This window comes from Marmota flaviventris, chromosome 20, assembly GCF_047511675.1.
Source record: "Marmota flaviventris isolate mMarFla1 chromosome 20, mMarFla1.hap1, whole genome shotgun sequence".
Lineage (NCBI taxonomy): Eukaryota > Metazoa > Chordata > Mammalia > Rodentia > Sciuridae > Marmota > Marmota flaviventris.
This window is the reverse complement of record NC_092517.1, coordinates 19,527,306-19,806,125: the sequence shown is the minus strand read 5'-3', so window position 1 is coordinate 19,806,125 and position 278,820 is coordinate 19,527,306. Positions and strand designations below refer to the sequence as shown.

The window sequence follows — 278,820 nt, the reverse complement described above, 5'->3', positions numbered from 1 at the left end:
ATTAAGTAACAGTCACCAAGTCCTTTAACTGCTGGGTTTCCAAAAACTCTAGCATTTAGCTGGGTTCGGTGACCCTTAATCCCAGCAGCAAGGGAGGCTGAGGCAGGAGGATCACAAGTTGGAGGCCAGCCTCAGCCACTTAGCCAGGCCCTGAGCAACTCAGCGAGACCCTGTCTCTAAATAAAATAGAAAAAGGGCTGGGGACAGGGCTCAGGGGTTAAGCACCCCTGGGTTCAATCCCTGGGACCTAAAATAAATTAATTTTTTAAAAAAAGATTATTGGTGGGCTGGGGCTGGGGCTCAGTGGTAGGGCACTTGCCTGGCATGTGTGAGGCCCTGGGTTCAATTCTCAGCACCACTTAAAAATAAATGAGTAAAATAAAGGCCCATCGACAACTTAAACAATATATTTTGTTAAATTTAATAGTTATTTTCAGCCTTTCTTTCTTTCTCACAGTCTAGGTTCTTCCTGGACAGAGTCTGTGCATTTAACTTTTTTTTTCTTTTTTTGTAGCAGGGACTTAATCAGGGGTGCTTATCCACTGAGCCATATCCATAGCCCTTTTTTAAATATTTTATTTTGAGATAGAGTCTCACTAAGTAGCTCGGGGCCTCCCTGAGTTGCTGAGGCTGGCCTCCAATTTGCGATCCTCCTGCCTTAGCCTCCCAAGTTCCTGGGCTCACAGGTGTGTGTCATCACAGGCGGCTGCATTTAACATTTTAAAGTATTTCCCTCTCATAGCTCTTCTGGGCCTAGGTGTGTGTGTGTGCAAAAATTGAAGTTCTTATTAAAATGAAAGAGGGAAGAATTTTGCTTCTTTGCTTTCTGTCTTAGTCTAATTCTTTTGTGCGTTTGCAGCAACAAGCACCATGTTTTTCCATTCCTCTTTCTGGAACCAGACCTATATTGAGGTTAATACAAAAAGGAAGTCTCTTTTTGAGGGCCAGCGGTTGACATTCCTTACAAGTCATAATATATTCCTTCTTCTTGGCTCAAGCATGTTGATTGCAAAGCTCAGAGTTAGGAAATAGACACAGTGCCATGACAGCAGTGACACAACAAGGTGAAAGTGTCTCTCCCTCAAATGTGAAAGTCCAAGCTTTCCCAATCACTCACCCTTTTTTTTTGGTACAGATCTCACTAAGTTGCTGAGGCTGGCCTCCACCTTGCAATCCTCCTGCCTCAGCCTCCCAAGCCACTGGGATTAGAGGCGTGCTCCACCACATCTGGCTTAATGGCTGTTTTGAGAAATCATCACATCATTCAGGTATCATCTGTTTTGTCACGTCACCTCTTAGAAGTGGCCATCATTTAAATAGTTTTAAAAATGGATGACCACCACACCCAATACCAGCCATTGGGGAGGGGAGCAGCCCTGTTTTTGCAGTTCAGGAGATCCATCCCGGGGCTGCATGCATGCTTAACAAGCATTCTACCACCGAGCAACATCTGCAGTCTCACAACCCTCATTTTTAAGAGTTTGACCTAGAAGTTGATTTTCCACTGAGCATCCACATGTTCAGATAGAAATTGAGGGTCTTGGGGCTGGGGCGGTGGCTCAGTGGTAGAGCACTCGCCTAGCATGTGTGAGGCACTGGGTTCCATTCTCAGCACCACGTAGAAATAAATGAATAAAGTAAAGGTCCATCAACATCCAATTTTTTTTAAAATGAATGAACAAAATTAAGTATCGTGTGCATCTACAACTAAAAAAGAAATTCTTTTTAAAAAATTGAAAGGTCTTGCTGGGTGCAGGGGCGCACACCTGTAATTCCAGCAACTCAGGAGTCTGAGGCAGGAGGATTGCAAGTTGGAGGCCAGCCTCATCAACTTGGCGATTAAAAAATAATAAGACCTGGGGGTGTGGTAAACACTCCTGAGTTCAATCCCTAGTATCAGAAGCGAAAACAGTGGGTTGGGGTCATAGCTCACCTCATGTGCAAGACCCTGGGTTTGATCCTCAGCACCACATAAAAAATAAATAAAATAAAAGTGCTGTGTCCATCTGCAATTAAAAAAAAACATTTAAAAAAATTTTGGGGTGATCTTTGGCCTGGGATCTGAGTATATGCTTAGCATTTTGGAGACCCAGGGTTTTCTACCACCATAGGAAGAAAATTAAAGTTCTTATTACAATGAAAGAGGTGAAGAATTTGGCTTCTTTGTTTTTTTTGTCTAGTATCTTTTGGGTTGAGGGGGCACCAGGGATTGAACTCAGGGTCACTGGACCCCTGAGCCCCATCTCCAGCCCTATTTTGTATTTTATTTAGAGACAGGGTCTCACTGGGTTGCTTGGGGCCTCGCTAAGTGGCTGAGGCTGGCCTCCACCTTGCGATCCTCCTGCCTCAGCCTCCCGAGTCGCTGGGATGACAGGTGTGCACCACCACGCCTGGGAAATTTTTTGTTTATTGTGACACAAGAAAGTGCTCAGAAGAAAACCAAAGCGGAAAAAGAGGATAGAGGTGAAGATGGTCCCGTAGAGATTAGATGGTGGGCAGAGATGCGGCTGAGGTGGTGAGAGGTCAGGAAGCTACAGAGTGCCCCAGGCAGGGAGGGGGGAGATGAGTTCTCTGAGGTGGAATGTGCCTGGCCCGTTTGAGGAACAGTGTGTCAGGATCAGGTTCCTGGAACTGAAATCAGAGAGTGAGTGGAAACTAGATCACGCAGAGCCCAGTAGGCAAGAGGAGGCTGGGGGCAGGTGTTGAGAGAGAGAGAGATTTATTGATTAATTGACTTTTGGTATCAGAGGTTGAACCCAGAAGCACTTAACCACTGAGCCCCATCCTCAGCCCTTTCTGGGATTTTATTTGGAGACACGGTCTCTCTGAGTTGCTGAGGCTGGCCTCCGACTTGCCATCCTCCTACCTCAGCCTCCAGAGCTGCTTAGGATTACAGGTGGGCACCTCCACGTATCTAGCTGTGTCAGACCCTCTGTTCAATCCCCAGTTCTGCAACAACATCAGGGACAAAAGTCCCAAGTTCAAGGACAGCACAGACCCTCTCTCAAAATAAACAGGATGCAGGATGTGGTGGAGCACACCTGTCACCCCAGTGGCTGGGGAGGCTGAGGCAGGAGGATGGTGAGTTGGAGGCCAGCCTCAGCCAAAGTGAGGCCCTGAGCAACTCAGCGAGACCCTGTCTCTAAATAAAATACAAAATAGGGCTGGGGATGGGGCTCAGGGGTTAAGCGCCCTGAGTTCAATCCCCAGTAGGGCATCAAAGTAAACTCTCGAGAGACTAAAAAGGCAACTGTTTGATTAAAATTCATAGGAGGTTGTTAATTTGGATCGAGCTCTTATAGAGAGCCCCATGGACCAGCCCCAAATGGAGTCACTCATGCTAAGTGTCTGTCACTAAACGAAAACCCAAACTGTGCACTTATGAACCCCAACAGTCCAAGAAGTCCAGAAAGAGTGACCGCCGAACCCCCAAACAGTCCAGTTTTCTGAAAAACTAACTTGACACCCACCTGATAGGATGCGACCAACCCCAGCTGCCAAAATAAGGAAATTCTCTCTGCTGTGACCCTCCAAGGACAGTAACCAGAAGTAACCAAAGTCAACCAAGCTCCTTTTTCTGTGGCACTTGGGATTCAACCCCGGGGGGTGCTCTGTCTCTAAGCTACATCTCCAGCCCCGTTCTTTACTTTTGATTTTCATTTGGAGAAAGGGTCTCACGACGTGGCTGAGGCTGGCCTCCAACTTGCAATCCTCCTGTCTCAGCCTCCCAGTGGCTGGGATTACGAGTGTGTGCCATTGCACCCAATTCCCCTTTGATCCAGCGCACAGAAAGGGAGAAAATGTTGCAAATCACATGTCTGATCAGGAGATTCATATCTGGAATATGTAAGGAGCTCCTAAGACTCAACAACAAGAAAATCCAATTAAAATGGGCAAGAATTGCACAGCAACATAAGTAGACTCAATGCCTGTGTGGGACGGAATGAGAAAACAGTCACTCAGCAGCCACTTTGAACCCCAGAGGTAAGCGGGTCATTTCTCTGGACACCAATCAATTTGGCACATTCTCTAGCAGGTGTCCTCTAACTCAATTCTCAATTCAGTTTCTCTCTCTCTCTCTCTCTCTCTCTCTCTGTCTGTCTCTCTGTCTATCTCTGTCTAGTACTGGGGATTGACCCTACTTTACCACTCAGCTATACCTCTTTTAAGTTTTATTTTGAGACAGGGTCTCACTAAGTGGCTGAGGCTGGCCTCCAACTTGCGATCCTCCTGTTTCAGCCTCTGGAGCCACACTCAGCCTAATTCAATTCAGTCCTGACTCTGATCTACCTAGAGAGAACATTAGACCTCACATTGTGTCATCCTTTGGCAAAAAGAAAGACCAGGTTCCTGAAAGGCGCGTTTCCATTCCCAAGAACCTAGCCAAGTTAAGAGAACAATGAAAGCAGACCTCTACTACACTGTCCAGAAATGTATTAATGTAGCCGGGATCAGTGCCACACGCTTGTCATCCCAGCAGCTTGGGAAGCTGAGGCAGGAGGATCGCAAGTTGGAGGCCAGCCTCAACAACAGTGAGGCCCTAAGCAACTCAGGGAGACCCTGTCCCTAAATAAAATATGAAAAGGGCTGGAGATGGGACTTAGTGGTCGAGGGCCCCTGGTACCCCGCATCTCTGTCCCAACAGGAACAGCGGTGGTCACTAGATGCCCAGGAAGGGGCATCTGGACTTTGAGGGCTAAGTTCCCTTTGCTGATTTACCCACCTCTGGCCCTTGTGGGGCCACAAGAGCCACTGACTTTTATACATATGTGTGTATTTTTTTTTAAGTTGTTGATGGAACTTTATTTTATTTTATAAAATATATTTTTAGTTGTTAATGGACTTTTCTTTCTTTACATGCGGTGCTGAGAATCGAACCCGGGGCCTCCCACATGCTACGCAAGTCTCAACCACTGAGCCCCAGCCACTGACGCTTGAGAAGGAACCGATCTCTTGTCCTCCTGGGGTTCACTCAGACACTAGGCAAGGAAATGTCACAGAGCAGACAGGCCTCTCTCTCCTCTTGCCCTGGAACCCGACGGTGGAAGCTCCATCCAGCCCAGAGCCCAGAGATGGCGTCCAGATGGCTCACGCCTGTCCTCCCAGCAGCTCCGGAGGCTGAGGCAGGAGGATCGCAAGGTGGAGGCCGGCCCGGAAGACCCCGGAAGATCTGAGATCTCTCTGCACAAGACCAGCCCCATCAAAGAGGAACCAGGACCCAGACCCGGTGGACAACCCTAACCACCAAGAGGAAGTGGACTGAGAGGGTTTGTCACTTCTTCAAAGATATCCTGGTGTTTTTTTTTTTTTCTTTTTCTTTTTTTTTTTTTGATACCAGGGTTTAAACACAGGGGCCCTGGACCCCTGAGCCCCATCCCCAGCCCTTTTTATGTTTTATTTAGGGACAGGGTCTCGCTGAGTTGCTGAGGACCTTGCTCAGTGGCTGAGGCTGGCCTCCACCTTGCGATCCTCCTGCCTCAGCCTCCAGAGCCACTGGAATTACTGGGGTGTACCACCGTGCCTGGCTGTGTTAGGTATCTGAAGTCATGTAGAGGTGTTTTAAGGAACATGAGGAGAATGTGTGTAGGTTAGAGGCAAATACTATGCCTTTTTTATTTTAATATTTTTTATTTGTTCCTTATAGCTCTCCATGACAGCAGCGTGCATTGTGACGTATCCCACATACACAGAGTGTGACTTCCCACTCCTGTGGCTGGACCTGCTGTGGGGTGTGCCTGGTCGTGGGTTCCTATGTGAACATGGGAAAGTGACGCCCATTCATTCCCCTGTCCCTCCCAGTCCCCTCCCCTCCCTTCCCTCCCCTCCCCTGCGTCTCATTCAGTGAACTGCTGTCCCCCCCTTTATTGTGGGTCAGCATCCGTCTGTCAGAGAGAACATTTGGTGTTTGGGGATTGTATGCCCTTTTTTTTAAGGGAATTGAACATCTGTAGATTTGGGTATCCTCAGGGGTCAGCCCGCACCAGATACTTGGAGACAACTAATCACATTGAGGAAGGCGGACAGGTTTCCAGATGTGGAAAGAATCTGAGTTGCTTCTTTGCCATTTTGGTTGAGTTAGAATAAGCATGTTGCTGTCTTTCAAAACAGGAAGTCCTAGGCTGTTCCTATTTCAGCCCCTGATCCCATCCACCTTGGGAGCTCAAGAAAAGACTTCCTAGAGCCAGGCCCGGTGGTGCTTGCCTACCATCCCAGTGGCTCAGGAGGCTGAGGCAGGAGGATCACAAGGTGGAGGCCAGCCTCAGCCACTTAGCGAGGCCCTGAGCAACTCAGCGAGACCCTGTCTCTAAATAAAACAGAAAAAGGGCTGGGGACAGGGCTCAGTGGGTAAGCGACCCTGGGTTCCATCCCTGGTACCCCTGCAAAAAATGTCCCCAGAACAAAATAGAATGGCCCACTGGGGGAGCTGCAGCCTCTCCCACAGTCAGGAACTTGGGAAGCCAGAGGCTGAAAGCGACAGACACCAAGATACGGACACCTTTTTTTTTTGCTACTATCACAATTCTCTTGGCCTCTTTTTTTTTTGGCAAGACTGGTACAGGAGATTGAACCCAGGGTTCAATATATATATGGAGCATATATATGTATTCAAACATATATATATTCTTTATATAGAGATTCATATTTATATATACATGCAGTAGGAGCCAACTCAGTTATCCTGCAAACCTGAACTATTAATAGATTAAAAAAAAACCTGATGCACAAGTATTTTGAACACCTTCATGAAATTACGAAATGATATGGTCAGGACGATTATCTTACAAGTATAATCTTGTTTGAAAAGAGCATGAAAATCATCCACGCGGAGCCTCTTTTGTGAATGTGAGTCAGAGGCCGGTGTTCTTTTAGGATCCCTGTAAGAGGTGCTAACCTCAGCCCGAGAGCAGGTACTTACTATATAAAGGGATTAATGATCTAGGAAGTCATGCATATTTTATATTCCGTCTCAACTGTCCTCTTGGCATGTGGCCTGCTCCCAGCTCTAAAAGAGCCCCAGCAAGACCCAGAAACTTCATTATCCAGCGGGGCACAGTGGCGCACGCCTGTCATCCCAGTGGCTGTGGAGGCTGAGGCAGGAGGATCGCAAGGTGGAGGCCAGCCTCCACCATTTAGCAAGTCTCTAAGCAACTCAGCGAGACCCTGTCTCTAAATAAAATACAAAAAGGGCTGGGGATAGGGCTCAGGGGTGAAGCGTCCCTGGGTTCAATTCCTGGTACCAAAAAGAAAGAAAGCTCATTACACATCTAGGGTCATCCTTGTGAGACACTGGAAATAATTGAACAGTAATTCCACATGGTGGAGGTCAAAGTCATGATTCATTCATTCAAAGGAAAAGCGCAGTCATTAAAATAATGATAATTACGTGTCCATGTACAATAAGCTTTGAAGTGATACTGAATTAGAAAAACTGTCATGTGGCATTCAGATTAGGAATGCAGCCAGGTCAAGAGACACGTACATAAAAAGAATGAAAAGTTCTGGTCACCTACTAGGTGCCGGGCCTTCTGTTGAGTCATATAAATACATCATTAAATAAAATATCATTTTAAAATATTTTTTTTTAATTTTGTTATGGAGGATCGAGCCCAGGGGCACACGACCACAGAGCCACATCCCTGCTCTTTTAATTTTTTTTCTTTTGAGACAGGGTCTCCCTGATTTGCTTAAGGCCTTGCTAAGTGGCTGAGGCTGGCCTCCAATTTGCGATCCTCCTGCCTCAGCCTCCCGAGCTGCTGGGATGACCGGTGCGCCCCACCGTCCCTGGCTCTTAATACGTAATTTAGATGTGTTCCCTGTCCCTCGGATTTCTCCTGGAAGCCCCCTCCAGTAGCTGTGGAAGTTGGGTCTGTTGGTAGCAGTGGGAGGAATATTCCAGTATCTAGGGTGTAAACATGTCCACGAGGCTGATTTCAAGCTGCTAATTAAATCTCACTGAACTCAGAGTTGGGAGGAGATGGACAAGTAGCTCTCAGGAATCATGTGAGCTGGTCAGAACACATTTCTAGAACCTTCCACCACCTACTGTCTGACATTCCAGAGGCGCTTGTTAAATAAACAATGATTGGTTCATAGGACGGGATGCTAATCAGTCATGGGAAGATCATACACTAACTTAATTTTTTTTTCTCCTCCTCCCCCCTTTAGGATCTTCCTGAGTCGCCCAGGCTGGCCTGGGACTTGTGACCCTCCTGTGTCAGTCTCAGAGCTGAAATTGCAGGCGTTCCCCCCCCCAGGCTTGGCTTAGGGGTCTACCTAAGAACAACTAGTCAGATTTGAAAAGAGTTCAGAGCTTGTTTTCAAGTTTAAAAAGCCGTGCGGTAAGGAAGGTCATTCAAAAGGGCAGAATAAAGATCCCCAAAATTATCTTCTCTGTAAAGTCAACAAACACCTGGCAAAATGATCAGCATCCACATTTGGAGAGCTGGGGAAATCAGTCCAAGGCTTGGAACCTGGAAGACATTATTCAAGGAGAGTGGATCTCCACGACAAGAACGAGATTTGTGGTATCTTAACATACCTTACACCCCTGTCCCTGTTCTTGAGGTCTGTAACAGCATTTAAAAACGATAGCTAGAGCTGGGCACAGTGGCACACACCTGTAATCCTGCAGCAGCTTGGGAGGCTGAGGCAGGAGGATCGAAAGTGGAGGCCAGCCTCAGCCACTTAGCCAGGCCCTTAGCAACTCAGCGAGACCCTGTCTATATGGAGCTGGAGAGATTTCAGACCTGTTCCCAGGTCACAGAACAGTCATTTTCTGACCTGTGTAGAGGCCCACAGGAAGACCTCGGTTTTGAGGCTGCCTCTCCGTGGCCCATCCTGGCCCTCATCCTATGTGAACACGCCTCTCCAGATTTGTTTTTGTTTGGGGAGTTTTTTTTTTTTGATACCAGGGACTGAGCCCCATCCCCAGTGTTTTTTTTTTTTTTTTTTTTTATTTAGAGTCTCACTGAGTTGCTTAGGGCCTTGCTAAGTGGCTGAGGCTGGCCTCTAACTTACGATCCTCCTGCCTCAGCCTCCCTAGCTTTTGGGATGATAGGCGTGTGCCACTGTGCCCAGCCCTAGAGAACATTTAAAAAAAAAAAAAATTCAGACAAGTGTTTTTAAATTTGTGACCGCTTGATGACCCATTCCTCAAACAATAGACAATAAATAAATAAATTTAAAAAAAGGAAAAGGTTCTGGAATATCCATGAGGACATTGGAAGCCCTGACAGAGTCTCAGGAACCCAGGAGGCCGAGGGCATCGTGGGTCACGGGGCCTGCGCATGCTCAGAAAAAGATCCCGAGGCCCTCAGTGGACCTCTGCTGAGTTTAAAGCAGAGCATAAGCAGGAAGTCGGGGCGAAGGTGGCGCTGCGGACTGTCCTCCTGCCAGCTGAGACGTGTCCCAACACACACTCAACCTCGTGGCTGGGAGTGAGGGGTTGATGAGCTCCAGGCGTTTAAAACTGCACCCCAACATACAGCACCTTGACAACGGGGTACTTTGAACTGAAGGACGATTTCAAAGATCCTCAGAGGCCAAATCTCTTCTTGACCTTTTGTGCTCCCTCCCGCCTTCTCTCCTGCTCCAAAGCAGGTCATAAAGACTCGAATTCCTCTTCTGGATGTGGATTATAGAAACTAGAAGCTGTCTTCCTCAAAGTCAGCCATAAAATCTAAATTTATTGCTGCACCATTGTTTGGCGTCCTGCCCCATAGCCCGGAGGCTGAGGGAGGAGGATCATAAGGTGGATCCAGGGAGGCCAGGAAAATCCAAGAGCACCTGCTGGGGTCCCGCTCTCTGTCTGTGACCCTTGGATCATATTCTTGGTGTCCAATAATATCTGCACATGGCTGTCCATCCTTTATGGGATTTAAGCATCAAAATAAGACAGTTTCAGGCTGGGGCTGGGGCTCCGTGGTAGAGCATTCGCCTAACATGTGTGAGGCCCTGGGTTCCATTCTCAGCACCACATAGAAAGAAATAAAATAAAGGTCCATTGACAACTAAAAAACATGTATTTAAAAATAGTTTCACTGGGCAGAGGGGTGCATGCGTGTAATCCCAGTGAGTAGGGAGGCTGAGGCAGGAGGATCGCAAGGTGGAGGCCAGCCTCAGCAACTTAATGAGGCCCTCAGCAACTCAGTGAGACCCTGTCTCTAAATAAAATGGAAAAAAGGGCTGGGGATGGGGCTCAGGGGTCGAGTGCCCCTGGGTTCAATCCCTGGTACAAAAAAAAAAAAATTAAAAAAGCATACATAAGGGCTGGGGATGTGGCTCAAGCGGTAGCGCGCTCGCCTGGCATGCGTGCGGCCCGGGTTCGATCCTCATTAGCACCACATACAAAAAAAAGATGTTGTATCCGCCGATAACTAAAAAATAAATATTAAAAAAAAAATTAAAAAAAAAAGCATACATAAGCAAAACCCATAAATAATATATGCCACCTATTACTGATTATCTGTAAATTGTGTGATTATTGGTTATCATTCGTAAATCCCTGATTTTTCCAAAATGTTCAATAATGAACATATTTTTCCCAAATTCTTTTTTGATGGTAGAGTGCATCCTGCCATGTCACACATACACAGGGTGTGACGTCCCACTCCTGTGGCTGGACCTGCTGTGGGGTGTCCCTGGTCGTGGGTTCCTATGTGAACATGGGAAAGTGACGTCCATTCATTCCCCTGTCTCTCCCAGTCCCCTCCCCTCCCTTCCCTCCATTCCCCTGCGTCTCATCCAATGAACTGCTATTCCCACCCTCCACCCCTTGTTGTGAGTCATCGTCCCCATATCAGAGAGGACACTCAGCCTTTGAGTTTTGGGGACTGGCTTATTCTACTCAGCACGATCGTCTCCAGTTCCGTCCATTTACCTGCAAATGCCATCATTTCATCCTTCTTGATGGCTGAGTAATATTCCACTGTGTATATGAACCACAGTTTCTTTATCCGTCCCTCTGCTAAAGGACACCTAGGCTGGTTTCATAGCTTAGCTATTGTGAATTGAGCTGCTATAAACATCGATGTGGCTGTGTCCCTGTCGTGTGCTGATTTTAAGTCCTTTGGGTATAAACCGAGGAGTGGGACAGCTGGGTCCCATGGTGGTCCCATTCCCAGTTTTCTGAGGAATCTCTTTCCTGTTCTCCAGAGTGGCCATCCTCCAGCCATGGACCTATTAATAGTGAACATGTTTCTGACATGATGAGGGAGAATGTGAAAGTGATATTTATTTTTTAGACGTTTAGATCCTATCGGGTAACATAACAACTGCATTTAATATGACAATAGGTGAAAACCAGTATAAAAATTGTATGTGGGCCATTATTGTCATTCCATAAAAATTCCACCTGCAGGACTGGGGCTGTGGCTCAGTGGTAGAGAGTTTGTCTAGCATGTGTGAGGCCCTGGGTTCAATCCTCAGCACCACATAAAAATAAATAAATAAAATAAAGGTATTGTGTCCATCTCCAACTAAGAAATAAATATTTTTAAAAAACTGTTATCATACACAGACCAAAGTATTTCCATCCTCACGGGGCGGTACAACCTGATACAGTTCCAACTAAATATATATAAGAATATATTCATGTAATTCTGGCCAATATTCTATCAGGATTTTTCCCCCCTTGGGTACCAGGGATTGAACCCAGGGGCACTCGACCCGAGTCCCGTCCCCAGCCCTTTTAAGATTTTATTGAGAGACAGGGTCTCCCTGAGTTGCTCAGGGCCTCGCTTTTGTTGAGGCTGGCCTCCAACTTGCGATCCTCCTGCCTCAGCCTCCTGAGCCAGGCGTGTGCCCATGTTCCCAGCTAGCAGGATTTGTGTGTGTGTGTGTGTGTGTGTGGAAATTGACAAGTTTATGTTTCAGTTTCTAGTGGAGGCCACCCATAGCTGAGGGGACCTGGGAAGGAAAGAGAAAGTTAGGGGATCGCCCCCACAGATATCAGGACAGTTCAGCCAGGACTGAGTACAGTGTGGGATTGGCAGAGGGACAGGTAAACAAGATGAATGGACCAGGACCGAATCTAGAAATAGACTCAGAAAGAAACAGTCATCTGATTTACGACCAAGGTGACACCAGAAGGCGGTTGAAATGGTGGCCCTTTTAATAGCTGACACAGGACCACGGCTGCTTTCTGGCCTTGCTCGCTGGCCCTGACATCCTCTGTAGGGCCTGCAGGTGACACAGAGCACAGGGGAAATAGTCCCAGAATCAGGGAGGGGTGTCCTTCAATCTCAGAGTCACAGGCAGGGGCTTTGGCTCAGACTTGAGGTCCTCCTCCCTCCTGGGCTTCCTCCAAAGTCTCCCCCTTCTCTCTCCATTCCTCCTGAGTGAGAAGCCAGCAAGATGGGTGCTTTGGTTGGGGTGTTGTATGTCTCCCAAGAATTCAAATCTTGAAGGCCTGGTCCTCAGCAGGGTGTTATTAAGGGGTAGTGGGGCTGGGTGCAGTGACACACGCCTGTCATCCTAGCAGCTCGGGAGGCTGAGACAGGAGGATCATAAGTTGGAGGCCAGCCTCAGCAATTGAGTGAGGCCCTAAGCAACTCAGTAAGTCCCTGTCTCTAAGTAAAAAATAAAATGGGCAGGGGATGGGGGCTCCGTGGGTAAGCCCCCCCTGGGTTCAATCCCTGAATTGATACTAAAAAAGAGAGTCTGAACCCAAACTCAACAGGGGAACTTAACCCTGTCCCCAGCCCTTGTTATATTTTATTTAGAGACAGGGTCTCGCTGAGTTGCTTAGGGTCTCACTCAGTTGCTGAGGCTGGCCTCCAACTTTATGTCACTTTGTTGGGGAGTTCAATCCTGGAATTCTGGGCAGCAGGAAGAAAGAAAAAAGAAACGTTAAATTCGAATTTCAGATAAATGCAAAGAATATTTTAGCACAGCATTTTTATTTGGTAATTCGGACACCCCTGGTCCCACAAGGCCACGCAGGACAGTCCCCTGGGGAGAAGAGAAACAGAGGCTACTTCTCAGCCCCTATCTGCAAATCCTGAGACTCACTGGTAAGAGTTTTTCCACAGGAGTTGCATTAGCTTCTAGGATAACAAATGACCTGAGATAACCAGCTTATAAAGAAAAAAGGTTTATTTTGGTTCCTAGGTTTTGGGAAGCTCCAGTCCATGAGAAGTTGAGCAGGTGGCTTCTGGCCTCATGGTGGGAGTTCATCATGGTGAAGCAGGAAAGGGCTCATGACCAGGGAGAAAATGAGAGGGAGGGACTGGGCACAGCACCAAAGACCTAAAGACCTCCCGCTAGGCCCCGCCCCTTAAAGGCTCCACGGCCTCCCAATAGTGCCACTCTGAAGACCAAACCTTTAACCGGTGGGCTTTGGGCGAACATGAAAATTCAAACTCTAGCAGAAATGTTCCATCCTCCACATTTTTAGGGTATATCACCAGGGTCTTCTGTGAGTCCAGTTGGCTAGGTCCTGGGCACTGACCCTCCCACAGCTCCTGCTAAGGCCACTTCCTGGATGCAGCCATGATTTCCCATTAAGCATAGAGTAAAGCCCTGAACATTGGGGCAGGGACCAAGAGGGAAAGGGTAGAGAGCAGGTGGCCTCTAGCACAGCTCAATAGAGGTGTCCAGAATCTCATCACTAAGACAAGTCCGTCTCCAGCTGTTTTATTTTATTTTTACTTTGGCTTCTGCTGCCAACTCAATGTTGATGTCCCTCCACTCCTTCCAAAAGCTATATGAGGAGCCAGATGTTGGGCACACGCCTGTCATCCCAGCATCTCGGGAGGCCAGGGCCTCATGCATGCCAGGCAAGTGCCCGTCTACTTTTATTTTATTTTTTATCTTTTTGTTATCAGGGATGGAACCCAGGGGTGCTTAACCAGGGAGCCCCGTCCCCAGCCCTTTTTCTATTTTATTTAGAGACAGGGTCTCGCTGAGTAGCTTAGGGCCTCACTAAATGGCTGAGGCTTGGCCTCCACCTTGCAATCCTCCTGCCTCAGCCTCCTGAGCTGCTAGGATTACAGGAGAGTGCCACTGTACCCAGCCAAAAGTCTCTAAATTGCTTTTTTTGTTTGTTTCTTCCACCTTCCGGTGGATGTCAGCATCCTGTAGCTTGTTCTCACACCAATCTTAAATTCCACCTCACATGGATTTCTCTGTGGGACTCCACTGTGCCTCTTATAAGAATACTTGTTATTGGTTGTAGATTTCACTTAAATCATTCACGATGATGTCATCTTGAGATCTTTACATCTTCAAAGACCCTGTTTCCCAATCAGACCATTTATATAGGTTCTGGGATATATATATATATATATATATATATATATATATATATATATATATATTAGTTGTACATGGACACTATATCTTTATTTTATTTATTTATTTTTATGTGATGCTGAGGATGGAACCCAGGGCCTCACACTTGCTAGGCAACCGCTTCACCACTGAGCCACAATCCCGGTCCTGGAATATATTATCTTGGAGGTCATTATAGGAGTTCAGAATGATTTACAGGTTTTGGGACAGAACAACCAAAAGAATGGAGTTTCAGTGTTCAAAAAACAGGAAAAGACTATGAGAAGAGCCTGTTGCTGAAGGTGCCTGGCGCGGTGGCGCACGCCTGTCATCCCAGCGGCTCGGGAGGCTGAGGCAGGAGGATCGCAAGGTGGAGGCCAGCCTCAGCCACTTAGCGTGGCCCTGAGCAGTTCGGTGAGACCCTGTCTCTAAATAAAATATAAAAAAGGGCTGGGGCTGGGGCTCAGCGGTGAGTGCCCCTGAGTTCAACCCCAGTACCTAAAAAAATATATATAAAATAAAAAATAAAAAAAAAAATAATCCAGATGTGGCTGGTGCTGGGAGGTTGCTTCATACTTTTATGAGCTTGACCAAGATTTTCCTGGGCTATGTCTAACCCATCTCTGGGCCTCTATTGCCAGCTACACACGGTGCAGACATTTTTCACTCGGCTACAAAGAGCACACCCAGGCACCCGACAGACAGGCAGGTTCCCATTCCCGCCTTCCCTTTAATGTGGGAGCTGGGTCCTTCTGGTGAGTTCCTTATTTGTGAAATGGTGATGATCATGTTCTGTAGGGGGTTAAAGTCAGGCTACATCGAGCCGATCCAAGCGTATAGTATAGGTGCACCATAAAGATGACGGCTCTTCTTCTCGCTTCTGCAAATCTCTCAAATCATCTGTGCGCTCTAGACATTTTTCCTTGGTAAAGTCCTTTTCTGCAGCAAGCTTTGTAATTCCTCCGTACAGCAAGCTTTGATGATGCTTGCAAACCTCAGGACACTCGATTGGCTGATGGGTTCCTTTCCGATAGGGACACTACTGCTAAGGGCCGGTTGACCCTCGCAATTGTCGCTCTGGCATTCTTTATTGTGGAGGAACGTGGGGATGGAGGGCTGAGGAATCGGTCTGCGGGTCCAACATGGCGCCGCCCTGCTCTTGGTACGGCTCTCCAAGATGGCGGCGCCCAAGCGGGGGCAGACATGTTTGTACCACGTGACCCCGGCCCAGCCCCTACGCGGCCGGAACGTGACGCCAGGTGGAGGCGGGGCTCTTCCCACGCACCCCCGGCGTCAAGCGTCTCGTGACAGGTACTTCCTCTCGGGGCGGCGGCGGTGGCGGAAGTGGGAGCGGGGCCGGAGTCTTGGCCATAAAGCCAGAGGCGGCGGCAGCGGCGGCGTTGGCGGCTGAGCGACAGCGCAGAGGAGTCCCCAGGAGCCGGGCTTTGGACTTCTCCGCCCCCCTGTCCTCCGTCGCGTGTCCTCCTCGGCGGGAGCCCTCCTCGGCGACGCGCCCCGGCCCCCGGAGCCCCCAGCGCAGCGGCCGCGGTAAGCAGCGGCCCGGCCTGGCCCGAGGCCCGGCCCCCTCCCCCGCCGCGGCCTCCGGTCGCCCGCGCCTCGCGGCCTCCGCCCCGGACGGGCCCCGCGGGGGATCCTCGGCGTCGCCCTCGCCCCGGCGTCAGACCCGGGCCGCACCCGGCCGCGGACGGGTCACAGGTCGCCGGGCGTGACCTCGGCCCCGGGGGTGCGGGTCGCCGGCTGCTGGTCGACGGGTGGCATCGCGCTGGGGGGCCCCGCCGAGGGCCTTCCCGACGGGCGGCGGCGCTGCGCCGCGGCGGGACCTGGGACAGGTGGCGGCGGCGACCCCGGGAGACGGGAGCTGCCGGGGACTCCGCCCGCCGCCGGCTCGGGCCGCCCTGGGGACGGGCGCCGTGTCCCCCTCCGCCGTCTAGGGGCCCCGTCGGTGGTGGAGGCTCCCCGGGGGGCCACCCGAGTCCGAGCAGTGAGTCAGGTCACGTGCGCGGGGCTGGCCGCGGACACTGGTGTCCATGTGAGACGGCTCGGGCTCCGGGAGACAGGGAGCTTTTTGTCACCAGCAGCGCGTCGCGGTAAATCCTGCAGGAAGTTTTGCAAAGTTCCTGGGGGACGGGCGGAGGGAGTTGGTGCCCGGCCGTGGAGCTGCGATGCCTTCCGACGTTTTGGGGACCTCAGGCGGGCCACCTAGCGATCCGTGGAGTGGCAGCGCTGAGACCCGCTGAGACCGATCGTCGCAGCAGAGATTTGGGCGTTCGTGGTGCGCGTGGCAGCCAAGTCTGTTGGTGATGTGCTCACTTATTGATAGACACGGAACAGAGAGGTTAAGTCACTTGCTCAAGGTCACACAGCGCCCAAGTCCTAGAGCAGAGATTCAAGCCCAGGTAGCAGACTGGGCCCGGCCTGCGGGTAGTGTGGCTTTCAAGTGCCCCTAAGGCTTGAGATTTACTTTTTGCCACCTGGTACCTGGTCTCTGCCACCTTCCTGCCCTTCCTTAGTGATGTCATACGAGAGCCTCTCTGCTGGCCATACCTTGAAAGCCCTATCTCGTTTGCAGTTGCGACTTGTGATGCATATTTGTGGGGTGTGTGATCCCCAAACTTGAAGCTCTTGAATTCTGGCAAGGTACTTCATGGGTTAGAAATGTTTCCTACCTGACTTTTCAGCTAGATCTGCAAATATGGAAACCTTGTTCTCACCCATAATTCCTGGCTGTCCAACTAGTTGGTTCTTCCCCATTGGAAATACTGCATCTGTGGATTCTGAAAGAACAAACCCTTGTCTCCTCCTTGTGACTTCGACAGCTGATTAGCCGCATGACTTCTCATCTATGGTTTAATAAAGTCTCCTGGGAGTGTGTTTCTCTCTTCAAACTTGGGAGGATTTGTTCAGATTTGAGTCTTAAGAACTGGAAAGTAGTTATGCTTTCTGGGGGGGGGGTGGTACTGGGGATTGAACCCAAGGGTGCTTAACCACAGAGCCACATCTCCAACCCTATTTTGCATTTTATTTAGAGACAGGGTCTCACTGAGTTGCTTAGAGCCTTGCTAAGTTGTTGAGGCTGGCCTCCACCTTGCGATCCTCCTGTCTCAGCCTCCTGGGCCACTGGGATGACAGGTGTGCGCCACCACACCCAGCCTGGAAAGTAGTTATAAATACTTCAGTTGAAGATACTGTCCACCCTAAAGCTTGGTGTCCATGACCCTGTTGTGTTCTATGTCCGTTTTTATTGTTTTATTTACTTTGCTACCCAGACCGACCACATTTAAGTGACTAATACCTGCTGGAGGCTTGTATCATGTTTGAGTATGGAGGAGAGTAACGATGAGCACTTTTTCATTCATTCATGAAATGTTTTGAGTATCTGCCACGTATGTATTGGGCGTTGCTGGAAATTGACTCAGGGACCAGAGGTGGTGCCTGTCCTCAAGGAATTATAAAATGGTGAGCGATCACAACCATGAACTCCGGTGGAATGAGTTGGCAGGAGAACTTGAGGCCACGATTTGGGGTACTAGGGATTGAACTCAAGGGCACTCGACCCCTGAGCCATCCCCTAAGCCCTCTTTTGTATTTTATTTAGAGACAGGGTCTCACTGAGTTGCTTAGGGCCTCACTAAGTTGCTGAGGCTGGCCTCCACCTTGCGATCCTCCTGCCTCAGCCTCCTGAGCTGCTGAGAGAACTTGAGGCTTTTGGAAAGAGGAATCATTTCTCATCTCTGCAAGTGAATTGTGTCATCCGGATAGTCTGGTGTTCTGGCGACCCGTATCTACCCGGTTGGCTCTTGAAAGAGTGTGGAAAGTAGCACTGCGCTTTCTAATTGATCCCATCTTTTGAAGAATCACCTTCAGCAGGATATGTGTTTCTCTTTCTGCTCTGGTGGCAATTTTGGTTCACCGGAGAGGGAGACCACGTCCCTGTCATTACATCGCACTGCAGTGTCTTTGAACAGAGGCACATTTGGCATGCTGGATTTTTTTTTTTTTTTTTTTCCTAAAGCTGACAAGAAAGCTTAGTGTGGCCTCAGTCGTAGGATCAACACCATTAGATGACCGCCCTCGCCACCCTGTCTCCACAACGTTTATGATCCACTGTGTGAGCAAACAAACAGGACCCTGGGATGCAGAAGGCACTCTAAAAATAGTTTTAATAGTGTGTCCTTGCAGGTAATTGTTGGCAACCACTTGGGGCAATAGTTTTCTTTTTTCTTTCTTAATTGCCCCTCTACTGCCCTTTTTTGGACCAACTGTGATTTTATTTTATTTATTTACTTATTTATTTTTGGTCCCAGGGATTGAACCCAGGGGCACTCCACCCCTGAGCCCTGTCCCCAGCCCTTTTTCTATTTTATTTAGAGACAGGGTCTCGCTGAGTTGCTTAAGGCCTTGCTAAGTGGCTGAGGCTGGCCTCCAACTTGCGATCCTCCTGCCTCAGCCTCCAGACAGATGACAATCATGCACAACCCCTGCTCTCAACTGATGTTGTCTTTTGAAGGGTTCTCAAGCAGGAGACATAAACCATTCCCCTGTCCCGCCACTTTTTGGCTACTGGCTTTCTGCTCCTGTATAAGGTTGTCATTGTGTTATGCAAACACTTATGTGTTGGTGTCCTCTAGTGGGTCTGCACACTGTCCTGTGTGCAGCTGCTGCATAGACACGTTGCAGTGTGTTCTCATCTTCTCTGTATTGACTTTCCCCCATTTGTATATACAGCATTAAAGACTGAAAAACACTTTGCATTTATAGTTAGAACATTTGTGTGTGTGTGTGTGTGTGCGCGCGCGCGTGCTAGGGATTGACCCCAGGGCCTTGTGCATGCAAGGCAAGCACTCCACCAGCTGAGCTGCATCCCCAGCCCCTACACTTTACTACATTAAAAAAAAGAAATTTTGGGGGGTGGGGGGTACTGGGCATTGAACCCAGGGTCCCTCAACCCTTGAGCCCCGTCCCCAGCCCTATTTTATATTTTATTGAGAGACAGGGTCTCCTTGAGTTGCTTAGAGCCGCACTGTTGCGGAGTCTGGCCTCTACCTTGTGATCCTCCTGCCTCAGCCTCAGCCATGCAGCTGCAGTGCCAGGTGGGGGCCGCCTGGCCCTGCTCAGTTTTATCTGAATGGTGATTGTGGACAGTGATGTGCAGGTCAAAGGTCGAAGTGATAGGCTGGGTGAAATGGGAACAGGGCTTTTGGAAGTCGGGGGCTAGTTTCAGTTTTAGTCTTCCAGACTGCGATTGAAAAACAATTTTTGAAGAATAGCCCTTTGGGCTGGGCTGGGCTGGGGCTGGGAGGCAGAGCCCGCCTGGCAGGAGTGAGGCCCGGACTCCACCCTCAGCTCCAGGGACACAAATATGAAAAGGGACCAAGGGATCCTGTCCACCTCCAACCAAAGATATATTTAAAAAAAAAAAAAAGAAGAAGAAGAAGAGCTGTTTGCAGGATGTCTCCTCGGGAGGAAGGAAGCCTCCTCGGGTCGCCTCCAGGGTGACCCACAGCGCTGGCCGCCTGCTCCGGGCCTTAGCTGCAGCCCTGCTGTGGGGCTGTGGCTGTCCCTGGGGCTCTGTTTTGGTGACGTCATCCCTGCCTTGGCGATCTGTCAGCCTGATTCTGTTGTCCATTTTCCTGTCGCCCGGGACTGCCCGCCGGCCACCAGCCGTGGCAGGTCCCAGGAAAAGGACTTCAAAGAAGCCTGAGGATCTGGGTCGGCCGCCAGAGGGGACCTGCAGCTGCATGCGCCCCCCCTGCCCCCCTGCACGGGTGGCCTAGGTTCTGTGACTTTTGCCAGACAGATGGAAGGTGGCCCTCGGTGCTCCCTGAGGCTTATGAGTCAAGATGGCTTGCTTCTCCTGGTGGCCTTCTGGGGCTGCCCTGTCTCAGGGTGGGAGGCCTGCGTGGGTTTCTTTTTCCCAGTCCCCCTGACCTAGGTCTATGACCCCCCACTTTTTTTTTTTTCCTACCAGGGATTGAACCCAGGGGCCCTCTGACTGCTGCGCCCCATCCCAGCCCTTTTCATATTTTATTAGAGACAAGGTCTTGCTGAGTTGGCTGAGGCTGGCCTCCACCTTGTGATCCTCCTGCCTCAGCCTCCAAAGCTGCTGTGGCTGGGTATTAACTGGCTGTTTTCTTACTCTGAACGTCCACTGGAATATATTTTCCTTTCAGTGAAATGGAACGCTTCCCTCCTGCCAAGATGGTGCGAGTGTTGAACTGTCCCCGTTCTTGGGCCCTTTGAGCTGTGCCACCTGTCCTGGGAGACACTCACGACAGGAGGCTGGGGACCGTGTGCAGAGCGGTATTTCTTTTTCAAATGTTTCATGGCAGCAGGTGAAGAACCTGACCTGTTGAGCGCTGGGATAAGATCTCTGCCAAGTGCCACCAGAGTGGCCCTTCTGGTTTTTAAGTAAATTGTCGTTTCTGTATTTTAATAAAGGGCACCCACACAGAAAAGTGCATGAATAATTGAAGGACTTGGAGAATTCTCATGAACTCAGAAACCCTCTGTGCTTCCCTCAACTGTGCCAGCCCCCTGCTCCGGGGCAGGGTCACTATGCTGATTCCCCCCAGCCTTTTATTTTTTATTTTTTGTTGTCGATACACACCGTACCTTTAATTTTTTGTATTTTTAACTTTTTGGTCTTGGGGAACCTTGAACCTTGGGCACTCAACCCCTGAGCCCCATCCCCAGCCCTATTTTGTATCTTATTTAGAGACAGGGTCTCCCTGAGTTGCTGAGGGCCTTGCTACGTTGCTGAGGCTGGCCTCCACCTTGCGATCCTCCTGCCTCAGCCTCCCAAGTCACTGGGGTTACAGGCGTGGGCCACCACGCCCACATTATTTGCAATCTTAATTCCATTTTCATTGCTCAGTACTATTCTAGGATGTGGTGTATCATAATGTATTTACAGTTGTTCATGCCAGGTGCTGTGGCGCTCACCTGTTGTCCCAGCTGTGTGGGAGGCTGAGGCAGGAGGATTGTTTGAGGCCAGGGCTCAAGACCAGCCTGGGCAACTTAGGCTCCATCTCAAAAGAATAAATAAAGCAGAAAAGCTCAATCCTGGTGCCTGTGTTGCTCGCACTGCGCTCACAGCTGGGAGGCTCAGAGGACACTTGTCTGCCAGAGGTTGGAGCCTGCTGTGAGGTAGAGGTCCAATTAGGTTCTTCTGAAGCCTCTGTCCTTGGTGGCCTGACCTCCACGTGATCTTGCTTCTCTGTGGGTCAGTGACCGAGCCCTCTTGTGTATGACACCAGTCATATGGAACCGGGGCCCACCTTGATGACCTCATTGAACCCTAATTACCTCTTTTAAAGCTCCTGTCTGCGAATGAGTCACATTCCAAGGCACTGGGGTCAGATTTCAATGTATGAAGTTGTGGAGTGGGGGGATCTCTTTCTGTTCTGCTTTAGTGAGTAGGGCCAGTTTTCAAGTCATAGCAGTTGGCAGTTTTTAAAAAAAAAAAATTTATTTTTTAGTTGTAGTTGGACACCATACCTTTATTTTATTTATTTATTTTTATGTGGTGCTGAGGATCAAACCCAGGGCCTCACACTTGCTAGGTGAGTGCTCTACGGCTGAGCCACCACCCCAGCCCCCAGTTGACACTTTTTTATTTTTTGTCCCAGGGATTGAACCCAGGGGTGCTTAACCCTGAGCCCCGTCCCCAGCCCTTTTTAGATTTTATTTAGAGACAGGGTCTCACCGAGTTGCTTAGGCCTCGCTAAGTGGCTGAGGCTGGACTCCAACCTGAGATCCTCCTTCCGCAGCCTCCAGAGCCACTATGATGACAGGGGTGTGTCACCATACCTGTCCAGTTTACACTCTTATTGGCAATGCATGGGGGTTCTAGATATTTCAGTCTTTGCTCTCACTTATTTTTTCATTTTAGCCACTCTGTTAGAAGCCCGTTCCCCATGGTACAGTCTGTTTCTCTCCCAGTGTCAAGAAACCTTGAGGGACTTGGGAGAGTTGGTTCCCATAGCAGAATGTGTCATAGGCTGAGCCGGCCTCTAGTTACGGTATTTGAATGAGTTGGGGTTAGAGATGCAGAATAGCATCAGGCACACCTGTCCTCCCAGCGGCTGGGGAGGCTGAGGCAGGAGGTTCGCAAGTTGGAGGCCAGCCTCAGCCACTTAGCAAGGCCCTAAGCAACTCAGCGAGACCCTGTCTCTAAGTAAAATATAAAAAGGGCTGAGGACGGGGCTCAGGGGTCGAGTGCCCCTGGGTTCAGTCCCTGGCACCAAAACACCCTGGCACCAGTCTTCAGTCTGGTGAGTGAGTGGGTAGCTCTTGCTGCGTCCCCTCGTGGGACACTCCTGGACCCCTTCTCGTTGCTCTTGGCCCAGAAAAATCACTTGGGGTATAAGTCTAGCCAGAGTAGGTAGCGCTTTCATTGAGACTCTTTCGGTCTCCTACTTCAGTCCTTAAGATATTGGATTCCCTCGCTCACATGCTAGAAATAGGTCTCCTGGCCTGCGCCGACTGACCCTTCAGATCCTGGCTGGCATGTGACCAGCAGCTTCTTGGCCGACTGATCTTGAACTTTGAACATCCACTTCAGGACCTGGGTTTGATTGAAATATTCTGAGACTTTGCCCCTTCCCAACGCCAAGCCCCTTGAGGGCAGTAATGAATCATTAGTCTGCCAAGGATCTTGAAATATTACTCCAACTTTTGTTTAAAATTTTTGTAGCTCCAAGATCCAGACACAGTGGTGCCTGCCTATGGCTTGGGAGGCTGAGGTAGGAGGATTGCAAGGTGGAGGCCAGCCTCAGCAATTTAGTGAGACCCTGCCTCAACATAAAGACATAAAATAAAAGGGCCTGGGGATGTGGCTCCGTGGTTAAGCACCCCTGGGTTCAGTCCCTGGGGAAAAAATAAAAGTTTTGTAGTTCTAACTTTGCAGAGTAAATTACATTTTATGCAAGTAGGTAAGCAGATTGCTATTTCCGCGTCACTATATGCAAGTTGTGCTCCTGGGCCAGTAGTTAATGTGCACAGCCTTCGAGAATGAGAAGCCATGTGCTCCGTGCTCATTTGGCAGATGTCTATTGTCTGTTCTAAGAAAACGGTACTGAGAGCTGTGGGGTACGTGAGGTGAAGAGCCCTGGAGATTCAGGAGTAGTTGTAAAAACAGGGCCGAGGACAGTCATAAAATCAGCCTAAAGAAAATGCTAGAAGCCAGGCGAGGTGGTGCATGTCTGTCATCCACCAGCTCAGGAGGCTGAGGCAGGAGGATCGCAAGATGGAGGCCAGCCTCAGCCACTTAGCAAAGCCCTAACTAAACAACTCAGCGAGACCCTGTCTCTAAACAGAATCTAAATAGGGGCTGGGGCTGGGGCTCCGTGGGTAAGCACCCCTGGGTTCAATCCCTGGGACCAAAACAGAAAAATAAAAAAGAATCCATCATCCAGGGCGACAGTGTCCTACTTCCAGAAATGGCTTCCAGGGAACTTGCTTCTTGGTAAAAGCCGCCTTGGTCTTCTCTTCCCCGTGGGAAAGTGACACCTGCAACAAAGTGTTATTTTTCTAAATTTTTTATTCTAGTTTGTTCTAGACGACAGCAGAATGCATTACACTTCATCCCATACAGAGAGCACAGTTTTTCCCATCTCTGCTTGTGCACAAAGTGACAGTCATCTTTCTTTACTTTTTATGCGCTGCTGAGGATGCAACCCAGCCCCCACCCTGTGACAAAGTGTTCACCCGCAGCTCTCCCAGAGCTCAGCACCGCCTGGGTGAAGCTCCACAGGTTCAAACCAAGTGGCACTTAGTGTGAAGTTGCGCTGCCATCCAGCAGCCCTGGAGGCCGAGGCAGGAGGATCGCAAGTTGGAGGCCAGCCTCAGCCACTTAGCAAAGCCCTAACTAAACAACTGTCAGATGAGGAACTGACTGCAGGGACTTGCGGAGGATCATGGCGCCTCTGAGGAGTGGGGGCTGAGACCAGTCCCCGGTGTTCCAAGTTCCCGGGTGGTTCTGTGACCTTGATAATGGGAAGAAAAAGAAGAATAGTGTCTTTGGGGGAAGAACAAACCGCCCTTGGGAATTTGGGGGGGCTCCACAACCATATTCCCAGTGACTCAGGAGGCTGAGGCATGAGGATCGCAAGGGTGAGGCCACCTTCAGCCGTTTGGAGACCTGCCTCAAAATTTTAAAAATTCAAAGGACTGAGAAGGCAGATCAGTGGTAGAGGGCCCTGGGTTCATTTCCTAGCACTGAAAACAAAAACAAGAGAGAGAGAGAGAGGGAGAGAGAGAGACAGGCCCTGGGCTCTCAGCTTCCTGGTGGCAAATTCTCAAGCAGTGCCAGACTCACCAGCTGAGGGGACGCTGAGTGACCTCAGAGCGGCTGGAACAGCGCAGGCTTCTCTCTCTCTCTCTCTCTCTCTCTCTCTCTTTTTGGTGCCAGGCATTGAACCCAGGGGTGCTTAACCCCTGAGCCCCGTCCCCAGCCTTTTTAGATCTTATTTAGAGACAGGGTCTCCCTGAGTTGCTTCAGACCTTGCTAAGGGTGAGGCTGGCCTCCAACTCGCAATCCTCCTGCCTCAGCCTCCTGAGCCACTGGGTTTGCAGAGAGGGCTTTGTAGGATTTGGGTTTGTTTCTCTTTTCCCCTGTGTGGGGCTGGAACCCAGTGCCTGGGGCTGAGTGAGCAGCCACCACAGCCCCACCCCAGCCCGGCTCCTTCTTCCTGGTGTGGAATGTGCTGGTTTGTGTTGGCAAAGGAGCAGGAACTACCGGAGGCTCTGAGCCCACAGTTAATTGTTCCCTGTCCCTTCTGCTTGCAAATCCTGGGCCACAGTGAGTCACCCCACACAAGGAATCAAGAGCCGTGATCCTACCGGGCACCTGGGAGGCTCAGAGCTGGAAATATTTGGGCGGCGTTGGCTTGTAGTAGGTACTGGTGGGGAAAGAAGGGCTCCCTGGTGGTTTCCTACCGTGGTCACTTTGCTGTTCAGATTCTAAAAGAGGCTTCGTTGGCTGGGCACCGTGGGTGATGCATGCCCGTTATCCCAGAGACTTGGGAGGCTGAGGCAGGAGGATCGCAAGGTGGAGGCCAGCCTCCACCATCTAGCAAGTCTCTAAGCAACTCAGCGAGACCCTGTCTCTAAATAAAATAGGAAAAGGGCTGGGGACGGGGCTCAGGGGTGGAGGGCCCCTGGGTTCAATCCCTGGCACCAGAAAAATAAGTTTAAAAATGATAATAAAATAAATAATACCAAAATAAATAATAAAATTTTAAAAATGGCCTGTCCTCACGGAGTTCGGCGTCAGTGTGGGGACCCTAACCCTCTGAGTCCTCTCAGACACCTGCCTGCCCCCCATGGTGCCTTCTCGCCCTAGACCCACCCCTGGTGGTGCGGGGGCCTTGGGTTCTGGACTCCTCTGTAGAGGCCCAGGTTTCCTACTGCCCTTGGCCATGGCCTCCCTGTGCCCCCCTGGCCTCACCCTCCCGCACAGACCCTACCTTCTCCTGGCTGCTCTGTGGTCCCTGCTTCCTCCGCGGCCTCCCTCAGCTCTGTCCTGCGCCCACCTGTTGGCATCCTGCCTGAGTCAAACTTGGTGTCACCTTTTTTTGAGGGGGACAGGGGAGTTACCAGATTCAATCCGGGCCACGTAACCCCTGAGCCCCATCCCCAGCCCTTTATGGTTTTAAATTTGAGGCAGCGTCTCCCTGACTTGCTCACAGCCTGGCTAAGTGGCTGAGGCTGGCCTCTAACTCGCGATCCTCCTGCCTCAGCCTCCAGAGTCACTGGGATGACTGACGTGCGCTGCTGCGCCCGCTCTGTTCTCACCTTTTACTGAACCTTCTGACTTTGTCACAGTGATATTGTGACTGGATTTCGTCTGTGTGTCTTGCCAGCCCTGGGAACGCGGGTCTGAAGTCTAGGTCCCAGGCTGATCTATCTACCTGTTCTTCCTCCAAAGATTGAGCATTGTGTCCAAAAACTCAAAGAACCTTCCCAGGTGGCCTTCAGTGGAGACATGGCCGGGCGCACCTGCTGTGTCAGGTGACAGGGGAAGAGAAGGAACGCTCGTCAATCCTTCCTGTCGCCTGAAATCACCATGTCAGAAGCCACAGGACTGTGGTGGCCCTAAGCAGGACCACAGTGTGGCTCAGCGTGTGGCAGACTCTCAGCCTTCCCTGTGTCGACACTCCCGGGCGCGGGGTCATGTTGCTGTGGCTTTCACAATATCCTAACTGGCAAGATGACACGACCAGAAATTTAAAGGACCCAGGAGCTGTTTTGAAAGCCACCTACATGAAGCCAGGGCCATTAATTTCTTCATGAGAGGGAAGAAGGGATTCTTTTTCTTTTTTGGTCCCAGGGATGGAACCCAGGGGCGCTTCACCCCTGAACCCTGTCCCCAGCCCCTTTTTATCTTTTATTCAGAGACAGGGTCTCGCTGAGTTGCTCAGGGCTTTGCTAAGTGGCTGAGGCTGGCCTCCACCTTGCGATCCTCCTGCCTCAGCCTCCCCAGCTGCTGGGATTAGACACGAGTAGCCACCCGGCCTGGTGAGGGTGTGTTTTTGAGGTATAGAAACTTCTCTGTCACATGGTTTTGTTTTCTGGGTCTTACGTGGCACTCAGCCCTCCCCATCCCCAGGAAGGTAAAAGCAGTGCTTACTCTAGTTCGCAGCCCATCTGGGGCTTTTCAGTATGAAGTCAGGGTCCTTGCAGTCGCTTGGTTGTCCCCCGTATTTTATTGTGAGTCCTTTCCTCACTTGACTAGAAATTATTTGACCACACGCCAGTTTCCCACCCACACTCGTCTTTTTTTAACTCTTCTGCTGCACTACGTCTCCGGAGCCGGCTCCTTGTTTGCGTCTCTGCCTGGTGTCTTTTCGTCAGCCGCCTGAGTTTCTTTCTTAGAACCCGAGTTGGACTCGAACACGTATTTGCTCCTTATTCAATTGTTGCTCTTTCTATCCTTTGTCCTGGTCCTTCATTTGATGGGAAATCTTCCCTTCCCTTCCCCATGTGTCTCTTATACCTACTGGGCAATTGTGTGGCTGGTGGGTTTTATTGAACACCTACTATGTCCCAGGCCTGTGCACGGAATAGCTGTACAAATGGCAGAAAACTTGATTCCTGACCCCGAGGAAGCCCTGGGGGAACTTGGTGGGGGGAAAAGACATATCTTCTTTTTAAAAATATTTTTCTTAGTTATTGATGGACTTTATTGATTTGTTTTTTGAATATGTGGTGCTGAGACTCGAACCCAGGGCCTCACACAGGGCAGGCAAGGGGTCTACCACAGAGCCCGAAAACTACCTATCTTCTAATCTTTGTGTTCCTGCTCCCTCGTGGATTAAAAATTAAGAACCTTGAACACCCAAGAACTAGATGGTTTTTCATTTGCTCTTGGTTCTTCTGAGCTCTCCAGAAAAGCCGAGTGCATTCTGACAGGTCCCACCTACACGGGGTGTGACGTCCCACTCCTGTGGCTGGACCTGCTGTGGGGTGTCCCTGGTCGTGGGTTCCTCTGTGAACATGGGCAAGTGACGTCCATTCACTCCCCTGTCTCTCCCAGTCCCTCCCCTCCCTTCGTCCCATCCAGTGACCTGCTGTCCCCCCTCTCCTCCCGTAGGTGTTAGATTTGAATTCTGCTCCTGAAGCTTTTAGGCACAGGAGTCCTGCCCTCTCTGGTCTGCTCTCTGGGTTGGACACAGTCCCTTCATAATCTGCAGTCTGTTTCCTCTTGACTGTTGTCAAACTTTGACAAATCAGATTTCTTTGTCACTCCTGCTAGAGACTTATTCATGGCAGCTTCTATAGGACTCTCTCAGGCTTTGCATTCCAAAAAATATATATATTTTTTTCTGTTTTATTTATCAATTTTGACAAATAAAAGGGGTTGATCCTTTTTCACCAATAGACCAGACCATTGGGCCAGTTTTTGTAGGAATGTTAGCAGTTCGGGCTGGGAAAAACAATTGCCTTTGATTTTTATTTATTTACTTATTTATTTTTGTGCCAGGGATTGAAATCAGGGGCACTTGACCACTGAGCCCCGTCCCCAGCTCTATTTTGTATTTTATTTAGAGACAGGGTCTCCCTGAGTTGCTCAGAACCTTACTAAGTGGCTGAGGCTGGCCTCCAACTTGCGATCCTCCTATCTCAGCCTCCTAGGCCGCTGGGATTATGTGGTGCTGAGGATGGAACCCAGTGCCTCACACGCACCAGGCAAGTGCTCTGCCACCGAGCCACAACCCAGCCCCCAGCCCCAGCCCTTTTTATGTTTCATTTAGAGGCCACTGTTTTGAGTGGCCTCCTCCCTGAGTTGCTCAAGGCCTCACTAAGTTACTGAGGCTGGCCTCCAATTTGCGATCCTCCTGCCTCAGCCTCCAGGGCTACTGAGATCACACGTGTACCCCCATGCCCGGCAACAGTGGCCCTCTAGATGGAGAGAGCAGGAGTACCCCAGGTCAGCCAGTTCTGCCCTCTGCTCTCTTGTTCTCTCTGAAAGGTCGCTGGTGCTGGCTGGCCTGGCGTGTGGCGGTAGTGAGTGACTTCAGCTGTTAAGACTGTGCTTGCTTCTCAGAACCTGAGAATCTAGTTGGTTCTTCTGCTGCCCCTGCTGCCATAGAGAACACCAAGTCCTAACTCTGGTGCTGGGGGAGGGATGTGTCGTCCTCTGCTGCAAGCATTGTGGGTGCTGGGTGCTGAGTTATGGGTGCTGGGTGCTGAGTGCTGGGTGCTGGGTGCTGGGTGCTGGGTGTTGCTTGGAAAATGCTGGGGCTTTGCAGGCTTTGCCCTGGAGAGAGTTTTCTCTTGGCTATTTGGACCCATGAAGAGCCACCTACAGGAGAGGGTGGGCAGTTGGTAGGAAGATAGAACTTTGGTATCAGACTTTAGGGGCCCTTGAGTTCTGTGTGTGTGTGTGACAGTAGGTGAGGATATGTTGATAGAGCAAAGGCACATCTTAAAAACAAATCTTTGTCCTGTCTCAGCTGGTGACAGTGTCGAGCCCTATGAAATTCCTAGGGTTTTTATTTATTTCTGTATTTGTTTATTTATTTATTTATTTTTGCGGGGCGGGGTGGTGTTGACATACAAAAATGACAGATTTTTTTTTTTTTTTAAACCAGGGATTGAACTCAGGGGCACTTGACCCCTGAGCCCCATCCCCAGCCCATTTTCTATTTTACCTAGAGACAGGGTCTCACTGAGTTGCTGAGGGCCTTGCTAAGTGGCTGAGGCTGGCCTCTAACTTGCGATCCTCCTGCCTCAGCCTCCCGAGCTGCTGGTTGACAGGCGTGAGCCTCTGCAGGTCTTCATTTCCTTCTGCTGCATCTCACACCCTTTCCCGAGGTCCTCTTCTCTTCTCTGGGGGGTGGGGTAAGGAAGACACTCCATCAGTGACTTGTCACTGTTTATCTCAGCCAGAGGACAGATCACATCTGTGTGTCCCGCAGGTATAGGTGTGCATTGGCTGCTGAGACAACTAGCAGCATTTCAAGAATCGATTGAATTTGGTCGATGTCTAGAGATCAGAAGGGGGCACTGATATTTAATGACACCAACACACGGAGACCAGTGCTCAGCAAGGGGCAATGCAAGGTATTCTAAAGGTTGGTCCCTCCACCCCGTTGAGCTAGAATCTTGTCTCTAAATAAAATACAGAAAAGGGCTGGGGATGGGGCTCAGTGGCTAAGCACCCCTGGGTTCAATCCCTGGGACCAAAAAAAAAAAAAAAATCTTTTTTTTTAAAGAATATTAAGAAAGAGAGGAATTATGTCTAAAGAACCCAAAGGCAATCCTGCAGCAGAGAAATACAGTACAGTAGCTGTCCCCTGATCTTCAGGGGACACCTTTTGGGACCCCAAGTGCATGCCTAAAACCTAGGACCCCTTCACCACGTGATGCGTCATGACGTCTCGGTCAGCAACAAGCTGCGTTGATGATACTGAGCCCCAACAGTTAGGTACCTGGTGGCCTTGGAGCCGTCTGAGCCTGCGTAAACACACCCAGGGTGTTTGCACAAGGATCAAATCACTGCAAAGTACATTTCTCAAAACTCAATCTCATCCGGGAGGAACTGAGACAGAGAAAGGGGGAAATAAGGGGAGTGATCTTGGCCAGATGCTATTGTTGTGTTGTGTGCCTGAGCGATTATGTGACATGTCACCAGTATGTCCAGCTATAATGCACCAGGACAAAAAGAAGGGGTGGGGGACAGCTATATGTTCCCAGAATAACACCAACCAAAGGAAAAAAAAAATAAAATAAACTCAAAGCCAGGTGCAGTGGCCCACACCGGTCATCCCAGTGGGGTTTTGGAGGCTGAGGCAGGAGGATCACAAGTTGGAGGCCAGCCTCAACAGCTTAGGCCCTAAGCAAACTCCTGAAGACCCTGTCTCTAAAGAAAATATGAAAAGGGCTGGGGAGGGGGCTCAGGGGTTGAGCAGCCCTGGGTTCAATCCCCAGGACCAAGAAAAACAGAAAAAAAGAGAGCCACCCTACATCATCAGCTGATCCACAGACAGGCCTCTCCTCGTGAAATGGGGTTTCCCAGTGACATTGAAGCGCTGTCCCAGAGCAAGAAGGCGGGCTAAACCGTGTCTCAGCCCCTCGAAGTACATCGAGGACGTCAGCTTTCCCGTGGGCGGAGTTTGCAGCACTCAGGTTGAAGGGCATGCTGGCAGGCCACACCCAGCCCCCAGAGGCTGTGTGACCCCAACAGCTCCTCGCTGTCTCTGGGCTGGGCTAGAACTTGAGAGGGACCAAGAACAGGGCACTGCCTGGCTCGGGGCCTTCTCAAACCCGTGGATTCCGACTGGGAGTTCCCCAAAGCGGCCTTCCCTGCCTAATGGCTTCAGTATTTATTGCTCAGGTGACACACAGCCCAGTTCTCCTGTGAGTCATGGATGGCTTCAGGCAGGGGATCCTTTGGGGGAGGGTACTGAGGATGGCACTCAGGGGCACTTAACCCCTCAGCCCCATCCCCAGCCCTGTTTAGAGACAGGGTCTCCCTGAGTTGCTCAGGGCCTTGCTAAGTGGCTGAGGCTGGCCTCCACCTTGCGATCCTCCTGCCTCAGCCTCCGGAGCTGCTGGGATGACAGGCGTGGGCCACTGGGCCCGGCCTGGGGGTCTCGCGAAGTGGGCGAACCTTTCTCTGGCTGAGTTATGGCAGGCACAAATTGGGGATGACTTTTTTTTAAGTTTGAGTCTCTCTCAGCCTATTTTGCAGTGGTGGAACTTTCAAAATAGAAGCAAAGTGTTATAAAACCTGGGATGCCCTGGTTAGCATTTCCTCCTTCACTGAAGAGCTTAGCTTGTGCTGGAGACTCGCAGGGACCTCGTTCCCCGAAACCTCCAGTGGGCAGGCCCCGTTAGGGTATTTAGAGACAGGGTCTCGCTGAGTTGCTTAGGGCCTCGCTTTGGTTGAGGCTGGCCTTCTTTTTTTTTTTTTTTAATTTTTTTACTTGTCGATGGACACAATACCTTTATTTTATTTATTCATTTTTATGTGCTGCTGAGGATCGAACCCAGGGCCTCCCACGTAGGAGGCAGGCACTCCACCACTGAGCCACAACCCCAGCCTCGTGATCCTCCTGCCTCAGCCTCCCGAGCTGCTGGGATTATAGGCATGTGCCATCGCACCCAGCAAAGGGATACTTTTTTGTCTTAAAAGCTTTAGAAAAGCCCAGTGTAGTGGCCAAGTTCAAGGAAACAGCTTCAGAGAGATACTCAGCTTCTAGATTATACTGAAATATGACACGTGGGACTAGTGGTGACTTTTCTGGTTCAGTCCTTACCCTGGAAGACCATCTCTGTGCTCAGCTTAGAGATTCAGCCTCCTTTTTGGAAAGCTTTCTGTAAGCCTCCATCTGAGGTCTAGGCTGGATTCCCGATCAGTTCCAGACCTTATTATGTGTTGAGAGTTTCTCCTGATGACAATTGTTTGTCGTTTCAGACCTTCAACTATAGCAACTCATATACATACACATACACACATTTTAAAGTTGGGGTTCGCTGAACTCAACCACATCCCACCCCTGAAGCGGACACAGTGGCACACACCTATAATCCCAGCGGCTCAGGAGGCTGAGGCAGGAGGATCGCAAGCTGGAGGCCAGCCTCAGCCACTTAGGAAAGCCTTAAGCAACTCAGCGAGACCCTGTCTCTAAATAAAATATAAAAAGGGCTGGGGACAGGGCTCAGTGGTTAAGTGTCCCAGGATTCAATCTCTGGTACCAAAAGAAAAGAAGCCTTGACTGTATTCCTGCAACATCACAGATACACCATTGTCCCCTGTTTGCTTACGCAGCATCTCATTAAACCAGGCCGAAAGCAGGAGAACCCCTGAGTCATCTTCATATCTCAGGCACTTGGCAAATGAACCAATGCTGATTGTAAGGTCACTCATCTCTGAGTAGTCCTTGCATGTTAAGACTTGCCTCCTGGTCGGCCTGACGTCTGAGCTCACAGTCCTTTATTTAGATCTTCAGGACGTGGTTCTGCACAGCCGACTCTTCTCCAGAAATGAGGCCATCTAGTGGCCCACGCGTGTCATCCCAGCAGCTCGGGAGGCTGAGGCAGGAGGATCGCAAGGTGGAGGCCAGCCTCAGCCACTTAGTGAGGCCCTGAGCAACTCAGGGAGACCCTGTCTCTAAATAAAAGATAAAAAGGGCTGGGGACGGGACTCAGGGGTCAAGGGCCCCTGGGTTCAATCCTTAGGGCCAAAAGGGGGGGGTAGCTGAATTACGGGGTCAGGACCCGGATGCACAGAAGTCAGTGTACTGAATGGATCAGGGGGTCCTCGGCACCCCCAAGAGGCACTGGGCTTCATGTTGTCACGTGGCCTTGCCACCCACCTGGGACGGCCTTCCCCCAGCATTGATCTCCTCTGGGCTGCAAGACGGAGGGAGCCTTTCTCTTGGCTCTTTCTTCCCCCTGAACTTGGCCGCAGGTCTCACCCCCATCTTGCCAGTTACCTTAAAGTGAGCTTTTTTTGTTTAATCTGTTGTAAAATAAAAATAAACTTTGTGGTATTCAGTGCAGCAAAATTGTATTGTGGGAAGGGTGGCTTGGATGTCTTCCCCCTGCAAGTTATATAAGGTCTACCGCAGCGCGTCACATAGATCATCACGAAGGGTGCTTTTTATAACTTTATGCTAATAAATTCAAAACTCCTGGCGGCATTGAAACAAAAAAGGATTGGTTGGGCCTGTCGCAGTGGCGCACACCTGTCATCCCAGAGGCTCTGGAGGCTGAGGCAGGAGGATCGCAAGTTGGAGGCCAGCCTCTGCAATGGCGAGGCCCTAAGCAACTCAGGGAGACCCTGTCTCTAAATAAAATACATAAGTTCAAGGGCAGCCAGCATTGGCCCTTTTTAAATTTTGAGACAGAATCTCACTAAGTTTCTGAGGCTGGCCTTCGACTTGTGATCCTCCTGCCTCAGCCTCCCAAGCAGGTGGGATTACAGGGTGCATCAGAGTGTATGTGTACGTATGTATACAGTAGGTATGTGCCCGGTAGTGTGTATCTTTGTGACGGTACTTCAAAGGTGCCTTACAATGTCTGTTCCACGATTAATGACAGTGAGTGATAGGGTTAACCATGGTTATTAAGGTCGTCACGGCCTATGTAAAGACAGGGCCTCGCTGAGTGGCTGAGGCTGGCCTCCAATTTGCGATCCTCCTGCCTCAGCCTCCGGAGCAGCTGGGATGACAGACGTGCCCCACTGCGCCCACTGAGTACCATCTTTAATGAAATAGTCTTGTTCATCCGAATTTGTGTCCCCCACCCAAGAAAAAGGACGAGTTTGTGTCTCAGTGGTGCAGAGTTCTCTTGGATCTCCTAGGAAATCACGGGCAGCTCTTGGCTTTTGATTTCCAGACGTTCTTGGGAGGTAATTTTAAAATCAGGAAGCCAGAGGGGAAGAGCATGGCCCATGTGGCCCTGTCCCTCCCACCATGTGTGCTAGGGACCCGTCCTGTGCTCCCAACAGTATTCACACAGGACCTCTTGGGCTGTCTGACGTTGTCCTTGCGACTCAGCGTCGCGCACTGTCCTGGCTTGCTGTCCAGCAGAAGGGTTGGTGGCACGGAGTCACCTGTGTCCGATGGAGCAGACCAGGGTGACGTGGTTTACAGCAGCCCAGAGGATTAGGACTGGGACCAACTAAAACCTCAGGGGAGCCGGGCGCAGTGGCACACACCTGTCATCCCAGCGGCTTGGGAGGCTGAGGCAGGAGGATCGCAAGGTGGAGGCCAGCCTCAGCCACTTTGCAAGTCCCTGAGCAACTCAGCGAGACCCTGTCTCTAAATCAAATATCAACACAGGGCTGGAGTGATGAAGTACCCCTGGGTTCAATTCCCAGTACCTCCACCCACCTACCCCCCCAAAAAAGAGCAGAAGTTCTTGATTTTGATGGCATCCAGTTTGGCAGCCCTTTTTAGGGATTGTGCTCTTGGTGTGAGAGCTGAGAAATTTTTGCCCAAGGTCCTGACAATATTTGGAAATAGGACTGGATTTAAACCACGTTGTCCACTGGGCACAGTGACTCACGCCTGTGATCCCAGCTACTGAGGAAGCTGAGGCAGGAGGATGGCGAATCTGGGGCTACCCTGGGCCACTGGGTGAGATCCTGTCTCAAATCAAAATAGAACGGGCTGGGGACAGAGCCCCCCGGTTTGTGCGACAGGTGCAAAGCCCGAGGTTCAGCGCCCAGGCCTGCCAAACAGACAGACGCTGTCCACAGACCCGCGGCGACCCTCCTGCCTCAGCCTCCCGAGCCGCTGGGATAACGCGCATGCGCCCACGTCCAACTTAAGAATCTTTATTTGAATAAGAGAATCTAGCGTCCCTCCACCTCAGGTGGGCCTAGGGGACGAGTCTCAACAGGGCAGCCACCTGAGGGTGGGTATCTACACCACAAAAAGCCCATCTGGTCTCTGCCACATGGGGAGTGGTGTCCAGGAAGACAGGCCTCGGGCGCCTGGACATGGGGACTCCCAGGGGAGCCAGGCCTGCCTGAGGTCACGGCGCTGTGGGGACAGTCAGAGGAGCAGGAAGCTCACCTGGACCAGGCATTTGGCACTGGGTGGCTGCTCTCCTGCACCCGCCTAGGTCCTGGCTTGGGTGGCCCCAGGTCCTGGGGCCTGCGCCACCTCCCAGCTGTCTCCTTGGCCAGGCCCCAGGGAACTCCGCCCAGCCCCTGGTCCCCAGCTGCTCTGTGGACACCCCAACCGTCCCCCCTCTCTCCTTCCAGTCCCCTGACAGTTCCCACTGCGCCTTCTCTGAAGCTTGTCAGGGATTAACAGCAAGTAAGATGTCACAGCCAAGGATTGTTGACAGTCCCCAGGAGGACCGTTCCTTCTCATGTACCTGGGTTCGGTCTTGCTGTTGGAAACCTTTAGGAATTTCTGTGGGTGTTTGTCAAGCCCTGGGCCGTGACAGTGTCATCTAGCCTACCAGACACTAGACACCTGCAGAGGTCAGCTCCTCCCATCTGTCACCTTTTTTTAAAGTATTTTATTTAGAGACAGGGTCTCGCTGAGTCACTTAGAGCCTCACTAAGTTGGTGAGGCTGGCCTCCACCTTGCCATCCTCCTGCCTCAGCCTCCCAAGCCTCTGGAATGACAGGGTGTGCACCGTTGCGCCCGGCTGTTTGTATCTCTGTTCCCTTTGCTCATCAAGCAAAGCTGTGTTCTGCAGCCAGCCCCACTTCCTTCCCCTCCTGGCTTGTAGGTCCTGTTGAGGTTGCTTTTGATTTCACTTTGGCATTTTATGGTCTTTCTCTGGAAAGAGGTCCCCAGCCTTCTGCTTCTTCACAACCCCGTAGCTGTGCCCACTTAGTCACTGGAATTGAATTATCTAGAAGCTGTTTGTTGACCAGACTGCTCACTCCAATTAAAGCTCCTCTGGGGCAGGAGGCTGAGGCAGGAGGATCGCAAGTTCGAGGCCAGCCTCAGCAACTCTGCGAGACCCTATGTCTAAATGAAATAAAGTGTGGCTCAGTGGTAAGTGCTCCTGGATTCAGTTCCCGGTACCCACCCACCCCACCCCCAAAATAATAGAGTGTGTCTATAACCAGACCCGCTGTTCAACTTCTTGACCAGAGTCTTGGTAGTATGTGACTTCAGATGCCTCCCCAAGACCTTTCCCAAAACCTAATGAGCAATATTGCTTACCTACCTTGCTGTGAGCCTTGACGTCTGCTGGTTTGGAAGGCAGAGTGATTTGGATTTTTTTCATGGTCAGGTACAGAGCACAGTCTTGGATAACATAGCAGGCCAGATGGGGTGGCAGTGCCTATGATCCTAGCTACTTGGGAGGCCGAGGCAGGAGGATCAATAGTTGGAGGCCAGGCTGGGTAGTTTGTCTCAAAAAATAAAAAGGGCTGGGGATATAGCTCTGTGGTAAAGTGCCCTTGGTTTCAGTTCCCAGTTTAAAACAAACACACACACACACACACACACACACACACACACAATATCACTGGAGAGAGGCATTTCTCAGTGTTTGGAGCTGGTTCAAGTTCAAGTTGGTACCTTCGAAGCCTACACTTCTCTAAGTTGGGCACAGCACCCACTGTCTTCCTGTAATCCCAGGTGCTCCAGAGGCTGAGGCAGGAGGATCGCAAGTTGGAGGCCAGCCTTGGAAACTTAATGAGACACCGCCTCAAAATAAAAAATGGCTGGGATTGTAGCTTAGTGGTAGAGTGCTCCTGGGTTCCATCCTCAGCACCTCATAAAAATAAATAAGTGAAATAAAGGTATTGTGCCCACCTACAACTTAAAAAAAAATTAGAAAAAAAGCTGTTCTGGAGAAAACAAGTTGTCATTCTATTTCAAGGGCCTTTAAAATACTCATATTAGTTAACAAACCTCCCTTAGCAAGGGAAGAATTGAGATCATCCCTATGCCGTATGCCACCTTAATACTAATGACAGTATTTAATGGAGGGGGCCTGGCCCCGCCTGTCATCCCAGCAGATCAGGAGGCCGAGGCAGGAGGATCGCAAGGTGGAGGCCAGCCTCAGCCCCTTAGCGAGGCCCTGAGCAACTGTGACACCCTGGCTCTAAATAAAATAGAAAAAGGGGCTCATAGGTTAAGCGCCCCTGAGTTCAGACCCCAGGACGAGAAGTTGGGAGCACTGGGCCGTTGAGTCGCAGGGGTTGCCTGTCTGAGGAAGTGGCCCATCAGCAGAGGTGTGAGTGTCGAGGGCTGAGCTCTGCCACCTGGGGGGTTGAGGACACCCTGTCCCCCTAGCAGGGCCCCTGGGGCTGCGCCAGGCTCACTTCTCTTCTTGCTCCCTCTGCTCATGGTTCCCTCTCCTTTCCTCCCGCAGTGTGAAGCATGACCTCGAGGAAGAAAGTGCTGCTCAAGGTGATCATCCTGGGAGACTCGGGGTGAGTGTTCCCCAGGATGCCCAGCTGCCCTGTTGGCTGGGAGCACCGCTTTCCCCACGCCCTCCCCAGACCACGCCCTCCCCAGACCACGCCCTCCCCAGACCACGCCCTCCCCAGACCACGCCCTCCCCAGACCACGCCCTCCCCAGACCACGCCCTCCCCAGACCACGCCCTCCCCAGACCACGCCCTCCCCAGACCACGCCCTCCCCAGACCACGCCCTCCCCAGACCACGCCCTCCCCAGACCACGCCCTCCCCAGACCACGCCCCTGGGCTGCCTGACATCACCCTATTCTGCTCTTGGCCTTTCCCTCCCTGCTGCTTAGGGTCCTGAAGACATTTGAATGACCCTTTATTATGTAACGCGTGTTCCGTGGTGGCTAGCATGACTTTTAAGGGACAAGGATGCTTTTTGAACTTACCTAATGATGGCCAGCTTCGCGGATTGCCCTCTGCTCCCAGCAGCCAGACTAGAGAGTCCTGCTCAGGGAGATTCCTGCTGCTGGCATCTGCCCACCAAATGCGGCTTCTGCAGGCCTGGGTGACATTGTCCTGTGATGCTGACCTGACACCCCAAGGCCGGGGTCTGCATCCATATTTCCCACCCAACGAGGAACTAACTCTAGTGGCTCATTAAATGCTCTGGGAGGCCTTCCAGACCTGGTGTCTGATGTGATCCATGACGGCTTGGAGGCTGCCTGTTTCAAAACTAACACTGAAAATTAGCCAGCTGCAGTGGCGCACGCCTGTCATCCCAGCAACTTGGGAGGCTGAGGCAGGAGGATCTCGAGTTCAAAGCCAGCCTCAGCCACTTAGTGAGGCCCTAAGCAACTCAGCAGGACCCTGTCTCTAAACAAAATAGGGCTGGGGACGGGGCTCAGGGGTTGAGTGCCCCTGGGTTCAATCCCTAGGACCAAGAACAAAAACAAAAGCCAAGGCGGGTGGTTTTGCTCTTGGCTGGCTTACTGGAATCTGGAGGAGCCTTGAACAAGCTCGTATTTGTCTGGCCCCAGACCAGCAGGGTGGGCACTCGGTCCCCTGCTCCTGCAAGCCCTGTGCTGTCAGGACTCTGCTCTGGGGCCTGTGTTTCATGGACTTGCCGGAAAAGGATCCCCGGGCCTTGTTCCCTCGCGGCCCCCCGCCTCCCCTGGAAGGTCTGGTGCAGGTGGTCTGGGTCAGAGAGCACGGCCTGGGGCTAGGTATGCTTTCAGGTCCTCTGCACATGAGCACGAACTTGTCCCTTTGTGGGAAAGCAAGGTGATACTATTGGTCATGAGGCAGGCTTTTCTGTTATCTTGAGCCTGCTCTAACCTGGTCACCAAAACAATCACACATGGTCTCCTGCTGAAAAAAATCCTTGGAGAAGCTTGCTTTGAGGTAGATTCTGGTCTGGTTACATATTGGTAATAATCTCTGCCTCGGGCCAGGTGCAGTGGTGCACACCTGTCCTCCCAGCAGCTCGGGAGGCTGAGGCAGGAGGATCGCAAGGTGGAGGCCAGCCTCAGCAAAGGCGAGGTGCTAAGCAACTCAGTGAGACCCTGTCTCTAAATAAAATAGAAAAAGGTCTGAGAATGTGGCTCAGGGGTTGGGTGCCACTGAGATCAATCCCTTCTCCCCCCCAAAAAAATAAATAATCTCTGCCTCAGGTTTTAAACTTGGCGTGTGTCATTAGGTGTCTGTTCAAAGCCAGCAGCTGCCTCCTCGTATGACTTCATTAAGCCAAATAACAACCACTAAATAGAGAAGCACCGGAGACTACTGTGGTATTTTTAGAATCGTGGAGCGATCTTACTCCTGGAGCTTATTTTAGAAGGAGTGTATTTACTGACGTCCTTCTGGGAGGGAAAGGAATCATGCCCAGTTGTGTCACCGGAGTCGCCTGAACCGAAACTTACCAGCCACTTTTCAGCATCTGGTGCACATCTGTGTCCGGCTTTTGTTTGTTTATGTCTGTTGCTGAGCTGGGGGTGGCACCCGGGCTTCATGCGTGCCAGGCAGCAGCTCTGCCACTGAGCCCCACCCCCAACCCCACCCTGGATCTTTAGCCCAGCAGAAATGCACATTTTCCAGTGTGTCATGCAGGGATGTTTGGGGACAGGGGCCTTGGTTCCTTGCTCTCCTTCGAAACAGGCAGGCTCCTTGTGAAGTTGCAAATATCGGTGGCCCACGCCTGTCATCCCAGCAGCTTGGGAGGCTGAGGCAGGAGGATCGCAAGTTAGAGGCCAGCCTCAGCAAATTAGGGAGGCCCTGAGCCACTCAGCGAGACCCTGTCTCTAAATAAAATATAAATAAAAAGGGCTGGGGACGGGGCTCAGGGGTTAAGCACCCTTGGGTTCAACCCCTGTTACCAAAAAAAAGAAGCTACAGGTGCCACCGTCAGTCCCTGTCCCTCCTGTGTGACTGAGACTTGTGCTTTTTCTCCCTTAGCGTTGGGAAGACGTCACTCATGAACCAGTATGTGAACAAGAAATTCAGTAACCAGTACAAAGCCACGATAGGAGCCGACTTCCTGACCAAGGAGGTGATGGTGGACGACAGACTAGTCACCATGCAGGTGAGCCGCTCCCCAGCCTCGCGGCCCCGCCCTGCTCCCTGTGTGTCTTCAGGCCAGGCCGCCACCGCCCCTGTTGGCCACACCCCGTGGATAATGGGCCACAGCTCGTGTCCCTGGAGAAAATGCCAGGTGGCAGTTTAAATTCAGTTTTCTGCGAGTGTGGGGACAGGCCCGGGCCTGAACCTGGGGACCTTGCCCTCTCAGGGCGCTGCCCTCCGGCCCTCAGTGTGAGTTTCACACTGCAAAATAAGACACCGTGAAATTGCTTTTAGTTGTTTTGAAATTCACATTTAACTGGGTGAATTTTTGTTTGTTCTGAGTCTTTGCGCTGGCTGCCTTCCCGGGCCCTGCCTGTGTTTCAGCACGTCTCTAACTCGGCTCTTTTCTGGTCCCAGGGATTGAACCCAGGGTGCTGGGTTAAGTAGCTGCTGCCAGTACAAGCACTGACCTCCATGCCCGGCTCTAACTGGTCTCTTCACATCCTTAATAAGCTTAGGTCAGAAATCTTTGGGTTTCTGCCAGGCGCAGTGGTGCCCACCTGTCATCCCAGCGGCTCGGGAGGCTGAGGCAGGAGGATCACAAGGTGGAGGCCAGCCTCAGCCACTTACGAGGCCCTGAGCAACTCGGCGAGACCCTGTCTCTAAATAAAATAGAAAAAGAGCTGGGGACGGGGCTCAGGGGTTAAGTGAACCTGTGTTCAATCCCAGGTACCCTCAAAAAAAAAAAATGCAGGTAGAAATGTACAATTCAGTGAGTTTATTGATTTCCGTCACCCCCAGACTACACAGGTCTGAAGCCTACGGCTTGAATTTGACACCCGTTCTATCCATGTATGTAACCAGCAGAGTCCCCAAGCATCAGACTCCGTGTCCCCTCCTTGGTAGACACAGTTTTCAGGGTCATTTTGGACACTGCGGTGTGAAATTCTGCTTCCTGAACCCCGAGTTCGTGGATGGTGGTGGGTGGCCCCCGTCCGGTCCCTGTCCCCCGGCACTTGCTCAGCCCCCGTGCTCTCTGCAGATCTGGGACACGGCCGGGCAGGAGCGGTTCCAGTCCCTCGGCGTGGCCTTCTACAGGGGCGCCGACTGCTGCGTCCTGGTCTTTGACGTGACCGCCCCCAACACCTTCAAAACCCTCGATAGCTGGAGAGACGAGTTCCTCATCCAGGCCAGCCCCCGGGACCCCGAAAACTTCCCCTTCGTCGTGCTGGGGAACAAGATCGACCTCGAAAACAGACAAGTGAGTGCTGGGGACGGCGGGTGTCCCCACGGAGGCTCCCCGGGGGCCTCGAGGGTGTGGGAGGTCCTTGGCTGAGGCCAGAGGGTTTTGGCAGGTGCTGGCGGAGGGTTCAGAGACAGGGTCTTTCTGAGTTGCTCAGCGCCTCACTAAGTGGTCGAGGCTGGCCTCCACCTTGCGGTCCTCCTGCCTCAGCCTCCAGAGCCGCTGGGGACGACCGACCCTGAATCAGAATCCCGTAGCTAGGTTCATCTAAGATGTGGTCCTGACCCCTTCACTGTTCACGGGGAGCGGAACTGCAGGATTCTGTGGCCCGGGGGACCGCACGTCAGGACAGGCTGCTAGGGAGGCCCTAGGAGAAGCCCCTCGTCCCCCTCCTCACCCCCGGGCTGGCTTCTTGCTCCTCTCACAAGTGACTTGAGTGGACCCAGGTCACCACCTACCCACGGGCACAGCGACTGGCCGAGGTGGAGGGGCCGCCCTCCTTCCCGGGCGGGGCCGAGCGCTGTGTCAGGTGCGCTGTTGTCCCGCAGGTGGCCACGAAGCGCGCCCAGGCCTGGTGCTACAGCAAGAACAACATCCCCTACTTCGAGACCAGTGCCAAGGAGGCCATCAACGTAGAGCAGGCCTTCCAGACGATCGCAAGGAACGCGCTGAAGCAGGTAGGGTGTCCCCGCCCTGGCGCTGGCCCAGCCCGGCCTCCCGGCAGCCTCTCCTGGGGATAGCCAGGGACCCCACGTGTGCGCCCGGGGAGGTGTGAACGACATGCTCCACTGAAGCTCCCAGATTCCACTGTTTTGTGAATCATCTAAAACCTGCCAAAGACCTGGAGCCGTGGTGCCCACCTGCCATCCCAGAAGCTCTGGAGGCTGAGGCAGGAGGATCCCAGTTGGAGGCCAGCCTCAGTAGTTTATCAAGGCCCTAAGTAACTCAGGGAGACCCTGTCTCTAAATAAAGTCTAAAAAGGGCTGGAGACGGGGCTCAGGGGTCGAGTGCCCTCTGTGGCTCTGTTCACTGTGCCAGTCTCTTTGAGCCCCTCTCCCCCTTTTTATTCATTTGTTTGTTTATTTATTTAGGGGCCAGGGATTGAACCCAGGGCCACTTACCCACTGGGCCCCGTCCCAGCCCTTTCTTTATATTACGTTTACAGACAGGGTCTCGCTGAGCTGCTACAGTCCCACCTTTGCTAAGTGGCTGAGGCTGGCCTCCAACTTGCGATCCTCCTGCCTCAGCCTCGCAAGTAGCAAGAATGATAGGCATGTGCCACCGCACCTGGAAAGTTGGGGATTGAAGGGGGATTGGGGGACTGAGAGGGCAGGGAGCCTTCTGGCCAGAGTGGCCTGGTCTCTGTATGCTGGGTGCTGCTGCCACCTGGTGCCCTGAGGGGACCCCAGAGCCTGCCTCCTTGCGGGCGGGCCCTTGGAGCGCGCCCCTGCGTCACGAGCCCTCTCCCCTGCCCAGGAGACGGAGGTGGAGCTGTACAACGAATTCCCCGAGCCCATCAAGCTGGACAAGAACGACCGGGCCAAGCCCTCGGCCGAGACCTGCAGCTGCTGAGGGGGCGGTGGGCGCCAGCACAGAGCCCTCACCCCAGGACACACAGGCCTTCACCCCTGAACAGCAGGGCCCTCTCCCCCCGCTGCCACCAGAGCCCACCCCGTCACCCCAACACACACACACACACACACACACACACACACACACACACCAGCCCACCTCTGTGCGGCTCCTGGGGGGGCCAGCGGCCTCCCGTGAGCCCTTGCGGCAGCAGGACAGGCCAGCTCCCACTCCGCCCTGGCCAGAGCCGCCTGGGAAGCTCCTCCGATTTCGTCCACTGGAGAGAGGACTGTTTACAGTTGATCTGTGTCTCATGAGTCACCTGATTTTTTTAAAGGTCGTGTGGTCCCCCCACCCCCACCCCCCACAGGCTGGTGCCACCGCGTCCCCTGGCCCCCCTCCCCCCGGCCAGGCCACCTTTTATACGCCCCATTGGCCTCTGTTCCTTGAACTAATCAGCTCTTTCTACAGTCTCCACTTATTATGTAAGGCTTCCTAGGAGAGGACCCAGAGTGACATTAATATATGCGACCGGTTAGACACAAGCGCGCGCAAAATCAGTGGAACCCGAGCTCGGATGACGTGTCCAGGTCCCCGAAGGCTGAGGGTCGGACCCCCCCTTCTCCCATCTGGATGGCAGAGCGCTAGAGGCTCAGAATCCGGGAACCCCCCGCTTAGCGACAGTGTTGTGTACAGTGACCACGACAAGGATGATGGACACCTTTTCTTCTCAAAGACTCGAGCCAAAAACAGATAAGCTTTTCATCTCTCCAGAGGGAAAACTGGTCTAGATCCTTCTGTGTCGAAATTTCCCCCCTCCCCACCCCGAAAGGTTGACTCGCCCCCCGCAGTGTGCAATGGATAAACGGCTGTTATTGCAAACGACAAGTGTCGCCTTCCTTCTCTTTTTTATTATTATTGTTTTTCTTTTGCTCTTCCGCTCCTCACTTGAGACCCCCGCTCTGTCTCCCCCCCGTAGATCAGCATCTGGCTCGTAAGAGGGAAGCAGAACCCCCCACATCTGCCCTCCTAGCGATTCTACCTTTGTTCTAGAAGGCACTCCTTTCAGGGTTGTGGTCTCCTCAGACTGGCAGATCTTCTTCTCCTCTTTCTTTTCCCCTCCGTCTCCCTTCACGGGCGCCCTCTATGAGCCCACCCAGCCCCTTGGTCCCTTGGTTGGAACCCGGCAGTTCTGCCCCTTCCCAGGACCCGCCCCGCGTCGTCGTAGCCTGCTTTACCAGAGAGCCTCTCCCCTCCAGAGGTCGACATCCTAGGTGTGGGCCGAGTTCTTCTGTAAAGAGATGAACGTGATGCCAATAAACTTACCAAGAACAAACGACGGTGCCTCTGCCCTGTCTTCTTTCCTCTCTCCAGATCCTGGCCCCGCGGAGACCGCCATCCAGAGCAGGGCACATGCTGGTGCTTGGGGACAGACAGGCCTCCTGTGCCCACTCATGTCCCAGGCGCAGTAGCGCAGACCTGTGATCCCAGCAGCTTGGGAGGCTGAGGCAGGAGGATCGCAAGTGGGAGGCCAGCCTCAACAACTCGGGAGACCCTGTCTCTAAATAAAATACAGAAAGGGCTGGGGACGGGGCTCAGGGGTTCAGCATCCTGGGTTCAATCCCTGGGACCAGAAAAAGGTTCAGGGTGGGGTGGATAGGAAAAGGGACACTTTCAGGGGACAGAGTGGTTCCTCTCAGGAGAGTGGCTTGTCCCTCCTCGCCCTCCTGCTTTACTGGGGGAGGACGGTCCCAGGGAAGGTTCCAGAGAGTTCCATCCAGTTCCACTTCTGGACTTGTGACTGACTGACAGCAGGACTGCGTCAGACTTCCGAGTCCCCGCCGTCTTGTCACCTGGAAGGCAGGTTTTGCTGTTAGGACAGGTGAAACATCCGGGAACTCTGGGTCGCTCTGGCCCCACTGTCGGGTTCTAATCAGTACTTGTTCTTCTGGGTTTTGTGGTTGGGGGACTTGGCTCCCAATTATCATCGAATCTTCCTGAGTCCCAGAAGCTGGTGAGTGTGAATGTCACAGAAGCCCCCTCCCCCTTTCAGGATAACTTGTGACCTCACCGACCTTCAGGCCTGCATTTCTCCTGCAGATGACACGCTGTTTGTTGAGGAATGTGACATCCTGTTGACTTGAGCCAGGAAGGGCTGGGGGTAAATTGCTTTTTAAAAGAAAGCATTCGGAGCAGGTTGCGGTGGCACACAACTGTCATCCCAGCGGCACGGGAGGCTGAGGCAGGAGGATCGCAAGTTGGAGGCCAGCCTCGGCATCAGTGAGGCCCTGAGCAACTCAGGGAGACGCTGTCTGTAAACAAAATACAAAATAGGGCTGGGGATGGGGCTCAGGGGTTAAGCAACCCTGGGTTCAATCCCCGGTGCCCCCAAAACACTTTTTAAAAGGAAGCATGTGGGGTGCCCACAGGGGGCCCCTAACCTCCCGTTCCTGCCGCCCGTGTCTGTCATCTGTCTAGGCTCGGAGCCTCCCCAGGGTGTGCTCTGGGTCTGGGACAGAAAATTAAAGGGAGCGTAGCGCCCCCTGGTGGCCAGCCTGGTGATAGCGACATAGTGGGGAAGCGGTCCTGAGCCTGCTGTTCCCCTGTGAGCCACAGCCTCTTCCTGACGCTGGAGGATCCCAAGTTCAAGGTCAGCCTGGGCAACTCGGCGAGACCCTGCCTCAAAAGGAAAAATACGAAGGGACACCCTATCTCCAGTTCACAGCAAAAAATAACGACTCACTGACAGCCAGCTCTCCTAGTGGCCTCAGATGAGTACATGCGGTGGCAGCTCTCACTGAGCCAGGGCACCCTGGAGCACAGTAGTCGGGTGGTTGGCCCTCCTACCGCTCTTGTTATAAACCATTGTGGGGTTTTGTTTTCTGGTGCCAGAGTTTGAACCCAGGGACCCTGAGCCCCATCCCCAGCCCTTTTTCTATTTTATTTAGAGACAGGGTCTCGCTGAGTTGCTTAGGGCTTCGCTAAGTGGCTGAGGCTGGCCTCCAACTCGAGATCCTCCCGTCTCAGCCTCCCGAGCTGCTGGGATGACAGACACCACCGCGTCCATTCACCTCTGGATCTTCTGTTGGAACTCTGGGCACTAGAGATCTGCACAGGGTCTTTGTAGCAGTCAGCTTCCCCGAGTGGCCTAGCCCGGGGCGGGAGGGAACCCCAGGTGGTGTGCAGTGTTCTTTCCGCCTTCTGGACGATGATCAGAGAGTTTCACTGTGTTTCTGTGAGGTCCTGGTGCTGACCTGTGGGAGGGAGGCAGTCCCCAAAGCAGGAGTGTCCTCCCACGGGCTTCTATCCTGGGAAGGGTGGATTTCCAACCTTCCAAGCTCAGAGCTCTGCACTGAGCCCTGAGGAACATGCCCAAGGCAACCCACCCCACCCACCCCAGGGAAACAGAAACCTCGTCTCTCGGGTCCTGCTATACCCAGGACCCAACTCCCAGAGACTTGGCTCAGTTCTGATCCCTTTGTTTCGGTTTTGGGGATCGAACCCGGGGCCCTACGCATGCTAGGACCACTGAACCCCATCCTCAACCCCGTCCTCCTGGCTAAAATAGAACATTCCCGCTCCCCTCTCCGGCCTCAAAGCCGCTGGAGAAGGGGCCCGAGCCAGACACGGTGGGCACGCCTGTCATCCCAGCGACTCGGAAGGCTGAGGCAAGAGGATCGCAAGGTGGAGGCCAGCCTCAGCAAAAGCAAGGTGCTGAGCAACTCGTCGAGACCCTGTCTCTAAATAAAATATAAAAAAGGGCTGGGGACGGGGCTCAGGGGTTGAGTGCCCCTGGGTTCAATTCCTGGTAGAAAAAAAGAGAAGGGGCCCGGGAAGCGACATGGTGGCTTTGTGATTAGCCGAATGTGCGAAGCAGTAAGTCGCTGGGCGTGGAAAGGGTGCGCTCGGTTTGTCCCGGGCGCTGCCCTGGCGCAGCCGCGGAGCGCAGGGCTGGGAGGGAAGGTTGGGTCTCCATGGAAACCAGGGGCCTGGCGGGGCGGGGCCGAGTCCTGGTGAGCAGGGGTGTGGGCGGGGCCTAGTCGACGGGGGCGGGGCGGGAGCTAGGCGGGGCCGAGTCGAAGGAAGTGTGGGCGGGGCCGAGTCGGCGAGGGCGGAGCGGGGCCTAGTCGGTGGGGATGTGGGCGGAGCCAAGTCGGCTGGGCGGGGTCCGGTCGTCGGGGGGGGGCGTGTGGGCGGGGCCGAGTCGGCGGGGGTGTGGACGGGCCGAATCAGCGGGGGTGTGGGCGGGGTGCAGTCGGCGGGGCGGGGTGTGGGCGGGGCCGAGTTAGCGGAGTTGTGGGCGGGGCCGAGGGGCGGGGCGGAGCCGAGGGGGCGGGGCGGGGCGCGCTCCCAACGTTTAACTGCCGCACCCGCCGCCCCGGACCTCAGTTCTCGCTGGAGCAGCCGCCGCGCGCTCCCCGGTTGGGGCCGATGCGGGGACTTGCCCTCTCCCCTCCGGGGTGGCTTAGGGGGCCAGGGATGGCCACCGCTGCTTCCCCCTAAAACAGAGACAACGCCGTCCTTGGGCGGGTCCCCGGGGTCAGCCCCCCGACGTCTTTCAGATGACTTTTCCGGGATGTCCCCAAGGACCTCAAAACTATTCATTGGCGCTTCTGGCTGCACCTCTGCGGCCTGTCATGGGTCCTTTGGGAATTACCCTCCCCCAAAAAAAAGGGGCTCCCCAAAATAGGGCCCCCCCGCAGACCCAAAGTGGCCTCCCGATCACAGCAAACTTGGGTGGCCCGCAGGGTCCCACCCGCTCCAGGCCACCTTCAGGTGCCCAGCGAAGGCACCCAGCAAGGGCAGGGCGGTGGGGGGGCACTTGACCTCCAAGCCACCAAGGTACCCGGCCCTTCTGCTGGCATCTGAAGAGCAGGAGGGTCACGAAGGTGACCTGTGGCTAGAGTCTGCTGTCTCTGTACCTGTCCCCACGCAGAAAAGACCAGGCCCCTGTGGGACCTGCGTATTTAATTTATTCAAACAAATGTTTATTGAGCATCTACTGTGTGCCAGGTACAGAGGACCTCCTGGGTGACCCACCAACAAGCTGACCTTCTGGTGGGGCCAGAGAGTGGCCTATAAATGGGGGGCGGGGGGAACGGGGACTCCACAGAGTGATAAGTGCTATGAAGGACAAACATGGAAAAGTGATAAGATTGGGGAAGGGTCACCCTACTTCAGATGGGGTGTTTAGGGAGGGCTTCTTGGAGGAGGTGACGTTAACTAAAGGAATGAGGCTTGTGAAAGTCTTCGAAGAGAGAGAACAGCAGGGCACAAGCCCTGCCCTGGGGGCTGGCTGCGCTGTCCAGGGGACAGAAATAAAGCCACCAAGGTGGCAGTCCAGGACCCAGACTCCCCCCAGCCATTTCCAAGCTGTGGGGGGGGACATCTGATTATATTCTAAATGGGATGGGGAAGGAAGTCCTTGCTAAGAGTGTGAGGGGTCAGGGCCACACCCACAGAAGGTTCCAGAAAGCCCTTGGCTTTGAGGCTCTGACAACAGAAGACCCACCTAGAGACTTTCCCAAACCCCGGGGGCTGTTTCCAAGTGAGAAAGGGTACTGAGGTCCCTGGTGGTTGTCCCAGGCTGAGTGTGCCACCCCCCCACACCCCATGTCCCCCAATGTGGCTTTTGCTGCCTCCCGCCTTGTGACCTCCTGGGACAGGGGTGGTCTGAGGGGGTCGGATGGGGCAAGATCACTGGACTGGGAATCAGACTTGGAGTATAATCCCCCCAACCCGGGGCAGGCCCCAACTCTTCTCTGGACCTCAACTTCTTCATGTAAAATGGGGACACAAGGGGACCCTGGGGACTCTAAACCATTTCTCAAGGGCCACCTCCAGAAAGGAGCCACCTTGTTTCAAGGTGGAAGAAATGAAGGGAACAGATTTGGGAGGGTCCCGTGGGGCAGCGTCTAGGATGGGGGGTGGGTTGGGTTGGGGACTTCACCAAGGAAGGGTCCTGGACGTTTGAGGGTCACTTCTAGATTCTCGTCACTTTATGTTAACACAAGACAGGCAAGGTCTCTGGGGAAGGGGGGACAGCCACGTCCCTGGGGGCGGAGGGTATCTAATGAAACAGAAAGGACACTGCAGAGGGCGGGGGACAGCCAAAGATAAAGTCGAAGAGGTCAGCAGGGACCCCGGAAAAGGGGGCTTGGGGTCCAGGTGGCTGGGGGGTTGGGCAGGAGAGCGGGGGACCCCAGTTGTGTCGCCCGTCCCACCCCCTAGTCGTCTGGCCGCCTCTTTGTGGAGAAGACTATAGTGAACTAAGCATGGAGAAAGGGGCAGTTGGGGACAGAGGGTGGGCGACAGAGATGGGGATAGGGCAGGGGCGGGGCCTGACTTCAGGTGGCCAGGGACACCCCCCAGGTGGCTTTTAAGTGGTCCCCTAGATGGCCAGGTCCCAGGAAGCTCTTGGGTCTTCAGACAAGGTGCCACCCAAGGGCCAGGTGGCCCGGGGGACCCAGTGAGCAAGCACTTGGAGTCGGGTCCCTGGGGTCCGCTGGCCTGAGGGGGGGGACCAAGGCGCCTAGGTGTGTCCCCTGACCTTGAACCCCATCTCATTCATTCAACAAATATTTATTGAGGGCCTACTACGTGCCGGGCCAGGCATGTGCAGCCGTGGGAGGGACTAGTCCCTGCTCTAGGGGGGGTGACCCTGGATCATTTCAGAAAGTGATAAAAGCAGACCTAGAAAGTGGCTTTAAGGAGCGGGTGCGGGGCTGTGGGAGGGGACACTGTTTGGAATCAGGTCACCAGCACAGGATTTGCTATCTATTCCCGGTCGGGTGGCCCAGGGGACAGTACCCAATCTCTCCCAAGCCTCAGTTTTCTCACCTGGACAGTGGAGCTAGGACCTGGGGCTCTGTCCCTGCTGCCAACTCTACTCTCTGGGGTACCCCTAGGGGACGTGCCCTGGAGTGTCCCCTCCTCCTTGTCCCCTGATAACACAGGGAGACAAACCAGCCCCGATGGCCCAGCCTGAGTCAGGCCTCGGGGACACTTTCATTGAAAAGAAGCTGGTTTCTCTTTGTCAGGTTCTGTCCTGGTGCTGGGCCCTTCCCAAGGTCCCCCCAGTCCCCTCCCCGGTCCCCTGGGAAGATGTCGTATTCTTCCAGACTTCGGAGGCCGGACGTGACTTGGCCTTGGGGCCCCCGGGGCCATCGGGTCCCAGATCCTGCACATGAGGGAAGCAGAGGCCAGGCTGGGGTCACACTGAGGGGTCTGGGGGGAGCTGAAGTGTCCCATGGAGTCCCCTCCGGTGGCTGTGAGCTGGAACCAGGGGGAGGAGCATCCTGGGAGGGGGGAGGTCCTTGCCCCCAAAGTGACAGAAAATCCTGAGAAGGCTTTGGTCTGAAGGCGGACAGAGCAGACCAGGCGACGTCCCCGGGCTGCTGTCCCCAGCATTCCTGCCCAAGGGTGGGGACAGCGGGAGGTTTCCCAGCACAGAACGAGGCTCAGGGTTCCCCAGGGAGTGTCCCCTGTCCCTCCCTCCTGGCACCCAGGCCCCCGGGCTGGACCCAGAATAGGGAAACCAGTCAGAGGCCCTGTGTCACCCAGGGGCCACCAGGGAGCTTCCTGCAGGGCATGGAGGGTGGGCGGGGGGGAGGCCTGGAAGTTTCTGGAAGGCCAATTCCCAGAGACCCTTGGGAGCATGGCAGGAGGGGACAGGGACCTCAGCACTGCTGCAGGTGGCTTGTAATGGGAAGAAGCGTGACAAACGAAGGCAGGGGGTGGGGGGTGCGGTGAGGAGACCAGAAGTGACCAGGCCACAAGTGACCAAGAGCCAAAGAAGGGCTGCTGGGCTGTCGGTGGCCCCAGAGAGAGTGACACACAGCACGAGCCCTGGGGCCCCGCACGCGCATGTGAGCGTGACAGAGGTGTGCAGACAGGACAGTCGGGGACCCAGGGGGGCCCGGTCACAGGCCACCAGAGAGGAAATTCCCTGTGAGAGTCCTGCAGACATTTCTGTCCTGTGGGGAGTGACCCTGGGCACAGGCGGCCACACCACGGGCCACTCTGCAGCTGTCCAAAGGGGCATTTTGGATGTGGGTTCACCCCCTGAGCGGCCAGGGACAGGAGAAGACAGGTGGCCCCGGGGGCAGTGTGGACGGTCCCCTGGAGATGCATGAGGGCCCTTTTCTGCTGGGGACTCTGGGGGCTCCATGCTGGCAGGGCCACCAAGCAGGCAGGAGCGCGGTGACAATGGCTGGGAACCTTTTCTCTTTGTGTCCTTCTGCACCATGTGGGTTTCACACCGTGAGTGACCTCAGTAGAAGGTGGCCACATTTTCCTTAGACATTTCTAAGGAGGTCCTGGGACGGTGTGAATATGACAAAGGGTTTGTCACATCCTTCCTGGAGAGAGTGGCTGGTGCGTGCTCAAGGTTCAGAGTCCCACCTCTCACAAAGCCAGGGGCTCCCTGGGGGACAGCCGGCCACTGTCCCTCTCCTACAGGATCACCAGTGCAAGCAGCAGCCTGGGGTCAGGCCTTGGGGACACTTTTCCTTGAAAGTGACCTCAGGCTAAGAACGTGACTCTGTGCCAACAGGACACTCCTTTCTCCTGCCACCGGCCACCCCTGGAAGTCAATGTCCTTTCTCCTGCCACCCCTGGAAGTTGGCTCTGGCCCAGTTTCGGGGTGAAGTCCCTTTGGCTCCCCCAGGCCTGGAGGGGGGACCCCCAGGGCTCAGCCTCCATCTCCTGGGGCCTTGGATGTCTGGCTTATCCATCTGGGCTTCCTCAGGTCCCCGGGGCCCTTGGCCAGACACAGGGGGCACCAGGGCCACCACCTAACTGCTGTTCAGGACTCCACAATGACATTTTCATCTTACAGGCGACCTTCTCAAACCTGTCCCCTCCCCTGCCAGCCCTGGGCAGAGGCTGGTCCTAAAACACCCTGGGGAAAAGCAGACACTGGGTCTTTACCACAGGTGGGCTCCCTCCTCTGGGACTGGCGGGGCCTCCCCTCTGTCACTGTCCCCAGGGCCTGCCTGCTGCACTCTGACTGCCCAAGCTCCTTTAGGGGACTTTTAATGTCCCTTTGAAACTGAAAAACCAGACCTTCAAAGCCTGAGGGTCCTCCCAGCACCACGCAGCAGGGCCCATGCTGAGGAGGGCTGAGGCGGGGCTAGGGGACCAAGACTGAGTCCTGTCACACTTATGGGGAGCCAGGGGCTCCTGATTCCCAGTCCTCCTTCCGGTCACTCCTGCAGCCAGTGAGTCTGTGGAGAGCCCAGCTGAGGGGTCCCGAGGTCACCTGAGGTCGCAGGAGCTTGTCAGCACAGGCTGAGACTAAATATGCTAATAAACACTAATATGCTAATGTCCTAGGTGTGTTTTCTAAAAAATGCTTTCAAGAAAAAGGAGGGGATTCTGGGGGCCTTTGGAGCAGGGCCACCCCAGGGTGGCTGCAGCTGACAAAGAGCTGGGCCACATGCGCACTGACAGCAGAGACTCTGAGGTCCACAGCCCCCAGCCCCCTGCCTGGCCCTGGGGTTGGGGGAGCCTTTGAGGGACCCGTGGGGAACCCAAAGGCTGGCTCAGCCTGCGGGGAGCGGTGGCAGGGCAGCTGCTACCTGGACCCGTGAAAATCTTGCCCTAATGAACAGCCATTGGAGCCTCTCCGCCCAGGTGACAAAGGACAGAAGAAAAAATAATAATAATGATAATCAGTAGAGAGGCTCAGAAGGAAGAACAAAGAAGATATCAAAAGTGTGAAGCTCAAGTTCAGCAAACTCTCTGCCTCCCCAAGCCACTTCTCTGTCTCCCATTCACTCAGGAAAATCGTCCTGGTTGGGTGCAGTGGCACACACCTGTAACCCAGCGACTCGGGAGGCTGAGGCAGGAGGATCACAAGTTGGAGGCCAGCCTCAGCCACTTAGCAAGGGCCTCAGCAACTCAGCAAGACCTTGTCTCAAACTAAGAAATAAAAAGGGGTGGCCTCTTTTGTCAAGTGCCTCTGGGTTCAATTCCTGGTACCAAAAAGAAAAGAAAAGAAAAAGAAAATAAAATAGATATTAGGAATTCAGATTGGAAATTTAAAAACGTTTGATAGTCTAGCTTCTGACTGCCAGGGGACCCACAAGTTGATGAAACTAGGGTCCCCTGGGAATTTATCAATTCTGACATCGTGGAAAGACTCGAAGGGGTTTGGGCTACGGTAATGACATGGCTCAAGCTGCACCTATAATCCCAGGAGGCTGAGGCAGGAGGATCGCAAGGTGGAGGCCAGCCTCAGCCACTGAGCGAGGCCCTGAGCAACTCAGTGAGACCCTGTCTCCAAATGAAATATAAAAAGGGGCTGGGGACAGGGCTCGGTGGTGAAGTGCCCCTGGGGTCAATCCCTGGTACCAAAAAAAAAAGAAAATTAAGACCAGACTGGGGTTGGGGCTCAGAGGTAGGGTGCTCGCCTAGCACATGTGAGGCCCTGGGTTCGATCCTCGGCGCCACATAAAATCAAGGTCTTGTGTCCACCTACAGCTAAAAAACATTTAAAAATAGTCCTTAGGTGTCAGAAATCTGCAGATGATCTGATGACAGAAAACTAATAGAGACCCCCATCCTGAGGACACAGGAGCAGTCATAATTAGGAAAACGGTCACAGATTTGAACCATGGACAAGGGAGTTCTCAAAGCATAGCAGAAGACGGGGAATGCAGCAGGACGGACGTAGGACAGACTGCAGAAGCCACAGGTGTGGACTGGCTGGTACAGCTGTGGACCAAAAAGCAAAAAAATAAAAATCAAAATCAAAAACCAAAAAACTGAATTTAAATGAGATACTACTAAGGTCAGGACATCCCTATTGATCAGATAATGGACACAACCTGTCCCTGATATTTAGGTGGCAGGGAGAGGACCAGGGAGGGGAGTGTGACAAGAAGCACCTGGAATATACAAACGGAGGCCCGTAGGTCCAAACCTGCCTCCACCAGCCACAAGGAAATGACATTGCCTTAAGAAAAAAATGACTGTTTCAAGAACTAAAGACAAAAATGACTGTTTCAAGATCCGTCACAGCCCAGAGGTGTCCTGGGACCCTCCTTTTATCACCAAACCCTGGTCACAGACCCCAGTGGCCCTTGGTAACCAGAACATCAAGACCCTGAGAGGAAGCTGACCGAGGACCCGCGGGTCGGTCATAAATCCACTGTCCGGCCAGAAGTGACGTCCCCTCCCCTCTCCCTGGGTCCCCCCGCCCAGGGCTGATGTTCTAGAATCTTCTCTTCCCAAAAAGCAGTGTCCAGGCTGGGCGTGGGGCTGAGGGGAGGCCTGGCCCGCATGCTTGAGGCCCTGGGTTGGATTCCCCAGCTCCACACAGTGACATGTCCCTGTCACCGGGCCTTGGAGTCAATAGGAGTCACTCCTCAGAAAAATGCCCAGAACGAGGGGCCACCTGGACCCCTGGGCCCAGGGGACCCAGAGTTTTCATGTTCAGTGGGGACTAGAAAGTCTGATGTCATCCCGCTGTCAGTCAAAAGTCAAGAGGTGGACCTGGGCGGGGCCTTCTAGAAACTTCTCTGGGACCCCCCTCCCCAATAAAACTGGAGTGCAGGAGCGGCACATGGTCCCTAGAGAGTGTCCCCTGTCCCTTTTTCCTGTCCCTTCCATGAACTGAGGCCTGCTACCCTGAGCGACAGGTCCGGAGTCTCTCTGGCAGGACATCCGTGGTCCCTTGGGCCCTGTGACAAGTGGCCTTTCTCTGTAGCAGGACCACTGAGCCACCCAGAGAGGGGATGTCACGGTCACCTCAGCCCCGCCACAGGCCTATGCTTCCTTTAAAAGAAGAGCCCGGGACCCCAAAAGCAGGTGTCCCCCTCAAGATGGCCCACAAGCTCCCTTGATTTCCCAAATGTCCCTGCCTCGGCCTTGGAACCTTCTAGAAGACACCTGCTATGGTGTTAAGGACCCGGTCACCCTGAGTTGAGGACCCCCTCTTTGGGAACCCCTCTGGACTCCCCAAGGACAGACTTCTGTGTTGGAAGCTGCGCTCGAGGACACGCGGGCAGAGAGCAGAGGGTGACGTTCGGGAGGGATGTGACAGGAATCCACGGACAGAGGACAGAGACCAGGGTGCAGCCTGGGGGCATCCAGGGCCCTGGCAGGAGGGGACTGGACAGGGGAGGGGTCATTAGCTGATCATGTCCCCCACTTGAGCTCCGCCACAAACAGAGGAGGCCGAGGACCCAGCCAGGAGCCCCCTAATTAATTGGGCACCCAGAGTCCCCATGGTGGGGACCCAGGGCCCACGGTCAGGACCTGCTCTGCCATTTCTCTTGACCCCTTGGGGCCCTGCTCACTTTGGGTCACCTGGCAGAGTGACCCGGGAGGGGATGCCAGGATTGGCAGGAGCCCCCAGCCCAAGCTCTGGCCTCCCTGCCTCCCTGGGCACAGCCTCGAACTCAGGCCTCAGTTCCCCACCACGACAGACACCAGAAGTCTGGTCCCCAGGTTTGGTGGCCCTTGCTGTGCTGGGAGGGGAAATCTCTTGGCTTCCACAGCCGAGTCACGGGGACCCCCAGACGCCAGGCTGTGACACCCCAAGATCGCAGAGGCGGGCCCCACACCACCCACGGCCTCCAAGAAGTCTGGGCCCCTCGACTCTGTCCCGGGTGGGGTTACCCTCACAGTCACGGTTGTCCGTCCCCAGAAAAAGGTCTCCTCGAACAGTGTCCCACCTGGTGGCCACCAAAGACCAAGAATACAGGCCACCAAGAACCACTGTGACGCCACAGAGTTTATTTGTAGCAGATGAGATCACAAGGAGTCACCTCCAAAAAGCCACGACACCCCGAATACTTTACTTTGGGGCTGGGGGAGGTTGACATCACCACGTTGTGGCTCAGGGAGGGTCCCCAAGAGGCCCCTCCTGGTGGAGAGAAGGAGGCCCACTGTGGCCATCCCCGGGGACAGACCTGGGCCTTCTCATGAAGTCAGGGTCGCCTCTGGGCCACGGTCCTGCTTCCCTGGGTGGCTTGTAGAGGGGACATTGTTTCTGAAAAATAACTTTGAGAAGAGGTTAGAAGAGCTACTTTATCTGGGGGTTCAGGGTACCCGAGGGGACAGGTCCTACTGAAAAAAGAAAATACCCGGATGTTTCCCACAGGTCTCGTAAAGTACCAATGAAGAGTCTGGACACAGGGGCTCAGGGCGGTGACGGTCTTGGTGGCCGTGTGCGCTGACCACTGGCCCACCCAGCCTGGGGACTGGACTGGGGTCAGGTGGACCCTTCTTTCTTGAAACTCTCTCCTCCTTAGCTTCCATGACCCCACTCACCCCTGGTCTCCCTCCTTACTTTCTGACACATCGTCTCCAATGGAGTCACCTCCTCAGCCTGTGGTGTCACAAGTGACACTAATTGGGCTGTCCCCACTAGACCCGCTGCAAATGTGCCTACCAGCACCTTCGCAGGGACCTCCTCTCCCTGTACTGTCTGGACACATCTCAGCCTGAGGAACAACAAGCCTAGGTGCCCAGGGCTTGGGTTCCACTAGGATCCCCAGCTCTAGTCCCCCTTTGATCTCTCAAGAGACCCAAGCACAAGCCCCTGGTGGCCTGGTCCCATCCCCTGCTGTCCTGGACCGTCTCTCTGCGGATCGTTCCAGTTCCATCTCTCTGCACCCTGGTCCACTGCAGGTGTGGCCGCCACTTAACCACCTCCCCAGAGTGGACACCTCTGCTCAGTCTTGGATGACACCTGTTCCCCAAAAAATAACTGTCCCCCAGGGGGCGGGAGGGACCCCATCTTTTCTGCCTCTCTTTCATTCATGTATGGAAACTTCTAGGCACCCGGGGCCAGGACCTCGGCCTGGGTGGACCTGAATCCAGGTTCAAGGGCAAAGTCCCCATAAGACCCTTTCTGCTGGCTGGTGTCACAAGGGCTCAGCCCAGGGGGACTTTTCGGAAACCACTTCCCTTTCTGTTAGGAAATCCGGGTGGTCCTTGTCCCTTCTTCCTGGGTGAGGGGGTTGGCTTCGTTTCCAGGGTTCGGGGCTGTCACCTGTCTTCTGCATTCATAGTGCTGGGGACGCATGTCCCTGGCTCCCCAAAAATCCCACACTTAATGTCACCTTCCCCACTAGGCCTCAATTTCCTCATCTCTAGGGGACAGAACAGGGGCCTGGGACAGTGGGGCACTCAGGAGGGGGGAGAAGACATCTCCTGGGGAGGGACGACTGTAGCTCAAAACCCCAAAGATGCCCACCCACACCCTTTGGGGGGGCCCTCAGTGGTCTCTAGCTTGTGTGTCTCGCTGGGAATCCCAACATGGTAGCAGCCTGACTGTCCCCACCTGTCCCCTCCATGGTTTGGGCATGCCGGGGTCTCAAGAGATTGCTGACTGTCTGCCCTTCGGCCACAGGCCACGGCCACGGCCACGACCTTGCGCTTGGGTCCGGGTGGGGGGATTTCATTTACCTGGAAAGACAACTCCACCTTCCTCCCCCACAATGTCCCCCATGATCTTGGGTTCCCCAAGTGACAGCTCCCCAGCTTCAAGGAAAACTGTTCTGCGTGCCACCTGGGCACCCCAATACTGGGAGTCCACCGAGCTCAGGGCCTCCAGAATTGCGCCAGCCCCGTCCCCACCTCCTAGAGGACCCATCTGAGGCCCAGGAAGGGTGGACCCCCTAGAGACGCCGCTGCAGGACCTGCCACGTGTTGTCGCCAAAATCTCCTTCCCCAGACGAGAGGCGGGAGGGGCGTGGTCAGCAATCCTGGACCACCCCCTATGTCCGCCCATGTCTAGGGGACGCTCTTTTGGGGACCCCCCCGCCAGACACTCGCCCACCCCACCCTGGAGTCCCCATTGGACTCTGGGGATAACGTATGTCACCTTCCTCATGCATCCCCAAATGGGGCACTTTGGAGAGTCAGGGAGGCCAGAGTCCCCGCAGAAGGTCCTGGGGTGATCCCCGCCCCCGGGTCCCCAGGCACAGGACCCCAGGCGCGCGCAGGAGAGAGCCTGGCGCGCGTTCCCTTTGGATCAGGCGGAGACCCCCCTCGGAGAAGTCGCGCCCCCTCGCGCTGCCCGGGCCGGCCGCGGGAGGGCGTGCCCTGTGTTAGTTGGGACAAACGAAAGCGCGTCCTGTGGCCCGATCTGGGGGCGCCCGGCCCGGCCAGGGCTCGGTGGCGCGTGGCGCCCTCTTGGGCGTCATCTGCAGAGCTCCGGGACGCGGGGCCACCCCCGGGATCCCCGCTATCCGCTCCCAAACGGGGCGCCCCCCTTCTCGAGCGCTCCCGCAGCCTGGGGTGCACCTCTCCGGGCCCCTCTGCCGAGCGCATCCGGGGCGCAGGCCGCCTCTGCGCGGTGCCGGGAGCTCGGACCGAGTCCGGGGCGCATCGCTGCGGTCGCGGTGGCGCGGTAGGGACACCGTGCGGGCAGCCAGCGGCCGGGAAAGGGACTCCAAGAAGCACAAGTCGGCGCTGGCCCCGGACCAGGCTGTTGTTGTTCTCAACGCGGTCCGCCGCCGAGCTATAAAAGCGGCGCCAAGCGCGCTCCCCGCCAGAGCGCAGCGCGCACGCCCGGACGGCGCGGCGGCCTCGGAGCAGCGGCGGCGGCGGCGGCAGCAGCGGCGCGCGTCGAACCCGAGCTCCCCCGAGCCCTCCCCGAACCTTCCCCGAACCCTCCCCGAGCCTCCGAGCTGCCCGGGACCCTCGCCCCGGCTCCCCGATCGCGCTCGGCCCGCCCGTCCCCAGCCCTGCCGCCCGGCCCCAGGCCCGGCCGCGGCCGCTCCCGCCTGGAGCCGCCGCGCGCCCCGAGCCCCCCGCGGCCCCTCGCCTTCCTCTTCCCGGCGCGGCCCCCCGGCTTCCGCGCGCCGCCCGCCACCAACCCGTTGGCCACCATGTCGGTGGAGCTGGAGGAGGCCCTGCCGCCCACGGGCGCCGAGAGGGCCAAGAGGGCGGCGCGCGCGCGTGGCGGCGGCGGCGGCGGCGGCGGTGGTGGCGGGGCGGCGACCAGGCCCGCGGCCGCCCCGAAGCGCAAGAGCAGCCGCAAGAAGAACCAGCCGGGCAAGTACAGCCAGCTGGTGGTGGAGACGATCCGCAGGCTGGGCGAGCGCGGGGGCTCGTCGCTGGCGCGCATCTACGCGGAGGCCAGGAAGGTGGCGTGGTTCGACCAGCAGAACGGGCGCACCTACCTCAAGTACTCGGTGCGCGCGCTGGTGCAGAACGACACGCTGCTGCAGGTCAAGGGCACGGGCGCCAACGGCTCCTTCAAGCTCAACCGCAAGAAGCTGGAGGCCGCCGAGCGGCGCGCCCCCGCGCCCGTGCCCGCGCCCGCCGCGCACAAGTCCAAGAAGCCGGCGCCGCGCCGCGCGGACCCCCGACCCGCGGCCGACAAGCGCGCGCCCGCCAAGGCCGCTGCCGCCGCCGCCAAGGACCAGGGCGGCAGCGGCGGCGGTGGCGGCAGCAAGGCCAAGAAAGCGGCGGCGGCGGCGGCCGGGAGCAAGAAGGTGAAGAAGGCGGCCAAGCCCAGCGTCCCCAAGGTGCCCAAGGGGCGCAAGTGAGCGCCCCGGGCCCGCGCGCGCGCGTCCGACGTCCTGGGGAAACCGTCCCTCGCGGGGCCGCGGCTTCCCCTCCCCTCCCCCCACGCGCCGCGGCGGCGGCTGTTCGCTGGAGATTTTTGAAACGGCCCCGGCGACGCCCTGATTGGCTCTCGCCCTTGGCAGCCGCCGTCGCTATGGTTACCGCCTCCCCCATCCGGGCACCAATGGGCGGGGCCGCGGTGGGCCGGCTCGCGGCGGCGGCGGCCCGCCTTGGCTCCCTCTTCTCTCGCCGTCTCCGGTCTCGCGAGAGTCGCGCGCCGGGCGGCGCGGCGCTCCCCTCCCCCCGCGGGCCTCTGGGAGGCCACAATAAAAGATTGTTGACGTTTGCACCCACGTCGCCTTCTTCCGGGGCGGGCAGGGAAGGAGGGTAGGAGGGAGGGACACCCCGGGGGCCTGGTGGTGGCTGTGCCGCGCCTGGAGGGAGCAGGAGCGGCCTCTGCGGAGGCTGTGTGAGATCCGCCTGGAGGCCTCCTAGGCCACGGAGGCTGCCCCTGCGCACGCCCTCTAGCTCAGGCCCTCTAGCGCACCCGGGGGGCAGGCGCGGGTGGAAAGTTGCCTGTCGGGGTCCCCAGGCCTCCACCTGGAGACCCCAGCGGGCGTCCCTGACGAGCCGCACGCGGCTTCTTTGAGGGCTGCTGTTCTGAATGGGGAGCACCCTGGGGGACAGTCCTGCCCCAACAGGACCTCCCCTGCGGTGTGGACCTCGGCCTGGACCTTGCTGTTCCCATCCTGGTGGCCCATCTGGAGTGGGCAGAGGGGACCCAAAGGGTCATTGGGAAAATGAGGGAGAGGCGAGCTCTGGGTGGCGGTGGGAGCCGGGGAAGGTCCCCAGGGGGTAGGGGCGCCCTGGCCAGTGTCCGGAGGGATGCAGAAGAGCCCTTCTACCCTGGGGAGGTGCTCCCAGGAGCCCTGGGGAGGTTGTGGCCTCCTGGTCCCCCTGGCCTGGCCCCGGGAGCCACCACCAGCCCCTGGGATCGGAGGCCGAGCCCCGAGCCTGGCGAGCTGCCCTCCGGCTTCTCAGTCTCTTGGTCTAGTCGCCCCGGACACTGAGCCAGGGGCTGCCGGAGCCCTGCGTGCCCTGCCCTGGGCTGGACACCGGGCTGGGCCGGATGCCCGTCCTGCCCAGCAGGGGAGCCACATCTCTGCCCTCCGGCCCGTCGCTGCCCTCTTGGCAGAAGTTCAGAGATGGGGCAGGACCAGGATGAGCCTTGGTGACACAGGGAGGGGCAAGGGGTCACTGTCATGAGGGCACAGCTAGGCTGGGTGTCCAGGAGGTAGGCAGGCCAGGCTCTGAGAAGGAGTCCCCACCAGGCCCAGGCTTGAGGAGTCCCCACCAGGCCCAGGTTTGAGAGAGACCCCCCCCCAAGATGTAGGTTTGAGAAGGAGAAGCCCCCCCCCCAAGGCCTAAGTTGGAGAGAGACCCCCCGCAAGGCCCAGGTTTCAGAAGGAGACCCCCCCAGGCCTAGGTTTGAGAGAGACCCCCTCCAAGGCCCAGGTTTGAGAGGGAGACCCCCCAAAGGCCCAAGTTTGAGAAGGAGAGCCCCCAAAGCCTACGTTTGAGAGAGAGACCCCCCCAAGGCCTAAGTTTGAGAAAGACCCCCCCCCAAGGCCCAGATTTGAGAGAGACCCCCCCAAGACCTAGGTTTGAGAGAGACCCCCCCCAAGATGTAGATTTGAGAAGAAGTCTCCCCCCAAGGCCTAAGTTGGAGAGAGACCCCTCCCCAAGGCCCAGGTTTCAGAAAGAGACCCCCCCAAGGCCTAAGTTTGAGAAAGACCCCACCCAAGGCCCAGGTTTGAGGAGACCCCCCAAAGGCCCAAGTTTGAGAAGGAGACCCCCCCCCCAAGGCCTAAGTTTGAGAAAGACTCCCTACAAGGCCCAGGTTTGAGAAGGACCCCCCCCCCCAGGCCTAGGTTTGAGGAGTCCCTTCAGGCCAGGTTGAAGGACTTCACCCCAAAAGGCCCAGGTTGGAGAAAGACCCCCCAAGGCCCAGGTTTGAGAAGGTCTCCCCCCACCCTCCCAGGAAGAGCTGCGTTTACTTACAGTTCTGACCTGGGGGGACTGTGCCAGACCAGGTCCTGTCCCTTGCCACCTGTGGGGCCAGCCGATGTGCCACCAGCTGCTAGCAGGCAGGAGACCTACCCAGGATTCCAGGGGTGGTGCTACGGACCAGCCAAGTGTGACCCTGGGAGGGGACCCTCGAGCCCCAAGCCCCAAACCCTGGAGTCTGGCTTGGTCTAGTGCCTAATGCCACTTTCAACCCCCAGTTGTCCGAGTCTGGATTTGGGGGCTCAGGCCTGGGACTCTGTTTCCCCAATGATTTCTTTGAGGTTCCAAGAGGGTCCAGAAGGTCTCTGTGGCCCCCCACCCCACATCCTGCAGACCATCGGCTGCACTTTGGACCTTAACTGTCCCCCCAAGACTCATGTGGTGAAGGCTCGGCCCCCAGCTCATGGTGCTAGGAGAGGTGGTGGGGACTTCTGGACGTGGGACCCGTGGGAGGAAGTTAGGTCACTGGGGGTGTATCTTTGAAGGGGGTCTTTGGGCTCCAGCCTCTTCCTCCCTTCCTCTCTGCTTCCACAGTGCCATGAGGTGAGCAGCTTCATCCCACCATGATGTTCTGCCTTTCCACGGGGCCAAGACACCATGAACTGAAACTGCTGGCCAAAATGAACCTTTTCTCTCTTTAAAGCTGATTTTCTCAAGTATTTTGTCACAGTGGCGGAAACCTGAAAACACCATCTATCCTCTGAAGACATATCATGAGCTCCAAAGTGCACCTCAGGTTGTCCTTAGGACTTTATGGTCCTTCCATATTTCTTCCTTAAATCTGCCCTATGCAGTTCATGTCACCAGCCCTTCCCAGTCTGCTCCCAGCCTCGGGGCTCACCTCTCCCCATTCCCTGAAGACGTGGCCCCCCGACTTGCTGTCTTCTCCATCCCAAGGCCTGGACCCTCCAAGAGCACTCGAGCACCCTGTGGTCCGCCCTCGGGGGTGGGTCTCCCACTCTTCTGAGGGTAGCTCTGTAATTTTCCTTTGGGGATCTAGCTTACCTTGCATTCCAGTACCTGGCCACAGAGCTCTGCGGGCCTGAATGCCCTCACCCCAGCAGCGGTCATGTGACGCAGGACCTGGCCAGTGTGTATCGAGTCCGTTGTTCACCTGGCCACAGAGTTTGGGTCAGAACTGGGTTCTTGACCTCAGTAGGTTCCATGATAGCCAGTCCTGAGACTTTTCCTGAAAGTACTGCAAAACAGGTGATAATCCCCACCTGGCCTTACTAAATAATAGGGACGTGGGACCAGAGTAGCAAGTGACCATCTTTGATCATCACCTGAAAAAGGAGAAAAATTGGAGCCAGTAATGAAGACATTAATGGAGTTGCTGGATCCAGCCGTGCCTGAAGCTCAGACACACTTCTGACTCACTGCTTTTTGCCTAAGCTGGTTTGAATTGGGTTTCTGTCCCTTGTACCCTGATCTCGGACCCCTTGGACTCACCTTCCTCCCTGCACTCACTTCCTGGACTTTGCATCCCTTCAAAATTTTTCTGCCACCAAAACCATTCTTCTAGAACCTTCTCTACCCACCCCTCCCCTTGTCTCCCGGGTTCCTCACCAGACCCTTCAGCTGGCTCTGACTGACTGTCGAGGCTCGGGTCTGGGCCTGGCTGTGCTGGTAAGACCCCTCTCACTGCCAGGCATGGTGACGCAGGCCGGTCATTTCAGTGGCTCAGGAGGCTGAGGCAGGAGGATCACAAGTTGGAGGCCAACCTCAAAAACTTAGCGAGGCCCTCAGCAACTCAGCGAGACCCTGTCTCTATATAAAAGCTAAAAAGGGCTGGGGACAGGGCTCGGGGGTTGAGCGCCCCCAGGTTCCATTTGTCAGAGGACTGAGAGCCTCTACAGCTTCTCCTGCGAGGCTGAGTCTCCATGATGGATGGAGGTCTTGGAGTCAGTCCAGGGTGGGCAGGCGCCCCAGGGACACAGGCAGAACCCTGTGTCCACTCTGTGCCCCTGACCTGGGCCACCAGGGCAGCCTGCTGAAGCAGCAGCAGAGGCCCATCCTCACCGAGGACCCTGGGGAGGCAGGTGATGGGAGGCCCAGCGCCCGGGCTGCAGCCCAGGAGGCACCTCAGGCCCCGCCCACCTCCGGAGGTGGGCAGGGGAATTCTGGGAAGTGTAGTCCGCCGGCCACGAGGCGAGTCCGGAGCCCCACAACAGAAGTGGCCAAGAGGGACCAGCCCCGGCCAGCAGAAAAGGGACAGGGACTCTCAGCTCTTGCCGATGTCCAATCAGCAAAGTGGACAGGACCTTGTCAGAAGCGCCTCCTGAAAGTGTCTGTGTTGCTCAAGAGATGGGAGTAGCCACCGTCCAGGGAGTGGCCCTCCTGGAAGTGGCCCTGCAGGGCGAGGGTGGCCAAGAAGTGTCCCCAGATTCTTTGTTCTTCTGAAGATGAAACCCAGGAGCCTCGTCTCCATGCCACTTTTTTATTTTTTATTTTGAGACGGGATCTTGCTAAGTTACTGAGGCTGGCCTCCAACTTGTAGTCCTCCTGCCTCAGCCTCCACTATGTCTGGCCCCAGAACTTTTAAAAGTGGAAATCGTTTTTTTTTTTGGTGTGTGTGTGTGTGTGTGTGTGTGTGAAATTTCTCTTCTTAAATAGAATTTTTATTAATTCTACCTCATGGGCTAGGTTGTGGCTCAGCCTTAGAGCTCTTGTCTGGCACGTGTGAGGCCCTGGGTTCAATCCTCAGTCCCACATAAGAATAAATAAATAAAATAAAGGTATTGTGTCCAATAAATAAATATAAAACAAAACACACACATGCACAAAAAGTCTACGTTTATCCATGAGGATGGCCACTATGATAAAACAGACTATACTGGGAGCAGTAGCTCATACCTGTCATCCCAGTGGCTCAGGAGGCTGAGGCAGGAGGATCGCAAGTTGGAGGCCAGCCTCAGCAACTTAATGAGGTCCTAAGCAACTCCGTCAGACTCTGTCTCTAAATAAAATATAAAAAGGACTGAGGATGGGGCTCAGGGGTTAATTGAACCCCTGGTTCAATCCCTGGGACTCAAAAAAGAAGAAAAAAAAAAGGATTATTTGGACACGGGTGTGAGTGTAGCAACACAACCATGATCCCACTTACAGGAAATATCTGGAGTAGTCAGATTCACAGGGAGAGAAAGTGGAATGGCATGAAGGGTTGAGAGAGGGACAACCGGACTTCTTTAATGGGTGCACAGTTTCAATTCTACAAGATAAAAAAGGTCCGAGTTTGTTGGCCCAACAGGAGCCTCTAAAAACCACCGTTGACCTGTGCACCTACAAACGGCTAAGACGGGGTGCGGGCTGGGGATGTAGCCTAGCAGGCCTGAGGCCCTGGGTTCCATCCCCAGTGTCACCCAACCAAACCCAACTTTAAAAATGGTTAAGAGGTTCCAGCACCTTGGGAGGCTGAGGCAGGAGGATTGAAAGTGGAGGCCAGCCTCAGAAACTTAGCAAGGCCCTAAGTGAGACCCTGTCTCTAAATAAACTATTAAAAGGGCTGGGGATGGGGGTCAGGGGTTCAGCACCCCTGGGTTCAATTCCTAATATCAATAAAAAGGAGGAGGAGGAGGAGGAGGAGGTCCTGGGTCCCCCAACCATCTTCTGCTGCTCTGGGTCCCTGGAAGTTCCACTGTGAGCCCCACCTTTCGGCGTCACAGAGGGTCAAAGCAAGTCCCTGGAGGGGAAAGGGTCTGCAAAGGTTCCGAGACAGGCAGCCTGAGTCAAGGCATTTTCCCAGGAAATGGGGGTCCACTGTCCCCTTGATGGTCACTCTGAGAAAGGGATGGTATGGTGTGTAAGCCTAGGGGACAGAGAGGTCCCTGCCCCTTAGTCCTCAGGGGGGATTTTTGGCAGGATCTTGGAAACTCGGGGCCCTTGACCCCTGAGCCCCGTCCCCAGCCCTTTCTCTTTTTTATTTAGAGACAGGGTCTCCCTGAGTTGCTTCGGGCCTTGCTAAGTGGCTGAGGCTGGCCTCCAACTTGCGATCCTCCTGCCTCAGCCTCCCCAGCCATTGGGAGGACAGGCGTGTGCCCCTGTGCCCGGCCCTATTTTATTAATTTCCTGTGGCCCTGGTGATCTTCAGGAGAGAGTCAAGTTGGAGGAAGTGACTGAGGTAGAAAGCTTTCAATCTTTTTAGACAAAGAACAATTGTGAAGGCAAGACAGGGCAGTTCTAGAAATGTTATGAGAATGATGTGGAGGGTGGTGCAGAGCAAAGGAAAGATAAGGTCACTTCAAAGGACTGTTTATTCAGGCCAGCTGCTGCCCCCACCGCCAGTCTCTGAGGCTCAAGGCTATTTTCCTGGCCTTGGTATATAGAGGACATCACTTCCAAAGAAGGTTTGTCTTGGTGTTTTGCAGAAAAACACAGAAAAGTTTTTTTTGTGTGTGTGTGTGTGTGTGTGTGTGCCAGGGATTGAACCCAGGGACGCTTAACCCCTGAGCCCCGTCCCCAGCCTTTTTAAAATTTTATTTAGAGACAGGGTCTCGCTGAATTGCTTAGGGCCTCACTAAGTGGCTGAGGCTGGCCTCCAACTTTCATCCTCCTGCCTCAGCCTCCCAAACTGCCTGAAATTATAGGCGTGCGCCAACACACACAAAACGAATGTTTTTTTTTTTTCTTTTTGGGTACCAGGGATTGAACTTGGGGGTTCTCGACCCCTGAGCCCCCTCCCCAGCCCTATTTTGTATTTTATTTAGAGACAGGGTCTCACTGAGCTGCCTTGCCATTGCTGAGGCTGGCCTCCAACTTGTGATCCTCCTGCCTCAGCCTCCTCAGCTGCTGGAATGACAGGTGTGTGCTAATGCCCTTTTTGTGAAGTGTGTGTTTCTCAAGCACTTTTAGCTGCGAGTGATTCCTATGCCGACTTGACGTATTTCGAGATGGCACATCTTTTCAGTCCTCCAGGAACCTGCGAGGTGGAGCCCTCTCTTGTCTCTAGGTCCCAGCCAAACACCCGCAGCCCTCCAGCCCTCCCCAGCCACAAGCAGGACCTGGCTAAACCCTTCCACTGGAGACACACCCTGCAGGGCAGGAGGCCCTTGGAGTCGCCCTTGATGTCCCCGTGCCAATCTGTGCCTGGTTTGCCCACCAAAGCAGTCTGGGCTTCAGGGACACAAGCTTGGCCTGAGGCTCGGGCCCTTGGTCCCACCTGGGCTACAGACAGGAGTCAAGACCAGGAGTCCCAGGGAGCCGCCATGTCCTTGAAGGCCACAGGGCCAGAAAGAAGCCCCCTGACACCTGGAGGTGAAGTCCCAGCAGCTCGGGAGGCTGAAGCAGGAGGATCACAAGTTGGAGGCCAGCCTCAGGAAAAGCGAAGCCCTAAGCCACTCAGCGAGACCCTGTCTCTAAATAAAATACAAAATAGATCTGGGGAGGGGGCTCAGTGGTTAAGCACCCCTGGGTTCAATCCCCAGTACCAAAATCATCATCATCATCATCATCATCATCCCAAAGCAAATGTGAATAATCATCCAGTAAATTATGAGAATTTAAAAAAGAAAATGTACGGGCTGGGGTTGTGGCTCAGTGGTAGAGCATTTGCCTAGCACGTGTGAGGCCCTGGGTTCGAACCTCAGCACCACGTAAAAATACATAAAATAAAGGTATTGAGTCCACCTACAGCTAAAAAATAAATATTAAAAAACTAAAGTAAATGTATTGTGTCCATCTACAACTAAAAATTTAAAAAAGAAAAGAACAGAAAAAGAAAATTGCCAGAAGTGGTGGTGCACCCCTGTTATCCCAGTGACTCAGGAGGCTGAGGCCAGAGGACAGCAAGTTGGAGGCCAGCCTCGACCATTTAGGGAAATCCTGCCTCGGAAGAAGAGGGAAGGGACCCCAGTGAGCAGGTTAGAGCCCACGGGTGTTCCCTATGTCACGTGCACTGAAAAAGGAACAAATTGAAAAAAGAAAAACCAGAAAGGGCTGGGACGTGGCTTCCTGGCAAAGCTCTGGGCTCCACCCCCAGGGCCACAAAAGCAAAAGGATCAAGCGCCATGTCAGTCAGGGCCAAATCTGGAGGCCACGGTGCAAGGGCCCTGTCCTCCCGCGCGGCCTAAGGACAGTGGGGTGACCACCACGCCCCGCAGTCGGAAGGAGGGCGCTCAGAAAGAGCTGGGAGAGCAACAGGCGGCGCCCCGCCCCTCCCCGCTCGGCCCCGCCCTCCCCTCCCCGCTCGGCCCCGCCCTCCCCTCCCCGCTCGGCCCCGCCCTCCCCTCCCCGCTCGGCCCCGCCCTCCCCTCCCTGCTCGGCCTCGCCCCAACCCCCTTCGCTCGGCCCCGCCCTCCCCTCCCCGCTCGGCCCCGCCCTCCCCTCCCCGCTCGGCCTCGCCCCAACCCCCTTCGCTCGGCCCCGCCCTCGCCTCCTCGCTCGGCCCCGCCCGCCCTCCCCTTCCCGCTCGGCCCCGCCCCCCCCTCCCCGCTCGGCCCCGCCCCTCCCCTCCCCGCTCGGCCCCGCCCCAACCCTCCCGGCTCGGCCCCGCCCCAACCCTCCTCTCTCGGCCCCGCCCTCCCCTCCCCGCTCGGCTCCGCCCCCCCCTCCTCCCTCGGCCCCGCCCCTCTCTGCGAGGCAGCCCCGCCCGTCCCGCACTCCCATTAGCAGGGCCAGGGTCTGCGCTGCCCTCTGATTGGTGGAAGTTCCATCCCTGATTTGCATAGGGCCCAAGGCCAGCACCCAGCGCCCCGCGCCCGGCTGCAGCGGAGAAGCGCGGCCCGGCCACACCCCGTGCTCTCGGGTCGCCTGTGGCCACCCGCTGGAGGTCGATTTGCAGGCTGCACACTCCTGGTTGCTCCCTAGAGGAAGAGAGGCCTGGCCTGGGTGCTCCTTGGGTCCCCTCCCGCCCAGCCATCCCCAGCTCGCTGCCCTGGCCAGGAACCCTCAGTTAAACCCTGGCCTGGTGGTGCAGGCTGTCATCCCAGCAGCTGGGGAAGCTGGGGCAGGAGGATCGCAAATTGGAGGCCAGCCTCAGCAATTTAGCAAGGCCCTAATCAACTCAGTGAGACCTTGCCTCCAATAATAAAATATTTTAAAAGGGCTGGGGCTGGCTTCAGAGCCCCTGGGTTTCATCTCCAGGTGCCCAGCAGCCCCTTCCTCCGGCTGGGCAGGCGCACAGTGAGGGCTCAGGTTCATTGAGTGAATGTTCGCACGTACTAAGGGGAGAAAACAGTGATTCTTGCTTTCATGGATCTAAAGATGTGGGTGGAGAATTGGGGGGTAAATACTCAGAGCAATCAGTTCTAAAGGGATCCAGCGTTTGCAGACAGAGCAGGTCACAAGGCTTGGGGACAGCTGCAGCACTGGTTTACTCCCTATCAGCCCTGGTTCGGGAAGTCAGAGGGCAACAGCCCCATCCACAAGCCCTGGCACCCCGATGCTTGCTCTAGCCCAAGGCTGGGAAGCTTTGCACAGGTTTTGGGGGGCAGGGATGGCTTCCTGGCTGGACTCCATTTTCCCAGCGGGAAGGACAGGGTCTTGGCTCTGCACCAGGACTCAGGTGGATTTTCAGCTGAAGAATTCCAACAACTTCCAAGTATCAAGAGTGAAAAGAGATCCGACAAGGGGCGTGTCCCGGATTCCAAGGTTTTTTTGTAGCTTGGTGCTCAGAAAGCCCCACGGGTAATTCCAGTGGCTTGAGAGGCTGAGGCAGGAGGATCGCAAATTGGAGGCCAGCCTCGGCAATTTAGCAAGGCCCTAAGCAACTCATGAGACCCTGTTTCTAAATAATATATAAAAAGGGCTGGGGACGGGGCTCAGGGTTTAAGCGCCTCTGGGTTCACTCCCCAGCAACCCCCCAAAAATAGCTTTGGTTTGTATCTAAAGCTATTTCTTGGGGCAAACCGGGTGAGCTCAGGACTGACTCTTCCTCGACCCGTGTCACTCTCCATCCAGTGCGTAGGACAAAGCTATCAAATATAATTTATTCAGGAAAAAAATAAACTCTAGGAACATAATTTTAACAGCACCCGGCGGCTGGGAAGAGCCTGGAGCAGCGGGTCCCCCTCATTCCCAGCAGCAGCCCTGCGCTGTGGGGGGGCCCACCGCCAAGGCCAGGGTGGCCGATCTGCCCGGGAGCCCACAGTGGCCAGCCTAACCAGGACCACACGCAGAATGCAAGGAGCCTCCCTGAACCTGAGCAGCAGCCTCCACTAGGACTTCACCTGGGCCTCTCTGGAGGCCGCTATTGGCAGTGAGGACGCTTGGCCGCCGGCTCCTCCTTGTCCCGCTTCAGCCATCGGTCTAGGAGGCCGGGGGCTGCTCTCTTGGCGGGCGGTGGACTCCTCTGCAGGAACTGGCTGGTCCACTGCGGAACATCGGACTGGTCCTTTTGGGGTGACCTGGGTTCCTCCTTTTTGGGGGACTTGGTGGCCAGCCACTGCATCATCATCTGGCTGCTGCCACTTGCCTTGGGTTCCTAGGAGGAAGGAGAAGGTGACAGCACCCAGTTCAGGCTTTGGGGAAAGGCCCATGTGTGACTCCATCCACCGGTCATCCCAGCAGCTGGGGAGGCTGGGGCAGGAGGATCGCAAGTTAGAGGCCAGCCTCAGCAACTTAGCAAGACTGCCTCAAAACAACAAAAACGGGTAAAAACAAAACCCAGAAGGGAATTCGGTGTCACCAGGGGGTTGGGTTGGAAATGAGGCTGTGGACGTAAGGATGAACTTCCAAGAGCCACGGTGATGAGGGATTCAAGCTAAAGTCCTCCCTGTATGTGTGGCCTCTGTACAAGTTCTCCTTAACTGTTGTCACTGCTCCCGCTGCTTCTTGGACACCCACAGCCCAAACCCAAACTGAATTAGCAAATGCTACCTGTCCAGAAAGTGACTTTGCTTATAGAGTAAAGACCATGCAGAAGCCTGGCGTGGTGGCGCATGCCTGTCACCCAGCGGCTCAGGAGGCCGAGGCAGGAGGATTGTGAATTCAAGGCCAGCCTCAGCAAAAACGAGGCGCTAAGCAACTCGGTGAGACCCTGTCTCTAAATAACAAAATTAGGGCTGGGGATGGGGCTCAGTGGTAGAGTGCCCCTGGGTTCCATCTCTGGTACCAAAAATAAACAAATAAATAAATAAAAAAAAGTCCATGGACTGTAGCTCCTTCAACTTGTAGTTGTAAAAATAAATATAGAAAAGAAATGCTGAAAATCAGTTGAGCTGGGGATGACGGCATATGTCCAGCAACTTGGGAGGCTGAGGCGGGAGGATCACAAGGTGGAGGCCAGCCTCAGCCACTTAGTGAGGCCCTGAGCAACTCAGTGAGACCCTGTCTCTAAATAAAATATTAAAAAGGGCTGGGGACGGGGCTCAGGGGTTAATTGAGCCCCTGGGTTCCATCCCCCGTACAAAAAAAAAAATCATATATATTGAGATAAGTGGGCAGAAAGGTGAAGTCTGGGTTTCTGAGTCCACGGGTCTTATTAACTGGAAGTGTGGTAGGATGAATTGGGAGTTGGAAAGAAAGTTTTTTGTGTGTGTGTGTGTGTGTGTTATTTTAGTATTTTTTAGCTGTAGTTGGACTCAATACCTTTATTTTATGTATTTTTACATGGTGCTGAGGATCGAACCCAGGGCCTTGACCCTGCTAGGCGAGTGCTCTACCTCTAAGCCACAGCCCCAGCCCCAGCCCTTGTGTTGTTTTAATGAGCTGGTACGGTTGGTAATTTGATTTCTTGACTGATTTTGTGTCATCACGGGGGTGTATGTCTGAAGTCCCTGGGGAGCTGAGCAAAACGAGGATGCAGATGTGGGCTGTGCGGTATTTGTCCCCAGCAGGACAGTTTACATCTGTGTGGTCTTGGCACAGGCTTCATGGATGTCTGGGGTGGAGTGTCTCCTGAGAGGTCACTGTGCCCCAAACTCAGCTGTGCCCAGGGGCGCAAACCTATAATCCCAGCAACTCTTGAGGCTGAGGCAGGAGGATGACAAGTTGGAGGCCAGCCTCAGCAACTCAGCGAGATCCTGTCTCAAAATAAACTGGCTTCTGAGTAGTTGCTGGTAGTTTCTGTCTTGGTTTATCACATGGATTTTTGGGAGAGGAGAGAATCGAAAAGGCATTTTGTTCAACAGGTAATTAAATTTTGTTCGTATTTGTTTTGAAAATATGCTAGGCTACCTTTATTCCTTGTGTCCCTCCATGTTTTGGAAGGCTTGTGTCCCTTTAACAATTGAAATAAAGAAAACCAGTTGAGCTCCAGGCCTGGTGGTGTAATCCTAGTGACTGGGAGGCTGAGGCAGGAGGATCACAGGGTAGAGGCCAGCCTCAGCAACTTAGCGAGGCCCTAAGCAATTTAGCAAGAGTCTGTCTCCAAATCAAATATAGAAAGGGCTGGGGATGTGGCTCAGCGGTTAAGTGCCCCTGGGCTCTGTCCCCGGTACACACGCAGACACATATACAAGGACCATGATGGTCACAAGCCCCCTTACCTTTCTGACCACGAGGCTGAGAGGAGTGACACACTCAGGCGTGTCGTTGCGGGAGTTGTTCACCACGGAGGAGACGGGGTGGAAGGTGATGTTGTCTGTGGGGTGAATCAGCTTCAGGGCTTCCTGGGTAGACACCTCTCCAAAGTCGAGCCACTTGGACACAGCCTCCTCTCCATCCAAAATGGCGGGCATCCTAGCCCATGGGTCAGGAGGGCGGGTGGGGAAGGTTGTGGGGTAGGAGAGGGAAGAGAGATCGGTCAGCTAGTAGGTGACAGGCCATGAGGAGGAGCTGGCCTGCCCTCCGTCCCTCGTGTGACAGGCTCCCCCTCGGCACAACCCGAGAGGGCTCCAGAGTCAACATGGAGACCCCAGAATGAGCGTCACGCAACACAGTGGAGAGGCTACAACCAATCCCACTGCAAGCCACTGAACATTCTAGAAAACTAATGAACTTTCTTTGAGGCCTCAGCCTAAATTTAAAGACTAGATCTCTCCACAAAAATCTCCAGCCTCCCCAAATGAGAAAGGCCTACAGTAAGCCAGGTGCAGTGGCGCACGCCTGTCATCCCGGTGGCTTGGGAGGCCGAGGCAGGAGGATGGCAAGGTGGAGGCCAGCCTCAGCAACTTAGCAAGACTCTGAGCAACTTAGCGAGACCGTGTCCCAAAATAAAAAATAAATAAATAAATAAAGGGGGCTGCAGATGTGGCCCAGTTTCTGGGTTCTATTCCCAATACCAAAACCAACCAACCCAAAAAAGTGTTTTTGATGAAATATAAGAAATTGTTTAAGGTTAATTAGCAAAATAGAAAATCATATGAAAGTGCAGATACAGGTTGGGACCAGGCCAACAGCACCAGGGAGAACAGTACGTTCTTCTCAGGAGAACACCCCAAAACCACCGAGGCCGGTGTTCAGATGTGGCAATAACTGCGAAGGTGTCACCCAAGCAGGCGGCTCTGTGGATGTCTGTTTGGAAATTGCAAATCTCTTCCAATGTGGCTGAGATCTCGGGGATCCAGTGGAGTATGAAGAAAATATTGCATTTGCTTTTGCAGAATTTCATCTGAGGAAATGTGAGGGCCCCAGAGAAACTGAGCCTTGTAGGAACACACACACAGTCTCACATACTCATTCTCTCAATATCTCAAACATGTCTTAGTTTCCTGGCTCAAACATACCAGGCAGTCTGGGGTGCAGCGCTTGCCTGGCACATGGGAGGCCCTAGGTTTGATCCTTAGCACCACATAAAAATAAATAAATAAAGGCAGGTGCAGTGGCGCACGCCTGTCATCACAGCAGCTCAGGAGGCTGAGGCAGGAGGATCGCCAGGTGGAGGCCAGCCTCAGCAACTTAGCAAGACCCTAAGCAACTCAGGGAGACCCTGTCTCTAAATAAAATATTAAAAAGGGCTGGGGACGGGGCTCAGGGGTCCAGGGCCCCTGAGTTCAATTCTCAGTACCAAATAAATAAATAAATGAAATAAAATAAAGGTATTGTGTCCTCTATCAAAAAAACAAAACAAAACAAAAAAACCCAGTGAGTCATTGCAGATGGAAGCATTTTAAATACTGAACAGAAGCTTGAAGTAATAAAGCATCTTGAGAGAAAAAAGAGAACACGTGATCATCTCCAGAGCAACGGGTATAGACAAATCCGTATCAGTGACAAGGATGTAAAAATAAATGTCCCGGCTGGAACCACTTTCCAAATACTGTGAAGGCATGAGAAGATTCTTTAGCATTTGGACTGAATTAACTTCTCTCATAAAGAAAAAAGCACGAGATACACATGATGGGTTTGGTGGGTAACATGACTCTGCTTTCCAGAGCTTTCTGTGGATGGGAGAAGCCACAGTACAGAGAGAAATGGCACTAAGGAATTTCCAGCAGTGCACGCCTGTCATCCCAGCAGCTCAGGAGGCTGAGGCAGGAGGATCGCAAGGTGGAGGCCAGCCTCAGCAATTTAACGAGGCCCTAGGCCACTCGAGGAGACCCTGTCTCAAAATCAAATAGAGCGAGGTACAGTGGCGCACACCTGTCACCCTAGCAGCTTGGGAGGCTGAGGCAGGAGGATCAGGAGTTCAGAGCCAGCCTCAACAAAAGCAACACCCAGAGCCACTCAGGGAGACCCTGTCTCTAAATAAAATACAAAATAGGGCTGGGGATGGGCTATTCATTGGCTCAATTTTCTTTTTTTCCTGATTAAACCCAGGACCTCCTGTGCCAAGTAAGGACTTTCTACTGACCTATGTCCTTGCTCGGTCATTGTGTTTTATTTTTGGTCCCAGAGAGGGAACCCACTGAGCCACAACCCCAGCCCCTATTTATTTATTTATTGAGATATTCATCTTTTAGCTTTAGGTGGACACAATATATTATTTTTTTTTATTTTTTATGTGGTGCTGAGGATCAAACCCAGTACCTCATGCATGTTAGGCAAGTGCTCTGCCACTGAGCCACAAGCCCAGTCCCTGAGACCTCTTCATTTGTTTTGAGACAGGGCCTCATTAAGTTACTGAGGCTGGCCTCCAACTTGTGATCCTCCTGCCTCAGCCTCCCCAGCTGCTGGAATTACCAATGTGTGCCACCGTGCCTGCCTCTGATTGGTTCTTGTCAGGTAATTTGGTCACAGCCGTGTCTGTGCCTATGTTGTAGCTGGACTGATGATAACTATATTTTGTACAATTTTAGTTTTCCGGAAGCTGCCTATCTAAAAGCAGAGGACAAACCCTTGTTGGAATCTTTCTGGACCCAAGGCTGAGACGCGTGACTTGCCTGGGGTGGATGTCGGTAAGGCTTTTGCAGGAGTCCACGGTGATGATGGTATAAGAGTACAGGGGGTCTCCCCCCTCTGGGGGCTCCCAGCAGTCAAAGATCCCCGCCATGGTGAGCAGCCTCCAATTGTCCCAAGCTTTCCCCCAGGTCTCAGCGCTATCCACAGCCCCGGTGGCGTCTTCTGCCTAGAAGCACAAGGGCAGAGGATGTGCTCAGAGGCCACCTCCACACACGCCGGCCACCTCTGCAGGCTGGACAGCTCGGCACACGCCTGCAACCTCGGGTACTCGAGGCAGGAGAATCCCAAGTTCAAGGCCAACCTGGGCAACTTGGTTCTTTTTCTTTTTGAGGGGTGTGGAGGGACCAGGGATGGAACTCAGGGGCCTGAGCCCCATCCTCAGCCCTTTTTCTATTTTATTTAGAGACAGGGTCTCGCTGAGTTGCTTAGTGCCTCACTAAATTGCTGAGGCTGGCCTCCACTTTCGATCCTCCTGTCTCAGCCTCCCAAGTCACTGGGATGACAGGCGTGGTTACTCTTGTTTCTTGCTGAAGTAACTTTCCTCTGTCCAAAACACAGGTTTTGACCTTTCTTCTTTGTACTCCTACTTATTATTCAAGATTGAGTTTAAGAGCTAGAATATAGAAAGCTGGAAAAAATATCACTTCTACCTTAACAATAAGAAAAAAGCCGCATCATTTCCACAATCATAATTTTCTCTAAATGCATCAGAGAAGTGAGGTTGCTGAGCAACCAGTGTGCTGAAAATTTAAGACAGGAGCTCCAGGAGGAAGCGGAATGGAAATACTAGATGATTGTGACAAAGGGAGGAAGGCAGGGCCTTTGTACAAACCAGCAAGCCATTAAGAAGTCAGATATATCATCTTTTTTTTAGTGACACCCCAGAACCCAGGGGTGCTCAACCACGGAGCCATGTCCCCAGCCCTTTTTAGTTTTTGTCTTGAGACAGGGTCTTGCTAAGTTGCTTAGGGCCTCCCTAAATTGTGGAGGCTGGCCTCAAATTTGTGATCCTTCTGCCTCAGCCTCCTGAGCGGCTGGGGTTACAGTCACGTGCCACAGTACCCAACTATTATCAAACTCTTAAAAGCAGAGTATGGGCAAACCTGAGGGAGACAGAACCCCCAAGCACTGCAGCCACTGGGGGAGTTTTTACCAGCTTGAAGGCTCTTCTCCATGGACCTTACGGGGTGTTCATGTGAAAGAGTGGAAAGAGGGAAGAAACTTCGAGGAATCCAAGTGTGGTGGTGCATATGAGTAATCCCAGCCATTCAGGAGGCTGAGGCAAGAGGATCGCAAGGTGGAGGCCAGCCTCAGCCACTTAGTGAGGCCCTAAGCAACCCAGTGAGACCCTGTCTCTAAATAAAATATAAAATAGGGCTGGGGATGGGGCTTAGTGGTTGAGAGCCCCTGAGTTCAATCCCTGGTCACCCCCCAAAAATAAAATAAAAAAGAGCTGGGGATGTGGCTCAGTGGTTAAGCACCCCAGGGTTCAAACCCTGGTACCCCAAAATAAAATAAAACAAAATTGGGAGAGATGGAAACAACAAATGAAGACAGCAATAAAAATTATCTAAAGTGATTCACAAAAAATAGAAAAACCAAATACAGAAGAGCTCATCCAAGATCCACAGGACAAAACCAAAGCATCTAGTGCTTTTCTAAATGGAACCCCAGGCCCAGAGCGCCCCCCAGTGGTGGGGTGTGAGCTCAGCAAACTCCAGGCCCTGGGGGGCCATCTCCAGCACCAAAGGAAGACACCAGATCTCAGGAAGCCAAGAGAAAAAGAGAAGAAATACTCAAAGAGGTAACAAATGAGGGTTTTCCAAATATTTTCCATGCCAGAGATCCAAACTCCACAAAATACACTTTCTTCCCTTTCCAGATATAGCCCCAGCCCGCACCTGTCAATGAAGACGGTCAGCCAGGTGTGGTGTGGCGCATGCCTACAATCCCAGTGGCTCAGGAGGCTGAGGCAGGAGGATCGCAAGTTGGAGGCCAGCCTCAGGAACTTAGTGAAGCCCTGAGCAACTTACTGAGACCCTGTCTCTAAATAAAATATAAAAAAAGGGCTGGGGATGCGGTTCGGTGGTTAAGCATCCCTGGGTTCAATTGCTGGAACCAAAAAAAGAAAGAAAAGATGGGGATTAAAGCTGGGGACAGGGAGGTAAGGGAAGTGACTTCTAGTGGGCTTCTCTTTGGAGCAATGACAATGTCCTGGAATCAGATGGTGATAATGGCTGTGTGACATTTTGAAAATGTTAAAAATCATTGTACTTTAAGAGGGGACTTTGTTGATCTGTGAATTAATTTTTTGTGGTACAGGGATTGAGCCTGAGAACACTCTTGTCACTGAGCGCCAGCCCCCTAGTCTTTGTATTTTTAAAAAAAAATAATTTTTCAGGGCTGGGATTGGGGATCAGTGGTAGAGCACCTGCCTAGCTCATGTGAGGCCCTGGGTTCGATCCTCAGCACCACATAAAAATGAAGTAAAGATATCGTGTTCACGTACAACTAAAAAAAATATTTTTTCACTTGTTGATGGACCTTTGCTTTATTTTCTTACTTTTATGTGGTGCTAAAGAGGAAACCCAGTGCCTCACGCAGGCTAGGCAGGTGCTCTACCACAGAGCCACAGCCCAGTCCTGTATTTTCATATTGTTTTTAGTTGTAGGTGGACACAACACTTTTATTTGAGTTATTTACTTTGGTGCTGAGGATCCAACCCAGGGCCTCACACGTGCTAGGCAAGTGGTCTCCCACTGAGCCCCAACCCCAGCCCCCTTTGTCTCATTTTTTATTTTGGGAGGCTGAGGCAGGAGGACCGCAAGTTGGAGGCCAGCCTCAGCAATTCAGTGACACCCTGTCTTTATTTTGAGACAGAGTTTCACTAAGTTGCTGAGGTTGGGATTGAACTCGTGAACTGTCTGCCTCATGTCCTCAGGTAGCTGGGATCACAGGGACATAGAGCAGACATGAAGATCAACAGACAGGATGGTGTGGCTGTGAGTGTCCCCAGAGTTCCCATGGGGACAATACAGGAAGGTCCAGAGGAGTGAGGGGGTGTGAGGCCTGAATCCTGGCAGTGAATGGCTCCCTGGGGGTCCCCTGGTGGCCCTTGGTGGGGTGTGGGGAGAAGGTGGCCCTGGGGCCATGGCTTGGGGTCCCTATTTGTCCCTGGAGAGTGGAGTCTCTGCTCCCTGGTCCCCATGGGAGCTGCTCCCTCCCCACACTCTTCCTCCATGATGTCCTGCCTCCGTCTGTGGACTGGGACCTGGGACACCCTGAGCCCCACGTCCACTAGCTCCCTCTGCAGTTGTGCTGGAGGGTCTTAAGTCACATCAGTGAAAAAACTGACTAAATCAATGACCTTGACTTGTTTCTGGGTCCCTTCTTTCCCAGAGCCCGCTGTGGCCGATACCTTTTCGGTCTTGACCTGGGGGAAATAGATGAAGTAGGGCTGACTCTGGCTTGTCACTTGGCTCCGCTGCCATTCGTAGAATCCATCTGCTAAGACCACACAGCGCCGTCCCTTTCCCAGAGGCACCTGAGAGAGAAGAGGAAGATACGGTCTCAGTGGTACCCTGTGGCTTCGCAGGAGGCATCGAAGAGCTTAAGTGAAAACCAGGCCCAGGGCTGGGGTGAGCCAGGAACAGGGTCCCCATGGCCCTGGCCTGGGTTCCACCCCTAGGACCGCAAACATAATACAAACCCAGGTCCAGCATGTGACCTTGGAGTTAAAAATTGTGTACCTCACTTAGATCCAGCTTTTTTCTTTCCTGGTATTAGAAACTGAACCCAGGGATGCTTAACCCCTGAGCCCCATCTTCTTTTTATATTTTATTTAGAGACAGAGTCTCACTGAGTTGCTTAGGGCCTCGCTTTGTTGCTGAGGCTGGCCTCCACCTTGTGATCCTCCTGCCTCAGCCTCCCAAGCTGCTGGAACGACAGGTATGCACCACCACACCCGGTTTCTCCTTTTTTTACTAATCGACTCATGCCTACCCCTCGGAGTGAGGTGTCTTGAAATCTTTCTGGCGTGTTCACAAGCACTGACAAGAGAGAATCACCCTAGCTGCCTTGGCTCCGCAGGAGGCCCCTGTTCTACATCCATCCCTCGCTCCTCCCATCGGATCACAAGTACATGAGAACCTCAAAATAAAAACTGCCTCCCAGAGGACAGTCAATCCACAGAACATAAGATGTGACTGTTCTGTTGTAAAGTCTGGCACCAACTGCACTCAAGATGAACAACTGGGAATATTTTTTAGAACCTAATCTTATTCATCAGGCGTACAAGGCATTCATAGCTCTTAGGAAAAAAGAGGAGTGTGTGCCTTTCCCCACCTTGAAGGACTGTTTCTCCAAGATGGTGTCACTGCGACAGTTGGTGATGTTGAACGGCATCTTGGAAAGATCGGCTTCTTTGAACCAACATGGGACCAGGCCCCATCGCATGGGGGCAATGACCCGCTCTGATGAGTCTGCGCCCTGCCACAGAAAAAGGAGAGCATAATAGTAACAAAATTTTCCAGTTGTGGAAGGACATGCCTATAATCCCAGCCACTTGGGAGGCTGACATAGGAGGATGATACACAAGGAAGCCTGTACATGGATTTTTCTAGATTCCTACTTGTATTTTTTTGTTGTTGGTGGTCGTATTAGGGAGTAAAACCCAGGGATGCTCAACCACTGAGCCACATCCCCAGCCCCCCAGTCCTTTTTATTTTTTATTTTGAGACAGGGTCTCACTGAGCTGCTGAGGCTGACCTCCAACTTGAGATCCTCCTGCCTCAGCCTCCCAAGCAGTTGGGATAAGTGAGTGACACCACACCTGGCCACAGGATAATGTTAAGAATTAAAGATAACAATGGGGCCCGGAATTGTGGCTCTGTGGTAGAGCACTCGCCTAGCATGTGAGGCCCTGTGTTAATTCTCAGGAACATATATAAATAAATAAAATAAAGGTCCATTGAAAACTAAAAAATAACAATGACAGGTACACACCTGTGATCCCACCCAGTCAGGAGGCTGAGGCAGGAGGATTGCAAGTTGGAGGCCAGCCTCAACAACTCGGTGAGGCCCTAAGCAACTCAGTGAGACCCTGTCTCTAAATAAAACATAAAAAAGGGCTGGGGATGGGGCTCAGGGGTTGAGCACCCCTGGGTTCAATCCTGAGTACAAAAAAAAAAGCCAATCAACTGAATTCAGATTTCAATTTCAATAGAAATCTGCAAGACAACTATTCTACCTCTGAGTTCTCAACTTTGCACACTGACATACCTCTCCGCAACACCCAGAAACTTCTGGTAATGGCCGGGGTCACTTTGGGTTATTGTGACATAGAGGGGTGCTCCTGGTACTTAGGAGCAGAGGCTAGGGAGGCTGCTGAACATTCTAGCCTGCACTGACCCTTCCCACCAGTGGCCCACACCTGTAATCCCAGCAGCTAGGGAGGCTGAGGCAGGAGGATCACAGTTAGAGGCCAGCCTCAGCAACATAGCAAGGACCATCCATGATGATGTCACCAGTGCCTAGGGTGAGGCTTGTTCTCACCACTTCTATTGGTGACCTTTAACTGAGTGGGTTCATTGGACAACTGTAAACCAAACCCACACGTGAGGACATGCACAGGAAGTGGGTGAGAAGCCCAAGTGCTGAGGATAGTGCCTGGTATTAGTCACCTTTTCCATTTTGGTCCCTCAACAGAACAGCTGGGGGCATTGGGGTGGATAGATCAAAGAGGAAGCAATTTGCAAAGTGGCGGTTTCAAATGCAAATACTGCAATCTAGATGCACATGCTGGCCAAATGAACTGCTGAAATATTTCTAATTTGTTTCACAAATTACAGGTTTGAGAAATATGAAATATGAAATATTTATCAAATTATGAAACACAGGCGATCTTTTTTTATTTTTTTCTGGTACCAGGGATGGAACCCAGGGGCGCTTAACCCCTGAGCCCCGTCCTCAGCCCTCTTTATATTTTATTCAGAGACAGGGTCTCCATAAGTTGCTGAGGCTGGCCTCCAACTTGCGATCCTCCTGCCTCAGCCTCCCAAGCTGCTGGGATGACAGGCACGTGCCACCTCACCCATCTAAACCGTGAAATCGTAACCAAACTTATTAATGAGATGTATGGTCTAACAGCACATTAGAAAATTCCTAACAGTGACCCAAATGGGGACTGTTTGCTTCTACCTCCCCTAGTTCTGGTTCTAGGATCCATTAATTGGAATGGGGATTGCTATCGGGAATTCAGTTCCAGCTTTGCCTTTGCTGATCAGGCAACCTAGGACAAGTCCCCATCTTTCTGTTCAACAATATTTTGTTTCCAGTGGACCTCCATTCAGTAAGTCTTCAGGGATTTGGAAGAGAACTAGGGGCTAACAGCATAGAAGACTCACACACTGATCTCCCTTCCTTCTAAATTCTGTCTTCCTTTTAAATATGTCTCATCTTTTCCTTTCCCCTTTGAGGGTCTCCTCTTTTGTGTGGGGAGGTCAGGGATTGAACCCTAGGGGTGCTTAACCACCAAGCCACATCCTTAGCACCCCCCATTTATTTTTTAATTTTGGGTACCAAAAATTGAACCTAGGGGCACTCAACCACTGAGCCACATCCTCAGCCTATTTTTATATTTTATTTAGAGACAGGATCTTGCTGAGTTTGCTTAGTTTGTCACTAAATTGCTGAGGCTGAATTTGAACTCATGATCCTCCCATCTTTAGCCTCCCTAGCTGCTGGGATTACGGGCGTGTGCCACTGCACCTGGCCTTTATTTTTTGAGACAGGGTTTTGTTAAGTCGCTTAGGGCTTTCCTAAATTGCTGAGGCTGGATTTGAACTTGTGATCCTCCTGCCTCCGCCTCCAGAGATTTGTGGGATTATAAGTGTGAGCCACCATGTCCACAGTTGCTGCCTTAAATAAAAAAAATAGAAAAAAAAACTTTCCCTCCAAATAAAAGTCTTACAGAAATCGGGCATGCATTATGGCTAGCATGTCCAGTATAGTGAATGCACTTAAATTGAGCCCCGGGGAATAGTGAATCAAGTCCTCAGGTTATAAAGCAATAATATAACTACTTTCATTAAGGTTTAGAGTGGTTCTTATCTGGGGGCCAGAATATATTGATAAAAGCTGATTTAAATGTAATCCCAGCAGCTAGGGAGGCTGAGGCAGGAGGATCACAGTTGGAGGCCAGCCTCAGCAATTTAGCAAGGCTCTAAGCAACTCAGGAACATCCTATTCTCTAAATAAAATACAATAAAAGGACTGGGGATGTGGCTTAGTGGTTAGGCATCCCTGGGTCCAATTTAGGAAAACAAAATGTAATCCTAAATTAGTGGCTCTATTATTTGAAACCGTGTATCATCGAATTAAAAAATAAAAGAGCAAATTAAAACAAGGACAGTGGTAAAGCACCCCTGTGCTCCATCCCCAGTACTGCTGAGTGGAAACTGGTCCAGTCGGGATCCAACTGGTTACCTTCTCCAAGTGCAGCCGAGACAGCAGCACCGGGCTGCTGGACTGGGGGCTCTTGTTGTAAGAGGGGTAGTACTTCTCGGGGTCTCTCCACTCTGGGAGTCGCTGCTGGCCCTGTCGATCGTGATAGGCACAAGCTCTCGTGAGGACATCTCTAGGTAAGTGACAGGAGGTGCGCCCACACATTCTTCAGCTCGGCCTCCCTTCTCACCACCTTTAAATACAAAACATAAGGAGAAGGTTTATACATGAAATATCAGATCTTTTTTTGTTACCAAGGATGGAACCCAGAGTGCTTAACCCCTGAGCCCCATCCCAGCCCTTTTTCGTATTTCATTTAGAGACAGGGTCTCGCTGAGTTGCTGAGGGCGTCACTAGAGGCTGGCCTCCAACCCGCGATCCTCCTGCCTCGGCCTCCTATCGGGATGGCCTGGTGAAATGTCAGGTCTCAGTCACAGCGTCCTCCTGCGATTTCCAGGTTCTACTACTCGGGACCCCCAAGCTCCATCAGGACAAGGATCCGCCCCTTTGGCTCAACACCCTGGCCCCACGGTGCGGCCCTGACAGTTAATTTAATTGCATTAAAGTATCGCTCCCCAAACAGTTGCCCGGATGCATCTCCCCGAGGAGGTGGGTTTCCTGGAGCAGCCAAGAAAGAGTGGGGCCCCTGGCGCTGCCCTCTGGGCGACCCTTGGTCCCGCCCTTCTCTGTCTGTCCCCGCAGGCGCCGGCGACCCCGCTGAGGGGCACCGCTCACCTCGGGCCCGCGCAGGGCTGCGAGGCGGTGTCCGGGCCGGAAACGCGGCTCCCTCCCGCCGCCCGCTGCCCGCCGCGGCCCGAGGCCCAGGCTGGACCCCGGCGGCGAACGCGCTCCGGGCTCAGCTCCCGGGTCGCGGGGTGCAGGTGGCTCCGTAGCTGCCGCGCGCCCCGCCCCTGCCCCACGTCACCTAGCGCCGGCCCGGCAGTCCCGCCTGGTGGCCCGCGTCGCCTCACCCTCGGGCGTCGGAGTCCAGAGGCCCCGGCCGCCCGCGTCGCCTCACCTCACCTCACGTTCGCGCCGCGCTCAGCCGGGACGCCGCTCGCCTGCGCCAGGCCCCGCCCCAACCAGCCTCGGCTCCGCCCCTGAGTCAGCCCCGCCCCAAAGAGGCGGGACGTCAGCGTTAATGCGTCGCGGGATTCCGTTCCTGTGGCCCCGCCCCCTGGCAAGCCCCACCCAAGAGGGCGGGCCGTCCGCGTTGATGAGCCCCGGGATTCCGTTCCCTGTGCTCCGCCCCCAGGCCAGCCCCGCCCCAGAGGGCGGGCCTTGCTACCTTTCCCTGTGGCCCCGCCCCCAGGTAAGCCCCGCCCCAGGGGGCGGGCCTTGCTACCTTTCCCTGTGGCCCCGCCCCCAGGTCGGCCCCGCCCTAGAGGGCGGGCCGCGCCCCTGCGGGTTCCCTTCCCTGGGCTCCCAGGACAGACTGACAGAAAGGCGCCTGGGTTCCCTCCCCCGTGGCCCGTCCCCCAGGGAAGGGCCCTTGCACCCGGGCACCAGGTCATCGTGGGGGTGAAGTCTTCATTTCAGGCCTGACAAGGACAGAACCCGAGCCACCCAGGAGCGCGTCCCGGTCACACGAACACCCTCGACGTTTGCTGGGCACACGAGGCCACCCCAAAAGAAAACCACCCAAATGGGAGGCACCTTCTCCACATCAGGCTCCACGAGTGTATTTTGGCCACAGCTGTTGTCACCAACTGGCTCGAGCTGAAAAGCTGCTCTGTTGGAACTTAACCCAGAAAGGCCACCGATCAGCGCAGATGGCCTTCATCCCAGTCACTAAACTGGCCGCCTGGAAGCAAAGTCCCAGGACGCGCGCCACCTCAGACCTGATGCCAGGTGTGACCCCACGGGTGCATTAACCGCAGTGGGGTCAGCAGTGCCAAGACGGCAGGGGGCATGGCTGGAGTCTCTGCTCCCTGGTCACCATGTGAGCTGCTCCTCTGCCACTCTTCCTCCATGATGTCCTCCTCGCCTCAAGCCACCAGGAATGGAGCCGGCCTCTATGGACTGAATCCTCTGAAACCTTGAGCCCCAAACAAACTTTTCCTCCTCTAAAATTGATCAAATCAGGTCTTTTAGTCACAGCAGCGAAAAGTCTTACTACCCTAGGCAGATGCCAGGTTATCATCCATGAAAGGGAGGGCTGAGGCCCCAGGAGACCACCCCGGAGCTGGTCACCTGCTGTCACTCACTTGGCAAACCTTACTGCTCCTGACCAGGCCTGGTGCTCGGGCAGCGTGAGTAGGAGATGATATACAACATCACTGGGGCAAGGGGGACACAGTCCTCCACCAGGGAGGCCTCCCCGGGGGAAGTGGAGGCCGGGGCAGGAGACTGCAGAAGTAGTAGTCGTTCAATAAATACATGCTGATTTATTATAGTATTAAGGTCGTTTCTTTGGGGATAAATTGAGGTGTAAACATTTTTTTACCCAACTGTGACGCCCCTCCCCTCTCAGGCAGCACTGCAAGACCTAGGCCAAGCTAAAATAATCCTCTATTAAAAACAAAAAAAGTTACTCCCTAGGAATTCTGGGATAGGGGGTGGGATTTTTAAAAATCCACACGATGGTTCCTGATTGGTTTTGGATACAAAGGCTTGGGAAGGGTCTCCACCTGTTTGATGGGGAAAGCAGGATTTTTCGAGTAGTGTTGGGGGAAAGGACTGAATGGGCTCTTGCAGACTGATCCCTTAACCCACAGAGGCCAAGATGACGTCCACTGGCAGCTCCTCTGAACTTCTGGCTGTCACCTGCATTGTCACTGTGTCCAAAAGCAGCAGCCGGGAGCGCACGAGGATGTCGTGACCGCCCCGGAACACGCCTGAAGGAGAAGAGGGGGAGAGGGAGGTGAGGGAGGGGGCAGGCAGAGGGTGGCCTTGGTAGAGGCTGGTCAAGGTGGCTCTGCAGGAGAGCTGGGGGAGGCCTGACCACTCTGAGCTCCCGAACTCAGAACTACAAAGCACAGGGAATGATACCAACCGCGTTTCCAGTTTTCTCCAAGCCCCGATGAATCATGGACATGGGACATTTGTACCTGATGTCACAGAGGCTACATCTGACGGCACAGATGGAGGGGACAGCCCCAGCAAGAGAAAACCACAGAGCATGTGTCTACAAGACCCAGGGGACTGAGCTACTTCAGTGTGGCCACAAATGATGGGTTTGGGGGCTGTCAGCTGTGCGCAGGCAGCCAAGCAAAGCGTCCTCCCTCCGCTGTTTATAAACACTCAGCTAAAAAAAAAATCCCATTTCCTTTCCTTTAAAAAAAAAAGAATTTTTTTTTTTTTTTTTTTGGTACCAGGGATTGAACTCAGGGGCACTTGACCACTGAGCCCCACCCCCAGCCCTATTTTGTATTTTATTCAGAAACAGGGTCCACATTGAGTAGCGCCTCGCCCTTGTCGAGGCTGGGTTTAAAGTCGTGATCCTCCTGCCTCAGCCTCTCAAACCAGTGGGGTTACAGGTGTGTGCCACCGTGCCCGGCCCCCATCTCCTTTTCTTGATTGTTTTAGGCATGATAACTGCATCGGCCTTTTGGCATTGAACACAGGATCATGCCAGGTGCAGGTGGTGCATATCCGTCATCCCAGCCTCTACCTTGTGATCCTCCTGCCTCAGCCTCCCGAGCTGCTGGGATGCCAGGCATACGCCATACTGTGCCTGGCTGGGAGTCGGATACCTCGTTAAAGACCTTTTTACACTTCAGGAATTTTTAATGCAGTAAAAAAAAATTGTTTTTTAGTTGTGGATGGTCTCAATGTCTTTGTTTCTATGAGGTGCTGAGATGGAACCCAGTGCCTCACCCTTGCAAGGCACGTGCTCTACCACTGAGCCACGACTCCCGCCCCACGAGCAGCAGCCTGCCGACTCCCCATGTTCACAGGGCGTCTGCAGCCCAGGGTTGGGGTACCCCACCGAGACAGCTCACCTGCCAGGAGCAGTGCGTGGGTATTCTTGTTCTCCGGGACCCTGTCAGACCTCTCGCAGGGATGCATTCCTAAGAACTTCACGATGTTGCCCACAGCCTCTGGAGGAGAGACCAGGGCATAGAGTCATGTATCTTTTATGTGGTTTTGTATGTGTGAGGTTCTGGGGGTCAAATCCAGGGCCTTGCACATGCTAAGGACGCCTTCTAGTGGGCCACGTCCCCAGTCCCAAGTCATGTATCTTGTGTCTCTCTCTTTTTTGGATTCCAGGGATTAAACTAAAGGTGCTTCACCCCTGAGCCCCGTCCCCAGCCCTTTTTTATATTTTATTTAGAGACAGGGCCTCGCTAAGTTGCTTAGGGCCTTGCTCAGTGGCTGAGGCTGGCCTCTAACTTGCGATCCTCCTGCCTCAGCCTCCCGAGTTGTTGGGATTATAGGTGTGCTCTTCTTTGGGGCACTGACACCCTGCTGAGTGGCTTTTAATAAAGTGGCGTTAAAGGTATGTGCTCTAGACATGGTCCTGGATCCTTGGAAGCAAAAGGAATGAACTCTGAAATAACACCCGAGGGTCCTGGAGGGCAGCAAGGTCAGGGACGGCATCCTCAGGATTTTACCTTCCAGAGTCTTAATGGTGGACAAGGTGAACGTCTCCTCCTTCTCAAACTCATCCCCTACCTCGTCCCAGGCGGCTTCGAAGTTTACTTTCATGACCTTCTGGATGTGATCGGCTACGGTGACTTCCAGGTCTTCCAGCTGCAGAGGTACAGGTAGAAGTCAGTCGCCCATCCCCGTGGGACAGACGCCTGCCCTGTGTCCGTCAGGGCTGCTGCTCTGAACCCCTCTCCCAGGCCCCCTGCACCCTGCTCGGCAGGTGCGCCCAGGAGGCACCGAGGACACCAAGGGCTCCCGAGACACAGAGCACCTACTGGGTGCCCACAGCCACGAGAACGCGCTGACCCCAGGAACCAGCCCACGACACGGGACTCGTCCTAGACTTCTCTCTGTGGGACACGATCTTTGTGGGCCTGCCTGCAGCCAGAGCCTGGGGACCGGGTGTCCAGGGACTACGGGAGGAGCTGAGGCCGATCCCTTGCCAGTCACTCACAGGGGTGAGGTCCAAGGGAAGCCACCATTTCTTTTTCTTTTCTTTTTATTTATCTATTTTTGGGGGGAAGCCCCGCCCTATTCTGTATTTTATTTAGAGACAGAGTCTCGCTGAGTTGCTCACTAAGTGGCTGAGGCTGGCCTCCACCTTGCGATCCTCCTGCCTCAGCCTCCTCAGCTGCTGGGATGACAGGCGTGGGCCACTGTGCCTGGCCAGACCATTCTTTTAATCTACTGAAGCTCAGTGGTAGAGCACTTGCCTGGCATGTGTGAGGCTCTGGGTTCGAATCCCAGCACCACATTAAAAAAAAAAAAACTAAATAAACAAAATAAATGTTTTGTGACCATCTACAACTAAAAAATAAAAGAAAAAAGAAAAACAAAAAAAGCCATAAAGCCAAATCAGCACGGAGAAGATGGGTCGCACGGTGGCCTCCTCCTTACCACGTACTCGTCCTCGTAGCCTTCTTCGTCGGTCTCCCCGGTGGTGGGGTCGCAGTCCTTGACAGTGAACTTCATCATGCAGCTGAACGTGCAGGCCACTGTGGGGAAGCAAGGCTGTGTGGCCAGGATGTCCCCAGGCCACATGGGGTCAAGGTCCTCCTTAGGCAGGGCCACAGCCTTTCCCCTAGGCTTCTGCTATGTTATCAATAATGGTGACCTGTCACCCACCCCGGCTGGCTGTACTGAATGAAGGTGCCACCTCGTAGGACAGCGGTCACGTCATGTGTCCAAGGCAGAGGCAGAGACAATGCAGACTGGCTGCGTCCATGTCATGGCCCCCGGCCACTGTCCAAGGTGTGGACAAGGAGCTGGTGGCTCCAGAAGAAGGAGGGGACTAGGCAGAACTGAGTGTCCAGGGCCACTGGACCTGCCGCAGCTCCCTCAGCTACGAGAGGAAAGCAGCGCTCATGTCCCCAGAGACACAGCGGGGCAAGGACTCTAGCTATGTCCCTGTCACCACCACGACAAATGACCAACACAAACGTGACATACACATTATATAGACATATTTACATAAATATAAATAATAATCCAAATAATAACATTTATAACAGATCAACTGGGCCAGGCACAGAGGCGCACTCCTGTCAGTCACCCCAGTGCCTCAGGAGGCTGAGGCAGGAGGATCGCAAGTTGGAGGCCAGCCTCAGCGACTTAGTGAGGCCAAAAGCACTAAGTGTATCAATAAGCGTAAACATAAATTTATATAAATAATGTTTATATCATGTAAATATGTTCACATTCATATTATCATTATTTATATGTCATATGATGTATTTCTTATAGATATAATTAAAATGGTATAAATATAACATAATATTCATACATAACATAAACATGGAATATACAATGTAAATATGTAAATAATGTTTTTTATGTAATATAAAGGCGTATAATTATGTCAATATAAATCATAACAAAGTGATGATACATTCACATCGTGTTTGTGTGAATACAACCTGTGACATAAATAGTAGTGACAGTGGGAATCTCACGATGGCTTCTACGTGACGCCCTCCCACCTCAACCCCAGGCCGGCCACCATGCGGGACTCACCAGCCGTGGGCTCGTCCCTGGGCAGGGCCACCAGTGTGTAGCAGGTGCCGGGCTGGTTGTAGGGCAGGCTCCGGGCGGGCACGCAGCACAGCACCTCGTAGGCCTCCGTGGGCTCCATCTGCACGGTGACATTCTCCAGGGTCTGGTCGTTGAGCGTGTTGGTGCAGTCAAACTGGACAGGGGACAGGGGTCCAGGCCAGGCTGCGGGGAGGCCCGCGTCCCTTCCCCCATGGGGTCAGGGGCCCCCCCATCCTCGCCCCTGTCCTGGATCCCCATCTCTGGCCGACCTCAGGAGCTAGAGAGGCCCTGGTGAAGAGCCTCAGGGACACCCTGCCACCCAACTGGGGTCCCCAGCAGCTCAAGAGTGGCAGTGCCAGGCCACTCCAGGACCTGGGACCGTCCTGCTCACCTGGAACACCATGTGCTCGGTGAAGGTGTGCTTGGTGCAGCGGATGACGTACTCCGTCTCTGACTCGGTGAGGGCCACTGGCTCAGGCGACGACTTGAAGAGGGGTCCCAGCCCCTGGAACTCGGGCACCGCAGCCAACTGCTCTAAAAGCACAGTCACACCCCCTCAGCCTCGGCGGCCCACACCAGCGTGGGGTGGTTTCTAGTGAATTCTCAGGGCTGATTCTTAGGGACATGCGTGTGATACTCGATTGGCTCCTGGTACCACCTCCTAGGAACACTCCCCTCCCCTGTCCTACCTACAAAAGACCTGACAAGAAACAGATCAACTGGGCCAGGCACGGAGGTGCCCTCCTGTCAGTCACCCTAATGGCTCAGGAGGCTGAGGCAGGAGGATCGCAACGTGGAGGCCAGCCTCAGCCGCTTAGTGAGGCCAAAAGCAACTCAGTGAGACCCTGTCTCTAAATAAAACATAAGAAGGGGGCTGAGGCTCAGTGGCAGAGCGCTTGCCTCGCACATGTGGGCCACTGGGTTCAATCCTGTCACCACATAAAAACGATAAACAAAATAAAGATGTTATTATGTTCACATAGAACTAAAAAAAAGTCAAAAAATAAAGAAATAAAAGGACTGGGGATGTGGCTCAAGTGGTAGCGCGCTCGCCTAGCATGTGTGGGGCACTGGGTTCGATTCTCAGCTCCACATAAAAATAAATAAATACATAAAGATATTGGGTCCACCTAAAACATAAATATTAAAAAAAAAAAAAATAGATGCAAGACTGGAGGAATAGATGGACGCCTAAATAAAACTCACAATGTGAACGGAGGGCGGGGGCTGGGGCTCAGTGGCAGAGGGCTCCCCTAGAATGTGCGAGGCCCTGGGTTCGATCCTCAGCACCGCGTAATAGTACATAAATAAAATAAAAGTATTGTGTCCGACTACAACTAAAAACTAAATATCAAAAAAAAAAAAGAAAAAAAAAACAACAATGTGAACTGAACACAAACAGAATCCAAAACAAAGCACCCAAACAAGGTCCTGTATCTCTGAACCTCAGCTGTGCTCAATGAGACCTCCTGACCTGGGCTGGGGTCTGGGGACCTGAGCCCTCAGGACTGGGGCAAGCCGATCTCAGCCAGGTGGATCTGGATCTTAATTTCAGTGTTTCTATTTTTCCACCTGTGCTAGCTACACTGGGCCAATGACTTTGTCTGTCTGAATTTCTAGTTCCTCAGGTCCCAAAAGGGGAGGCTGAGGCAGGAGGATCACAAGGTGGAGGCCAGCCTCAGCCAAAGCGAGGCCCTCAGCCACTCAGGGAGACCCTGTCTCTAAATAAAATACAAAATAGGGCTGGGGAGGGGGCTCAGGGGTTGAGGGGCCCTAGGTTCACTCCCTGGTCCCACCCTCCCAAAAAAGAAGAGTAGGACAAACCAAGTCTCCAAGTCCCCCTCAGGAGAGACCCAGCGAGGTTTCTACATTCTGTTCAGTTCTTAATCCCCCTGAGGAGACTGACCAGGTCCCACGTGATCCACATGGTCAGGCCGTGGAAGGCGCGTGGGCCCACGCTGACCACTGTCGTGGATTTCCTTGGTAGCTCTGCCACTCACCCTGGAAGATCTCCTGCCTGGTGGCGGCCACTTTCTCGGGTTGTTTGACGGCTGCGATGGGGGCGGTCTCTGTAGGCACAAACAGACAGGTTAACCAACAGCTCTGGCCACTATGAGGGGACAGGCCTCAGGGTGCTGACTGCAGTGCTGTCCCTGAGCCATAAAGCCCAACACTCCTGAAAATGTCCAGAGCACGTGAGAAAAAGAGCAAGCATCTGACAGGGTGCTATGGCGCATGTCTGTCATCCCAGCAGCTCAGGAGGCTGAGGCAGGAGGATCGCAAGGTGGAGGCCAGCCTCAGCCAAAGCAAGGCCCTAAACAACTCAGGGAGACCCTGTCTCTAAATAAAACACAAAATAGGGCCGGGGGTGGGGCTCCGTGGTCAAGTGCCTCTGAGTTCAATCCCTGGTACCCCCCAAAAAAAGCGCAGGCCTCACCTGTTCTCTGCTCAGCCGTGGGCGTGGTGGCCAGGGGCACAGACTTGAGGTCGAAAGGTTTTTCCGAAGGTTCCAGAGTGTACTGCTGCAGAGCCCTCTCCAGGCCAGGGATGGACACCGTCAGACCTAGAGGCCAGTGGGAGAGAGGTCACTCGTCCTTACAACGTGAGAGAATGTCACCAGGAATCCCCAGGGAAGACTGAAGCCTTGGGTCCCCAAATTACAAACCCTAGGGGGTCTGGCTCTGAGAAAATCGCTTAATTTGTTTATTTTTTGGTACCAGAGATGGAACCCAGGGTAGCTTCTCCCCTGAGCTCCAGCCCCAGCCCTTTCCATTTTTACTTTGAGACAGGGTCTCGCTGAGTTGCTCAGGACCTCACTAACTGGTCGAGGCTGGCCTCCAACTTGCGATCCTCCTGCCTCGGACTCCAGAGCGGCTGGGATGACACCACTGTGCCCAGCAGAAGTTATTTTTGTTCATGATGAGTATTTTCAATTGACCAGGCTGTTTCCACCCACATGGAGTGGCCTGCATGTCCCTGGGCTTTCTGAGGTCGCCAGGAAGGGCCAAAGAGAGTCTGGCCTGGGCCTCCCTCGCCTCAGGAAGGTGAGTCTGTTCTGGGAGGAGCTGGGCAGAGGGCCAGGGAGGACTCACCGTTCAGGATGTAGCCTGCATTGAGGGCCTTCTGCTTCTGCTCCAGGACATTCAGATAGAAGGTGGCTCGGTCCCTTACTTCATTGTCGTCGTCCATGACACACCTGCAGCCGGGACACGAGGAGCTGCTGACTGGGGATCCGCAGCGCTGGCAGGAAGCACGCTGCAGAGTTTCATCAAGGGGTGGCAGGAGGAGGCGGGTCTCTTAAAGCTCAGACAGCTCCGTCGCCAGAGGTGGTGTCCTGGCAACTCTTGTATAAAGCCATCGAAAAGCACAGAGCGGGCCGAGGACAGAGCTCGAGGGTAGTCGCTTGATTAGTGCAGCCCAGGCCCTGGGGTCAGCCCCGCAAACCAAATCCAACAAGCCAAAGACCCCCAGGGCTGGGGCTGGGGCTCAGTGGCAGAGCGCTTGCCTAGCATGTGTGAGGCACTGGGTTCGATTCTCCACATCACATATAAATAAATGAACAAAATAAAGGTCCAGATAAAATACAATAACACCAACTTTGTTTAAAAAAAAAAAAAAAAAAAAGCATTTAGGCTGGGTACAGTGGCGCACGCCTCTCATCCCAGTGGCTCGGGAGGCTGAGGCAGGAGGATCGCCAGTTGGAGGCCGGCTTCGGCAAGTTAGGTCCTAAGCAACTCAGGGAGACCCTGTCTCTAAATAAAATATAAAGAAGGGCTGGGGATGGAGCTCAGGGGTTAAGTGCCCCTGGATTCAATCCCTGGTACCAGAAAAAAAGAAGTAGATTTGTGGTTGTTTGGATCTGGAAACGCTGAATGAATGAGATGTAGCTATAAGTGGATATAGGTTTTTTGGAAGACGCGATAATTTCTTTCTTTCTTTTTTTTGGTGGTACTGGGAATTGAATCCAGAGGCACTTTACCGCTCAGCTACAGTCCTTTTTATTTTTTATTTTGACAGGGTCCCACTAAAGTTGCCAAAGCTGGTCTCAAACTTGCAATCCTCCTACCTCAGCCTGCAGAGTAGCTGGAAACAATACAGGTATGCCCCATCACACCCAGCTAAAAAATGTTTTAGATTTAGATTGTGGTTTTAGTTCCACAACTCTGTGAATACGTTAAAAACCATGGACTGACTGATCCATTCATTCATTCACAGACTGGGGATGGATCCAGGATCTTATTTTTTGGGGGGAGGTGGATATTGGGGATTGAATTCAGGGGCCCTCGACCAGTGAGCCCCGTCCCCAGCCCTACTTTGCATTTTATTTAGAGACAGGGTCTTGCTGAGTTGCTTAGGGCCTCGCTTTTGCTGAGGCTGGCTTTGAACTCTCGATCCTCCTGCCTCAGCCTCCAGAGCCACTGGGGTGACAGATGCGCCCCACTGTGCCCGGCTTTAATCCAGCGTTTTACACAGGCTAGGCAAGTGCTCTATCTCCTCCTTTTTTATTACATAAAGACTAGGGGAAGCCGCGTGGGCCTAAGGCAACATGTCACCCAACAAGGTCCCTGGGCCTAGGCTTACCTCTTCAGCAACACCAGGATACTGGGCAACATCTCTTCGTTCTGGGCTCCAAATTTGGCCAGAGCGCTCACAGCACCTGTTGACACACCCAAAATCACTGCCAATGCTCCCTGGTGAGTCGCCACACGGGCACTCCCGGTGCTCAGAGGGTCTTCACACAGCAGAGCCCCAGAAGGCCCCAAGGGCCACCAGCATGATAGACGGCTCGGGTGCGTCCTGCACCCCTGGGGCCTCAGCGGCCCCCAATGCCTACCTACTCAAATGGGGTGACTGGCGTCCAGTGCAGGTTTCCTGAGCTACCATTTATTTTTTCTCCTTGGGGACACTAGGACTGACCCAGAGGCGCTCTAGCACTGAGCCCAGCACCAGGAACTCTTCCCAAGTGAACGACGGCACCATCCCAAGAGCTGCCTACAAGTCAGGATTCTCAGATTCCAAATGACCTCGACTTCCTGTTGAGCCTCAGATGACTGCACATGTGAGGGTGGAAGTAGGGACATCGTGGCAGAGACGAGAAAGCCTGCCCACGGTGGGTTCAAAAAGAATAGAAATCGGGGCTGGGGCTGAGCTGTAGAGCGCCTGCCTAGCATGGGTGAGGCCCCCGGTCGATTCTCAGCACCATATAAAACTAAATAAAGTCCACTGACAACTAAAAAATTATTAGAACAGAAGTTTAAAAAAAAAAAAAAAAAAAGGATGGTTGAGGCTGGGGGTGTGGCTTCCTGGTTGGGGGCGTGGCTTCATGTTAGGGTGTGGCTTCTTGGTTGGCCTGTGGCTTAGTGGATGGGGTGTGGCTTAGTGCTTGGGGCGTGGCTTGGTGCTTGGTAGTTGGGGTGTGGCTTAGTGGTTGGGGTGTGGCTTAGTGGTTGGGTGTGGCCTGGTGGTTGGGGTGTGGCTTAATGATTAGGGACGTAGCTTAGTGTTGGGGTGTCTTAGGGGTGTGTCTTGGTGGTTGGGGGTGTGTCTTGCTGGTTGGGGCGTGTCTTCCTGGGTGGGGGCGTGGTTTCATGTTAGGGTGTGGCTTCTTGGTTGGCCTGTGGCTTCATGATTAGGGCGTAGCTTAGTGGTTGGAGCATGTCTTAGTGATTAGGGGCGTGTCTTAGTGATTGGGGGTGTGGCTTAGTGCTTGAGGCGTGGCTTGGTGCTTGGTAGTTGGGGTGTGGCTTAGTGGTTGGGGTATGGTTTAGTGATTAGGGGTGTGTCTTAGTGGTTGGGGGTGTGCCCTCATGGTTGGGATGTGTCTTAGTGATTAGGGGTGTCTTAGTGGTTGGGGTGTGTCTTAGTGGCTGGGGTGTGGCTTAATGGTTGGGTGTGGCCTGGTGGTTGGGGCGTAGCTTAGTGTTGGGGTTCAGTCTTTGAGTGTCTTAGGAGTGTGTCTTGGTGGTTGGGGTGCGTCTTGCTGGTTGAGGCTGTGGCTTCATGTTAGGGTGTGGCTTCTTGGTTGGCCTGTGGCTTAGTGAATGGGGTGTGGCTTAGTGGCTGGGGGCGTGGTTTAGTGGTGGGGGCGTGGCTTAGTGATTAGGGGTGTGTCTTAGTGGTTGGGGTGTGGCTTCATGGTTGGGTGTGGCTTAGTGCTTGGGGCATTGCTTGGTGCTTGGTAGTTGGGGTGTGGCTTAGTGGTTGGGGTGTGGCTTAGTGATTAGGGGTGTGTCTTGGTGGCTGGGGTGTGTCTTGCTGGTCGGGGCGTGGCTTTGTGGTTGGGCGTGGCTTCATGGTTGGGGTGTGGCCTAGAGTACCTGCAGGGTGGGCCTGGGCTCCATCCCCAGCACTGCCCAAACCAAGACAAGATGAAAGAAAAACAGATGGTAGGGGCTGGGGATGTGGCTCAAGCGGTAGCGCGCTCGCCTGGCATGCGTGTGGCCCGGGTTCGATCCTCAGCACCACATACAAACAAAGATGTTGTGTCCGCCGAGAACTAAAAACTAAATATTAAAAAATTCTCTCTCTTTAAAAAAAAAACAAAAACCAGATGGTCCCTTGTTGAACTGTCCACTTACGTGAAGTGACAAAGCTTATGGTATATGAATTTATCTCAATTATTATTAGAACATATACAATACCCTAAAGAGCAGCGTATTTTGAAACTTGAGACTGAAGTATCACTCACCTTAGATGGTAGCTAAGGTCTTTCTTAGGAGATCATGAAAACCAGTTCATGAGACAAGAGCGCTTCGCCTGTGTGTCCCCACTGGGGTTCAGGTCCTGGGTCACCACCCCACACACGCCGAGGGCCCAGCTCAGCCCTGGCCCAGACCTACCTGCCCGGACCTCCTCGTGCTCCAGGACCACCCGGTTGTAGATGAAGCGGATGTACTTGGAGGGGTTGTTGGTCTTGGGCCCCTCCTGGCCCAGGAGATGCAGGATGCGGGTGGCCAGCACAGTGAACTCGCAGTCCTCGATGAACTCGCACAGGTGTGACAGCCCGGTCTCCTTGCTCTCGGCGTTCTCCTCGATGATGCTGATGATGCAGTCCACGATGGCGCGCTTGTACTCGAAGCCACCCTGGTGGGGACAGTCAGCTGAGCCAGGAGCCCTGCTGCCTCCCCAGGACCAGGGACAAGTGACGCTGTCCTTGTCCCTGGACAAGGCACCTGGCTCTCTGGGGCTGCATCTCATTTTCAGGTAAAACAAAAGGCTTGGCTCACTGGGGCCTTCTCCTGGTTTCTATTAGAAGAACTGTCTTCTATGAAAACTTTTCTTTTTTTGAGTGTGTGGTCCTGGGGACTGAACCAGGGGTGCTCACCCTCTGAGCCCCGTCCCCAGCCCTTTTTATATTTTATTTAGAGACAGGGTCTCACTGAGTTGCTGAGGCTGGCCTCTAACTTGGGATCCTCCTGCCTCAGCCTCCTGAGCCACTGGGATGACAGACATGAGCCACTGTGTGTGCTTGGCTTATACTCCCCATTCTCATTCATTCATTCATTTATTAGTTGTAGTTGGACCCAATATCTTTATTTTATCTATTTCTTTTTTTTTTAATGTGGTGCTGAGGATCGAACCCAGTGCCTCATACATGCTAGGCGTGCGCTCTGCCTCTGAGCCACAGACCCAGATTCCCCATCCTTAAAGGGAAAAATAAGGCTTACGGTCAAGGCCCATCAGGAGGACCATAAGTGGGGGTTTATCCTGTCTCTGAGGGGCCAGGCCCACTAGCTGAGGTCATTAGCACGTTTCTCTAACATTCTTGGGAAACCTCAAGGCACCCAAGGCAGTGGGTGCGGTATTGCTTGGCCCTTGGTCCCCTGGGGCTGGGTGAAGGCCACTGGTATCTAGAGAGCAGGTCCACTCCATGAGCACCTGTGAAACTCACTGGTTTGCTGAGACATCAGTGAAATCACTAATTCACAAAAGGAACAAAAACAGACCCGATATCACATTATTAATATCCAATTCTATAAGAAATCACCTGTAGCTATACACCCAAAGGTCTTAAATCAGCACACTGCAGTGACATGGTCACATCAACGTTTATAACAGCTCAATTCACAATACCTAAGCTATGGCGCCAACCTAGGTGTCCTTCAACAGATGGATGGACAAAGAAAATGTGGTCTCTATACACAGTGGAATATTACTCAGCCTTAAAGAAGAGCAACATGATGGCATTTGCTGATAAATGGACGGAGCTGGAGACGATCATGCTGAGTGAAATAAGCCAGTCTCCAAAACCAAAGGCTGAATGTCCTTTCTGATATGGGGACGCTGACCCACAATAAGAGGGGGGACAGCAGTTCACTGGATGAGACGCAGGGGAGTGAAGGGGAGGGGGGGGAGGGGACTGGGAGAGACAGGGGAATGAATGGACGTCACTTTCCCATGTTCACATAGGAACCCACGACCAGGGACACCCCACAGCAGGTCCAGCCACAGGAGTGGGAAGTCACGCCCCGTGTACGTGTGACATGGCAGGATGCACACTGTTGTCACGGGGAGCTAAGAACAACAAATAAAAAAATCTAAACACCGTAGAACTCTGGAACAGCCTGGAATATTCCTGCACTAATCTTCACCCTTAGAGAACATAACGTTTTCCCTCCTCTGCACAAACGTCGCCCTGGGGCGTCTCATGCACCTTCAGTGCCAGGCTGGTGAGTCACTACTCATTCCTGTAATCAACAGCAATGGTGCAAGGTGTCATCCACCGTGTGTCAACAGGAGCTTAAAGGGCCGCAGGCAGCAGGAAAACGAGCCGCTGAGCAGGTGGCTCTGAGCACCCAGGAGGGCGAGCTCCAGACGGTCCCTGCCCCTGGGCCCCACCCTTACCTCCTCCCGCAGCATGGTGAACAGGAAGTTCATGAGCACAGCATGCTTGCGAGGATACTTCTGACACAGAGCGCTGATGGCCTGGACTACCACCACCTGGGACAGACGGACTGATGTGAGCAGCAGCCCCTACCCCAGCAACTCAGCTGGCCAAGTGCCAACCGGATTTTTTTTTTTTTTGGTACCAGGGACTGAACCCAGGGGCGTTTACCCACTGAGCCCCGTCCCTAGCCCTTTTTAGATTTTATTTAGAGACTAAATAAAAAATCGCTCTAAGTTACTAAGTGGCTGAGGCTGGCCTCCAACTTGCGATCCTCCTGCCTCAGCCTCCGGAGCTGCTGGGATGACAGGCTTGTAATTCCAGCTAAGCTAGGAACCGGACCTCTGGAGTGGGCACTGCCAGGCTCCCATGCCCTCTGCCTTCTGGTTGGCCTGAGCCAGTGGGAGCCCCAGCAGATCAAGGGCAGGAAGAGAGGGCAGCTGGGTGCTCATCCCTGGCGCCCTCTGGCCAGCGCTCCTGATGGGCGAGTCTCTCTTCCTGGCCTCGGGAAGATGCTGACCTCTCTGGCCCCAGCCCAAAGCCAGGGTTCTCGAGACTCAAAGAAACCAGGGCAGAAAGGCCCAGAGGTAGGACGTGCGTGTCCCCCAGGGCAAGACCCCCAAAGGGTGAGGTGTCCACTATTACTGAGCCTCGAGGCTGACTAGCCACTCAGGTCCCTCGTGGCAGGAGGCCTGTGGACACAGCGAGCACATGGCGCCTGTCCTCTGAGGCCCCGGGGCGTCCAGAGGCTGGGCTACCTTGAACTCGTCCGAGATCTCCGACATGAAGGACGAGATCTGCTTCATGAGGCGGTCGATGCTGCTCTCGCTGCCCGTCTTGAGGAGGGTGGTGATGGCCAGTGTCGCTATGCTCCGGTTCGAGTCTGTGACTAGATTCTCCAGGTCCAGGTTGCAAGCTGTCACGGCTGATGGGTGCTTCATGGCCACCTGTTGGGGGCGCAGAGAGACAGAGACGCAGGACCTGATTCCATTACCTCATTTAAACAGTTTGGCCCAGTCAGAGATTCTGCGGATGAGCTCACCATCTAGAGAAAGGAACTGTGACCCCAGAATCTCACACCCCAGAAAAGGTAACGAGGACCAGGTCTATGCCTTTCCAAAACACCACCAGCTAGCCAGGCGCCGTGGCCCACGCCTGTCATCCCAGCGGCTTGGGAGGCTGAGGCAGGAGGATCGCAAGGTGGAGGCCAGCCTCCGCCACTTAGCAACTCAGTGAGACCTGGCCTCTCAATAAAATCTACAAAGGGCTGGGGACGGGGTTCAGGGGTTAAGCACCTCTGGGTTCAATCCTTGGGATCCAAAATAATAACAAAACAGCCAGGATCCCACCCTCCCGCCTGGGGATTCTTACCTTATTGAGGGTGCGGACAGCGGCGTAGCGCAGCGCGGCTTTGGGGGAGCTGCAGAAGAGCTGGAGCACTGTGGGGGGACATGGGGTGCAGCCAGGCCGCCCTCAGTGCTGGGAAGACCAGGGGCAGGGCCTCTCTGGAGGAGGGGGCCAAAGCCCACTTGGGCCCCGCCGACCCTGGGTGGCTGAGCTGTGAGCAGCCGCCTTGCCCATCAAGAGACAGCCCAGTGGTGCTCTTCACTTATTGAGCACCTGCTGTGTGCAGGCACCACAGAGTCGCTCACGGTCTAAGTCAGTGACTCTTCACAACACCAGGGAACACCCCCTGGGAGGGGTTCCACACATCCTGAGCTCCTCCAATAGGCCTTCTCCATACCAAGGCCACCTGCTTGGCTTCAGAATAGACCCGACCCTCATCTTGGCCTCTTTAGGGGAAAGGCAGAATCATAAATAGCCCTCCCAGCCAGGCCTGGTGGTACACGCCTGCAATCCCAGCAACTCAGGAGGCTGAGGCAGGAGGATCGCAAGGTGGAGGCCAGCCTCAACAACTTGGCGAGGTCCTAAGCAACTCAGGGAGACCCTGTCTCTAAATAAAATAGAAAAAGGGCTGGGGACAGGGCTGAGCGGCTAAGCACCTTTGGAATCAGTCCCCAGCACCAAAAAACCCAGATGTGACCCAGGCCCTGCCCAACACCAGAGCGTGGCCGATCTCAGGGTGCCCCTGGCTCCCGCAGGCAGACGTGGGCGGGGGTGGGGGGCCCACCTGACACGGCGGGCGCCAGCTCCTTGGCACTGCAGCCTGGCAGGTTGACAATGGCCGAGGCGGCTTCGTACACCACCATCTCGTGCTTGTTGCGCAGACAGCTCTCGATGAAGTCGAACAGCGGGCTGTCCCGGCTGCGGGTGACAAGGGATGAGAGACAGTTGGGGACACCGTGGGGGGGGGTTACGAGGGGCACCCCCAGCGGGGAGCAGGGGCGGACCTGCCGTCTTCCTCCTCCAGCTGCTTGCCGGCCACGCGGATCATCATGCAGTAGGCGAAGGGCGACTTGAGGCCGTGTCGCGTGAACTTGCTGATCATCTTGCTGACCGCCAGGCGGTCATTCTTGCGCACGTGGTACAGCAGCCCCAGCGCGTGGTACTGAGGACAGAGAGCGAGAGGGGAGGCTGTGACATGGGAAGGAAGTGGCAGAGTCACTGCGGGAAAACGGATGGAGCCCGAAAGCGTCATGTTAAGTGAAATGAGCCCAACTCAGCAGGTCAAGGGTCCTGGGTGTCACCTCGTATGTAGAAGCCAGAGAGGAAAAGAGAAAAAAGAAGAAAAAGTTGGTGGTAGAGAGCCAGGCGTGTGGCGCACAACTGGAATCCCAGCGGTTTGGGAGGCTGAGGCAGGAGGATCGCAAATTGGAGGCCAGCCTCAGCAACTTAGTGAGACCCTGTCTCAAATTTTAAGAATAAAAAGGCCGGGGACAGAGCTGTGTGGTAAGCACCCCGGGGGGCTCAATGCCCAGCCAAAAAACCAAAACAGAATACAATTGGCGGAGCTAGACTCAATGGTGCGAGCCTGGAGGCTGAGGCAAGAGGATCAGAAGTTTGAGGCCAGCAAGACGCTGTCTCAAAACGAAAATAAATAAAAAGGGCTTGGGGTGCAGTTCAGTGGTAGAGCACCCCGGGGTTCAGTCCCTAGTACGGAATGAATAAGTTGTTTAGGGCCTCGCTAAGTTGCTGAGGCTGGCCTCCAACTTGTGATCCTCCTGCCTCGGCCTCCCCGGCCACCGGGATGACAGGTGGGCACCACCGTGCCCAGGTGGTCAGCAGCCTTTAACCCCAGTCCCCGAGTGGAGCCCTGGATTCGTTCCCAGAGTCCCCCACAAGTTCCCCACCAGGATGATCTGATAGACAAGAGTCTGACACCGGGGGCCACCAGGTCAGCCATGGTAAGCGTGCGCTCGGGTTGGCAGGGGCTGGGCCACCACCTGAGGACTTTCAGGACCCTTCCTGGCCCGACTCACCTGGACCATGATGTTGTCACTGGACGCCGCCTCCTGGGCCTCGTTCACCCAGCGCTTGACCACGTCGAAGCTGCACTTGAGCAGGTGCTGTGGGCGCAGGGGCAGGTCAAGGGGCAGGCAGACAGGTGGCCTCCCGGGGTCCTGAACCCCGCCTGCTGCCCGCCCTCCCTCCCCTGCCCCCCACGGGTCCCTTCCCCTTAACCCGAGGCCCCGGGGCTGGCTTCCCTGATGGGCTGGGTTCTGAGGGCCCCCTGCTCCTCCCCGGGGAAGGGCACCCTCTGTGCCTCCCCTCCCCCCCACAGGGTCCCAGCGCAGCCACACACCAGGGAGGACACCAGGGCAGAGCTGGAGACGCTGGGCACCTTGTCCACGATGGCCTGCTTCATGTAGCGCTCGATGGCTTGCAGCATGGTGCTCTGCGGGCAGGGGATGAGGGAGGGGGACCCTCAGGCAGTGGGCGCAAGGTGGGGGGGGAGGAGTGGGGGCACGGGGGAGGGGCCTGGGATGCAGGGGAGGGGCCTAAGGTGCAGGGGAGGGGCGTGGGTGCAGGGGGAGGGGCTAAGTGGGGAAGGGGCGTGGGGTACACTGGAGGTGTGGAGGGTTTGGGGGAGGATTGTGGGGTGCAGAGGAAGATTGTGGGGTGCAGAGAAGAGCATCCCCAGGTTCTCCTGCCCCCAGCCCTGGCTCATGGACCTGGGGGCCGCCTGGGAGGTGGCCCGGGCGGAGGAGGGACTCACATCCGTGATCTGGCAGAGGGCCCGCACGGCCGGGCCGCGGTAGTTGTCCTCTTTCCCGGTCATGTCTTTGGTGAGGCTGCAGGAAGAGAGGGCACTGCTGAGACGCGGGGAGCCCGGCCTGTCCCTCCCTTGGAGTTCCCCTGTCACCATGCTCGCTTGCATGACAAGAGTCCCAGGCTCAGTGCCACCCTCTGTTCCTTTCTGGCTTTGGTCCCAGGGATGGAACCCAGAGGCGCTAACCACTGAGCCACACCCCCAGGCCTTTTTCTATTTTCTTTAGAGACAGGAGCTCACTGAGCTGCTTAAGGTTTCACTAAGTGGCTGAGGCTGGCCTCCACCTTGCCATCCTCCTGCCTCAGCCTCCCCGAAGTCTGGGATGACAGACGTAGGCCACTGCACTGACATCACCAAGACATTTCTGTGGCTTCCCAGTTAACAGATCAGAGCTGCCCAAAGACCGGGCCCCTTTGGTTCTATTTTTGCTTCTGGGATGGGGGTCTTGCTAAACTGCCCAAGTTGGCCTTGAACCTGTGACTCTCTGACCTCAGCCTCCTGAGGAACTGGGATGACAGGTCCCTAGGCCTTTGAATGTGTTGCTCTCTCAGCCTGGACCGGACTCCCTCTGCACCTCCACCTCTGCTCTTTTCCCCAGCGGTTCTGTGGAAGAAGCCAGGGCCTGCACATGCTGGGCAAATGCTCTCCACTGAGCTATGTCCCCAGCCCTCTGTCCTGCTCTTTCTTTCTCATCCTTTAAGACCCCACTCGGGGTAATCCCACAGATGCTGGAGGCTGCGGCAGGAGGACTGCAAGTTTGAGGCCAGCCTCTGTCTCAAAATAATAATAAAGAAATAAACAAAAAAAATCCTCACTTAGATGGCTCTAAATGATTTTTCTGGTCCAAAATCAAGCTGGTGCCCTCCTGATCTGCCCCCGCAGTCCATCACACTCCCCAGAACAAGCCTTACTACACCTTACCTTAATGGCCTGACTGCCTGGCTGTCACCCTGTCGATTCCAAGGGTACAAGAGGCCAGAGGTGTCCTTTTTTGATACTAGGCACTGACCCCAGGGACGCTCTACCCACCAATGAAGGACATTCCGTGTCCTTTTTCCAATTATGAGTCAAGTTCCCGCTAATTTGCTTATGGCTTCTTAGTTGCTGAGGCTGGCCTCCACCTTGCGATCCTCCTGCCTCAGCCTCCCGAGCCTCTCTTCCTCCATGATGTCCTGCCTCCCATCAGCCCAGGAGTGGAGCCACCATGTGTGGACTGGGACCTCGGACACGCTGAGCCCCAAGTCCACTTGTCCTCCCTAAAACTGTTCTGAGCAGGTCCGTGAGTCCCGTCTGTCTCAGGAAAAGCTGCCTGAGACAGACAGAGGTCACAGGGGACAGGACACTCTGGAGGCTCCGCGGGGCAGGCAGCGAGGGCCCAGAAGAGGGACCTGGACACACACCAGGCCAAAGTCTCGCCCTCTGGCGCCTGTCAATGGAACCCGGAGCAGCCCCCGACCGCCCTGAGACCTGCCTGCTGGTGACAATGATGACGTCCTCGGCGATGCAGGACATCTCCTTGATGGTCAGGTAGCACATCCGACGCAGCGTGGGCTGGAAAAGAGGCAGGAAAAGCCCATCGGACACCATGACAGTCCACCCGTCCCAGCGGCCACCAGGAAAGTGGGGGGGGGGGGGGGGCGATACACGACACACGACGCGACACTCACATCGTTGGACTGAAAGAGTTTGGTCATGGCGAAGAAGGCCTCTGTGGCCTCGGTGGTCCCCAGGTGCTCCCCCTGTGGTCACCAAGAGAGCAGCCTCAGCTGGGGACGGAGGGCTCTTCTGGGCACCAGCTGCCCCCCCTGCAGACCTGAGTCCCCAGCCCTGCGCCCTCAGGGACTCCGTGGCAGACACACTTCAGAATCGGGGACTGGGGGACCCGAGCCGGGTCGCTGGCTAACGCCACGGAGACCATGAGAGGCCCAGGGTCCCCCACGAGCCCGGCCCGTTACCTGGTTGATGAGGTAGAGGATCTTGGTGAGGATGTGGGCACATTTCCGAGGGTTGATGGGGGTTTCGTTAAAGACCCGGGCCTAGGAAGAAGCCACCAAGGACATGACCTTCTGGCCCAGGTCACGTCCCTTCCGCTGGCCACTCTCAAGGGCATTTGTGGTTTGAGAAGTCATGGAATAAACGCCCGAGTCAAGTTTATTGTCGTGAAGAAAAAAAGTTCTGTTTCTCTTTTTCTTTTTTTGGGGGGGACCAGGGACTGAACTCAGGGGTGCTCAACCCCTGAGCCCCGTCCCCAGCCCTTTTTATATTTTATTTAGAGACAGGGTCTCGCTGAGTTGCTCAGGGCCTCGCTAAGTTGCTGAGGCTGGCCTCCACCTTGCGGTCCTCCTGCCTCAGCCTCCTGAGCCACTAAGATTGCAGGCAACCTTGCCTGGCCAAGATACCTCTGGGAATTGACCCCAGGGGTGCTTAACCCCTGAGCCCCGTCCCCACCCCTTTTTCTATTTTATTTAGAGACAGGGTCTCACTGAGTGGCTTAAGGGCTAAGTGGCTGAGGCTGGCCTCTACCTTGGGATCCTCCTGCCTCAGCCTCCTGAGCCGTGGTGATTTTACAAAGGCATGAATCACCGTGCCCTGCCCCCACGGCTCCTTAAACCAGGACTTGGGTCTGTGTTCCGAGTGCGTCAACGACATTCACAGAGGTCCCAATGACACTTGCCTCCTGAAGTACTGCGCTCTTCTCAAGGTGCTGGAAAGGGTTGGAGCCTCCACCTAGAGTCAAGGAGGACAGAGAATCACTTCCAGGTTATGACCCTGATTTCAGATCCATCCAGACAGCGAGGCTCAGGGGTGTCCGCCTGGAACCCCAGCCACTCAGGCAGAGTTTAAGGTCACCTGGGCACCTGAGCCGAGTGCCATCTCAGGACACAATAATAACGACAACAAGGGCTGAGGCTAGGCCCTGTGGCACCCGCCTGGGATCCCAGTGGCTGGGGAGGCTGAGGCAGGAGGATCGCGAGTACAGAGGCAGCCTCAGCAACATCATGAGGCCTCAGGAACTCAGGGAGACCCAGTCACTAAAAAAAACGGTAGCGAGGGCTGGGGACAGGGCTCAGTGGTTAGGTACCCACCCCTGGGTTCAATCCCTGGTACCAAAAAAAAGGTGGGGGGCCTGGGGATGTCACTCAGAAGGAGAGCACTTGCCTGGCACGTGCAAAGCCCTGGGCTCAATTCCTAGTGCCAAAGCCACAGCAGAATCCCTCCCAATATAGGGAAGGGACAGCTGTCCTTGTCATCTACAAAGCAAAGCTTATACGCCACAGGTCCCCCAACCTGTCTCCAGGTCCCATCACTGTCCTGCGAGGGACTCCGCTCTGCCCAAACCACTTCCCCAAGTTGCCCAGTGCAGAGAGGAGATTCCTCAGAAAACTGGGAATGGAGCCACCATGGGACCCAGCTGTCCCACTCCGCGGTTTATACCCAAAGGACTTAAAATCAGCACAGGACAGGGACACAGCCACATCAGTGTTTATAGCAGCTCAATTCACAATAGCTCAACTGTGGAGCCAACCTAGGGCCCTTCAACAGATGGATGGACAAAGATAACATGGTCCATACACACAGTGGAATATTACTCAGCCATAAAGAATGAAATAATGGCATTTGCCTATAAATGAGAGGATCATGCTAAGTGAAGTAAGCCAGACTCAAAGAGCCAAAGGAGGATTGTTCTCTGTGATGTGCAGAGGCTGAAGTTCATTAGATTAGACAAAGGGAAGGTAGAAAGGATGTGAATAGGAAAGACAACAGAATGAACTGGACATGACCTTTCTTTTGAATGGTACCAGGGATTGAATTCAGAGGCCCTTGACCCCTGAGCCCCGTCCCCAGTCCTATTTTGTGTTTTATTTAGAGACAGGGTCTCCCTGAGTTGCTGAGCACCTTGTTTTGGCTGAGGCTGGCCTCCAATTTGCGATCCTCCGGCCTCAGCCTCCGCAGAGCTACTGAGATGGGCAGAATAAATAAAAGTCCACGGACTGGCTGGGTGGATGGCGCACGCCTGTCATCTCAGCCGTATAGGAGGCTGAGGCAGGAGGATCGCGAGGTGGAGGCCAGCCTCTGCAACTCAGCGAGACCCTGTCTCTAAATAATAAATAAAAGGGGCTGGGGACGGGGCTGGGGGTGAGCGCCCCTGGGTTCCCTCCCTGGCCCCGAAAACAAATATGTAAAGAGCAAATTGGAAAAATGACAAAAAAGGGTCCCGGAGCGCGCGACGGGCCGGCGCCCTGAGCCTCGGGACGCGGACAGGTCGCAGCGGGGGCAGCGGGGCCCGGGCACCGACCGGAGAGCGACGGGAGGCCCCGGCCGCGGCCTCCGACGGGCAGCGCGGCCCCGGGCACAGGGCGCGCTCGGCCCCGGGCGCCCCGCAGTGTCCCGAGGACAGAGGACGCTGCGCAGGGCCCGGCCTCCCCCGGCCTCCCTCACCCGACTCCTCGTCCTTCTTGTCGAATTTCTTCAACATGGTCGCGGCCGGCGCGGGCGCCACGCAGCAGCGGGACGGGGACCGGGCGGGGACCGGGCGGCTCCGAGCAGCGGTCCAGCGGCCGTTCCACAGGCCACTTCCGGGCTGCGCTCGGCCACGTCGCCCGGCGCTCTGCGCAGGCGCATCGCGCAGGCGCAGGCGCACCGCGCACTCCGCGCCTGCGCACACTCGCGCCGCCGCCGCCGCCGCCGCCGCCTGCGTTAACCCCATCGGCGCCGCGGCTTGGCGGATGGAGGAGCCGCGGAGGGAAGCGGGACGGGGAGGTCCCGGGGAACGTGGCCCCAGGCTGAGCGGCACTGCGTCCCTGCGCCTCGATCCCCGCTGAAGTGCACAGCGGGATTTTCTTTGCGACCTTGAATTGCCATCACTCTGGTTTTGCTTTAATATTATTTAAAATTTAATATATTAATATATTTAAAATTATTATTATTATTATTATTATTATTATTATTATTATTAGGCACCAGGGATTGAACCCAGGGTGCTTAATCCCTGAGCCCCGTCCCCAGCCCCTTTTTATATCTTATTTAGAGACAGGGTCTCGCTGAGTGGCTTAGGGCCTCACTAAGTTGCTGAGGCTGGCCTCCAACTTGCATCCTCCTGCCTCAGCCTCCCAAGGCACCGGGATTGCAGGCGCGCTCCCAAGCGTGTCTGCTTTTATTGTCTTTTATGCACGGCCAAGGATTACAGTAGACTGTAGTCGTTGCTCAGTAAGTCCTTGTTGAACGAACGAATGCGTGGGATTGCTCTTATCTGCATCTGGTGCAAATTGTTTTATACTTTTTTTTAGGGGGGGGCACTGGGTATTGAACCCAGGAGCGCTTAACCACTGAGCCCCATCCCCAGCCCCCCGATTTTGTATTTTATTTAGAGACAGGGTCTCACTGAGCTGCTTAGGGGCTCTCTTTTGCTGAGGCTGGCTTTGAAGTCGAGATCCTCCTGCCTTAGCCTCCAGAGCTGCTGGGATTGCAGGCGTGTGCCCTCTATTGAAATTATATAACATATAATCATAGAATTCTATTATAGTTATGACAATTAGTACTCTATTACTATTCTATTAGACTATAATTGAATTATTTATTACTATTTTATTTTTCTAATGGTCAACATAATTTTGTTATGGTAAATGGTAGGAACTGGAGACTACCATGCTAAGTGAAATAAGCCAGACTCAAAAAGCCAAAGGTGGAACGTTCTCTCTGAGATGCAGATGCTGATTCGGCACAAGAGGGAGGGAAGAAGAGAAGTTCATTCGATTATTATTATTATTATTATTCTAATAGTTCCCATTATTTTGTTATAATAGTTACAATTGCATTCGTTCATGTTATAAATAAATTCTAGATGATGATTTCCAACCTATTTTGGGTGCATCTGTGTGAATGGCACTGAAGTATTTGCAGAATTGAAAACTTGGGATTGGAGGGGTGAAGTTTTGGGGGACCCCTCTAGTGGGAAAGATCAGCCTTGAACTTGATTTTGCTCTTTGCTTTGGGTGTTTATCCGGCGCCGGCCTCTGGCGCCCCTAGCGGTAGAGGTGAGAAGTGACGGGAAGCAGAAAATGACACGTTGCTAGGAGTGGATCTTCCTGGGGACAAAGGAAAGTTCTGCCTGCCATCAAGCCAGTTGCATTGGAGATGGCAGAGCCGGGGCATGATGGGCAGGCGCTGCAATGCGCAGAACTAGCTTTTCTGGGGAGCAGGGGACCCCAGCACTGAGTTCAGAACCAGCAGTCCTGGTGAGCTCAGTGGGAAGGGGACAGGCAGGGGCTGGGACAGAGGATCGCGGGTGGGAAAGGTGGAGCAGGAAGTGGAGTGACGGAGGAGGGACCCGGCTTTGCGGAGGCTGAGGTTCTGGTGGAGTTCTGGAGTCAAGGTGAAGTTGGCAAGAGCCAGAAAGATGTTCAAAATCTTGAACCCTCAACCTTTCCCCTTTATCCAGAGGAAATTAACCAAAAAAAGGAAACAGAGTTGCCCATGGCCGCAGTTTGCAGCAGGATAGTTGCACAAATCTATCAAGAAAGGAAGAATTGTCAGCCGAGAGCGGTGGCCCTTGCTTGTAATTCCAGGGGCTGGGGAGGCTGAGGCAGGAGGATCGCAAGGTGGAGGCCAGCCTCAGCCAAAGAGAGGCACTAAGCAACTCAGAGAGACCTTGTCTCTAAATAAAATGCAAAATCATAAGTCCCTTGTCCAGGTGCAGGGGGCACACACTTAAAATTCCAGCAGCTCCCTCCGGAGGCTGAGGCAGGAGGATCGAAAGTTAGAGGTCAGCCTCAGCAACCGGTCTCAACACCAAATTTAGAAAAGGGCTGGGGATGTGGCTCTGTGGTAGAACACCCACTGGGTTCAATTCCTGGTATAAAAAAACGGGGGCAAGAAAGAAAAAAAGAAATTCCTTCAGGTTCACTAAAAAGGAAAACACAACATCAAAGTTAAATGGTGTTTGAGTGCAGAGAGTTGCATTTCTTTTTTTTGGGGGGGTGGGATACTGGGGGTTGAACCCAGGGTCACTTAACTCCTGAGCCCCATCCCCAGCCCTTTTTTAAATATATATTTTATTTTGAGACAGGGTCTGGCTGAGTTGCTTAGCGCCTTGCTAAATTGCTGAGGCTGGCCTCCACCTTGCGATCCTCCTGCCTCAGCCTCCCTAGCAGCTGGCATTAGAGGCGTGCACCACAGGGCCGGGCACTGCGTGTCTTTGCATGTGATGAATGCAGAGACTCCTGGACTGGGGGGGGTGGGTCTGAGGGTGCCCTAGGGCTTTTTGTGGGTCCTCATTTCCTAAGTAACCCAATTCACACCTATCCTGGTCCTGTGAGTGGTGACACTTAGCTGTCCGGGTCCCTGCAATACAGGCGGAGAAGGGACCATCCATCCGCAGGCTCTCCCCACCCTGCAAGAAGAGGCGGTGTGGCCGGAATAGCTATTAGTGACTCACCAGGGGCTGGTGACCATGCATAGGAAAGATCTGGAACATCTTCACTAACCAGACTGAAGAATTAGGGTAAATTCTCCAATAAACCAAGGGGAGTGTTCATAATAAGGTCCCAAGGGCTCACCGTCCCCCTTAGGTGGCACTTCCTCCTGCAAACCATTGCACTGCACGCAGCCAACACGGGGTGGCGCCTGCTGGATGCGAGCCAAGGGGCATTTTTCCACAGCAGCTAAAATGCGCATGCGCCAAACTGTGTGCGTGTGTGTGTGTGTGTGTGTGTGGGGGGGGGGGGGTTCAAATCACACTTGTGTGCAAAGCAGGCCACATCTCACAGGCAATCACATGGGACCCAGTTCTGTCGGAGACCTAGAGGACATTAAATTAATTTTGGGGGGGGAGGGACCAGGGATTGAACCCAGGGGTGCTTAACCACTGAGCCCTGTCCCCTGTCACCAGCCATCCCAGTTGGGGACCTAGGCTGGGCTCACAAATCTGAGCGTTTCAATGACTTCAGGAGACACTCAAGCCCAGGGGAGGACCTTTTCCAAATCCAGGGCGGCTCTGCGACCTTAGGGCTCCGTGGGAAAGAGAGAAAGAGTATGCAGAGAACATTCCATCCATAGAAGGGAGGCTGCCTGCCTCCAGGTCAGGGAGGCCAGCCTCCACATTTCCATGGCTGAACGCTAGGGGGCGCTCAGCTCCTATGTGGCAGCTCCCGACAGTCAGTGCCCAGCCCCTTTTTCTATTTTATTCAGAGACAGGGTCTCGCTGAATTGCTTAGGGCCTCACAAAGTTGTGGAGGCTGGCCTCCACCTTGCGATCCTCCTGCCTCAGCCTCCCGAGCCGCTGGGAAGACAGGTCTGTGTCACCTTACCTTTCTCAGGGTGCTGTTTCTGACAGTGTCCTTTCCTCTGGCTGCCCATTAGCAACTGACATGGCTTCTGGCTCCGCCTTGGGTGTCCTCCCTCAAGGTCCCTCCCTGGGTGATTACAATTACACTCAATTTACCACCGGTGCCTAAATCAAGACCCAAGAAGCCAAGACGCACCACCCAAACCTGTGCTCCAAACCGACACAGTGACTGGCTTCTTGACACCGCGTGTCCCCAAGCAGATGAGTCACCCTGTCCCCAATCTGTCAAAGCCAGTTCCCCTCTTTTAATGACCCCACCCAGTTTGCAGAGACCTTCATCACTGATTTTCTTCCCCCCGTGCTGAGCACCCCAAGAGCTACGTCCCCAGCCCTTTTCAAATTATTGAACTTTTTTATTTTTTTGTTCATTCATTTTTTTGGTACCAGGGATTGAATCCAGGAGTGCTTGACCCCTGAGCCACCTCCCTACCCCATTTTATTTTATTTGTTGAAATTTTGAGATAGGGTCTCACTCGGTTGCTTCCAGCCTGGCTAAGTCGCCGAGGCTGGCCTCCAACTTGCGATCCTCCTGCCTCAGCCTCCAGAGCCGCTGGGAGGAGTGACCGTGGACATTTTCTTTCCCCTTATTTCCCACATCCAATTCATCTACATTCTTCTTGATCTCTTTGGCAATTAGACATCCGATTCCTCTTGGGGACCATACTGTGTGGGCTTCGGGGGATCAGCCACAAACAGCACAGGCAAGATCTCTACCCTCTTTATGCCCCCAGTTTAGCCAAAGCATGAGCTTTAAGCCAGTTTCCTTAGCTGCAGGATTGGCATAAAGTGGGACTTATCCCCCGGAGTTGGGGACACAAAGACTAAGTGAGCTAATAAGATGGAACATGCTTACAACAGGATCTAGCATGCAGTAGGTGCTCAATAAATGCTACTCATTATTGTTAGAGAAAGTGAGGGGACCTATAAGTGAAAAACAAAACAACAACAACAATAAAACAAAGAAACAAAAGAGAAAATGTTCTGCAGCCTGGCGAGGTGGCGCACACCTGTGTCCCCAGCAGCTTGGGAGGCTGAGGCAGGAGGATCGCAGGTTGGAGGCCAGCCTCAAAATTTACTAAGGCTCTAAGCAATACAGTGAGACCCTGTCTCTGAATAAAATATAAAAAGGGCTGGGGATGGGGCTCAGGGGTTGAGCCCCACCCTGGTTCAATCCCTGGGACCAAAAAACTAACAAAAACCCAGGATTCCCAGTGATGGCCAATGGCCCATTTCCTGTGGTCACTTGACCCCACCCTGGCCCTCTCTCTCCAAGACACCCCTACGGACAGATTTTGGGAGCAGCCTGCACCCCATTTGCTCCTGTCCAGACCTGCCCGTAAAACCTCCCCCCCAACCCCCCCCTGCTATCAATCAGAGCCAGGCGTCAATCAACAATGGGGTCACATTCTGAGAAATGGGTCCATGCTTAGATCCCACTGAGAGCCTCTGTCAATCACTTGACGTGGCCTCTTTCTCTTTTTTTATTTATTTTTTCCTTGATTTATATTTTATTTTTTATTTTTGCGATGGCAGCCAGAGATTTGGCAGATGAGGCTGGTAACACAGAACTCTGCTTTACAAATTTGCTTTATTTTAAAATTTTTTTTGGTGCCAGGGATTGAACCCAGGGGCCCTTGACCACTGAGCCCCATCCCCAGCCCTTTTTATTTTATCTATTTATTTTTGAGACAGGACACTAAATGGCTTACGGCCTTGATAAATTGAGGAGGCTGGCCTCCAACTTGTGATCCTCCAGCCTCAGCCTCTGGAGCTGCAGGGATGACAGGTGGGCACCACTGTGCCCGGCTAATAGAGTATTTTAAAATAAGCTTATCCTGCTAGGTGCGGTGGCACACACCTGTAATTCCAGCAATCTGGGAGGCTGAGGCAGGAGGATTGCAAGTTGGAGGCCAGCCTCTGTAATTTAACAAGTCTCTAAGCAACTCAGCGAGACCCTGTCTCTAAATCAAAAAATAAAAATTACCAATGTAGGGAGACCCTGTCCCATAATAAAAAGGTGAATAAAATAAAATAAGATTGTGATCTATATGTGTAATAGGAAATGAACTGCATTCAGCCGTCATGTGTAACAAAATAAGTAAAATCACTGAATTAAAAAAATAAAATAAAATAAGAAAGGGACTGGGAATGTGGCTCAGTGGTAAAATATCCCTGGTTTTGATCCCCTGCATTAAAAAAAAAAAAAAAGGCTGAACCTATTTCCCAACTTAAAAAAAATACTATATATTCCTCCAAAAAAAGGTAAAAAAAAAATGTCTATACATGTCTCCATCTATAAAATTGGGAATTGTATTTTCTTTGGGGGGTGTTAGGGGATTGAACTCAGGAGCACTGAACCCCTGAGCCCCGTCCCCAGCCCTATTTTGTATTTTATTTAGAGACAGGGTCTCGCTGAGTTGCTTAGGGCCTCACTAAGTTGCTGAGGCTGGCCTCCACCTTGCGATCCTCCTGCCTCAGCCTCCCGAGCCGCTAGAATGACAGGCGTGCACCCGGACTGTGATTTTTAAGCCAGGTTTAATAGGTCTTAATATTCAATAAACCAGAGTGATGCCATTCTCGGTCAGCCCCTGACAGGTCCTGCTCCGTATCAAGTGCAGCACTGGCTGGGAAGGAACGTGCCTGGATCATGCCCAACCTGCAGCCCAGGCGTAGACAAAAACATACCTAAGTTCAAGGGGCTGGGGGAGGCAGCTCAGCCGGACCAGATCCATCACGCATGCACCAGGCCCTAGGTTCCATGGTCAGCACCTGCAAAATGAATTTTAGAAAATAGTAGTAGTTAATTAAAATTAAAAGAAAAGATAAACCTTGCAGGTAGCCCTTGGCTAGCGTGCAGGGCCCTGCCCAGCCCTGCTGTGGTTTCCTTCCTCCTCTCTCCCAGCCTGGATCAGATTCCCTCCCGCCCCTTGTGTCCAGAACAGTTGTCAACTGTCAGCATGTCCCAGTGACCTCGCTGGCCCCTGGGCCTGGCTGTAACCGAACAACAGGCTCTAAATAACTCTCCGGAGGCCAGGCCTGGTGACAAGGCTTTCTCAATATAGTCTGTGATTTGCTTTCCAAAGGTCAACAGCTTGCGTGAAGGTTTCAAGGACAACCAGATGGCTCTGGGGTGGACCGGGGACTTTTCTGCTTTAGCAGGCCAGAGCACTGGGTTCAAGCCCCAACGCTGCCAAAATAAACAGGCCTCAAAAAAAAAAAACAACAAATTTATTTTAAATAATTTCAGAAAGAATAGAGAGCCCTTCAGAAACTGGGAAAACTCCCATATGGAAAGCACCATCGCGATATTTTATTGAGAGACAGGGTCTCGCTGAGTTGCTTAGGGCCTCGCTTTGGCGGAGGCTGGCCTCCACCTTGCGATCCTCCTGCCTCAGCCTCCCCAAGCCACCCTGGATGACAGGCGTGCGCCACACGGCACCCCGGCTGACATTGTAATTAAAAGGAGTCTTCTCATGGATACTCGGCTTGTTCTAGTTTTTCAGTTTTAATTGAAACATCTTGGTGCACAGGTCTTTCTCTGCATGTTCAATTAATTACTTTCGATAATTTCCCAGGAGGAAACCTGTGGGCTTTGAATAAATTGTGCCGTTTATAGACTACACTGGTAACTTGAAGCAAGAGCAGCAGAGTCTTAGTGACAATTTCACAGTTGAATTAAAAGTGAGGACTGTAAGCTGGGCCTGAGGGCGCACACTCATAATCCCAGTGGCTCAGGAGGCTGAGGCAGGAGGATCGCCGGGGTTGAGGCCAGCAACTTAGCAAGACCCTCAGCACCTCAGCCACTGTCTCCAGTGCTGGGAATGAACCCAGGGTCTTGCTCTGCCACTAGAGGTAGAGTGGGGCAGGTAGGTGAGGCAGCACTAGAGCCGCTAGACCCAGGAGGACGTCACCACGTTGTGACTCCAGAGGCCACACTTTATCTTCCGCATCTGTTTGTTGGAACTTGTTCAAGTTTACAAAAGCCCTTCCCTGCACCAGGAGTTTGGTTTTACTCTTCACAGCCCAGTGAATCCCTCCTTCAAGACTCACAAGAAGCCAGGCGTGGAGTGGAGCAGGCCTAGTCATCCCGGTGACTCTGGAGGCTGAGGCAGGAGGATCGCAAGTTGGAGGCCAGCCTCACCAATTTAGGGAGGCCCTGAGGAACTCAGCGAGACTCAGTTAATTAATCAATTAATCCAGACTATTATTGGGGCTGGGGATGTGGCTCAAGCGGTAGCGCGCTGGCCTGGCATGCACCGGGCGCTGGGTTCAATCCTCAACCCCACATAAAAAATAATAATAATAAAGATATTGTGTCCACCTAAAACTAAAAAAAATATATTAAAAAAAAGACTATTATAAGGCAGTCAGGGTAGGATGTGCTGGACACAGATGTGACAAAGCTCTCTTAGGTGGCTGAGCGCCTTTATAGGATCTGGGTGCAGAGTCTAACTGGGCTGGAATTCTTACCTGTGCCCTTGAGGTCTTTATTTTCAGGGTATTTTGGGCACTGGTACTAGGCACTGCCCCAGGAGTACTTAACTCCTGAGCCACCTACCCAGATGTTTGAATTCTTTTTTTTATTTTGAGACAGAGTCTCATGGAGTTGTTAAGGGTCTTACCCAGTGGCTGAGGCTGGCCTCCAATTTGCAATCCTCCTGCCTCAGCCTCCCAAATGGCTGGGATGACAGGCGTGAGCCACCGTGCCCACCTCTTTTTTTTTTAATTAAAAATGAGTTTGATTAGTTTTAATTTTGAAAAGTTTTCTGTTACCTAAACTGGCTATTTTCAGCATATATCATTCTTGGTTGGCAGAAAGAAGAACAAAGGAATGTGAATGGTAGGCACTGAATGAGTGCTGAGTCAACAGGAGCTATTACAGTTAAATAAGAAGATTGCAAATTCGCACTGGGCGCAGTCACACTCTCCTGTAATTCCAGTGACTTGGGAGACTGTGGCAGAATTCCAACTTCCAGGCCAACTTCAAGGCCCATCTAGGCGATTTCTTTATTTATATGATATTGGGGATTAAGCCGATACATAAACCATCACAGATTTTTTTTGAGGCAGGGTTTATATTTTTTAATTTTTTTCTTTTTTTTTGGTGCTAGAGATTTTGAACTCAGGGCCTCACAAATGCCAGGCAAAGGGGCTCCCACGGACCAAAATTCACCAGCCCCTTGTTGTTTTTTTTTTAATTTGACAAAAAGTCTCACTAAATTTCCCAAACCAGCCTCCAACTTTTGATCCTCCTGCCTCAGCCTCCCGAGTTGCTAGGAACACGGGTGTGGGCCACCACCCAGCCAAAGGACATAGCTCTGAGTTTGCCTACACATAGGTCAACACGGTGGTCTTGAGCAGGCGACAAAGATTTCCCTCCCTCACTGTATCCTCTATAAAAATAAATATGTGAGTAGTTTATTGCAAGTAGTTATCATTAGGATTATTTCATTTTATTATTCATTTTTGGTACCCGGGACTGAACTCAGGGGTGCTTAACCACTGAGGGAGGCACTGGGTTTGATCCCCCTCGGTGTCACATACAAATAAAGACAAATAAAAGAATTGTGTCCATCCACAACTAAAAAGAAGAAATAAAAAAAATAGTAATATAGAATTTTATATGTATAATATGTATATTATACATGTATATTGATAAATTCACATTAATTTACACAGAATACCAATACATCCAAACCATGTATACAGATAAAACCAATCATTTTGACATATCTGTTGTTTGCTCTTTTTCAATATTAAGATTTAGTATTTATGACATTAATATTTTTAATAATTTTTCAGTATTTTTTTAATTAAAAAATCCTACAGTGGTAGACACAGGGGCGTAGGCCTACCATCCTAGCAACTTGGGAGGCTGAGACAGGAGGATCGAAAATTGGAGGCCAGCCTCAGTGATTTTCTGAGGTCCTCAGCAACTTAGTGAGACTCTGTCTCAAAAATAAAATAAAATAAGATAAAATAAAAATACAAAGGGCTGGGGCTGGGGCTCAGCGGTAGAGCGCTTGCCTAGCATGTGCAAGGCATTAGGTTTGATCCTCAGAATCACATATAAAAACTAAATAAATAAATACAGAAATAAATAAATAAAAAATAAATAAAATAAAGGTATCATGTCATCTACAATCAAAAATATTTTTTAAAAAAGGGGGGGATGCTGGGGATGTGGTTCAGGGATGAAGCCCCTCTGGGTTCAATCCCCGGCACTAAAACACCAAAGGAACCAAACCACCAATTGCCTCTGGTGATTGTTATTATTTATTTATTGCTGAGGATTGAAGCTGCAGGTGTTTTACCACTGACCTACATTCCCCAGCCCTTTTTCTATTTTATTTGGAGACAGGGTCTCGCTGAGTTGCTGAGGGCCTTGCTAAGTGGCTGAGGCTGGCCTCCACCTGGCGATCCTCCTGCCTCAGCCTCCTGAGCCCCTGTGCCAGGTCTCTTGACATTTCTGTTTAAACCCTAGAATGGAAAATACCTTTGAGGTCCCCAGGTGGCCTGTCACAGAGGAGAAGCAGGTCTGGAGAGGGACAGCAGCATCCCTGCTCACTGAGTTAGCTGGTGGCAGAGAAGCCCACCCTAGCAGGCTTCCTGAGGGGTGTCCCCCATTTCCCCGAGGCCGGCCCCTGCCTTGCTGAGTGCTGTTCCTCTTTCTCTGGGTCCCACATGATTACTGAGCAGAAAGTGCTGGGCCAGCCAAGATGACTCAGGGGTGAGGGCTTAGGGCGGGGTGTGGGTGGAGGGCCGGGCTTGGTTGCTCGCCCAAGGGAGAGACTCTCAGACAGGAAGCTACAAAAGGCTGGAGCTGGGCCAGAGGATGCTGGCTGGAGCCCAGGGCAGCCTAGAAGCTGCACAAGGTGGACCTTCTTTCTTTTGGTCCCAGGGACACTTAACCCCTGAGCCCCGTCCCCAGCCCTTTTTCTATTTTATTTAGAGACAGGGTCTCCCTGAATTGCTGAGGGCCTCACTAAGTGGCTGAGGCTGGCCTCCACCTTGCGATCCTCCTGCCTCAGCCTCCTGAGCCGCTGGGATATGATGGGCGAGCACCACTTCCTCCTGCAACGTGATGTCCTTCAGAAGAGACCTCTGGTTAGGATCCACAACCCAGGCAATGAGGACTCATCGGAGGGAGGAAGGTGTGAGGCTCTCTGACCTGCAACTGTCCAAGATGGTTCCAGACTTGACACAAGAGGCAACTGATTCTCAAATGGTAAAGACAATGACAGTGTCCAGAAATACCATGCCAAGGTGTTCAAGTGGAATCTTGAAATATATTATGATTCCCAACCTATTCTACTGCACCTATGTTACTGAAACAGTCCCCAAATTGCAAACTTTGGATTTAATGGATCAATTTACAACCCAAAGAGCTGATATGATCTATTCGCTGTCCTGAATCCAGGTGCCGGTGGCTCAGGCCTGCAATCTCAGCAACTCAGGAGGCTGAGACAGGAGGATCACAAGTTGGAGGCCAGCCTCAACCATTTAGTAAGGCCCTCCACAACTTAGTGAGCCCCTGTCTCAGAAATAAAAAATAAGGGGGCTGGGGTTGTGGCTCAGTGGTAGAGCGCTCGCCTCGCATGGGCGAGGCCCTGGGTTCGATCTTCAGCACCACAAAAAAAAAAAAATTAAATAAAGATTGTGTCCAACTACAACTAAAAAATAAATTTTAAAAAATAGGAGCAATCAGGAAGACCATTATTTTTAAAAAAATGAAAAATGAAGACTGGAAATGTAGCTCACTGGCTTAGCACCCCTGGGTAAAATCCTCAGTGAAAAAAAAATTTACATATATAAGAAATTTACATATAAAATTTACATACATAGAAATTTACATATAAAATTTACATATATGGAAATTTACATATAAATTTACATATGTATATAATTTACATATATAAAATTTACATATATGTGTGCATGTGTGTGTATGTATGAATATTTAAATAATATAAATATTTAAATTAAATCAAGTGCAAAATTAAAGCAAAGATTTTAAAGTATTGCCATTTTCATATAGACTACAAATTTCCTGTCAACAATTAATGCATATTTTTTTTCAGAAGATTCTCCTGATGTAATACAATCTGTGATTTGTCTTGAAGTGCCTTGTCCCAGGCTGGGAAGCTTGAGATGCTCTGCCCAAGGACTTTGCAGACTCATTGGTCTGTATTTCTCAGAAACACACTTCCAGAACTCGGGCTGATTATCTGCGCACCGGCCGGATAAAGGAAAATATCTAAAAGCAAAGGATGTTGATAGATCCTCCGACTCAGCACCATTTAGAGTCTCTTTTGGCAAAGAACGTGAAACAATGTTCTCTGACTCCTCAGCTGCGGTCAATGGAGACAGCTTGGGGCTCCCTGTTGAAAGGCAGCCTCTGGGGACAGTGGCCAGGGACCAGCCTGCACAGGCCGTGCCAGACGCTCTGCTGGGTCTGCAAGGCCTCAAGTTGCCTTGGTAGGTCCGTTTGCAAAATCAGTGCTGATTCCTGTTGTTTTAATTTGCAGCAAAATGAAGGGAAAGAAATCTAGAAAGAAGCCGGGAGTCATCGTGCGTGTGTGTCATCCCAGTGGCTCTGGAGGCTGAGGCAGGAGGATCGCAAGGTGGAGGCCAGCCTCAGCAATTTAGGTGCTAAGCAACTCAGCGAGACCCTGTTTCTAAATAAAATATAGAAAGGGCTGGGGACGGGGCTCAGGGGTTAAGTGCCCCTGGGTTCAATCTCTAGTACCAAAAATATAAAAAATGAGAAAAGAAAAGAAAATTTTCTGGAAGAGGGTTGAGGCCCAGACCAGGAAGAGTGACAAAGGCTGGCCTTGAACTCAGGATCCTCCTGATTCAGCCTCCCAAGTAGGCGGGATTACAGGTGTGTGCCATGACACCTAGCTAGGATCATTTTTATAATAGGTTTATTGAGATAAATAACAGACATACCATAAAAGTCACCCTTTTAATTATTTCTATTTATTTATTTATTTATTTTGGTATCAGAGATTGAACTCAGGGGCCCTCAACCCCTGAGCCCCACCCCCAGCCCTATTTTGTATTTTATTTAGAGACAGGGTCTCCCTGAGTTGCTCGGGGCCTCGCTTTTTGCTGAGGCTGGCCTCCACCTTGCGATCCTCCTGCCTCAGCCTCCTGAGACCCTGGGATTCTGGCCCAAAGTCACCCTTTTAAAGAGTCCAATTCAGAGAGTCATGCAAATGTCTAATTTGTCGTTGAGCAATTTGAAGTTCATAGCAAAGTTGAGCAAAAAGTACAAAGAGTTCCCAAATACCACCCAAAACTCAAAATAAACAAAACAAAAAACATAGATCAGAGCCACACACCTGGAGTCCAGCTCCTTCAGAGTCCCAGGGAGGAGGACCACTTGTGCCCAAGTTCAGTCTGAGCAGCGGAGTGAGACCCTGTCTCAAAACAAACACAAAAACATTGGTCCTCTTTACAAGACATTGTGAGGTTTAGTTGAAATGAACCAAGATATTTAAAAGCACCATCTGGAACTTATTTATTTATTTACTGGTCCCAGGGACTGAACCCAGGGGGGCTTAACCCCCGAGCCCTGTCCCCAGCCCTTTTTATATTTTATTTAGAGACAGGGTCTCGCTGAGTTGCTTAGGGCCTTGCTGAGTTGTTGAGGCTGGCCTCCAATTTGCGATCCTCCTGCCTCAGCCTCTGAATAAATAGTATTTTTACCTCCCCCTGTGTTTCTATAACACAACACACACACAAAAAAAGTTTTACAATAGACATGAGGGCTGGGGTTGTGGCTCAGCAGTAGAGCACTCGCCTAGCACATGCGAGGCCCTGGGTTCGATCCTCAGCACCACATAAAAATAAGTAAATAAAATAAAAGTATAAATAAATAAAGAAAAAAAAAATATATATATAACAAAAAACAAAACAGACATATTTTAGTGTGAAAAGCATTACCTTACTTGCAGTTTGAATGAATAACCATGATACAAATTATAATAAAAATCAAAAATCACAAAATAAGCCAGGCATGGTGGTACCAACCTTTAATTCCTGATCCTTGAGAGGCTGAGGCAGGAGGATTGAAAATTGGAGGCCAGCCTCAGCAACTTAGTGAGACCCTGTTCTCTGCAAAATAAAAAGGTCTGGGCTTGTGGCTCATGGTCAGGGCCCCTGGGTTCCCTGTCTGGTACTGTCACAGTAATGTCGTCTGGCCTCACACACAGTCTGGTAAGCTCACAGCCCTCTCGTGAGGGCCAGCTTCCCCACGGTGTGGGAGTCGGACCTGAAAACGGTTTGAATTCCAGTTCTGGGGCGTCTAGTTCACTGTGTCATGGCAGAGGTTGGCAAAAAAGCCAAGCCAAGTGCTGTCACCAGCAGAATCAGGTGGGAAGGTACTTAGGAACAGGAAAAGCCTGTGGGGGACGCTCTGTCTGGGTGACTCTCAGGTGCAGGGCCAGGAGCCCGCCTGAGCACAGACGGGGAGGAAACTGGGCCACTCAGGGGTGACCCCAGGAGGCAGAGGGACCGCCCAGGCACCAACCCTCATTCACTGAAGGCCACGCTCAGGTTCCCTCTGGAGTCATCATGAGACATTTCTGCTCTCAGACTCCCTGTGACTGTCCCTATGAGTCATATTGGATCCTTTGTCATCGTGGATCTAAACTCTCAGGTTTTATTTTTGTTTTGTGTTTGCTTTTGGTACTGGGGAGGGGACCCAGGGGCACTTTACCCCTGAGCTCCTTCCCCAGCCCTTATTTTAAAAATTTTGAGACAGGGTCAATTGCTGAGAGTCTTGCTAAGCTGTTGAGGCTGGCCTCCAACTTGTGATCCTCCTGCCTCAGCCTCCCAAGTTGCTTCGATTATAGGTATGTGCCATCTCATCAGGCTCTACTGTTTTTTTATATAAGAATATATAAAAGTGGGTGTAAAAAAAAATAAAAAAATAGAGGCCAGGCGTGGTGGAGCACGCCTGTCATCCCAGTGGCTCAGGAGGCTGAGGCAGGAGGATCGCAAGTTGGAGGCCAGCCTCAGCCACTTAGTGAAGCCTAAGCAATTTAGCAAGACCCTGTCTCTAAATAAAATCTAAAAAGGGCTGGGGATGGGGCTCAGTGGTAAAGCACCCCTGGGTTCAATCCCTGGGACCAAAAAAGAAAAAAAAAGAGATAAAAATAAAAAAAAATAAACTCACCAAGGTCATTTTGGTTTATGAATGTTTTGTGAATGAATAAACGAGGGTAAAGTTTCCAATTGTTGGTTCAGCTCTGCAGACTGTCTCTGGGTGGCACTGACCACAGCTGAGCTCCCTCAGTCAGAGGAGGAGGACGATTCCCAGGGTTCTGGGGGACAGCTCGTGTGACCCGCACATCCAGGGTCACGACCGCAGAGTACCAGCTTCCGCTTCCGCCCAGGGAGAGGGCAGCAGCTGAGCAGATGAGAAGGGAGAGAAAAAGTCTGTCACCTGACATCACAGTCACTTTGGGCCCCCCCCACAGCCGTGTCTCCTTCCAAAGTCACTGTGTGAGCACGGACCATACCAGACTCACCAGCTTGAGAAGCTGATCCTTGAGAGGCTGAGGCAGGAGGATTGAAAATTGGAGGCCAGCCGCGCTGGGGCCTCAGTAACACCAGGGGAGGACAGTATGGCCGCCTTCTAAGGGCTGGTCAGATGCGGGACACACCGTGACTTGGGTTGAGACGAGACACACATATCTGAAGGCCTCTAAAACTAAGGCCAAGGTTTGCTTTTTCTTTATTTTTAACAGGACTAGGGGATTGGAACCCAGGGGTGCTCGACCCCTGAGCCCCGTCCCCAGCCCTATTTTGTGTTTTATTTAGAGACAGGGTCTCCATGAGTGGCTTAGGGCCTTGCTAAGTGGCTGAGGCTGGCCTCCACCTTGCGATCCTCCTGCCTCAGCCTCCTGAGTCGCTAGGATAACAGGTGTGTACCACTGCACCCGGCTATCAGGAGTGATTTTTGTGTTGAACCTGTATCTTAAATTCGGATACATGGACTTACTTGTGAGGAAATTGTATAGAACTACATAGCATCCCACTCCCATGGGGCCTAAAATCAGCACACGACAGGGACACAGCCACCTCAATGTTTATAGCTGGTCAGTTCACAATAGCTATGAGCCAGCCTAGGTGCCTTTCAACAGGTGGATGGATAAAGAAATTGTGGTCCATATACACTGTGGAATATTACGCAGCCTTGAAGAAGAATGGAATGATGGCATTTGCTGGTCAATGGATGGAGCTGGAGACGATCATGCTGAGTGAAATCAGCCAGTCCCCAAAACCAAAGGCTGAATGTCCTCTCTGATATGGGGACACTGACTCACAATAAGGGGGGGATAGCAGTTCACTGGATGAGATGCAGGGGAGTGAAGGGAAGGGAGGGGAGGGGACTGGGAGAGACAGGGGAATGAATGGACGTCACTTTCCCGTGTTCACACAGGAACCCACGACCAGGGACACCCCACAACAGGTCCAGCCACAGGAGTGCAAAGTTATATTCCACGTATGTGTGATATGACAGAATATCCACTACTGTCCTGTATGCCTAAAAAATAAAAAATAATCCAAGTGGCTCAGGAGGCTGAGGCAGGAGGATCTAAAGTTGGAGGTCAGCCTCACCAATTCAGCAAAACCCTGAGCCACTTAGCAAAACACTCAAAATAAAAAAGAACTAGGGACGTGGGTCAGTGGTATAGTGTTCTTGGATTCAATCCCCAGTCACCCGCGCCCCCTAAAAATTTGGCTGTAGGTGGACACAATACTTTAATTTTATTTATTTGGATGTGGGGCTGAGGCTGGAACCCAGGGCCTCGTACGTGCTAGGTGAGTGTCTACCACTGAGCCTGAGCCTCAGCCACAGCCCCCAGAAAGAGCTTTTGTTAATGAGATTCGAACTCAAAACCTTATATCATTGGTTCTTTTTTATTTCATTTTTAAAAATTTGTTCTAATCAGATAATACTTTAATAATGATTACTTTCTGCCTGGCATTTTATATTTGGGGTATTTTGGGGGGGCATTGAACCCAGGGGTGCTTAACCCCTGAGCCCCGTCTCCAACCCTTTTTATATTTTATTTAGAGACAGGGGCTCACTGAGTTGCTTAGGGCCTCCCTAAGTTGCTGAGGCTGGCCTCCAATTTGCGATCCTCCTGCCTCAGCCTCCCAAGCTGCTGGGATGACAGGCGTGGGCCACTGTGCCTTGCCTGGTATTGTTAGAGGAGCTTTATGTATACAATACTAAATGATGAGTTATTCGTTGCTGATTCCTAGTTCAGGATGTAGCTTAGTGAAGCAGACACGCAGGATGAAAACATCAATTTGGTCTTCTCAACCTCAGCCACATAGTTTCCAAGTCAAGTCACAGAACACCATTTTCCTGTTGGCAGAGAAAACAAAACCCGGAAAGATTTATCTATCATCTCAATAATAATAGCAGAATCTAAGGCATGTGCTCTGCAGTTGGCCATTTCAACAGAAACGAAGAGATTTTTTGGCAGCCAACTGCTTCCCATTTTAAGGAATCCTGAATCATGCTGAATCAGTATTCTAGATGGTCCCTCTTCCAGAATTTATATACTTTCTGGGGACTTTTTTTTTTTTTTTCTAGAACAGGGGATTGAACCCAGGGGCATTTAACCACTGAGCCACATCCTAAACCCTTTAAAAAAATTTTTTTTTGTAGTTGTAGATGGACAGAATGATTTTATTTTCTTTCTTTATTTTTATGTGGTGCTGACGATCAAACCCAGTGCCTCATGCATGCTGGGCAAGTGTGCTGCCACTGACCCTCGTCCTCAGCCCTTTTTATATTTTATTGAGAGACCGGGTCTCGCTGAGTTGCTTAGGGCCTTGCTCAGTGGCTGAGGCTGGCCTCCACTTTTGATCCTCCTGCCTCAGCCTCCTGAGCCACTTGGATGACAGACAGGTACCACAGTGTCAGGTTTTTTCCTTCATTTCCCAACATCCCTAGCGGAACAGGTGTTCCCAAGCTCACATACGGGGAGTACAAGGCCTGTACTTAAGTTCCATCAGAGACCTTGTTTGGGGACAGTCATACTGCTTCATGACCAGTCTGGCTTTAGTAATAACAGCCATCACAGCTGGATACCAGGGAGACAGGAGCTGTCTCCTGCAACAACTCCCAACACCAAGCGGTCAACACCTCTTTGTGTTTCCATTTTTTCTACTCAAGTCTTTTAAAACTTACTAGAAGTTTTGTTTATTTAAAACAAATAAAAAGTTTTTATTTATTTATTTAAAGTTTATTTAAATGAATTTTATTTATTTAAAAATACCATTTTCTTCAGCTGGTTTAAAAACGTTAATATTTCAACCATATTTATGGCCGGGAGTGGTGGCGCACAGCTGTTAATTCCCAACAGCTCCGGAGGCTGAGGCAGGAGGATTGCAAATTGGAGGCCAGCCTCAGCCACTTAGGGAGGCCCTAAGCAACTCAGCGAGACCCTGTCTCTAAATAAAATAGAAAAAGGGGCTGGGGACGGGGCTCAGGGGTTGAGCACCCCTGAGTTCAATCCCTGGTACCAAAAAAAAAAAAAAAGAATCCATATTCATGTCCCCTGATAATTTTGTCTTCCTGGTGTGGGGTGAGGCTCGCTGGCTGGACTTCGTACTGAGCCTCACGTAAGTGTCTGTAAACACCTTTACCTTGAGCTATTACAAAGATTAATCAGATTAAGGAGGAGAGATCTATAAATCTATAAAGCTTCCTCAGCTTCTTGGCCTACAACTGTCTAAATACAAAAATCCCATTTTATCATGGTGTTGGAGCTCAATGCATAAAACTGCCAGGCATTTATTAAACCTGATTAAGGGTGAGGCCTTTTCATTCTGAATTTTTAAAAGCATTTTGACTTTAGATGGTTGTGGTTTAAAGAAAAAAAAAATTGAAAATATTATTGATCCTTGAAATCACCCATATATTCCCTCCTTGGTAATCCTTACCTTTTTTGGACTCTGTAAATTTATCACCCTAATTTGTTTTTTTTTTCTTTTCTTTTTTTTTTAATCACCCTAATTTGATAAATGCTTTGCAATGACTAAGCACTAAGGATTGAAACCCAGGTTTAATGCCTGACTCAAACCTTGAGTTTTATTTTTTGTACTGGGGAATTGAATCCAGGGATGCTTTACCACTGGGCCATATCCCTGGACCTTTCAATTTTTTTTATTTTTGAGAGGGTCTAGATCAGTTACCTAGGCTGGTCTCCAATTTGCAATCCTCCTGCCTCAGCCTCCTCCTGAGTGGCTGGGATTACCATGCACCACTGTGCCAGTAATCAAATCCTTAAAACTTTCCAACAATCATCCTTCTGAAAAAAAAATTATTTTTTTGGCACTGGGGATGGAACTCGGGGGCACTCAACCCCTGAGCCCCATCCCCAGCCCTATTTTTGCATTTTATTTAGAGACAGGGTCTCCCTGAGTTGCTTAGGGCCTCGCGAAGTTGCTGAGGCTGGCCTCCACCTGGTGATCCTCCTGCCTCAGCCTCCCAAACTCCTGGGATTATAGGCGTGGGCCACCGCCCCTGGCTATCCTTTTGGAATTTGAAGAATCCACTGAGACCAAATCTACAGAGCCACAACAAGGACTGTACTTCCTCATTTTTCTTTTAATAGATTTGTGCACTCAACTTCAAAGAAAAAAAGATAATCATGAAAGAAATAAAGACTCCAAGTTGGGTGTGGAGGGACATACCTGTAGTCTCTGCAGCTCAGGAGGCTGAGGCAGGAGGATCAAGTACTCAAAGGCAGCCTCACAACTTAGTGAGGCCCTAAGCAACTCAGTGAGACCCTGTCTCTAAATCAAATAAAAAATGGCTGGGGATGAGGTTCAGTGGTTAAGCGGCCCTGGGTTCAATCCCTGATATCAAAAAAAGAAAAAAAAAGTAAAAATCTCAAAATCAAAAATAGGGGCTGAGGTTGAGGCTCAGTGGCAGAGCGCTGGCCTAGCATGTATGAGGCACTGGGTTCGATTCTCAGCACCACATAGAAATAATTTGAACAAAATAAAGGTCCATCAACACCTAAAAAAATAGTAAAAAAACCATAAGCCTCCACTGTTGGAAACACCAGCCAAAAACTTGGAACAGACCCTATTCTGTATGAGACTATAGTCATTTCAGTACCTTTTGGAGTTCAAGAGACTTGAGAATCTTCCACTTCTTTCTTGCTTCTAATAAAAGCCATTCCAAAATGGGACAGAAAGTACTAGAATGTTTTGGTTCAGGCTGAATTTTTTTTTAAGTGTTGGCGATGAAACCCAGGGTCTAAAATGAATATTTTCAATTAGATGAAAACCTTTCAGATTTTTTTCCTTGAGAATCTAGGACTATATATATATATATATATATATATATATATATATATATATATATATATATTTTAGAAAATTTCAAATGCAAGGCTATTCCTAGGGGTGCACAGTAGTACACACCTGCAATCCCAATGACTTGGGAGGCTGAGGGAGGAGGATTGCAAGTTGGAGGCCAGCCTCTGCAACTTAGTGAGACCCTGTTTTAAAAAAAAAAAAGTTCTGGGGATGGGGCTTATTGATAAAGCTTTTCTGGGTCCAATCTCCAGTACTAAAAACAAAACAAAAAAGTAAAGGCCATTCTTGAATGTTGATAGCCCAAGTCAAGTAGTCTCTCTGGCCTCTCTTAGTCTTAAATCCTAGGGGACATCACAAGCACTGTTGTCATAAACACAGCCTGTTCTTGTCCTCTACATCCTCCCTTGGGAGGGAACACCACCAGTCCTGGTGGTGAGAGCATCCAGGTCTTATAGGCTCTGCCCAGGGTCACTCACAACCCTCCCCGCCCCCCCCAACAATCTCAGCGGGGTGTGTGTGTGTGTGTGTGTGTGACAGTGACACAGGCCTGTAATCCCACCTGCTGGGAAACCAGGCAGGAGGATCTCAAGTTCCAAGGAGGCTTTGGAAATGTAGAGACCTTTGTCTCAAAAGAACGAAAAAAGAACAAAAAGAGAAAGCCAGGCGCGGCCTGTCAACCCAGCCATTTGGGAGGCTGAGGCAGGAGGATCACAGTTGGAGGCCAGCCTCAGTAAATGGAGCCTGACCCTCAGCAACTCAGTGAGACCCTGTCTTTAAATAAATACAAAAATAGGGCTGGGGACGTGGCTCAGGGGTTAAGCACCCCCTAGGTCCGATGTCTCTGGTCAAAAAAAAAAAAATTAAAAAATAATAATTTTTCCCAGAGGCCCCTGCGGCCCTAGAGCTGCAGCCACAGGAGGAGCCCGAGCGGGGGGGGGGGGGGGGGCCTTTTCCTCGGTTCCACGCAAATTAAGAGTCACCGCCCTCGGAACGCGGCCCTCCACACACTCCCTGGGTGACATTGCCCAGGGCGGGGTCGGCCGACTTCCCCAGGGGCCAGGGCGGGCCTCGGGGAACGAAAGGAGGAAAGTCCGGGGAGGAGATCAGGGCTGGGATCCGGGCGGGAAAAAGGCCGCGCGCGGAGCACGCCGGGAAAAGCCGCGGCCGCGCGCCGAGGCCAGAAGTCCGAGCCGCACCGCGCCGCGCCGCGCCAGGGTCGTCCTTCCTTGCCCCGCCCCCTGCCCCCCCCACCCACCGCGGGCGTTCCTGATTGGCCGGCCGAGCCGTGCGCGCTGATTGGCCGCGTGGGCGAGGCGGAGGCGAGCCGTGCGCAGCGGCGTGTGTGGGGCCGTGTGCAGACCCGCGTGTGGCGCAGGCAAGGACCCTGAAAATAAACAGCCGCTGCCTGGCGAGCCGCCTTCTCCGGGCCTGCGTCCCGAGTCTCCGCTGCCCGCGGGCCCGCTCCGACGCCGAGAGGTGAGGGCGGAAGGGGGCGGCTGGGGTCCGGGGTGGGGGAAAGGGGGAGGACCGCCACGGCGGGTGGGTCCCGCGGCCGAGGCGGGCACGGACGAGGGGGAGGCGAGAGAGGAGGCGGCGATGGCGGCCGCACTGGGGCCTGCGCCGCGGCTGCTGCGTCAGGCGGGAAGCTCGGCGGCGGCCGCTCGGGGCTCGGGGACCCGGCGTGACTGGGCTCGGGCGACCCTGAGTGTTCTTCGTGGGGTTCCCGGGGACCAGGCCGCGGTCCTCGGGTGGGGGGGGGGACCTCTCCCGGTGCCCAGGCCGCACCCCAGGCCTCAGGCGGCCCGGGCCCGGAGGGTGCCCTTGGCGCGGAGGCCCGGGAAGCGGGGGGCCCAGGGTCGATTTGGCGGGAACTTTCTGGAAAGAGGCGGTGGGGTGGGGACAGGCCCGGGAGCCGGGGTGGGGGTCGGGCGACCATGTGCGGCGGCCGGGGGCCCTGTGCCGGGCGGGGGCCTGCGGAGGCGCCTGCGGGTCGGGGACACGGGGGAGGGGTGGGGACACCTGGGGGGGGACACTCCGCTCGCGGGGCCGGGGCTCTGCGAGGTGTGCTCTGCCTGCCCCCCCCCCTTCCCCGCTCGGCCCACGCTGCTGCCATTGCACGGTGGCCACTGTCGCCGAGTCACCCGCACTTTTGACCAAGTCCAGGGGCCCCAGGACCAGGAAGGAAGAGGAAAAAAAAATCCTATTTTATTTTTTTGGGGTCCAGCGTCCACGATCGGGGCAGCCAGCAGCGGCCCTGGCCGTGGCTTCTTGGATTAAAGGGGCGCAGGTTACAGACGGGGACGCGGGGCTTGAGCGGCCCGGCTCCATCTAGATCTTTCCATAGCGAGGGGACCCGCTTTGAGAGCGGCCTCTGGGTTGGGGTTGGGGTTCGGGTTTTATGGGTGGGTGAGGTCGGGTGCTGGTTGCCACATGCTAAGCACATGGCCTCTGTCACAGGGCACTTGGCGTGCATCTGTCTGGTCCTGGCGGGGTGGCGGGGTGGGAGGGGGGTCTCCCCAAAGCAAACCCTTGGCTCGGGGACCGTCTGTGACTTCACGTGGCGCGCGTCGTCATTCAGGAGGCAGCCAAGGGAGGCTCAGAGGAGGCTCGGAGTCTGTGGCCTTTTTTTTTTTTTGAAAGCAGAGGGGGGACTCCTGTGTGTCCCCATCATGGGCCCAGATTCCATTTTACAAATGAGATTCCCACCCCCCGTTCCCTGGCGTCTGACCCAGTTTTGGAAACATAACCCCGTGGATGTTTGCATCGAAGTTAATCTTTGGGTTTAAATGAGCAACTTTGTAACCCCTTTGCTGAAGAAGTATAAATTGAATGTAAAGCTTAGGGTTTAAAAAAAAATGGACGAAGTGTCGTTCTCCTGTTGTTTTTTTTATTATTATTTTAATGAGTTTAACTTTTATTTTTTTAATTTTTTCAAGCTGTCAATGGACCTTTATTTTTTTTTATTCTGTGCGGTGCTGAGAATCGAACCCAGTGCCTCCTCACACATGCAAGGCGAGCTCAGTGCCACTGAGCCACAACCCCAGTCCCCTGGTTTTTTTCTAAATAATTATTATTTTTTTTAATGTTTATTTTTTAGCTATGGGTGGAAGTAATGTCTTTTTTTTACTTTATGTAGTGCTGAGGATCAAACCCAGTGCCTCAAGCATGCTAGGCGAGTGCTCTCCCTCTGAGCCACAACCCCAGCCCTCTTCATTATTTTTTAAAATATTGATTTTTTTTAGTTTTAGGTGGACACTATCTGCATTTTATTTTTACATGGTGCTAAGAATCGAACCCAGTGCCTCATGCATGGTAGGCAAGTGCTCTACAACTGAACCCCAACCCCCAGCCTCTTTTCCTTTATTTTTTTTTAAAACATTGAAAAGATTCATTTGATTAAGGCTTATCAAACCAGTGTCATGTCTTAGATATACATAGTTTTTAAGTTCTTGAGCCTGATTCTTGTCTACAAGGAACTCTTTGTGTATTGGAATATAAAAGGAATAATTTATTAGATTCCCAAGGGCTAAATTAAGGACTTAAAATTTTTTCATTTTCCAAATTGCAACTCTTGGCAACAGTTTCCCCAACACAAGCTAACAGTATATATCTGTGTACTTCCCATCAGAAAACTATGATTTTTCAACCCAAGAGCCACGTTTTCTTTTCCTATTGATTACCAGAGAGGTAATTTATTCCAAACAGATGTTGCAAGTCTCTTAAATATTTTGAACCAAACCAGGAGAAGATTTAGGGGGCATTTCTTGAGGCAGGCAATTGAACATCTGGAACAGGCAAAGTGATTTATAGGTATTACTTAAAGGTATTATACCTGAATCATAGATGAATTTGGTAATATGATTTATGCTTGTGGATTATTTTTAGCTTCTAAAACATGTGGCAGGTCTGTGGGAAAGTACCAGATTGGTGCTTGTAAGCACTAATTGGAATGATTGGTCTATTGGCTAAACAGCTGACCACAGAGAGATTTTTTCTTTTTCTTTCTTTTTTCTCTTTTCCTGCAGGAGGGAGAGTTGAAAACAAACAAACTGTTGGCTCCTCTGCTCTTCCTTAGCCTCCTGACAGTAAGTGGAGAGCCCGAGGAAAGCCACGCACCCTGGTCTGCTATGTGGACCAGTGTGTCACTTAGTAGACGCCCAGTCTGGCAGGAGCAGGTGGTGCTGCAGCCAGGGAATGCTGTCAGGAGATCCCAGGAGCTGTATGCAGTGCTCTCTGGTTTTGTTTAAAAAAAAACAAAAAACTGCTGGGATAATAAAATAACAGCTTGTGGCCACCACCAGAATTCAGGTTGCAAGTTGAAGGACTTTGTTAACCAGAAATCCCTACAGTGTAACTGGGACCACCTGGAGTGACTCTGTAACTATCCAAGGTGAAGGTATTAACTAGTGAGTCAGGTTGCCAGTGTTGGTGTGGCCAGGGATGCTCCCCAAGTTCTGCCTCAAAGGAGGTTAAGAGAAAAAAATGACTTCCGTTTAAAATTCAGGAAAGCTATGTGAATATGTTGAGAGTGGGACTACATATTTTTTAAACTCATCTGTCTAGTTTAACTTTGGTTTACCTAAAGAGAAGCAATGAATACTTAATAGCATTGAAATTCAAATCAACTTTTTAAAAAGTTACTTGCCATATTTGCTCATGTGGTATATTTGAAGTAGGGAGAGATTGGTGCTCCTATATTAGCTTTTTTGGTACCCTTTATCACTTAAAAAAAGCCTCTGCAAACCATTTACATTTGTATGTGGTGCTGAGAATCGAACCTAGTGCACCACACATGCTAGGCAGGCGCACTACCACTGAGCCGCCACCCCAGCCTCTATTTTATTTATTTTTCTGTGGTGCTGAGGATTGAACCCAGGGCCTCGCACTGTTAAAATCCTGATTTTGGTATTTTCTTTTCTTTCTTTCTCTCTTTTTCTTTTTTCTTTTCTTTTTTGGTACTGGGGATTGAACCCAGAGCACTTAACTACTAAGCCACATCCCCAAACCTTGTTAGGGACAGGGTCTCTGAATTGCTGAGGCTGGCTTTGAACTCGCCATCCTCCTGCCTCAGCCTCCTGAGTAGCTGGGATACCAGGCATGTGCCACCACGCCCACCTCTGGTTCTGGTATTTTCTTAGCTGTAGAAGGTTTTGGATAAGTCACTTGGTCTCAGATCTTGCTTCCTTATTAAAATGGAGCAAGAATGTATAACTTGCAGATTGTGGTATTATAAATAATATATATATTTTTGTATGTGGTGCTGAGGATCGAACCCAGTGCCTCACATGTGCAAGGCAAGCGCTCTGCCACTGAACTACAGCCCCAAATAATATATTTTTTAATGCTTGATTCATAGTTCATGTTCAGCTCTTAATCCATACTTTCACAGGTAATCAGGGCAGAGAGAAATAAATGTAATGAACCAAGTTTCGGCAGTAAATGCAGGAACCAGGGTAACAAAATTGCTCATGATTATGTGCCAAGTTCTCTGTTATTTTGACTGGAAAGCAGGTAATGCCGAATGTGTCTTGCTTCCTTCTATTGTATCGGCAGTTTATTTTTATTACAACAGCAAAGTGTTTGTGTACCGTGTTGAGACACCCAACTGACTTACTGGAGCATAATGATCAGTAAGAACATTCAGAGGGCAAAGCTCCACTGGGGTCTAAATGCATTTAAGTCAACAATACAGAGACAGGGATCACCCTGAGCTTGGGGGACATAAGGAGATAACAGCATACAGATGTGAGCACATAAAGATGTGTTGGTAGAAACAGTGAAGTCAGTAAGCTGCATGGTCTACTTTGTTAGCGTCATTTTTATTCCCCAGCATTCCTGTTATAGAATTTAAACATTTTAGGGTGTAGTTATGATTGGTTTGTTCGTTGGAACTCATTTTAGTCTTGATCACATACACTTAAACCTAAGGGGGTTCTTGACTTTTTTTAATATACTTTTTTAGTTGTAATTGAACACAATGCCTTTATTTTATTTATTTATTTTATATATATTTAGTTGTTGATGGATCTTTATTTGTATGTGGTGCTGAGTATCGAACTCAGTGCGTCACACATGCTAGGCAGTCGCACTACCACTGAGTCGCCACCCCAGCCTCTATTTTATTTATTTTTCTGTGGTGCTGAGGATTGAACCCAGGGCCGCGCATGTGCTGGACGAGCACTCTACCCCTGAGCCACATCCCCAGCCCCTCTTGACTGTTCTTATTATCATCACATGTACCATTATTGATATTGCTGAAGGTGAGTTAGTATAACTATGCATGCTTTTTTCCAGGATTTAATCCTTAAAGCCTGCATAATTTGGTTTGTAAAATAGCCAGACCTCTTGGGGCTGAGGTTGTGGCTCAGTGGTAGAGCGCTCTCCTAGCATGGGAGAGGCCCTGGGTTTGCTCCTCAGCACCACATAAAAATAAATAAAATAAAGATATTGTGTCCAACTACAACTAAAAATAAATATGTATATTTTTTAAATAGCTCGACCTCTTAGTTTGGCATATGTGGCCTCTCTCAATGGATTTTCAGTCTTTTTTTAAGCACATCTTGACTGATATTGGGGCCGAGGATTAGATAGATATTTGACTTATGGTGGTTGGACATCACCCATTTTTCTTTTACCCTTTATTCTCTTCCATTCAGGAAGTAGATTCTAAGATGAGAAGTTTGAGTGTAAGTGGACTTACCTCCTGCAGGAGCCTGCTGTGTAGGCCTCGAACTAAGTTCTGATGAATGTGTGACGAGTCTCACTAACGGAGGGAGAGTGGAAAGGAAAGGCTGACAGTGTTCCCAGAGGACACAGCTGTACAGGTGTTTACACAGAGCCATCCATAAATTAGCACAAGGTTCCCCAGAACAGTTCTCGCCACAGATCAGTTTAATCATTTCCCTCTTATAAATACAGGGAGGACAGCCATGTGTTTTTTGAGTAATTCAGGTGGGTTAGGGGTTAAGCCAGGCTCATTTTTACCCAAATCTTTTTACTCTGTCAGGATACATCAGTGCAGAAGTTAGTGGGTTTTTTTTTTTTTTTTTTTAAAGCAAAAGAGAAAAGGGCTGGAGATGTAGCTCAGGGGTAGAGTGGTTGCCTAACAAGTGTGACACTCTGGGTTCAACCCCCACTTGGCCACTGAGTCACATCCCAGCCCTGTTTTGTATTTTATCTAGAAACCGGTCTGAGTTGCTTAGCACCTCACTTTTGCTGAGGCTGGCTTTGAACTCACAATTCTACCTCAGCCTCCCAAACTTCTGGGATTACAGGTATGCACATATAGCTTACTCTGCCCTTTTTTATTTTTAAACTAGTATATATATATATTTTTTATGTTAAGCTAGTATATATGTTTTGTGGCAGTTCATGTAATCCACAATTCTGGTTGATTATGAATTTATGGACTAATAGGAAAAGCTGGGGGTACTGACCTGGATGCTGGCTTTTTTAGTGACCCCTGGTGGAAATTTTTCAGCCTGGGAATTTAGATAAAATCAATAAAGTAAATGCTGTTTTTATCATTCAGCACTTTCTGGTTCTACTGTCATAGTCATGGCTTTGTTATACACTGAAATCTCAAAAGTGGAAGCTGCTTCTGTCTTGGATTATTTTTATGTTGGGAGTGTCTTTAGACTGTTGGGCCTTCATCCCTGTCAGAAACTGCCAGCTGTGAATCCTAAAAATCCATGTGCACACTCTTAGCTATGATTTCAGAAAGTTGGGAGTTTCAAAGTCAGTGTAGTCAATTCGTAATGAGCACATATTTGAAAATACATTGCTACTTTAAATCGGTTGGTGCGGTCATTCTTGTGAATGAGAGCAAGAATTTGGGTGATTTTGTTAGTGCTTGATTAGATTGGATAGGGTCCCTCCAAGGTACAATTAGCTTGATTTATCAAATGACTATCAGACCTTCCCATCCCTCCAAATAAGTAAAAAACTGAGTTATACACTACTAGAAGCATAACTATGGATAGTTGTGCTGATTCAAAGGTGAATGACTTGGTCTCTGCCCTCCAGAATGTGATGGGGTCATCCAGTGGTGCCATTGGACAAATATTAACAAAGTGTCTTTGAGTCTTAATGGGAAGGAGAGTTCAGAGCAGGAAGATGTGTTCAGATTCTTTTATAGAGTTGGCAAGTCAGTTGGCCCCTGACAGGTGGAGCAGGGAGGGGTAGGGGAGCAGTGTGGGGAAATCCAGCCAGGAGCAGTTGTAGGCAGAATCATGGAGACATAATTCTCAGCCATGTCTTATCTTTGTTTTCCTAAGGAATAATGTGAAATTTTTACTTTTTTTTTTTTTTTTTTGATACCAGGAATTGAACCCAGGGGTGCCTAACCACTGAGCCAGTCACCAGCCCTGTTTTGTATTTTATTTAGAGACAGGGTCTCACTGAGTTGCCTAAGTTGGTGAGGCTGGCCTTGAACTTGTGATCCTCCTGTCTCAGCCTCCCAAGTCGCTGAGATTACAGGCATGTGCCACGGAGCCTGGCTTCTGAATACATTTTCATGAAATGTATTTGTACATTAAGAGGAGTATTAGGCTGTGGGGAACTGCTTTCTAGGATAAGTTAGTGTGCCTCTGAATGTGGCAGTTGTATGTTTACTTATGCCCAAGTGAAAGGTCTTATCAGGAGGTACCAGTTAATTCAGTGTAAGCGCAGACCAGCTGGTTCACTGTTGGTGATCAGTTTGGCCAGAGAGAAGGCACTTTGCTGGCACGTTACCTAAGCCTGCTGGAGACACCTTTAAAAAGCATGCCATACTGATGATGGGTCTGGGCTATTAATTAAGTTGATATTTCCCTTTTTAAGACTTTAAGTGGGATTTTGTATTCTTTCCTTTTTTGGGGGGGGGCTTAATTTACTATAAGAAATTATGAGACAGAATTTGTTGATGGTTTTTTGCCTTAATGTACTGTAGGAAATTATGAGGCGGGGATCCCAAGTTTGAGGCCAGCCTCAGCAACTTGGCAAGACCCTGTCTCAAAAAATAAAAAGGGCTGGGCTGGAATGTAGCTCAGTGATTAAAAGTCCCCCTTGGCTCAATCCCCCCAGTACTGCAAAAAAAAAAAGAAAAGAAAGAAAGAAAAAAAGATGAAGTAGAGGAGCTTAATGTTAAAGTATTTCCTGTCCCCTCCCCCCCACCTCTGTAAACTTTGGATCTGGGTCCAATGGGTAGAGATTAAAAAAAAAGATAAAATGGAAAAACAGTTTGGGAAAGATCTTTCCCATTGGTTAATGGGTTCTTGAGTAGCTAAATTTTTTAAAAATTGGTTATTTCTATGCTGAAATTAAGCCTGGCATATTAATCACTGACTATTCCACTGACAAGGGAATCTTCTGACCATTAGATCATTTTCCCTTGATACTTTCCAATTATGAAATGAACAGATTTTTAAAAATGATTTTGAAGGTGAGATTGTCAGGGACTGTCCTTCATTATATCTCTAGAAGTTCATGTTGAAGCTTAGTGCACTTGGTGCATTCCCCAAATTCCAGCTAAATGGGAGCCAGAAGGATTGCAAATTTGAGGCCAGTTCTGGGCAACTGAGCAAGTCCTAAATAAGGACTGGGATGTAGCTGTACTCAGTGGCTATGGCAAGGAGTGGCCTGACACAGTGGCATATGGCTGTAATCCCAGGGACTCAGAAAAGAGATAGGAGGGCTGTGGTTGTGGCTCAGTGGCAGAGCGCTTGCTTCACATGTGTGAGCCACTGGGTTCGATCCTCAGTACCACATAAAAATAAATAAACCAAGAAAATAAAGGCATTGTGTCTGTCTACAACTACTAAAAATATTTTTAAAAAATCTGCTAAAAATATTTAAAAGAAAGCACATAGGATCACAAGTATGAGGCCAACCTGGGCAACTTAGGGACACACTGTCTTAGAATAAGTCAGATTTTTTTCCTTTGCTAGAAGTTAAGCATCTTGTTTCAATAGTAAATAATCAAATTTTTAGGACTTGCCATTTGGCCTGACTTACAGTATAACTGTAGGTATTTAAATGAAAAGAACTCATTGAAAGTAATAGTTAAAGTGTACGTAAGCTACCAACAATAAAAAAATTAAAAATAAATAAATAAATAAAATAAAAATCTCAAAAAAAAAGTACGTAAGCTGATTTTGAGTGTAAACTAGAAAAGATGCAGAATAAAGGAAATGGGGGGGTAGTTGTAGATGGATGCAGATAAATATTTATTTATGTGGTGCTGAGGATCAAACCCAGTGTCTCATGCATGAGAGGTAAGTGTTCAACTACTGAGCCCCAGCCCCAGTCTCTAGGTTGATATTTTTAAATCTCTTTTCCTGGGTGAATTCTTCTGACATGAAATGTGCATTATATGTGCATTATACATTTGAAACCACAAATATCCCGTGGAGCCAACAGACTTTTTTGGCGACGTGGTCATAGCAAGTAGCAGTAGTTGGTAGAGATATTCTTTTGGAAACTTCTTAACAATCAGATGCAGAGTATTGGCATAAATAAGTGTTGGGCTCTTGGTTATTAACAATGGAAATGCCTTTAAAACTGAACTTTAGGGAGGGGTTGTATGTTGCTCAGTGGTAACCTTGGTTCGATCCTCAGCACCACATAAACATAAAAGTAAAACTAAAGATTGTGTCCAACTATAACTAAAAAAGAAAACTTAAAAAAAAACACTTTAGCTTAATATTTAGTTACTTTTTTTTTTATTTTTTTTAAAGCCGGGGTCTCACTAAATTGCCCAGGTTGGCCTCAAACTTGGGATCCTCCTGTTTCACCCTCCTTACTCACTGGGATTCCAAGAACTCTCCACCATGCCTGACCTGGTCCCTAGATTTCTCTACAAGTTAATGAACCGGTTACAGGGTCGAGTGGGGTAGGTCCTGCCAAATTCCTAACCAGCTTTTGGGATTTGGGTGCTGTGGACTGGTAATTCTGCTATCCAATCTTACTCGAAGGAAAACTTTCTTTTCCAGATGATGGTACCTTTCTGTATCTTTGAAGAAGGTATTTTAAAAACTGTACCACTGCTCAGCGGGGGAATGAAGGGTAAAATATTTAGCCATGGAAGCAAAGAAATAGGAAGTTAGATTTTCATTTCATTCTATTCCATTCCATTGTATTCTATTCTGGGATAGCCTGGGATTATTTTTAGATGGTTACATAAGAAGCACAAAGTCCGTTTATTTCAGTGGGTGTTTTGTTTTTATTTCAAAGTGTCACCCAGTAAGGGTTTAGTTTGAAATAAATTCCAGGTAGCCTTGTCTTTTTTTGTTGTTGTTTTAAGTTGTAGATGGACATAATATCTTCATTTTTATTGATTTATTTTTTATGTGGTGCTGAGGATCGAACCCACGGCCTCACATGTGTGAGGCAAGTGCTCTACCACTGAGCCACAACCCCAGCCTGGTAGCCTTGTCTTAAACATCAAGTTACAGAAACTTGGGCAGAGGAAAGAACAGAAGAGGCCAAATAACAAATGTTCCTAGTCCTGTGGGTAGCATTTTAGCATTTGGTGTACCACCTTGTGTTCCCAATATTTTTAATATATTTGTGCCCTGTAGACATAGAAATATTTAGTCTTTGTAAATGTTGTTGATGGAGACTGGCTCAGTCATGGGGCAGCTGCTGTCATGCAGGCAGTTTTATTAGGGGCTAAGATTATCCAGTGAGATCACTTTTTTCAACTGACCTCTGACCTTCAGAATCCTGCTGCAGCTGTTAGAGTTATTCCAATCTTTGTCCCCAGCCAGTGACTTCCAGTTGACCAAACTAAAGCTTAACTGCCTTACAATCATGAAAGGGTATCTGTGGCCTGGGATAAGAAGGCAGTATTGTGTCTGGTACTGAATATTCATTGACACCCTGTGGATTTCATCATCCCATCAACAAATGTGTTCACCTACATCCTGGTGCACACATACTTTGAACAGTCTTCAAGATCAGAAATTGTGAAGGGTGCGATTTGGGAAACTGAGGCAAGAGCATCCCAAGTTCATTGTCAGCCTCAGCAATTTAACAAGACCCTGTCTCAAAAACAAGGGAAGTCTGTCACAGTCGTGCACGCCTGTAATCCCAGTGGCTCTGGAGGCTGAGGCAGGAGGATTGCAAGTTGGAGGCCAGCCTCAGCCATTTAGCAAGACTCTAAGCAGCTCATCAAGACCATGACCACGCAGACGAGCAGAAGTGCTATAAAACTAAGGAGTCTGGGGAAGTGGCTCAGTCAGTGGTCACGCACCCTTGGGTTCAGTCCCCATTGCTGCGGAGTGTGTGTTTGGGTGGGGGTATTACGGAAAGTACACATTTTACAATTTTTTACTTTTGTAGGTATTTTACAGTTGATGTGCAAGTATATAGATGTGATTGTTTCATTCCAACGTAAAGTGACTTTGAGTCATGTCCTTTTCCATGTTTTGAAGATCTACCTGCAACCATGAGCAGCAACGAGTGTTTCAAGTGTGGACGATCTGGCCACTGGGCCCGGGAGTGCCCAACCGGGGGAGGCCGCGGTCGTGGAATGAGAAGCCGTGGCAGAGGTGGTTTTACCTCGGATAGAGGTATTTTTGTCGAATAAAAAATGTTGCAGCGCTTGAGTGTTCCTTAGTATCAAGACTGGTCTAACCAGCCGACTTCTTTTTGTTCTCTTCTGCTCAAAATAGGTTTCCAGTTTGTTTCCTCATCTCTTCCAGACATCTGTTACCGCTGTGGTGAGTCTGGTCATCTGGCCAAGGATTGTGACCTTCAGGAGGATGGTAAGTGTCTCGCAGCTCCTCCCCCGCCGAGGTGAGCCCGGGATGCGGGGCAGGGTCCCGCCCTCCACGCGTTGCACCATGAACTTGAGGTTCACAGCCTTGGTCTGCTTCTTTCCCCTCCTGCTGAAGCCTGCTATAACTGCGGCAGAGGTGGCCACATCGCCAAGGACTGCAAGGAGCCCAAGAGAGAGCGAGAGCAGTGCTGCTACAACTGTGGCAAACCAGGCCACCTGGCTCGTGACTGTGACCACGCGGACGAGCAGAAGTGCTATTCTTGTGGAGAGTTCGGACACATTCAGAAAGACTGCACCAAAGTGAAGTGCTATAGGTAAGTTGGGGTGGCCCTGGAGGGGCTCTGAGGCTCCAGAAGTGGCGTGAGTGTATGTGGAAGGACCTTGCCGCTCTGTCCCTCCAGTGGGAGCTAGCTGGCTGTGGCCTCATGACACTCCTTTTCAGCACCTATAAAGAGCAGCTTATGTGGTCGTCAGTGTATCAGGATGACTAGTGGCTAGGGCACCTGGACAGTTTGCAAAACCCCCTGCCCCCCACCTTCCTGTCTGGGAGTGAACCCAAGGCTCTGTGTGGCTGTCCCTATTTATTTTTCCTTTTGCAACAAGGTCCTGCTAAGTTGTCCAGAGTGGCCTGGAACTTAGGATCCTCCTTCCTTAGGCTCCCCAGTAGCTAGGATTACAGGTGTGTTACTGCCCAGTATAGCTGATGTCTTTAAGGACTTTTTGTTTTGGTTGGTTGGTTGGTTCTTGAGACATTGTCTGGCTAAATTGCTGAGGCCAGTCTAGAACTTGTGATCCTCTTGTCTCTGCCTCTTTAGTAGCTGTGATTACAGGCATGCACAACTGCACTTAGCTCTTAAGGATTTTTTTTTTTTTTTGGTACCTGGGATTGAACTCAGGGGCAGTTGACTACTGAGTCGCATCCCCAGCCCTATTTTGTATTTTATTTAGAGACAGGGTCTCGCTGAGTTGCTCAGGGCATTGCTAAGTGGTGGAGGCTGGCCTCCACCTTGCAATCCTCCTGCCCTCAGCCTCCTGAGCTGCTGGGATGACAGACATGCGCCCCCGCACCCAGTTAAATTTTCTAAGATAATTTCTTGTTTCTGCCCTTACTTTATTAATGTAAATATTTATAGCCTTGAAGTGTTCCTTGGCTTGTTAATGGCTTTTTATTCTGTTTGGTAGGTAGTTTGATCAGTTCAGAGGAAAACTTAAATCTTTTTTTTTTTTTTTTCCTTAGGTGTGGTGAGACTGGTCATGTAGCCATCAACTGCAGCAAGACAAGTGAAGTCAATTGTTACCGCTGTGGCGAGTCAGGGCATCTTGCACGGGAATGCACAATTGAGGCCACAGCCTAATTATTTTCCTTTGTCGCCCCTCCTTTTTCTGATTGATGGTTGTATTATTTTCTCTGAATCCTCTTCACTGGCCAAAGGTTGGCAGATAGAGGCTACTCCCAGGCCAGTGAGCTTTACTTGCCGTGTAAAAGGAGGAAAGGGGTGGAAAAAAAAAAAAAACCGACTTTCTGCATTTAACTACAAAAAAAAAAGTTTATGTTTAGTTTGGTAGAGGTGTTATGTATAATGCTTTGTTAAAGAACCCCCTTTCCACGCCACTGGTGAATAGGGATTGATGAATGGGAAGAGTTGAGTCCGACCAGTAAGCCCGCTCTGGGCTTCTTGGATAAGTTCCCATGTAGGAGGTAAACCAATTCTGGAAGTGTCTTGGAACTTCCATAAGTAACTTTAATTTTAGCATAATGATGGCCGTGGATTGCCTGACCTCAGTAGCTATTAAATAACATCAAGTAACATCTGTATCAGGCCCTCACGCAACATACAGTTAAGTGGGAGTAAACAAAATAAGACGAAAGTGTGTGTGGATGGCTAAGGCGAGAGCACCCGGGATAAAAGCCTAAAAACAGGAAACAGCTTCTCTGCAGCATCTACTGCTGCTGGACCTACAGATGGTGACGGCAAAGGTTTAGAACACATTGTTTTTTTTTTCAAAGACGAAATCTCAAAAAACCCAGAGTCAACATCGATGCTCGAGAGTTAGCATAATTTGGAGTTATTCAGGAATTGCAGAGAAATGCATTTTCACAGAAATCAAGATGTTATTTTTGTATACTATATCACTTAGACAACTGTGTTTCATTTGCTGTAATCAGTTTTTAAAAGTCAGATGGAAAAAGCAACTGAAGTCCTAGAAAAAAAAAATAGAAAAATGTAATTTTAAACTATTCCAATAAAGGTGGAGGAGGAAGGGGAATTTGACTAAAGTTCTTTTTGTTTCCAATTTTCATTCATGTATATAGTGTGAAATGCCATATTAAAGAGGGGAATGTGGAGGACTGAAAGCCGGCAGTTTGGACTTTTTCTTTTGGTACGAAACTAGTCATGACTGCGGTGAGCAAATTCTGGACACGCGGGGAGTGGATCTTCAGGGTCGGCTGTTGGCAGAGCTGTAGGAAATTGAATTCTCTACTTTTGGGGGGTGAGTGGGGAGGGCGTAACCAGGGATTGAACCCAGAGGCCCTCTTCACTGAAGCACATCCACACCCCTTTTTATATTTTTTGAGATGGCATTGCTGAGGCTGGCCTCCAACTTGCGATCCTCCTGCCTTGGCCTCCCGAGCTGCTGGGATGACAGGCGTGAGCCACCACACCGGGCTAGGAAATTTAATTCTCTTTATAACCCACCCATTGGTCACCACAGCCCTTTCATCCTCTGTTCATTCTGAAGTTTTAATACAATTGCTGTTTTTAGCAATTCGTGCTTTTTCTTGGAATGGACTTAATCATCTGGTTTAATGAGGTTATGACATTCATTTCCTTGTGAATATACTTTAGCATCATTTGGGGGGATATTTTAACTATCTCAGATCCTAAGTCCATTAAATATCTTGATGGTCTTGATTTTTCTACCAGGAGTAGCAAACATTGTGAATGAACCCCCCTTTTATCCTGTCCTCAGGCTCTACCACTGAACTGTTTGATTTTGAAACAGTCTCTTGCTAAACTGCCCGACTGACCCTGAACTTGTGATCTGCCCACCCCAACCTCAGTAGCTGACCTGTTCCCAACAAACCACCACGTTTCCCTTCAGAAGATCATTTTTTGCCTTGACCCTGAGGATGGAGCAGTTGCAACATGAACATGTATTTAACAGGGAAATCCAACTCAGTAGGCATCAGTGTGCGACTCGCATAGGAATGAGAATTTTGCAGAAAAACCTGGTAGGAAGGTAGAAACATGGCTTTGTATGAATGTCTTCTTGGAATTGAAATTTAAGGTGAGGTGGTGCACACCTCTGGCTCAGTGGTGGAGCACTTGCCTGGCCTGCGTGAGGCACTGGGTTCCATTCTCAGCACTGCATATAAATAAATGAAGGTCCATTGACTAAAAAGAAACTTGAGATCCTCCTGCCTCAGCCTCATCTGGGATGGCAGAGGTGCCTCACTTCACCTGGCCATATTCCTATTGTGGCTTCAGTTAACATTAATATACATCTGTTAGGGACAGACTGCTGTTAGTAACTGTGCCTTCACGTCTTGATCAGGTGTGGACCACATAGTGATCTTGCCTATCGGGTGCGTTTGAAGAATTTCAAAAAGAATAATTGAAGGGAGTGATCAGAGAGCTGACGTTTGTAATTGAGCCATTTGAAAGTAAGTTCCACCAGTGGATCTGGAGGCTGAGGCAGGAGGATCGCAAATTCAAAGTCAGCCTCAACAACTTAGTGAGACTGTCTCTAGATAAAAAAAAATGGCTGGGCATGTGGCTAACATGGTTAAGCGCCCGTGGGCTCAATCCCTGGTACCAAAACAACAACAAAAAAAGATGTGACTCTTATTCATTCAATATTTCACCATGAGTCTCATAAGGATTAAGATGTGGGGCTGGGGCTCAGCAGTACCACACTTGCTTGGCATGTGTGAGGCACTGGGTTCGAATCCTCATCACCACATATAAATAAATAAAATTAAAGTCTATCAACAACTAAGAAATATATATAAAAATGTTTTCTCATAATCATAATGCCATTATAATAATTCAATATTATCCCCTTAAACCATCTAAGTAGCCCTAATTTGCCAAAGGCAGCCGGGACCCAGGCTAAGTTTGGGAGTTTTGTTTGGTTACACCTAACCTCTAACCTCTGCCCCCATAATCTTGATTTCTGAAAAGATCAGAATAGTTTTCAAAATTATTTTTTGTGGCTGTAGATGGACACAATAACTTTATTTATTTCTGTGTGGTGCTGTGGATGGAAAACAGGGCCTCACGCATGCTGGGTAAGCCCCCAGCTCCAGCCCCAGAATAGTTTTCTGCAAAGTCAAATTCACCAATTATTTCCTAGGGCATCATCTTATTTTTTCAGTGTCCCCAACGTTTCCTGGTCTGGAGGCTTGAGCATTCGATTGAGCTTCAGGTTTTTGGGGGGCAGGAGTGTATTACAGGTGTGTGGCAGACGCTGGGTCACGGGGCTCTCTCTGCTAACACAACTGATGGAAAACCATCTTGCAGATTTTCCATGACAGGGGCCTGTGTTTCCTGTGGAAATGTGGTCATGGGACCCTTGGCTTCTGATGTCCTTTGAGTTGATGTTTTTAAGCATTTATTATCCCTTTTGTGAATGTGAATGTAGCCTTGTTCTCATGTCACACGATGGACAGGAATAGATACAGGGGTTCCATGGTTTTGAGGTTTTTAATAAATACTGAAAACCAATTAAAAAAAAAATCACCCAAGGATCAGGGTGCAGTGGCAAATCCCTGTCATCCCAGCAACTCGGAGGCTGAGGCAGGAGGATCGCAAGGTGGAGGCCAGCCTCAGTAACTTAGGCCCTAAGCAACAGAGTGAGACCCTGTCTCTAAAATATGAAAAGGGCTGGGGACAGGGCTCAGGGGTTAAGCACCCCTGGGTTCCGTCCCTGGTACCCAGGGCCTCGCGCATGCTAGGCGAGTGCTGTAATGCTGAACCCCAACCCCAGCCCGCACTTTTTAATTCTTGAAAAAAAAAAAACTATAAGCAAGTGATCATGCCTAAGAACAGATACCCATCTGCACTCTGGCCTTGTGGCATGGAGGATCATCTCAAAGAATTTACGTGTAGCATCTTCACCAACCTACTAGGAATTTGGGGCTCTGAGCCCCACAGTGGCATCCAGCGCGCTCCTCAGCCACAGACTGAAGGCTATCAGAAACTTCACCTATTTGTCACCCCCACAAATTCATTTCTATACATGGCATAACCTTGCTTGACTTTGTGTCCCCATCTGGGCACTTCCTCTGGTCAGGTGGGGTGCCCAAATACTGCCAACGGTGGACCCTCAGGAGTCAGTGACACTGTGGTCCGTCCCTGTAATCTCAGCAACTCTGGAGGCTGAGGCAGGAGGATCACAAATTAGAGGCCAGCCTCAGCAATTTAAGGAGACTACTCTCAAAAAATAAAAAAGGACTGGGCACGGGGCTCAGTGGTTAATTGTCCCTGGGATTAGTCCTCAGTACCAAAACAAGTCACATAGAACTACTGTTTCCTCCACACCTCCTGGAGGTACATGTTGTCCTCACCTTGGCACGAGTGATGGCTGTCACCAAACAGAAAGGCAAATGACAGTGTATTTTTATTAGGTTCTTTAAAAGATCTAACTTAAAACAGGATAAATATCCTCAGAGGGGGTTTCACTCATCGGGTGGGAGGACAAATCCCATCTGATTGCATGAGGGAAAGGTTGAACATGTTTTGTTAAAAAAAAATAAAAATAAAAAACAGTAGAAAGCAAGGAATCACTTCACAGCCAGGCACGGCGGCACACGCCTGTCATCCAAGCAGTTCTGGAGGCTGAGGCAGGAGGATCACAAGTTGGAGGCCAGCCTCAGCCAAAGCAAGGTGCTAAGCAACTCGGTGAGACCCTGTCTCTAAATAAATATTAAAAGGGCTGGGGATGGGGCTTGGTGGTTAAGGGCTCCTGGGTTCAACCCCTGGTGCCACTGAGCCCATCTCCAGCCTTTTTTAATTTTATTTTGAGACAGGGCCTCCCTAAGTGGCTGAGGCTGGCCTCCAACTTGCGATCCTCCTGCCTCAGCCTCCCGAATCGCTGGGATGACAGGCGCGAACTCCGCGCCCGGCTTCAGTCCTTATTTTAGAGGAGGGTGACCTCCTGCGCCCCTCGGTGCCTGCAGACGAGCTCAGCAAACGCCCAGACCCCATGTAAATGACGAGGGAAGGTGACGTTTATGCGAGTCCCCGAGGAAGGGACTCGCGTTCCCCTCGGACCCGAGACACCGGCTCGGATTTCTGCATCTGCTGGGGCCACAGTCCACCAGGGCGGGTGGCAAAGACTCCGTTTGTGCGAAGAGAGGGGGATGAAGAGTTTCTAAAGGGATGACATCCGCTCTCAGGGAAGAACCAAGAAGAGGCAAAGAGGCGACAATAACCCCAAACGGCTTCCCGCACCAACAAACCCCGATTTCGCTCACTTCCGCCGCATCAACAGGTAACACGTAAAACACTTGTTATCGCGAGAAACACTTGTTAGCGCGAGAAGCACTTGTCCTCGCGAGAAGAAAACCCGGCCGCCCAAACACCCCCGTTGCACTGCGCAGGCGTAATTTTACCGACGCCCCTGTCTCCACCGCCCCTCCCCACGTACTCGCGCTATTTTGCGTCTTACGCTCGTGGGAAGGCCACCCACCCGCCCAAGAGCGTTCCTACGTTATTTTCCTCCTCCCTCGGCTCTCATTGACTTCCTGTGCTTCACTTCCGGTCCTTCAAGCTCACGTTTACTTCCGGCCCTTTTCCTTTATTCTTCCGACAGAAAGCTCCGTGTCTGTCGGCACTTAGAATTTTCAGTTCCCGCGAGGGGCGGCCTCGTAGCCGGTTGTGAAGCGAGGTGGGCCGGGGCCGCGCGGCCCCAGGGCGGCGGCCTCACCCTCGCCATGGTGAGTCGGGTGGGTGGGTGGACGGGGACGGAGGGGACCAGCGGCAGGTCGCGAGGGCTCCCGGCGTCGGAGTTCGGCCGTGCACATTTGCGTGGGTTTCAGGCTCCTTAGGCGTAACCCGGGACTCTCCTCCTCCTGCCTCCTGTAGCTGGTGGAGGCTGGGAGAGAAAACGGAGGCCACCTCGGGGGGTGTCTTTTTTAAAAAAATTTTTTTGTTACCTATTATTGAACCCACGGGCTCTTAACCACTGAGCCACATCCCCAGCTCTTTTTGGGTCAATATCTCTCTGAGTTGCTCAGGGCCTCGCTCAGTGGCTGAGGCTGGCCTCCACCTCGCGATCCTCCTGCCTCAGCCTCCCGAGCTGCTGGGATGACAGGCGTGCCCCACGGCGCCGGGGATGCCGGCTCTTTGGTTCCAGGAACATTACAGTGTGTCAACATTGCAAGTGCACAGAGTGCTGGTGCTAAGAGGCTTGGTTACTGTAATATTTAGTTCCTGAATTTTTATTTGGTGAGATTTTTACTAGTCTGTAATTTACTTAGGCGACTTTGCACCAAGTGGATCCCAGGTTTCGGGGTGTCTCTAAGTTGATGGGTGGTAGACTGAGACCCGGATGACCTCCTCTACAAAAATAACCTTGTTGGATAAGTGTTTACCTCTATGTGCACAGAGAAGAATATTTATTTAATACTTGCAAGCATGTTCATAGCCATAGAAGTATGTATGTATATCAAACTGAGTTATTTAAATCAAAATAGATGCATAAAAAATAAACACAGGCTGGGCCCCGTGGCACCTATATCTCCAACCGCTTCGGAGACTGAGTCAGGAGGATCGCAAATTGGAGGCCAGCCTCAGCCACTTAGCAAGGCCCTAAAGCAACTCAGCGAGACCCTGTCTCTAAATAAAATAGAAAAAGGGCTGGGGATGGGGCTCAGGGGTGAAGCCCAGTACTGTAAAAAAATAAATAAATAAATAAAATAAATGCAGAGAAGTATTTTAAACATATTTTTTATATTTTTTTCTTGTCTTTTTCTAGGCTCGAAATGCAGAGAAGGCCATGTAAGTATTAATTCTTTTTATTATTATTATTTTTAAAGGAGTTTTTTTTTTTTTTTTTTTAGTTGTCGGTGTACCTTTATTTATTTGATGTAGGCTGCTGGGAAGCAAAGCCAGTACCTCACACATGCTAGGCTCCCTCTCCAAGTAACTACCACTCAGCTACAGCCCCAGCCGTCATTCCATTTTCAGCTGAAAAATTGACTCCTCTAGTAAATTCTGGCAGCTTCCAGAATCTACACTGGCTGAATATTTGTTCATCTCTGGATAGTGCGAGATTGACCACTAGGACACCCTGAGATGTTACTCTGTTAACATCTGGATGTCGTTTATCACAGTGGGCTGTGAACTAGAGTTTCCCACAGTCCTTCTGTGCAGTGGAAGTCAAATAGACAGCTAGGCACGGTGACGCAGGCTTGTGATCCCAGTGGCTCAGGAGGCTGAGGCAGGAGGATCGCAAGGTGGAGGCCAGCCTCAGCCACTTAGTGAGGCCCTAAGCAACTCAGCGAGACCCTGTCTCTAAATAAAATAGAAAAAAGGGCTGGGGACGGGGCTCAGTGGTAGAGCGCTTGCCTAGCATGTGTGAGGCACTGGGTTCGATCCTCAGCACCTCATAAAAATAAAATATTGTGTCCACCTACAACTAAAAAACAAATATTAAAAAAAAAAGAAGAAGAAATAGTAAAATAAACATTGGAGGTTCAGTCATATAAATGACCTTCTATTACCCAGTCTTTGAACATTGGAAATCCTTACCTACTGTGTGGTTTCTGAATTGCAGTTTCTATGATTGACACCAAGTGTGGTCCTTGTCCCCCAGCCAGTGTCTTGGTTGGGAGGAGATCCGCGAGCAGGACCTAATGCAGTGTTTTTTTATCCTTCCTAGGACGGCCTTAGCCCGATTTCGCCAAGCTCAATTGGAAGAGGGAAAAGTGAAGGTCGGTGTCAATCTTCCTCATTTTCTGCTAAACATACCTCAAGACCAGATGCAGGGAAACTCCTTCCTAGGCGGACTTTGAACTCCAGATCTTCCTGCCTGCACTTGGCTGATGCGCGAAAAAGAGTCTATACACTTGAGCTAGGTGCCCTGGCCCACGTGTGTAATCTTGGCAATTTGGGAGGCTGAGGCAGGAGGATCACAAATTTCGAGGCCAGCCTCTGCAACTGAGAGAGAGAGAGAGAGCCCATCTCAAAATAAATAAATAAAATAAAAAATATGTTTTGAGACATCCTGAAAAGTCTGGGGATGAAGTTCAGTGGTAAAGTGCTCCTGGATTCTACCCCTCATACTGCAAAAAAAAATAATAATAATAATAAAATAAATCTGTGTACTTGAATTCCAGATGTTCCCCACTCTACCTGAGACAGCGTGATCATCTGTCTCCTTGATTTTCCATTTTCTCCAGTGAATTGCCACCCGCCCTCCCCTTATTGTGGGTCAGCATCCGCACATCAGAGAGGACATCCGGCCTTTGGTTTTGGGGGACTGGCTTATTTCACTTAGCGTGATAGTCTCCAGCTCCATCCATTTACCTGCAAATACTGTAATTTTAGTTTTTCTTTCTTAGCTGTCACATGTTAAGGTGGTGGAACTGCCACAGGATGGATGCTTTATTTAGCCATCTCTCTTACCGCTGGACATCTGTTGTGGTGTTTGACTGTACTAGATAACATTGAATTGAATATTTTTTTCTCTATTTTTTTTTTTTTTTGGATAACCAGGGATTGAACCCTGGGGTGCCCAACCCCTGAGCCCCGTCCTCAGCCCTTTTTAGATTTTATTTAGAGACAGGGTCTCACTGAATTGCTCAGGGCCTTGCCAAGTGGCTGAGGCTGGCCTCCACCTTGCGATCCTCCTGCCTCAGCCTCCCAAGCCACTGGGACAACAGGTGTGCACCACCACACCTTGCTTTGATATTTGGTTCCTGAGAAGTTGTTGCAGGGTGAGATTTGAAGCTGGATGAGACTCTTCTGGGACTGACACTGCCCTGTGTGTTTCGACCATCAGACATTTTAGGCTGTAGTCGGGAATCCGCTGTGAAGGCCACCTGAGTTTGTGACCAGTGGCCACACGTGTTATTTTGTTTCTCCACAGGAAAGAAGACCCTTCCTTGCCTCAGAATGTACAGAGCTGCCCAAAGCTGAGAAATGGAGGCGACAGGTACTTTCTGGGTGACTCTGAAATCAGTCTCTGATGGGGTGGGGCCAGGCCAGTGGGTGGGGCCAGGCTGATGGGCGGGGCCAGACTGGTGGTGGGATAGGCCGGTGGGCGGGGCCAGGTCAGTGGGTGGGGCCAGGCTGCTGGTGGGATAGGCCGGTGGGCGGGGCCAGGCCAGTGGGTGGGGCCAGGCTGCTGGTGGGATAGGCCGGTGGGCGGGGCCAGGTATGTGGGCGGGGCCAGGTCCTCGGCTGTGTCATGTGAACCTAGCACAGTGCCTGGGACTCAGCCATCAATGCTGCTTGGTGGGAAGATAGTTGGACACATACAGATACATGCGTGCATAGGACACAGGGTGGAGGGATGATTTTAAGTATTTTTTTTTAAATTTTTTTAGTTGTAGATGGACATAATATCTTTCTTTATTTTTCTGTGGCCACAACACCTTTATTTTATTTATTTATTTTAATATGGTGCTGAGGATCGAACCCAGGGCCTCACGCATGCGAGGCAAGCGCTCTGCCACTCAGCCCTAGCTCCCTGATCTTCTAAGTATTTTTAATGAGTAATTTTGAATTACAGTTCTCCAGTGTTTTTCGGTGTATTCAAACATCATGAACGTACTACTTTATTTGTTCTTTTTTTTTTTCCCCCCACAGATCATTGGAGAGATCTCCAAAAAAGTGGCTCAGATTCAGAATGGTAAGCTACCTTGTCATTTATTTTCTTTTATTTTGGGGTGTCAGGAATTGAAATCAGGGACGCTTAACCCATGAGCCCCGTCCCCAGCCCTTTTTAGATTTTATTTAGAGACAGGGTCTCGCTGAGTTGCTGAGGGCCTTGCTAAGTGGCTGAGGCTGGCCTCCAACTTGTGATCCTCCTGCCTCAGCCTCCTGAGCCCCTGAGATTACTGTGTTTGCCCCATGCCCAGCTAATAGCTTGTTATTTTAGTAATTATATAAAATGGAACTACAGGTTTTTAGGTTATAGGATGTCTTGGGTTGCTAATCAGAATAAAGTTGGTTTTTTTTTTTTTTTTTAAGGATTTTTGTTTTCTCTTACATTAGTGGGAACTCATCTGGGCATGGTGGCACACACCTAATCCCACCAGCTCAGGAGGCTGAGGCAGGAGGATCGTGAGTTCAAAGCCAGCCTCAGCAACAGCGAGGCCCTAAGCCACTCAGGGAGACCCTGTCTCTAAATAAAACACAAAGTAGGGCTGGGGATGGGGCTCCGGGGTTCAGGCCCCTGGGTTCAATCCTGGTACCCCTCCCAAAAAAAAAATTAGTGGGAGCCCTTGATAACCGTAGCCCTTCGTTTGTATGGGTGGGTTGTCCCTGTGGCATTTGGGAGAACCCTATTGACAGGCGCGTTTCTCCAGCTGGTTTAGGTGAATTCCGAATTCGCGACCTGAATGACGAGATCAATAAGCTGCTGAGGGAGAAGGGACACTGGGAGGTGCGCATCAAGGAGTTGGGCGGACCTGATTATGGAGTAAGTGCACCACAGCCCCCAGGGGCGGGGCGTGCTGGTGGGCGGGGCTGTGCTGTGGGTGGGGCTATGCTGATGGGCGGGGCCATGATGGTGAGTGGGTCCAGGCTGGTGGGAGGGCAAGTTGGTAGGCGGGGCCAGGCTGGGGGTGGGGCCAGGCTTGTGGGCGGGGCTAGGGCACTGGGTGGGGCCAGGTAGGTGATGGGATAGGCCGGTGGGCGGGGCCCGGCCAGGCCGGTGGGCGGGGCCCGGCCAGGCCGGTGGGCGGGGCCAGGCCAGACTGGTGGGCGGGGCCAGGCCAGGCAGGTGGCCTCACAGTTCTGCCAGCCCCCTCTCCTGTTCTATTACCAGGAGGGTTTTTTTGGTCACCATCATTACTCAGATTATCTCCCTCTCAACTGGGGGTTGAGCCCTGTTCCCCAGCCTTTTGAATACTTTTTATTTAGAGACAGGGTCTCACTGAGTGGCTTAGAGCCTCACTAAGATGCTGAGGCTGGCCTCCAACTTGTGATCCTCCTGTCTCAGCCTCCAAAGCTGCTGGGATGACAGGTGTGCACCCCAGCGCCAGACAATATATATATCTACAAATTTTTATTTATTTATTTATATTTAAATATCTTTATTTCATTTTTATATGGTGCTGAGGATCGAACCTAGTGCCTCACATGTGCTAGGCGAGCGCTCTACCACTGAGCCACAACCCCAGCCCCTATTTTTTTTATATTTTGAGGAAGGGTCTTGCTAAGTTACCCACACTGGTCTTGAACTTGATGACATCCTTCTCGGCCTCCTGAGTTGCTGGGATCATGAATGTGTACCACTGAATTTAGCCTTATTATTATTTTTTAAAAATTATCATCACCCTTTTTTTTTTAATGTTTACTTTTTAGCTGTCGATAGGCACAATATCTTTATTTTTTTTTTTTTTATTACGTGGTGCTGAGGATCAAACCCAGGGCCTCAGATGTGCCAGGCGAGCGCTCTACCCCTGAGCCCCAGCCCCATGGGTATCTTAAAATATATTTATAGACATGGAAATAGTAAGTGTAGAAATCAGATCTGTTTGTCCTTTTTCCCTTCCTGTAAGAAAGTAGGCCCTAAAATGCTGGATCATGAAGGGAAAGAAGTCCCAGGAAACCGAGGTTACAAGTACTTCGGAGCAGCAAAAGATTTGCCTGGAGTTAGAGAGCTGTTTGAAAAAGAACGTAAGTAACTCGTATTTGTCAAATTTTTAGCCTCCAGATGTTGTTGTTCATCACAGTAGATAAGGTGTATGGTTTCGTTGTTTTTTGGTATCAGGAATTGAACCCAGGGGCACTGAGCCCCATCCCCAGCCCTTTTTGTATTTTATTTAGAGACAGGGTCTCATTCAGTTATTTAGGGCCTCGCTAAATTTTTGAGGCTGGCCTCCCACCTTCAATCCTCCTGCCTCAGCCTCCCTACTGCTGGGATGACAGACATGCCCCACTACACCTGGCTCTATGCTATATGTGCTACGTTACATGTAAGGTGATCTTCCGTATTATGTGTTAGCTTGCACAACATCCCTGTTGTATAGGAAATTATTTTTCCCAGATTTCAAATGAGAAAATATGAACATTAATATATAACATATATAATAGGCTGAAATCACAGGTCTAGGGCACAAAATTGGGGCTGGAAAGCGAGCCCAGGATTGGCTGGTGCGGAATTCTACCCTCTCTGTAGAGGCTCGATCGTCCATCTGGATGTGGGGTTCCCCAAAGTGATAGAGGCAGGTTCTGAAGTTATTGAGTCATGTTCACGTTGCAGTTGAAAAAAATCATAACTGATAAACAAATAAAAATCTTGTGCCAAACCCTAACTTGTATAAATGGAAGAAAGCTGAGCACGGGGTTGTGCACCTGTCATCCCAGTGAATCGGGAGGCCGAGGCAGGAGGATCACAAGGTGGAGGCCAGCCTCCGCCACTTAGCAAGACTCTGTCTCAAAATAAAAAAAAAATGGGATGGGGCTCAGCGGTAGAGCACCCGTTGGCTTAGTCCCTAGTACCAAAATAATGAATAATATAAATGATAATAATAGTGATAAATCATATTTTGAAAAAATCGAGGAGAGTGAGGCTGTTTCCTTCTGAATTCCAGTTCTGTCTTTTTTCTTCCCACCACAGCCGTGGGGAATTGTAGCCAAACCTGGGCCTTTCAGAACTGTAATTTGAAAATGCTGGCCTGGAGCTGAAGTGTATTTTAATTTTGCTTCTTAGAAAAGTCGTCTAAATAAACACTTTGTTCCAAAAAAAGAAATGTGAGAAGCAAAAAAGAATGGGACCAGTGTTCTCTGTGCTGTTGACATTGTCCTGTGTTGTTTTCTGGTTGTTTTATTCTCCCTTTTTTAAAAAAATATAATTCTATTTATTAAATTTACATATTGGGGCCAGGAGCTGGGGCTCAGGGGTAGAGCACTTGCCTGGCATGCGTGAGGCCCTGAGTTCGAGTCTCAGCACTTTATATAAATAAATTAAATAAAGGCCCATTTGCAGCTAAAAAAGTATTAAATAAACATATAGACCCCTGAGCCCCGTCCCCAGCCCTTTTTCTATTTTATTTAGAGACAGGGTCTCGCTGAGTTGCTCAGGGCCTTGCTCAGTGGCTGAGGCTGGCCTCCACCTTGCGATCCTCCTGCCTCAGCCTCCCCGGCTGCTGGGATTTCAAGCGTGGCCCAGCCTGGATTCCTGTTAGAAACTCATTGATGGGACCAAAGCACTGATTTCCAAAAGGGTCACACCCCTATGAGGTCCCTCCACTACGTGAACGGTGTAGGGGATGCCTGTTCCCTGGTGTCCTCCTGACCACACGTGCGGTGTGGCTGTGCAGCGTTGTGTGTGACAAAGGCTCAGGGGACTGTCACCTGCGCGCTCACCTGAGGCCCTCTGTTTCTGGTAGCTCTTCCTCCTCCCAGAAAGACGCGGGCCGAGCTCATGAAGGCCATTGACTTTGAATACTACGGTTACCTGGATGAAGACGACGGTGTCATCGTGCCCCTGGAGCAAGAGTATGAGAAGAAACGTGAGTGAGCCCCACTGCTCTCTGGGTGGCCTCTGGGTCCGGTCTCTGCTTTCAGAACGTGGTGTATTTATTTCTTTTTGGCGCCAGGGACGAACCCAGGGACACTTAACCCCTGAGCCCCGTCCCCAGCCCTTTTTCTATTCTGTTTAGAGACAGGGTCTCGCTGAGTTGCTTAGGGCCTTGCTGTGAGTAGTTGAGGCTGGCCTCCAATTTGCGATCCTCCTGCCTCAGCCTCCCCAGCTGCTGGGATGACAGGTGTGGGCCACTGTCCTGGCTGAAAGTGGGGTTTTAAATAGAGCCTTATGCCCGAAAGGAATTTTCTCCAAAAGGAGATGTAGCCAGACCCTGTTTCAGAACTCATCTTGAAGCGAGGGCCAGGGTGTAGCCCAGCGGGAGAGGCCTGGCTCCAGCCCTGAATAACACGCAGGGTTCCTTACAGTGACTCAGAGTCAGACGTTGGTCAGAATGGCAGGCAGTCGTCAATAAGGGACAGTCCATGTGGGTGAGGACGTGGGAAGAAGGTCCACTCACTCATGGCTGCTGGGACTGCAGATTGGTGCGACCACTGTGGAGAGCAGGGTGGAGATTCGTCAGAAAACTGGGAATGGGCCACCTTGTGACCCAGCGGTCCCACTCCTTGGTTTAAATTCAAAGGACTTAAAATCAGCACACGACAGGGACACAGTCACATCGATGTTTATAGCAGCTCAATTCACAGTAGCTAAGCTATGGAACCAGCCTAGATGTCCTTCAGCAGAAGAATAAAGAAACTGTGGTCCATATACACAGTGGAATATTACGCAGCCTTAAAGAAGGATGTAATGATGGCATTTGCTGGTAAATGGATGGAGCTGGAGACATCACGCTGAGTGAAATCAGCCAGTCCCCAAAAAACCAAAGGCTGAATGTCCTCTCTGATATGGGAACGCTGACTCACAATAAGGGGGTGGATAGCAGTTCACTGGATGAGACGCAGGGGAGTGGAGGGAAGGGAGGGGAGGGGACTGGGAGAGACAGGGGAGTGAATGGGCGTCCCTTTCCCATGTTCCCAGAGGAACCCACAACCAGGGACACCCCACAGCAGGTCTAGCCACAGGAGTGGGACGTCACACCCCGTGTAGGTGGGACATGGCAGGATGCACGCTGCTGTCACGGGGAGCTAAGGAGAACAAGTTTTTAAAAAACTATAAATAAATAGTCAGATGGTGCCGGCCAGTGCGGTCCCCTCCCTCCAGGGCAGAATGAGGTGACCCTTTCCCGAGGGGCACCTTCGTCTGTTCCTGTCGCTGGTGGGAGCTGTTGAGATGAGAATGAACAGCGCCCGCTCCTCCTTGTCTGCAGTCAGAGCTGAGCTGGTGGAGAAATGGAAGGCCGACAGAGAAGCCCGACTGGCCAGAGGGGAGAAGGAGGAGGAGGAAGAGGAGGAGGAGGAGGTCAACATCTACGCCGTCACCGAGGAGGAGGTACTGGCCTGGGTGCTCACTGTCCTCTGCTCTCAGAGGCGGGAGAAGCTCTGTCCAGAAACCAGGGGTCAGGGGTCGAGGCCAGCTGCCTCACCTGCACGGTGTTGGTCACCTGAGCATCACAAGGGGGTTCCAGACAGCATGGCCCTGGGGACTCCAGGGATGACCTCCTTCCCTCTTAAAGATGGGCCTTTCAGCTGGGGACAGTGGAGCTTGAATGTCATTCTAGGGGCTCTGGAGGCTGAGGCAGGAGGATCGCAAGTTGGAGGCCAGCCTCGGCAACGAAGCAAAGCCTGGTCTCTAAATAAAACATAAAAAGGGCTGGGGACGGGGCTCCGTGGGTAAGCGCCCCTGGGTTCCATCCCTGGGACCAAGAGAAGAAAAAAGACACAAGTGGGTTTTCCACAGAGACCCTCAGCCCTGGGTGTCTTTGAAGCCACCTGCCCACCCACCGTCTCTCACCTCAGCAAACCCTGAAAATCTCTCATCCTCTGTCATTTTGTCATTTGGGGCCAAAACTAAAAGCTGGAGCCTTTATGGAACCAGAATGTCTGTCTGTGGAGTCGTGCTGAGTGCCACCTCAGAGAGCCTGCCCCTTCAGCTGGGCCCTGGAGATGTGTCTGAGTCAAGGTCAAGGTCAAGGTCTCGGCACAGTACGGAAAAGTGCACGCACAAGTCAGGAGTGTGGCTCACTGCATTTAGAGCCAGGGTCTCCCTGAGTGGCTCAGGGCCTCACTAAATTGCTGAGGCTGGCTTCCACCTTGCAATCCTCCTGCCTCAGCCTCCTGAGCCCCAGCCCAAGACCTCGTCTAAATTCTAAAAATAAAAAGGGCTGGGGCTCAGGGGTAGAGCACTTGCCTGGCACGTGTGAGGCCCTGGGTTCGATCCTCAGCACCCCGTAAAATAAATAAAATAAATCTCTTGTGTCTCCAACTAAAAAAATAATTAAAAACTTTTTTCTTTCACTTTTGAGACAGGATCTCACTAAGTTGCTGAGGCTGGCCTCCACCTTGAGATCCTCCAGCCTTAGCCTCCCCAGTTCCTGGGATTACAGGCGTGTGCTCCCGTGCCCGGCCCCTATAGCCCATGTTTGAGTCACACTCATTGCTAATGCAGTTCCCCACTCGGAGGCTGGGTGGCCACCCTTCCGAGTCTCCGTTATTTCCTTAGTTATTAGTGACTGACTCCTAGGCAGCCTCTGAGTTGATCTTTTTTTCTTTGTAAGGTACATTTTTAAATTAAAAAAAAAAAAAATTGGGCTGGGTTGGTGGCTCAGTGGTAGAGCGCTCGCCTAGCATGTGCAAGGCCCTGGGTTCAATCCTCTGCACCACAGAAAAATAAATAAAATAAAGGGATTGTGGAGGCCGAGGCAGGAGGATCACAAGTTGGAGGCCAGCCTCAGCAGCACAATAATCTCTAAGCTACTTAGTGAGACCCTGTCTCAAGCTAAAAAGTAAAAAAGAGGGGGACAGGGCTCAGGAGTCAAGCGCCCCTGGGTTCCGACCCCAGCATGGATCTAGTGTGTCTGGCGTAAGCATCCGGGCTCCCTGGTTCCTTGGCCAACAGCTGTGTCGCGGTGCGTTTTATTGAGATGCTGACCTTCCCGGGGCGGGTCATGCTGACGGTCTTGTGCTTCCTGTCTCTAGTCGGATGAGGAAGGCAGCCAGGAGTGGACAGGCGAGGACGGGCAGCAGAAGTTCATCGCACACGTCCCAGTGCCATCCCAACAGGAGGTAGGATGGGGCTTTGGGCGGCACAGAGTGGGTGCTGTTGGGGTCCCTGGATCACCAGAGCAGGCTCTACAGAGTACCCCAGGGGGGTCTGCGGGGTCCTTCCTCTCCAGGGCGCTCGCTGTCATGCTCATGGAAGGGCCTGGAACCCAGAGATCCTGCAGCCTTAGCCTCAAACACATTCTTTTAGTCGAATGTTTCCAATGGGAGCGAGAAGCCCCCCTTGAGTCCCCCATCCTCTGTGGACGTCTCCCACAGGGACTCCCTCCTCGCTGGGTTCTGCCTCTGCGAGGCCCTGCTCCCTAGATAAAGAGTGAGTCCTGCTGGCAGCACCCACCTGTCATCCCAGCGCCTCTGGAGGCTGAGGCAGGAGGATCGCAAATTGGAGGCCAGCCTCAACAATTTAGGTGCTAAGCAACTCAGTGAGACTCTGTCTGTAAACAAAATACAAGATGGGGTTGGGGACAGGGCTCAGGGGTCGAGGGCCCCTGGGTTCCGTCCCTGGTCCCCCCCCCACCTCCCAAATATAAAGAGTTAGCCCTCTACTTTTGACATCCACAGATCGAAGAGGCGCTCGTGCGAAGGAAGAAGATGGAGTTGCTGCAGAAGTACGCAAGCGAGACCCTGCAGGCCCAGAGTGAGGAGGCCAGAAGGCTTCTGGGATATTAGGCCAGGCTGGTGCCCTCCCAGGAGCCTGGAAGGTGGGCTCGATGTCTGGCGCCCCTGCAGCCACCCTGCGTGCCAACAGGTGGTGCTGCGAGGCCCTGCTCCCTTCTCATCCTTCATCTCTTGCCTGGTCTCCTGGGCTAACCCCAGGGGAGGGCCTTGCCGGCTGCTGCTCCAAAGTGTGTAAAAGGAGCCAGCACAGTGGCCCATGCCGTGATCCCAGCAGCTTGGGAGGCTGAGGCAGGAGGATCGCAAGTTGGAGGCCAGCCTCAGCCACTTCATGAGATCCTACCTTTCCATAAAAACTAAGCAGCACGGGGATGTGGCTCAGTGGTAGAATGTCACTGGTTCATTCCCTGGAACCACACACACCAAAAAAAAGTGTGATTTTTTTTTTCTAGAAAAATGAGATGCTGGGTTGACCCTGAACCCTCCCCCATGGGCCGCCAGCCAGAGTGGCCCTGTTCCCCTGGGCCCTGCGCTGGCTCTGACTACCCCAGCCTGCTTCCCGTCTCCCGCCCAGGGGACAAGACCACTGAACTTGTCACTTCTGTTTTCTAACCTGTTCTGCACACAACTATTTTTATTAAAGATTTTTATAAGAAAGGGGAAGCTCTGTGCCTGCCGTTTGTTCCCTGAGGTGACAACTAAGTGACAGGAATGACACTCCACAGGAAAGAACCTGCGAGGCCAGAGTCACTGAGGGACTGTGCGGCCTGCAGGGGGCGCTCTGGGGCGGCAGCTCCCGGCTCGGAAACAGCCCAGCCCAGGCCACAGGGGACCCTGCAGGGCGGCCCCCTGGGTTGGCCATGGCAGAGCCCCATGTGGCTGCAGGTGGCTGTGTCAGGGGACAGCAGGGCCTGGCTGGTGGCTGGTGCTGACTCCTGGTGGAAGCCCAAGGCTGCAGGGAACAGAGCAGCCCTAGAGATGTGAACAGGGAAGGGGGAGGTGAGGGCTGGAGCCTTGGCAGCCCTGGGAGACTCTGGGCCCAGCAGCAGCCCAGGCTTGGCTGGAGTTGGGGGCTGAGGCGTGAGCACGCTGAGTCCCTCTGGGCCTCGACTCTGAGTCCAGGAGTGCTCCTGCTGTCTCAAAGTTTGTCCCGGGGTCTTGGCCATCCTGCGGTCTGGACAGAGGCTTCAGATGGCCTGAGAACCAATTGACCTATGTCTGAGCCCCTGGGATGGGGGGGCTGGGCCCAGGGCCTGGGTGAGCCTGGGCCCAGGTAGGAGTTTGTCCCCCAAGGGGCACAGCCAGGCCACGGCGCTCCTTCCTGCATTTAGGGGGAGGACAGCAGGGAATTCCAACACCTGGGAAGAGGGTGCGCCTGGAGCAAGCCCATCCTGAAAGCCAAGTGTTCTAGGCTTTTGGTAGACTAAGCCCCTCATCTCCTCCTTGGGTCCTTTTCAGGCTTCCTGGGGTGCAGGTGGAACAGGCCTCTACAATGAGACATGTGAAGCCCTTGGTCACCCTGGGAGCAGAGGAAGGTCCCCAAAGGGCTCCTATCCAAGCCTTCCAGGACATTGGGCAGCTGACTAGGTAGGTGTGGTCATCTTGGCCCAACTCCTTGTTCAGGGGACAGAACCAGTCTGGGCAGCTTTTGTTTGGTTAATAAGATCCTGTTGGTGTTCTATGTTAGTTTTGGCCCAATCTGTGGTTGCAAAAAAAGGTAATTTTTCCATAGACACATTTCCATCTTTTTTTCCTCCTTTTCCCTCACCCCTCCCAATTCTCCTGGGAGTCTAAAACAGTCTCCCTCCCATGGCTTTAAGAGTCGCCAGGTGCGGTGGCGCACGCCTGTGATCCCAGCAGCTCGGGAGGCTGAGGCAGGAGGATCGCAAGTTGGAGGCCAGCCTCAGCCACTTAGCAAGGCCCTCAGCAACTCAGCGAGATCCTGTCTCTAAATAAAATAGAAAAAGGGCTGGGGACGGGGCTCAGGGGTTAGGCACCCCCTGGGTTCAAGCCCTTGTACCAAACAAAAATAAGAAAAAAAATCAAATTTCTTGTGCTGATGACACTGTACATCAGGTCTGGTGTCTGGTGGTCTTTGTGGAATTTTTTCATTTTTATTTCTAATGAAAGTCCCATAGATCTGGCCCTGGCCACAGAAATGAAATCTGGGCGATATTGTGATAGGCTCTTTATCTTTAATAATGGTGACTGCAGAAAATCAGAAAATAATGACCGATTTTCTGGCACAATCGTCCCTGTGACCACTTGGGGGAGTTGTGATCCACGTACCATTGTGGTTACAGGCCCCATTTATTAGCTGAGATGGTTCCAGCATGTGACAGTGACGCCAATAGTCATCATTTACTTAGCCCTCTCACCTCCACACCTGCTTACTAGCTTTAAAAGTGTTCAATTTTTTCTTTTTTTAAAAAATTTTTGGTACCAGGGATTAAGTTAACCCCTGAGCCCTGTCCCCAGCCCTTTTTACATTTTATTTAGAGACAGGGTCTCATTGAGTGGTTTAGGGTCTCTCTAAATTGCTGAGGCTGGCCTCCAACTTTCGATCCTCCTGCCTCAGCCTCCCCAGCAGTAGGGATTACAGATGTGTGTCACCACACCCAGATCAGGGCGCTCCTTTCCCGTCCCCCAACAATTCTAGGTCAGGGCAAGGTAGGATCCAGCTAACCACTGCCCACCCTCTGTCCCTCCTCTGCCACCCATGCCTCCCTCCTCCTGGCTCCTGATCTTCCACTCCACTTGGGGTGGGAGCTGTGCCCCACCTCCCAGGGCCACCCCAGCAGGTGCCAAAACCTTCCCTCCCATGCCCTCAGCCTCCTATTTGGAATGGAGGCCACTTCCTGAAGCTCTAGTTCCCCTCTCCCACCTGAGGTCCCCGAGTGAGGACCTCAGATGGCTTTCCAGTGACTCTGGGGTCTTCCGTCTGGACCTATTGGCTGATTCTCAGGGAGGGGACTTCAACGTCTCAGAACAAACAACCCTCGGCCTCCTCCCTGGGCTTGGCCTTTGCCTGCTCTGCACCCCCCAGGAAGGCTGCAGGGGACGGGGTGGCTGGGGTCCTGGGCTGGTGGCGGTGTCCTTGAACTGGGTCCCTGTCCCTTGCAGCTGGGAAGCCCTTGAGGGGTCTTCTTACAGAAGCTTGGGTCACATTTCTCTGGGATCCCCGGTCCCCAGGCCAGCCCTGCCCTTCTGCGCTGTCTGCCTGTCACTAGGACAGCGGGTCTGGCTGTCCCCTTCCGCGGGGACCCACTGTGCAGAAGGCCCTTGGGATCCAGGGCTGGGCACACAGGCCCCCTCCTGCCCGGGGCTGGGAGGCCAGTGGGTAGGGGAGCCCGAGCAGGCTGGCGGAGGCCCGGGGGAGAGGGAGGCTGGGCGGAGGACCTGGGGTCGGGACTGGCGGACAGGGAGTGGCGGGTGCAGGGGATGGCGGCCCTGGGCTCCCCCTGGGGCTGGGGGCGAGGCCGCGAGCAGGATGTGGGCGGGGCCTGCCTGGTGGGCGGGACTCATCGTGGCTACGGGGAGGAGCGGGCGGACTTCCGGGACGTCGTTCTAAGGGCGGGGTCGGGATGCTGTGGGCGGAGTCAGGAGGGTACCGAAGGCGGAGTCATGCGGGTGCTGGGGGAGAAGCGCTGCTGAGGGAAAGAGCGGCGCTGGGGGCGGAGTCGGAGTGCTGGGGGCGGAGCGCTGCTGAGGGAAAGAGTGGCGCTGGGGGGCGGAGTCGGAAGGGGGCGGAGTCGGGGTGCTGAGCGCTGCCGGAGGGAAAGAGCGGGCGCTGGGGGTGGAGTCTGAAGGGGGCGGAGTCGGGGTGCTGGGGGCGGAGCGCTGCTGAGGGAAACTCGGGCGCTGGGGACGAAGTCGGAAGGGGGCGGAGTCGGGGTGCTGGTGGATGGAGCGCTGCTGAGGGAAAGAGCGGCGCTGGGGGCGGAGTCGGAGTGTTGGGGGCGGAGTTCTGCTGAGGGAAAGAGCGGCGCTGGGAGCGGAGTCGGAAGGGGGCGGAGTCGGGTGCTAAGCGCCGCTGGGGGCAAAAGCGGGCGCTGGGGGCGGAGTCGGGTGCTGGGGGCGGAGCGCTGCTGAGGGAAACTCGGGCGCTGGGGACGAAGTCGGAAGGGGGCGGAGTCGGGTGCTGGGGGGGGTGGAGCGCTGCTGAGCGAAAGAGCGGCGCTGGGGATAGAGTCGGAAGGGGGCGGAGTCGGGGAGCTGGGTGTGGAGCGCTTCTGAGGGAAAGAGCGGCGCTGGGGGCGGAGTCGGAGTGTTGGGGGCGGAGCGCTTCTGAGGGAAAGAGCGGCTCTGGGAGCGGAGTCGGAGTGTTGGGGGCGGGGTCGGGGTGCTGGGAGTGGAGCGCTGCTGAGGGAAAGAGCGGCGCTGGGGGCGGAGTCGGGAGGGGGCGGAGTCGTGGTGTTGGGGTGGGAGCGCTGCTGAGGGAAAGATCGGCGCTGGGGGCGGAGTCGGAGTGTTGGGGGCGGAGCGCTTCTGAGGGAAAGCGGCTCTGGGAGCAGAGTCGGAGTGTTGGGGGCGGAGTCGGGGTGCTGGGAGTGGAGCGCTGCTGAGGGAAAGAGCGGCATTGGGGGCGGAGTCGGGGAGCTAGGAGTGGAGCGCGGCTGAGGGGAAAGAGCGGCGCTGGGGGCGGAGTCTTGGCGGGGCGGGGCCATGGGAAGGTGGGGCGAAGCCATTGGGCCGAGGCGCGCCCGGAGGCGTGGCCGGGGCGGTCCTGAGGGGCGGGCTCGCCGAGCGCCGAGCGCCGAGCGGAGGGCGGCCGCGAGCCCAGCTGAGGGCCGGGCGAGGCGAGTCCTCCGGGGCGGCACCGAAGCCGCGGGTCTTCGGGGCGGGGCCGAGGCCGCCGGTTCAGGTGTCGCGGCGGCTCCACGTCGCCCTAGCGGCCCGCGGGGCTGGAGCGCGCGGAGCCCGGGGCGCGCCTGGCGTGAGAGCCCGGACGGGCCGCAGCGTCCGAGCGCCGGCCCTTGGGGCTGGGCGGCCATGGCGGGCCCGGGCCCCGGGGACCCCGACGAGCAGTACGACTTCCTGTTCAAGCTGGTCCTGGTGGGCGACGCGAGCGTGGGCAAGACGTGCGTGGTGCAGCGCTTCAAGACGGGCGCCTTCGCCGAGCGCCAGGGCAGCACCATCGGCGTGGACTTCACCATGAAGACGCTGGAGATCCAGGGCAAGAGGGTCAAGGTGGGCGCCCCCCGGGGGTCCCAGAGCCGCCCCGGGGAGGGCTCGGGTGGGCGCCGCCGCCTGGGGTGCGGGGGGGGGGAGGAACCCGGCGCCCGAGCGACTTTGGCGGGTGGCAGGCGACAGCCGGGCGACACTCCGCTCTGCAGCTGGCACCGATCGGGCACCCCACGGGGGCGTGGGGACAGACCCCCCTCTCCACCGCCCGAGGAGCTCCCCCTCCCCCCATCTGCTGGGCGGCCCGGCTCGATCTGCGACACCCCGCGGGTCCCCCTCTGCACGGGGGGCGACCAGGAAGTCGTGGCTCCGGGGACCCGGAGGCCAAAAGTTGTCTTTGTTATTGTTTTTGGTTTTTTGGGTCCTGGCCACGCCCCCTCCGCAGCCTCTTTGTGGACCCGGAGGTGGCGGTGGAACTTTCCTGGGTCGGGCGGGGCCAGCGCCGGGTCCCCTCCCCCCCACCCCCACCCCCACCCCCACCCCCCGCGGGAAGGCGACAGAAACCGAGAAGTGCACACAGATACCGGAAGGTGGGGGAGAGGACCCGGGCTCTGGCAGTGGCCCCAAGACCAACCGGCAGGATGTGGCTGCCCCAATGTCCTGGCCGGGGGAGGGGGGGGGACTGATAAAGGATAGGGGGGAGGGAGATCCCAGTGTCCTCGCCTCAGTGTCCGCGTCCCCAGTGGAGCCGAGATCAGGACGGTATCCTGCTCAGAAAGGCGCTCCAACTGCCCCGAGCGATCGGTGCCCCGAGCGATGTCCCCTGCCTTGTCTGAAAATCTCAAGTTCATGGGACAACTCCCAACCCCAGGGCAGGGGCTGTGTCCCCTCCTCCCTTTCTTTTCTAGATCCCTGGGATGGAACCCAGGGGGTCCTCAGGACTTAGCCCCCGTCCCCAGCCCTATTTCTATTTTATTTAGAGACAGGGTCTCGCTGAGTGGCTCAGGGCCTCGCTAAGTGGCTGAGGCTGGCCTCCACCTTGCGATCCTCCTGCCTCAGCCTCCCGAGTCTCAAGGATGACCGGCGTGTGTGCCACCACGCCCAGCTGTGTTTTCAAGAAGTGGATGAGAGTCCCCAGAGCCCTGTTTCTCGGCGACTCTGCCCCTCTGGGTGCTCTAGGCCTGCTCCCTGTTGTCCTTGGCCAGGATACTAAAGCACTACGTCTTTGTTTCTGTTAAAATGGGGATAATTTCTGGGTGTTGCCTTGGAGAAAAAGTTAAGCCAACCGGGTCTGTGTGACCTCAGCTCCTCTGGAGTATGGAGAGGGCAAGGTGCGAAGGGCTGCCTGGGGGTGCAGTGTGCCCCTGGGGCTGAGTCTGCACCGGGTGATGATGGCACCAGCCAGACTGAGTCACCAGGAACATCCAATCAACAAAGAGCAGCTAGTGCTTGTGGTTGACTTGTGTGTTTCGTTTTATGTGGTCGCAGAGATTGAACCTAGGGGTGCTTAACCCCGGAGCCCCATCCCCAGCCCTTTTTCTATTTTATTTAGTGACAGGGTCTCACTGAGTTGCTTTACAGCCTTGCTAAATTGCTGAGGCTGGCCTCCAACTTGCGATCCTCCTGCCTCAGCCTCCCAAGCAGTTAGAGGTGTATTCAGCTCCTGGAGAGCAGTATTATTATTATTATTATTTTGCATTTCCATTGTTGTTATTGTTGCTTTTTTTCCCCTTGGAACCCTTCTGCATGCTAAGCACTCTCTGCCACTCAGCTAAGTCCCCAACCATCTCCCAAAGGACAAAGTTGCCTTTGGGCACTGAGCTAGGAACTGATTGTGGGACTTCAAAACAGTTTGATCTTCCCCCCAGGGCAGGGCTGCTTCTCAGAGTCTGGTTGTTTGGACTGGGAAAGCCTTTGGCAATGACTTACCTTTTTTTTTTTTTTTTTTTGTGGTCAGAGAAATCTGAAGCCCAGCCCAGCCCCCTGTGGAGTGTGCAGATTAAAACTGAGCCCTTGAATTTAAGGGAACCCTGTCCTTGAGGTCCAGGAGACCTGGGGTCTGCTGACTCAACAGGAGGAAGTCATTTTTCTTCTCCCCAGTGTGTTTCCTAATCCAGAAAGGACTTCTGAGGTGTCCTGTAGCAATGAGATTTTATTTTTTTTAATTTTTTTTATTTTTGGTCCTGGGGATTGAATCCAGGGGTGTATAACCACTGAGCCACATCCCCAGCTCCCCTCTTTTTTTTTTTTATATTTTATTTAGAGACAGGGTCTCACTGAGTTGCTAAGGTCCTCACAAAGTTGCTGAGGCTGGCCTCCAACTTGCGATCCTCCTGCCGCAGCCTCCTGAGTCACTGGGATTACAGTGCCCACTGTGCATGGCTGTGATTTTTTTTTTTTTTTTTTAACTCTGTTAATATTAATATTTAAGGGCTGGGGATGTAGGTCAGTTGGAAGAGTGCTTGCCTGGCATGCACAAGGCCCTGAGTTCAATCCCCAGCACCACAAAAAATAAAAATAAAAGAAAAACATGTAATATACAGGGGCTGGGGGTGTGGCTCAGTGGCAGAGTGCTTGCCTAGCACATGTGAGACCCTGGGTTTGATCCTCAGCACCACATAACAATGAAATAAATAAAATAAAGGTATTGTGTCCATCTACAACTAAAAAAAATTAAAAAAAAAAAAACATTTAATTTACACACAGTAGACCAGGGATTGAACCCAAGGGGCACTTACTGACTGAGCCCCGTCCCCAGCCCTTTTTTCTATTTTATTTAGAGACAGGGTCTCACTGAGTTGCTTAGGGCCTCTCGAGTTTCTGAGGCTGGCCTCCAACTTGTGATCCTCCTGCCTCAGCCTCCCAAACTGCTGGGATGACAGCTGTGGGCCACCGCATTCTGCTGATGCTGTGTTTTGTTCGAGTTTGAGGACTCTTACGTCAGCTGCTGGTGTTCCAGCTCTTTGAGGCTTGAAAGTCAGAGGTAAAGGCCAACAGGGCCAAGGTTCAAAGGGCTTATTTTTGCAGTCCCGGGGATTGGACACAGAGGTGATCTACTACCTAGCTACATCTCTAGCTGCCCCCATTTTTTTTTTCTGATTTTTTTTTGGGGGGGGGGAGATGCTGAGAATTTATTTAACCCTGTACCCAACACTTTTTTTTTTTTTTTTTGAAGTACCAGGAATTGAACCCAGGGGTGCTCAACCCCTGAGCCACATCCCCAGCCCTTTTTAGATTTTACTTTGAGACAGGGTTGCTTAGGCTCTGCTAAGTTGCTGAGGCTGGCCTCCAACTTGGGATCCTCCTGCCTCAGCCTCCCAAGCAGTTAGAGGTATATTCTGCTCCTGGAGGGCATTATTATTATTATTATTCCTTCAAGTCACAGGGCTGCAGGTGGCCAGAGACAGACATTCCGTCCTTGACTGTTTATCTGTTCATATTTATTAGAGATAAGGAGTCACTGGCTAACCCGTGGTCTCCTGCATGTCAAAAAGGCCAAACCAGGATTTGAACTCAGGGTGGGCCTGGTTCCTAAGCCCCGGGCTCATTTTTTTGTGCTTGATTACTCTTCTGATTCCGCAGAGGGTTTTTTTGTTTGTTGTTTGCTTGGGTACTGGAGGTTGGACCTGCGGGTGCTTTACTACCAAGCTACGTGCCCAGCGCCCCCACTTTTTTTGTGTGGTGCTGGACATTGAACCCAAGGCCTTGTGCATGCCAGCCAACTGAGCTCTACCAACTGAGCTACATCCCTGTCCACATGCCCAGCCCTTTAAAAAAATGTTCTTTTTGATTTTGAAACAGGCTCTCACTAAGCTGCTGAGGCTGGCCTCCAACTTTCGATCCTCCGGCCTCAGCCTCCAGAGTCCTTGGGATTACAGGTGTGAGCCACCACACCCAACTCCCTCTGAGTTTGTGCAGATGATCCTGATATATATATATATATAAAATTTTTATTTTGGTACCAGGGAATTGAGCCCAAAGGTGCTTAATCACTGAGCCACATCCCCAGCCCCTTTTTATTTATTTTGAGATAGGGTCTCACTAAATTGCTGAGGCTGGCCTCCAACTTGCGATCCTCCTGCCTCAGCCTCCCAGATCGGCTGGGATTACAAGTGTGCCACCCCCACCCATCTTAAGATTCCTGAAAGTTCAATGAATCCAGTAAAAATGCAGTTGTGGCCATTGCATTTACTGAGAGAAGTAAACGTGGGGCTTTTTTTTTTTTTTCTTTTCTGAAATCAAGTTTTTCATAGTAAGGATTGACTCAGAGAATCAGGATTTTGATCAATTAACTAGAACATTTAGATTGCCACAGGCAGCTCACATGGGCTGCCCGCTAGATTCTGTGTCATTTCTTGTACCCTCATGGATGCCTTTGGCTCTTGCTCCCAGGACTTAAAAAGTGACTCGGAGAACTGGGCGCCTGCCTGAAATTACAGTAGTTCTGGAGGCTGAGGCAGGAGGATAGCAAGTTGGAGGCCAGCCTCAGGAACTTAGGGAAACCCTAAACAATTTGGTGAGACCCTGTCTCTAAATAAAATACAGAATAGGGCTGGGGATGGGGCTTATAGATCAAGTGCCCCCCCTGGGTTCATTACCCAGTACCCCCCAAAAAAAGAAAGCACATTGGTCTCAGCCCAGGTCACTTGGTTGTGAGGCCCTGGGTTAAAGAGTTTCTCCTTGACTTGTTTTTGAAGATAAAATCCACTTGCATGGTTCAAATTCCAAAATTTCCAAGACTTAAAAGGTATACAGAAAAGCTAGGTGTGGGGCTGAGTGTCTGGTATCCCAGTCACCTGGGAGGCTGAGGCCGGAGGATCGCAAGGTTGAGGCCAGCCTCAGCAATTTCGCGAGAACCTATCTCAAAATAAATAAAAAGGGGCTGGGGATGTGTCTCTATGGTTCAAATAAAATGATAAACAGGAAAGATGTCCCTTTTACCTTTGTTTTCTAAACAGTGTCCTCTAAAAAGAAGAATTTCTAGTGTATTCCAAAAATGCTATTGTAAATAAAACCCCAAAGTGCCTCATGCACACTAATATCCGCTTGCTATTGTTACCGTGTCCTCCCTGGTGACACAGAGGACAGGTCTGGGTTTGCCCTTCCCTTCCCACCTGCACCCCCCCCCCCCCCCCAGGAAATCTCAGCTGGTTCTAAATCCTTACAAGGTCTTGGTGGCTCTTGAGTCCCTGTTATCTGGGGCGACACAAAGGCCTGTTATGTAAACTGGGTTTTGCAGATCACTAGACTCGGCCTCCCGAGCAGAGCTGAGGCTGGCCTTGTTCAAGTGTCTCCCCTTGATTCAATTCTCACTGGGGACAGGCCACATCTCTTCTCCCACCCAGGTAGAGTGTGTGCCCTTGGGCCTGGGCCTTGGATTTCAGGACCTTTGGTTTTCAGTCTCAAGTGGCCCTCGTCCCCACCTGTCATTTTGAATTTTCTGGCTTTCAGAAGAAAGGGCAGTTAGCTGGGTGTGCGCCCCCACATGCCTGTCATCCCAAATCTCAGCTCTGGAGGCTGAGGCAGGAGGATCGCAAGGTGGAGGCCAGCCTCGACCACTTAGTGAGGCCCTGAGCCACTCAGCGAGAACCTGTCTCTAAATAAAATAGAAAAAGGGCTGGGGACGGGGCTCAGGGCTTGAGGACCCCCTGGGTTCAATCCCTGGGACCAAAAAAAATTAATTAATATTAATTTTAAGAAAATTTTATTGCTATGATCCACAGACCATAAATCACTCCACCCAGTGTACAATTCCGTGATTTGTCCTTGTTTGTTACTATGGTCACAGAATTGTCCAAACGTCACCACAGCCCATTTTAGGGTATTTCCATCATCCCAGAAGAACTCGACTGTCACTCCCAGATGCCACTCCTCCGGCCCCCTGGCAACCAACTGATCTATTTTCTGTTGCTATAGATTGGCTCGCTCTGGACTTCCCAACAGGGTGGGGACTCCGTGGCTTTTCTTGGAGCATAATTTTTTCAGGGGCCAAGTTAATTTTTATGTTCTTACTTCTCTTCCCCCCACTTTGCCCTGCCCCCAGTGATTAGCACTTATCTGAATCATTATATATATATGTGTGTGTGTATATATATATATATTTATTTTATTTTATTTTTTAAATTTTTATTTTATTTATATTTTTTGGTCCCAGGGATTGAACCCAGGGGTGCTTAACCACTGAACCCCGTCCCCAGACCTTTTTCTATTTTATTTAGAGACAGGGTCTCGCTGAGTTGCTCAGGGCCTTGCTAAGTGGCTGAGGCTGGCCTCCACCTTGCGATCCTCCTGCCTCAGCCTCCCAAGTCGCTGGGATGACAGGTGTACAGCACCGCGCTCAGTTTCATTTCTTTTTATTTTCAAAGATTCCTCTTTGCTTTTTGGAATTTGTTTCTTGGAGTAAAAAGATCCATAGCCTTGGGGTCAGGGAGACCCTAGATTCCATCCCAGTGAGGTGGGGGGTAAGGAAGGTCCTTGAAGTGATCTTTTTTTCCTCTCCAGAGCCTCAAGCAAGTTGAAATGGAATTAAAAGGGAAGAGAACTCAGGAACCAGGGGTGCTGCCCTGGAATCCCAGTGGCTGGGGAGGCTGAGGCAGGAGGATGGCAATTTGGAGGCCAGCCTCAGCAACTCAGCAAGATCCTGTCTCTAAATAAAATATGACAAGGGCTGGGGAGGTGGCTCAGGGGTTAAGCAGCCCTGGATTCAATCCCCAGCACCAAAAAAAAAGGTAAATCCGAGGCAGACCCTGTTCTTCGGGGCTCACCTCTGGATGGGGAGACAGATGTGTAAACAGGCACCGATCATGTGATACTGTTAGTGCCGTTGCCGTGGTGACTGGTATTTCCAAGCCAAGCATCAGACCACGTGCCTGACAAGTTCACTTAGGTTTATTGTGGTGACGACAGGACCGAGTGTTGACAATGTGGCCTGTCCCTGCAAAGCCAGGCCCTGGGTTGCCAGGATTGTAGTGGAGATGTGCTAGAGGACCCTAGGGGACCCGGCAGTCAGCGCTGCCCAGAGCCACAGGAATGTGTGGGCTTGGTGAGGCCCTGAGGGTGGGTGAGTTGCTGTGCAGAGGAGGCCAGGGCTTTGGGGGGGGAGGAAGCTGTAGTCACTGCAGCTCAGGAGGCTGAGGCAGGAGGATCGCAAGGTGGAGGCCAGCCTCAGCCACTTAGCAAGGCCCTGAGCAACTCAGCGAGACCCTGTCTCTAAATAAAATGCAAAATAGGGTTGGGATAGGGCTCAGTGGTTAGCTCCCCTGGGTTCAGTCCCCAGGACCAAGAAAAAAAAAAACTGGGAGGAGCTTGCCACCCCCTATTGTTCACTTGGTACCCTCCTGCCCCAGTGGACAGGAACTGGGCTGAGTTCCCTTGGAGGGCTCCTGATCCCCAAGTGTTTCCCCCTGGTGTCCAGAGACCTGTCCGCGTGGTGTTCGGTTGGCAACAGGAAGAAGCCCTGGTGGAAGCTCTTTGGTAGGTGGCCAATGTTATCTTCCTGGGAATGAAGACGAGAGTGCTGGAAGCCGGCAGCCTTTGTGAGCAACTGAGGCAGGATCTGTGGGCCACGTACTGAGGTCCTTTGTCACATCATGACTGGCCGCACTGAGGCCCCCTGTGCCTGGCTGCCTCTTACTACTGTGTCTGCCTGCCTGGCTGCCCATGTGCTGGTGTCATCAGCAAGTCCCTAGAGACCTGGTGTCTTATCATTGTTTTGTCCCTTAGTCTGTGGCTGGTGCTGACCTGCGCCTCAGCTCTGGAGAACAGACGCGCAGCTGCCCAGAGGAGGGGCCCAGCACCCACCCCCGGGTTGTTCTCTCCACATCCCAAGACGCCATGAAAAATAGCTCAGGAACTTGAATTTGGGTCATTGTGACCGTTTCAGTGTTTGTCCTGAGAACTCACTTGTCCAAGGTCCCTTTTTTGATTTAAAGACGCAGAGAACTTTCCACTCCCTGCCTCAGAACTCAGGAGAGAGACTTCAGATAAATTCCTCTCTGTTTCCTTCTGGAGGGACAGAGGGGAGCTCTGGGCTTTTTTGGGGGGTCCTGGGTATTGAACTTGGGGCCCTGAGCCCCGTCCCCAGCCCTTTTTATATTTTATTTAGAGGCAGGGTCTCCCTGAGTTGCTCAGGGCCTCGCTAAGTGGCTAAGGCTGGCCTCCACCTTGCGATCCTCCTGCCTCAGCCTCCCCAGCGGCTGGGATGACAGGTGTGCCAGCCTCAGCATCTCAGCCAGACTCTGTCTCAAAATAAAAAAATCAAAAGGTCTGGGGACGGGGCTCAGTGGTAAAGCACCCCTGGGTTCCATCCCTGGGACCATTAAAAAAAAATTGGCTTCTCATTACCTTCCCTGACCATCCAGGGCCAAGTACGGTGGCCTTTACCTTCTTCTGAGTGTCTGTTACCACCTTCCAGAAGTTTCCATTTGCATTCTTGCCCTTGCTAAAATGGGTGCTGTTTACACCTCATTCCCCTGCCACAGTGCTGCTTCACTGCTGAGCCCCCTCCCCAGCCCTTTTTAATCTTTGAGACATTGTAGAGGCTGGCCTCAACCTTGCGATCCTCCTGCCTCAGCCTCCCGAGTTGCAGGGATTCCAGGTGTGTGCGCCACCGGGCCCGGGCACCTCAAATCGATTTTTTTTTGACATTATACATTAAAAACACTGGCCTCAAATTTACAGTGGGTCCATAAAGATTGTAGAATGGATGCATTTATCAGGCCCCTTTTGTATGCGAGCTCCATCCAGCCAGTTGATTGTGTTCGCTGTGACCCTAATGGTCCTTTTATTGACAGATGAAAAACTGAATTAGGTTGTGGCCCAGACACACAAAGCTTGTGACAGAATGGGGTCACGATCTCGGGCCTGTCGGGGTCCAGAGCAGCCACTGCCCATTTAGCTCTCATTTGCAGGGGGTGGTGAGGGTGAGAACCCCAGGTCCTGGATTCTCCAAATATCTCCTCTGTCCCTGCCCACGTCACAGCCACAGGGTGACCTAGATTCCCTGGTCTGTAGTTATTTGCTTGTTTATTTGTTTTGCATTTTTATTTCACCTTACTTTTAGTTTTCTTTTTAAATTAACTTGTATTTTTAAAACTGTGCTTGTTGATTTTCTGTTCATGTTTATATATTGTGTAATGATGAGATCCAGGTCATGGGCATAGGGACCACGTCACACATGTGTCATTTCTTTGTGTTGGAAACAATCCAAAGTCCTCTCTGGGAGTTGCTTTGAAATATTCAATTGAAGCCGGGGGCAGTGGCCCACAGCCTGTAATCTTAGCAGCTCGGGAGGCTGAGGCAGGAGGATCGCAAGGTGGAGGCCAGCCTCAGCCACCTAGCCAGGCCTCCAGCAACTCAGCGAGACCCTGTCTCTAAATAAAAAATAAAAAGGGCTGGGGACCAGGCTCAGGGGTTAAGTGTCTCTGCGTTCAATTCTGGATACCAAAAAATAAAAAGAGAGGAAACTCCCCAGTAGCTCAGAATATATAGGCCAAAGTCCTTCCTTGAGGGTCTCCAAGATCCATTTTTCTGCGTATTTCTGTGTCACTCTGTTGCTGTCCTTCTCTTTACTCTGCTCCAAACAATTCTTTTTGCTTTCTTTGAATGTACCAGTCACGGTCTCTGCCCCAGGGGACACATTAGCCCATTTTCCGTTGCTATAACAAAGTGCCCGAGGCCAGATACCTTATAGAGCAAAAAGGTTCATGTGCCTCATGGTCTTCAGTATTGCGAAGCGTGACAGCAGCATCTGCTCAGCTTGACACCCCCTTGGCCACCTCATGTCATGCCAGATGGCATCACGGGAAGGTGGGGTGGGGGGAAGGCTTGTGAAGGGGAGAGATCACACAATGAGACAGGAGGCCCGAGCTGAGAAGTGCCCGGCTTCCTCTGACAACAGGAGCTACCTGGGTTCCCGTCTAGGGGACACCCCTGTCACTCCCCTCCAAGGGCTCCATCACCTCGACCCCACCCCAGTAAGGACCAGATGCACCTCGTGAACCCTCCACATGCTCCAAATGACCGCAGGGCCTTGGGACTGCCTCCTTTCCAGAATGTTCTCTGGGTTCCCTCTCTGTCCAGTGGGTATGTCAGGGGGGCCATCCTGAGGTTCACTCCTCCCAGAATGCACAGCTCCTGTCTCTCCCAGAATGCACAGCTCCTGTCTCTGCTTGGTTTTTCTTATCACTCTCCAGTGGACTTGTATTATTATTATTGTTGTTGTTGTTATTATTATTTCAGCACCAAGGATTGAACCCAGGGCTTCCAGACCATAAGGCACGTCCCCAGCCCTTTGCCCTTTTTATTTAGAGACAGGGTCTCACTGAGTTGCTTAGGGGCTCCCTAAGTTGTGGAGGCTGGCCTCCAACTTGCAATCCTCCTGCCTCAGCCTCCCAAGTCACTGGGCTTATGGGCGTGCACCACCGCACATGGCTGTTTTAATTGTTTTGCGGTCAGGATCATCTTCTGTTAAGAGTGGACATCTTACTGGATGACCCCATCGGGGAGCTGGTCTTGGTGAACATGTCACGTCTACTTGAAAAAAGACGTGGCCTTGTGCAGGGTTGGATGTTTTGTTCTAGAAATGTCAAGACTGAGTCAAGAGTGTTGCTTAGACACTTGTCATCCTGCTATCCCCCCCCCCCCCATTGTGTATGAGCACCCACATATCAGAGAGGACACTCAGCCTTTGGTTTTTGGGGGACTGGCTTATTTCACTCAGCATGATCGTCTCCAGCTCCGTCCATGTACCATCAAATGCCATCATTTCATTCTTCTTGACGGCTGTGTAATATTCCACTGTGTATATGGACCCCAGTTTCTTTATCCATTCATCTGTTGAAGGGCACCTGTCAATTTTTCGGAAAGGGGTGTCAAAATCTTCAACTACATTTTTGGACTTATTTTTCCCTTTATTTGCATACTTTTTTTTTTCTTTAAGAAATTTAAAACTGTCATTAGACTGTATGAGATGCGCACAGCTTGGTACCATTGTGTCTCTGATAAAAGACCCTTTTGTCATTATCTTTAGTTTGGTTGTGAGATTCGGTCTTGCTGTGCTGCCCAAGCTGGTCTCTAACTCCTGGGCTGAAGAGATCCTCCTGACTCAGCCTCCCCAATATTAAATGTCATTTATTTCTTGTAGCTCTTTATTTGGAATGGCTCCTTGGCCTGAAATTACAGTATATCATTTACATACTTTCTCATGAATATTTTATATTTATGTATAATTCATGTCCTTTCTTCCTGTTTGTATCCTTACAGCATATCTTGGTGGATGGCATATATTTGGGTCTTATTATTATTATTTATTTGCGTCTTGTCTTTTTAAATCTGATATCTGGCTTTTAACTCAATCATTTAGTGAACTTATGTTTCCTTATTTGTTTATTTATTGATCCTGGGGATTGAACTCCTGAGCCCCGTCCCCAGCCCTTTTGATGTGCTATTTAGAGACAGGGTCTCACTACGTTGTTGAGGCTGGCCTCCAACTTGTGGTCCTCCTGCCTCAGCCTCCCGATCCTCTGGGATGACAGCAAGCGCTGCTCTCTGGGTCTCAGGTGGCTTGTCCCTGTGGATCTGCGGGGGGCTGGTTCTGTGGGTCCCCCTCCCTGTCCCTGTGCTCAGCGACCCCCCCATTCAGGCACCCTTCTCCCCACAGCTGCAGATCTGGGACACGGCCGGCCAGGAGCGCTTCCGCACCATCACCCAGAGCTACTACCGCAGCGCCAACGGCGCCATCCTGGCCTACGACATCACCAAGCGGAGCTCCTTCCTGTCGGTCCCGCACTGGATCGAGGACGTGCGGAAGTACGCAGGCGCCAACATCGTGCAGCTGCTGATCGGTGAGCTGGGGGCGGGGTGGGGCGGGGCCTGGGGGCCACAGACGGTCTTTGCCCCGCCCCCTTTTCTAGTTCCCGGATTGAACCCAGGAGCCTTTACCGCCAAACCACCCCTCCTTCCTTCTGTTTTTAATTTTGAGACAGGGTCTTGCTCAGTGGCTTGGGGACCGACATCCCAGCAGCTCGGGAGGCTGAGGCAGGAGGATCACAAGGTGGAGGCCAGCCTCAGCAACTTAGGCCCTGAGCAACTCAGCTAGACCCTGTCTCTAAATAAAATATGAAAAGGGCTGGGGACGGGGCTCAGGGGTTAAGCACCCCTGGGACCAAAGAGAGAGAGAGAGAGAGAGAGAGAGAGAGGAGGTTTACCTTGGCTCCTAGTTCTAGAGGTCCAAGGCCAACGGGCTGTTTCTGCAGATGGCCTTGTTGCTGGCAGAGCCCCGTCACGGTCACGCGCAGCAGGCGACTTGCCTTATCTCTCTGGTTTTATGAATCAGGATTCCATCTTGGGGCTCCTCCCTGATGGCCATATCTACTCGCTGTGGCCACCCCTTGTGAACACTGCAATTGGATTGTTTCTACCCTGTGAGAACCTCACGGGTCATAAACCGCATCCTGAGTTGGTGTGAGGACAAACCATGTTCAAGTCATAGGACCCCTCAGGCCCAGTGTCCACGCCTGTAGTCCCAGTGACTCAGGAGGCTGAGGCGAGAGGATTGCAAGTTGGAGACCAGCCTCTACATTTTACCAAGACCCTGTCTTAAAACGACTGAACGAGGGCCTGGGGTTAGCTCAGGTGCAGAATTTCCCTGAATTCCATCCCCTGCACCATCCATCACCCATCAATCAGCTTAAATCAGGTGGCCAGGTACAGTGGCCTCTGTTCCCTCAGGAGGCCAAGGCAGGAGGATCACTTGAGGCTACATGGTGAGGCCCTGTCTTTCAAATAACGTGTTTTGGAATTATCTGGAAGGTTCCAGAATGATCTGGACGGTTCTGGAATGATCTAGCAGGTTCCAGAATGATCTAGAAGGTTCCAGAATGATCTGGAAGAACCTAGGGTGCCAGCCACCTCCCTGGAGGGCAGCCACCCTTTGAGGGTTAACGAGGCCCTAAGCGACTTAGCAAACCCCACCTCACAATAAAAATAAATATATGAATAGGTACGGAAAGGGCCATGTCCTAGCTTGGTGGCCCAGTGCCACCAAAAAAAGGTTAGAATTAAAAAGGCCATTTTAAGAAAGATTGTTGACTGACTGACTGACTCCACAGGACAGCTCAGGGGGAAGGGTTTACTGAGGCTCCTCGATATAGAGGCCGTGTCTGTGGTCCCTGACCCCAAGGCTCTGGGCCTGGGTGAGGTGGGTGACAAGGACGGCCCTGCTCAGGTGGCCTTGGGCCCGCTCACTGCCCCACGTCTCCCCCCAGGGAACAAGGCGGACCTGGCTGAGCTCCGGGAGGTGCCGCTGGCCGAGGCCCAGAGCCTGGCCCGGCACTACGACATCCTGTGCGCCATCGAGACCTCGGCCAAGGACTCGCGCAACGTGGAGGAGGCCTTCCTCAGGGTGGCCACGGAGCTCATCATGCGGCACGGCGGCCCCTTGTTCAGCGAGAAGAGCGGCGACCACATCCAACTAGACAGCAAGGACGTGGCCGAGGGCTGGGGCTGTGGCTGCTGACCGGCCTCTGTCCCCCTCCGCCCCCCTGGCACCTTCCAGAGCTGGGGGAGCCGCGGGGGCCACCCTGTGACCCGCCACCCTGTGATCCGGCAGGAGCAGGAGCCCGGGGCAGGTGGGAGCCCGTCCTTCACATGCCAAGACTGGCCTGAGCCCCGCAGGGCCACCACAGTGGGAAAGGGGCCGAGGTCCAACCTGTGACCACCTTCTGCCCAGCAGGTGGCTGCCCCCCTAGCTTCTTCCAGATCATTCTGGAACCTTCTAGATCATTCCAGAACCTTCCAGATCATTCTGGAACCTTCCAGATCATTCCGGAAATTTCTAGATCATTCCGGAACCTTCCAAATCCCTCTGGAGCCTCTGTCTGGAGCCCAGAGAGCAAGATGACCTGGGCAGCCAACTGGACTCATCCCTCGGGCTGCCCTTCCTCCTGCACTGCCAGCCCCAGGCCCCGCACCCCGGGCCTGACTCCTGCCTTATCAGGACCTCGGGTTTTTCTGGTTTTCCATGGAGCTTGTCAGGTGGCCCAAGAGTGGGGTTGTGGCCCGTGGCCAGCTGGACACTGTGCGTTGGCTTGGGGCCCAGGGACTGGCCACTCAGGTCGCACCGTAGCTGATCCCTGAGTGCTGGCTCAGAAGTCTGGCCAGTAGGGGACGAGGCAGGGACAGGCCTCAGAGGCCAGGGCAGCTCGGGAGGTCCTGGGTCCCTCCTCAGTGCCAGGACAGACGGAGGACTCCTCAAGACGGTCGGGGGGACCTGGAGGCCCGAGTCTGTCATCCCAGCAGCTTGGGAGGCTGAGGCAGGAGGATCACAAGTTGGAGGCCAGCCTCAGCCACTCAGGAAGACCCTGACACTAAATAAAATCTAAAAAGGGCTGGGGACGGGGCTCCGTGGTGAGGCACCCCTGGGTTCCATCCCTGGGACCAAAAAAAAAAAAAAAACTTTACCCTCCACCTGTGCTGGGTGCTGAGATCGAAGTTGGGGCCTCTTGGAAAATAGCATCGGGGACCCTGAGGGGTCCCAGTGACTGACTGAGGGGACCTGGGACCCAGTGTCAGCTCCTTGTGCACCGACACCCCTTCCCCCACCACATAAATCCGCTGTCTCCTCAGCTGAGGCCACTTCCCTGCGGTTCCTCCCAGGCTGGGCCGCCTCAGCCCCAACGTAGGGACAGCAGGAAGTGGGCGGAGCCAGAGGGGCCCGGAGCTGAAGAAGAGTCCTCAGGTCTGGGTGGACCACTGGTATTTTCTACTCCAAAGCAGGGGGTGGGGCTCCTGTCGCCCTTTCCTGTGGTCTGCATTGGCCCCATTCCCAAGTTAGGGGGCCAGGTGCAGGTGTCCTGGGGCCTGGTGGCCCGGTTTCCGGCTCCAGCGCAGGGGTGGCCTGTGGTTCTAGAAGGGGGGAGGGGCTGGGCCAGGGCCAGGGCCACACGGAGGGTGTCATGGCAGAGCTCAGGTACTACCTGAGGGCAGGTAGTACCCATCCCTGAGGGTGTCTTTCTGCCTCAGAGGTCCTCAGATGCATCTGGGACCCGGTGTGCCAGGAATAGTATGTAGCCAAGATGTGGTGGCCCACGCCTGTCACCCTAGCTGTTCAGGAGGCTGAGGCAGGAGGATGGCAAGGTGGAGGCCAGCCTCAGCCACTTAGGCCCTGAGCAGCTCAGCGAGGCCCTGTCTCTAAATGAAACACGAAACAGGGCTGGGGACGGGGGCTCCGTGGTCCAGGGCCCCTGGGTTCAATCCCTGGTGCCAAAAAAAGAAAGAAAAAAATGCTACTAATGACCCAGCAGGACACATGTCACCAGACCCTCTGGCCAGAGCCATTTCCCACAGCGAAGGCCGCATGCTGGCCCTTCTGGGTCCCACCAGGAGGGGCCTCGCTGTCCCTGGGGGTTGGGCCTCTGTCCAGTGGAGACCTGGGCTTGGGTACAGGAGGGTGGGGACTGTGTGACACAAAACCTGCCGTGTCCTTCCGGGCAGCCTGGCGGCCTCCCAGGGGCCCAGGGCCTGGGGGCACTTTAATCTCTTCCTTTGTTTATAAAGTGCCCAACCCCAGGAGCAGGTGGGGCCGGGACAGCAGGAAAGGGGCGGAGCCAGAGGGGCCCCGGCAGAAGAAGAGTCCGCGGGTCTGGGTGGACCCCTGGGATTTTCTACTCCAAAGCAGGAGTGGAGCTGGGGACCCTCCCAGAGATGCCAGAGAGGTTTTCTTTCTCCTTCCAGGAGGGGACCGGTCCCCAGGACCCGGCCCCTGGGTGGGGCAAGGAGAAAGCTCCCGATTCATATTGAATTCAGTTTCTCTCTCCAGCGGGACCCGCCCACCCTCAGGGCCGGGACAGGGCGGGTGGCAGGGGCCCAGCCAGACCCGGGGGTGGGTGTCATTTGCATTTGGGGATTTTTTCACGTCACCTATTTATGAATATTAAAAAGTCTTTATATCAGATCTATTTTTGAAAACTTGGAGAAGTGGCCTCTTTGGGACCCTCAGAGCCAGAGTGCGAATCCTGATCCATTAAACCGATTCTGAAACCCGCCATCTGTGTCTCCTCTGTGAGCCCCAGCCAGCCCTCCTCCCCCCAGGCCTCTCCTGCACCCCCTTTGGTGACAGGGAGTCAGAGACTACAGGACAAAAGAGGCCTGGGGTTGGGTCCTGTCTCGGGGAATGCTGTGTGGCCTGGGGGAACTCACTGCCCCTCTCTGGGCTGTAGGTTCCCCAGGGGGAACGGTATCGGGAGGGCTCTTTGGTGACTTTCTGCTTCGTGGTGGCAGGCACACAGTGGGTCCTCGGGATGCCTTTGTGCCTCAGTCGGGTACCCGGATGAGAAGCCTGGGCGCCCACAGTCCACCCGTGTGACCTAGATCTGTCGCTGGTCACTGCTGAGATTGAGGCTTTCCTGCTTTTGTGGCCTCCCGAGGGAAACGGGGACAGACAGATGAGATGAGGGTCAGACCAGCCTCCGACGAATCCCAGGTCCAACCAGGTGCGGTGGCCCATAGCATGTCATCCCAGGGGCTTGGGAGGCTGAGGCAGGAGGATCGCAAGTTGGAGGCCAGCCTCAGCCACTTAGCAAGGCCCTGAGCCACTCAGGGAGACCCTGTCTCTAAATAAAATAGAAAAAGGGCTGGGGACGGGGGGGGGGGGGGGGGGGGGCGGGCTCAGGGGTCAAGTGTCCCTGGGTTCAGTCCCTGCTGCCACAATGACATGAAATGGGATGCAGAGTCCCTCTCAGCTGTCCTGTGGGTGGCTTCTCTTGGGGACCTAAATACGGAGCCCTGTGTGTTTCCCAGAATATCTGCACACAGGGGTCTGTCCCGACACTCCAAGGTGCTCACAGGAAAAGTGTCACTTGGGAGAGAGAGCCTGTCCTTTGGGCCCCTGTGTTAACTTGCCAAGTTGTGTCCTTAAGGTCTTGGCCTTGAAAAAATGTTACTCATGACAATTTTGGTCACAATGCTGCTATTTTTTTTGGGGGGGGGGAATTGAACCCAGGAGCCCTTCACCACGGAGCCCTGTCCCCAGCCCTTTTTATTTTATTTTTTTAAAATTTTTTGAGATAGGGTCTCACTAAGTGGTTGAGGCTGGCCTCCACCTTGCGATCCTCCTGCCTCGGCCTCCCGAGCTGCTGGAATGGCCGACGTGGACCCACGGCGCTCAGTATCGGAGCCTGAGTTTCTAGAAGAATCCAGACTCAGGTGACCAGAAGGCAAAGCAAGTCTCTGAACTCGACAGAAAAGAGCCCAGCAGCGAGTTTATTGTGGGGTGATGAGGCCTCCCGGCCTCCTGGCCTCCTGGCCTCCCGGTCTGCAGGGGACTTTAGGGCCAGGGCTCCGTGGAGACGCACAGCAGCCGAGCCAGGAGCACCAGGCCCAGGATGGCCACAGCCCCCAGGGCCACGTCCCACCAGACCCCGGGGTAGACCCAGGTGTCCTGGACCTGCCAACCGCAGCTGCCCAGTTGGAAGCCGGTCAGGTGGCCCAGGGGACGGCCGGTGGCCAGGTCGGGGCTGGCGCAGCGCAGGTCCTCCAGGGCCTCGGGCAGGCGGTCCTCCAGCCAGAGGCGCAGGTAGGTGAGGTGGCAGTCGCAGTGCCAGGGGTTGCCGGCCACCTCCAGGGTCTGCAGCTGGGGCAGGTGGTCCAGGGCCCCTGGGGACAGTGACCTCAGGCTGTTGTTGGACAGCAGCAGGCGGCGGGTGCGGGCGGGCAGGGCGGGCAGTGTCCCCAGGCCCCGGGCCTGGCAGTCCACGACCAGCCCCATGGATGGCAGGCTGCGGCAGGTGCAGGGGACAGGGCAGTCGGGGGTGGCCTCGGCCAGGGCCCAGCACAGGACAAGGACGCCCCAGGCAGCCATCAGGCAGGCGGGCTCTGTGGGCACAGGGGACCCGCTCAGGACGGCCTGGTCACCCACACCCAGGACCAGGGCCCCCACTGTCCTCCCTGGGCCTCGACTTTCCCCTCTGTGAATTGGGTGACAGCGGGCGGCCAGCTCGGGGCCTCCCTTGGGGACCCTCCCTGATAATCAGAAGGCAGGACAGACCAGGCGGGGGACCCTGTCCTGCTGTGGCTGTGAGTGTCCCCGTGGAGTACCAGGGATGGAACCCAGGGGCACTGAACCCCGGAGCCCTGTCCCCAGCCCTTTTTATATTTTATTGAGGGACAGGGTCTCCCTGAGTGCCTTAGGGCTGAGGCTGGCCTCCACCTTGCGATCCTCCTGCCTCAGCCTCCCCAGCTCCGAGATGGCAGGCGTGCACCCCCCCTGCCTGGCTCCGTTCCCTTTTCTGAAGCTCCGCTTGTCCCTCCATGGCCCAGGTCCCCAGCAGCCTGGGAGGAGGGACAAGGACAGCCTTCTGTCTCCCTCCCGGCCCAGCGAGGACAGGCAGGGTGACAAGGGAACACTCACCTGTGGGCTTCGGTCGGGGCCCCCTCTGTGGCCTGTGCTGTCCTGGCGGAGGCTGTGGTGACAAAGCCCGGGGAGGAGGGGACAGTGGCTGCTGTTTGAGTGACAGGAAGGGAAGGATGGAAATAGCCCGGCTTATCTGTCACCACCAGAGGAGGTGGCCCCAGGACCTTAGGCCTGTGCCCGGGGACGGAAGGGGACCCCAGGGGACTGACCACCAGGACCTCAGGGGCTGGGCCTGCCCCAGAGAGAGACGGCCCCCCACTGGGCCCAGGAGGAGGGGAGGCCTCCTGGAGGAGGTGGCCCCTGGGATGAGAGACTCCGGGTTGTTCCCGTGACTCAGTTTTCCTCATCCGTGAAATGGAGCCACACCCCCCACCTGTCCCTGTCCCTGGCCGGCTCCGTCTTCCAGGTGCTCAGCCCCGGAGGCTCCCACTGGCCGAGGATTTTGAGGTCATTGAGGAGGTTACGGCTCTTTGTTTCAATAAAACGAGGCTGGCCTCCGATTTGCGATCCTCCTGCCTCAGCCTCCTAAGCCATCGTAGAACTTTTGTCTCCTGTAACTGAAAGGATCAAGCAGGGTCCCTACTTGTGAGGCGAGACGCCAGCGTGTCCCTGTGCACCTCAGCACGGGTGCTTTGACCTCTCACCCCTCCCTGTCCCCCTGGGGCGCTCAGGAACCAATTGGCTCTGGTCAGAAATGAAGAGTGTCCTTGTCCTATCTGTGACCAACTGTCATGTCTCTTTCCTTGTATGGCAGGGACCCTGGGTCTCTGGTTAAGTGACAGCAAGTTGACTTCGCTTCTGAAGAATACCTCCAGATGATTTAGACTGGGCCTGTCCTCCCAGAGGCTCAGGAGGCTGAGACAGGAGGATCCCAGGGTGGAGGCTAGCCTCCGCCAAAGCGAGGCCCTGAGCCACTCAGGGAGACCCTGTCTCTAAATAAAATAGAAAAAAGGGCTGGGGACGGGGCTCCGGGGTTCAGTGACCCTGGGTTCCATCCCTGGGACCCCCCCCCCCAAAAAAAAAAACCCAGAAAAATCCTCCATAATTTTAAAAGGGAACTCAAAAGTATTAGGTAGGGATCTGAGATCACAGGCGACTTCCGGGGGCTTGGGGACATTGTAATGCGTTACACTGGAGCTCCCTGACCCCCCCTGCGCCTGACCCCGGGCTGGCAGGTCACTGGAAGTCCCCTGTCCCTTCTTCCATCCGGGGAACGCGCTCCCCCCTGGTGGCCAGAGTGTGGAACTACAGGGTACTTTTCGTTGTTCCTGGGGCCGTGGAAGGTCAAGTGCATGTTTTTGCCAGAAGGTGACAGAGAGGGACATTCGTTAGAACTTCCCAGAAAACATTTTGTTTTAATGAGTTGCAGACCCTTTGAGTAATCCCACGGGAGCCCTTCTAGAAAGAGGCCAAAGTCAGGTGCAGGGCCCCACGCCAGTCATCCCAGCAGCTCGGGAGGCTGAGGCAGGAGGATCACAAGGTGGAGGCCAGCCTCAGCCAAACTGAGGCCCTGAGCAGCTCAGCGAGACCCTGTCTCTAAATAGAAAAAGGGCTGGGGACGGGGCTCAGGGGTCAAGTGGCTGAGGCCGGCCTCCACCTTGCGATCCTCCTGCCTCAGCCTCCCGAGCTGCTGGGATGACTGGCGTGCGCCACTGTGCCCGGCCCCCCACTTAGGACCTCACTACGATCATCCCCAAAGTCATTGCTGTTGATATTTTGGGACACTCTTGTCTCTTACACCAAAGAAAAAATGAGTAAAAATCAAGGTTTTTTATTTTACTGTGTCTTAATCTTTTCTCATGATTTTCTTTTCTTTATGTGGACGCTGGGGGGGGGGGGATTTACTATCCAGATACCTTCCTCTTGGCTTCTTAGTTACAGAAGTTTCTGGAAACATGTCCACCACGGCTCCTTGACTAGAATGTGTCAGAGACAGTCTCCATTTCTAATATTATTATTATTTTTATTATTATTTTATTTCTAATACTTCTCCCCCTCCTCAGCTTGGGAGGCTGAGGCAGGAGGATCGCAAGGTGGAGGCCAGCCTCAGCCACTTAGCCAGGCCCTGGGGGTTGAACTCAGGGGCCCTCAATCCCAGAGCCCCATCCACAGCCCCTTTTTCTATTTTATTTAGAGACAGGGTCTCACCGAGTTGCTCAGGGCCTCGCTAAGTGGCTGAGGCTGGCCTCCAACTTGCGATCCTCCTGCCTCAGCCTCCCGAGTCACTGGGAGGACAGGTGGGTGTCACCGGGCCCAGCTCGGCAGGGCTTCACTGTGGACTGTGGTGTCAGGGACTGTGAAGGGAGGTGGGGGAAGGCCCAAGGAAGGGGTGGCCTTCAGGGCCTCCTGAGTGCTGATGATGTGACCGTGGTGAGGCTGGTGGTGGAGGCTGGATGGATGTGGTGAGGCCGGTCGTGGAGGCCGGGTGGATGGCGGTCAGGCTGACCAGCGGTGCCCACCGGCTGTGTCCGTGACCTCAGCAGGAGAGGACAAGGGGGTTGGCGAGAGCGGGGTTCGGAGAGGCCTGTCCTGGGGGTGGCCTCTGCAGGAGCTCACAGCCAGCCAGGGCTTGGTGCAGGGCGTCCAGCACAGCCGAGGGCCCAGGTGTGCCTTCTGGACAGAGAGAAGAGACAGGGGAGTGGGGACACGCTGGTCCCCGTGACCCCTGAGCCCCGTCCCCAGCCCTTTTTCTATTTTATTTAGAGACAGGGTCTCGCTGAGTGGCTCAGGACCTCAGTTTGGCTGAGGCTGGCCTCCACCTTGCGATCCTCCTGCCTCAGCCTCCTGAGCGGCTGGGATGATGGCCACTGTGCCCCCGCGATATTTTGAACTCTCTAAAGCCCGTTCCTGACTCCCAGGGGGATGAGGGACCAAGGTATGAGCCTTTGTTCGCTGCCAGGTCTCAGGTCTGTCCAGTGCCCTGAATGGTCCCCAGCACCCAGGGGGGAGACCAGGAAACGTGGGCCAGAAGTCCCCCTCTCTGCAGGGGTGTTCAGGACAGGAATCATGTCACCAGCGTGCAGACAGAACACTCAGGAAAGCCGGGGGCTGTGGCACACGCCTGTCCTCCCAGGGGCCCTGGAGGCTGAGGCACGAGGATCGCAAGGTGGAGGCCAGCCTCAGCCACTGAGCAAGGCCCTGAGCAGCTCAGGGAGACCCTGTCTCTCAATAAAATAGAAAAAGGGCTGAGGATGGGGCTCAGGGATGAAGCACCCCTGTTGTCCATCCCTGGGACCCAAACACAACAGGACATGGAGGACAGGAAGTGCTGTGCAACGTCTGCCCAGTCGCTCTCCTACCCTGTGCTGGGTTTTTCCAGGCGTCCAGGGTGCTCAGCAGGACCTGCCCCAGGGCTCTTTTCGAGACGTTCTTCAAAAGAAACGGAAACAGGAGTGGGTCAGACCACGGGTGGTGGGTCGTCCCTCAGCAGGTGAGTTTCTATGCAGCAACCTGGGGATGGATAGTGTCCCCACCCGTGGGCTGGCCACACTGGGCTCCTCACAGACCCTTGGTGGGGGGAATGGAGCCTCGAGCAGGTGCCATTGCCTCAGAGATCATGTGTGCGGTGGCCCACGCCTGTCATCCCAGCACTGGGGAGGCTGAGGCAGGAGGATCGCAAGGTGGAGGCCAGCCTCAGCCACTGAGCAAGGCCTTGAGCCACTCAGCGAGACCCTGTCTCTAAATAAAATGCGAAACAGGGCTGGGGACGGGGCTCAGGGGTTGGGTGACCCCGGGTTCCACGCACAGTACTGTCCCCAAATGGGGTGACAGCCTCCAGCCTGAGTGGAGGCCACATGCCGCTGCCGACACGACCCTGTCCCCTCTGCCGTGGGCCCACCAGGTCGAGGAGCCTCTGCAGGAGCTGCAGGACGTCGGCCAGCTTCTCCTCCAGCAGCGACAGCCGCACCCGCTCTGTCTCCACCATCTGCAGCTCCAGCCTCAGGCGCTCGTCCTCCGCCCCCTTCTGGGACTCTACCTGCGGGGACAGCGTTCACCCGGATGTCTCGCCCCATCCTCGGAGCACCCCACAGGGTCACTGTCCTGCCTGGGCCTTCTCCAGAGGTCATCATGTCCAGCTCCCTCCTGCCCACCGGGCAGATGAACCCCCCAGACTCCCTTAGTTTGGCAGTGAGGCCCAGAGGAGTCAAGTGCCTGGCCCAAAGTTGCACAGCACACGTGGAACCTGATCTAAGAACTTGTGCATCTTATGTCCCAGCCGGAGGACTGCACTGTCCCTTCTCTCTCGGTCTGGTTTCTTCTTTTTTGAAAAGACATTTGTACAGGTGTCAGGCAAAGAAGTCCATCTGGGAGCAGGGCCCGGTGGCCTGTCCTCCCAGCAGCTTGGGAGGCTGAGGCAGGAGGATCCCAAGGTGGAGGCCAGCCTCAGTCACTTAACCCCTGAGCCCCGTCCCCAGCCCTTTTTCTATTTTATTCAGAGACAGGGTCTCGCTGAGTTGCTCAGGGCCTTGCTATAAGTGGCTGAGGCTGGCCTCCACCTTGCGATCCTCCTGCCTCAGCCTCCCAAATTGCTGGGGTGACAGGCGCGGGCCATTGAGCCTGGCTTTGACATGGGACCTTTTCCGTCACACCCAACAAATCTCAATGGAAGGAAATGGCCTCTCCTTTCTGAGTCCCGGTTTTCTCACCCGTGAGCGGGCACAGGGCCCTGGTCCTTCTCGCCATGAGAGACTCTAGGACTGTCCCCCCCCACTGTCCCGGGGCCCCGCTGACCTCCTCCACGGGTGTCCCCAGGGCCTTCCCACCGAAGCCCTGGGCCTGCAGCTGCCCCACCAGCCTCTCGATGTGGGCCTCCAGCTCCCCCAGGCTGCAGGCGTGGTCCGTGCCCCCAAAGTGGCCCGAGGAGGTTTGGCAGGTCCTCGATGTCCGCTCGTCCCACCTGCTCAACAGGGGAGCAACGTCGTCCCTGAGCAAAGTCACCTTCTGGGCCTCTGTGTCAATCCAAGGAACCCCCAAAGGCCCCCCTGTGGCCTCCCCGACTCCTCCCCACCCCCCTGCACCAGCCACAGCACCCTGCTCCCCGCCCCACCCACCAACCAACCCCAGGGCCTTTGCACTTGCGGTTGCCACTTCCCAATGCCCTTCCCTCATCGCCTCCGTGGGCGACTCCCTCATTCCGTTCAGTGCTTTGCTCAAATAGCCCCAGCGTCCCCTGTCCCCCTGTCCCCTGCTTTTTCTGTGACAGTCCCTAAAACAAGTCCAGGACAGGAGAACAACCATCTTGCTGCTTCCTAATTTCCAGATGCCTCAAGTTTTGCACGGTCCCAGGGACGGAACCCAGGGACACTCCACCCCTGAGCCCTGTCCCCAGCCCTTTTTTCTATTTTATTTAGAGACAGGGTCTCGCTGAGTGGCTCAGGGCCTCGCTCAGTGGCTGAGGCTGGCCTCCACCTTGCGATCCTCCTGCCTCAGCCTCCTGAGCCCCTGGGATGACAGGTGGCTCCTATCGTCAGCTCCTTAGGTTCGAGCTGTCACTTGGCCCTGCTGACCTCCTCCACGGGTGTCCCCAGGGCCTTCCCACTGAAGGTGGGTCCCTTGCCCTCCGCGGGCTCTGGGCTTCCTGGACCACCCCTGACAGTCCCACCTGGTATCCCCCAACAACGTACCCGCCCTGACAGCCGGAGGGCCACTCGGCCCGGGCCTCTGGTGGCCTCTTCTGCCTCCGCCACGTCTCCTCCTCTTCCTCCTCCTCATCAGAGGCCGCCTGGCCCTCCACGGAGCGGAACAGCTGTTCGTCCACTGCGGGTGGCAGGGGGACACAAGATTCAGGGACGTGGGACCCCAGTGGGTGGGGACCAGCGAGCCCTGTGGCCCCCTCAGTCAGGGGAGGCTGAGACCATCCCTCGGGAGCTGGGCCGGGCTCCGCAGAGTCTGGGACTGATAAATGGTTGAGGCCGGCCTCCAACTTTCAATCCTCCTGCCTCAGCCTCCCGACCCCATGGGATGACATCCGTGCACCACCGTGCCAGGCCACCCACTTATTCTTAAGGTCAAGATTTTTGTGGTGAGGGGCTTCAGGAAAAGGGGTCCCTCGGAGCTCAGGAAGTCCCCAGCCTGAGCAGTTGGGCGGGTGCAGCGGGATGGTCACCGACATTGAGAGTCCTGTGTCCTGAGAGCCAGACTGGGTACAGGGGACAGACCTTCATCCAGGGTTCTGCTCTCTGACTGCCAGCCTTGCTCTGGAGCGGTGGCCGTGGCTCTGGTCCCAGTCTCCTCAGGGCCACCCCTCTTGACTCCTGGCTCTGGGCTACCTTGAGGGGGCGTTGACAGCTGGGGACCCTGTGACCTGCGGGCAGGAGGAGAGACCCAGGTACTGAGAAGGAGGAGAGGCTGGCAGGAGGGTCCAGCCTCTGCTACTCCTTGGGAGTCAGCCTCCCGCGGGCCACAACTGAGCCACATCCGTGGAGAAGACGGATGTCACTCATTTGCTAAGTGGCTGAGGCTGGCCTCCAACCTGTGATCCTCCTCCCTCAGCCTCCCAAACTGCTGAGAGGACAGGCCAAGCCCGTGAAGCTTATCTCTCTATATTTTAAATCCATAAATGACATTATTCCCCGGTTCGAGCCGCAGGGCAGGCAGCCCGGAGATGGCCCTGGGCACTGCAGGGAGGTCACAGTGACCATTCAGGATCAGCTGCAGGAAGGTCCAGGATTCAGGCTCCACAGGGGACACAAGACCCATTCAAGGGCACTTGAATGGCCCTCTGAGCCCAAGAGAGAGAGGGATCTGTGGAGCAGCACGCGTAACACTGGAGGGACATGGGCCTGGGGGGCACCCAAGCAAGTGACCAGGGCGAGACGTGGACCTGGGGGGCGTAGGTCGGTTCTGCAGGCAGCACAGACGGGAGGGAGGCGTGGCATGCGGCTCCTCCCACATGATCAGCATAACCCAGCCCTGGCCACTGTGATTGGCTCATGGCTGCGCGGGCTAGCCAATGAGACACGAGGGGCTGTCTGAAGGGGTTGGAGGGGGCGGAGCAGAACCTCTCCCTCCTGCAATTCCCTTTGCCGCCGCTGGGTGGCTCAGGGAGCCGGGGAGAGGACCAGGTCTGGAACTGTGACCACCCTCTGCGACTCGGAGGGGACCTTCTGGACAGGCCCCGGGGCTTGGGACAGACCCTAAAAATGACAGCAATACCAACAGGGTCCTTAATAAAGTCAGGAGTTGCTGGGTCAAGCTTTGTTCCTAAAGCCAGGGGGTAATCCTAAATTTTTGGTGACTCTGTTCCTAAATTTTTTTGGGAAAAGTGGGTGGGAATCCACCCGCGGAGGAGGCAGAACCGCGATGTGGCCCCAGCTGGAATATTATTTGGCTTGGAAAAAGAAGGAAGTTCTCAGCTGGGTGCCATGGGGCACGCCTGACATCCCAGCAGCTCCGGAGGCTGAGGCAGGAGGATCGAGAGTTGGAGGCCAGCCTCAGCAAGTTAGTGAGGCTCTGAGCAACTCAGTGAGACCCTGTCTCTAAATCAAATAGAAAAAGGGCTGGGGACAGGGGTCCCTGGTTAAGCGCCCCTGGGTTTCATCCCTGGTACCAAAAAAATAAAATGAGATACAACACACACACACACACACACACACACACACACACACACACTCACCTGAGTGCCACCTAACATCACCCCCCCCCCCCATTTGCAAAGGCAATATTTAAAAGGTCCTTGTCCTTCCACTTCCTAGGACCTCCCCCAGGTCCCCCTTCACAGAGTCCCATTGCTGCTTACTGATGAATGGAAGGGGAAAATAGACAGAGGTAGCTCAGAGATGGTGAGAGAGTTGTGGAGGTCACACAGCAATTCTCCTGGGAAGCCAAACCCAGTGCTGGTGGCTCCGGGACCCCGTGGCTTGGCAGCAGAAAACGGAGGGAGGGGTGTGTCCGATGGCACTCAGGGACGCGGGAGGGGGTGGGGGGAGAGCAACATCTGGCCCTTGTCAGATTATGTAAGCTGCTGGGCTGGGAGCCACTGTGGCCGTCAGACTCCAGCAGGAGGAAGACCTCAGAGGCTCTCCCCCGGGGGCATCTGCTGCGAGGCGAGGCGGGCAGATGTGGCCAGCTGCAGGGAACGCCCAGCCGCACCAGGACTCCGTGTGAGGGCAGGGGGACCCGCCACCAGGGCCCGCCTTTCCCCAGAACGACCCAGAGCCCAGAGGGTGGCCGGCGTCGCTCTGGCCACCTCCAGCTCACCCCTGAGCCCCGTCCCCAGTCTCTTATTTTTTTACTTTGAGACAGGGTCTCGCTGAGTTGCTGACGGCCCTGCTAAGTGGCTGAGGCTGGCCTCCAACTTGCGATCCTCCTGCCTGAGCCTCCTGAGCTGCTGGGATGACAGGTGTGCGCCATCCCACCCAGCTGGGAGGTGGAGCCTAGCGGGAGGTGGAGCCTAGCAGGAGGAGGAGCCTAGTGGGAGGTGGAGCCTAGTGAGAGGTGGAGCCTAGTGGGAAGTGGAGCCTAGTGGGAAGTGGAGCCTAGCAGGAGGTGGAGCCTAGTGGGAGGTGGAGCCTAGCGGGAGGTGGAGCCTAGCAGGAGGAGGAGCCTAGCAGGAGGTGGAGCCTAGCAGGAGGAGGAGCCTAGTGGGAGGTGGAGCCTAGTGAGAGGTGGAGCCTAGTGGGAAGTGGAGCCTAGCTGGAGGTGCAGCCTAGCAGGAGGAGGAGCCTAGCGGGAGGTGGAGCCTAGTGGGAGGAGGAGCCTAGCGGGAGGTGGAGCCTAGCAGGAGGTGGAGCCTAGTGGGAGGTGGAGCCTAGCAGGAGGAGGAGCCTAGCTGGAGGTGCAGCCTAGCAGAAGGTGGGAGCCTAGCAGGAGGTGGAGCCTAGCGGGAGGTGGAGCCTAGCAGGAGGCAGTTAGGTGATTGGGGCGGGGCCCAGAGGGAATCCTTGAACCCCAGCTTTTTCCTCTCTCCTCTCTGCTTCCTGGCCCTGAGGGATGGCCAGTTTGGCTCTGCCCTGGGCTCCTGCCAGCAGGGACTGGGACGTCCTAAACAGGTCCCAAGAGTAAACCTCTCTTTTCCTCGAGGTGCTGGGGGACCCAAACCAGGTCCTCATGCATTCTAAATACACACCCTTCCACTGAGTGACACTCTTATCCCCAACCTTTTCTCTTTATAAGTTAATGATCTCAGGGGTTTTGTTATAGCAGCCGAAAGCTGACTAATACAGATGGATTTTTTTTTGGTACTGGGCATTGAACCCAGGGGCACCCACCCCCAGCCCTATTTTGTATTTTATTTAGAGACAGGGTCTCTCTGAGTTACTCAGGGCCTCACTAACTTGCCGAGGCCAGCCTCCAACTTTCAATCCTCCTTCCTCGGCCTCCCAAGCCGCTGGGATGACAGGGGAGGGCCACCATGCCCCGCTCTCATTTGAGATCATAATCAGTATCTCTGTGTGGGAGCCATTCTGAGTTGGGGTTCGTGTTATTGGCAGTGTAAACACAAAGAACTGAATCCGGCCTCTCCCTGAATGAACTTGGGGGAGAGATTCTTCCCCAGAGCCTCCAGATGTGAGATTTTGGCCTTGTGAGAGCCCAAGCCGAGGACCCAGCCAAGCCTGCCCGGACTTGTGGCCTCCACAGCTGTGAGGTCATGGATCGGGGTCATTTCAAGACACTTCATTTCTGGGTGTTTGTTGTGGTTGTGATAGAAACCAAATAGAACCACCCAGACAGTCCCACCCCATCTGTGTGGTCAGCAGGACGTGGATGATTATCCCCCCTGGCAGTGACCAGCCATGGGGTTCCAGGGAGGAGAGGGGCGGGGCCTGAAGTCATGGTGATGAGCCTTTCCCTTTGCCAAGGATCCGGTTTAGAAACAGGTAGAAAGAGTCTTTTTTTTTTTTTTTTTTCTGTCTCTGGATATGGCAGTGATGGCTGGGGCCATGGCAGCTATTTTGTGACTATGCAGGGGGTGGACCATCTGGACAGGCGTTCAATGAGGTTGCACAGATCAAGTGCTTGGCTCAGTACCTCAGGCCCAGCAGGTGCTTAGAAATCCATGGCCTGTGTTTCTGAGTCAGTGCTGCCCCCTCCTGCCTCCCAAGCAGGATATCCATTTAGAACCATGCCTAGCTCTGGGTGGAGGCTGTATTATTTATTTTGGGGGGTACAAAGGACTGAACCCAGGGGTGCTTAACCCCTGAGCCCCGTCCCCAGCCCTATTTTCTATTTTATTTAGAGACAGGGTCTCGCTGAGTTGCTCAGGGCCTTGCTAAGTGGCTGAGGCTGGCCTCCACCTTTCAATCCTCCTGCCTCAGCCTCCTGAGACGCTGGGATGACAGGCCTGTGTGTTCTCTTTTATGTGGAAGCCAGGAGCTTGCTTCAAGGCCTATGTGGATCCCCTGAGATCAGCTCTCTTAATAGACACCTGCAGAATACCCCACAGCAACCATAGATCAGTGTTTGAAGGAACCACCCGAGCCTGTCCCCCAAGGTGGCTCATCAAAAGACGGCCACCCTCCCTGGCCTCTGGTTTTTTTTTTTTTTTTCTGGCACAGACGGGAGTTGTCACTGGTGTTTGGCCCTCAGAGCAGGCCAAGCCCTCCCCGGGAGCTCCTGGGGTTTGCCCAGAGTGGCTTCCTCTTTTAAAAAGGATGTTTCCTGAACGAAGAAGCTCGCAGGAAATAGGAGACCGGCTGAGAATTCAGAGAACAACAGGAGGAAGAGCCAAAAATAAATCACCGAGAGGGGACCGTGGGGGACAGTCCTCGGGGGTCCTCTGGGCTGCAGAGCATCCTCATTTTTTTTTTTTTTGGTCCCAGGGATGGAACCCAGGTCCACTTAACCCCTGAGCCCCGTCCCCAGCCCCTTTTCTATTTTATTTAGAGACAGGGTCTCGCTGAGTTGCTTGGGGCCTGGCTAAATGGCTGAGGCTGGCCTCCAACTTGCGATCCTCCTGCCTCAGCCTCCCGAGTGGCTGGGAGGACAGGCCTTCTTTCCATAGAAGCCACACGCTCCTGAAAACCGCTTCGTGCAGCTGAACGCAGCGGCGCACACCTGGGATTCCGGCCACTCGGGAGGCTGAGGCAGGAGGATTGCAAGTTAGAGGTCAGCCTCAGCCACTTGGCAAGACCTCGCCTCCCATCAATAAGTAAATAAGTGGAGCTGGGGAGAGAGCACTCCTGGGTTCGATCCCCAGGAAAGGAAAGAGAGAAAGAAATAAAAACAGAGCCGGGCGCACGCTTGTCAACCCAGTAGCTCAGGAGGCTGAGGCAGGAGGATGGCAAGTTGGAGGCCGGCCTCACCAATTTAGATCCTAAGCAACTCAGGGCGACCCTGCCTCAAAATTAAAAAAATAAAAAGGGCTGGGGAGGGGGCTCGGTGGTTAAGCACCTCTGGGCTCAATCCTTGGACCAAAAAAAAAAAAAAAAAGGTTCATTCTTCCCAAGAGCCACCAAGACGTGTGCACAGTGTCTGAGAAAACTCTTACTCATCCCTCAATACCCAACTCCAAGGAAGACATTGCCCCCTGACCCTTGGCAGTGTCACCAGGCCCTCCTCTGCCACTCTTAACTGAAACAGTACTTTGCTTCCTGGGTGGGCCCCATAACCAAGGGGCTTTCTGGGGTCTCTGGTCTCTGAATAAAATGCCACACAGCACCACCACCCTTTCTTTCTTTTTTCTTTTTTTTTTTTTGTGTGGGGCACGTTCTATTGGGGGAAAAATTCCAAAGGCGTGATGAGCACTTCCTGAGTCTGAGTGCTGCTCTAGGTACTCCAAACACCCTGGCCCTTTAAATATGCAAATGGTCTTCCCAGGCTTCCTAGGTCCCATTTTATGGATGGGGAAATCGAGGCCCCCCAGAGGTCACACTCCCACACTCCACCAGGTGGCACCCCCTCCTCAATATTCAGACTGAGACCCAGAGGGAGGGGCCCGCCCCGCCTTGGCCCCGCCCCCTGCCAAGGCCGGATAGAAGAAGAGACCGAGGGTCCCAGAGGTGAAAGGGACTTCTCACTGAATACGTGGGGAAGCTGGGCCTCCTGAGCCGTCTCTGGGGGTCCCCCTCACTCCCTCCCTCGTCCCCCACCCCTGACCTGTTCACTGGCCCTCCCCGCTAGGTCACACGCTGCAGTTGGGCGGAAGAAAGGAGGTCGCCTGGCCTTTGTGTCCCCAACAGCACGGGTGGCCTCGGATCTAGCGGCCCACCCCTCCCCCCTGCCTCCTCCCAACCACGAAGCCACAGAGGCCAGGCCTGTCCCCCTGCTGCTGGGCTGAGCTCCATTTTCTGCTCTTTGGAGTTCCAGCCTCTGGTCCCTGTCCCCAGGTGTCCCCAGTGGCCACAGAGCCCAGCTAGGCAAACTGCCAAGTCACCAGATGCCTCAAGAGAAGGAAATGCTTTGAGCCTCCCCAATCCCGGGACAAGGACAACCCCTCCAAGCAGCAGTACGCACCAGGTCACCCAGGGCCACCGCAGGGCCACCGCAGGGCCACCGCAGGGCCACGTCACCTGGGGTTTTCTGCAGAGACAATTTTTAAAAAATATTTTTATTCTTCCTCAATATACTTTTTAGTGCCAGGGATGGAACCCAGGGACACTGAACCCCCGAGCCCCGTCCCCAGCCCTTTTTCTATTTTATTGAGGGACAGGATCTCGCTGAGCTGCTTAGGGTTGAGGCTGGCCTCCACCTTACGGTCCTCCTGCCTCAGCCTCCCAAGCTGCTGGGATGCCAGGCGTGGGCCACTGCGTGTGGCTTGCAGGGATATTTTTGAGGACGGCACCCCTTCGGATGCTTGTCTGTCCATCTGTTCCTGCAGCCCTACTGTGTGTCTCCACCAAGTGCTCATGCTGCCTCAGTAGGGCTCCCAGAGAGGGAAGGAGGCTGGGAATAAGTCTCTTTAAGGCCCATTGTCCCCAGCAAGCTTGGGAGCACCCAGATAGCACAGAAGTCCCCCTCGAGTCGCCTCTAAACCATTTGTAGCCACCTCTTCAGCTCACGTGGGGAGCCGGGGGGTGACAGTGAAATGTGTTTAGAAGGTTCAAGGGTCCTGAAGTCAGAGGGTCAAGGGCTGGTGTACCCATGACCAAGATGACAAAAATCCCACCGCTTGGCCTTTGGGTTTTGTTCCTCAAATCCTCTAGGTCTTGCGGGGTGCAGTGGCGCACACCTGTGATCCCAGAGGCTCAGGAGGCTGAGGCAGGAGGATGGCAAGGTGGAGGCCAGCCTCAGCAACAATGAGTCCCTAAGCCACTCAGGGAGACCCTGTCTCTAAATAAAATACAAATAGGGCTGGGGACGGGGCTCAGGGGTTGGGTGTCCCTGAGTTCAATCCCTGGTGACCAAAAAATGAAAAAATAAAATAAAAAACCCTCTGGGTCCCCAGGGCTCCCTATTTGCAAACTTAGGAAATTCTAAACTAAGAAACTAATTATACAAATGACCCAGAACCAGGATTTGGTGGAACTCACTGGGACACCAGACGGTGGCCACCTGAGGACACTCAGATCCGAGGACAGCAAGCCCCAGGACAGAGGAGAATAAGCACAGTTGTCCCTGAGGGTCTTCTGCAGAGCCCAGTCTGTTCCTGGGTACCAAAGGAGACCCAGAGTGGAGGCTGGGGGAGGCTCACGTTTGCAATGGTGTCTGTGCCCTGGGCTGGGGCTCAGGGGACAGAACACTTGCCTAGTCATGGGAGGCCCTGGGTTCGATCCTCAGCACCCCATATAAATAAATAAACAAAATAAAGGTATGGTGTACAATTAAAAATAAATATGAAAAATAATAATCTAAAAAATAATAAAATAAATTAAATAAAGGTATGGTGTCCATCTGCGACCAAAAATATTTTTCAAAAATGGTGCATGTCACCGACCTTGCTATGGTAATAGAATACTGTTATAGTCGATTGTTTAAGGAAAAAATGATAAGTCTGCACATGCTCAGTACCAACGGGATTTACGTATATGTATATATTTTATATGTCTATAGATTTATATATAAATTTTATATATATATAAAATTAAATTTATATATAAATATATATTAAATTTATATATAAAAATATGATTATATATTTATTATTATAGAATAATAATAATTAGAATAGAATAATAATAATTATTATTATTATAGAATAATTCTATATTTAATATCATATATTTATTTATTTTTATTTTTAAAAAATAATTTTATTTATTTATTTAATATGTTGGTGCTGAGAATCGAACCCAGGACCTCACGCATGCGAGGCGAGTGCTCTACCACTGAGCCACAACCCCAGCCTCTCTCTCTCTATTTATGTATATGTTTATATATAAATTCCATCTGTACTGAGCATGTAAGGCTTTCCTTAAATAAATATATATATATAAGTTATATATGAATATATAAATTTATTTATATGTATATAAATTTATTTATTTATAAATATATAAATTTATTTATATGTATATAAATTTATTTATATATGAATTTAAATTTATTTTTATATGTATATAAATTTATATATGCACCCACCAGGAATGGAACCCAGGAGGGTGCTTAACCACTGAGCCACATCCCTAGTCCTTTTGATTTTTTAATTTTGAAACAAGGTCTCACTAAGTTGCTTAGGGCCTCAGGCTCAATGACTGAGGCTGGCCTCCACCTTGCGATCCTCCTGCCCCAGCCTCCCGAGCTGCTGGGATGACTGCCCAACGGTTTTCTGTATATTTTTTCGGCCCTCCGTCAGTGGAATGCGTGAGTGGGCGGCTCAGGGCAAAGGAGGGCTGAGGGTATATTTAAAAGCTAAAGAGATCAAGGATTGGGTAGAACCCATGGTCTAAGGGCTAAGCAGGGTGGGAATGAAAATTGTGAGAAAGACTCGAACAGAAGTCCCAGGAAGAGACCATCAGGTCCTTGGAGGGAAGCCGGCCGAGGTGGGAGTCTCTGTTTTCTGGGTATGTGATCCCCAGTGAAGCCACCCAGGCCTGGGGGTGTCCTCACTTGAACCGAGCCCCTCAGGGCGCCCACAGTTATCGTCTAGGGGGGTGGTCGTCTGGGAAAGGGTTTTGGAAACTAGGAGATGCTGGGTCATTCCAAATGGCTTCAAGCTGTCATTCCTGAAGAGAATCCAGTCTTTCCACTGCTCCCCCCTCCTGCTCCCCGTCCCCCAAGGGCACATCTGCTGAGCACCTGGAACATTCTAGCGTGATCTCACTTACAAGGGAGAGATGGGCTCTTTCCTTCCAGTAATTGCTGCAGAGGAGGGGTGGGCCGCTCCCCAATCAGGCTCACAGTCCTATCCACGAAGAGCCCATTTGCTCATTCAGAGATTGATGATTCTTCTTCTTAATTATTATTATTTTGGTGCCAGGGATTGAACCCAGGGGCACGTAACCCCTGAGCCCCGTCCCCAGCCCTTTTTTAATATTTTATTTAGAGACAGGGTCTCGCTGAGTTGCTTAGGGCCTCGCTAAGTGACTGAGGCTGGCCTCCAACTTTCTATCCTCCTGCCTCAGCCTCCCGAGCCGCTGAGATGACAGGCATATGGTACCGCGCCCAGCTCCTCTTCTTGTTTACAAATGGAACTCTGATTTCATTTGGGGAGAACATGACTCTCTTGCAGGTGGGAGGACGTACATGACAATTTCTGGCCAGTGAGATATAGGTGTAAGTTCTATTGGGGAACAAAGGCATGTCTCCTTTGAGAGGAAAAATTTCCCCATTCCCAATGTTGCCTGTCCTCTTTCTTGTGTCTGAACAGCAGATGCAAAGGCTGGAGGCTCTGCAGCCACTTTGTAACCATGAATCAATGGGGGGGGGGGGAAGTCACGTGGAAAGAAAGTTCACAGGTCGTGGGGAGCAGGCAGACCTTACTTTTCCATTTTCTGGCCTTGGGGGTATGTTATTTAGCTTCTCATAGTCTCGCTTCCACCAATCTGTAAAGTGGGAGAACATTTCTACCTTGTCCAGTCTCGGGAGTGTTCAGTGGTACCGCGGCTAGGAATCCATCTATTCTACTGCAAAGGGCGACTTTCATGTTTGCCGTCCCTTTGACCAAGGACTAATTGGGACCTTAACAGCAAAACGAAGAAGAGATCCTTTATTTCTCCTCTTGGAGAGGCTTCCAAAGGCTGAACCTGGGCCTCAAGCCAAGGAGCCCTGGGCTCTTTAGCGGATCAGCAATGCAAACAGGAAACCACTATCCAAACATGTGGAGCTGCAGGAGGCTGGCCCAAGTCAGCCTCTCTGGAGGCCTGCCTCCCCCCCCAGCTTAGATCCCCCGCCCCCGGGAGTCAGGTCCAAAGCCAAACCCCTTCTGGCTGCCCTGCCCCCCAGCCCCCCAGCCCGAGCCAGACCACCTTCCTCTCAAACTGCAGGATAACAGCTCCTCTCCCGGGCTCTTGCCTGTCCCTCCTCCCCCCTCCCCCCTCCCCCTGTCTCTTTGTCACCAGGAGCCAGGGTAATTTTTTTATTGAGATGCAAATCGGCTTCTGTCCCCCGTTGAGTGAAACTTTTCCCTGGGTTCCTGTTCTTGGAAGGGGAAAAACTAAATTCCTTGTGTCCACCTTCCAGATTCTAAGAGGCCTGACCTTTTCTGGTCCCTGGGGCTTTCTTTGTCCAGTGACAACTCTTTTTAGTTTCTAGAATGTTCCATCAGGTCTCCCTGGCCTGGAGGCTTTGCTTCAACTCATTCCCGTTTCTGAGAAGAGAACATGCTTCCCTCTCCACCATCCTCTGCTCTGAGTCACTCTTTCCAGGGTGGGCAGAGCCTGCTGCAAGCACGGTGAGGGTCCCTGTCCCTTCACCCCTACGCCTGGTAATTGTTCATCCAGCCTGCGGCCACACACCTGCTCTTGGGGGACAAACCTGTGTCCCCCATGTTCACTGGTGACTATCCAGGGCAGGGATTTGGGTCTGCCTTGTCCACCGTCACATCCCTGATGCTGAGCATGGTCTCTGGCCAGGCAGGGAGGCGGGCCTTGTGATTTGAAGACCCAGGAAGCTCTGTTTACTGAGCACCTACTATGTGCAACTCAGAACCTCCCCGCCTCTTCACAGCCAGTCTCAGAGGCAGGGACTCCACCACGACAGGAAACAGGTTCCAAGAGGGCTGGGGACTTGCCCAAAGCAGCCCTGCCGGGATTTGAACCTGGTCCAGCTAGAGCAAGGGTCATGATAAACCTGTTTCCTCGTTGGAAGGACAGGAACCTAACAGGACCCAGCTCATGGTGCTGCCTCACTTCAACAAGGCAAGCCACCATGACTCAGGGCTCCCACACACTGATAGCCTCAGGATAAGAATATAGATTATTCCTAAGGAGAAGGATCAACGGTGGGCGGTGGTGCCCGCCTGTAATCCCAGCGAGCAGGGAGGCTGAGATGGCGAGTTCAAAGCCAGCCTCTGCAAGTTAGCAACTCAGAGAGACCCTGTCTCTAAATAGAAGGTAAAAAGGGCTGGGGATGGGGCTCCATGGTAAAGTGCCCCTGGGTGCCATCCTTGGTTCCAAAAAATATATATAATATAATATAAATATGAATTAAAATAAAATAAAAAATAAAATATAAAATAAAATAAAAAATATAAAATAAAATAAATAAAAAATAAAATAAAATAAAATAAAAATAAAAAATAAAATAAAAATAAAAAATAAATAAAATGAAAAATAAAATAAAATATAAAATATAAAATAAAATAAATAAAAAATAAAATAAAATAAAAATAAAAAATAAAATGAAATATAAAATAAATAAAAAATAAAATAAAATAAATAAAAAATAAAATAGTAAAAAATAATAAAATAAAAAATAAAAAAAACCCTCAAAACATCCTAACTCCACATCATGTCAACCATAAAAATGCCAAGTTATACTCCACGTAGACAGGACAGTCAAAATACATCCTGCTGTCATGTGCAACTAAAAAGAATGAATAAAAAAAATTGAAGAAGAATCCGTCCACCCATTGGGATCTCTGAATGGATGTGACCAGAAGGCTGGATGCACAGATGCAGAACAAGAAGAAAAGTCGCGAAGGATTTAAAAAACCCAAGAACTGATGAATGAATGAGGAGACGACAGAGTGCAGGAGCAAACCTGGAAACCCCTGGCTGGGGGGCACAATGCACGGCTGAGCTTTGGGGAAACGTGAGCTGATTGGGCGCTTCCTGGTCATGCCCCCTCTTATATTAGCGCTGATTGGGCGATTTCTAACCTCGCCCCCTCGCTGGTTGGGGCATCCTGGCCACGCCCCTCACACGTGTTGCGCTGTGTGATTGGGCGCATTCTAACCACACCCCGTCACCCATGTAGTGCTGGTTGGGCGCATCCTGGTCACGCCCCTCTCCTTCCCGGTAGCGCTGGTTGGGTGCATCCTGACCACACCCCTCTCACGCGTACAGCTGATTGGGCGCTTCTTGGCTACGCCCCCTCTTAGCGCTGATTGGGCGTATTCTAACTACACCCCCTCACCCATGTAATGCTGGTTGGGCGAATCCTGGTCACACCCCCTCTCACCTGTAGCGCTGTAGCTCCGCCTCCAGCTGCTGCACCCAGCGCTGCAAGCTGGGCACCTGCTGTGCCAGCGCCTCCAGCTCCCGTACGCGGCTCAGGCTGCGCAGCACGGCCTGCCGGGCCTCCTCTGCGCGTCGCCGCACCTCGGCCTGGCCCTGCTGCAGCCTCCCAGCGCGGGCCTCCGCCGCCGCCAGCGCTCCTTGTGCCTGTCGCAGCTCCCGCGCTACCGCCTCGGGCCTGCCACATCCCTCTTCGTGCGCGCCTGCCTGGCTCTTCCAGAGGCCAACCTGCGGGATCAGGGGACCAGGGGGCAGGAGGTGAGCCCTGGTACCAGATGCACGACACGGATGCCAGCCACGACGGCTGCCCCCATTCCTGCGCATGCAGAAGCACGTTGGCAAAACAGTGGCGCATGTTAATTGCACGCTCTGCTTGCCAGTGCCAGGGTTTCCTATAAGAGCCTAGTGTCTGGATTCATTCAGTACTCAGAATGTCCCTGATGAGGCTGGAACTTGAACGGTTCCCCCTTTAGAGGCACGAAGCCCATATTCTGTCCTTTGCATGGTGACAACGATTCCTAAACTATGTGACTTTTTCTTGGCCTCTGTCCTGCATTTGTACCATTCAACCTGGCGCTTCTCATGCCCCAGACTTGAGCTTGGGCACCTCAAACGGGAAGATTCCAGCTTCCTTGAGGCTCATTGAGGAGGGGCGGGGTTTGTCTGTCCTGTTCACTTCGGTGTCCCCAGAGCCCAACAGCTAGCACACAGTAGGTGCCCAATAAATGATAATGCATGATCAGGAACCATCTTTTCACCCACATCCTAGGGATTTCACGTCCTGGGGATACTGTCCTATCTCCACCCTGGGCTCTGCCACCTGCCCTTCGGCTTCCATACCCATATGGCCACTGAAAGCCAGCACCTTGACACTTGTCTGCATCAGGACCATCCTCTCTGCCCCCTCCTGGCCAGGTGACTGGCGAGGGACGAAGGGTGTTCATATAAAGTTGAGGCAGGGGGCTGGGGATGTGGCTCAAGCGGTAGCGCGCTCGCCTGGCATGCGCGGGGCGCTGGGTTAGATCCTCAGCACCACATACAAATAAAATAAAGATGTTGTGTCCACTAAAAAATAATTATTAAAAAATTCTCTCTCTCTCTCTGTCAGCCTGGTGACCCATGCCTGTCATCCCAACATCAGGGGAGGCTGAGGCAGGAAGATCCCAAGTTGGAGGCCAGTTTCAGCAACTTAGCAAGGCCCTGAGCAACTCAGCGAGCCCCTGTCTCTAAATAAAATATAAAAAGGGCTGGGGACGGGGCTCAGAGGGTGAGCACCCCCTGGGTTCAATCCCTGGTACTAAAAAAAAAAATGAGGGGTGTGTGGATAAGATGGGCAGAAATGGGGACAGAGAGCTGGGGATGGTTGTGTGGGGCAGGTTTGGAGGCGGTGGGATAGGAGTGCCAGGGAGCAGGACTGGCACAGAAAGCAAGGGGGCTGAAAGGGGGTGGGATGGCGTGGGGCTGCCCTCTCTTCCCTTCCTCGTCTTCTGCCCACCCTGGGCCCAGCCTGCAGTTCCGATGCCACCCACGATACCACCTTGGCCACCAGCCTGCGGGCGCGCACCTGCAACGCTAGACAGCGGGCGTCACTGCTCTGCAGCGCGGCGCGCAGGTCCTCCACCAGCTCGCGGAGGCTGCTGTTCTCCTCCTCCAGCCTCGCCACGCGCTCGCCCTCCGGGCCCTCGGGGCCACCCTCGTCGGGACCCTGCACCCGGGTCGGGTGCTGGCGGCGGCGGCGGCGACGCGGGCGGCGCAGGCGGATCTGCGTCTCGATGTGTTCGCTGAGCGCTCCGCGGGGCAGTCGGGGACCCGCGCGGGTGCCAAAGTAGCCGCAGAGGCGCGCGTGGAACTGGCGGAAGGTGAGCTCCGGGGGCTCCGCGCGCAGCGCCAGACGCGCCTCCTCCTGGGCGTCCGCGTCTCCATCAGCAGCGGCCACATCCCCGGAGGAGGTCCCATCCCCGGAGTCTCCAGGGATCGCATCCCCGGTGGCCTCCCCGGAGGCGGCGCCCTCGGCGCGCAGCCCCAAAACGGCGCAGAGCGCGCGGAAGTCGGAGCGCGGAAGGCGACCGGCGCCTCGGCAGTCCAGGTGGTGGAAGACCTCCTGCAGGTACTGGTCCAGGCCGGTGGCCAGCACCACGATCTCGTTCTCCACGCCGCGATCCAGGCCGTAGTGGTGAGCCAGGGCGCTCAGCAGCCACTGCGTGCGCCGCGCCGGCCTCCGATACGGGTCTCCAACCCCGGCCTCCGCGCCGGCCTCCTCCGCGCTCGGGCCGGCCGGCTCCATCGCGGCGGCCCTCGGTTCCCTGGCTCCTGTTCCTCCGCCCCGCCACTTCCAGGGGGCGGCCCCAGAGTTTCCCGAAAGGAGGAGCTTGGCGATGGCCGTCTGGTTGGACCGTGTCCAGTGGCAGATGCGCAGAAACCCTGGGTTGACCTCAGTTGCTTTGGAGGGATCCCTGCGACCCGGGCGCACCCGTGTCCTCAGCCCCTCGGGGGCGTTTCCAGCGTCGGCTCTTTGCCTCCCACTTGGGGGCGGTCGGAGTGGCTGGGTCCCCACCCTCCACTCTGCGCGGAGACGTTTGTCCCCAACAGTTCAGCCACCAGCTCCCCAAAGACGCTTCTCGCTCGGCCGTGGTGGTGCAGAGAGCCCCATCTGGGAACTAGAAAAGAAGGGGAAACGGATTTAGCAGGAGAGGGGACAAGGTGAGGGACAGCCCGGGGGAGGGAAGCCACTACGTGAAGCCTGGGATCGTCTAGAGCTGAGTGCGCGCATGCGCCTTGGAGGCTGGGGGACTGGGCTCCCCAGAAAGCAGTTCCACCTGCCTGGGAAATTGGCCTTGGGAACCTGAGTTTCAATTCTGGCCCGAGATGAGCTTCAAAGGTTGCTTTTAAGTCTTTTTATTATCCAGCCACTTTGGAGCAAGAGGCTCCACTATCCTTGTCTACTAGAAGGGCAGACTTTTGCATTTGTGGTTTTAAATATCAAATCCTGTCGGGTGTGGTGGCGCAGTGGTTTGGGAGGCTGAGGCAGGAGGATTGCAAGTTTGCTGCCAGCCTCAACAATTCTCGAGGCCCTAAACAACTTAGCAACATGCTTTCTCAAAATCAATAATAATAATAATAATAATAATAATAATAATAGGGCTGATAATGGGGCTTAGTGGTTTATTTATTTTATTTAAATAAATAAAATCATTCCACTAAAATTGTGTCTCTGCCACAGTATCCAGGTCAGCAAATTCCCATTCATTCTTGAAAACTCTGTCCAAAGTGCACCTGGATTGGAAAGGAGTTAGCTGCCTCACCTCAAAACCATTTTCTACATTAAAAAAATTATAAAACTAATAGAAAGTGGACAAAAAGTTTTTTGCCATTTCCACTCCTTGGCTTCTACCTTAGAAAAACGCAGGGCCACAGGATGGTCACTGCGTCATTGTTTATAGGAATGAGGAACTGGTGTCTAAGGACATGAGCCAGGAAAAAATTGGGGATGAGCAAACACAGCCAGCCACACTATATTATATGCAATGTTAATGTGTGTGTAACTGTAGCAACAGTGGTGCACACCCAGTGGCTCGGGAGGCTGAGGCAGGAGGATCGCAAGTTGGAGGCCAGCCTCAACTATAGCAAGGCCCCAAGCAACTCAGTGAGACCCTGTCTCTAAATAAAATATAAAAAGGGCTGGGGACGGGGCTATTTTGTATTTTATTTAGAGTCAGGGTCTCACTGAATTGTTGAGGCTGGCCTCCAACTTGTGATCCTCCTGCCTCAGCCTCCAGAGGTGCTAGTATTACGGGCATGGGTTACCAACTACCAGCCAGAATCTAATTTTTTGATATTTGTTCTGGGCGATTCTTAGGCACATCTAGGGAATCTGATTTGATTTCCTAGTATTGCTGAGACTTGGTCGCCCAGGCAAACAAGTGACATGCCTCTGTCCCCTGTCACCACGCTGGTAACTGCTTGTGCTAAAGGAATCCTTTGAACAGTCACTTTCTGGGCCCAGTCAATATTGAAAAGAAAGCCTCTCAGAATCTGGCTCTGGAGACCGTTCCCTGGTCACAGCAGCTGCCCTGCACCTCGGGGGGCCTGGGGTATAATGGCACTCTGTCGGGCCTGTCCCTCTGTGGGGCCCGGTTACCAGGGGCCTTGGAAATCATTCCAATTGCATCCATAAGGTTTTTGTTTGAGGTTCAAAGTGAGCAAACTCCTGGGTCTCCCAGGGTTCCTTTGTATGAGCTGGGGGAGGGGGTGGGGGGAGGGGAGGGGGGAGGGGGAGAGGCCCTGGCAAAGAAACCTTTCTCTGAAGTCACTTCTGTATCCTTGGAGGCGATTCCAACTGTGCATTGTTCAAAGTCTAGAAAAATGCTATCAGGCAAAGGAATCCACCATCCTGTCACCAAGAGGGGACCCTGGTTCTTTTGGGCAGTATGTATTTCCAGACTTTTTGCATTCATGAGTGTTTGAAGGGGACGATTCTACAGGATGTCAATTGTACCTCAGTGAAGTTGACATAAAAAGCACAGATCCCTTTGCACATGAACCAAGCATTAAAATAAACAGCTTTGCCATCGTTAACTTTTCTCCATAGTTCATCGAGTTACCCGGGTGTGTCTGTCCCAAGAAGTGGTTTCCTTTCCTTTCCTCCTCCTCCTCCTCCTCCTCTTCCTCCTCCTCCTTTCTTTTTTTCCAACTGGGGATTTAACCAGGGGCACTCAACCCCCCTAAGCCACATCCCCAGCCCTCTTTTTTTTTTTTTGAATTTTATTTAGAGACAGGGTCTCACTGAGTTGCTTAGGGTCTTTTTGCTGAGGCTGGCCTCCCACTTGCGATCCTCCTGCCTCAGCCTCCGGAGGTGCTGGTATTACAGATATGGGCCAGAATCTAATTTCTGATATTTGTTCTGGGGGATTCTTAGGCACATCTAGGGAAGAAATAGGCTCAGCTCATGGCAGCCAGGAAAAGGAATGAGAGAGAGGGACAGACAGACAGAGACAGACAGAGCCACACCACCGGGGAGGGTACTTCTCCAGTGACCTACTTCCTTTAACTAGGCAGACCCCACCCCCAGTAATGCATTTAGCCTTCAATGGATTAATCCATGGATAAGGTCAATGCCCTTGTGAACTAGTCATTGCTTAAAAGCCCCATTTTTGAACCTTGCTGCATGGGGGTACCATGCTTCCAACACACAAGTTTTGGGGGGACATTCTAGACCCAAACCCTAAGAGCTCCAACATTGCCCAGAGTGTTAGCTCCCTGTCTGTATAGCAGGGCATGGTGGTGCCCCCCTGTAGTTCCAGCAGCTCGGGAGGCTGAGGCAGGAGGATCGAGTGTTCAAAGCCAGCCTCAGCCAAAGCGAGGCCCTAAGCAGTTCAGGGAGACCCTGTCTCTAAATAAAATACAAAATAGGGCTGGGGAGGGGGCTCAGGGGTTCAGTGCCCCTGAGATCAATCCCTGGTACCCCCCTCCAAAAAAAAAAAAAGAAAAGAAAAAGAAAAACATCAGGCGCATAATAAGTGCTTATGCCCAGAGTAGGAGCTCCTTAAAGACTGAACGGATGAAAGCACAACTGGTCTAGGAACTCCAACGCACCAGTTTGACAGACTTTGATTGGGCGCCGAGGCCCCGCCCCTAGCCCCGCCCCTAGCCTCAAGTGCCCGCCCGTCTCCTAGCAACGGCCAAACAAAGCCAAAGGGCCAGGGCCTGCGGGACTCGCAGCTGCTGCGCCCGCCTGCGGGGCTTTTCGCTGCTGTCAAGTCCCCGGGGCAACTGAGGCCAAGGGCTGAGCCGAGGGGCTGCCACTCCGCGCACAGGTACCCCGCGTCTTGGAGGACCCCGGTCCCTATGTGTCTCCTCACTCCAGATGTCCCAGTCCGGCCTCCCAGCTCGGCCTCCCTGCCTGCCTCCAACAGTCCCCGGGATTGTGTCTCCATAGATTTTCTTTTTTTGGGGGGGACCAGATATTGAACCGGGGGGGGGGGGGGGGGCTCACCCACTGGGCCCCGTCCCCAGCCCTTTCTATTTTTTTATTTAGAGACAGGGTCTCCCTGAGTTGTTTAGGGCTTCACTCAGTGGCTGAGGCTGGCCTCCCACTTGCGGTCCTCCTGCCTCAGCCTCCCCAGCCTGAGATGACAGGCATGAGCCACCGCCTGTGCTCGGCTACCTCTATAGATCTTGAACTTGTCCCCTCAGGCCAGCATCCAATGCCCATTCAATGTCTGGCATTGGGTAGGGTGAGGGGACAGCTCTGCAGGAGAAGAGGGGAAGGAGAGAAGGGGCGGGGCTTCCCCAAGGAGGCGGGGCTTCCCTCCTGCAGGCAGAGGGTGACTGCACCTTTCTTCTCCCCCAGCCGGGACAGCCAGCCCAGCATCATGTCGCTGAACGCCTGGGAGTGGGAGGATGAGGACGCGGCCATCATCGACCCCCTGACTTCTCTACACAGCTTTTTCCAGACCACCAACGACTGTGTGGTGGAGGATTACCTGGGGACCAGGGTGGAGGAGTACAACTATGACGGTCGCTACGGCACCCTTGGCTCCTTGGAAGAAGAGCACGTCAGCCCCTTTGAGCCTGACGTCCCCCAGGTGGTCCCCTGCAAATTTATTATCTCTCTGGCATTCCCGGTGAATTTTGGTAGGTGGTCAAGCAGAATTCCAATTCATTTTGCAAAAAAAAAAAAAAGTGGGTTGTGCTACTGAGAAGCAGGTGATGTGCTCCCAGTCAGTCTGCATTTTTTTTATGGATGCCCGTGGGGCACGCCTGCCATCCCAGCAGCTCTGGAGGCTGAGGCTGGAGGATCAAAAGTTGGAGGCCAGCCTCAGCAATGTAGCAACTTAGCATAAGTTTTTTTTTTTTTGGGGGGGGGGGCAAGGATTGAACCCAAGGGTGCTTAACCCCTGAGCCCCGTCCCCAGCCTTTTTTATATTTTATTTAGAGACAAAATCTCACTGAGTTGCTTAGGGCCTTGCTAAGTTGCTGAGGCTGGCCTCCATCTTGAGATCCTCCTGACTCAGCCTCCCAAGTCATAGGATGACAGGCAGATGCCACCTGTGGCCCCAGTGTTCCTTTCAAGGTCACATTCCAATGACCTAAGTTCCTCCCATGAGGCTCTCTACCTCTTTAACCATTCTAGAACATTCCAGCAGCCCGCACAGGCTGGTGATCAAAGTTTCAATGCAGGGCCCCTGGGAGGCACTTCCCATAGCACTTGGCTCCAGGGGGCTGTGGCGAGAGGCCTGCTTTTCCCCCCACGTGGTGAAAACAAAGCTCATTCATTCAACTTAACCCCTTCTAGGAATTAAAGGAAAATATCTAAACATTCTGGAAAAATTCAAGAAACACCCCAAACTAGACAATCACATCGCAAAGCTTCGTCGTTTCTACCACATTGAGTATTTCCTCCTGCCAGATGACGAGGAACCTAAGATCGTGGACATGGTGATATTTCCCGGAATGGCCAAGGTGTTCCTGGACTCCGGAGTAAAGGTGTGTGCGCATGCGTCCTGGCAAGTAGAATACTATGCACTGCGGCAAAATGTGTTCCAGAGACTCGCGGGGTGAGCATCACCTGGGGCTTGCTAGGAATTCAGGGTCCCAGGCCACCCAGCCCTGCTGACAACCTGCAATCACATGACTTTCTCTTAAGAGAGATATATATATATCTCCTTTTTTTTTTTAAATACAGACTATTAAGCCATGGCTTGAAGGTGGCAAATTATGGGTGTCTTGGAGCCAAAGTTTTAACGTCAATGTGACGAAGGAACTGCTAAAGAAAATCAATTTCCATAAAATAACCTTGAGGCTCTGGGACACCAAGGACAAGATTTCAAAGAAAGTCAGGTATTACCAATTAAAGGCTGCCAGTTATTTGGAAGAAGCAGGATCTTTCGGTAAGTCAGGCATTTCAGTGTTAACTCTTGAGATGTTTCTGGAAGCTTGGGATTTCTCCCTATGGTTTGAGTAACCCTCATTCAAAACCTTGAAATATAAAATGTTTCAAGATTTGTAACTTTTGCCTGGAGCAGCTTGGGAGGCTGAGGCAGGAGGATCGCAAGGTGGAGGCCAGCCTCAGCAAATTAGCCCTACGCAACTTAGCGAGACCCTGTCTCTAAATAAAATATAAAAAAGAGGCTGGGGATGGGGCTCCGGAGTTAAGCGCCCCTGGGTTCAATTCCTGGTAAAAAAGAAAAGAAAAAAAAAAAAAAAAAGAAAACGTGTGTAAGAGAATCATTATTATTTTTTACTTGCAGACAAATATAATTCTCCCCATTTTACAGTGAGCAAAGTAAGATCATCACTTTTGTTTTAATGGTAGAATTGGAACCAACGGTGCATACTGGGAAGCCGGCTTTCACCCACTTTCTGGCCTATCTTCTCAAGGGGACATGTTCTGCCACTGGGGACTTGGGCCTCTCGTTTTTAATCTTTTCTTGGCACTGTTGACATTCTGGTCCAGGCAAAATCCTGCTTGTAGTGCATTTCCTGGGCATGGTATGGTGTTTAGTAGCATCTGGGGTCTTTTTACACTAGCCGTCAGCAATAGCATCTCACAGTGACCCTTGAAAACATTTTAGACGTTTCTAGATGTCCCCAGGAGGCCAACACTGCCCCCTAGTGGAGATTCACTAAACTACCTTTTTTTGGGGGGGGGGGCGGGTACCCAGGATTGAACCCAGGGGTGCTTAACTCCTGAGCCCCCTCCCCATCCCTTTTTATATTTTATTTAGAGACAGGGTCTTGCTGAGTTGCTTAGGGTCTTGCTCAGTTGCTGAGGCTGGCCTCCAACTTGCCATCCTCCTGCCTCAGCCTCCCCAGCCATTGGGAATGACAGGTGTGTTCCAACACAGGGCTCTTTTCCCATATTTTTATCGGTGCATTGTAATTATGTTTTCTTTTTCTTTTTTTTTTGGTGGTGCTGGGGCTTGAACCCAGGACCTTGTGCATGCAAGGCAAGCTCTCTGCCAACCGAGCTCTATCCCCAGCCCCATAATTATGTATAATGATGGGATTTGCTATTACATATTCACACACAGTGTCTTTTGGCCAATATCGTTCCCCTCTCCCTGCCCTTCTCTCCCTCCGTCTGGTTCCTCTACTGTACTGGTCTCATGACACCCCCCCCAACCTTTTTGATTTTCCTCGGTAGCTCCCACACATAAAAGAAAACATATGACCCTCAATTTTCTGAGTTTGTCTTGCTTTGATTAACATAATGTTCGCAAGTTCCACCCATTTTCCTGCAAATGCCATAATTTCATTTTTTCTGTATGGCTGAATAAAAATATCATTATGCCCAGCCACAGTGGCACACTCCTGTCATCCCAGAGGCTCAGGAGGCTGAGGCAGGAGGATGGCAAGTTGGAGGCCAGCCTCAGCAACTTAGCGAGGCCCTGAGCAACTCAGGGAGACCCTGTCTCTAAATAAAATATAAAAAAGGGGATGTGGCTGGGGCTCAGTGGTTGAGCACCCCTGGGTTCAATCCCTGGTACCAAAAACAACAATAATAATAAAATGATAAATAATAATAAAATGATAATAAATAATAAAATAAAATAATAATAAGATAAAAACCCCACTCCATAGTGTATAGATACTGATACCACATTTTCTCTATCCATTCATCTGTTGATGGACACCTAGGCTGGTTCCATCCATGGTTGGGCTATTGTGATTTGTGTTTTTCCCACTAATAAAGGCTGTGCATATTAACTTCGTAAAAACAACTTAGCAACAGAGTATCAAAAGGAGAAAAAAGAAATCAGTATCGCATGATGTCTCTCCAGAGGTGATCATTGTTAATAGTTTCCTGTGGGGTCTGGAGTACCTGTGGCTCCAAATCCTGCCTTTGGTCCCAGGATTCCCGATATACACTCTTTGTTTCTTGGGAGTGAAGGAATACTTTAAGAAGTCTGTTTCAAATTACAAAGAAAAGAGGCAATTTATTCAGCAGGGTAATTCATGAGCCAGAACTTGTTAGCATAGTGGTCTATAATTTTTGTTTTGTTTTTTTTTTTTGGGGGGGGTACTAGGAATTGAACCTGGGAGACACTTAACCATTGAGCCCCATCCCCAGCCCTTTGTATATTTTATTTAGAGACAGGGTCTCACTGAGTAGCTGGGGACCTCAGCTAAGTTGCAGAGGCTGGCCTCCAACTTGCCATCCTTCTGCCTCAGCCTCCCCAGCTTCTGGGATGACAGCCCTGTGCTCGGCCTCATCTATCTTACCTATTGCTTCATGTCCATCTTGAGTCAAGCGATGGTCAGGTAGAGGGTCTGCAGGAGGTGCCTCTAACCGACTGAGTCCACGATCCTTTCTCCCGCATTCTAGAGGAAGTGAGACGTTTGGTTTTAGATCAGAGAAGACAGTGCGATCTGAGCCACGAGAAAGCCAGCATCAACAAAGAGGAGTGGGATGAGGAGCGTCTCTTAGGAAAACCGGAAAAAGCAGAGAAACAATCAAAACTTTTTCCAGGTGAGTAGCAGTACCTTTGTGGAAAAGCTGTGAGGGAGATTGTAGTGGGGGGGGATAACCGTCGATGGAGCCGCTGGGCCGTAAACGTGCACTGCAATCCCTCCCGTGTAGCGGCAGGTAAAGGTGCACTGCAGTCCCTCCCATGTAGCGGCAGCTTCCCACAGTGTGATCCATCCTGCAAGGCCCTGCCCTGCGCTCTTGCTCCCTCCATCAATTTTATTGTTGGTTCTTTTTCTTTAATTTTCATCTGTTGTATGACTTGCAAGAAACGTTGCTGACCCTAGAAGTGATAGAAGTGGATTTATAAAGAAAATTCGGCAGATACAGAAAATTAGTTAAAAAGGAAAAATAATCATTCCACCACCTATGGCCATCTGTGTAACATTTTTCTCAGCATAGGAAAACAAACTTCTTTGTGTTTTTTTTTTCTTTAATTTTAAAAATTTGTTCCTTATAGCTCTCCATGACAGAGTGCATTTTGACATATCATGTATATGGGGGTGTAACTTCCCATTCTGGTGGTTGGACCTGCTGTGGAGTATCCCTGGGCAAGCCCTCTACCACTGAGCTAAAACCCCAGACCCTAGATGAATATGAAAGCAAATTTCTCATCTATAAGATGAGGATGCATGTCATATTACTATATTCTGAGATCACTAATATGTTACCACATGTACTTTCCTTAAAAATTTCCCTAAACATCTTACTATTCCCTCTGCTAATAGGAATGAAAATTGCTTAATATTCCCAATAGATTTTTTTTTTTTGCATCTGAAGAGTGCCCAGGTCTAAACAGTACCAAAGTGGACAATTTAATATGTAATACATTTTCTTCTTTTTTCTCTGTGATGGCCTCCATTTGTCCAAATAATTAGAATGAGTCTCATCCACATATTCATTATCCATGCGCTTGGTAATGACTAACAAACCTTTTTTTGAAAAATATTTTTAAGTTGTCAATGGACTTTTATTTTATTTACTTATACATGGTGCTGAGAATTGAACCCAGTGCCTCACACATGCTAGGCAAGTGCTCTACCACTGAGCCACCACCCCAGCCCCCAAATTTCTTTTTTGGGGTGCTTACCACATACCTGGCCTTCTGCCTCAAGGCCAGCATTACAGAAATGTGTAAGGGGGTCCCTGTTTCTTACTGAATCAGCATGGAATAAGAACTTTGGTGACATTTGCTAATATTATTAGGTTCTCACCAAGCAGAACCTGAAATCATTTCCAAGAACAATGAGGACTATGAAAAGTCACTCAAAATGGATGATGTTTCTTCAATTCGGTAAGGATGGTATCCTGTTATTTTGTGGGTGGGGTGGGAAGAGAGCCCCTCTTGGATGAGACCTGTTACAACTCAGGGCAAGTTTTCTCTTTAATTTAGTAATTGTGGTTAAGTTGGAACTAGTGCAACCCAGGCAAAATTAAAGAACAAGAAAGAAAGAAAAGCTTGTGTTTATATGCACATGTGCCTCAAGCATGGTGGTCTCTGCATGCAGTCCTCAAAATGGTCACCTTCTGAGGTGCAATTTTTTTTGGGGGGGGAGATACTAGAGATTGAACTCAGGGGTACTTGACCACTGAGCCACATCCCTTATCCTTTTTTTGTATTTATTTAGAGACAGGGTCTCACTAAGTTACTTAGGGCCTCGCTTTTTCTGAGGCTGGTTTTGAATTCATGATCCTCCTGCCTCAGACTCCCAAGCCTCTGGGATTACAGGCATGTGCCCCCACATCCATCTGATGTTTTTTTTTAATCTTCATTATTTTTTTTTCTCTTTGTGGAATTTCTAGACGAAGCACTTCAAGAACACCAGTTGTTCCTCTGGCCGGGGCAACAATGTTGGAGATTAAGGAATTTATTGAGAAAAAATCATTAAACAGCTTAACAGACATGTTAGAAAAACAAAGATCTCAAAGTAAGAGTGAGATTTTGAAATTTTATAATTCGACTGCAAATTATAAAATATGTCAAATTTATAATGTTTGAATAGGATTCTTTGATATCTTACCGAAAGTTAGACACTATGCTATATGTATTTTCAATGTATTCATCCAATCCCTACCATCCACCAATCTGTCCATCCACCTATTTATTATTCTATCTAAGGTCCATCCACCTATCCATTATTCTATCTATCCATCCATCCATCTACCTACAAAACCATCCATCCATCCATCCATCCATCCATCCATCTTTGTATCCATCTATACATCCATCCATGCATCTAACCATCTATCTTTCCATCCAAACATCAATCGATTCTACCACCCATCCATACATCCACTCATCTACCTATCCATCCATCCATTTATCCATCCAACCATTCACCTATCTATCCAACCATCCACCTATTTATCCATCCATCTATCCATCCATCCATCAGTCCACCTATACATTATTCCATCTATCATTCCATCCATCCATTAATCTATCATTCCACTCATTTATCCATCTATCCACCTATGCATTCATCCATACATCCATACATCTTCTATCCATCTGTCTATCCATCTATACATACATCTGTGATTATAATCATCCATCTCTCCATCCATCCAACTATCCATCTATCCATTAATCTATCCTACCATCCATCCATCCATTCATCCATCTTCCCATTCATCTATCCATCTACCCATCTATTCATCATCCATCCATCTATCCATCTCCATACATCTATCCATCCACCCATCTCTCTACCTATTCATCCACCTATCCATTTATTTATCTACCTATTCATTCATCCATCCATTCAACTGTCAATCCATTCATCTGTCCATCCATCCATCCATCTATCCATCTATCTGTCAATCTATCCATCCATTTATCCATCTATCAAACCATCCATCTATCTATCCATCCATCCATCCATCTATCCATCCATCTGTCTAACCATCCACCTATCTACCCATCCATTCAAACATGTATATATCCATCTATCTATTCATGAACCCATCCACCCATCATTCTGTCTATCCATATATCCATCTATCTATTCATCTACTTCTTTCCTTCCTTCCATCCATTCATCCATCCATCCATCCATCCACCCACCCATCCATCCATCTACCTCTCCATCCATCCATCTATCTACCCATTCTTCTATTTAACCATTGATCCATACATCCATCTATCCATCCATCCATCTATTCATCTATCTATCTATCCATTCATCATCTATCATTTATTCATTTATTAACCCATGCATCCATCAATTCATAAATCAATATAACCATTCATCTATTCATCCATTCATCCATCCATTCATCAATCCATTCATCTATATATCCATCCATCCATCAATTCATCTGTTTATATACCTGTTCATCTATCTATCCTTCATCCACCCATCCATCTTCATCAGTCCATCCATCCATTTATACATTGATCTATCCATTTGTTCTTCAATCCACCTCAATCCATCTATCCATCCATCCATCTATCCATCCACCATCCATTCACTGACCCATCCATCGATCCATCCACCCATCTGTCTATCCATCCATTCATCCATCTATCCTTCCATCACACCAAACATATATATCCATCCATCAATTTATCTATCCATTGATTCAACTAATTATCCATCATCCATCATCCCATCCATCCATCTATCCATTAATCCATCTATCCATCTGTTTATTTATCCATCCATCCATTCATTTATCCATCCATCCATCCATCCATCCATCCATCCATCTATCCAGCCATCCACATATCCATCCATCCTCCTTTCTTTCCATCCTTCTATCCATACAGCATCTATTTACCCATCTATCCCTCAATTTATCAGTCACTTCATTGATCCATCTATCTATCCACACATCTAACCAATTATCCATCCATCCATCAATCCACCCCTCCTTCCATCCCTCCATCCATCTATCTATCCATCAATCAGCCTATCTATTTATCTATCCATCAATCTTTATATCCATCCATTTATCTATCCATGTATCTATCTATCCATCCATACAATAATCTAACCACCCATCCAAATATTCATCTACCTATCTATTCATCCATCCATCCAACCAACCATCTATCCATCTATCATTCCATACATCCATCTATCCATCCATTTATCAATTTACCCATCTATCTATCTATCCATCCATCCATCTATTTATTTACCTCTTTATCCATTATCTATAATCCCATCCATCTATCTATCAATCCATCTCTTTATCTATCCATCCATCCAAACAACTATCATCCATCAATCCATTTGTCTATCTATACAACCATCTACCCATCCATTTATCGATCTGTCTATCCATCCATCTATCCATCCATATATCTATCTATCCATCCATCCATCAGTCTGTGTATATATGCATGCATCCATCCATTCATTCATCCATCTATCCATTCATCCATTCATCTATCATTCCATCTGTCCATCATCTATCCATCTATCTATCTATCCAACCATCTAACTATCCATCTATCTTTCCATTCATCCATCCATTATTTCATGCATCCATCAATCCACTCTTCTATTTATGCATCCATCCTTCTATCCATTCATGCACCAAACTATCTATCTATTCATTCATCCATCTCTCTATCCATCCATCTATCCATTCATTAATCTATACATCCATTCATCTTATCTATTAATCCATTCATCTATTAATACATCTATCTATCTACCCATTCAACCATCCATTCATCCATGTCTCAATCCATCTGTCTATCTTCCATCCATCTATTCATCCAACTCTTTATTTCTTCAACCATCCATCCATCTGTCTATCCATATTCCATACATCATTTCCACCCATCTATCTATTCCTCTGTCCATCTATCCATCTATTTATCCATCTATTCATCCATTAATCCATACATCCATCAGTCTGTCCATCTATCCATCCATCTATCTATCCATCCATCCAACCAATTATCCATTGATCCATCTGTCTATCTATCCATCAATCCATCTATTTATCTATCCATCGATCTCTCTATCCATCCATCTATCTATCCATCCATCCATCCATCTATCCATGTATCTATCTATCCATTCATACATCTATCAATCCATCTGTCTGTCTCTCCATTCACTCATCCATCATTTCATCTATCCATCTGTCTATACATTCATCCATCTGTCCATCTATACTTCTATTCATCCACCTATCCATCTACTCTTCCTTCCATCCATCTATATATCCATCAATTCACTCATCCATCCATCTTTCTATCATTCCCTCCTATTTATCCATGTATCTATTTATCATCTATCAATCTATCTGTATATCATCCCATCAATCTATCTGTATATCATCCCATCAATCTATCTGTATATCATCCCATCAATCTATCCATCCACCCATGCAATCATGTATCCTTCCATCCATTCTACCATCTACCCATTTATCCATCCATCATTCCCTCCATTTATCCATCTATCCATCCATCCAACCATCTACCTATTTATGCATCTGTCTATGTATCTATCCATCCATCCATTACTCCATCTATCTATCTATCTATCTATCCATCAATCCATTCTTCTCTCTGCATCCATCCATCTATCCATTGATGCATCTGTCTATCCATCCCTCTCTACATCCATCCATCCATTTTTCATCCATTCATCTGTCCATATGTCAACCCATCTGTCTATCCTTCTATCCATTCATCCATCTGTCTGTCCATATACCCAAACAATTATCCATCCATCCATTCATCAATCTATCCATGCACCGAACTATCCATCCATCTGTCTATGCCTCCATCCATGCCTCCATCCATCCATCCATCCAACCATCTAGCTATCCAACCCATCTATCTATCTATCCACTGATCCATTACTACATTCATCCATTAATCCATTCTTCTATCTCTGCATCTATCCATCCATCCATCCATCCATCCATCTATTAATCTGTCTATCATTCCCTCCATTCCTTCATCCATTTTTCCATCCATCCATCCATCTATCCATCCATCAATTCATCCTTCTATCTACCTCTGCATTCATCTATCCATCCATCTACTACCCATCCAGCCAGCCAACCATTCATCAATCATCTGACTATTTATCTATCCATTGATTTCTCTATCTATACATCTATTTATCTATCTATCCATCCATCTATCAACCCATCTGTCTATGCTTCCATCCATCCATCTATTCATCTATCCAAACAATATCCATCCATCATTTCATCCACCCATCTATCAATCCATTCATCTATCCATCCATCCAACCACTTATCTATTCATTCATTTATCCATCCATCCATCCAACCAACCAATTATTCATCTATCCATCATTCCATCCATTCATCTATCCATCAATCCATTCGTCTATCCATCCATCCAATTATTCATCCATTCATCATTCTATTCACCAATCCATCAATACATGCATTTATCCATCATCTATCTATTCATTCATCAATGTATCTATTCATTCATACATGCATTTATCAACCCATAAGTCCATCTATCCATAAATCTATCCATCCACCCATTTATCCTTCTATGAATCCATCTGTCTATCCCTCCATTCATTCATCGATCCATCTATCTATCCATCTACCCATACAGCCATCTATTTGACTATCTATCCATCCATTCATCAATCTATCCATCTATCTTCCATCTACACATCCATTAATCCACCCATCTATTTATCCATCATATATCTCTGTCTATCCATCAATCCATTCATCTAACTATCCATCCATTAATCCATCCATAAATTCATTCATCTATTCATTAATCCATTAACCTGTCTATCCATTCATCCATCTGTTAATCCATATTTCCATCCATCAATTCATCCATCTATCAATCTATTTGTCTATCTATCCATCCTTCCATTTAATGATCCATCTATTCATCTATCCATCAATCCAACCATGTATCCATTAATCCATTCATCTAACCATCTATATATCTACTTTTCCATCCATGTATGAATCCATTTGTCTATCCCTTGATTCATCCATTGATCTATCATCTATATATCCATCCATTCATCCAACCATCCATCCTCCATCTATCCATCTATCGTTCAATCCATTCATCTATCTATCCCATCCACCCATCTAACAATCCATCTATCCAATCAACCATCAATCCATCCATCTCTCCATCCATCCATCTATGATCCCATATGTATACCCCTAATTCATCCATTGATCCATCTATCTGTCATCCATCCATCCAACCATTCATATATCTATCCATCAATCCATTCATCTTTCTATCCATCTATACATCCATTAATCCATCCCTCTATTTATCCATCCATCTATCTATCTATTCATGTATAAATCCATCTATATATTTATCTATCCACCCATCCATTAATCTATCTATCAATCTATTTGTCTATGTATCCATCCATCTCTCCATCATCTCTCCATCCATCCATATAAGTTTCTATCCATCCATCCATCCATCCATCAATCCATTTGTCTATGTATCCATCCTTCCATCTATCTCTCCATCCACCCATTAATATTAATAATCCATGCATCTACCTATCCATCCATCCATCTCCCCATCCATCATTCCATCCATCCATCAATCCATTCGTCTATCTCCATCGATCCATCTATTCACGCATCCTTTAATCTATCTATTCATCCATCCATCTCTCTATCCATTCATTTCTCTATCCATCTATCATCCATTTATCCATCATTTTATTCATCCATTCATCAATCCATCCTTCTATCTATCTATCTATTCATCCAACCATCTATTTATTCATCCATCCATCATTCTACCTATCTATTTATCCATCCTTCCATCAATCCATACATCTACCTATCTATCCATCTATTTATCCATCCATCCAACTAACCATCTACTTATACATCCATCTATCCAACCTTTCATCTATCAATCATTCTTCTATTTCAGCATCCATCTAGCCACTCATCTATGTATTCTATCCATCCATTTCTCCATCTATCCATCTTCTATCAACCCATTTGTCCATTCTTCCATCTATCCATCTATTTATCCATATATCCATCCTTTATTCTATCCATCCATTAATCAATTCATCTTTCTAACCATGTATCCATCTATCCATCCATCTACCCATCTATCCATGTATTTATCCATCTATCCATCACTCTATCCATCCATCCATTCATGTATCTATCTATCCATTCATCAATCTATTTGTATATCCATCCATCCATCTATCTCTCCATCCATCCATACAACCATCTGTCCATCCATCCATCCATCTATCTATCCATCCATTAATAATCCATCCATCTACCTATCCTTCTATCCATCTCCCCATCCATCTATCCATCATTCCATCCATTCATTCATCAAGCCTTTTGTCTGTCTATCCATGCATCCATCTATCCATCCATGTATTTATCTATCCATTGATCTATTTGTCTATGTATCCATCCATCCATCTCTCCATCCATCCATACAACTATCCATCCATTCATTAATAATCCATGTATCTTCCTATCCATCCATCCATCATTCCATCTATCAATCCATCCATCTATCCATCTATCCATCAATCCTTTTTTCTATTTCCATCCATCCAGAGATCCATATATTCATACATCCTTCAATCCATCTGTCTATCTATCCATCCATCCATCTATCCCTCCATCTATCTATCCATCATTTATTCATCTATCCATCAATCCATTTATCTATCTATCCATTTATCTATCCACCTATCCATCTATCCTTCTATCTATAAATCCATTCATTTATTTATTCACCCATCTATATCTCTATCCATCCATCTATCTATCCCTCCATCCATCAATCTGTCAGTAGATCTATCCATCCATCTATCTATCCATCTATTCATGCAACATTCTATCCATCCATCCTACCATCCATCATCCATCCTTCATTTCATCTATCCAACTATCTATTCATCCATCCATCCATACATCTATCCATAATTCATCTGCTCATCTATCCATCCATCCATCTGTCCATTCATTAATTTATCTATCCATCAATCTATTTGTCTGTCTATGGATTCATCCATCTATCAATCCGTTTGTCTATTTATTCATTCATGTATCATTTGTCCATCCATCCAATCATTTATCTACCCATCCATCCATCTTTCTGTCCATCCATCCATCTATCTATTAGTCTATCCATCCATCCAACCATTAATACATCTGTCTATTTATCCATTTATCATCCTTCCATCCATCTATCCATCCCCCTTTCATCCATCTATGCATTCATCTATCAATCTTGATCCTTCTGTCCATCCATTTTCAATCCATCAATCTACCCATTTGTCCAACTACAAATCCATCCGTCTATCTCTCCATCCATCCGTCTATCCATGTATCTATTTATCCATCTATCTATCTATTTATCCATTCATTCATCCTACAATCTATCCATCCACCCATCTGTCTACATTCATCTATCCATCCATCTTCCAGTCCATCCATTCATATATCTATCTAATACATGCAACCATATACCTATCCATCCATCTATCCATCCATCCATCTATTACTCCATGTATCCATCAATCCATTCTTCTATCTCTGCATGCATCCATCTATTCATCCTTCAATCCATCTGTATATCCATTCTTTTTTTCCATCCATCTGTCTATCCTTCCATTCATCCATCTATCCATCCATCTAACCAATTGTCCAACTATCCTTTATTCCATCCATCCTTCCATTAATCCATCCATCCATCATTCCATCTATCCATGTAACTATCTATCCATTCATCTATCCATCTGTCCATGTATCCATCTATTTATCCATCCCTCTATCTATCCATTCATCCATCCGTCCACTACTCCTTCCACCTATCAATCCATTCTTCTATCTCTGCATCCATTCATCAATCATCCATACGTCCTTCCATCCTTCCACTAATCCATTAGTCTATCAATGCATCCATCCATTTACACATCCCTCACTCCTTCCATCAGTCCATCTATCTATGTATCCATCCATCCTTCCATCCTTCCATCCATTAATCTATCTATGTATTCATTCATCCATATTTCTATCCATCCGTCATTCCATCCATCTCTCTATCCATCCATGTATCTATCTATCCATCCATCTATAAATTGTCTGTATCCACCCATCTATCTATTCATCCATCTAAATTGCTATTCATCTAGCCAACCATCCATCATTCTATCCATCTATCATCCATCAATCCAGTCATCTACCTATCGATCCATCCATCTATCCATCAATCCATTCTTCCATCTATCAACCTACCCATCCATCTATCCATTTATCCATCAATCCATTCTTCTATCACTGTATCAATCAGTCTACCAATTCATCCGTCCTTCAATCCATCTGTCTATCCATCCATCCATCTATCCATTTGTCTATCCATCCCTCCGTCTATTAACCCATCTGTCTGTCCTTCCATCCATCCATCTATGTGTATATCCAACAAACCAATTATCTATCCATCCATCATTCCATCATCCACCTATCAAATCATCCATCTATCCATGTATCATCTATCCATCCATCCATCCATCCTTCTATTCATTCATACATCTTTCTATCCATCCATCAATCCATCCATTTATCCATCCATCAATCTCTCTATCCATCCATGTATCTATCCATCTACCCATCTATCAATCCATCTCTATGCATCCATCCATCCACTCATGCAACCAGCTGTCCATTCCTCCATCCACCCATCTATCCATCCATCTATGAATCATCCATGTACCTATCCATCCAAATGTCTATTATCCATCCATCCACCCATTTGTCTATCCATCCATGCATCCACCAATCCATCCATCCATCCTTCCATCCATCCTTCTATTTATCTACCATCTCTGAATCCATCAGTCTATCCCTCCATTCAATCCTCAATCCATTTATCCATCCATCTATCCATTCATCCAACCATCTATCTATCATTTCATCCATCCATCTAGCTATCCTTCCATCAATCTCTTTGTCTATGTATCTATCCATCTATCTATCCATTCATCAATCCATCTATCAATCTATCTGTCTATCCATCCATCCATCTTTCTATCCATCTATCTCTTCAACCATCCATCTATCAATCCATCTGTCTATACATCTATCCATCTTTCCATCCATCTATCTCTTCATCCATCCATCTATAAATACATCTGTCTATCCCTCCATTCATCCATCTATCCATCCATCCATTAATCCATTTGTCTATCTATCCATCCATCAATCCATCCATTTATACATCAATCCATTCGTCTATGTATGTATCCATCCATTGTTGGTCCATCTATTAATCCATCTGTCTATCTATCCATCTCTCTACCAATCTATCTATATATCCATCTACTTATAAATCTATCTAACCCTCCATCCATGAATTTATTCATCTATCTATCCATCCAGCCATCAATCCACCCATCTATCCATCCATCTGTGAATCCATTCGTCTATCTATCCATCCATCCATCCATCCATCTAATGATCCATCTATCCATCCATCTATTCATCTATCCATCCATTTATGATCCCATAAATCCCTCCATTCATCAATCAATCCATCTATCTGTTCATCCATCCATCCATCATGCCATCCATCTATCCATCAGTCCATCCACCTATATATCTATCATTTCATCTATATATCCATCAATCCATCCATCTATTTATTCATAAATCCATTCTTCTATCTATCCAACCATCATTCTATCAATCTATCTATCAATCCCTCTGTCTATCTCTCTATAATCCATCCACCTATAAATCCATCTATCCTTCTATCCATTCATCTATCCATCTATCCATTCATTAATCTGTTCATCTATCAATCCATTAATCTATCTACCCATCTATTCATCTAATGATCCATCTATCCATCCTTCCATCCATCCATCTATTTATCCCTCCATTTGTCAATCGACACATCTATCAATTCATCTATCCAACCACTATTTTATCCATCCATCCATCAATCCATCCGTCTGTCTATCCATCCATCCATCTATCTATATATCTGTCTTTCCATCTATATATCCATCAATCCATCCATCTATCTATCCATCAATATATCCATCTATCTATCTATCTATCTATCTATCTATCTATCTATCTATCCATTCATCAATCTATTCATCCATCTATCCACCAATCCATTCCTCTATATATCTATTCATCCATATATTGATCCATCTATCTATCCATCTCTCTCTATCCATCCATTTATCAATCCATCCATCTGTCTATATATCCATCTATCTATAAATCCACCTGTCTGTCCCTGTATTTATCCATATATCCATCTATCTATCCATCCATCTAACCATCTTTCCATCTAGCCATCCATCATTCCATCCATTCATCAGTCTATCAATCCATCTATACTTTCACCAATCACCCATCTTCATATCTATCTCTCTATCTATCTATCCATCCATCTATTTGTCTATCGATCCTTCTATCCATCCACCCATCAATCCATCTGCCTATCCATCCATCTCTCTATTCATCCATTCATCCATCTATCCATTCATCCACCTATTCATCCATCCTTGTATGAATAGATCTGTCTGTCTCTCCAGTCATCCATACACCCGTGTATCTATCCATCCATTATAACCATATACCCATCCAGCCATCCTTCATTCCATCCTTCCATCCATCCATCAATTCACCCATCTATTTATCCATCCATCTTTATCTCTATCTATCAATCCATTTGTCTATCGATCCTTCTATCTATCCACCCATCAATATATCTCTCTCTCCATCATTCATCTATCCATTCATCCATCTAACCATCCATCCTTCTATGAATCCATTTGTCTATCCTTGATTCATCCATCTTTTCATCTATTGAATCATCCTTCTATCATCCATCATTCCATCTATCTACCCATCAATCCATTTTTCTATCCATCTATCCATCTATCCAACAACTTGTCCATCTATCCTTCTATCCATCCATCCATCCATCTATATATCCATCAATCCATCCATCTATTTATCCATCTCTATCCATGTATCTATCTATTAATCTGTCTGTATATCCATTCATCCATCCGTCTTTCCATCCATCCATGCAACCATCTATCCATCCATCCATTCTACCATCTATGCACCTATCCATCCACCAGTCCATTCTTCTATCTATCCATCAATCCATCCATCCCTCCAACCATCTACCTATCTATCCATACACCCATCCATCAATCTATTCTTCTATCTATGAATTCATCCATCTATCCATTCGTCAATCCATCTGTATATCCATTTATCCATCCATGTTTCCATGCATTTATCAATCCATCTGTGTATCCTTCCATCTGTTCATCTGTCTATCCATCTATCTAACCAGTTATCCATCTACCCATCATTCCATCCATCCATCCATCCCTGTATCCATCTATCCATCCATTCCTCTATGTATCCTTCCATCCATCCAACTATCCATCTATCATTATACCCATCTATTTATCCATCTATCCATCAATCTATCCTTCTACCTATCTATTCCTCCATCCCTCCATCCTTCTATCCATCCATTCAACCATCTACCTGTCCATCCATCCATCCATCCTCTGTCAACCCATCTGTCTATCCATCGAATTATCCATCCATCAGTCCATCTGTCTATTCATGCATCCATGTATCCATTTATCCTTCAACTCATTTATGTATTTATATATCCATTGATCTATTTATGTATCTATCCATCCATTCATCCATCTCCCCATCCGTCCATATGTCCATCCATCCATCAATCCATTTATCCATCCATCTATGGATCTATCTATCCATGCATCCTTCAGTCTGTCTATCTATCCATCCATTCATCTCTCTATTCATCCATCTATCTATCCAACCTTCCATCTAACCATCTATCTATCCATCATTTTATGCATCCATTCATCAATCCATCTGACTATTTATCTATCCATCCATCCATCTATCCATCTATCATTTTACCCATCCATTTGTCCATTAATCTATCCATCCATCCAACCCTCAATACATCTGTTTATCCATTTATTCATCCTTCCATCTGTCCATCCATTCATCCATCCCTCCCTTCATCTATCTATGTATTCATTCATTAATCTTGATCCTTGTATCCATCCAATTTCGATCCATCCATCTACAAATAAGTCCATCCATCCATCATCTAATCATTCATCTATCCATCCATCCATTCATCCATCAACCCATTCATCTCTCTACCCATTCATTCATCTATCCATCTCCATTTATCTATCCATCCTTCCATCTGTCCATCTATCCATCCATCCATCCATTCATCCATCTACTATCCATCTATCCGTCCATCCATTTATTTTTTATCCATCCATCGATCATTTATTTTCTATTGATCCTTCGATCAATCCATCTGTCTATCCATACATCTCTCTGTCTATCCGTGTATCTATCCATCCACCCATCCATCCATTCATCCATCAATATTCTATTATCCATCTCTCTATCTCTGTCCATCCCTTTATCTATCCATTCATCTATGAATACATCCATCCATTTATCTATCCATCCTTCCATCCATCCATCCATCCATCCATCACGTATCCATCCATCAATCCATACCTATCCATGTATCTGTCCATCCATTTATCCATCTATCTATCCATCCATTCATCCATCAATATTCTATTATCCCTCTATCTCTGTCCATCCCTTTATCTGTCCATCCATCTATGAATACATCCATCCATCAATCCATCCATCTATTTATCCATCCATCCATCTGTCTATATATCCATCTATGTATCCATTCGTCTATCCATCCATCCATGCATCCTTCCTTCCATCCATCCACCCATTCACGTATCCATCCATCAATCCATACCTATCCATGTATCTGTCCATCCATTTATCCATCCTTCCATCTATCCATCCATTCATCTCTATCTACTCATCCATCCATCCATCCACCCACCTATCCTCCATCCAGCCACCATGTCATCTTCTGTTCACTTGCCCTCATTGTCCCCTCCATCTCTCTCCATCCCACCCCACCAATACTTTTGTGTTCCTGATCTTTGATGCTGCACATATGGGCACATGAAAGTCTCTAGTGTCTACTGGAAGCCAGCAAATAAGGAATTACAATTCTGTTTAATAGGTGCTGTGGTGGGTTTGGTAAGTGGCACCTTGGGGGGAAGCATTAAAGAGAGTGGATTAGCCAGGCAAGGTAGCTCAAGCCATTGGACTGTAAGACCAATGGCTCTGGAGGCTGAGGCACGAGGATCGCAAGGTGGAGGCCAGCCTCAGCAAGGCCCTAAGCAACTCAGTGAGACCCTGTCTCTAAATTAAACAGAAGAAGGGCTGGGGACGGGGCTCAGGGGTTGAGTGCTTGCCTGGCCTGCACAAGGACCTGCAAGATCCCCAGCACTGCAGCAAACAAAACGAATTAAAAAGAAATTGAGTCATTTCTATATGACAGCTGTGTAATTAAATGCTATATTTTTTTCTGCCTAAAATTGATATGCATAAAAGAAACAGAAAACTAGTGAAGAGGAGAACAGAGTGAAAGAACTACAGTATGGTGAAAACTGGATTTCCAAGTCTGAGTTCCCTCGTTCTTCCTGGTATTGATTGTCTGGAATCTTACACATATACATATATGATATGATGTTTCTTCTTTTCTTTTCTTTTTTCTTTTCTTCTCTCCCTCTCCCCTCCTCCTCCTTCGATACTGGGAATTGAACCCAAGAGTGTCCTACACTGAGCTGCACATCAGACCTTTTTATTTTTATTTTGAGACAGGGTCTCACTAAATTGCTGAGGTTGGCCTCGAATTTGTGATCCTCCTGCCTCAGCCTCCAGAATGGCTGGTATCACAGATGCACCCCACCATTCCCTGCTACGATATTGCATTTCTGACCTTTGTTTTGGGGTACTGGGGATTGAATTCAGGGGCACTGAGCCACTGAGCCCCATCCCCAGCCCTATTTTGTATTTTATTTAGAGACGGGGGTCTCCCTGAGTTGCTTAGGGCCTTGCTTTTGCTGAGGCTGGTTTTGAACTCAGGATTCTCCTGCCTCAGCCTCCCAAGCCCCTGGGATTGCAGGCGTGCACCACCGCAAGCCTGGTGCATTTCTGACTTTTTATGAGTTGATTCCCACCTAAATTTTAAACTCCTCATGGGCAGAGACAATATCTTACTTATTTTTGTCTAACTAGATTCATGAACACTACAGATAATTCAATAAATGCTTTTTAATTATGGCACAAGAATCCTGCCAGCACATTTTTTTTAAGATAATCTTTCAATAATTTTTTTAGTTGTATTTTTTTTTTTAGTTTTTAGTTTTTTATTTTATTTATTTATTTTTATGTGGTACTGAGGATCGAACCCAGTGCTTCACATGTGCCAGACAAGTGCTCTGCATGAGCCAAATGGGGTGGTACTTTCCTGTCATCCCAGCGGCTCAGGAGACTGAGGCAGGAGGATCACAAGGTGGAGGCCAGCCTCAGCAATTTGGCAAGGTCCTAAGCAACTCAATGAGACCCTGTCTCTAAATAAAATATAAAAAGGGCTGGGGACAGGGCTCAGGGTTTAAGCACCCCTGGTTCAATCCCCTGTACCCTTTCCCCCAAGATGTGAGCACAGGATCCTAACACCCTCACCACAAGATTAACAGATGCAGTTGAGAATACGATACACCCAGGAACAATGTGCCACTAGGCTGGTATGGATGGTATGGAGGCACACTGTCTTGCAGAGATGTGCCACTGATTTGCTGCATCAGCCTCTCCCCAGGCCGGGATTGGGTGGCCCTGCACCCCCCTGCGCCTGGAGCTAGGCTGTTCGCTTCTTGCGTGGCCTCGCGGGGGCGCAATAGAGCCGCCTCCTAACCGTGTTCTCCTCCCTTTGATTTCACATCCCAAGAGAAAGATCACGAGATGAAGAGGAGAAGCCTGAAGAAGGGAAAGAAGCAGCACTCGGAAGAGGAGTTTGACCCCAGCCAGTGGAGGCAGAGCGTCTTCTCCCTGCAGCTGGCCATCATGCCTCTGCTTGCTGGTAGCTACACCTGTTCCCAACAGTCTCTGGTCCTCCTGTCACCACATGGGACTGAAATGGTCCACACAGTCGGCCAAGCCCCTGCTCTGTACCACCTCATTTCATCCCCACTGTCCCCTCCGGAAAGCAGGGTTAATAGCCTCCACTGTATGCAGGAGGACAATGGAGGCCCAGAGAGGTTAAGTGCGCTACCCAAGACACACAGCGTAGCAAATGGGAAATCAGGATTTGAACTCAGGTCTGTTTGATTCCGTCCCCCATCACTTTTCATTATTTATGTAGAGACAGGGTCTCGCTGAGTTGCTTAGGGCCTCACTAAGTGGCGTGGCTGAGGCTGGCCTCCAACTTGTGATCCTCCGGCCTCAGCCTCCCAAGCCGCTGGGATGACAGCCCCTTCTTTTTTCCCTTTGGTAGTACTGGGGGCTGCGCTCAGAGCCTCATGCACCCCAGGCAAGCGCTCTGCCACTAAGCTACATTCCCAGACCCCCGCTCTTTCTGCTTTTTAAAGAAAGTCATTTCAGGTGGGTGGGTGGCGCACACCTGTAATCCCAGCTACAGGGAGGCTGAGGCAGGAGGATTGTAAATTGAAGTCCAGCCTTGGAAATTTAGCAAGACCCTGGGTCGGAATGAAAAAATAAATCAGAGGCGGTAGAATGACCTTGAGTTCAATTCCCAGTTGGACAAAGAACAGAATAAGACAGTTTTTTTGTGCTTTGGACTGGCAGGGGCAGGCGCGCCCTCTGTTGGCTGTTTTGTAGAAGTGCAGTTTTTCAATGCTTTTGAGTGACACGTGAATGGAATAGAATTTTTCTTTCCCCTCATCCCTCCCCCTTTCCCCCTTCCTCTACTCTGCTGGTCTTCCTTCTCTTTGTTTTAGTTTTTTTCATTTTAATTTAAAAAAAAATTATAGCTATAAAGGTGGAATTCGCTGTGGTACATTCATATATGTACACACCATAATTTTGTCTTTTTTTTTTTTGGGGGGGGGGTACCAGGGATTGAACCCAGGGGTGCCCAATCCCTGAGCCCCATCTCCAACCTTTTTTATTTTTTTATTTAGAGACAGGGTCTCGCTGAGTTGCTTAGGGCCTAAGTGGCTGAGGCTGGCCTCCAACTTTCGATCCTCCTGCCTCAGCCTCCCAAGCCACTGGGATGACAGGTGTGTGCCGCCGTGCCTGGCCCATTTCATTTAATTTTTGCTACCACAGTGTATCTCCAACTGGTGAAACAAATGGACCATATTTTATAGGAAAAGACTACATGTTTGCTTTGCAATGAATAATTCACCCACCTACTTTTTTATTTTTTTTTAAAGTAGAACTTGCAAAACCGTCACAGGGAGAGTTATTCCTCTTTGGGATTTGGCCCAGATATGCCAGTCTCATTTGGCATGAGTACCTAGACTTGTCTCGTTAAGCCATGGCAAAGTGACACCCACCCCTGAGTGCTCAGTGTACACACTGACATTTTTGGACCAAGATGATTCTTTGCTCTAAAATAATTACCTGGAGCAGTTCTACCCAATAGCACCGTCTGTAGCAATGACCAAGCCCCATGTCTGTGCTGAGGATCGAACCCAGTGCCTTACGCATGCTAGGCGAGCGTGCTACCACTTGAGCCACATCCCCAGCCCCAAACTGCACTTTAAATGCTACTGAGCTTTAATCAGTGCAGATTCTAGAAGCCACACATGCCTCGTAGGTACCATCGTTGATGGCAAAGGTTCTAGGATGGTGAGTGTAGAATCTGACATTTTGAACCTTCCAAGATGGAGACCACACTCCCCAGACCAACTAGATCAGACTAGGGTTGATTGGCACCTGTGTATCAGTATTCCTCACTGCATCCTGGATGACTCAAGATATATTTATATCAGATTCAGGGACAAAATATTCAATTCTTAGCCAGCCAGGTGTGGGGACACACGCCTGTCATCCCAGTAGCTTGGGAGGCTGAGGCAGGAGGATCGCAAGGTGGAGGCCAGCCTCCGCCAAATTGAGGCCCTGAGCAACTCAGTGAGACCCTGTCTCTAAATAAAATAGAAAAAGGGCTGGGGACGGGGCTCAGGGGTTAAGTGCTCCTGGGTTCAATCCCTGGTACAAAAAAAAGAAAAAACAAAATTCAATTCTCTTAGAGACTCAATGGGACTTTAGTTGGAGGAACTGACATATAACCTGCTGCTTGTGGGCGATTCCTGATTCTTCTTTTTTTAAAATAAATTTTATTTTTTGGTATGATTTTGTCATTAGCCCTTCTCTGGTTGCTTGATCCCTCTGTGCCTGTCTGGGGTGGTCTAAACCACTGTGTGTATTTCACCCCAGGACAGCAAACTGTCAAGAGCCGGGGCAGTGACAAGTCGGCCAACATTTTGGATTGCCTTTTGACTTTCAAAACCGAAGTGCCTATCATGACCGAGGAGCAGAAGCTGGAATTAAACCCCCTGATCATAAGGATCGACTCTGTTTCCTGCCTGCCGTCACAACCTGTGCCTATTCAGGAACTACAGGTAAGAATGGGCCACACCTGTCATCCCAGCAGCTCAGGAGGCCGAGGCAGGAGGATCGCAAGGTGGAGGCCAGCCTCCGCCAAATTGAGGCCCTAAGCAACTCAGCAAGACCCTGTCTCTAAATAAAAATATGAAAAGGGGCTGGGGACAGGGCTCAGAGGTCGGTCGAGTGCCCCTGAGTTCAATGCCCAGATTGGCCCCTAACTAGGAGCCTCCAAATCTGAGGCCTCTCACTACGTCACAGTTGCTGTACAGATGGAGGTCTCCAGCCTCTCTTCAGGAACCCATGGGGGGTGGAGCTGGAGGCTGTTACGCTAAGTGAGATCAGTCAATCCCAAAGATCCAAAGGACGTTCTCTCTGATATGAGGATGCTGATTCATAATGGGGGGGTAGAGGGAAGAATAGGGGTACACTGGATTAGACAGAGGGGAGTGAAGGGAGGGGACAGGGTCAGGGGGTGGGAAGGAAGGTGGATGCTATCACCCTCTGTGTGTATATGATACATGACGGGTGTGGTCCTACCTCATGCACAACCAGAAGAATGAGAAGTTAGGCTCCATTTATGTAGGATGCGTCCAAACGCATTCTACTGTCACGTGTAACTAATTAGAACAAATAAAAAAAATAACTGGGATTAAAAAAAGAGGAACCCATGGATTTTCCTGTTACAGCAGCAGCACCTCGCTGCATACTTACCCTCTTCCCTCTGCTGTTTGGATTTTCTTGTCTTTCGGACTCCACATCTTCCTCTTCATTTGTTTATCCTTTGGTTTTGCTGGAGCACATCCTTCAGTAACCTCTTGAGAAAAGATCAATGGAATACCCACCGACCCACCGCGGGTTATTCTATCCTTCTATTTGGTAGATAGTTTGGGTATAGAATTCTAGTTTTCCTTCAGAGTTTTGAAGGCAATCATTCCATCATTTTTTTTAATGTTCTGTGTTGGACCTTGGTTTATGTCCCATTTTTTATTTCCCTTAAAGCTTGTAGGATCTTCGTTTTGTGCACGTCAGAATATGACCTTATGGGGCTGGGGATGTGGCTCAAGCGGTAGCGCGCCTGCCTGGCATGCGAGCGGCCCGGGTTCGATCCTCAGCACCACATACAAAGATGTTGTGTCTGCCGAAAACTAAAAAAAATAAAATAAAATATTAAAAATAAAAAAGAATATGACCTTATTTGGACAGAGGGTGATTACAGAGGCCTGCTCCCTGCCTGGCCTTCAGTGACATCACGGTAATCACAGGGAGCTACAGTGCCCATGGATGCTGATCCAAGTCCTGGCTCCCAGCCAGGGGAGTGGCCAGGGCACCCCGTTAGAGTTCGGGGAGGTGGACGTCCGGGTGGATGTCCCCCTAGGCCTTTGCAGACATTGGTGGGCTGCGTTTTCTCCGAGGTGTTTGTCTGGGGTAGGGTGATCATTTTCCTGACAGTTTTCTGTCCTGCTAGGCCACCCCTTTCTTGGTCCTTTGGCTGGAGAAAGCAGACTTTTCTTGGGGGTGCTTCTTGCCTCCAGAAACATTCAGCCAGGAGACTCAGGAGCCCTTTCAGTGCTGGGCAGTTGTCTTGTATTATCTCACTGATTATTTCTTTTTTTTTCCCCACGTCTTTTTGGAGCTCCTGTTATTTAGATGCTGAACGTCCTGGACTATTTTTATGGATGTAATGCGTTGTTTTTCTCTGGCCACTTTTTAATTTATTTTTGATTTGTTTAAATTAGTTGTACATGGCAGGCGAATGCATATATGCACTTTGATAGATCATACGTAGGTGGGATATAATTTCTCATTTTCTGAGTGTGCATGTTGCAGAATCATATTGTACATTGTCACATGGATACATACAGTAATAAGGTCTGTTTCATTCCACTATCTTTCCTATCTCCACATCCCCTCCCCTCCCATCACTTCCCTCTACCGAATCTAAGGTAACACTGTTCTTCTTCAGGGGCCCCCAATCCTTGTGGATTAGCATCCACATACTAGAGAAAACATTCGGCCTTTGGTTTTGTGGGATTGGCTTATTTCGCTTAGCATGATAGTCTCCAACTCCAATCATTTACTGCAAATGCCATAATTCTATTCTTCTTCCAAGCAGTGTAATATTCCATTGAGTATACATACCACATTTTCTTTATCCATTCATCTACTGAGGGACACCTAGGTTGGTTCCATAGTCTAGCTATTGTGAATTGAGCTGCTGTAGTGGCTGTGTCACTATAGGATGCTGATTTTAAGTCCTCTGGTTATAAACCAAGGAGTGGGAGAGCTGTATTTTTTCTATTTGTTCTAATTAGTTACACATGACAGCAGAATGCAAAAATTCTGACAAATGGAGTATGACTTGTCATTCACCTGGTTGGACATTGTGTAGAGTGAGGTCCTGTGATCCTTATATGCACATGGGAAATGATGATCTGGCTGTTTTTAATATGTGTTATCTCTGCTTTTAATCTGTTCCATAAGGATGTGTCTGGGCCTGCATTTCTGAGTTCATCTGATTGGAATTTACTGAGATTCTAGAACCTACAAGTTAATGTTCTTTGACAAATTCAGGAGATTTTCAGACACTATTTTTTTTAAATTTTTTTTTTTTGTAGCTGTAGATGGACAGATGCCTTTATTTTATTTATTTATTTCTCTGTGGTGCTGAGGATGGAACCCAGGGCCTCCCACGTGCCAGGCAAGCGCTCTGCCACTGAGCCCCAGCCCAGCCCCAGTCATTATTTCCTGAATTTTTTCTATGTTCTACCTTCTTACCTGGTGGCACTTTTGTGGACACTGGGCCTCAGAGTCCTGGAGTGACCTTGCAGAGTGGGTTGGTTACCCATGGACACTTTGTAGCAGGGCAAACTGAGGCCCCCAGGCTGCAGGCATGGCCCTGGGGTATGAGGTCCCAGGTGGGCGCTCTGTTCTTGGTGGCAGAGGGACAGTCATGGTGAGTGGCCGTGGGCCTGTTCTTTTGCAGAGGCTGTGCACCCCCGTCTACTGCAGGTACCGCTTCCACAAGACCCCAGTGCACAGGACCGAGGAGCGGCCCCACGGGACCCACGTTTACTTCGAGGACATCAATGTCATCTGCCTGGGAGCCATCCACCCCAGCGACCTGCGGGAGTACCTGGAGGGTCCCCCCATGGTGGTGGAAGTCCACGATCGGGACCGTAAGTCGGACGAGTCCTCCTGCAGGCCCACCCTGTTTGGGGAGGACCCCCTGGATTCCCACGGGAACATCCAGTCCTTCATCTCCTCCAAGGAGACGGAGGACAACCCCTTTGAGTCTCAGAACAAGACCTGGGACCCTCACGGAGTCGCCCGGGTCAGTTTCGCGGACCTCCTCCTTGGCCACAAGTACCTGAACCTGGTGGTCCCCATCCAGCGCTGTGAGCCCAAGGCCACCCTCGGCCTCCAGGGCAGCCGATGCAGGAGGGTCTCGAGGTTCCAGATCCCGGCCACCGAGGTCCTCCAGCACAACCCGATGCCCGCTGGAAACTACTTGGAGGCCAACTCATTGCTCAAACTGCGAGTGGACGTGGCGGTGCCTCTGACCACCTGGGCCAAAGCCCAGGGCGTGGACTTCCTGGGCAGCCACTTTGGCCGCATCGTGTTCGTGTTCAGTGCCCAAGACCTGTTCCTGCTTCACAGTCTGCTGAAGGACATCACCCTGATCAACGCCAAGGCCCTGGAGCTGGACTCCTATCCCACCGGGACCGTCCAGCAGATCCTCTCGGCCTTCAAGATGCGGGTCAACATCCAGCATCAGGAGCATCTGGACGTCCTGACGGGCTTCCACCTGCTGGATGGGAACCTCCACCTCTTTGTTCTGGAAGGCTTGGCCGACGGGGGCCTGCGGCAGCTGTGGGAGAGCCACCAGAGCCGGTAGGTGGCGTCTGAATGAGGAAGGAGCCCCAGCAAGGCCCAGGGAGGCTGAGGGCGGAGGATCGCAGATTGGAGGCCAGCCTCAGCAACTTAGCGAGATGCTGTCTCAGAATCAAATAAGAAGGGTTTTATTTTGTGGTTCAATCCCCAGGACCAATAAATAAATAATCCAGATACATGATTCTGACACCATGACCTGCTGCCCCCAGGGGCAGGAGCCTGGTCTGCTTGGACCGTGGCTGGAGTGACCTCTGAGTGCCTGATTGGCTGAGCAGGGTGAAATGACCCTCGTCCGGGGATCAGCTTCCTAGGTGACCCGGTGGGAACAGGGGACCCTGGCTCTCTCTTCTGATAGCACAGTCTTTCAAACAAGTTGACCCTTTTACCCCCTTGAGCCTACAATGAGGGTATCATATTTTAAATTTCAGTTGCCAGGTGTTTATTGCTGGTAATATGGAAATATGATTGATTTGTGTGTATCTTGTATCCTGATTTGATAATTATTTATTATTATTGCTATTTTTTTTTGGTACCAGGGATTGAACCTAGGGATGCTCCACCAGTGAGCCCCGTCCCCAGCCCTTTTCTGTATTTTATTTAGAGACAGGGTCTCGCTGAGTTGCTCAGGGCCTCGCTAAGTGGCTGAGGTTGGCCTCCAATTTGCAATCCTCCTGTCTTGGCTTCCAATATCTACCTCCCCAAATCACTGAGATTATAGGTGAGGGCAACAGCCGGCCACAGTATCCTTGGGTTTAATCCCCAGTAATAAAAAAAAAAAGTAAGAAAAGTGAGAAAAAAAGTTATTTACAATGTGTGGAACATAGTAGTAGCCTGAAAATATAAAGAGTTCTGTGAATCAATAAGAATGATCGAAACATCCCAGAAGAATGGGTGGAAGAATGATTCCAACAAGTTCTTCACAGAACAAGTTCCTACCAATGACCACACGTACAGGCCCTGAACTGGGATACAGGGTAGGCGTAAATGTTACGAGGTTCAGCATGCTGGGCATGGTGGTGTGTGCCTGTCATCCCAGTGGCTCAGGAGGCTGAGGCAGGAGGATCGCAAGTTGGAGGCCAGCCTCAGCAATTTAGCGAGGCCCTCAGCAACTCAGCAAGACCCTGTCTCTAAATAAAACATAAAAAGGGCTGGGGACGGGGCTCAGGGGTTAAGAGGCCCTGGGTTCTTTCTGTCATGGGTCTTCGACAAGCAAAGACAAAATAAAATGTCATATGAAATAAAACAGGGCTGAGGTCGTAGGTCAGTGGGAAAGCCCCTGCCTAGCCCGCAGGAGGCCCAGGTTCAACCCTCAGAATTGCAAAGTGAATGAATGAAAACATAAATAAATAATCTGAGTTGCTCAAGGCCTTGCTAAGTGGCTGAGGCTGGCCTCCACCTTGCGATCCTCCTGCCTCAGCCTCCAGAGCCACTGGGATGACAGGTGTAACCTAAGTCCACACTTCTAAACTGTAAACTGTGAAGTAATTACAGACTCACAAGTTGTAACAATTAATAGAGTTTCTCGATCCCGTCCTCGGTGGCCCGTGGGGACATCTTCCATAACCACACTGCTTCACTGGTGACACCTATACTACCGCTGCCTACCGGGATGGAAAAATCTTTTTATTTGCTTGCTTTTCTGGTCCTGGGAGTTGGACCAGAGGCCCTACCCTGAGCCTGCAGTGTGCCCAGTGACCCCTGGCCGGTGTCCCTCTCTTTCAGAATCCCCATGTTGGAGCTCAGGAAATACAAAGTGCTCTACAACTCGCAGCTGCTGTTCCGCCACCGCCTCTACGCGGACCTGGAGACGGTCCTGTACCACGTGCACCTCTTCAGGCCCCTGTCGCTGCTCATGCGACATCCGGGGCTCTACCTGCGCGACGCCATACCGCATAAGGCCTTCCAGGCACTGGCCAGGTCGGGGCCTGCTCTGCCAATGAGCCTCAGCCCCAGCCCCTGAGCCTCAGCCTCTGCCCCTGAGCCTCAGCCTCTGCCCCTGAGCCTCAGCCTCTGCCCCAGCCTCAGCCCCAGCCCCTGAGCCCCAGCCCCAGCCCCTGCCCCAGCCCCTTTTTGTATTTTATTTAGAGATAGCATCTTGCTAAGTTGCTGAGGGCCTTACTCAATTATCGAGGCTGGCCTCCAACTTGCGATCCTCCTGACTCAGCCTCCCTAATTGCTAGGATTACAGATATTAGCCACTGAGCCTGGCAAAGGGGGGAGTTTTGGGGGTTGGGAAGGCAGGATGACTGGCGGCCCAGTCTTCTGAGATTTGCTCAGAAATCAGGCTACGGGCATATCACCTTTCCCGGTGGAGGAGGATTCTGAGGTGTACCACTGGCCATCTTGCTAGGGATGCTCTCCATGCGCTGTTGAGGGTCATGGATGAGACTGTGGCTCAGTCAGCTTTTTCTGTGCTGTGACTCAGGGACCCTCTAGCACAACTGCAGAGAGGGACAGTGGATGTGGGGCTCAGGGTGTCCCAGGTCCCAGTCCACAGATGGCGGCTCCACCCCTGGGCCTAGGGGAGGCAGGACATCATGGAGGAAGAGTGTGGGGAGGGAGCAGCTCCCATGGGGACCAGGGACTCCACTCTCCAGGGACAAATAGAGACCCCAAGCCACAGCTCCAGGGTCACCTCCTCCTCCACACCCCACCTGCCTCCAGGGCCCACCAGGGGACCCCCAGGGAGCCATTCCCTGCCGGGGTTCAGGCCTCACACCCCTCACTTGTCCTCTGGACCTTCCTGTGTCACCTCCCAGGGGTACTCTGGGGACACCCCACAGCCACAGCAGGACAGATCACAATCAAAGAAGAGCATTCATATCAGAGCACGAGTAGCCAGTAAATTCTTGGGGGTCAAAGGAGGAGGGAAGCCAGCACACACCTGTCATCCCAGCTGCTCAGGAGGCTGAGGCAGGAGGATCGCAAGGTGGAGGCCAGCCTCAGCCACTTAGGCCCTGAGCAACTCAGTGAGACCCCGTCTCTAAATAAAATATAAAATATGGAGAGGGAAGAAGGGATTCTCCAGGAAGGAGGCCAAACAGATCAAACTAGACCTGAGTACTTCATTTATGACCTGGCACCAGCTAATCAGCCTCTCTTGGGTTTTATGTCCTCCATAAAATAGGGGTGACTGTCCCCGTCTCTCAAGGCCCATGAGGCTGAGTGGGGTGTTCTTTGTTCCAGAATCTACAACATCTGCTACCACAGTACCAAGCTCAGGGAGGTGATCGTCAGAGACTTGCTACCTTCGTCCGCCATGATCAAAGACTTGAGCCAAGAGTTTGGGCTCCCCATCTCTCAAGAGGACCTCATGGATCAGAAGCTACCTACCATCTCCCCTCAGCCTGTCCCCAATCTTGAAGAATCCCAAAGTCAGGTCTCCACCCTCAATTCCAAGATCCTTGCCCACCAGGAGAAGTACCTGCAATGGCGGAACAACATGCTCCTGACGACGAGAGAGAAGCACTACCTGATCCAGGTGGGCCTGCCTCCTCCCTCCACATCCGGCCTCCCAGCCCACCAGGGCTGTCTCCACCTGCTGGAGAGATTTTTCTTTTGGTTCCGGGGATGGAACCCAGGGGTGCTTCACCCCTGAGCCCTGTCCCCAGCCCTTTTTATATTTTATTTAGAGACAGGGTCTCCCTGAGTTGCTCAGGGTTTTGCTAAGTGGCTGAGGCTGGCCTCCACCTTGCGATCCTCCTGCCTCAGCCTCCCGAGCCACTGTTTTGAAACTAGGTTGGGTTTTCAACCACCGAGCCATATCCCCAACCCAATTTTCTTCTCTCTCAACTGCTTGGATTTCCTAGGCACTATGTGGACTCCAGATCCATTTGGGAAGCATGGCTATCCTAGAGGTTTGAGGACTGCCATTGATAATATGGAATATCTCTGTTGTGATTTAGGTCTTCTCTCCCTCAGCCATTTCTGTGGCATATAAGTATCAGATCTCTTTTTGAGAAAATAATACTGTTAATATATTGAGTTTTAAAAATTTCTGTGTTGTCACTAGAATATAGAAATATAATGAATTTTTATTATTCATCTTGTATCCTGTAACCTTTTGAAATTGGGTCATCTGTATTAATCGGTTTTCTGTTGCTATAACAAATCACCGGAGGCTGGGAAACATATAAAGAAAATAGGTTCAGTTAGATTAATTTTGGAGGAGGAAAGTCCAATCTGATGGCCCCACTAGTTTGGCCTCTGCCAAGGGCCTCCTTAGCCGCATCACCACAGGGCAGATGGCATCACAGGGGTAATACCTTCACAAGGGAGGGATCAGATGGCCAGATGGGAAGCCACAGAGGAGGGAGGGATCAGTCTTGATCTCCTTCTAACAACTCGTGTGTGGCCACACCTGGGCTTTGGAATGATCCCCAGTGTCCTTGCCTGAGGTTCTGTCCGGCTCCCCCCACAAGATTCTTTTATTTTGATTGGCATGTAACTGGGGTACCTAAGAATGGGATCCAGTGTGATGACATTTCATCATGTGCATACGGCACGCACTGATCATCCCCTTCAGCAATCACTATTTTACGTTCAGGTCAATTTTGTTTTTTAAACTTCTACATATGGTGGAGAACATGCCCTATACCTGTCTGTCCATGTTTAGCACTTATTTCACTTGACACGATGTCTTCCAGGTTCATCCATTTGATTGCCAAATCACAGGATTTCATTCTTGATGGCTGAGTAATATTCCATTATGTGTGTGTGTGTGTGTGTGTATCAGCCTAAGTACCCACTGACAAATGAATTGATAAAGAAAATGTGTGTATGTGTGTACACACCTCTCATCCCAGTGACTCAAGAGGCTGAGGCGGAGGATCTCAAGTGGGAGGCCAGCCTCAGCAACTTAGTGAGGCCCTAAGCAACTCAGTGAGACCCTATCTCTAAATAAAATATAAATACATGTGCGCACACACACACACACACACACCCTTTTCTTTATCCATGCATCTGTCATAGGGTTCCTAGGTTGATTCTTTATCTTAGTAATTGTGAATAGGTCCGTAACAGACATGGGGTGTGGGGGTACCTCTTTGGTGAGCTGATTTCATTTCTTTTGGAGACATACCCAGAAGTGGGGTAGCTGGATCACATGGTAGATCTATTTTTAGTTTTCTGAGGAACCAGATTAATAATTATGGTTGTATTATTGATTTACACGCCTAATAGCAGTGAACAAGTTCCTTTCTCTCCACATCTGAACATTTGTTATTTTTTTTAAAATAACAGCCATTCGAATTGGGGTGAAATGATTGTCTCATTGTGGTTTTGATCTGCATTTCCCTGATGGCTAATGATATTGACTATGTTTTAATATATTTCTTGACCATTTCACCTCCTTCTCTTCTTTCTTATTTTTTTTATTATTATTATTACTATTACTATTATTATTATTATTTAGTACTGGGATTGAACCTAGGGGTGATTTTATCACTGAACTACATCTTCAACCTTTAATTTTTTAAAAGAATTTTGAGACAGGGTCTCACTGAGCTTCGCAGGCTGATCTGAACTTGCAGTCCTCCTGCCAGAGCCTCCTGAGTTGCTAGGATGACAGGCGCATGCCCAGTTGCATTTCTTCTTTTAAAAAAGTATCCATTCAGATCCTTTGCCCATTTTTCAATTGGAATTTTTTTTTTGGGGGGAGATACTGGAGAGTGTACCCAGAGGATCTTAACCCCTGAGCCCCATCCCCAGCCCCTGTTTTTGTTATTGTTAATATTTTATTTAGAGACAAGAGTCTTGCTGAGTTGCTTAGGGCCTCGCTAAGTTATTGAGGCTGGCCTCCACCTTGTGATCCTCCTGCCTCAGCCTCCCGAGTCACTGAAATTTCAGTTGTGTGCAATGCACCTGGCCTTTTTGGTTGTTTTTTAAGTATATCTTTATGAATGAACACATCTCAGTTTGTTGTACGTCTTTGTTCGGTTTCCAGTGGTTGCTTTTGACAGTTTTTTCATTGTTTTCTTTCTTATTCTTTCAGGGCTGGGATCAAGCCCAGGGTTTCCTGGGTAAGTGATCCGCCATTGAGCCACATCCTTGGTGCAAGGACTGAGCTCTCAGGAGGATGGATTTTCTGAGCTCCTTATTCCATTCACCCTATGAGTCCTCCTTTCCTCCTGCTCAACTATGAATTTTATTCACGTCTTTATTGCTCCAGATTTTTGGAGTCCATTTTATCTTTTTATCTATTTTATCCTTTGCTTTAGTTTGTGATTTTCCTTTCAGAAGGGTAGGAATGGCTCCCATTTCTTGCAGGTATAAGGTCTGCCTTTTCTTCTGTCACTTGGACCACAGTGGACTGTTTATGGGTCCATATCCCCTCTCCTCTCTCCACCCCAAACTCCACCGCTTTCTAGAATCAAGGGCTGCAGAGAAGTCTGATACCTTCCTGATTCGTTTCTCCTTTCAGCTAAATAAACCATTTCTTTTAGAGCTCTCCACCTCTAGGTGGGGCTTAAAAAAAAATCCTTTAAAGCCAGGCACGGTGGCGCACGCCTGTCATCCCAGCAGCTCAGGAGGCTGAGGCAGGAGGATCGCAAAGTGGAGGCCAGCCTCAGCAACTGAGCAAGGTGCTAAGCAACTCAGTGAGACCCTGTCTCTAAATAAAATACAAAAAAGGGCTGGGGATGCGGCTCAGGGGTTAAGCTCCCCTGGATTTACCCCCCCAAATTCTTTCAAAGTGTTTTTTCTTCCTGTCTCCATCTTTACCCCCTTCTTACTTGCTGGTCTCTCCCATCCAGTTCTGCTCCGTCTTCCGGTTTACCAACCTGATCTTCCTCTGTGACCATTATGGTAGTTGGCAATTTATAGCTCTAAGTTGTACCAATCATTTTCCAGAAATTATCACCTTCATGAATGATGTAAAATTTCAGCAAATGAGTGTATTTTTGTACACTATTAAAAAATAATAGGGGCTGGGGATGAGGCTCAGTTGGTAGAGTGCTTGCCTGGCATGCCCAGGCCCCAAGTTCAATCCCCAGCACCACAAAAAACCAACAGAAGACACTGAGGCTGGGAGGTAGCTTGGTGGTGAACTGCCTGCCTAGTGTACATGAGGGCCTCCCTTCCTAGCATTGCACCCCCCCCCCCAAAAAAAAAAAAAGCCAATTACCTAGCTTAAGAAATCAAATATCAATACTTGGGCATTTGAATTGTTTATCTTTTGCTTTTTATTTTTTTGGATTACTGGGGATTGAGCCCAAGGGCACTTTAGCATTGAGCTACATCCCAGCTCCCTTGTTTTTAATATCTTGTTTTGAGACAGCTTTAAGTTGCTGAGGCTGGCCTCTAACTTGCGATCCTCCTCCCTCAGCCTCCGGAGTCTGTGTACTATGGTACTCTGTGACATTCTGCTACTTAAATGATATGATTGCAACTACCTTAACATGTCTTTGTCTCAAAATATTTCCTTGATTTTTTGGTGGCTTTGACATTTCCATTGCCAACCCAATAAGTGGCAAGTATCTCCTGATTTCTGATTCGTCTTTCCACTCTCTTAATATGGGGTCTTTTAGTTTTTAGTTTTTTAGATGGACACAATATCTTTATTTTTATGTGGTGCTGAGAATTGAACCCAGGGCCTCACACATGCCAGGTGAGCGCTCTACCACTGAGCCCCAGCTCCATATTTCAACTCTCCATCCATCTGGGATTTATTGATTTTTGCATGAGGTTAGAAATAGTCCCATCTCTTCCATTCAGATCACTCCTGATCAACTAGTCATCCTTCACCCCGATCTTCTGTACCTCAGTCCCGTCAGGCCAAGTGCGAGTCTATGGATGGCTGTTTGGGGTCTGCACTGAAATCACATTTATGATATTATCATTCCCTTCAAAGCACCAACAACTTGATTTTTGATTTCCATATTATACATCTTCTATTTTCTTGATTCCTGATTTTATTTATTTATCGGAACTGGCGATTGATTTAAATTTAAACTACTGAGCCACATCCCCAGCCCTTTTCACTAACTTGCTGAGGCTGGCCTCCAACTTGTGAGCCTCCTGCCTCAGCCTCCTAAGCCTCTGAGATGACAGGCGTGTGCCACCGAACCCAGCTAACGTGCTTTTCTTTTTCTGACTTCTTCAAATGCATGTTTACCTCATTGCTTTTTTGGGAATTCAACTGAACAGATACATTTTGACTATCAACTTCTGAATAGTGAGTCCCACAAGTTTATTTCCTTAATTTCCACTTTGATCTCTGGATCATCTATGAATATTGTAGACTTTCCAAATGCTTAAGGAACTTTTAAAAAATATATATATTTTAGTTGTTGATGGAGCTTTATTTTATTCATTTGTATGTGGTGCTGAGAATCAAACCCAGTGCGTCACATATGCTAGGCAAGCGCTCTGCCACTGAGCCACAACCCCAGTCCCTTAAGGAATTTTTAATTATCATTTCTTTTGATGATTGAGTTCTACCTCAATTTTGTTGGCATCAGTGAGTATTTTTTGTATTCTTGGTCCTTTGTTGAGATTTGCTTCCTGGCTTAGTCGGCCCACTTTAGCAAATATTTCAATGTACTTGGAAAAAAATGTGCATCCAGGAGTTAAATTTAGGATCCTTCTATCTTGCCAATTTGATCATTTTAAAACTCTAAAAGGCCTTTTTCAATTCTCGGTAATGCTTTTTAGAAGTACCAATACAGTAAAATGCACAAATCCAAAGTGTATAGTTGCTCATTTTTTCTATCTGTGGAAACATGATTCAAATCAGAATTCTAGAATGTTCCATGACTCCCCAAAGCATCATGCACCTTAGTGGTTAACCACTCTTCTGAATTCCATGACTATACAATAGTTTTACTTGTTCACGGGGACTGAACCCAGGGGTGCTCTACCATGGAGCTACATTCCCAGTCCTTTTTATTTTCTAAGACAGGGTCTCAGTAAGTTGCTGAGGCTGGCCTTGAACTTGCAATCCCCCTGCCTCAGCCTCCCAAATGGCTGGGATTACAATCCAGGGCCACTATGCCTAGCTACTCTGATTTTTGAGTGGACGTCACTACTTCCATCTTTATCTTCTACACTAGATTGTCTTATTTATTTTTTAAGTCCAGGGCTTTCTGGGATCCTAAACTGATTTTTCAGTCCATGACCTCATTCTGCAGTTGCATTCCGTCCACGGCTTAATTCATCCATCTCTGTTGAGTACTTTTATTTTTATTTTGGGGTACCAGGGATTGAACTCAGGGGCACTTGGCCCTTGACCCACAGCCCTATTTTTGTATTTATTTAGAGACAGAGAATCACTGAGTTGTTTAGGGCCTTGCTAAGTGGATGAGGCTGGCCTCCAACTCATGATCCTCCTGCCTCAGCCTCCCGAGCCACTGGGATTATGGGTATGCACCACCACGCCTGGCTGTAAGTACTTGTATACACCAGTATTTTTTCCTTAAAGTTCCTTCTGTTTCAAAGTGCTAGTACCTTTTCTCTTTTAAATTTTGGTGAGCTCTGTCCCTCATCCAGTGACCCTTGCCACAGGGCCTCCTTGGACAGGTTCTTCTCTGGTGTGTGTCTATCACAGAGTTAGTCCTGGTCCTCTGCATTCTTCCTCGTATCCCAGCCCTCCGTGGAACCTTCTGGTTTCCCTCCTGGGCCCAGGTGACCTGTGTCGCTGCTCTTTTCATTTACACAAGGAGTCCCCGGGCCACCTTAGTTTTCTCAGCGTCCTCTGCTGAGGCACTGAGTCCCGTGTCCTCTGGGGCCTGCTGAGAACGCAGGACACGCTCGCCGTGCACTTGACCCTCCGAGGTGACCGCTGTCGAGGAGGCCAGCCCTGGTTAAGTCACAATGTCCCCCACCCACACCCTGAAAGCCTCTCACTGAGCATGTGCGTCCCACCTGGTGACCTTGGGCCAGGTTCTGGTCCTGGGAATTCCAGTTTGGACAGTGGCAGGTTGAACCAGGTGTCCCCGTGTCGTGGTTCTGAGATGGGGACACAGCACACTCAGGAACCAACTGATCTCCCTGCCCACCAGGTGCCAGCCAGGGGTGAGGGACACCTGTGGTGGCTCCTGACTCTGGGCAACTTCTTCTCCTTCAGAAAAACATCATGAAGGCCTTCCAGGCCACCAAGAGGCCTCCTGTCCCCAAGGCCAAGATGATGCGAATCTCAACTCCCCTGGACAAGGGTGTCCACAACTACAGTGTCATGACCTTCAACTCCGCTGTGCTTGCCAAGAAGGAACTGTGCCAAGAGATGGCCAAGGTGTGTGACAGTCCCCAGTGAGACAATGGCGGTTGGCTAATCCCCTGACCCTTTCCTTTCTGACCACAGGTCAGCGGGCGACTTAGGTGTGCAGACAAAAGCCAGTTAGTGGAACAAGAAATGGGGTCAGGTGCTGGGAGAATTTGGTGTCACACTAGATGTGAATGCTCAGCGCATGCTCCGATCCGTGGCTGAGAACCACTGTAGGGTCCTTGGCTCTGGTGAGGGCTTTGGTGTGACCACTTATGGAAGGCGGTTGGCACCTAGAAGGAAATGCGTTGGTTCAGGTCTCAGCACCCATTACGTGTAGGCAGCAGTTTCACTTGTTAAAGGGGACAGTAAATATGGCCTCTACAGGGTCAGGGGCTGTCATACCCTTAGCTGTTTCCAGTGCCCACTGGGACTCCTAATGGCCACTCAGCCACATCCAAGATGGCACCCGAGTCCTCTCTCCAGCCCGCCTGCCTCTGCCACACCCAAGATGGCACCCAAGTCCTCTCTCCAGCTCGCCTGCCTCTGCCACACCCAAGATGGCACCCAAGTCCTCTCTCCAGCCCTCCCGCCTCTGCCACATCCAAGATGGCGCGACTCTTCTCCCTAGCCTGCCTGCTTCTCTTTCCTAGGAGCCAGGGAGGAGGTTCACGTACTCACAGAACTACCTGTCCGCCATTGTGGAGCCTCAGGACTCACAGGAAGAGAAGAAGAAAGCCCGGGAGAAATCCCGCCAGGCCTGGCTCACGGTCACTGGGTTCCAAGTGACAGGTCTCCATGGTGACATCCTCCATCAGGATTTCCCACTGCCAGCCATCGGAGAGTTCCATGAGGTTTGTGAGAGGAGCAGGGCTATAGGTGGGCCTCCACCATCATCTCCAGAGGGCCTCCTTCCTCTGAACCTCCTTGTCTCCCCAACTCAGGAGTGGCAGGAACACCAGGTGCTCGATCGCCTGCTGTACCCCATGTTGGATCGGGGCCGGTGGAGCTGGGACCGGCGCCACCTGGACTTTGAGCTGTACAAGAAGCCACCGCCTTTCCTGGAGGTGCCCCCTCCTCCAACCCGGAAGCCCGTTGCAGATAACTGGGGAGACCGTGCCCAGCTGGTAGGCAGGCAGGGGGGGGGACCCTGGCCCTTGGTCACATCTTGAGCACCATCTGTTTGGTTCCAGGTGTCCACCTCGAGTTCCCAGGCTAGGCCTCCTGGTACAGAAGGGTCTCGGGCTGTCCCAAGGGCTGGAACTCAGCTGTGGATTCCAGCCCCAGGTGTGACACCAAATGTGACGTGAGGTAAAGCCCCACTGCTTTCCAGTGTCCTCCCAGTTCCAAGATGCTGCTGGACCTCCCTCTGTGGGGAAGAGAGGGAAGGAGCACGGGACTCGCCCCACCAGACCCCCCAAGTCCTTCATCTCGTTTCTGGATTTTTTTTTTTGGGGGGATGTGTGCCAGGGATTGAACTCAGAGGCCCTCCACCATGGAGCCCCATCCCCAGCCCTACTTTGTGTTTTATTTAGAGACAGGGTCTCGCTGAGTTGTTCAGGGCCTCACTTTTGCTGAGGCTGGCCTCCACCTTGCGATCCTCCTGCCTCAGCCTCCAGAGCCACTGGGATGACAGGCCTGCGCTCCCCATGCCTGGCCTCCCTGTTTCGGAAGAGTGGCCTCATCATCATTGAAAGGCACCACTGAAAACACAGAACCCAAATTTGTTGGCTGGCAGAGACAGAAGTTTGTTTGAGGGACAGAGGAGTTTATCGAGCCACAAGTTGGCCAGAAAAACTTCCTCCGGGGAGCTAGCTCTGCAAGCCCGAAACACAAGAGCTCTGAGCAGGTCCCAGTGACCCGGCAGGAAGGCCACTGTCTCCTGGTGCCTGGACTTGGCTCCTTCCCTCCCAGGTAAGCCCTGGGCCTTCGGAGTTTGGAGGAGAGTCGGCCAGTGTGGGAACATGAGGCCTGTCCACGTGGCTCCATGGGCAGCCTTCCCAAAAGTAAAAAAGGCGACTGAGAAATGGAGGCTGGAGTGGCCTCTCCTCTGCTGCATCAAGTTCAAGAAACATCAGAACCTGTGAAGTGAGAAGGGGGACCTAGACTGTGGCTACGCCTCTGAAGCCCCACGGGGTGAGCAGAGAACTGGCGCCACCAACAGGAGCCCTCAGGGCCCAGCAGTGGGGGGATGTCTACGGCCCTTTCCAAGTTTCTCCTGTTCAAAGGAACTCTGTGCAGCCTCCTGTCCCTGGCACTGTGCACTCTCCATTTTGTGCCCAAGGTCTCTTTGCCATCACTAAATACAGGCTGGGACAACAAAACTGAACAAGAAATTTAGGTTTCAGCAGGGCGCGGTGGGGCACGCCTGTCATCCCAGTGGCTTGGGAGGCTGAGGCAGGAGGATCGCAAGATGGAGGCCAGCCTCAGCAAAAGTGAGGCCCTGAACTACTCAGCGAGACCCTGTCTCTAGATTTTAAAATATAAAAACAGTTGGGGATGGGGCTCAGGGGTTAAGTGACCTTGAGTTTAATCCCTGGTACCAAAGTCACAAGACTTATTTAGTCACCCAAACCGGAAGAATGCCCCAGCCCCAGCTTGGTGGGGAGCCCTGGGCGCTCTGCATTTCCACTCTTCTTGGGGACCACCCACCCTCACAGCACAGGGAGACTTGGAGCCCCAAGTCACCCAGGGGTGACAGGAGCTTAAAGGCCACCAGGTGAAGTACGGGACCCCGCGTGGCTTGCAGGCGCTACCAGATGGCGGCCGAGGGAAACGCAGAGGCCTGTTGAGGCCACCTACAGACGCCCCTCACCCTCTTCAGGGAGGGAGGCCGGTCCTTGCAAAGACACTGAGAAGCCCTGCGTGGGCATGAGGTCCCGCTGCGGCCACCAGAAGGACCCAAGAGAAGGGACACTTGTGGAGCCCTGAGGTCAGGGACCAGGCCCTGCCTGCCCTCTGGTGTTTGGGGCCCTCTTCTCATGGGGTGAGTGAGGACAAAGGGCTCAGAAGCCACTGCCAAAGGGTGGCTCTCAGGATCATGCTGGTGTCCCTTAAAGGCTGGCTCTGAAGAACGAGGTGACTCAAGGCCAGAGGGGACACCGACTGTGACATTTATATTCCTTTCTGAACACTCCCCAGCATGTGCCTCCTACTTGGAGGTGACAAGGGCGCTGTTTCCCAGCTGTTGCTTCACCCTGTGGCTTGGTAGCAATGGCTGCCCGAGCCTCAGATGCCCGCGAGCTTCCTGCCACCAGCATGTCCCCAACCACCAGCACAATGGCGACACGGTGACGGCGATTCTCTTCCCTGTCTCTGCTCAGGAGCTGCGGTGTGGCCTCCTGCAGTTCTCCACCTTCTGAAAGGCGGGTCGTCTAGTGTCAGCTGAGGCCCGGGGGCAGGGACACTGTCCTAGCGTCAGGACGTCCTCTCCAGAGGGTGGGCGCAGATGTAGGTCCGCTTTTCGAGGATCTCCCTGGACACTTTCTTAATCTGCTCATCCAGGTTCTCTGGAGCATCTGGGAGGGAAGAGAGGGACGGGGTGACCCTTCTGCCCTGTGACGACACAAACAGGGCTGGGGGGGGGGTGTTCTCAACCCCCCACTGTGCAGCTCAGGGGAGGGGGAGAGGCTTCGTGCTGAATTAAAAAGGGCTTGTCCCAGTCTTTTTTTGGCACTGGGGACTGAACCCAAGGGCCCTTGACCCCTGAGCCACCTCCGCAGCCCTATTTGTATTTTATTTAGAGACAGGGTCTCCCCGAGTTGCTTGGGGCCTTGCTTTGGCTGAGGCTGGCCTCCACCTTCTGATCCTCCTGCCTCAGCCTCCTGAGCTGCTGGGGTGACAGGTGTGGGCCACCGTGCTTGGCTTATCCTATTTAAAATGCCCAGACTGTAAGGGGCTAGGAGTGGGGAGAAGATCCTGATCAGGAAATGACCAAATGGAGGAGAAACTGTTTCATCATCCAACTTCGGTCGCATGTGGCAGCCCTGGGGCGAGCCTGGCTGGCCCCCAGCACCAGGAACCACGAGATGTCACTGGCCAGTGTCCTTGCCATCGACAACACACCTGGGCTTGGCACTGACACTGATCCAGAGCCCGCGGCCTACAGGACCATGAGGGTCGGAGGAGACCCTGAGTGACACGTTCCACGCTGTGGCCCAGGGGGAGGGAGGTGGTCAGGCACTCAGGGCAGCAGGCACCGAGGGGCATCCGCGAGGGCGGAGGCCTGTATAAAGCTATGTCCTCGTGACCTCCTCTGGGCAGGTACCAGGACAGGGCTGGGCACTGGGGCGGGTGCGTCGCGGGTGCGTCTCGGCCGGTCTCTAGATGGCAGGAGGCCACGGGCACAGACTAGGCCTGGAACCCCTCCTGTCCCCACTTACGCTTGTCCAGCTGCGACAGGCTGAAGAGGTTCTGGACGTAGGCCTCCGTGCAGAACATGTTGGCCAAGAGGATCTGTGGGGGCCGGGGTCAGAGAGGACGGCTGCTCAGGGCCCTGGAGCTAACCCGGCCCTGGAGCTAACCCAGCCCTTGGCCCACCTGGGCCCACAGGCCTGGCTCAAGAATTCCAGTTCCAGCCCTGACCCCTAGCCACTCTGTCCCCTAGCGTGGGCTCCTCAGCCTCTGAGACGTGCGCTCCCTCTCCCATGAGGTGGACGACCACCCCACTGACCATTCTGCGCGTGCCCTGGGCCAGCGCGCACGTGGCACGCAGGTGGACCGGTCACTTCGCCCCTTTCTTCTCTCAGGTAGGGGACCAAAGACGGCGCGTGGCCAGTTTCCTGGGCGGCAAGGACTGTCCTGTGGCCACAGTATGGCAAAGCTGCCCAGCCTCCCGAGTGGCACCCTGGCGCGCCTCAGAACCTTGGCCTCTTCCAGTGACCGCCTGCACGCGCCATGGGCCCCGGCTCACCCGGCCCTCTTGTCCCAGAAGTCCCTTGGGGCTGCGTCCCCCGGGCCTGGGCTTCCCCAGCCACCGGCTCCATTAAAGTGCAGCAGGACCAACCAAAGGCCTGGCTCACAAGTCCCAGCCCTGCGTCTCCCTGCGGCTGCCACCTGCGTGTGATCTGTCCCCAGGACGAGCTGCTGGACTGTCCAGCCGGGCTCGCTGCATGGGGCCAGGGCGGGCTCACCTCGTGGTCGTGGTTTCGGAGTCCAATGCGGATGGAGCGGCTGGCCCGGGACAGCACGGCCACCATGCCGTACAGGTTGATGAGGACGTTGGCCACCCGCTTCAGCACCAGCTGCTCCTCCACGACCGTCTGCGGACGAGGCTCAGTGTGGAGACCAGCCACCTGGTCCCCTGGCCCTGCCCCCCCGACACACCTCTCTTTTTTTTGGTCCCAGGGATTGAACACAGGGACACTTGACCCCTGAGCCCCATCCCCAGCCCCTTTTATATTTTATTTAGAGACAGGGTCTCACTGAGTTGCTCAGGGCCTTGCTGTTGCTGAGGCCGGCCTCCACCTTGCGATCCTCCTGCGTCAGCCTCCTGAGCCGCTGGGATGACAGGCGTGGGCCACCCTCCCAGCCTGGTTTACCCTTCTCTTTGTCCTGTATGCACTAGGACAGGTGTAAGGCAAGCCCAGGTCCCAGGGCTCGGTGTGCTCAGGTCACCTTCAGGAGCACGTGGGGTCACCCCGTGGACTCAGGCCAGGCAGATAGCCTGTCCCCTCCCCTCATTCCAGGGGGCCTGTCTCCATCTAGAAGGTGCCCTGAGAAAACACACCCAGCAGGCGTTCCCAGGTGCAGGCGAAGCCAGCTGACTGCCCCTGTTCAGAGTGACCAAGGTGTCTGTCCCAGGCATAGTCCTAAAGGTGGCTGCTGGCCTCCTGGCTGCTGTGCCCCTGGCCGGCAGGGCCTGCTCACCTTTCCAAAGCGAAGCAGCAGGTTCTCCACGGTGCGGCCGAAGTAGTACACGTTCTCCTCGAGTTTGTTGGCACTCTCCTGTGGCCACAGGACAGGGCAAGGCTGGGCGCCCATTCCCCACTGGGCCCAGTCCTGTCCCATGTGACAGCACACAGCCCAGCGCTCCAGGGCCCACGGGGCACCAGCAGGAACCCACAGCCCTAGCACACCCTCCGCATGGGACCCTGTGGCTGGGCGTCCCCATGCGGGTCCACTTGCTGGGCCTACTCACCCCAAGGCTGGGGTGGACCACTCCAAGGTTGCCCGTCAGCCCCAGGTCCACGGTTCGGCCCAGAGAGTCCCGAATCCTCCGGCCAACGGTCTCCATGATGGTGGTCACGTTGCCCCGTTTAAGTTCACTGCAGGGAGTTCAAGTTCTCAGGACCTGAGCCCCGGTACTGGCCCCTGCTGCCACCATCACAGCCCCCTGCGCACCCCAGGGCCCTGTCGCCCACCCCAGCAAGACATGCAGGGCTCCTGGGCCCAGGGTGACTCTGGGCCTGCAGAGAGCAGCTGGGCCCCTCATGGGGCCTGTGCCTGTGGCCATCTTCTCCAAGGAGGTCCCCCAGCGAAGGAGGCTGCCAAGTGCCATCTGCAGCCTGGACTCGGGCTTCACAGGGCTCTGAAGGTTGCCACCTGGGACCAGGGCAAGATGGGGCAGGAGAGGCGACAGCAGAGGAACTGGCCTCTTGCTGGCCTTGAGGACAGCCTCTCTCCTCAGTTTCTGAAATGCTGGCCACCCCCGGGGTGGTGATGGGGCTGCCTGTTGGAGGCGGATGGTGCTTGGGGACCGAGGGCTGTGTGACCCCAGGGCAGGCCTCTGTCCCCCGACTGGAGGACCGGCCCCGGCCTGGCTTCCTCGGCCCCGCAAGGCTGTCCCAGGACTGGGCAGCCCTTCCCTCTGCTCTCTGCTGGCCAGGCAGGGCCCTAGAAGCCACCGTGGGAATGCCACCTACTGGATCCTCTCGGTCAGGATGCGGCCGGCGTACTGCAGGCCAGTGAGGGCGATGAACATCCGGAGAATCTCGTTGGTCCCCTGTGGCCAGTGGGGTGGAGGTCACCAGCTGTGCCAGGAGGTGGCCCAGCAGGGCTCCGGGGTTGGCAGGCCAGGCAGTGCCCACCGCCCACAGCAGTGGCTTCCACCTCGGTGGCACCCCGAGCAGAGCTGGGACAGGAGGCAGGTGCACAGGGAGGTGCCCATGGCAGACAGTTGGCATGACCTCTCGAGGGGACCAGCGCCTCCCCTGGCCAGCCTCGCGGGGTCACCAGACTCCGTGACCAAAATACCCCAGCTCTCCTGGGTGCCGGGGGCGCAGGAAGAACTGGACACAAGGGACACAGTCCGCTGGCTCTGGGCTGAGGCCAGACTCGTCAAGGAGGCTGCCGATGGCTGGGTGCCACCTTTGTGCCCAGGTCCCTCCTGGCGGGCACAGCCCTGGCCTGGGGTCTCCTGGGCCCTGAGAGAGTCCCTAGATCCTCCCACCTGCGACCCTCGACGGCTCCAGACCTCGGTCATCATGTCCCCACTGTCCCTGACCCCTTCCCAAGGCCACCATCTGAGCCAGGCCACGGGGGGAGGTGTGGCTGGTGCTTCTAGAAAGATCTCCTTGCTCTCTCTTGCTCTCTCCACCACCCGGGCTCGCCCTGAAGGTCCTGGGTGGGCCTGGCACGTTCTATTTCCCTGCTTCTTGGCCCAAACTGCCCCTCTCTAACCCTCATAAAGCCACCTTGTCCCCAAGGGCCAGGGGCACCTGCTTCACAGGACCCAACTCCTCGGGAGGACGCGTCTTCCACTGCACGGGGACCACGCACCCTCCTCGGGCATCCGGGGACACCAAGGTCGTCTCTGGCCTGGCCCTGGCCCGGTCTGGCGGTCACTAAGCTGACCCTAGAGCTGGGACCAGAGCCCAGGTCTCCACAAAGTGTCTGTCCCTCACCGTGTGTTGGAGGGAGCTTGGCGAAGACCCCCAAAGAGGTCCCAAGGGACCCTGGGCTCAGGCCTGAGCCGGCTGCTCGGCCTCCCCCAGCCTCTACCCTGGGCCACGCGGGGGTAGGAGGTTCCACGGGAGGCCACGGCCTGTCCTGGGCCCTGTGGCTGTGGCTGGGCCCTCAGTAGCACTTCCCAGGTCCAAGGAGGCAGCGAGGGGGGAGGGGGCGTAAGCAGGGCTCCCGGGGACATGGCTGGACGGCTCTCACCTCGAAGATGAGGAGGATGCGGGCGTCACGCAGCATGCGCTCGTAGGGGTAGTCCTTCATGTACCCCGAGCCCCCCAGGATCTGCAGCGCCTCGCTGACGCACTGCCAGGCGCTCTCAGAGCTGAACACCTGCCACAGACCAGGGTGACGTCAGCACAGGGGCTCTTGGGGCCAGCCTCAGCCACTTCGCGAGGCCCTAAGCCACTCAGGGAGACCCTGTCTCTAAATAAGATATAAAAAGGGCTGGGGACGGGGCTCAGTGGGTTCAATCCCCAGGACCCCCCGTCCACCCTAAAAAAGAGCTCAATTAATTCCAGAGACCAGGGCCTTGTACCTGCTGGGCCACCCGCCCAGCCTGCCTGCCATCCGCCATCTTGTTTATTATAGCTAAAAATGACACTCTCCAAACAAAAGCATCGGGAAACTCTGGGATCTACCTTATGGAACATTCCAGAAAAACCATTCTGACACCACCAAGGAGCCCATGAGCTCAAAATAAAAGACGCCCTTCTCAGGAGAGCCCGGCTGCTGTTTTATGTACCCTGACTGATGACTGTGCTGGCTCCTGTGGGTACAGGCCACCAAGGGCCAGGCAGAGGTCAGCACCCTGGGACACTGTTTGCTGCAGCTCCAGCCGCACCCTAGGGCCGCCCTCCTTATCCCTGGAGAGCTTCCCACAGGGCCATAGCATCAGGGCTGGACCAAGGACGAGCTGACCTATAGACTACGGAGACAGAAAGTGGGGGCGACACTGTGGGGTACAGGGAAGGGGCCTCCCTCTCTCGTGCCAGCTCTGGGCCGTGACAGGGTTACCTTCACCATGGCTGCCTCCACGGAGCAGTCAGGCAGCTCGGGCTGGTCGAGCATGCCCGCCGTGAGGTAGGCCATGCTTTCCATGACGTAAGCCTTCTGAGCCATCAGGGCGAACTTCTCCTGGCAGGTTCAGAAAGACACAATCAGGAAGGGATCTGAGGGTGGGCTGGGGCGCAGGGTGCTGGCCTAGCATGTGCGAGGCCCTGGGTTCCATCCTCAGCACTAAAAAAAAAAAGGTGTCATCTGAGCTAGGTGCAGTGGCGCGCACCTGTCATCCCAGTAGCTTGGGAGGCTGAGGCAGGAGGATCGCAAGGTGGAGGCCAGCCTCAGCCACTTAGCGAGGCCCTGAGCAACTCGGTGAGACCCTGTCTCTAAATAAAAAATAAAAAAAGCTGGGGACAGGGTTCCATGATGAAAAGGGTTCCATCCCTGGTTAAACCCACAAAGAAGGTGGCCAGGCCAGAGGCCCTGCTGCCCAGGAGAGCCACGCCCAGGCGCACTCATCAATGGGACTTCTGTCCAATGAGGCCTCACCCCGTCTTCTGTCCAAATCACCCACAAGACACTGCAGTACGGAGACAGCAATGGGACACACTTTCTACACCCACCAGGCGAAACCACAGCCCCTGGTACCTGAATCAATCCAAATTCACTAAGACGCTTGTTGAACTGCTTCCGCGTACAGGCGTAGTCAGCGGTCAGTTCTGAGAAGAGGGGTGAAAAAGAAGCAGCGCATTCCTGAGTAGCCAAAAATGATTCCCAAAGGTCCCTGCTGTCACCTTCCAATACCCAGCAGGAACTAGCAGAGAAGTGTGGGCTGCCAGACGCCCTGGCCCACGCCTGTCACCCCAGCCGCTCAGGAGGCTGAGGCAGGAGGATCGCAAAGTGGAGGCCAGCCTCAGCCACTGAGTGAGGCCCTGTCTCGAGTCTCCTGATGCTCCAGGGGGAGGTGGAGGCCTGCCTGGGCCAGGTGATCTCAAGGTGTCCACGTAGGGACAGGCGCACGGGCCCAGGCAGGTCGCTGGACAACATAAGAGGAGGGCCACGGGGAACACGGAGGCTCCTAGGCCAGAGTGGGGACAGCAGGGCCAGACAGTGCCACCAAGGGTCCCGGCCCTGACTTACCTACCAATCAGTTTCTTGAGCATCCCGGCCACCACGCTGCCCATGCTGAAGCGCCCGCTGTTGAGGATGTTCATGGCCACCTGGGGGGAGCAGGCAGTGAGGGAGGAGGGGACAGACCGCTTCCGCCTGTTTCCCAAAGAGGGTTCTTCTTTTTATGGGGGGGGGCCCTCGACCCCTGAGCCCCGTCCCCAGCCTGATTTTGTACTTTATTTAGAGACAGGGTCTCGCTGAGTTGCTCAGGGCCTCATTTTTGCTGAGGAGGCCAGGGCGGGGGCACACCAGCAGCTCAGGAGGCTGAAGCAGGAGGATCGGCAGGTGGAGGCCAGCCTCAGCGACTTAACAAGCCCCTAAGCAACTCAGCGAGACCCTGTCTCTAAATAAAATCTAAAAAGGGCTGAGGACGGGGCTCAGGGGTCGAGGGCTCCTGAGTTCAATCCCTGGTCCCCTTCCCCCCAAAAATAAAAATAAAAATAAGGACAGTCTTATCAGGAATGTGACAACATCAGAGTGTGGAAACACTGTGCAGCACAAGGTCCTATTCCCGTACCAAAAAAAAAAAAAGATCGTCATGACTCACGGATGAGTGGAATACACAGGCTGTAATATGCGACACACGTACTACGTAAGTGACGTGCGCGACTTCAAGATCTAGAACGCAACGACACTGTGAAGGCAGGCAACTCTGGGAGTGGGCATCCCGGGCTTTCACCCGGGCTGCATGAGTGACCACCCGCACTGCCATCTTTCTAGCCTCTGTCCTGTGATCCCTGAGCAGCCTCCTCTGTCAGGAACCTGATTCTCGTGATAGCAGGCAGTGGGTGCAGGGGGCTGGGGTAGAGCTAAGTGGTAGAGCCTGCTTAGGTGAGGCCCTGGGCTCAGGCCCCAGCACCTTGAATAGAATTGGGTGGAATGGAAAAGAAAAGGGCAAAGGATTTGAAGAGATATTTCTTCAAAGACTAGCTACAGATAAAGAAAGTGTGGTCCAGATACACAATGGAATATTACGCAGCCTTAAAGAAGAACGAAGTGGTGGCATTTGCTGGAAAATGGATGGACCTGGAGACTATCTTGCTAAGCAAAATAAGCCAATCCCCCAAAAAACAGGGGTGAATGTTTCCTCTGATATGTGGTTGCTGATTCACAATAAGGTGGGAGACTTTAGGGAAGAAGAGAGGTGTTCTGGGTCAGGTGGAGGGGAGTAAAGGGAAGGGAGGGGATCTGGGGGTAGAAAGGAGAGTAGAATGAATCGGACATCGTCACCTTCTGTGGCTACATGACTACACGACCGGTGTGAGCCTCCATCATGGACACCCAGAGGAATGAGACGTCATGCTGCATTTACCCGCTGTCACGGGTCACTAATTTTTAGAACAGCAATGAGAAGACCACATAGAGATGGCTGTGAGCCCGCGGAAAGACGCTGAGCAGAACTGGTCATGAAGACAATGAAAACTTAACCCCACTGAGATCCCACTCGACACCCACAGGATGGGTCTTCATTATTGGATTGGCATCAGCAACAAGGACCCAGCTTTTGACAACAATCCCAGCGGCTTCGGAGGCTGAGGCAGGAGGATCCCAAGTTGGAGGCCAGCCTCAGCAAAAGCAAGGCCCTGAGCAACTCAGCGAGACCCTGTCTCGCGATAAAATACAGATTAGAGTTGGGATGGGGCTCAGGGGTCGAGGGCCCCTGGGTTCAATCCCTGGGACCCCTCAAAAAAACACCCCCTACTGTGTGATTCCACTTCCAGGAACCCCCCCGAACTGACAGATGCCCTGAAGCGCACAGTTAAGAGGTAGTTCCCAGAGCACAGGGGAAAGGTGGGGCCCGAGACATGGCATCACTCTGGTGACATTGCCCTGGTGTCCTGCAGTCAGAGGGGACGGCTGCGCAGCGTCCTGAGTACGCTGAAGACAACAGACGCGTGTGTCTTACGGTGGCAAATTTGAGGTCATGGGAATTGCTTCTTAATAAAAGAAGAAATCCGAACAGTCGGGGCTGGGACTCCAGATTAAGGGCTGTGTGTTGGCCTCTCTGGAGCCCAGTGGGGACAGGAGTCCCTTCCCTTTCTCAGGATGAGGGAGGCCTTGTGAGGAAGGAAGTCCAGGGCTAAGCAAAGACTCCTTTATCTGGGTTTGACTAGTCACCCATTTTTTTTTTTTTTTTTTTGGTACCAAGGATTGAACCCAGGGTCACTTGACCCCTGAGCCCTGTCCCCAGCCCTTTCATATTTTATTTAGAGACAGGGTCTCACTGAGTCGCTTAGGACCTCACCAAGTGGCTGAGGCTGGCCTCCACTTTGCCATCCTCCTGCCTCAGCCTCCTGAGCTGCTGGGATGACAGGCGTGCACCACCGTGCCCAGGTTGACTCATGCTGCTGACATGCCAGAGAGTCACACCCAACTCCAGGTCAAGCATAGTCTGGTCTGCTAGGAGCAGGGACAAGACAGAAAGTGGGACCACCACATGGGGCTCAACCAGCTACTCACCTTAAAACCACCTCCAACTTCTCCAAGGACATTTTCAACGGGGACCTTGGTGTTTTCAAAATGGACTTCACAAGCTGAAATATGAAATGTAAGACTTTAGTGGACAAATGCAAACCTCTATCCCCCGGACCCCAGGCATGTGGTGCACTCATTCTGTTAAGATCTGGATCAATCCACACAATTGATAAGTTATTGATAAGTTATTGATTATAGATCAAGAAATATGGATTACTAAAATAGTAAGTAGAGCCATAGTGACTCCATCTTTGTTTTAAGAATTGTTAAAAATTTGTGGCTGGAGTTGTGGCTCAGTGGCAGAGCGCTTGCCTACATGCAAGGGGCACTGGGTTCGATCCTCAGCACCACATAAATGTCAAATGAAGATATTGTGTCCACCTAAAACTAAGAAATAAACATTTAAAAAAATCTTTGTTTTTCTGTGCTTCATCCATCTGCAAACGTACTTGGACCCAGGATGTGGGGTCCGACTTGCTGTGCTCACTGCTTTTCTGAGCCCTTGAACCCTGGATCCTGGACAACAATCCCAGTGGATCAGGAGGCTGAGGCAGGAGGATTGCAAGTTGGAGGCCAGCCTCAGGAACTCAGCAAGGCCCTGAGCTACTCGGTGAGACCCTGTCTCTGAATAAAATACAGAATTGCATGCTATTCACAGACTCCATAGGATGTGGTTTTCTTCCTTAAATACTGGACCACAGACAGCCTGGCGCACTTCTGTGACAGGCCGCTGCGGGTGGCAGAAGTGTCCCTGGCCGGGCAATAAGCTAACTCATTTCAGATTCGGGTGTCCCCTGAGCGGTGTCCCTGTGCAGTTCAGGACATGCAGGGACAGGACGGGGCAGAGCTCCTATCTTGGTGGAGCTCGGGTGTTGGTCAGGGAGATGAAACTAGAAACTGCTGGCCCGCGTGGGCAGGACTCTGGCTCCATGATGTCACCTGTGCCACCGGCCTTCTCTCGTGGGCCCTGCTCAATAGCAGTAGCACCACCCCCCCCCAACTTTTGTGGACATGGGGTCCCCGCAGAGCTGGCCCCAGGCACCTGCCAGGCTGTCTTTAGAGAGAAGGTGGCGGAGGGGACTGGGCGGTGGCTCAGGGGCAGAGCACTTGCCCAGCGTGTGTGAGGCACTGGGGTCCATTCTCAGCACCGCATAGAAACAAATAAATAAAGGTCCATCGATAACTAATAAAGACCTTTAAAAAAATTCTTAACTGGTGTTTTATAATTATACTTCACACTGGGACTCCCTGGGCCACAGCTGGACATGTGCGTGACATAATTTGCTTCATCTAGGACCTTCCCTCTCCTCCTTCTCCTCCCTCCCCTGATCCACTTGCTGTACTTGATGGATTTCCCTTCTATTATTATTATTATTATCATTACTTAAGTTACTGCATCATCCATTACATACATAAAAGCAGGACTCAGGCTGGGTGCAGTGGCCCACGCCTGTCATCCCAGCAGCTCAGGAGGCTGAGGCAGGAGGATCGCAAGGTGGAGGCCAGCCTCAGCCACTTAGCGAGGCCCTGTCTCTAAATAGTTTTAAAAAGGGCTGGGGACAGGGCCCTGTGGTCACACTCCCCTGGTGAGCCTCAGTGGCCCTTCATCTCTCTCCAGCTTCCACAGGGGAGAACAAAACCGCGCCCTCCGACTTCCTGAGCCCAAAGCCAAGGTCTAGAGGAGCTGAGGCCGAGAGCAGCCCCTTCCTCCACTGCCCGGTTCTGCACCGCCTGTCCCCGGCCCCACAGCGACTGTGCGGGGGGCTCCGGTGGAGCTCAGGCTCCCTGGGCCCCAGGCAGGGAGATGCTGTGCGGGATTCTGCCACCTGGAAGGCAGGGTCCCCACAGAGGTGGGCCCAGGAGTGCCCGTGGGAACATGCGGTCCCCTCCAGGAGGCACACTGAGACCTCCACTAGAGGGGGCAGGAGGACCCTAGGATGGGTGGATGGGTGCAGGACAACAAAGGTCACCTGTCCCCAGTGAACGGCGCTCAGCAGGGACAACAGGCAGGCTTGGGAGGGCAGGAGGGGATGCGAGAGGACACAGGCTCCAGCCACGAACGAGGGGGTGGCCTGTCCTAGGATTTCACCTACGACACTTTTTTTTCCTTTTGGTACCAGAGATTGAACCCAGGAGCACTCGACCCCTGAGCCCTGTCCCCAGCCCCATTTTGTATTTTATTTAGAGACAGGGTCTCGCTGAGCTGCTCAGGGCCTCACTGTTGCTGAGGCTGGCCTCCAACTTGCGATCCTCCTGCCTCAGCCTCCCGAGCCTCTTGGATGACAGGTGTGCGCCATCGCACTGGCTTACCCAGGACACTGGCTGTCGGCCTTTGTAATCTCTGTTCCTCTGATGGCCTTATCCCTCTGGAAGCCACCAAAGCTTAACACACAGAGCGGTGCCCAGCTGGTGACTGCAGAATGAATGAGTGATTTCCAGGAGCTCACCTATCACCAGGGAAGTCTTCAATGGCCTTCTACCAATAATGTTGACTTCCTGCCCAAACTATTTATTTGTGACTGGGAACTGAACCCAGGGAGTACCAAGCTGCACCCAAAGTCCTTTCTATTTTGAGACAGAGTCTTGCTAATTGCTGAGAATTCAATGTGGAGGCTGGCCTCAAAGTTGTGATCCTCCTGCCTCAGCCTCTTGACTCACTAGAATTACAGGTGTGTGCTTCCGTACCTGGCTCCATAAGGATTTAAATCTTATTTACCTGGATATTTGGACAGAGCAGAGGGCCAGACACACACAGTCACATACACACACACATAGACACCCACACGACTTACTGTTGGAGCCCCGAATGCCTAATTTATCCTCCGGTTTCCCATTAGTGACGCCACCAAAGTCCCTTTCCACTATGAAAGCTGTCATCTTGTCTTTTACTGAGCCATCGGAATCGACCACCTCAGTCTTGGCAAACACAGTGAAGATGTTGGCCAGTCCCCCGTTGGTGATCCAGACCTGAGGACAGAGAGCAAGGGGTCCTCAGAGACTCCTCTCGGCTCTACCACCACCTGTGAGGCCCCAACCAAGGAACTTTTCATCTTTTTTTGGCACCAGGGATTGAACCCAGCGGTGCTTGACCCCTGAGCCCTGTCCCCAGCGTTTTTTACATTTTATTTATATATTTTATTTATTTATATATTTATTTAGGGTCTCGCTGAGTTGCTGAGGCTGGCCTCCAACTTGCAATCCTCCTGCCTCATCCTCCTCCTTGTGATCCTCCTGCCTCAGCCTCCTGAGCTGCTGGGAAGACAGGCGTGTGCTTTACTTCGACCTTGATTCAAGAGGCATGAGCTAATTTGGGAAATCTGAATGGCGACTAGATGGTAAGAAAGCGATAATGGTATCCCAGCTCTCTGTCTCTTAGGGGTCCGTGTTTGAACTGTGACAGATGCAGTCAAGAGGCCATCTTGATGGAAGAGACTCAGCCAGCTGTGAAAGGGGACCTGATGGCCTGTGCTCAGTCAAGGACGGGCACCGTCCCAGACCTCCGGATGCATGAAATTCTATGTAACTAAGACTTCTGGCTCCGGGCGCAGCTGGGAGTCCAGCATCAGGGACACTGTGGCCAGGCCTGGCTCTGTCACCAGAGGGACAGAGGACCCGTGCAAACCACTTGAGGACTGAGCACTGCTCCTGAAAAAGGAGGAGCAGTCACCTGTTGGATAGTCACCAGAGGGTCACAGACCTGAGCACAGGAAGAGGCCCAGTGGTGGCAGTGAAGGCGGCCACCAAGACCTGACAGGGCAGGGTGGTGAGGCTGTACCTTGGAGCCATTGAGGACGTAGTGCTTCTTGTCTTCACTTAACGTGGCCCTGGTCTGGATGGAGGCGGCGTCACTCCCGCTGCAGGGACAGAGAGACGTGGGTGAGACGTGGGGAGAAGAACCCTGGGAATACACCAGAGTCAGCCGAGAGCCTGGAAATGGAGGGTCTTAGGAGTCAAGTCCACAGGAAGCGACACAGCCTCCAAACACAGGGTCAGACCACACACAGGGTCAGCTTTAAAGCTGGGTGTGGTGGCGCACGTCTGTCGTCCCAGCGGCTCGGGAGGCTGAGGCAGGAGGATCGCAAGGTGGAGGCCAGCCTCAGCCACTCAGCGAGGGCCTAAGCAACTCAGCAAGATCCTGTCTCTGGATGACCGTTCCAGGTTCCCGAGTAAAGGAAGGCAGCATTAGGTGTGGCCTGGTCACAAGACCTCAACTTGAGTCCTACCCAGCCCTGTCCCTATCTAGCTGTGTGACGCCCCCCACAGAACCTCCAGCTCCTAATCTGAAGATGGAGACCCACCGCACGCACCGCGCGTGTCCTGAAAGGTGCTTGGATGCCTGAGGGCCAAGGGGACTGTCAGTCACAAACACTGGGGTGACAGAGGCTGATGGGTCTCGTTGGGAATAAGAAATTAGACAGAGGTAAGAGAAGTGGCCAGAGAGCAGCTGCAAGTCTCTGCGAGGCCTCAGGTGGGGACGGAATGAGGTCAGCCACTCCTGACAACTGCCCTCTGTCCCAGGGAGCCCTGGACATGGCCCGTGGCTGTGGGAGTCGGCTCAGGGGAGGGCCGACCTGGCTGGCTCGGTGAGGCAGAAGGCGGCGATGTGCTCCCCCGACGCCAGTCTGGGCAGGTACTTGGCCTTCTGTTCTTCGGTGCCAACCAAGATGATCCCCTAAAAGAAACGCACAGACATTTTTTATTTGTTCCTTTTGGCTACAAAAGACGGCAGTGTGCATTCTGGGACATGTCCCACCTACACGGGGTGTGACTTCCCATTCCTGTGGCTGGACCTGCTGTGGGGTGTCGCTGGTCGTGGGTTCCTATGTGAATATGGGAAAGTGACGTCCATTCATTCCCGTCTCTCCCAGTCCCCGCCCCTCCCTTCCCTCCACTCCCCTGCGTCTCATCCAGTGAACTGCTGTCCCCCCCTTATTGTGGGTCAGCGTCCCCATATCAGAGAGGACACTCAGCCTTTGGTTTTGGGGACTGGCTGATTTCACTCAGCACGATCGTCTCTAGCTCCATCCATTTACTGGCAAATGCCATAATTTCATCCTTCTTTAAGGCTGTGTAATATTCCACTGTGTATATGGTCCACCGTTTCTTTTATCCATTTATCTGTGGAGGGGCACCTAGGCTGATTCCTAAGTCTCCAGACTGCTTTCCATAGTGGTGACACCACTGGCACTCCCAGCACTGTGTGCATGAACCTTTCCCCCATATCTTTGCTAACATTATATCACTTGTGTTCCTGACAATCGCCATTGTGAAGAGCCGAGAGTGAGTCCTGATGTCCCTCGTGAGGATAATGCTGATGTCCTGCCAAAGAGGACAGCAGGTGCCCAGAGCTGACGGCTGTAGGTGGGGGCCGGCTGCTGAGAGGCCCCTCCTGCACCTGCCTCAGGGCAGTGCTTTGGGCTTAGACCCTGGGACCTTCATCCCGACCCTTCCTCTGCACGGCAGGGCGCCCAGGGCCTGGACTGTCCGTCCTCTGAGTCCCCACTTTGTGATCTCCAAGTGGGGGCTGCCCCGTCCTAGCAGGTGCTCTGGATAATGGGAGGTGAAGACGTGGGAGGGCTGGGACCATGCGCAGCCAGTGTCCCCAGGGTCCCCTGCTCTCTGGGGAGGGCAGCTGGGCTGGGTCTCTTCCCTGATGTCTACACGGAGCAAAGGGAACCCTCATGGGACTGCCACTGAGACCTGTGTGTCCCTGGGCCTGGCCCAGTGGGGTAAGAAGTCAGGTGCACACACAGCGGGGGACAGCCCAGGGAGCCCGCTCCTGGCCTGCAGAACATTCCACCTCGTTCTCAAAGAAGGGGTCAGAGCCGGGCAGGCAGGATGGGGGTTTAGTGTGAAGGGACGGCATGAGCGGAGGGTCACTGCTACATGGGCCAAGGAGAGGCCACACGTATGGTGACCACGAGTCCTGAGAGTGGCTAGAGCGAGTGGCATGGAGGTGGACTCACCGTCCAGGACCTCGATGTATCAGGCCTGATGCCCTGCTCACAGGGGCGACCATGACCCTGCCCCCTGTCCCCTTCAGAGAGCCCCAGGGAGAAACCCCAGCATCTGACCTTGAGGCCGATGGCTTGGTGAGCTGCCAAGGTCACGGTGATGGAGCCATCTAGGCTGATGATCTCCCCTAGACGAGCGTACATGGTGTTGGAGAGGCCCAGGCCACCTAGGAGGGAGGGACCAGTGTCAGTCACAGTTCAGCCCACCTCCTCCCATTAAGGCAAAAGGTTTCACTGCCTTTTATTTCTTTTGAATTATGTAAGTAAAACTGGATCACCATTAAAAAAACAAAACCACACCGGGTGCGGTGGCACATGTCTGCGATTCCAGAGGCCGAGGAGGCTGAGGCAGGAGGATCAAAAGTTAGAGGCCAGCCTCAGCAACTTAGTGAGGCCCTGAGCAACTCAGTGAGACCCTGTCTCTAAATAAAATAGAAAAAGGGCCGGGGATGGGGCTCAGGAGTCAAGTGTGCCAGGTTCAATCCCCAGTTCCCCACAAAAAAAAATCATAATGAAACCTAGGGCTTCATACACATTGGGCAAGTATCTCCCCTATGAGCTACACCCCACTTTTTCAAAAAAAAAAAAAACAACTTTTTTTGAGACTGGCTAAGTTACTGAGGGTGGCCTCCAACTTTTTTTTTTTTTTTAAATATTTTTTTAGTTGTCAATGGACTTTTATTTTTTACTTATTGATACACAGTGCTCAGAATCGAACCCAGTGCCTCACACATGCTAGGCAAGCGCTCCACCACTGAGCCACATCCCCAGTCTGAACGCTGATCTGGCCTCAACTTTCACCTTGGTCTTAGCATGGACCATATCTAGGTTAGGGACCAGCAGGAAAGTACGGTACAGATTTGACAGCCCCTGTCCTCTGCTGCAGGAAGTAAGGTCTCCCTAGAGGCCAGGCAGGGGAGAGAACAGAAAGAGAGTCTTCCATGGATGGCTGTGGAAAGTCTAACTCGTGAAACACACTCAACAGTGCGTCTGCAAAGGACCCGCTGCAGCCCAGAAATGTGCCTGACCCTTAAAGCACCACCGAGCCCTGTCTCGCCCACATCTGCAGAGCCTCTATTATGGCTGGTGGAGGCTGCCCCAGCAAGGCCCGGGAACAGGCAGGGCGAAGGACCAGGGCCACCATTTGGTCTAGGTGGTGTACCTTCAGAACAGCAGCCTCTCAGGGAAATGCAGAGTGACCCTGACGAGCCACACCAGCCGGGGTGGCTCCTCCACTTACCATATTCTTCTGGGACCTGCATTCCAAAGAGGCCCAGGCTTTTCAACTTTTCCAGGGTGTCGTCCGGGATTTTCCCCTCCCGGTCAATTTTCTGAGAATCCACTGAGAAAAGAAAACGTCTTGATGAAACAAAATATGAGCAAGCCATCTTCATGCCGAGAAAGAGATGCAGAATGCTTTTGGCAGAGCATCTGACCCCAGTGCCAGCAGTTTCTCAAAACTACTCGAAATTTCTAGAAGGATTCTCGAAAATTCTCAAAACTGTCTAGTGATGGTCACACTGAATCACTGACTTGATTTGATGTAGTTTGTAGAATTGTGGTGTAAAGCCAGCAGGGCTAGGTGGCTGTCTGCTGACCTGGTCACTGGTCGCCTGGTGCCTTAGCCATGTGAGATGGCGGTCAACTCCATGCTTATGAGATGCAGATGCCTGCACACGCTGACTCGACCGACCAGGAGATGGGGAGGCACACAACTCCTGGTGTATGGCTGCAACACCAGGCCAATCCCCATCCAGGCAGTGACGGGGCTCCCTCGACCCCACTGTCCAAAAGCCTCCACGGTGTCACCGCAGTCTGCAGGCTGAGCCCCAGCCCCAGCTCTTTTTATACTTTATTTAGAGATAGGGTCTCGCTGAATTGCTTAGGGTAAGCTGAGGTTGGCCTCCAATTAGCAATCCTCCTGCCTCAGCCTCCAGTCTGATCAGCATCGATTCATCCATCCCCCATCAACACGCACACCCACGAGTGCAAAAGGGAACAGTTTCTAGCATAGGATTAGAAAGTGTGTCCTTCCTATGTGTTACAGTAATGCTTTTCTGTATGTGTGTCGGAGGGTTACTGGGGATCGACCTCAGGGACACTCAAACCCTGAGCCCCGTCCCCAGCCTATTTTGCATTTAACTTAGAGACAGGGTCTCACTGAGCTGCTTAGGGCCTCACTATTGCTGAGAATCGCTTTGTCCTGCCTCAGCCTCCCGAGCCACTATAATGGCAGGCGTGTGCCACATAGAACCCCCCCCTCCCTTTTAAAAAATTTTTTAGTTGTCAATGAACTTTATTTTTATATGGTGCTGAGGATCAAACCCAGTGCCTCACACATGCTAGGCAAGTGCTCTACCACTGAGCCCCAGCCCCAGCACCCCCATCCAGACTTTTTGGCACAAATTATTCGAGGCCTACACACTAAAAACCCCACGCATAAAACACTAAGAGGAAATAAAATGACCTAAATAAAGGGGGAGATAGGCCAAGATGCTGTACTCTCTGTTCCCCATCACGCTGATTCATGAACTTTCTGAAACCACAGCCAATGCCGCAGGCCTGCTGAGAACAGAAGGCTGATTCTAAAACTCCCTGGGAGTCCAAAGGGCCTGGAGTCCACATGACTTCAGAAGACAGCCAAGCTGAAGGGCCAGCACTGCCCAGTTCTGAGCTTATTAGAAGGCCCAGTAAATAGGTCAAGGGGATGTTTGTGGGAACAGGAGACAATGTAGGATTCAAAACAGACCCACACCTAAATGGTCCATCTAGTTTTGATGGAGGTGTCTGGTTAATTCAACGGGGAAAGAATAATCTTTACAGTAAGCGCAGCTGAACAGTTGGATATTGTCCCATTGTTTCAAAACCCCCCAAAAGACATCCTCAAACTTCTACCCCATGCCACAGACCTCATTAACCTGGGCCACATCACAGATCTAAATGTAAGAGTTATCTAACTCCGGAACTTGAAAAGAAAAGACAGACGAAAATTGTTATGGACCTGGTGGTGTTCCCATATACGATCCAAAAAGCGCAAACTAGCAAAGAAAAAACTTGCACTTTATCCACATTAAAAACTTTTTACTGTTTATTTTTTTAATTTTTATTGTTTTTTGGTATCAGGGATTGAATCCAGGGGCACTTAACCACTGAGCCACATCCCCAGCCCTTTTTTATATATTTCATTTTGAGGCAGGATCTCACTGAGTTGGTTAGGTCTCGCTAAGTTGCTGAGGCTGGCCTCCAACTTGGGATCCTCCTGCCTCAGCCTCTTGAGCCACGGGATTATAGGCGTGCAGCACTGAGCCTGAATCTTGGTAGCTTTTAATAAAGCAGCAATTTGTATGGTCCCTAAAGCAAAGTATTATGAATTAATGAAACTTTATACTGATGCTGCTCCTAATATAAATATCCATGTGGGATGGGGCCGTGGCTCAGTGGTAGAGCACTTGCCTAGCATGCGTGGGGCACTGGTTAGATTCTCAGCACCACACATAAATAAAATAAAACCCACCAACAACTAAAATTTATATTTGAAAAACTACTGATGCAATCACTCTTACAAGGAAAATGAGAAATGATGAGGAAACCACACCTACCTTCTTCATTGAAGAATTTTTCCACGGGTCCCACAAACTGATTGATTTCGTTAAGTTCATCTTGGCTAATCTCTGGAAATGGGAAGACTCCTTTCTAAAAATGACAAACATTTACTAAGCATTATTATTATTATTATTACTTGGTATTGGCAATTGAACCTAGGGGCACTTAGCCCCTGAGCCCCATCCCCAGCCCTATTTTGTGTTTTATTTAGAGACAGGGTCTCACTGAGTTGCTCAGGGCCTCACTAAATTGCTGAGGCTGGCTTTGAAGTCGTGATCCTCCTGCCTCAGCCTCCCGAGCTGCAGGGATTCCAGGTGTGTGCCACCAGGAATTGCAGCAGCTTGGGAGGCTGAGGCAGGAGGATCACAAGTTGGAGGCCAGCCTCAGCAAAAGCAAGGTGCTAAGCAACTCAATGAGACCCTGTCTCTAAATAAAATGCAAAATAGGGCTGGGGATGGGGCTCAGGGGTCGAGGGCCTCTGGGTTCATTCTCTGGCACCCCTCCCCTCAACAAAAGGCTGCTATTGGAGAACACACTGAGGTTGCCAGGCCTGACTCCCCAGAGCTGCTGTCCCTCCTGCCACTGCCAGTGACTCCCTGAGCTTACTGTGCCAGAGAGGAGGATCCCACTATTCCTCTTGTGACTGATCAAGGCTCCCTGTGCTGAGGGTGTGCAGGGTGCGGTCATGGGGCGAGGCCTGGTTGTGCAACTCCAAGGCCTCTCTCTGAGCCAATTTCACTTTAATCTCACATGATCCTGATCATTTCAAAAGCACCTGGGACATTCAAAACAGGTCAAGTGTGCTGCAAGATGCAGGAACTAAATCTCAGTGTCTGATTCTGGCTCTGCTCCTGTCCACAGCTGTGGCCTACAGAGTGACTTAGCTTCCAGGCTCTGATTTGTCACCGTGAACGGCCAACGAGGCCAAGACGCCCTGCTGGCTTTTGAATTCATCTGGCAGTGGCCTGCACCACGGGCCTTCCGGGTTCCAGTCCCCACTTCGGCTGCTCCCATGACATGAGGATGTGGCTTTGGACACACAGCGGCCTAGCCCGGATGGATCACCAGAAGGGACAGAAAACATAGGAATGATGAGAATAAGAGGAACCATAAGTCAGGGCCAGGAGCTCTGCCTTTCCTCTTGGGACCCAGGTCACCTCGGGACCCAGGAGGTACTTCAGACGAGTCCTCCACCTCCCTGTACCCTGCACCTCGAATCAGTCACCTGACTGAACTGTGTCAGTGTGTCCTCCAATCCGTCTGCTCCTCTCTGGCCCCAGGACTGCAGGGTTTTGGCCCTAACCAAAGTGACAGCTGACTGGTGGGAACCCCTGATCTCCCCTCACGACACTGTCATCCAGGGGTCTGGAGAGGAAACACACAGGTGACTCTCACTGGGCAGCCTTAGCACAAAGCTGTCCCTTTCCACGAGGACACAGAGGCCATAAGTGCCCTGGTCATATTTGTGTTCACGGCCTCCCTGGTCGTCTGGGCCTTGTGTGTCCTGAGGGGTATCGATTCGGGATGAGGACAAGAGGCAGGCTGGCCCCTGAAAGCCACCAGCAAAGGATCACTGCTGCAGGAGGAAGGTCCCGGGGTGGGAAAGAGCAAACGTTGACACCATCAGACCAGAAGGGAATGGGGGGCATCCCAGGGGGAGTTTGCAAGTTTAGAGAGCAGCAAGCCCTGCCCGTCAGCCACCTAAGACAGAAGCCAAACGTGTTAAGACTCAGGAAGCCAAGGCTGCTCATGGCAGGTGACCTTCCATTTATCCCAGTGGTCCCCCCAGGGACAGCGGGACAACTGAGGGCAGTGTGCTAATCCCTAGATTGAGGGTCTGGAAGATCTGTCCCTGTTCTGAGGTTTTAAGTATCACTGCCACAGACCTGCTCAAGACCCAGAATGCCGTGCAGACGGTGGCAGCCTGTTTCAGGGTCGATGAAGGGAAGGTACCTAACACTGGTCTGGTTTAAAGAGGACCCGAAGGTACAGAAAACTCGTGAACTCTGAGAATAAGAGGAATCAAAGGTGACGCCAGGAGACTGGCAAAGCCTTTCTATTAGCTGTGGAAAAATTGGGCTAGTGGGAGGTGCAGGACTGCATGGGGACCAGGAATAAACTCCCAGATACAGCCCAGTGTGGTGGCGCATGCGTGTCATCCCAGCAGCTCAGGAGGCTGAGGCAGGAGGATCGCAAGGTGGAGGCCAGCCTCAGCAACTTAGTGAGGCCCTAAGCAACTCAGTGAAACCCTATTTCTAAATAAAATATAAAAAGGGGCTGGGGATGGGGCTCAGTGAGTAAGCACCGAGTAAGTTCAATTCCTGATGGCAAAACCTAAATAAATAAACCCCAGCAGATATGCTAATTACAGATGCCCATTACAGCCCCGAAATGGAGCTTCTGAGCAGAAAGGTAGACAAAAAAAGTCTAGAATCGAGGAAAGAAATAGAGGCCGGAGAAGCAAGTTTGAGTCATGAGGACATAGATGGCATTTAAAGCCAGGACACTAAAGTAGACCATCAAGAGGGTAATTATAGATGCAAAGAGGTGTTCTTATGCTGCACCTTAGAAAAGGCCAACTGCAATCAGGCTGGTGGGAACCACGGGCGATCGTCTAGAGGTGAAGGAGCCAAGAAGAAACCAGCACAGGACACTGGGAGAGACTGGTTTCCAGAAGGTAGATGGATGGAGTGCAGCCAAGGAGACAGAGCACTGAACTGTGTCAGGGGCCACCCGTGGGCTTAGGAGGAGAAAGACTGAGAATAGATCCTTAGATGTGGCATCATGGAGGTCACGGCTGACTTTGATGTCAGGGACAAAGCTTGAATGGTTCAATAGAGAAAATAATCGATATGGAAGAGAAAGGAAATGAATACCCTTGAGTGGATGAGAAGGCTGGTGTGCAATGACTGAAGTGGCCATTGTCAGGAGTAGTGGGCACACATGACGGGCGGGTGGGTGACCTGCAGGGGTCAAAGTTCTCCTCTGGCTACTGTTCTGTGTCAGTGTGTCCTCCAATCTGTCTGCTCTTCTCTGGGAAGCACCACGGATATGAAGTGGGGGTGGGGACAAGGTGCCAGTGGCTTAGTGACTGAAAGAGGACTAAGAGATTCCAGTTTTTCTTCATTGCACAACTGGGAGTCAGACAGCCCCAGGACAAAGCACCCACACACCCACACACCCACTTCCCCTTTGGGGGGAAGATGGTTTCCCTCATTTTAAAGCTGCTAGCTCTGCCCTTCTGAGCAGGGTGGGTCACTCCTGGTCCCAGTCCCACCTTCTGCCTCTGTAATGCCATCTACCTAAGGGTTTGTCCTGACACCTGGGACAGAACGATCTAGAGCCAGGGAATAACATTTTTGCGGGGCACAGGATCAGATCGCATTTTGACTAAACCCAAAGAAGTATGAGGTGACCCCTGTGGCCACGCCTACTTTGTAAAGTGCCAAGGGACAGAGAAATGAAGTCATCAGTCCAAGGGAGCAAAAGTAATTCGCCTTGAAGTCACCACTTTTTCTTTTTTTTCCCCCTTTTGGGTCGTGGGGACTGAGCCCGGGGGGGGGGGGGGGGGCCTCGACCCTTGAGTCCCCATCCTCAAGCCCTTTTTTGAGTGTTTTATTTAGCGACAGGGTCTCGCCGAGCTGCTGAGGCTGGCTTGCACCTCGTGACCCTCGTGCTCGCTCAGCCTGTGGGATCACAGCCGGGGGCTCAGCCGTGTCCCTTCAGTGTCGCAGGGAGCAGGGGACTCTGCATTTCCCGTCTCACGGGGGCTCATGCACACCGCCCGCTCCAGTTGGGGGGGGGGCGGTCAAAGGACTTGACTTTAAAGCCGCAGAAAAAGGTGGAAAAAAGAAAAAAAAACAAAAAACCCCAGGGCTCCCTGACCCAGCTGAGGCTCTGGGGTCTCGGACAGGGACGGCGTGGGACAGGCACCTGATGGGCGAAGCCCAAGGGTCCCGGGGAGCGCCGGGGCTTAGCCGCGGAATGGAGCCCGGGAGCCCAGACGCGGCTCCGCACAGGCCCCGGCAGAAGGGTCTGCAAGGCCCTGCCCTCCCCGCTGCGCGGTCCCCCTCCCGGGCCTCGGGGACCTGGAGTCTGGGCGCCGTCCCCCCCGGGGGTGTCCGTCGGGCAGGTGCGGGGCGCCGCCGGAGCCAGCCGCCGAGCGCGCAGAGGCCGCCCGGGCTCCCTTACCTTCTCGATTTTGCCCAGGAAGAGCTCCTTGGCGAAGGCCCGGCTCGGCGGACTGGTACTCAGCGGGCGCCGGCTCGCGCGGAGGGCCACCAGAGCCCGGCAGGCTCGCGCCGCAGTCGCCGCCCGGCGCAGGAAGAGCGCGCAGCCGCTCATGCCGCCCGCGTCCGCTTGGGGAGTTCTGTCACCTCCAGCTCCGCGCCGCCTGAGGACGCCAAGAGCCCGCGCCGCCTGATGACGCCATGGGCCCGCGACGGCGCGCCGGTGCCCCTAGGCTTGCGTGGCCACGCCCCCGCAAGAGCCGCTGCGCTTGCTGGCCACGCCCTGCGTGGAATGAGGGGCGGGGCCACGCCGGGGGCGGGGCGTCAGGAGGTTCCCTTCAGCCAAACGCCGCAGGGCACGCCCTGGAGGCTCCCCGGTGCCTGGGGACGAGAGCCGCGGGCCACCTGCCTCTCTCCTGTCACCTCCAGGACCTGGCCTGGGGATAAGGAAAAAAAAGAGCAAGGAAGCAGGGAAAATTCAAGGCCTAAATGGGTCTGGAGGGAGCTCAGCTGTGGAAATGTTGGTTTTGCCTGGGGCTTGCACGTGGGTTCCGCGTGTGTGCAAGTTACTGTTTATGGTAGGTGACCAGGTGACAGGCCCAGCGTCCCCACAGCGCCCCGCGCAGCCTACGGTGCCCTGCAGCAGGCAGATGGAAAAAAAAATTATATATATATATATATATATATATATATATATATATATATAATTGTTATATATTTTAATGTATCATAATATGTAATTTTTTATTTTTTATTTTATTTTATTTTTTTACCGGGGATTGAGCCCAGGGGCGTTCAACCACCAACCCCCCATCCCCAGCCCCGTTATTTTCTATTTAGAGACAGCGTCTCACTGAGTTGCTCAGGGCCTCACTAAGTTGCTGAGGCTGGCCTCCAACTGGCAATCCTCCTGCCTCAGCCTCTCATGTCACTGGGATTATAGTCATGTCCCTCCGTGCCTGGCCAGGGCATAGTTTCTAAGTTCTATAATAGAGTGCCACTAATTTACCTTTTTTTTTTTTTTTGTTGTTGTTCAGTTTCCTCATCTGTGAAAAGTGAGTGTAGGGCTGGATACAGTGGCACATGCCTGTCATCCCAGCAAGCTCTGGAGGCTGAGGCAGGAGGATCTCAAATTCAAGGCCAGCCTCAGCAAAAGCAAGGTGCTAAGCGACTCAGGGAGTCCCTATCTCTAAATAAAATACAGAATAGGGCTGGGGACGGGGCTCAGGGGTAGAGGGTCCCTAGTTCAATCCCTGGTACCAAAAAAAAAAAAAGCCCAGTGTACACCTTCACAGGGTGTGTACCCATCAACCTGTGCTTGGTCTTAGGCCATAGAAGGCCACCCCTCTTCCAGGAGGTGGGTGTGGACATGATCCACTGATGTCAGATGTCAGATGATCCCCTGCTCTGCCAGGCCAAGAAAATGGAGCAATTTGTACATGTTCCTGGGGCCGTGGAGTTTAACACAGGCCAGCCAATATTCTATTTCTTGCTAGAAGGACCTGGGAATGGGAGTTCTATGGAAAGGGGAATTCTTCCTAGTCAGGAGAGTTCAGTTATGACCTTTTTTTTGGTACCAGGGATTGAACCCAGGGGTACTGAACCCCTGAGCCCTGTCCCCAGCCCTTCATATATTTTATTTAGAGACAGGGTCTCGCTGAGTTGCTTAGGGTCTCTTAAATTGCTAAGCATGGGAGCTCCACTGGACTGGGATTTTTTTAATGGGGCTTACGCAGGAAGGGAAGGGGTTAGGACAGGAAAAGGTGTTGTTAGAGTCCCTTGTCCCATTGGAGTTGGTCAGGGGAGTTGGCTGAGGCTGGCCTCCAACTAGTGATCCTCCTGCCTCAGCCTCCCAAGACGCTGGGATTAGAGATGTGTGCCACCGCATCCTGAGGCCCTGTTTGATTTGGAGCCTGTGGGGAGCTCATGGTGGAGCAAGGTGCTCACTTTATGGCAGCCAGAAAACAGAGAGGAAGAGGCCAGGGCTCAGTATCCCCCTCAAGGGCGCACCCACAGTGACCCAAAAACTCCCCACCCGTTCCTACTTCCTTAAGATTCTGTAGCCTCCCAATAGTGCTATAGACTAGTTATCAAGTGTTTTTTTTTGCATATGGGCCATCGGTGGACATTTTGACACAGAACATAATACTCCTAATACTTCCAGATTGGCAATACCTGAATTTGAAAGAGGATACCTTCAGAAACAGTAGAGTTGTCAGGCGCGGTGACCCACGCCTGTCATCCCAGCGGCTCGAGAGGCTGAGGCAGGAGGATCGCAAGGTGGAGGCCAGCCTCAGCAAAACTGAGGCCCTGAGCAACTCAGCGAGACCCTGTCTCTAAATAAAATACCAACAGGGCTGGGGACGGGGCTCAGTGGTTAAGCGCCCTTAGGTTCAATCCCTGGTACCAAAAAAAAAAAGAAAAAATCCCCAAAAAACAATCGTAATTCTGTTTCATTCTCTGGTGGATCACAGCCATCCGGGGACTTGTGGGACTCCAAACTTTTCTCTAAGTTATGGATCAGCTGGTTACTGTGGGTTCATGACTTCTAAAGTGGAAGTTCCAGGGTTTAACTTGTGATTGAAATGCAAAATTGGAAGCAGGTTGGAGATTCCTCAGAAGACTTGGAATGGAGCCACCATGGGACCCAGCTGTTCCACTCCTTGGTTTATACCCAAAGGACTTAAAATCCGCACACGACAGGGATGCAGGCACATCTATGTTTATGGCACCTCAACTCACGATAGCCAAGCTAGGGAACCAACCTAGGAGCCCTTCAACAGGTGGATGGATAAAGAAAATGTGGTCCATATACACAGTGGAATATTACACAGCCTCAAAGAATGAAATGATGGCATTTGCTGGTAAATGGATGGAGCTGGAGACGATCATGCTGAGTGAAATAAGCCAGTCCCCCAAAACCAAAGGCAGAATGTTTCTACAATATGGGGACGCTGACTCACAATAGGGAGAGGAGAGAATAGCAGTGCATTGGATGAGACGCAGGGGAGTGAAGGGAAGGGAGGGGAGGGGACTGGGAGAGACAGGGGAATGAATGGGCGTCACTTTCCCATGTTCACATAGGAACCCACGACCAGGGACACCCCACAGCAGGTCCAGCCACAGGAGTGGGAAGTCACACCCCCATGTAGGTGTGATATGGCAGGATGTACTCTGTCATCATGGAGAGCTAAAAATAACAAATTTTTTTTTTAAAAAAGTGAATTTAAAAAGAAAATGAAGCAGAGCGCAGTGGCGCATGCCTGTCATCCCAGCGGCTCAGGAGGCTGAGGCAGGAGGATCGCAAGGTGGAGGCCAGCCTCAGCAATTTCCTGAGGCCCTGAGCAACTCAGGGAGACCCTGTCTCTAAATAAAATACAAAATAGGGCTGGGGAGGCAGTTCTCCTGTCAAGGGGACCCTAGAAAGTGATCACCAGGCCCATTGGCAGCAGGAGGTCACGCCAAAGGGTCTGGCATGGGGCTGCTCAGCCCGCTGTCCCCTCAGCCACACACAGAAGAGTCCTCGTGGCTGCTGGGGGGCCCTGGTAAAGTCCCTCCTCCCTCCCCACACCCCCAGTGTGACGTCACCACGTGCTGCTCCAACCAAAGTGTGACTCTGCGGTGACCCAGGAACAGAAGGGAGCGCTGACCATCTTGGAAGCATCCATTTATAAGAGATTTGGGAAACAGAAATGGGTGAGGGACCCTGCAGCGCGGGGGCAGAGCAGGGCGGGGACAGGGGACCCAAGGGAAGGTCCCTGGTGTCTCCTCCAGGTGGGGGCAGGAGGCTGCTGCACCTCTCTCCAGGTCCGTGAGATCCTGTGTCACCTGAGGAGACAGGGATGACAATGAGCAGCAGAGTTCATCAAACCCACTGTCCCTAGACCTCCCGGGCCCTCCGTGTCCCCAGGGGTGAACAGCCATGGGAAAGTGACATCCAGGAAGGAGTCTGGGACATGAGAGGTCCACTGCGCCGCACCTACCTGGCCTCGCGGGGTCTCAGCTGTCAGAGTCCATCAGAGCCACTTTGTTCTGGAACTTTCTACCAGCCTGGTCTCTGTGCGTTGGTGCCACTTGGTTTTGGAGCCTGTGGCCCGCCTTGGGGACCGCCACTCAGCAGCACACGCGGGCCATGCCGGCAGCGATCATCCTGGACAGTCCCCCACAGCCCTTGGTGCTGTGGCAGGCAGGGCCCAGCGTGTCACCGCAGGGTGGCTGGACCGAGACCAAGCTCTCTTCTGGGGACCCCTGGGAGGGCTTGCTGCTGGTCACCTCCCACATGTCACTGCTCGACCAGGAGCCGGGGAGCCGGGCAGCCAGGCTGACCATGGGGGTGCCTGACTGCAGGCTAGACTCGGGAAGGACCGGCTCGCTGGCTCTGTGGCCCTTCTTTCTGAGTGGCTTGTCCCCCATGAACAGGGGCTGCTCATCGGGCAGGATGATGGTGGAGCGAAGGGCTGGCACGCTGACAGACCTCTGGGGGTGCATGGGGACACTGGAAGGGACCGAGGGGCAGGGTGGAGGCCCAACCTCCGGCCTCAGTGGCTTTAGTGGGACCAAGCAGCTGGCCCCCAGGTTTTCTGGTACTGAAGCATGAGGTACGTGGCCATCGCTGCGTCGAACTTTCTGGCTTTGAGGGACATCCAGGTGTCACTCAGCTCCAACATGACCTTCATGATCCAGGGGTCCAGGGGAGGTTCTGTGCATAGACATGGTGGCTCCTGGTCCTCCCCCTGGCTCAGCCACGGGTGCCCCATGACCTGGTGGATCGTGGGTGTCTGCCTGGGGTCCATGGTCAGCATCTGCAGGATGAGGCTCCTGTACCTCTGGGGACCGGTGGGAGGGGACATCATACCTTGTATGCAGGACCTGCTTTCTCAGCTGCTCGGGGACCCCATAGGACGGGGTGCCCCAAATCTTGTGGAACTTCTGTCCAGCCTTGAACCTGTGGCCTCAGGTTCAAGTCACCGAGCTTGATATTGTCCCCCGGCATCAAGGAGGACATTCCCCACCTTCAGGTCTCTGTGCCCGATGCCCTTCGTGTGGCAGTGACCCACGGCACTCACCATCTGCCTGAACACTCTCTGGGCCTCTGGGTCCTTCATTGCCCACAGCCTCGGGGACGTGGTGGCTCAGCGGTCCCCCACCTGCATCCTCCATCACAATGTGGACAGCCCCCAAGGTCTCGATGACCTCAAACATCTGGGCCACGTTGGGGTGCTCGAGGGCCTTCCTGATGTCCACTTGTGAGCAAATGAAGGGTCAGTCCTGCTCTATCTTGGGCAGAACTTTCACGGCCACCTGTGTCCCTGAGAGGATATTGTTGGGCCAGTTTCACGGTTGGCAAAGGTGCCCTGGCCGGTGTCCCTCAGAACGTCCCAGTGGCTGGGGAGGGCATCATCCAAGGAGGAGTTGGCCGAGAGACCCTGTCCTTGGTCATGACTGTATACTACTCCGACTACACATCCTGAGCAGGGACATCGACCCACGGGGACAGCGCAGGACCCCAGAACCCCAAATCCAAACCCCCCAAAACCTCAACAAAACAACCCCAAATCAAAGAACCAAGCCAGACCACGACCACCCAGCCACCAAACGAGCTAACTCTCCATGAGTCTCCAGGGTCACCGACCAACCGCTCCCTGGACCTTGGGGACAGAAAAACCCAGCTGTCACCACTGCCTTATTTATATACCTGCTGTTTGAAACTCCCTCACAGTGGCTCTGGGTGACATTAAGGCAAGAAGCGGCCTTGTCCCAGGTCAGCAGAAACCACAGGGTTTCTAGGACCTTGGCCACTGGAGCAGTGAAAGGATTCTGGAAGCTTCCATGGGTCGTGGAGACTGGCTCAGGCATGAAAACCTGTAGGGTGCCGCCGCCACAGCCAGTCCACAAATCTGTGACCGTGTGTGGCCTTGTCCATACATCGTCAGGGGGACACTCATTCTCGTCTCTTTCCGCTTGGAACGACTGGTGTCCAAAGGTTGGTAGCACTTCACTCGCATCGTGACACTGAAACAAGAATGCTCGGTTTTCCCAGCCACCGGCACCCCAGGAGGGGTGCTTCACCCCTGAGCCCCGTCCCCAGCCCTTTTTAGATTTTATTTAGAGACAGGGTCTCGCTGAGTGGCTCAGGGCCTTGCTGTTGTTGAGGCCGGCCTCCACCTTGCGATCCTCCTGCCTCAGTCTCCTGAGCTGCTTGGGATCACAGGCGTGCACCCGGCTTGAAATGGGATGAGTTGCTCAGGGCCTTGCTATGTGGCTGAGCTAGCCAGCCCTGGAATTCAAGGGGATCCCCTCTTTCCTGCTGGGTCCTCCAGCGGATCCCCTGCTCTTGAGAACAAAGCTCAGAGCCCTTCCTGGGCCATTGAGCTTGGACTGGAGAGGGGCAGGGGACACAGATGGTGGCCTAGCCAGCCAGTGTGCTATCCCTGGTTCCCTTCCTTAGGACCCAGGAGGAAGCTCCCGGGTGGGGTTTTCACACCATCCAACACCTCAGATGGGACCTGGGAACCTGCAACTTTCCATCCCTTCCTCTGGGTGGCTCCAGAAAGTGTCACTTTACACACTCCTGTCCACCTTGCCAAATCCAGGTTCTTGCTTTGACAAAACTGACCAAGATCCCGGCGGGAGGTGGCGTCCGCCTGGCATCCCAGCTGCTCCCAACTGCTTGGGAGGCTGAGGCAGGAGGATCGAAAAGTTGGAGGCCAGCCTCGGCAACTTAGTAAGGTTCTGAGCAACTCAGCGAGACCCTGGCTCTAAATATAATGCAAAAATAGGGCTGGGGAGGTGACTCTGTCCACCCTACCCTCCTCAGGGGCAGCAACACGGACGACCCACCCTACAGAGCCCCTGGTGGCCTTGCAGAAGGGAGGTGACCATGGGGCAGCAGGCACCCCTGATCCCTGCAGCTGCTCTGGCAGAGATGGGGTGGGGCAGCCGAGTCCCACCCTGGTCACAGGGTTAGCCCCAGGCCAGGGTCCCTCCCTGGCTCACCCTGGAGCCTTCCCTAACTCTTCTTGCTCTTCACCCTGTCCCACCACGCCCCCGATGGCACTGGGTGAAGGCTGGTGGCCAAGGCATCCTCAGACGGCCCCCAACGGTGCCCCGGGGAGCAGAGCAGCTCCCCAGGCTGGGTCAGCAGGGACCAGGAACAGGAGCAGCGGGGACCTGCTCCCGCCCTGCCACCAGGACCCAGCGGCCATCCAGAGCTCAGGGTAGCAAGGCGCAGCCTGTCCCGGTCTCCCGGTGCCTGTCCGTTGGGAGCCAATGCAGGGCGGGGGCGGGGCTTGAGAGGGGGCGTGGCCAGTGCGGGTCCGAGGTCCAATAGGGTGAGGGGTGGGCGGAACCATCCGCGAGCCTGGCTCCAACCGCCCTCCACAGAGGTCTCCGCCTGGGCCAGCGGGGGGAGTGGCCTCGGCTGTGGGGGCGGGGCTCAGTCTATGGGCGTGGCCTCAGCCTGTGGGCGGGGCCTGAGCATCCCATCCCCAGCGCTGATAAAAGGGCCTAGACAATTTCCAAGAGAACAAGTAGGGGATGTGGTGAGTGGTTGAGTGCCCCTGAGTTCAATTCCTGGTAACACCCCCCCAAAAAAGAATTTTGGGGGGCTGGGGATATTAGTTCAGTTGGTATAGAGCATTTGCCTCTTGGGAGGCTGAGGCAGGAGGATCACAAGTTGGAGGCCAGCCTCGGCAACTTAGTGAGACCCTAAGCAACTCATAGAGACCCTGTGTCTAAATAAAATATGAAAAGGGCTGGGGAGGGGGCTCAGGGGTTAAGCACCCCTGGACTCAGTCCCTGGTACCAAAACAGACATCATCATCATCATCATCATCATCATCATCATCATCATCATAATATCCTTGTTATTGGATTGGCATCAGGAACAAGGACCTCGATTTTGGTAACACAGGAAACCAGCTATGACCCCCTGTGGCCTGGCTTCTAGTGGTTTCTTAGCACCTCCCTAGGAGCAGCATTTGGGAAGGCAGTGGAGGAGGAGGGGACAGCTTATCTTTAGAAACTTTGCTGCACCTGGAAAGAGTGAATTTTTGCAAACTCACTGGGTAGACACTAAATTCTGGAATCTGGACTTCTGACCTTACAGAGGGGGTTAGCATAAGCTGCTGCTGACCCTCAGCCCTCTGTGCAGGGCAGAGGTGGCTCTAGGTCCTCTGGAATTTGATAGTATTGAAACCAGAGTTTGGAGATGAGACTAGATGGCCCTCTTTGCCAATTTCTTGTTTTGCAAATTAAGAAAAAGAAATCCAGGGACCCACCTAGAAGGGGAAGAGTAAGCAGAGTAGGGTTTGTTTAAGTGAGAAGAGATAGAGCAGAGCATGAAGCAAAACCTGGGTAAAATAGGTCTTG

The 278,820-nt window shown here is 51.9% G+C and overlaps 11 protein-coding genes, 1 non-coding gene and 1 pseudogene across 23 annotated transcripts; 7 read left to right on the top strand and 6 right to left on the bottom strand.

The window, feature by feature from the left end:
- Positions 1-15,594: 15,594 nt before the first annotated feature.
- Positions 15,595-44,341, top strand: Rab7a (RAB7A, member RAS oncogene family). The gene is made up of 6 exons (XM_071605925.1): positions 15,595-15,819; positions 37,597-37,657; positions 40,086-40,212; positions 41,233-41,451; positions 41,982-42,110; positions 42,910-44,341. Exons 2-6 carry the CDS (start codon positions 37,605-37,607, stop codon positions 43,003-43,005), a joined length of 624 nt encoding a protein of 207 aa, XP_071462026.1. The 5' UTR covers positions 15,595-15,819; positions 37,597-37,604; the 3' UTR covers positions 43,006-44,341.
- Positions 44,342-58,106: 13,765 nt separating this feature from the next.
- H1-10 (H1.10 linker histone) lies at positions 58,107-59,884 on the top strand. Its single transcript, XM_027954451.2, has one exon. The coding sequence runs from the start codon at positions 58,854-58,856 to the stop codon at positions 59,514-59,516; it is 663 nt and encodes a 220-aa protein (XP_027810252.2). The 5' UTR covers positions 58,107-58,853; the 3' UTR covers positions 59,517-59,884.
- Positions 59,885-69,502: 9,618 nt separating this feature from the next.
- On the bottom strand, positions 69,503-83,391 carry Hmces (5-hydroxymethylcytosine binding, ES cell specific). 5 transcript variants are annotated; one of them, XM_071605853.1, is made up of 7 exons: positions 83,347-83,391; positions 82,306-82,516; positions 79,165-79,308; positions 78,239-78,364; positions 74,802-74,986; positions 72,027-72,219; positions 69,503-70,021 (listed from the first exon to the last, which is right to left on the bottom strand). In XM_071605853.1, the coding sequence occupies exons 2-7, from the start codon at positions 82,486-82,488 to the stop codon at positions 69,788-69,790; spliced, it is 1,065 nt and encodes a 354-aa protein (XP_071461954.1). In that variant the 5' UTR covers positions 82,489-82,516; positions 83,347-83,391; the 3' UTR covers positions 69,503-69,787. The 5 variants fall into 5 exon arrangements, with proteins under 5 accessions (XP_071461954.1, XP_027810258.2, XP_027810259.2 ...); XM_027954457.2 differs by having other exon boundaries at positions 83,249-83,368; XM_027954458.2 differs by having other exon boundaries at positions 83,295-83,367.
- Positions 83,392-84,690: 1,299 nt separating this feature from the next.
- Positions 84,691-117,029, bottom strand: Copg1 (COPI coat complex subunit gamma 1). 3 transcript variants are annotated; one of them, XM_071605927.1, is made up of 27 exons: positions 116,843-117,029; positions 114,397-114,502; positions 113,032-113,115; positions 110,309-110,413; positions 104,677-104,729; positions 103,958-104,038; positions 103,670-103,741; positions 103,474-103,553; positions 101,949-102,024; positions 101,535-101,627; positions 101,212-101,298; positions 100,183-100,340; positions 99,963-100,096; positions 99,203-99,270; positions 98,590-98,778; positions 97,792-97,887; positions 95,787-96,030; positions 93,529-93,604; positions 92,040-92,143; positions 91,385-91,510; positions 90,948-91,016; positions 89,339-89,481; positions 88,930-89,101; positions 87,814-87,911; positions 86,880-87,018; positions 86,268-86,366; positions 84,691-85,160 (listed from the first exon to the last, which is right to left on the bottom strand). In XM_071605927.1, exons 4-27 carry the CDS (start codon positions 110,355-110,357, stop codon positions 85,030-85,032), a joined length of 2,637 nt encoding a protein of 878 aa, XP_071462028.1. In that variant the 5' UTR covers positions 110,358-110,413; positions 113,032-113,115; positions 114,397-114,502; positions 116,843-117,029; the 3' UTR covers positions 84,691-85,029. The 3 variants fall into 3 exon arrangements, with proteins under 3 accessions (XP_071462028.1, XP_027810231.1, XP_027810233.1); XM_027954430.2 differs by lacking the exon at positions 114,397-114,502; XM_027954432.2 differs by lacking the exons at positions 110,309-110,413; positions 113,032-113,115; positions 114,397-114,502; positions 116,843-117,029 and adding an exon at positions 106,443-106,590.
- Positions 117,030-128,035: 11,006 nt separating this feature from the next.
- On the top strand, positions 128,036-141,824 carry Cnbp (CCHC-type zinc finger nucleic acid binding protein). 5 transcript variants are annotated; one of them, XM_071605930.1, is made up of 6 exons: positions 128,037-128,184; positions 130,734-130,793; positions 139,122-139,259; positions 139,362-139,454; positions 139,584-139,782; positions 140,706-141,824. In XM_071605930.1, the coding sequence occupies exons 3-6, from the start codon at positions 139,136-139,138 to the stop codon at positions 140,821-140,823; spliced, it is 534 nt and encodes a 177-aa protein (XP_071462031.1). In that variant the 5' UTR covers positions 128,037-128,184; positions 130,734-130,793; positions 139,122-139,135; the 3' UTR covers positions 140,824-141,824. The 5 variants fall into 5 exon arrangements, with proteins under 5 accessions (XP_027810246.1, XP_071462031.1, XP_027810244.1 ...); XM_027954445.2 differs by lacking the exon at positions 130,734-130,793 and having other exon boundaries at positions 128,036-128,184; positions 139,392-139,454; XM_027954443.2 differs by lacking the exon at positions 130,734-130,793 and having other exon boundaries at positions 139,122-139,238.
- Positions 141,825-146,220: 4,396 nt separating this feature from the next.
- Positions 146,221-158,634, top strand: Isy1 (ISY1 splicing factor homolog). Its single transcript, XM_027954435.3, has 11 exons — positions 146,221-146,411; positions 147,452-147,474; positions 148,358-148,409; positions 149,567-149,632; positions 150,289-150,331; positions 151,011-151,123; positions 152,208-152,325; positions 154,041-154,163; positions 155,505-155,626; positions 157,273-157,359; positions 157,918-158,634. Exons 1-11 carry the CDS (start codon positions 146,409-146,411, stop codon positions 158,023-158,025), a joined length of 858 nt encoding a protein of 285 aa, XP_027810236.2. The 5' UTR covers positions 146,221-146,408; the 3' UTR covers positions 158,026-158,634.
- Positions 158,635-162,753: 4,119 nt separating this feature from the next.
- Rab43 (RAB43, member RAS oncogene family) lies at positions 162,754-179,138 on the top strand. The gene is made up of 3 exons (XM_027954436.2): positions 162,754-163,161; positions 174,755-174,938; positions 176,361-179,138. Exons 1-3 carry the CDS (start codon positions 162,964-162,966, stop codon positions 176,609-176,611), a joined length of 633 nt encoding a protein of 210 aa, XP_027810237.2. The 5' UTR covers positions 162,754-162,963; the 3' UTR covers positions 176,612-179,138.
- A 1,197-nt stretch (positions 179,139-180,335) lies between these two features.
- On the bottom strand, positions 180,336-181,652 carry Gp9 (glycoprotein IX platelet). Its single transcript, XM_027954446.3, has 2 exons — positions 181,502-181,652; positions 180,336-180,966 (listed from the first exon to the last, which is right to left on the bottom strand). Exon 2 carries the CDS (start codon positions 180,950-180,952, stop codon positions 180,419-180,421), a length of 534 nt encoding a protein of 177 aa, XP_027810247.2. The 5' UTR covers positions 180,953-180,966; positions 181,502-181,652; the 3' UTR covers positions 180,336-180,418.
- Positions 181,653-183,735: 2,083 nt separating this feature from the next.
- Efcc1 (EF-hand and coiled-coil domain containing 1) lies at positions 183,736-202,493 on the bottom strand. Of its 2 annotated transcripts, XM_027954470.2 has the most exons (8): positions 201,563-202,493; positions 199,943-200,226; positions 187,663-187,808; positions 187,129-187,261; positions 186,236-186,401; positions 185,343-185,480; positions 184,804-184,873; positions 183,736-184,117 (listed from the first exon to the last, which is right to left on the bottom strand). In XM_027954470.2, exons 1-8 carry the CDS (start codon positions 202,280-202,282, stop codon positions 183,981-183,983), a joined length of 1,794 nt encoding a protein of 597 aa, XP_027810271.2. In that variant the 5' UTR covers positions 202,283-202,493; the 3' UTR covers positions 183,736-183,980. The 2 variants fall into 2 exon arrangements, with proteins under 2 accessions (XP_027810271.2, XP_071461961.1); XM_071605860.1 differs by lacking the exon at positions 185,343-185,480.
- Trnaa-cgc (transfer RNA alanine (anticodon CGC)) lies at positions 195,652-195,726 on the bottom strand. The gene has a single exon. It is a non-coding gene; the product is annotated as a tRNA-Ala (tRNA).
- A 3,876-nt stretch (positions 202,494-206,369) lies between the features above and the next one.
- Cfap92 (cilia and flagella associated protein 92 (putative)) lies at positions 206,370-246,026 on the top strand. Its single transcript, XM_071605969.1, has 15 exons — positions 206,370-206,631; positions 207,293-207,483; positions 207,683-207,904; positions 210,328-210,469; positions 211,673-211,760; positions 212,270-212,400; positions 227,346-227,477; positions 229,799-229,983; positions 232,953-233,860; positions 235,583-235,777; positions 237,047-237,341; positions 243,924-244,088; positions 244,712-244,912; positions 245,003-245,185; positions 245,973-246,026. The coding sequence occupies exons 1-15, from the start codon at positions 206,370-206,372 to the stop codon at positions 246,024-246,026; spliced, it is 3,354 nt and encodes a 1,117-aa protein (XP_071462070.1).
- A 1,122-nt stretch (positions 246,027-247,148) lies between these two features.
- Acad9 (acyl-CoA dehydrogenase family member 9) lies at positions 247,149-270,633 on the bottom strand. Its single transcript, XM_027954462.2, has 18 exons — positions 270,413-270,633; positions 266,218-266,311; positions 263,859-263,960; positions 262,679-262,785; positions 261,176-261,276; positions 260,380-260,458; positions 259,397-259,571; positions 256,590-256,663; positions 254,104-254,179; positions 253,608-253,678; positions 252,975-253,094; positions 252,162-252,290; positions 250,922-251,001; positions 250,198-250,324; positions 249,927-250,004; positions 249,191-249,319; positions 248,441-248,513; positions 247,149-247,576 (listed from the first exon to the last, which is right to left on the bottom strand). The coding sequence occupies exons 1-18, from the start codon at positions 270,563-270,565 to the stop codon at positions 247,476-247,478; spliced, it is 1,869 nt and encodes a 622-aa protein (XP_027810263.2). The 5' UTR covers positions 270,566-270,633; the 3' UTR covers positions 247,149-247,475.
- Positions 270,634-277,330: 6,697 nt separating this feature from the next.
- Positions 277,331-278,820, top strand: part of LOC114082063 (olfactory receptor 6C76-like) — a 4,874-nt pseudogene continuing 3,384 nt past the window's right edge.

What these genes read in the sequence shown, in the direction of transcription:
- Gp9 (XM_027954446.3), bottom strand. Translation starts at nt 180,952, where the DNA reads ATGGCTGCCTGGGGCGTCCTTGTCCTGTGCTGGGCCCTGGCCGAGGCC.
- Rab43 (XM_027954436.2), top strand. Translation starts at nt 162,964, where the DNA reads ATGGCGGGCCCGGGCCCCGGGGACCCCGACGAGCAGTACGACTTCCTG. An exon ending in TCCAGGGCAAGAGGGTCAAG is followed by an intron (nt 163,162 to 174,754) that starts GTGGGCGCCCCC and finishes TTCTCCCCACAG; the next exon opens with CTGCAGATCTGGGACACGGC. An exon ending in CATCGTGCAGCTGCTGATCG is followed by an intron (nt 174,939 to 176,360) that starts GTGAGCTGGGGG and finishes GTCTCCCCCCAG; the next exon opens with GGAACAAGGCGGACCTGGCT.
- Cnbp (XM_027954441.2), top strand. Translation starts at nt 139,136, where the DNA reads ATGAGCAGCAACGAGTGTTTCAAGTGTGGACGATCTGGCCACTGGGCC. An exon ending in TGGTTTTACCTCGGATAGAG is followed by an intron (nt 139,260 to 139,361) that starts GTATTTTTGTCG and finishes TGCTCAAAATAG; the next exon opens with GTTTCCAGTTTGTTTCCTCA. An exon ending in TTGTGACCTTCAGGAGGATG is followed by an intron (nt 139,455 to 139,583) that starts GTAAGTGTCTCG and finishes CTCCTGCTGAAG; the next exon opens with CCTGCTATAACTGCGGCAGA.
- Copg1 (XM_071605927.1), bottom strand. Translation starts at nt 110,357, where the DNA reads ATGGGCAGCCAGAGGAAAGGACACTGTCAGAAACAGCACCCTGAGAAA. An exon ending in CACCATTAAGACTCTGGAAG is followed by an intron (nt 86,367 to 86,879) that starts GTAAAATCCTGA and finishes TCTCTCCTCCAG; the next exon opens with AGGCTGTGGGCAACATCGTG. An exon ending in CCACGCACTGCTCCTGGCAG is followed by an intron (nt 85,161 to 86,267) that starts GTGAGCTGTCTC and finishes CTTCTCCTTCAG; the next exon opens with GCGTGTTCCGGGGCGGTCAC.
- H1-10 (XM_027954451.2), top strand. Translation starts at nt 58,854, where the DNA reads ATGTCGGTGGAGCTGGAGGAGGCCCTGCCGCCCACGGGCGCCGAGAGG.
- Acad9 (XM_027954462.2), bottom strand. Translation starts at nt 270,565, where the DNA reads ATGAGCGGCTGCGCGCTCTTCCTGCGCCGGGCGGCGACTGCGGCGCGA. An exon ending in TCCTGGGCAAAATCGAGAAG is followed by an intron (nt 266,312 to 270,412) that starts GTAAGGGAGCCC and finishes TGTCATTTTTAG; the next exon opens with AAAGGAGTCTTCCCATTTCC. An exon ending in TGCTGCTTCGCTTTGGAAAG is followed by an intron (nt 249,320 to 249,926) that starts GTGAGCAGGCCC and finishes CCTCGTCCGCAG; the next exon opens with ACGGTCGTGGAGGAGCAGCT.
- Isy1 (XM_027954435.3), top strand. An exon ending in CGAAATGCAGAGAAGGCCAT is followed by an intron (nt 147,475 to 148,357) that starts GTAAGTATTAAT and finishes TATCCTTCCTAG; the next exon opens with GACGGCCTTAGCCCGATTTC. An exon ending in AGTGGCTCAGATTCAGAATG is followed by an intron (nt 150,332 to 151,010) that starts GTAAGCTACCTT and finishes GCGTTTCTCCAG; the next exon opens with CTGGTTTAGGTGAATTCCGA.
- Cfap92 (XM_071605969.1), top strand. Translation starts at nt 206,370, where the DNA reads ATGTCGCTGAACGCCTGGGAGTGGGAGGATGAGGACGCGGCCATCATC. An exon ending in TGGGAGAGCCACCAGAGCCG is followed by an intron (nt 233,861 to 235,582) that starts GTAGGTGGCGTC and finishes CCTCTCTTTCAG; the next exon opens with AATCCCCATGTTGGAGCTCA. An exon ending in GCCTTCCAGGCACTGGCCAG is followed by an intron (nt 235,778 to 237,046) that starts GTCGGGGCCTGC and finishes TCTTTGTTCCAG; the next exon opens with AATCTACAACATCTGCTACC.
- Rab7a (XM_071605925.1), top strand. Translation starts at nt 37,605, where the DNA reads ATGACCTCGAGGAAGAAAGTGCTGCTCAAGGTGATCATCCTGGGAGAC. An exon ending in TCGACCTCGAAAACAGACAA is followed by an intron (nt 41,452 to 41,981) that starts GTGAGTGCTGGG and finishes GTTGTCCCGCAG; the next exon opens with GTGGCCACGAAGCGCGCCCA. An exon ending in CAAGGAACGCGCTGAAGCAG is followed by an intron (nt 42,111 to 42,909) that starts GTAGGGTGTCCC and finishes TCCCCTGCCCAG; the next exon opens with GAGACGGAGGTGGAGCTGTA.
- Hmces (XM_071605853.1), bottom strand. Translation starts at nt 82,488, where the DNA reads ATGTGTGGGCGCACCTCCTGTCACTTACCTAGAGATGTCCTCACGAGA. An exon ending in CCCAGGTCAAGACCGAAAAG is followed by an intron (nt 74,987 to 78,238) that starts GTATCGGCCACA and finishes TTGTGCTTCTAG; the next exon opens with GCAGAAGACGCCACCGGGGC. An exon ending in TCAGCCTCGTGGTCAGAAAG is followed by an intron (nt 70,022 to 72,026) that starts GTAAGGGGGCTT and finishes CCTTCCTCCTAG; the next exon opens with GAACCCAAGGCAAGTGGCAG.
- Efcc1 (XM_027954470.2), bottom strand. Translation starts at nt 202,282, where the DNA reads ATGGAGCCGGCCGGCCCGAGCGCGGAGGAGGCCGGCGCGGAGGCCGGG. An exon ending in CCCGCTGTCTAGCGTTGCAG is followed by an intron (nt 200,227 to 201,562) that starts GTGCGCGCCCGC and finishes CTGATCCCGCAG; the next exon opens with GTTGGCCTCTGGAAGAGCCA. An exon ending in CCCTCCGGCTGTCAGGGCGG is followed by an intron (nt 186,402 to 187,128) that starts GTACGTTGTTGG and finishes CCTGTTGAGCAG; the next exon opens with GTGGGACGAGCGGACATCGA.